Source organism: Schistocerca americana, chromosome X, assembly GCF_021461395.2.
Source record: "Schistocerca americana isolate TAMUIC-IGC-003095 chromosome X, iqSchAmer2.1, whole genome shotgun sequence".
Lineage (NCBI taxonomy): Eukaryota > Metazoa > Arthropoda > Insecta > Orthoptera > Acrididae > Schistocerca > Schistocerca americana.
This window is the reverse complement of record NC_060130.1, coordinates 576,003,241-576,291,598: the sequence shown is the minus strand read 5'-3', so window position 1 is coordinate 576,291,598 and position 288,358 is coordinate 576,003,241. Positions and strand designations below refer to the sequence as shown.

Below are 288,358 nucleotides of genomic sequence, written 5' to 3'. Positions count from 1 at the left end.
AATTGGAAATAGAAATCCTTGGTGTAGTGAAGCTGCTTAAATCACTTAATAAAGGCAAGGCCTCCGGCCCAGATTTTGTACCAGTCGCGTTCCTTCCAGAATACGCTGATACAATAGCCCCATACTTAGCAATCATATACAACCGCTCGCTCCTCGAAAGGTCCGTGCCTAAAGACTGGAAAGCTACATATGTCACACCAATACCGAAGAAAGGAAATTGGAGTAATCCACTGAATTACAGACTCATATCGCTAGCGTCGATTTGCGGTAGGATTTCGGAACAGATACTGTGTTCGAGCATTATGGGTTACCTCGGTTAGAACGATTTATTGACAAACAGCCAACACGGATTCAGAAAATATAGTTCTTGTGAAACTCAACTAGCTCTTTAATCAAACTGATGTCATAGTTTTAGATTTCTAGAAGGGTTTTGACACTGTTTCTCACAAGAAACTTGTAATCAGGTTGCTTGCCTATGGAGTATCGTCTCAGTTGTGCGACTGGGTTCATGAGTTCCTGTCAGAAAGGTTACAGATCGTAGTGACTGACGGAAAGTCATCGAGTAAAATCGAAGTAATATCTGACGTTCCCCGAGGAAGCGTTACAGGCCCTCTGCTTTTCCTGATCTACGTAAACGATTTAGGAGGTAATCTGAGCAGCCCTCTTAGGTTGTTTGCAGATGATAATGTCATTTACCGTCTTGCAAAGTCAACAGGTGTTCAAATCAAATTGCAAAACGATTTATGTGGTGTCACCGCCAGACACCACACTTGCTAGGTGGTAGCCTTTAAATCGGCCGCGGTCCGTTAGTATACGTCGGACCCGCGTGTCGCCACTGTCAGTGATTGCAGACCAAGCGCCACCACACGGCAGGTCTAGAGAGACTTACTAGCACTCGCCCCAGTTGTACAGTCGACGTTCATAGCAATGGTTCACTGACAAATTACGCTCTCATTTGCCGAGACGATAGTTAGCATAGCCTTCAGCTACGTCATTTTGCTACGACCTAGCAAGGCGCCATTACCAGTGTATATTGAAATGGAAATTATGTACAGTCAAGAGAGATGTACACCGATTGTGGATTAAAGTTAAGTATTCTACCAGTACCTCCTGTTTTGCTAGTCTTATTTCTCTGACCTGTTTCAGACCTCACGCCAGTCTGCGTGTAATTAAACGCGTGCATTTCGGCCTCCTCTAGCAACACGGTGTTGGCTCTTCTGCCAACACTTCAATTTAGATAAGATATCTGTATGGCGCGGAAAAGTATGATGTAATCCACATGAGTACTAAAATGAATCCGCTAAATTTCGATTACACGATAAATCAGTCAAATTTAAAGTTCAACTAAATACTTAGGAATTACGATTACAAACAAATGAAACTGCAACGATCACATAGAAAATGTTGTGGGGAAAGCAATCGAAAGACTGCGATTTTTTGGCAGAGCACTTAGAAAATCCAACAGGTCTACTAATAAGACTGCTTACACTATGCTTGTCCGCCCTCTTCAGGGATATTACTGTGCGATGTGGAACCCACATCAGATAGAATCGACGGAGGATATCGGAAAGGTTCAGAGATCGGCAGCTAGTTTTGTATTGTCTTGAAACAGGGGAGAGAGAGCCACTGATATGATACACGAATTAGAGTGGCAATCTTTAGAGCATAGGCGATTTTCGCTGCAGGAGGGTCTTCTCATGAAATTTCAGTCACCAGCTTTGTCCTCAGAGCGTGAAAATATTTTGTTAGCGCCCACGTACATTGGAAGGAATGATCATCATAATAAAATAAGAGGAATCATAACTCGCAAAGAAAGATTGAAGTGTACGTTTTTCCCGCGCGCTGTTCGAGAGTGGAACGGTAAACAGGTAGCATGAAGGTGCTTCTATGAAACCTCTGCCACTCATTCAATTATGAGTTGCAGAGTAATCATGTAGATATATATGTAGACGTAGAACTCCATCACTGACTGAAAGACTGTTGCCATTATTGTTAAAACGCAAAGAGAAATCTATAGTTTATCAGCCTCTTCCTTACTGATCTGAAATTTCAATTCGAAAGACAGAAGAATGTGGCAGGGATACTATGAAGATATATCTGGAATCCAAACAGCCCTTGGGCATATTTTATGCATGTCACAAATAAGCATTTTTAGAAACCGATGGTCTGCTCCAACAAAGCATTCTTTATCACAGTAAAGATTCTAGACAAGCATGAACGATAATAGTGCCCGCCAGGCTCGAAGAGTAAACCTCTTACATAATGAATGAACACGTATCAGCAAGCTCGTTGCTTACACAAGAACTTAGAGGTCATGGCCAAGGCTTCACAAGCAGCTGTGCGACGCTCAGTGGACAGGAGAGTCCCTGTCAGGCGAGTCTTAGGTGCTCGTCAAACGAAATATTATATTTACAAAGTCGTACAGTGGTTTTCTGGAGACGAAAGTTTCTGCATTCGGTTAATATGGTAAAGTATAAAGACGTCGTCTCGCGTTTGGGACTGTAAAATGCTGTTTCAGTTGAGGTATAACACATTATTACTCGATTAGATGATTAATGGTAAGTTTCTTGTCTAGAAGGTTCATGCGCAGCCAGATTCACAGCACATTTCCGTCTCCGACCTTTCGCTTTCGTTAAATGTAATTGCCCGAACAAAATGCAAACAGCAGATCAGTACTGCTGCACAAATATTCAGACCCACTTGGCACTCACGGATTTATGTCCCTTTCAAGACCACCACTTTTAGGTTAGTTAAGGTGAACCTCCCACTAACTCTAATTTATTCACAGAAGGAACTACACTGTCTCTCTTTTTTCCCTACAACGGCGTACGTATGTCGTTGTCCGCTAGTATTGTCCATTGCTGTGAACACAGTGGATGAATTGGTTTTGCTGTGGTAAAATGATCGCAAACGAATTCCTGGATCCTCGTTGATACATTGGCCACGGTGCCCTATTTCTAGGAAGCACGAGAGTTGACTGAAAGTTACAAACGAAGGAATCTCAAACCATAAACATGTGGTCACCAGGGCATTACCGCTTCATGAATAACTTTTTCCCTGCCGTGCTATTCTTCTTGGCGCCAAATTCATACGGTCTGAGTGGGAAGCATGATGTAATGTTAACTGTGTAAATGATGATGTTCCCAACAATCAGGAGGTAAACGTCGCAGTGCACGTACAATTGTGCCTCCTTATGCATGTAATAATTACCATAATTATAGCTACTTAACTGTGGCAGGGCATTGTATCTTGTCAACCCGGGATACTTGAAATTATGACGTATCACAAATTCTGACGTGTCCCAGAAACCTTGTGTCGGGTAAATTTATGTATAGTTATAAACTTCTGTATACTTGTTAAATACTGAAGCGCCAAAGAAACTGGTATAGGCATGCGTATTCAAATACAAAGATATGTAAACAGGCAGAATACGGCGCTGCGGTCGGCAACCCCTATATAAGACAAATGTCTGGCGCAGTTGTTAGATCGCTTACTGCTGCTACAGTGAAAGGTTATCAAAACTTAAGTGAATTAGAACGTGGTGTTATAGTCGGCGTACGAGCGATGGGACACAGCATCTCCGATGCAGTGATGAAGTGGGGACTTTCCCGTACTACCATTTCACGAGTGTACCGTGAATATCAGGAATCTGGTAAAACATCAAATCTCCGACATCGCTGCGGCCTGAAAAAGATCCTGCAAGAACGGGACTAACAACGGCTGAAGAAAATCGTTCAACGTGACAGAACTGCAACCCTTCCGCAAATTGCTACGGATTTCAGTGCTGGTCAAGGTGGTATCCCACCACTGTCCTGGGTTTCTTCAGACACGTCTTCCTGGTCATCGGGGCTCACTTTGAAGTCGGACTCATCACTGAAGACAGTTCTACTCCAGTCAATGAAATTCCAGGCCGAATGTGCACGACGCCACTGCAAACCGGCTTGTTGGTGTACAGAGGTCAATGGTAGTCGTCACTAGGGGAGCCGTGAGATCAAACCCCTGTCTGTAAGTCACCTATTAATGGTCCTTGTGGTCACTGAAGCACCAGTTGCACGTTAGATCGATGAATCCGGTGCTCTGAATGCCTCTCTGACGATTGCTCGGTCCTCATGTTCTGTCGTCTTCCTTCTTGACGCCGTGTTCGACCATGGTTCACCTATCATCGTCGAATAGTGGCTTCGCTCCAATTCAAATGTCGAAAGATTCGTCGATTATTCCAGCTGGCTTCTTTGGTCCCAAATACGTGTCCTCTGTAAAATGTTAATAGCCGCGTGTATTGTGCACGCGCCTGTCTGCGAAGCTTAGTTACTAACTGAGTACACCGAATGAAACTTGCAAGGAATTTACGCCCTGGTGTCGACATTTGCAATGTTTACAGTCTTTGCAATCTGCGTGGTGAAATTCACGTCACGCATTCATCCATCGGCAGCCAAAGTTTAGAATTTAGCATTTTACGTCGATACCTGTATGAATATCATTTTGTGACCAATTTGAACAACTCCTTCGTAGTTCTGCCTTCTTTTGTCTAAGAATGTACGCATGCAAGGCCACATAACTTCCTAATTTATTCCGGAATACTTCTAACAGTGTTACTATTGTAATTACCTCAGAGAAAACATCATCTATGATCATAAATTAAAGTGTTTTTGAGTAACAGTTGGTGACAAATCTGGAACACAAGCTTCTATTGTCACAGTATGCTCCAGGTAAAAATCTTTTTTTTTTTTTCTTTTGACAGGTTGACATGCTTCGATTACAGTTGTCTTTCCAATCCTGTACTTTCCACGAAAGCACTTATTTCATAGTCACTCATACTTCTGCTTCCTCTGCCAAGTGGTCTAGATCAATTAGGGTTGCCATCTTCCACAGACAGTATCATCGTGTATCGTTCACATCCAAGTGGGCAGTTGACCATTCCTGATAATACATGGATAAGCATTGCCCTGCTATAATTCCAATTCAGTCTCTTCAGTTTTCCCAATGAACCCTTCACTGTAGTGAATATCTGCAGTTAGGAGCTGTTGGGATCACCCGTAATACACAGTGACGCTCTCAGAAACTTTCACCAGCCATTCGTCTGGGGTGACACTGGATAACACGCTTCCAGGAAATGCATTTGGATGTATTGTGAGTCATGCGTATTTGACATTTACTGTAGTCCAAAGTGAAGCAATAAAACAGAAAAAAAGCCAATTGACAAGTACATCGTAGCTGGAGGCGTCCTTGATCTGGCTGGCGTCAGTCACATTGGGGCCAGGCAGTGGAACACCTCCTACCAATACTCCAAGGAGAAGATTGTGGTACAAGTCCGCGATTTCTCTAAATCACTTCAGGCAAATACCGCGATGATTCCTTTGAAAAGACTGACTTCCACCCCCATCTTTCCCCTTTCTAACTTATACCACGTCTCTAAAGTCCTCCTTGCTGACAGTACGTTAAATCCTTAACTTCCCTGCTTCCATCTTATCACTTCCATGAGGACATAGTGTCTTCGATCCTGTACAGCCATTATCTACATTTCATAGCCGACAGTCGATATGAAGGTTTTTCCAGTTCTCTTGGAGACACAATTACGTACCCCGCCATTCCAAAAAGGTTCGAGGCTAGATTAACAAAAACCAGAAAATCGTTAAGGTGGCGAAATGGTGGTTTTAATGCTTCAGGTATTCTACATTGTCTCCCCCCAATCGCGTACAGCGTACAGAACGCCCATACAACCATATGAAACTGTCAGAAAAATCCTTCTTGTGGATGTTGTTCAACTCCCGCGTCACGTTGGCTTCAATGTCATATGTTGTCAAAGCGTTGGCCCTCCATGAGAATTTCTGTACTTTGTTGTTCTATGGTAGGGTGGTATTGATAACGCCAAGTCTCGGCACCTATGGCGATTTTCTTCCAGAAAAGAGTTACCTACGTTTATCATTTCAATCAAATCGCGGCAGAAACTTTTTCAAAACATTCTGGAAAATGTGTTGAACGCTTCATTTAGTGATGTCGCTTCATTGTGATTAGTGACACAACAAAATTCACACACTACGGCCGTGCGTCCAGTACTTAACACTGCCTAGTCACAACTGTTGTTTACAGTTGTTAGTTTAAGCGTCCACTGTTGTTAGTGGGTTGACGTCGCTTGTACGCCAGGAATAAAATCAGTCTCGAAACCTTTTAGACGAACGGCGTACATTTATGTAGTAGCAGAAGGCCCATAGAAGGTTTCACTTTAAAATGAGATACATCACATTCTGAAAGGTAGACTATTCATCACCATCGATGCTCCGTACTGTGGTTGCATGTGGTATTTTTTTAGCGAAATCGTCTCGCCAGAACGTGTACTAATACAATTCTCTCGCTTTAAATCCATCCTCACGAACACAAAATAGACCGGCAACACATTTCCAGTAAATATACGCCAACATACGGCCATTCTGTCTACTTACATCAGACTACATATTACAAGAAATTCATCGTTCCGAGCGTTTTTGTGGCTTTCACTGCTATGTCCACACAAGATGTATGTTCGCTATGTGTAAATGTGGCATTCGTTTTTAAAGCAATATGCCCTTCCTACTACTACAGAGTTGTACTAACCAACTACATGCAAACTCTAATGACCCCGTCCTGTCTATTTACATATTTTAACAGGTTGTGGATTCAGGATGTGATACGAAAATGGGACCCATACATCATTTTTGTGTGATGGTTGTGCAGAAGCGCTTAGAACACATATCCAGAACAGCAGATACGCACTGGTAAAAATCTTTAATCCTACCTCACAGCTCGACTTCGTCAATACATTCGGGAGTTTTTAGCCTCTAAATGTAGTTATCAATCGATACAATTCCCTTTTTTGGAAGAAACCTTTCAGCTGAAGAGTGTGTATGAGGAGAAATTTTGAAGGAACTGTCGATGCAATCTGTGAACAAGCCAGGAGAACTACGCATTTTCAGGCGTTACTACTTCTTCAGCTCTCTGTAGTTTTTGAGAAGTTATAACAAAACTAAATTTTAATGTGTAGAAGCAATACCATAGAATTGTCCGTAACTGTTTCTTCTGTCTTTTTCAGAACAAAATGGTCTTCCTGTAGTAATTCCTCAAGATCCAAGTAATCTTCTTACTGAGCGTTAGCTACCCAAGGTACTTGGTTGTTTCTTTTTGTTTTATTGGTGTATATCTAGCCATTATTTTATATTTACAGTCTGATATTCTTCCTATCGTCACGTTGATATCTTAACGGAAAACATAAGTGAAATTCGTTTTCCAGCTTTTTCAAATCTCAGCACATGTTTTTCTACGGTGATACGACTGCGTTCCTCTTGGGTGAGGGATAGCATATTAGAAAAAAGGTAAGGTTCTTAAAATAAATACGTTCAAAATTTTGATGTGTTATTCAAATAGAGAGACCTGAGCTTGAAGCAAATCCCGCTGTTGACCGTCAGTTTCGTTTCTTTGTCAGTACATAGCTGAGTGCACTGAATGCTCTTTGGGCTAAATATGATGATACGAATGCAACGAATAACTTCTTTTCTGTAGGGCATAAAGCTGAATTAATAGTGGAATTTATCTTTGAAGCCAAAATTCTTGATATCCATTTTTTTTACTTCAATTTTACCTCTTCATTTGTCGAGAATTCTAAAAATTACTCGAGAAAGTGTTTGCGGTTTTGAAAAAGATTCTAGTATCATAATGGAATGAGCATGTTGAGGTGATCTTGAAATCTATGCCTGAAGGTAGCTTTTAGTGCTTCCTTGTGTTGGCAATATTTCAGAAACTCATCATAATTTGTTTCCCTAGAAGAAAAATTCGGGAAGTGATAGAATTCTCTCCAACTAAAATTTTGTTCGAACAAGGTAAGTTTTGACAGGAACGCATAAATAGCTGCTTTTGCTTTGATCAAATTCAAATCATCTCCTTGCAGCAGTAGGTTCATCTCGTTACATGTACTATATAAATCAGTTAAATGATCTATATCATTCTGAAATTTCAATAAATTCCTTCTCAACGAATCATCTTTGTTTTCAAAAAACTACACCTCCGAGTGAAAGAGATCATAACAGTCCCCGATGAGAATCATTGGCCTAGAAAGATGTTAAAAACTGAAAAGCCACTCAGATGGACCCGTCTACGAGGTCCATAATACGGATGGCGGTTATCGCTGATACAATCGCTTTTCGGTTATGTAGATTTTTTCGACGGCAGTTTAACCTGACTGTTTAAACCACTGAAAACAGCCGGTTTCTGAAATAACCTATTTTCGGTTTTTTATTTCGTTTGTTTCGTATAATAAACGTAGAACACGAAAAATAATTGAAAAATTTTGACTCACACAGTTTCAAGATACATAGAATTAAAATATTAAATTGCATAGACAAATAAAAGAAAACTTAGTTTTTCCACCGTTCGCTGCTTTCTCGAAAAGTGATAAGTGGTTGAATACTACAAAAAATCATCAGTATCCCCCTACTGATCCTAATTTCTTGAAATGCTGCTCAAAAATCACGTTTTAATTGGATGTAATACCACTGTTTTAGTATTACGAATAGTCAGTGCTGAAGGGTGAAAACTGAGGTTGAAGAGCTCTATTTATCGTGTTAATTTTCTAAGAGCTACAAGCAAATAAAGGCATATTATGTAGACACACACAGCAGGTCAGTCACTTTCTATTTTCATTGTACACTATGAATGAACTGTTGTTAAGTTTTTAATTTATTTTTGTCGCCATAACTTCCTTCCTCTTTTCTTATTTCATAGAACTGGCAGACATATATTTAACCCTTTAAAGTAAATGAAGCATTGTACTTTATTGTTATGTAATATCATAAAAATATTTCCAGACTAGGATTGGTGCCATTATGCAATACAACAGACATCCGGCGACGACTGAGAGGAACTACCGCACAGACCAGGTGGGGGCGAGTGTTGCATACTACACATACTCGCGTACCTTGAGCCACGACACACGGCAACGGGTCATTATTGTCTCAGCAATGCTGTATTCAAATGGTTAAAATGGCCCTGAGGACTATAGGACTTAACTTCTGAGGCCATCAGTCCCCTAGAACTTAGAACTACTTAAACCTAACTAATCTAAGGACATCACACACATCCATGCCCGAGGCAGGATTCGAACCCGCGACCGTAGTGGTCGCGCGGTTACAGACTGTAGCGCATAGAACCGCTCGGCCACCCCGGCCGGCTCAGCAATGCTGTATGCCATATCTTTCTTACCTGTTTCGGTCGCAATGTTATTAAAATACCACTGATCGCTTTTCTCATTTTCTATAATATAGCAGTATCTCAAACTAACGCAGATTTTACGAATAAAATTTACTTTTCCTTAAAAAAAAGATTTATTTAAATACGAAAAAGTTTAGCACTGCTGCTATGGCTAATTAATATTTCGGTTTTCTTACTCGGTTATTAGTAAAAAATAAAAAAAATACTTGTTATAACCGAGACCAAACGGATATCGGTTATTCAGAACTAAAATACCGGTATTGATTTTTACTGGTTGGTTTTCCCCATCCCCAATCCGCAGTGTTCAGTGCACGTATTCTATCCAAGACTGGTTTTTGCTGTCTCCAGTAGGTCAATGACGCTTCGGCTGCAGGATTTCACTTTCCGCGCTTTCCCACTGCTGTTGAGGCATAAAATGGAGTGCTCCACCAATTCTACATTTGCCACTGTCTTCACAAGCAGGGAAGATGAAGTCAACAGTGGTAAGTAATTTTCCCAACTTGAAGAATAAGTAGCTTAGTCTAAGTGTAGGTTGGGCTACAAATTAGTGACAGCTGAAGGTCTCGGGATTGTCAGGGCGTGCGCGACTACTAAGAGGGTATCAAAACAATAGGGAGAATGCGCTGACTTGTCAGTGGCCGGTGTGAAGCGTACTCTACGAAGGGGAACGCGCAAGAGGGTGCGACCCCATGCGCTGCAGCTGGCAACCACCTGGCTCTCAGCGCCACCCCAGGCTACCCTCCCCACTACAGCCACGTCCCCTCTGTTTGCTCGCCTCTCCTGGGCCAGTCACCAAGCTCACCTGTGACGATGAACGTCGCAACGCCACTTTGAATTTTCTTATGAGCTTCATCAAAAGCAACCTTCCTAAGACATTTTTAATAAACTTCGCTCATGAATTCGTTTTTAATTGTATACCTCAACTGAATGTTTACCCAATAAACAATATTTTATCCGTATTTGTTGCAGATGAACTCTGTGACTGTTTTTACAAGTGAACGTTGTAAATTTATAGTAACTACTTATTTTAGCGTACATTTAATGGTTGATACGAAAATAACAAAAGCTCCTGTAGACTGTGCCACCTGTTCCGCATGCTGCACATCGTGGCAGCATGTCAGTCTCCAAAATTCTGTGAGTTAGTGGCAAGAACACACACCATTAGTAAACGGTCGGTAGAGAGTAGAGTAGAGCACTGCATAGTCCTTTCTCAACACGGTCCTTGTCTCTAGGCTGTTCATTTTCGTTGCAAGAATCTTGGTCTACAATGACACTGACAAATGTTTCAGCATCTGACAGTAGTTGATAGCTCGGGTCATCAGCATCACAATTGACCCAGTCTTAAATATTTTCGGGAGGACGACGGTTCAATCCCGCGTCCGGCCATCCTGATTTAGGTTTTCCGTGATTTCCCTAAATCGCTACAGGCAAATGCCGGGATGGTTCCTTTCAAAGGGCACGGCCGACTTCCTTCCCCGTCCTTCCCTAATCTGATGAGACCGATGACCTCGCTGTCTGGTCTCCTTCCCCAAAACCAACCAACCAACCTTAAATATTTTCCTGATCACATCCTTCAAATCCTGAAGATTCTTTAAACAGCCACGCAATTTCGGATACAAACTGTCTGTTTATTGGCTCTTCAGACACAGTCATAAGTTCTTCTGGCTGAAGCAGCTTATTTCAAGATTTCTACAGTGTCTGAATCCAGGTGTTACTCGATTTTCATCTTTTTTTCTGTACAAGGTACCATCTTCACTGTCAAGTACACAAGCAAATTTTGTAATGACATCGGTGTTCTTTTAATCTCGGATATTGTTGCATTGCAAACTCCATATTCCCGAGCTAAGCATGATCCACTGGCACCTTCCTTCATCTGATGTATTATTTTAAGTGTATTGAAAAAAATGAGAACAACGCGCTTTTGTATAGTCTCTACCGAAAACGGCACAACTACTCCGCGATGTGTGACATGCACAGGTTCAGATGTGAACACAGAACAACATCAATGACGGTTGACAGGGAGGATGTAATCATAGAAGTGACCAAACCACCGTCAGCTGAACTCCTGCTTGACGCAAACGTAAATTTGAATTTGCCGACTGGAACGTTTACGGATAACCGATGTTTCGGCTGAACGGTATTCCAATAATCGATGCTCTTCCGTAATATTGCGTTCGTGGAAGAGTCAACCAATATATTGCGTCTTCCTACATATATCTCGTGAAAAGACCATGAAGATAAAATTAGAGAGATTCTAGCCAACATGGAGGCTTACCAGAAGTCGTTTTTTCCGCGAACAATACGCGACTGTAACAGGAAAAGGGGGAAGTGAAAGTGGTTCACAGAGTACCCTCCGCCTTCGCCTCCGGCGAGGTTACAATCGATTCAGAAAAAAATTTTCTATCAGAGTGTGTGCATCCTACTGAAAAAAAAGAGGTAGCTTTGTGATACTTTGAGCACGAATTTGATGACTTTTTTTACTCTGCTATTACTAGCCGAGGAAGGCTTATAGGCAATGACTAGTTCTACTTAGCGTGAGACAGTGGATCTCATGTTGAAGATGTCATTCCCTTAAGAGGACATCGTCTTCCAAGACAACATTTTCGCAGAAGACAAGCTCAGATTGGGGAAGGGTAGGGAAGAAAGTCGGCCCTGCCCTTTCTTATGTACCAGCCCAGCGTTCGTCTTAGTCTATTTAGAGAAATCATGGAAAACCTCAATCCGAATGGACAGATGGTGATTTAAACCGAAATCCTCCAAAATATAAGTCTAACGCCTTGACACTGCGCCACCTCTCACTGTCAGTGTTACAAAAGGTGATACTGCTAGTGCTGCACATGCGTAGTTTGACAAACAAGCAGATGAGCTACAGCACCACTCTTGCGCATCCGCATCGTGTTTTCTCCTCCTTATTTTCGCAGTTTGTAGGGGTGTGCTTTTGACTGCACCTTGGACATCTGGTCTCGGAGATTTCCTCTGTGTAAATGCGAGAGGATATGGAGAGTGTGACGGTCGTCAACAGACTGCAGGTAGAATTTTAATGACTTGCTTCCCTGTCTACTTAGCCGGCCGGTGTGGCCAAGCGGTTCTAGGCGCTGCAGTCTGGAACCGCGCGACCGCTACGGTGGCAGGTTCGAATCCTGCCTCGGGCATGGATGTGTGTGATGTCCTTAGGTTAGTTAGGTTTAAGTAGTTCTGAGTTCTAGGGGACTGATGACCTTAGAAGTTAAGTCCCATAGTGCTCAGAGCCATTTTTGAACCCTGTCTACTTCCATGTCGTCATTTGACGCGATACGAGATTTATAAAATTATTGCTTTGTGTTTTACCTGTTGACAACTTCTACGTTCTGTCATTCTATGCCCTCAATACAAATGTAACCACCTCATAGATCGTCCCAACAGTCTAGCGTCTACCATATCCATAGGTGTTTGGAAAGAGAAAGTTTCTGTGGAAGAGGAAGTAATTTAATTAAGAAATCATCTGCATAGCCAATCGATTCCGTGTGTGTCCTGCTCATCATTGCTCACTCAACATCCTCCTACATCCTTAGGAACTCGTCCACAGAATATTAACGTTAACCTATTCCCTCCCATCCTGTAACATCACATCTACCATCAGCACAACATCCTTATTTCCCCTGCCCTATATCTATGCATCTGTGGTCCAACTTTTCTACTAAGAAGTTATCTTTGAGGAACACTATCAACCTTCATGCGAAATTGTTACAGCCTAAAGTCAAGCGCCAGCACGCCAGTCGGAAACGAGACAGCAGAGAGGGCTGTGAAGAAGACGTCAGCCATATGCACGCTGACTGACCCCTCTCCAGGACGACAACGCAACGGCAGCGGCCTTTTTGTGAAGAGGACACAAGCACCGCGCCAACTGGTCACTGCCGAGTTCTACAGAAGCACCATGATTAGACACTTCAAGACCAGCGACTAAGGAAACGTATATACTGAAGAACATTGTTTATTTTGTGTGTCGCACTTTGCTTGAAACACATCTGTTTAACACAAAGTTAAGTATTGTCATGACTTTTCGTAATAAATCATATTAATACGTTTTGCTTGAATTGTTGTCTAGTGATCCGAGAGAGCAGGTTTCCTAGACACCCTATATTCGATGACTAGGTATGGTTGAACAATAATACCCTCATTTTTTCTGCCCTATACTCATGTGTCTCTGGCATACTATTTCCGCTGAGAAGTCGTCTATGAGCAATGCTATCAACCTACTTTGTATCATCAATGATACTGATGGTGTCGGCACTACTGACACCGATAAGAAGCCAGCTTCATTGTTAACTCATCCTATTTTACATTTTGCTATAAGTTCGTCAACCTTTAAATTTACAGGTATGTTTCGTTTATTCTTATTGTAAACATTTTACTATGAAATATTACCTTTGTAATTTCTCTTAGATAAAAAGACAAATTCGTAGCTGCCGACAACCCATTTCCAACTACAGGAATGGACGTAAATCAAGGAAAAACTCTGACACAAAGTCTGAAAGGTCTCTGTTGGATTCCTTTCATGTTACTTTCTTAAAACTGTTGTCATTTACGGCATACATTCCACTTCTAAATTTACTGTGGTGTTTCTGACTATCTGGGAGGAGACTGAGCAGTGGAACGTGTTACTTTCACACATAATGAAGAACGATCTGCCACACTACTACACTTCAAAACACAGTTTATGTATAATTCATGTCACACAATCTCATACGGAACCTACATCCGCTTCCTTTTATATACTGTTATCCCCCTTCCTTTCTGTGTGAAAGGATGAATGAGCAAATGTGTTTCTAGTTGCATGCTTGATGGTAGCAGAGAAGCCTGTCTGCTAGAGAACAGTAGGACCAACGTCGGAACAGGTAGCTACGCTTTATAAAAGCAAAGAGGTTTCTATTCTTAGTATGGTCCTGTCCATCCCTTGTTATGTTGGTATAGGAAGCTGCCTCTCTGGTCACTTCCGTGTGTATCTGTGAGGCACCCCTTAAGAGGGACCCACATCTGAAGTGGTAAAATCTCCGGCTAAGTGCGTCTCTGCGAAGTCCGTAGGACAATGGATTTCTTAAGTTCAGCCTAACTGAAAATTTAATCACCTTTATTTCAGGTTTACATCTAAAATAGCTTATGTTATCTTAAACTGCAACACAGTGTAATTCGAGTGTGAAGTTCAGAATATCTTCCAGTAGTTGCTTTGTCACTACTTTGTGAGTAAAGTGGAACCACATGTTGAGGATCCGTAACTGTAACTAAGATCGTTTATCTGAAATGCGAATGCGTGTGAGATTATAACGACTCGTCTTGACAATATTTTCCAATATAGCAACTTTTCTTTATGTTCAACCCACGTGGGGTGTACTTTGTGAGACTAGTACCACGCACTTATGCAACTGTTTGACCCATCAGGTTAATAGTAAGACGATAGTAACCAGTTCGAGGTTTTTCCTTTGTAAATTGCATTTCGATGTAATTTATTTTAATTATCAAAATTATTGTGGAGTTACGCTCTTTGTGTAAACCAAGTTGACCACGTGTAGCAGGTGGTGTAATCATCAAAGCAGCCCTCAGCTATTCTTTTCGGGAGGATTTCACAGAGAGTTAGTATGAATTTAGTATACCACTATGTGGTAATTTCATGACGGACAGGATTGCGCTACAATCGTAACTTCTTTGGGTGAAAATTGAATCGATTGGTTGTGGTTAATTTCCTCTTGCATATGTTTCAACGTTCTTCGCGTGTTATTCTATGAATGCAGTGTTGTATGCAGTCTCTCAATCTTGGCTCCATATTTGATGAGTTCCCTAAGATTACAAACTCACATTTTCACAATTCTAAATATTGTACCAGTTTAGTTAGGAATCAAGTTTAATATGCTGAAAATTTAACAGAACAATGATCAATGTTAAAATAAATGTCTAAATAAAAAACTAATTTATTTCTTTTTATTTAAATTCTATATATATATATATATATATATATATATATATCACTGGTTTTTTTATGACGACTATTAAAAGATTATAATTAATGTTAGTCTGGTTGGCATTTTGGTAATCTAGACTGGATACCTGGTGAAACAGTTGCTCAGTAATGCAAGGTTAATTTCCCCAGATAGCTCACAGCTGGTAACCCGCTTTTATTGTCTTGAATATCAGCACTGCTTTCAGAAAAACTTAATGCATCAACATTACACATGGCGACGCTGTTCGCGATTCCGCTAGACTCTGGAATCTCTGAAACGTTAGATTGCGAGCGTTGTATAATCTTAAATTTTTTCCCTGCAGCGCTCAAACAATTTCTGCATTGTTTCTGAGCAGACTTTCAAAAGAGTCACGGGGTTGTATTGTTTCTCTTGTTGTTTTGTTTTCTATAGTTGTGTATTTTATATGTGTGTGTTTTTTTTTCCTCGCTTGTAAATTGCACTGACTTCGATCAAAGATATAAATTTGTTTTGTGTGTGAAAAAGTGCGTACTAGGTTGGGCACCTTTCGTGTAACTGTCGTAATTTTGGAGCGATACATTTATTGTGATTAGTGTGTTGTGTACCGGATATAAATTTGATCTAACGCAGATACGTAACCAAGCTAAAAGTAGGCGGTCCAACAACTTAAGCAACATGGACCAAGAGGATAATTTGATTTCGAATATTAACGAGTCAAACGGTTCCGAAAATGCAATGGAGAATACTTCAGAGGAAATGTAAAACAGGACGAACGGTCTCACAGCAGAGCCAGAAATTAATTTGCGTCCAACTAACCAAATTGATTTGGTAGAACTCATAAAAGCCTTATTGCATCAAAATAATGAAAACACAGAGAAATCAGAAAAACTGTTCCGAGAACAAAAAGAATCATCCGAAAAATCGATCCGAGAGCTGGGCGAACAAATGACGCGAAAATCTGAAAAACCGATCCGAGAGCTAGGCGAAGAAATGACCCAGAAATCCGAAAACTCGATCCACGAGCTAGGCGAACAAATGACGCAGAAATCTGAAAAATCAATCCGCGAGCTAGGCGAACAAATGACGCAGAAATCTGAAAAATCGATCCGCGAGCTAGGCGAACAAACAGACGAAAAACTAATCCAGCAGACAAATAAAGCTGACAAGTCGATGCAGAGAGTGTCCGATGATATCTCACAAAGAATAAACAATCTGGCAAGTGAAATAAAAAGTGATATTATGAAAGAATTAGGCTGTACATTTGAACAAATCGATGATCGTCTGCAAGCCTTAGAACAGAGCAAGCGAGGTCACGATGCGGAATCGAAAGAGAGCGAGGAACAGCTACTTAGGAATTTCCAAGCGCTGACAGAAGAATGCCTAAGGGAACACGAGCATGTACTCACCAGGGTCCAGGAGGCAGAAACGCATTGTCCCGTGTCCGTTAGCAACACAGTAGCGGACAACAGTCAAGCGATTCACGCACTCGAACAGCAAGTAGAACAATTGAAGCAGACTGGGACGGAGGACAGCAGACAAATACATGATAAGGCATTAGCGGACATCGTAGGCACGATGAAGGTGACGGAGAGCAATAACAATACCACACTGGTAGCGGTTGCAGAGACCGAAGAAGTGCGTTCGCTTCTTAGATTTCAGAAGGGACAGTTCGAAGTGAACAGGCAGCACAGAACTGTAACAGGCGAATTACAAGATCGCGTGGCGCATCTGGAAGGCCGCATGGGGTGTGATTCCTAACTCGCCAATAGCACTAAAAAGAGCCGTACGAACAGTACAGAGAGGGAGTCTGGCCACGATTTTGATGACAGGGAAGAATGTATTTTGAGGGCAGACATGAGAAAAATAGAAACATTCAAGGGCCTCGCCGGGAGGAAATACGGGGATTTGATTTCAAACATTTCCTTACAGTGAGAAAGTTTGAGATATTTCGAAATTCGCAAAAAGGAATACATCCACGAGCATGGCTCGAGCAATTTGGATACCGTCTTCCCCCCGACTGGGCAAGTTCACATAAGATAGATTATACGTGTGGCTATTTGGAAGGGGAACCGGCGATTCGCCTGAGATCGGCAGCGCGACACTGCAACTCCACTCGGGAATTTCGACAAGCCTTTCTGTCCGCCTATTGGTCGGAAGCGGCACAAGATAGGGTCAAGCATGGCATAATTATACTGCCAAATTTGAACCAGTTTGGTTAGCAGCCCAGCACGCCAATTCAACCATATGCTGCAGGCGAATCAATTTCTATACGACCCTTACAGGCCTGCGGAACTAATTAGCATATCCATCACCAAATTGCCGATGCACTTGCGCCACTTGATTCTTGTGGGACGATGCAAAGAGGACGTGGAAACGTTTAAGACACTTCTCCAAGAGTTGGAATACAATACAGGAGAATGTCCGCCTAATCAGGCACAAAGTTATTGTGGGGCACAGCAGCACGACCTCAGTCGTGGCCGTAGTACTAATCAACGGGAGGAAATACGGGGATTTGATTTCAAACATTTCCTTACAGTGAGAAAGTTTGAGATATTTCGAAATTCGCAAAAAGGAATACATCCACGAGCATGGCTCGAGCAATTTGGATACCGTCTTACCCCCGACTGGGCAAGTTCACATAAGATAGAATATATGTGTGGCTATTTGGAAGGGGAACCGGCGATTCGCCTGAGATCGGCAGCGCGACACTGCAACTCCACTCGGGAATTTCGACAAGCCTTTCTGTCCGCCTATTGGTCGGAAGCGGCACAAGATAGGGTCAAGCATGGCATAATTATACTGCCAAATTTGAACCAGTTTGGTTAGCAGCCCAGCACGCCAATTCAACCATATGCTGCAGGCGAATCAATTTCTATACGACCCTTACAGGCCTGCGGAACTAATTAGCATATCCATCACCAAATTGCCGATGCACTTGCGCCACTTGATTCTTGTGGGACGATGCAAAGAGGAAGTGGAAACGTTTAAGACACTTCTCCAAGAGTTGGAATACAATACAGGAGAATGTCCGCCTAATCAGGCACAAAGTTACTGCGGGGCACAGCAGCACGACCTCAGTCGTAGCCGTAGTACTAATCAACGGGGTGACTGGTCGTCGCGATGCGAACAGAACAATAATCGGGACCGGCCGTATAGAAACTGGGGTAACAGTCGCGAACACAGGTGGAACAACGGAAATCATCGAGGACGGGGACAAGATCGTGAACGCAACAGGTATGGCAACCAGAATCGATACTACGATGAACACGGTGGGAATAGAATTGTAGGCGGAGCACCACATGATGTTGAAATTAGGCCGGCCAACCCTAGACATAATCCAGCAAATGGAAATGAACAAAACATGCAATGACAAATGATCAGCGCAGAAGGCGCCCAATCGGAACAAATGAGCGACATGGCAAATGAGTACATAGGGTATATAGAGAGGACAGTGAGGAGTAGAGAGGACGGTGAGGGGAAAGAATTGATTAGTTTACATTTGTGACATATGCATTTTGAATAATATGTTGGTAAAAATAATGATAAAGATGTTTTTATGTGATTGATTGAAGTGATGCTTGTGGGTTTTCTTTCCCTCCCTTGTGCAATTGGGATTTTGGTTGGTTCAAATGTGAAGATAAGGGGTTTCTTTGTGAACGAGTGAAATGCTGTTTATGGTTTTTTTGTGTAAATTGAAAAGAGTCGCTCCTGAGAGAAGCAAGATCTTTGTTGAATTAATGCAAAACTCAGGGGAATATCCGATCTGTGGGTATTATGGGTCTGGAAAACCCAGGTCCCCAGCTCTTGGTAGCATTGTTTCCGATTTTCTGCTTTCAGTGCTACTATCGATCTATTACTATTCTATATATGTCAGTATAAATGAGGATCTCTTACTATAGTATGCGTGCTGTATGAATATTTTAAGATAGGAGAACTCTGAGAAAGGAATGAGTAAGTTTAGAATCTTGAAAACAGGATGCAATAATACGATTGTTTAACCATTGGCTTCCCAATATGCGATGATATGTTAATATTGATGATATATGTTTTTTTTTGTTCCTTGTAGCTGAGTATGTAAAGTGCTGTCTGTGGATTTCGTCAGTTTATTGATTCCCTTCGAGGTGAAAGAAGAATTGTGGTGTATGATATACGTGGCCCTGAAATATTGTTGTGGTAGTCAAATACGAGCAGTTTTTCAGCAAATGGAGAATGGAACAGAAATATGGATCCTTTCTGTAATCTTGACTGATGTTGAGGCAGAGCCTGAAAAATTATTCTGCATTAATACTTGTCCTAGAAAAGTGACGTTTATGTGTTTTGCTGATGCTGTGAGCATTACAGCTTACTGTTTTCGCTGGTGCGGGATGCACTGCAGCCTATATGAGCTGAACTGAAGAAATTTCCCTCTTGAAGGTAGAGGAAGATTAAATAATTTTGCTTATGGGACCGAAGGAAAGCTTGGTTTAATGTAATAAGGATGAAGCAAAACATTTGTCATTTAAACTACGGGAGGATTCGGATCTTTTATGTCAGTTGTAAGTTCAATATGTTAAGATGAAACTGTTTTACAGAATAGAGGAGACCACAATTTTGCCATTCATGAGAAATGAATCCAGAATAACCACCACAGGCGAAATAACTGATTTGGAAGCGAAAGGTAACTTAAAGAAGGAACGAAATTGAAGCAAAACGGGTAAGAAAATGTAGTATGACCTGTATGATGAAAATATTTTTACCCTTCTCAGATTCATCCGTGTGATTAATTCCTGTGATAACGTAATTTTAGGTGAAATTGTCTCACCGTTTTATGTATAAACATATGAGTATGATAAATGTATAATTGCAAATCTCTTATCAGGTGTGTCAACTGGTATAAATGTTTTGGCATGTAAATAACCATTGTTATTTTACTATGCATGTTTAAGGAAAGTTTCTCCGTATTTATCATGTGACAAGACATATGCCGTGAGCGTCAAGAAGAGGACGAATTAGAACAATGTTGTCGTGGTATAAACACTGTGTAGAAGTAGCATTGAAGTAGCTTGTTGGATTAACTAGTAGTGGATTGAAGTAAAATATTGAGTAATTCATGTTTATGGGTAGTTAGTTTGTAGAATAGACAACAGGTGTGCATGTGTGTGTAAATAACATGTAAGCCCTATGCTGTCCTGACCTATACTTGCACAAGGCATAATCCTATTCATTTTAGTGAATTAATAGGTAGCGTTTGAATTGCTTAAATTTGAAGCATACCACATTAGTGATGTGGATTTAGATATTATATTGTCAGTTCATTTATTTTTTATTTTTATACTGTCGAGTCATTTCACTTTTTTTATATTATCAAGTCATTTAACTTTTATTTTTATATTGTCGATTCATGTACCTTTTTATTTAAAAAAAATTAAGTCTCACTTTTGTTCTTAAAAATTGTGAAAGACAATACTAAGTGGTATTATGTATGACATTTTGTAATCACATAACTATGATGAACAATTTCTGTGAATGCAGTTGAGAACGTGAAAGCGAACCAACTAAAAAATGGTTCAAATGGCTCTGAGCACTATGGGACTCAACGGCTGAGGTCATTAGTCCCCTAGAACTTAGAACTAGTTAAACCTAACTAACCTAAGGACATCACAAACATCCATGCCCGAGGCAGGATTCGAACCTGCGACCGTAGCGGTCTTGCGGTTCCAGACTGCAGCGCCTTTAACCGCACGACCACTTCGGCCGGCTAACCAACTAAACTCTTACGAGACAGCGGGAGCAGCGAGGAGGAGGACTAGTTGTAAACAGGTGGGTTTCCCAGCAGGACACACTGTCAGCCGGGCCACTTCTGGAGCACGCTCGACAACAAAAGAAGGGTGCGGGGCAAACACTTTCCCTTGCACCCGGAGCTAATGGCTGGCCACACCGGTGCGACCCTTCGTGGATACGATGACCTGAGATGGCTGAGCGGTCCACTGCACGGAAATCCATCTGCTGGCAACGCACCACACGCATGCAACTGTGACGAGACGGCTGCGGTGAAACGACAGAAGACAGGGGATAAAGAGGCGTCGAGCCTTTTGACAGGTACTGTCAATGATGCCTATCAACATTTCCTGGCGGAAGCCCACTGTCAAGGGACAGTAAATCACGGTTCGGTGTTCTTTGGTTGCTAAGGGTGGCACGAAGAAGAGCCACTAAGTACCATCTTTGCCCAGGAATATCAAACCAGCGAGCCAATTGAGGATAACTCAATAATTTAACAACACAAGGGGCGTGGAGCCTTTTGACACATACTGTCCAGAGAAACTGGCAGACTTCAACGATGCCTACCCACATTTCCTGGCGGATGCCCACTGTCAAGCGACAGTAAATCATAGTTTGATGTTCTCTGGTCGCTAAGGGTGGCACAAAGTAGAGCCATTAAGTGTCATCCTTACCCAGGAATATCAACCTGGCGAGTCAAACGAGGATACCACACGAATTTGACAACACAAACATGGAACCAAATCGAGATGTACGTGACACGGGCCACTAAGATAAACTTCATGAGAGGGCAGAGACGGCGGGATTGCATGCAACAGATGGACAAAAATCCCTACTGACAGCTGCGGCGACGAGCCCACCCCCGCCTCCCCCCCCCCTCTTATATTGTGCCTCGGGACATTGGAACTACTGAGTGTGCCAGTGAACAGTGATTATACGGTTCTTAGTCCAATGCATATACGTGTGTTTTGCAGGGGTTCGATTTATTGGTGTTTTTTTTTTTTCGTTAGACTGACTCGTGAATTTTGCAGGTGTTCTATTTATTGTTTTTTTTAGACTTTGACTCTTGTATTTTACAGGTGTTTTATTTATTGGTGTTTTTTTAGACGTGACTATTGAACTTTCAGAGCTGTTTTATTTATCAATGTTTGTTTTTGTGTGATGTATTAGATTTGTGATATTTTGTTTCGTAAACTCATTCCTGTGGCATTGCTTCGTTTATCAGTCAGATACCTATTCATTCTCATTGGACTGTGGTCGATTAGCATTTGCATGGGGAATATTTATAGTGAGGAACCCCGTAAGGGGAACAATCACGTAATTGATTGTAGTTTCAGTATAATGACACAGTGATCATTGTTTGCTAACTAACTGAAATATAGTAGAGTGATTAAATTAGTGACACAAAGTTATTTTAATTCTACAATTTATTAGTTTTATAAGATATAGAAATTTTTGCGATAACCACTTTGAAAACATGTTTTTCCTCTTATCATTATTTTCTGCTTTCGCGGATTATGCATTGTAATTTTCTGCTTTATAATACTGATATTATTTTTATGTTTTTTTTAAATTGCTGTGGCACCTTTGCTATTTTCATAAATTTTACTTGTTAATAAACAGTCATAAATTTTCCTGTGATCAGTTGGCTCTTGCAATGAGCAAATACTGGTGAACTCCATAAGGGTAACAACCAGAAATTGTTTTCATATCAATGTCACAGGGAGCATTGTTTTGGTTGCTGACCTATCTTTTAAATAGGTGTCACAGATTGTTTTTTTTCTCTTTGAAATTGGTAGATTCTAAAGATGTGTTGAAATTATTGTGTTTTAGCAAATAGCTGGTGACCTTTTGCTTTTTCTTTACATTTGTTTGGTTTAAGTTGGGTGTGAGAAGCCTGCTTGGCAATGTCCTAGCATGGCCGGAAAATTCCCTGCAGAGTCTTTTCTCGGAGCATTGGGGTTATGAAAGGTTCCTTTTGGATTCCTTTCATGTTAATTTCTTAAAACTGTTGTCATTTACGGCATCATTCCACTTCTAAATTTACTGTGGTGTTTCTCACTATCTGGGAGGAGACTGAGCAGTGAAACGTGTTACTTTTACACATAATCAAGAACGATCTGCCACACTACTACACTTCAAAACACAGTTTATGTATAATTCATGTCACACAATCTCATACGGAACCTACATCCGCTTCCTTTTATATACTGTTATCCCCCTTCCCTTCTGTGTGAAAGGATGAATGAGCAAATGTGTTTCTAGTTGCATGCTTGATGGTAGCAGACAAGCCTGTCTGCTAGAGAACAGCAGGAACAACATTGGAACAGGTAGCTACGCTTTATAAAAGCAAAGAGGTTTCTATTCTTAGTATGGTCCTGTCCATCCCTTGTCATGTTGGTATAGGAAGCTGTCTCTCTGGTCATTTCCGTTTGTATCTGTGAGGCACCCCTTAGGAGAGACCCACGCCAGTCAGTCCGCGGTGAGCGTCTGAAGTGGTAAGATCTCCAGCTAAGCGCGTCTCTGTGAAGTCCGTAGGACAATGGATTTCTTAAGTTCAGCCTAACTGAAAATTTAATCACCTTTATTTCAGGTTTACATCTAAAATAGCTTATGTTATCTTAATTTGCATCGCAGTGTAATTCGAGTGTGAAGTTCAGAATATCTTCCAGTAGTTGCTTTGTCACTACTTTGTGAGTAAACTGGAACCACATGTTGAGGATCCGTAACTGTAACTAAGATCATCTATCTGAAATGCGAATGTGTGTGAGATTATAACGTCTCGTCTTGACAATATTTTCCAATATAGCAACTTTTCTTTATGTTCAACCCACGTGGGGTGTACTTTGTGAGGCCAGTACCTCGTGCTTATACAATTGTTTGACCCATCAGGTTAATAGTAATGCGATAGTAACCAGTTCGAGGTTTTTCTTTTGTAAATTGCATTTCGATGTAATTTATTTTAATTATCAAAATTATTGTGGAGTTACGCTCTTTGTGTAAACCAAGTTGACCACGTGTAGCAGGTGGTGTAATCATCAAAGCAGCCCTCACCTATTCTTTTCGGGAGGATTTCACAGAGAGTTAATATGAATTTAGTATTCATGACGGACAGGATTGCGCTACGAACATAACTTCTTTGCCGGCCGCGGTGGTCTCGCTGTTCTAGGCGCGCAGTCCGGAACCGCGCGACTGCTACGGTCGCAGGTTCGAATCCTGCCTCGGGCATGGATGTGTGTGATGTCCTTAGGTTAGTTAGGTTTAAGTAGTTCTAAGTTCTAGGGGACTGATGACCACAGCTGTTAAGTCCCATAGTGCTCAGAGCCAACCAACCATAACTTCTTTAGGGGACTGATGACCATAGATGTTAAGTCCCATAGTGCTCAGAGCCATTTGAGCCATAACTTCTTTGGGTGAAAATTCAATCGATTGGTTGTGGTTAATTTCCTCTTGCATATGTTTCAACGTTCTTCGTGTGCTATTTTATGAGTGCAGTGTTGTATGCAGTCTCCCAATCTTGGCTCCATATTTGATGTGTTCCCTAAGATTACAAACTCACATTTTCACAATCCTAAATAAGGCGCCAGTTTAGTTATGAATCAAGTTTAATGTGCTGAAAATTTAACGGAACAATGATCAATGTTAAAATAAATGTCTAAATATAAACTGATTTATTTCTTTTCATTTAAATTGTACTTATATATATATATATATATATATATATATATATATATATATATATATACTCCTGGAAATGGAAAAAAGAACACATTGACACCGGTGTGTCAGACCCACCATTCTTGCTCCGGACACTGCGAGAGGGCTGTACAAGCAATGATCACACGCACGGCACAGCGGACACACCAGGAACCGCGGTGTTGGCCGTCGAATGGCGCTAGCTGCGCAGCATTTGTGCACCGCCGCCGTCAGTGTCAGCCAGTTTGCCGTGGCATACGGAGCTCCATCGCAGTCTTTAGCACTGGTAGCATGCCGCGACAGCGTGGACGTGAACCGTATGTGCAGTTGACGGACTTTGAGCGAGGGCGTATAGTGGGCATGCGGGAGGCCGGGTGGACGTACCGCCGAATTGCTCAACACGTGGGGCGTGAGGTCTCCACAGTACATCGATGTTGTCGCCAGTGGTCGGCGGAAGGTGCACGTGCCCGTCGACCTGGGACCAGACCGCAGCGACGCACGGATGCACGCCAAGACCGTAGGATCCTACGCAGTGCCGTAGGGGACCGCACCGCCACTTCCCAGCAAATTAGGGACACTGTTGCTCCTAGGGTATCGGCGAGGACCATTCGCAACCGTCTCCAAAGAAGCTGGGCTACGGTCCCGCACACCGTTAGGCCGTCTTCCGCTCACGCCCCAACATCGTGCAGCCCGCCTCCAGTGGTGTCGCGACAGGCGTGAATGGAGGGACGAATGGAGACGTGTCGTCTTCAGCGATGAGAGTCGCTTCTGCCTTGGTGCCAATGATGGTCGTATGCGTGTTTGGCGCCGTGCAGGTGAGCGCCACAATCAGGACTGCATACGACCGAGGCACACAGGGCCAACACCCGGCATCATGGTGTGGGGAGCGATCTCCTACACTGGCCGTACACCACTGGTGATCGTCGAGGGGACACTGAATAGTGCACGGTACATCCAAACCGTCATCGAACCCATCGTTCTACCATTCCTAGACCGGCAAGGGAACTTGCTGTTCCAACAGGACAATGCACGTCCGCATGTATCCAGTGCCACCCAACGTGCTCTAGAAGGTGTAAGTCAACTACCCCGGCCAGCAAGATCTCCGGATCTGTCCCCCATTGAGCATGTTTGGGACTGGATGAAGCGTCGTCTCACGCGGTCTGCACGTCCAGCACGAACGCTGGTCCAGCTGAGGCGCCAGGTGGAAATGGCATGGCAAGCCGTTCCACAGGACTACATCCAGCATCTCTACGATCGTCTCCATGGGAGAATAGCAGCCTGCATTGCTGCGAAAGGTGGATATACACTGTACTAGTGCCGACATTGTGCATGCTCTGTTGCCTGTGTCTATGTGCCTGTGGTTCTGTCAGTGTGATCGTGTGATGTATCTGACCCCAGGAATGTGCCAATAAAGTTTCCCCTTCCTGGGACAATGAATTCACGGTGTTCTTATTTCAATTTCCAGGAGTGTATATCACCGGTTGTCGTAAGATGACTATTAAAAGATTATAATTAATGTTAGTCTGGTTGGCATTTTGGTAAACTAGACTGGATACCTGGTGAAACAGTTGCTCAGTAATGCAAGGTTAAATTCCCCAGATAGCTCACAGCTTGTAACCAGCTTTTATTGTCTTGCATATCAGCTGCGCTTTCAGATCAAATTAAAGCATCAACATTACAAGTACGCGTTAATCATCTCGAACAGAACTGAGTCAAAGTCTTGTAGTTGGCTGGCTGGCTGGCTGGATACAGATTGTTGTGATGGAAACACTAAATGAATATGAGTAACGTAGCACCGTCATCGTATTATCTCGGGTAGTGGTCTCAGGAATAATGTAAGAGAGATCAGGACAGGACAGAAGTTGCTGATATTGACAGAAAACGCACTCTGTCGCTTACAGTGGCCTGCAGAGTGCATATCTAGTTGTAGTGCACATCACCTACAGCCTTCCGTGGAGCTGCAAATGCTCGCGAATTGTACGCATGCAACTAATAATTTGTTTCCAGATGGAGTTTATACTTGTAGTTAAACAGCGCAACGTTGATACTGCTGGTCGGTAAAATTCTAACACCATGAGGCGGCATACAACAAAAGCAAAATTGGCAAGAAGTGTACTAATTGCTCCTATATGCAAATGGTTATCATTTCAGTGCAATCGCACGTAGTAGGTAGGAGCAACGTCATCTGTTTGCCTCTGGAGAAAATTTTTTAGGTCCACTTTGACGGCTTGATGTGTAAATCACAATGGTACTCTATGGAAATCCTACTAATTAGTGATGACGACAGAGAGGGGTAAATTTCCACTGTCGGTATTCGGCCAGCGACAAGGAAAGCTGGCGGCGAACTACTGTTAATCGCCAGGTTGCCTGGCAGCTTTCCGTGGCAAGGCTCACAAGTCTCTGGACTGTCTTACAAACCAAGAAGATAGAAAAATATCGAACACCAGTTGCTCACCGGTAGGAATCGTTATAGTTGGCACGACCTATTGTTGTTAGTAAAGAGTCGCCTGCAGTAATCAGTTCGTACGAAGGTCATTCAGTAATTAAAGAGACAAATTGGTCTGGAGAAAAAAACGTTTATTTTTACAGAACAGTTGTTTTTCTACTTTTCAATATAATCCCCTTGTTCCAACGGGCTACAAGATTTTCTATTCCCGCTGCAAAGAACTCTTTATCTTGATGTTTGAACCCATTTCCCACAAACTTTTTCACGTCCTTGTTGTCCTATAACCTCTTCCCACGTAATGTCTCCTTCGGTGCACCAAACAAATGGAAATTACTACGTGCTAGATCAGGGCTGTAAGGGGGACGAGGCAGTACTTCCCAGCCCATTTTGTCGATGGTTTCATGGGGTAGTTGAGTAATATGAGGACGTGCGTTGTCTTGCTGGAGACTCACACCTTTCTCTGAGATCCACGACGTTTCTCTCTAACGCCTGGCTTCACCTTGTTTAAAAGCAAATCCAAGTAGTATTGTCTGTTCATTGTACGCTGCTCTTCGAGATAGTCACAAAAAACTGGACCTTCAGCATCCCAAAACACTGTCAACATGACTTTTGCCGCTGATGCTTGGGTTTTGAATTTCTTCTTGACAGGTGAGTTGGTGGCTTCCACTCCATGCTTTGTCTTTTTGATTCTGGCTCATAATAGTGAACCCGAGTTTTATCACAAGTCAAAACTTTGTTGAAGTAATGCTCACCTTCTCTTTCATAACGTTCCTTTAGCTCTGTGCACACTCTCAACCTTGATTCCTTGTGTAGCCGCATCAGCTACTTTGGGACCCATCTTGCACGTGTTTTGTGGTACTTCGGCTTGTTGCAGATAATGTTATGAACTGTACCAGTACTAACTTGAACCTTAGCAACTATCATTTCCACAGTCACACGGCGGTCGGCACGAATAACGTCATCAATTCGACTTTCAAGTGAGGGAGTTGAAACTGCGACTGGTCGACCAGAACCGCCCTGCTCTTACAGTCGCAGGTTCGAATCCTGCCTCGGGCATGGATGTGTGTGATGTCCTTAGGTTAGTTAGGTTTAAGTAGTTCTAAGTTCTAGGGGACTGATGACCACAGTTGTTAAGTCCCATAGTGCTCAGAGCCATTTGAACCATCACACAACACCCAGCCATCACGAGGCAGAGAAAATCCGTGACCCCGCCGGTAATCGAACCCGAGACCTGCATTTTCAGTCATATCAGAATTTCACCCATCTTCATTTCTGTGATGTCCTATGAACCAATGCGCCGATCTGCTCGATGTTCGAGCTGCAGTTCCTACGAATGTAGCCATGTAGTGATGAGCGTTCTAGGACACATAAATGACGTAACTGTTTTCAGCTTGTTCAGAAGTCACTATCCATTTGACTCTAAGATGCAGCGTTCAGTCGCGTCTACTAGCGACTCCTTAAATAAACGCTTTAATACTACTCTTTTTATTTTTTATGACTCCAGATAATGACCAATAATTCAGAAAATATCCGAAAAAAGACACGGAACGTTTTTCGCCTTAACCACTCGTACTCTCACTTGCCTCACTCATGTGACCACTGATTGATAATTAAATCAGTTTTCATCAGTTTAACAACTAGATATGGAACACAGTGGTGTCTATTATCGAGTGAATAGTAGGTTAATTATTGCTTTCCTACTTAAAACTACGTTCTATACCCATTTATTTCCAAACTGTCTAGCTGTTTTGAAAGAGGTATTTTTAGTGTGAGAAATGTAGGCACATGATTAGATTGTCAAAGCCATACACATATTTGCACCGACACATCATTTGAATGAAAAAGTAATTACTTCAACTGAAATTGTCAAAATGATCGAAAGTAGTATTTATTTATATACCAACGGACAACTATGTTAATAGAACTTTGTCTCGTAGGAGATGCCACGAAGTGTATTTCTACTCAGAAAGAATTTCCTGTTGTGTTGAAACAAAATTACAGCTGAGATCGTAGTGAAGCGGTGAGAGCCACGTACGAATGCAGAATAATCGTTACTATCTCACGTACTTTTACAAACAGTACTAATCATTTTTCATGGAATGAGAAACCTTTGACATTTGAAGGAGAGCGGTGTTCTTGATTATCTAAACGAAACGTACAGTTTGCAGCCTTGGTCACATTTTAATTTATTTGAACAGATAAACGGTTTCTGCCTTACAACCAATGTCATAATTAAAAAAAACAGCGAGTAGAGAATACCTATCGTAAACTTATTACCAAGACCGTGAATCGTACAATTTGTATTACAATTTATTGAAATGATACAAACATTATTCGTACTATGTTTACAAATTTTTTTAAAAAAAGTACAGCGTTGAGGGCAAATGTCTCAGATATACAGTATTAAATGAAACAGTCTAATTTAGAAATAGCGGATGGGAACAATATAAGACCTTTGAAAAGTTTCTAATTCCTTCGAGTTATGAAAGAAAAGGTGAAGGTAGCTCCAGGCAATGATCCCTACTTTGGATCGTAATGGATTCGCAGATTCTGTTATCTTAACAGTAGCTTAGAACTACATTTCTAATTTCTGGTCTCAATTGAATAACATGGGTGAATCGTAAGTAGACATGAAAAGGGGGTACTCAAAGGAAATCATTGGAGAAACATTACAGAAACGTCTGTCATGTGAATTCGCGATTGTAGGGTTGAACAAGTGTAGTCCTTTCTGAATGCAAGGACAGCGCCAACGTGACATTTTGTATCGACCAAGAAAATACACACACCTTTATCGATTAAAAATTCCCTATGGCAACGGTGCTACAGACGAACGGCAACACATTAGCAGTTGCGAGCTAGGGCACCTACAAACACTGTTGTATTATGTTACTACAGATACTCATTTACGTTTACTAAGGCAGGTGGCACAGTGGTTAATATACTGCACTCGTATTAGGGAAGTGCTGGCTTCACATTCTAGACTAGACGTTTTAAGTTCTTATTCGTGTTCTTAAACCGCTGTAAGAATGATTTCTTGAACAGATCTTTTCTTGTACAACTGAGGTATCGATCCGTCTTTAATGACCTCAGCATCGACAATACTTCAACCTTCCTTCCTCGCATTTCTTCTTCAATTATGTCGGACATCATGTATTAAAATTCAATCTTTACTGAGCTTACAGTCGCTATTTCCATTTGTGAACTCACGCGACAAACATAGGTAGAGGTCTGCGCGGATGCGGATGTCCGCGGTATTTGTTACCTGGCGGATAAAATCGCGACCGGCGCGGATATCCCCGGATCGACTGCGGATAATGAGCAAGGCATCTGCCCAGCACGTATGTTGCAATGTTAGTTGAAAACTCCAAGTCTGTTGACATTCTTGGAATCTTGCAGGGCCCGGGTAGAGCGGATGTCTGTTGTCCTCAGCCCCTGGCTACGACCGACGTAGCTGTACCCAAGAGACCTGCTCCTAATCCGTTTCCGCAACCGTGTCTTTTGTGTGGCCTGTGAAGTGCTTTCTGGGTGGGAAACCTGCCCACTGTCTACCAGACAGGTGCCCGTTGCAAATTTCCGCTGCCTTCAGTTCTCGCTTTGTAGTGACCGAGTGACAAAGTGCATCGTAGCAAATATCAGTGAGAGTTCTTTCTTCAAATGAACACCATATCGATGGATACAATTTTGTGTAAGGTGAAAAAAGGTGATTTTACATTAGTGAAGGAAAACAAATTGACATCGCCAATTCGGAAAAAATTCGGATACGTATTTGATGGCAACGAAAAGATAAAAGATATGGTGGCTTGTTTTGCATGTAAAAAAGTATGTTCCTACACTGGACACAAAAGTGGAACCTCAAATTTGCTAAAACATTCGTGTGCGGCTGGAAAAAGTAGCATAATTACTTATTTAAATACCAAAAGAGACGCTAAACTTCCTGAAGTTTCGCCAAATTTGAAGACAGCCGCAACAGAAAAACTTATCAATCTTGTCAGCAAAGACATTTTACCATTCGAAGTTGCGTGTGGATCTGGGTTTCTCGAGACGCCACAGTTTCTTATTGATGTGGGGACCAAGTACGATGCAGTGAGTGCTAAGGAACTGCTACCTCATCCAACCACCATATCCAGAAATTTTAAGGAAACGGCCGACCGTCTGCGTGAAACTGTCTCCGCAGAAGTGAAGAATATATTCAGAGATATAGGTGGAGCACTAACTGTCGATATATGGACTGATCCGTACCATAAAATAAACTATATGGGAGTGATTGCACATTATGTTAATTATGAAGAAGTGAAACTTGAGGATCGTGTGCTGTGCACCAGAAATTTTGAGAGTGAGATTAAAAAAACAGGAGAAAACATTAAACTTGAATTAAGATGCTACGGTCGTTCTATTTATTCAGTGCTGTGAATAACATCGTGTTCGTTACGGATAGAGGTCCAAATATTGTGGCAGCACTTCGCCAATACAAGAGGCTCTCGTGCTCAGCACACATTCTTAATACTGTGCTGGAGCACACGACTCGAGGAGACGCGAATGATGAGAAGAGTGAGGTGCAGCGACTAATAAATTCCTGTCGAGCTATCACAACTTTCTTTAAAAGATCTGGTCTTCAGAATCGCCTTCAGAAGTCATTGAAAGGAGATATAGACACACGATGGAACAGTAAATTGGATATGTTTGAGTCTATTAATTCACAATGGTTTGAAGCTCTGTCAATTTTGTCAGAGAAAAACCAAGATCATTTGATTGATTCTATAGACAAGAGGACGTTGGAAGATATAATAACCTTTCTGACACCATTTAAAATAGCTTCTTGTGATCTCGAAGCCTCCAAAACCCCTACGCTTTACTTATCTATGTTGTGGAAGTTAAAACTTCTCTCCTTCCTTGAAAAAAATGATGGCGACAGCCCATTTCTGATAGCTTTAAAGAGTACAACCAAATCTATTATAATCAGAAAATGGGACATAACAGTAACTCATAAACTTGCAACGTTTTTGAATCCAAAATATAAAAACCTAAAATTTCTTAGCAGTGCCGAAAAAGATGAAGTTGTAAAGGAAGCGAAAAATTATGTTGCGAGAAATTGTCCATAGTTAAAAGATAAGGAGGAAACAACATCTGGAAAAAAAAAACAGAAGTCTGATGTACTTTTTAATGAATTTGAAGATTCCTCAGAAGATGAATCGACGAGAGATCTTGACTTTGCGTCAGATGAAATTCTCAGATATACGAATGATAAAGTCCAATTTTCGGAAGGCATCGACCTGATAGCTTGGTGGCATGGACGTGAAAACGTCTATCCCCGTCTTTCCAAACTCGCATACTTCTTGCACTGCAATCCAGCGTCCAGCGCGCCATCTGAGAGAAGCTTCTCTACCGCGAGACAAATAATGCAGGACCGACGGACGTCTTTGAAGCCACAGACGATTGATGACATCATGTTCCTGCATAGTCATCTTCTAAAGTAAGAAGGTACTTGTACAACTTCTCTTACTTCACTGTATTTTTTGGGATTATCTGAATTAGTTATAAATTTTTTCCATCTGATTCCTTCTTTTACAGAATTTGAATCAGAAGCAAGCAGAGGATGAAAATATTTAATCTCAAGCCTGTGAGTTTTTATTGTAATATTTATAGTAAGGAAATTCCTCGACATATTGTTAGTATTTTTACTACTCCCAACAAGAACATTTAAGTAGCATTAGGTAAAAGAAGGAAATATTTAACAAGCAATTTGTTTTGTTGTAATTTTCATATTAAAGAGCTCAATTTTAAGTTTTTATTCTTCGCAACAAGAACATTCAATAGCTAACACGCCAATATTATTAAACTAGGTAATGATGATCTCATAAGTGCCTACCTAAATTTTATCGTGCACTACAGTAACATTTGCAGCTGCCGAGCATTGTCGCTCTTTGTGAACAGTGAAACAGCCCGGCCGGAGCGGTGGCACGGTGGGCCTTGTAATTAATTACAAGCGGGACTTCAAACTACGGTTCACGACCACCAACAAGCTGTGACTGCGATAGCCCGTGAAAGATTATTCTGATCACATTGAAAACTTATAAAGTATTCAAATCATCCAAAATAATAATGCGTCTTTTAATTTACCAGCCAATTAGTAAAGATAAGGGCTGAACATTTTAACTGTAACTCGATATTGCTTAACAGGGAACAGTGCCTAACATTTGAAGTTATGGGACAGTGGTTTTTATACAGACATCTTGCAATCGTTTGCAGTTCCATTAAACTCTGAAAAAAAATATTTTTTAACATTGAAAGTATTAACTGCGAAATCTACTGCAAATTTTGTCTTAGTAATTTAGACCAATGTTGAGGATGTTTTAAAGTGTTTAGTTGAGAATGAAACAAACATTTCATTTATCGCTAGGTCTTAATTCGATAAATCAGCCAAAAGGTGAGGTTCGAAATTTCAATCGTATTTTTAGCTAAAGTTAAATGGACTCCTAATTTCTATAACCACTGATTTTGTTGTCACTCTTCGAAAGACGAGTTATTTCTTCCAGACAACGTCAATTATTGCTGGCAGTTTAACTTTTTCACAGGTGCGCCAGCGTTTTGCAGTGTACGCCTAATACTGTAAATATTTTCACCTGGAAATGAGGAGGACTGAACGCGTAAGCTATAATATAATCATGAGCTGACATGAATGGCTTCACAATTAAACACATCCAAGCAGTGAGTACAAAAAACTGTAAGTGATGCAATGTACTAGTAACAGTTTAAAACCATCGTCATTTTCAGCTGTCTTGGCACAAGAGCAGCGAAATATAATTGTTTCTATACACTATTTTCATCATTTAATACTATTACATTGAATTTTATTTTTTTAAATAGCGTTTCCAATCTCACGAGATCCGAGCCGCTACTGTGTGTGCTCCGGAGCGCCAATGCTTTCCTGTTTGGAATGGTCTGCTTTAGAGTAGGTATAGAGCATTTCCTGTGATTTAAGAAATCAGAAGTGGTTAAGTTGCCGCAGAAATGGCACCCTAACAATAACTATGTCATTACATATCATAATTCTAAGTACTGCTGTCTATTACTATTGATTACTCATTCAAAACATAAATATGTGCGGATGCGGATAAGGAACTTGCGGATGCGGATTAATTGCTGCGGATGCGGATGCGGTTGCGGATTAGGACCTTGCGGATGCGGTGCGGCTGCGGATTGCACTTTTTTTATCCGCGCAGACCTCTAAACATAGGAAACCTGAAATAGGAACACAGTTTTAGAGAAGCAGTAATATCAGTAATAAACATTACCAAATCCGCTCAGGAGTTTGCCAGTAAAGTAATTCTCCTTTTCTCTTTGTCGATAGGCGAGCGACGTTAGTCACACCTACACGCCCAACATCATTCTATCACTGATGCTCTTTTGTCGCGTTTTGTAGATTCTTGTTCTTCCAGCGTCACTAATTTCTTTTTATCGTTATTTTGTTTCTTCGTATTAGGCCGGCATTATTTCCATCAGCCCGTGATGACAACACTGTAGAAGACCACCTCCCAGTAATTTGACAGTGTGACCGACTTGTTTCTCTCTTTTGTTCTTATACTCACTGTCGTTGTCTTTGTAACTTCTCGAGTAACAAAAAATGATTTTTCCTTCTTAGTTGGCAGACACAGAACTGAACAAAATAGGCAGGGTTGATAATAACTAATAACGGAAACCGTCACGGGTGTAGAAGTATACGATAACAGAAGCAAAAACGTTCCATTAAATATGGATCCCAAAATGAGTCATTTCTGAGGTACCCGCACATGTGACATTTGAGCTACCTCTGACTTCAATATGGAATTTTGTCCTAGTGGGTACAAATGTATTTCAAACGTAAGCTATCCGGTTAAGTACCCATCTAACTGAACTTTCAGGATCGCTTGTGAATGTTCCCCTGGTTGGCGAATATCGTACATGCATGATGGGGCACCGGCAAAAACTGCTTCTGAAGTAAAACGAAAACCGTATGTGGAGACGACACGAGGAGCCTCTCCTTCAGCAGGCGCAAATGCACAGTAAATTGTAACACGCAGCGTACTCAGGCAGTTGGGTTAGGTTAGGTTAGTGGTGTTTAACGTCCCGTCGACAACGATGTCATTAGAGACGGGGCGCAAGCTTGGGTTAGGGAAGGATGGGGAAGGAAATCGGCCGTGCCCTTTCAAAGTAACCATCCCGGCATTTGCCTGAAACGATTTAGGGAAATCACGGAAAACCTAAATCAGGATGGCTGGAGACGGGATTGAACCGTCGTCCTCCCGAATGCGAGTCCAGTGTGCTAACCACTGCGCCACCTCGCTCGGTACTCAGGTAGTATTTTATCTTTTGTTAAAGTAGGACATGACTGAAATTTGAGTGCAATTTGGGGGGGGGGGGGAATGGGGGAGACTTAATCGAAAAGCTGGCGGCTCGTAAACACACATTTACTACTACTACAGTATCTCGTAAACGGCTTGCTTGCGGACCGATGTTTACTAGAATTTTATGGATTCTGTTATCGTATACTTCTGCCCATGTCAGTTTTCACAATTATACAATCTGAAAAAGTATCCGGAAACACCTATGTAATGTGGAATTAATCATTAGCTGTGACAAGAGGCCGAGGCCAGTATAAAAGGCGATGGAGAGTATTGTGCTGCCAGCACAGAAGCAGTAACAGCAAATGGGTGCCCAGAAGAAGTATGTGACTTCGAACGTGGACTAGTAATTGGACGTCTCTTGAGTAATAAACCCATCAGAGAAATTTAAATCCCTCTAAAGCTGTCCAAGTCGACTGTTGGTGATATGATTGTGGGGTGGAAACGCGAAGTAACTACCACAGCTAAACCAAGGCCACGCAGACTTCATGTACTGACAGGTAAGTGACGGTCGAGCATTGCAGAGGCTGGTTGTAAAAAATCGTGAGAAACGGAAGAAGGAACCACTCTTGAGTTCTAAAGTTCTACCAACAGTCCAGCTAGCAAAATGATGGAGAGTATGGAGTTAAAAGGAATGGGGTACAATGGTCGAGCAGCTCCTCTTAAGCCACACATTTCTGTAGTCAATGCAAAGTGACGCTTGAGGTGGTGAAAAGAGCGATGTCACTGGGCAGCAGATGACTGGGAATGAGTGATTTGGTGTGAAGAACCACGCTATACCCTAGGGCAATCCGATGGAAGGGACTGGGTTTGGTGAATACCTGGAGAACATTACCTGCCACTGTGTGTAGTGCCAATCGTGTAGTACGGAGGAGATGGCGTTGCGGTACGGGGTTGTTTTTCGTGGTTAGGGAGTGGTCCCCTTATTTCGCTTGAGAAAATGCTAAATACAGAAGGATAAGGGAAACTTTTGGGATGAGTTAGGAAGTCGATTTCGTTCCAGCCCCCAGCACCCTATAGCACTACTTTATCGGTTTCGGCTCCTGAGGAAGAATGGGGTGCCTGTCCTCTACACCCCGGACACCCCGTTGAAAGTGATCCCAGCAGAGTTCCAGTCGTCATTAAGGTGAAGGCTGGACACACCCCATATTAATGTCCACTAATAGATGTCCGGATAATTTTGATCAGAAAGTGTAATTATGATACACTCTATATTTATTGAAGTTATACTGGAAAAAGTATTCTTATTTTCCTTTCAGTACCGTGGGACTGCTACGGTCGCAGGTTCGAATCCTGCCTCGGGCATGGATGTGTGTGATGTCCTTAGGTTAGTTAGGTTTAAGTATTTCTAAGTTCTAGGGGACTGATGACCACAGATGTTAAGTCCCATTGTGCTCAGAGCCATTTGATCCATTTTTTTCCCTTTCAGTAGACACGCGATATTTGCGATGGAGTGATATTATTAGCGGCAGTGAGTAAGAAAACCTGTGGCTCCGAGTGGGAACTGGTTCAGCGACGGGGTCTGGTGAGTGGAGGCGTCGGGCAACTCTCTCCGGCGTCTGGAGAAAGTGCTGCTTTTTCTGACGGCGAGCAGATTCGACCAGCAGCTTCATCTGATGAGTAGGGCAAATGCTCGCCTCTCCCATTCTAACGGTTCGTATGCCCGTCTCGTCCATCTAAGTTGACGGATTACATCTCGCAGCCCTATGTTTGTCAGTTCCCGTTATAGCTAAAATAGAACCTTATTTGTACGCAACTTAACGGTAGCTCGTTCGATAAGATGCTGCAAAAAACAAGCGAAGATATCAGGTGACCTGCTTAATCGTCCGAGTGAAACAGATCACAATTTCCGCAGCTATTTACAATACAGATTGCATTTACGATGAGTTCCTTGCTGTTTCAAAGACAATTACGCGATTTGTATTATAAATTTTCATTCGCCACAGTACACTGCATTGATTAACCAAACTGGATGGGCTGGTTGTTTAAACCTTTGAGCTCCAGTGACTTGTGCCTCAAACCACCGTTGTGTTAATTATTTTTTGAATTTTGAAGTACCAGCGCCTTTCGTGTGAACCCACCGGTGGTATTGAAAGAAAGAGACTCCAAGCGGTACACGGAGGTACTTCTGAGAATGTAGTGCAATGCAACAGTCGCTTACCGCGTTCTGAGCAACTGTCGCCGTGGAATGTTTGCTACGTAACTGTAGTGGATTTTTGTCTGCCAATTTTTGTTACATAATTTGCTTGACATGAGGATTTTTGCGTAGTGTTCATACTGTGGAGCTCACTGACAGTGAAAATAAGTATATTTAAAGTTATTGTTACGTAAATTTGAGTCTATACTGCAGCTTTTATGAGTAGCTTTGACAGGAAACCACGGGACTGTATGCACTTTTGTACACTGGAGTCCAAAACTGAATCAACAAACTGCTATTTCCCCGTCCTAATTCACGATATAATCATACAAGCTGTCAACAGATGTCGCTACGGTCGTGTTCTGCGCGTAAGATGGCATTCCGATCAACGGACACCCACGACAGAAATGGCGTCAGGGCACCTATTTAGCGAGGAAGTGCTTGCAGGGTAGTCCCACATCCACAATCGCTGTGTACACAGTCACAGACGGTGCAGTATGACACAGAGAAGACTCTCTCCTGTGAAGGGTCATGGGAAGAATGGAAGCAGGAGAGTCGCAAACTAATGTGGCCCGATGGCTTAATGTGAATCGTTCTGTTGTTTCTCGGATGAGGCGACAGTTTATAGAGAACGAAGCTGTATCCCGGAGACGAGGATAAGGTCGACCACGTGTGACACCAGAAAGAGTGGACCGTTATTTGGCTGTAAGCGCGGGGCGGTACGGTCTCACTACTGCACCACAACTGCCATCTGAGCTCGCAGCATCCCCTGAACGTGTTGTATCGAGGCAAAAGGTGTACAGAAGGCTTCAGCTGAGTGACCTTTATTGTTGGAGACCTGCTGTTTGTTTACCTCTGGCGTGTCTTCACAGAAGGGAACGTCTAGAGTGGAGCCGTCAACACGCCACCCGGGTTGTCTAATGGTGGGCCAATGTTCTTTTTACAGATGAGTCTCGATCTGGCCTGGAGAGTGTTTTCAACGTGTTCGAATCTGGAGGGTACGTGGAACACGATTTCTGGACCCAAGCATTCTAGAAAGAGACCGATATCGAGGAGGATCCTTAATGGTGAGGGCAGGGATTATGTTGACCTCTCGAACACCTCTTCATGAAGTTGTATGGGTGAATCAGTAAGATTTAACTGCTGTCAGGGACCGTGAGGAGATATTGGGATCTCACGCGCTGTTGTTACGAGGTGCTGCGGGCCCAGACTTCGTATTGATGGACGATAATGCTCGAACTCATAGAGAACGGGTAGTTGACGTTTTGTTGGAAACGGAAGATACTGCACGAATGACGTGACCTGCTCGCTCTCCCGTTTTGAATCTCATAGAGCTTTTCTGGGATGCGCTAGAGAGACGGGTTGCATCACGTGAGCATCCACCAACCATTCTCCAAGACTTGTGAGCAGCTCTGTAGGAAGAACGGGCGTTATTGCCTCGACATGAAATTGTTGACACCATTCACATCATTGACAGGCCTGTATTGGTGCCACAGTGGTCAGACCTTGTACTGAACACATTAACCAATTGTCAGAATGTGTATGCAAATCCGTTAAGCTGAAAAAAAAACCGAAGAACATTTTTGTCTACCGTTATGCATGTTGCAGTTAATTACGTTCTGTATTCTTCACATTGTTTCTACTTTACTTTCACCAGTTTATATTGTTTTGTGGCAAAATAAACGCAACCTTGTAAAATTTCCATTTGTTGCTTTAAGTTTGGACACCAGTGAACGTAATTTTGAAATTAGATGTAAATAATTTAAATTTTAGGCCAGGTTTTTGCTTGTTATTTAGAACTATAATTTGTTTTAAGCAATATAAGTTTATAGAAGTTTAGCGACGTCGTCCATGAACTAAATTTCCATCTTTTAGAAGAGAAAACTTAGTGCGATTTGGATTCAGACGCATCTGAGGCAGAAATTGATCCTTAGGATGCTTCTGCGAATATCCTCTGTCAGGCAAGTCATCAGGAACTTCAACTCTTTTGCCAGATCCTGAACTGATCACTGAAAATGCTGTTCACAATGTTGATGACGATGGTGAAGATGAGGCTGCTATGATAAACTCACAAATACGATGGTTTACATAGTACAAATTAGCCACGGTGCGTAAGTTGTCCATGTTAATGGAAGCTGTAAATCTCCCGTCGAAGTGTTTCTGAACTTGTTTACACATGAAATGATGGGAGGCTGGTAAATTTATGTCCCAGTGATTCCAAAGTGAAACGATCTTCATAAAACAATCGATTGTTTATTGTTTAACAATTACTTATTGTTTACGTTGCTTATGATGAAAACAAAGGTTAATTTTGAGATAAATTTTAAAATTATATATCTTTTGTGATGTTGAGACTCAAAGAGTTAAAAGAATTTCGTGGACCACATGTGATGAAGCAATATCTATGTCTTCGTATATATTCAGCAAGTTACTTTACAGTCTCTTCGCAACAGTATTGGAAATATTGTCTGCTGCTCAGTATGATCAATATCGTAATACGTACAGAATTCGAAGTAAAAAAGAAGAAGAATGTTTTGATTCCCTGGTGATTTCTCATATCTTAGCTGTTTCTGTAATGCTACAACAGAACATTTAACTGAACGAGACTGTGTACATCGGAAAATATTCTCAGCTTCAGACGTAAGACGATCGGCAAATGGAAAAGCGTTGAGGAAGGAGCCTTTTTGCTTTGACTGTCATTTTTAAATAGATGCACTGGTAGATAAATATGATTTTCCCCGGCCTGTGTAGCTGATGCTTATAAAGCAAAAATCGTCCCACATACTCAATCAGAGGAAGTTGCAGGTGACTTGTCCGATATCAACTCTTTAGGCAACGTACTCTGGAGGCGAAATGTATAATTGCTCGATCATACGTTACGGTTTTCTCGTGTGTAATCTACACGAATATGTACGAGTACGTCTTTGTTTCGACAGACAAAAATCAGTTTATAAATCACGATAATTTATTATGTATTTCGGGAATGTTCATTACCATTCATCTGACTTTCTATCAAGTGAACTGCTGTATATCAGAATAAACATCGTCATTTGTTCAATTTCTAAGATAAAAGGAAGTTTACTTTTCCATCCAAAATGTCTTGTTCTTGTGAGATCTTTTTTCATTACAGTGCTCCTTATTATCACCAAAACGACGCTTTCAACCGAAAATCTGAAATTATTTTTTTAGATTGATAAACAGATGTTGTAATAAACATGACTAAAACGAGTTTCAACAATACTGGATGATACTTCTAAATGCTTATTCTTCAAGAAAACTGGTTGCTTATTTGTTTTCTGATTTCCAAGTAAGATAGTTGCATCAAACCAGTCTTTTGACTGAAGACCACAGTAACAACAACACAAAACTCTGTGACTGAGATATTACTTTGTGACAACAGCGCGCTCCAGCTTTTTATTCTTAAACAGTGGTGTAGCATGGATTTCTGCCATCCGGTGCGAGCCCTAAAACATAATTTCTTTAAGGGTCCAAGATGCTACTCCAGGCGGGTCTAAAATGAATGTGCGCAACAGAAAATAATAAACGCTAAAATGACGATTTTGCCCTGTCTGACTACCCCCTGAAGCAGATCTTAGGATCTCTTAATTCTATAAATTACAATCTAAGCATAAATGAATGATGAAGGCAACTAATCCTACTAAATGATAAACGTTGTTCCTACTTATATATTTATTGCAGATTAAAAAACCTTTATATTACAAAGTTTACATTTCCCAAGTAAAATTACTTATCAATTGCCCAACTCTGCCCCTTACTATGACTGTGCGGTCTAATATCAATAACGCGAAATGACTGACATCATCTACATACTAAACACTAGAAGAAACTACTTTCAAACATGATCTACGATGGTGTGGAACCTCACTGGAAATAAACTAACGTGATCACAGCTGTTTAGCTTTTATAGCCCTAATAAGCCGAAGCAGTTTGCCATATCACCGAATGTACTGCGTCTGGTGCGTCGGCGTGCTGGTTCTCGTACACGTCTGCGTCGATGGAAGAACTCCAGCCACAAATAAACTCTTTGAAACACTAGGACGGCAGAAGGCGGTCCTCTGACTAATATACTCTAATACTGTCTTCTTCTCTCTGTGTTCTACAGACGAGAAACGCGAACCCCAAGCCACAAGGGCGGAGATCTCAACGTAAGTATAAGCAGAGAAAGTGCTCTCAAGTATTGAACGTTGCGTACTCAACGACGAATTCCAACCCGGAAGTGAAGTTCAGAGTCCTATAGGTTCGCAACAGTACAGTGTCTAACTGTTCTAACTATAAACTCTCGTGAGAGCAAAGACAGCAAGCCCGTCTGTACCAACAAAGCTGATATCGAACGACCGTCACACACGGGCGCTCACAACGGAAGAACACGTCTCTCCACTGCTGTCTTCCCAGCAAGGCTCGGCTCCTCACCCGCGTAATTCCGAAAACGAATCATATTCCCGAAACCACGGAATACTCTTCTCCTCTACAGATTCTTCCGAATGCCGACCAACCATATTTTAGTCTTTTGTCGTCCAGCACGGAAACTTTTTGAGCAAATATCTAGACTCGTACAATGGTACGTTTCTGAGTAAACATCCTTGGAAATAACCCAGCCTGCGTGGTTTCCGAAGTGCCGCTTCTTCGTTCCTCTCACCTGCGTCTAAGATTTGCAGAGTTCGGAAGTATTATCCGGTTATCCTTCCGGCCCTACTACAATAGCCGCCGGCCGTCACCCTACAGTGCTCCAGAGCTCAGGTGTCACGACGTCCATCTAGCTACTTCCTGTTTTTAAGCAGGACCAACAAAAAAAAAGGCTCTCAGAACTCTGGGACTTAACTTCTGGTCATCAGTCCCCTAGAACTTTTCTTTTTGGTCATCAGTCGACTGACTGGTTTGATGCGGCCCGCCACGAATTCCTTTCCTGTGCTAACCTCTTCATCTCAGAGTAGCACTTGCAACCTACGTCCTCAATTATTTGCTTGACGTATTCCAATCTCTGTCTTCCTCTACAGTTTTTGCCCTCTACAGCTCCCTCTAGTACCATGGAAGTCATTCCCTCATGTCTTAGCAGATGTCCTATCATCCTGTCCCTTCTCCTTATCAGTGTTTTCCACATATTCCTTTCCTCTCCGATTCTGCGCAGAACCTCCTCATTCCTTACCTTATCAGTCCACCTAATTTTCAACATTCGTCTATAGCACCACATCTCAAATGCTTCGATTCTCTTCTGTTCCGGTTTTCCCACGGTCCATGTTTCACTATCATACAATGCTGTACTCCAGACGTACATCCTCAGAAATTTCTTCCTCAAATTAAGGCCGGTATTTGATATTAGTAGACTTCTCTTGGCCAGAAATGCCTTTTTTGCCATAGCGAGTCTGCTTTTGATGTCCTCCTTGCTCCGTCCGTCATTGGTTATTTTACTGCCTAGGTAGCAGAATTCCTTAACTACGTTGACTTCGTGACCATCAATCCTGATGTTAAGTTTCTCGCTGTCCTCATTTCTACTACTTCTCATTACCTTCGTCTTTCTCCGATTTACTCTCAAACCATACTGTGTACTCATTAGACTGTTCATTCCGTTCAGCAGATCATTTAATTCTTCTTCACTTTCACTCAGGATAGCAATGTCATCAGCGAATCGTATCATTGATATCCTTTCACCTTGTATTTTAATTCCACTCCGGAACCTTTCTTTTATTTCCATCATTGCTTCCTCGATGTACAGATTGAAGAGTAGGGGTGAAAGGCTACAGCCTTGTCTTACACCCTTCTTAATACGAGCACTTCGTTCTTGATCGTCCACTCTTATTATTCCCTCTTGGTTGTTGTACATATTGTATATGACCCGTCTCTCCCTATAGCTTACCCCTACTTTTTTCAGAATCTCGAACAGCTTGCACCATTTTATATTGTCGAACGCTTTTTCCGGGTCGACAAATCCTATGAAAGTGTCTTCATTTTTCTTTAGCCTTGCTTCCATTATTAGCCGTAACGTCAGAATTGCCTCTCTCGTCCCTTTACTTTTCCTAAAGCCAAACTGATCGTCACCTAGCGCATTCTCAATTTTCTTTTCCATTCTTCTGTATATTATTCTTGTAAGCAGCTTTGATGCATGAGCTGTTAAGCTGATTGTGCGATGATTCTCGCACTTGTCAGCTCTTTCCGTCTTCGGAATTGTGTGGATGATGCTTTTCCGAAAGTCAGATGGTATATCGCCAGACTCATATATTCTACACACCAACGTGAATAGTCGTTTTGTTGCTACTTCCCCCAATGATTTTAGAAATTCTGATGGAATGTTATCTATCCCTTCTGCCATATTTGACCGTAAGTCCTCCAAAGCTCTTTTAAATTCCGATTCTAATACTGGATCCCCTATCTCTTCTAAATCGACTCCTGTTTCTTCTTCTATCACATCAGACAAATCTTCGCCCTCATAGAGGCTTTCAATGTATTCTTTCCACCTATCTGCTCTCTCCTCTGCATTTAGCAGTGGAATTCCCGTTGCACTCTTAATGTTACCACCGTTGCTTTTAATGTCACCAAAGGTTGTTCTGACTTTCCTGTATGCTGAGTCTGTCCTTCCGACAATCATATCTTTTTCGATGTCTTCACACTTTTCCTGCAGCCATTTCGTCTTAGCTTCCCTGCACTTCCTATTTATTTCATTCCTCAGCGACTTGTATTTCTGTATTCCTGATTTTCCCGGATCATATTTGTACTTCCTCCTTTCATCAATCAACTGAAGTATTTCTTCTGTTACCCATGGTTTCTTCGCAGCTACCTTCTTTGTACCTATGTTTTCCTTCCCAACTTCTGTGATGACCCTTTTTAGAGATGTCCATTCCTCTTCATCTGTACTGCCTACTGCGCTATTCCTTATTGCTGTATCTATAGCGTTAGAGAACTTCAAACGTACCTCGTCATTCCTTAGTACTTCCGTATCCCACTTCTTTGCGTATTGATTCTTCCTGACTAATGTCTTGAGCTTCAGCCTACTCTTCATCACTACTATATTATGTCCATTACAATTATCCGGGCTGTTATGCCGTGGTCGGTTGATGAATTCTGTGGTGATTCCCAACGTTTCGTCTCCGACAGCGGGAGACATCTTCAAGGGGGTCCGTAGCTTGATGGAAGGTCCAACACACACACTGGCTCGCTACTGACGGCCGCTAAATTCCGTGTCCGCGCGCCCCCGCGCCGCGGCGTGACGTCACGTGTTTTGAAAACGTCAGTGCAATTGGCCGCTGTCCGTCGCCGTCGATCGCCGTTGCCATCACCCAGTAGTGGACGAGTGGTACACATCTTCTTTAACACCGGCATCCATATACCGTTTAATTTGACGCCCTCCTCCTTTCGGTTGAAATTATTTGGGTGTTTAGCGATTTCGATTGCCTCCCTGTAGAGCCTTTCGTAGTATCCGCTCGTGGCCGCTAGTACTTGCGTCTCCTCCTGGAGTGTATAGGATCCCATGCAGCTGTGGTGATGTTTATGTGGGTACTACCAAAAGAACTGTTTCTAAACGTTTGGAAGAGCACAAGGGAAATTGTAGAAGAGGAGAAACGGAACGATCAGCTGTTGCGGAGCATGCTTTCCAGCCAGGGAACCACAATATTCGTTTCGAGGAGACGCAAGTACTAGCGGCCACGAGCGGATGCTACGAAAGGCTCTACAGGGAGGCAATCGAAATCGCTAAACACTCAAATAATTTCAACCGAAAGGAGGAGAGCGTCAAATTAAACGGTATATGGATGCCGGTGTTAAAGAAGATGTGTACCACTCGTCCACTACTGGGTGATGGCAACGGCGATCGACGGCGACGGACAGCGGCCAATTGCACTGACGTTTTCAAAACACGTGACGTCACGCCGCGGCGCGGGGGCGCGCGGACACGGAATTTAGCGGCAGTCAGTAGCGAGCCAGTGTGTGTGTTGGACCTTCCATCAAGCTACGGACCCCCTTGAAGATGTCTCCCGCAGTCGGAGACGAAACGTTGGGAATCACCACAGAATTCATCAACCGACCATGGCATAACAGCCCGGATAATTATAATGGACATGATATTTCCGGCCGTGAAAGTTTACATTTTAGTATCACTACTATATTGTGATCTGAGTCTATATCTGCTCCTGGGTACGCCTTACAATCCAGTATCTGATTTCGGAATCTCTGTCTGACCATGATGTAATCTAATTGGAATCTTCCCGTATCTCCCGGCCTTTTCCAAGTATGCCTCATCCTCTTGTGATTCTTGAACAGGGTATTCGCTATTACTAGCTGAAACTTGTTACAGAACTCAATTAGTCCTTCTCCTCCTTCATTCCTTGTCCCAAGCCCATATTCTCCTGTAACCTTTTCTTCTACTCCTTCCCCTACAACTGCATTCCAGTCGCCCATGACTATTAGATTTTCGTCCCCCTTTACATACTGCATTACCCTTTCGATATCCTCATACACTTTCTCTATCTGTTCATCTTCAGCTTGCGACGTCGGCATGTATACCTGAACTATCGTTGTCGGTGTTGGTCTGCTGTCGATTCTGATTAGAACAACCCGGTCACTGAATTGTTCACAGTAACACACCCTCTGCCCTACCTTCCTATTCATAACGAATCCTACACCTGTAATACCATTTTCTGCTGCTGTTGATATTACCCGATACTCATCTGACCAGAAATCCTTGTCTTCCTTCCACTTCACTTCACTGACCCCTACTATATCTAGATTGAGCCATTGCATTTCCCTTTTCAGATTTTCTAGTTTCCCTACCACGTTCAAGCTTCTAACATTCCACGCCCCGACTCGTAGAACGTTATCCTTTCGTAGATTATTCAATCTTTTTCTCATGGTAACCTCCCCCTTGGCAGTCCCCTCCCGGAGATCCGAATGGGGGACTATTCCGGAATCTTTTGCCAATGGAGAGATCATCATGACACTTCTTCAAATACAGGCCACATGTCCTGTGGATACACGTTATGTGTCTTTAATGCAGTGGTTTCCATTGCCTTCTGCATCCTCATGTCGTTGATCATTGCTGATTCTTCCGTCTTTAGGGGCAATTTCCCACCCCTAGGACGAGAGAGTGCCCTGAACCTCTATCCGCTCCTCCGCCCTCTTTGACAAGGCCGTTGGCAGAATGAGGCTGACTTCTTATGCCGGAAGTCTTCGGCCGCCAATGCTGATTATTTTTCAAAATTTAGGCAGTGGCGGGGATCGAACGCGGGACCGAAGACGTTTTGATTATGAATCAAAGACGCTACTCTTAGACCACGGGCTCTAGAACTTACAGCTGTTTAAACCTAACTAACCTAAATACATCACACACATCCATGCCCGAGGCAGGACCGTAGTGGTCGCGCGGTTCCAGACTGTAGCGCCTAGAACCGCTCGGCCACCCCGGCCGGCCAGGACCAACACCTGTGCGGGCCTTCCACCCACAGCTTGAGTACTGCCTGCTGTTTCATCTCCACTGGCGTTCCAACCTCTATTAGAATAGACGATCATTCATTACGCCGTTTTTATAATAAAGACACTCCGTCACCTTTCATGCAATAAGCATCAACAATTATTTACAAGGCGTACGTGACAATGTCAGTCTCCTTTAAATATTCGTATATACGATGTACAACCTACCACATGGTTTCTAATAGTGGTTGTAATTCATGGAAAAGTATGTGGATGAGTGCTTGTAAGGTGCGAAATTATAGCTAACTTACAAGGGGAGACGCCCCTGAACGGGCTCCATTTGTAACATTATCTTCACCCTCATAGTGCAACTGATCTAAATCTCTAACGATAATATCAGTCGACGCGACATAAAGCACCAAACGCAAACTTTGTTTTCGCTAGGTTGTTATGACGATAAACGAAGATCTTCTGAATTAAAATTACCCATATCACTGGAATGTAAACTTTGTTTTTGTGAGTGAACTTGTCATTCACTTTGTAAGGCTTCTAAGACACATACACATACTTTAATGATGTAAAGATAAGACTCATGAGCTATTTAAATGTTATTGAATGTCTTGGCGATATTTGCTGCGATCAGTTTCGAGCTTGTACAGAACTGTATAGAGAATTCCTTATTTGGTAATCCACAGATCCAGTACCTCATTGTCGTTCAAACTAACGTTTACGGAGTGGCGTAGCTGGGTAGTTTGGTACCCGGTGTAGACTTCTAATTTTTCAGCTCCCCACACTCCCCCAAATAGCCAACCTCACAAAAGCATAAAGTATAACATTTGTGCCGGCCGGGGTGGCCGAGCGGTTCTAGGCGCTACAGTGTGGAACCGCTCGACCGCTACGGCCGCAGGTTCGAATCCTGCCTCGGGCATGGATGTGTGTGATGGCCTTAGGTTAGTTAGGTTTAAGTAGTTCTAGGTTCTAGGGGACTGATGACCTTGGAAGTTAAGTCCCATAGTGCTCAGAGCCATATAACATTTGCGTATAGAAGTTTTTTCATATGCTTGATTAAGTAATCAAAGTATAATGTTAACTGCTTGGCAAACAGTTTTTTATGGATGAAAACGAACAAATAAAACACGTTTAAAATAACACAGTTTAAGTGGTTATTAAAAAACGGGACAAGTAACCGAACATCTCCTTAGTGACAGGTGACTAGCACGTGGCTTAGCTTTTCGGCTGAAAATTTTGAAATTGCCTCATCTTCATCGATATCTTTATGTCGCCCATTGTTATTGATTATCAGCTAAATTAGACAGTCATGCTTTACTCAAAGTTGATCCAAGATTATTCTTAATTAATCTGACTTTTTTTTAAAAAAAGGTTGTCTCTTACATAACGCTGTCGAAACACACAAAGTCAAGAAAAATCTTAGCGCCAAATAATGTTGGGTACAGTTTCCGAAAAAATCTTAGTCATGGAATTTGTGCAAGGAAGCCGTCTTCAGCAATCTCATGATAATTGCCAACTGACATTTGCATAATCGTGGGAATTTTCATTTCTGAAGTTCTAGTCAAATGATTAGGATCTAAAACAGCATCTCTTATACGTTCCATGGTTGTGCTACGCGTACCGATTTCTTGTAGAAAGCTGTCGATGCAGTCTTAACATTGACCTTCTCAGTTCGCAGCGTTCTGAATAGTATGGCTTGAAAATGCGAGCTTGGATACCTCTAGGGAGCGTCCCGCAGCTTTTCTACCTGCCAGGCGCAAATTTCACTGGGCGCAAATTTCATTGGGCGCAGTTTTCAGTAGACTAGTGGAAAGGGCCATCAGCCAGGGTGTCCCTCAAAAGACGCAGCTGGGATAGGTACCAGTGGGCAGCACCAAACGATCTTCCGCGTCGATAGAGGTACCGGGGGTCGGACCTGGTGGTTCACGTTGTGACAAGGCAGCTCATCACAGGTAGACTGCTCGACGGGAGACTGCGTCAGCCATCACAGGATTTCTCCGTAAGTGTCTCAGTCGTGATTGAAACACAGCATGTGCCACATTTCCTCTATGGACCTCAGCTCATATGGGCAAATTACAGGATTATCAACCAGCTGTCTAACGAGAGGAAACAAAATTGCTAGTTCAGGGCTGAGCAAGGGATAGGATGGCATGGATGGTGTGGTACCACTGATTTGTTACTCAGCGACAAGGACTCGTAACCTAGTTCACAGAGCGAGTCATTCATCATCGATCGCTCATGTTTTGGTCTCTCTAGGAGAGGAGAAACTGATTTAGGATACAAGTGTCCACACTCCTTAGCACGAACTGCATTGTGCTTGCGGTCCAGCCGATTGCATGTGAGACTGAAGCATGAAAAGAGTGTAATGCCAACAGTGCATGTCATCAACATGCACTGGAGATACTGGTTATATAGGTCGATGCCGTTGTCACTACATGGGTGCGTCTGCTACTAGTCGTTTTCCTTGCTGCGGAGGAGAGTCTCGGGGAAGCCCTCTACTGGTTGGGCGCCTCGCAGTCTGCCGCTCGTGGCCATGTTAGCACTTGGGCGAGGTCTGGCCTCTTGCTTTCTTCAGCCACTTGCCCGTAAGCCACTCTGGATTTTGGAAGAGTCCCATTGTTCACCCGGCGGGAGACCTGTCAACACGATGACACCGCCCCAGGCTTTTCCCTCGGGTCTGTCGATTCTGGAGTTGGGTTCAGCTTACGTCGTACAGCCTGCCACACTTCACCTGCATATTACTAATGGATCCCTGTCGGTCGTCATCCCTGATACTTTCGCAATACAATTTTACAAATACATTACATAGAAACACAATAAAGGACAGTCTTTACCCTGATGATATTAATCGCTAGCGTTCAATTGAATTTGTAATTTTGCCATTATCATGCCTGAAAAAGTTGTGTCTGAATAGCTTACAGGAAACTATATTAATAGAAGACTTCCATCTTACGTACTAACATTAATGTCGTGCAAGATAATCAAGGTCCAAAAATCGACCTCTTTTATGGTCTAGAAAATCTTCACCCAAAATTATAAATAGATGCAAGCTCAGGACATAGTAAAAGACATGCTAGTGCCGTAATTAACCCTATTCCCCGTGTACATTACTCCAATAACACAATGAAATCCAGCTGTTACCTACCCATCATCCATTACACTGACTACTGCATCATTAACTACAACGTTATACCTTGCTGGCGACACTGTCCTCGGCGACGACTCCTGTCGTGTCTGAAAACAACAAGCGAAGACAGAGAATAGCACATGCCACAAAATAGAACACAAGTAATCATCCTTGGGTAATAAAGATCTTAGTGACCGAAATGCAGAATTTCGAAGCAGTAATAATAAAAACATTTTGAAAAATTTCTACACACTAGACAGACCTATACAGTTACCACTACCATGACTCCTTTCCTCTCGGGCTAGTGCGCCCTAAAGAGGCAAAGTTGCACTTGTGATGAGCTGGGCGTCGAGTTGCCACCACTGGCTCTTTTCTCCGCCGCCCCCACAGGTTTTAACTATAACTGAGTGATGTTCTCTGAGGCAAGACAAGAATTCTTCATCTTCTATCATATCACACATATTCTCCTTCACCTGCTTTTGCGGGCCGTGTGTGTATTACGTTAGTGCTTTTATTACCCGTGTGATCGTGACGTCAGCCACTCATAGTCAAGATTTGGACGAGGAGATGCTGCTTACGTCCTTTGCACTGACTGCCCAGCGCTACCATGTCGAGTCCACACGTCCACCGACATGGCATTATTACGAGAAACTCGCTACTCTCACGAGGATGTACCCAACGCTACAGTGGCGTGGGCGGGCTCAGTCAACACCCCCTGGATTTCTCGGAGGTGTCGGCTCAGTGGCCACCTTAGCATCATACTCCAGAGAATCTCCCTCGAAAAGTGGTGCCACCCCCTCTGTTGTGTGCCCATACTCCAACGAAAACGGTGCAACGCAACCAGTGTCGTGCCCATACCCCAACAAAAAACTCCTCCAAAAAAATGGTGCAATGCAACCAGTAGTGTAGGCCTACCCATACTGCAACGAAAAGTAAGGCGAGCAGCTCCCCAACCACATCCCTGTCGCAAAATCGGCCAAGTTTCGACACACACAAGAAACTTCTCCCATGACTCGAGTCTCAAAAATGGTTCAAATGGCTCTGAGCACTATGGGACTTAACTTCTGTGGTCATCAGTCCCCTAGAACTTAGAACTACTTAAACCTAACTAACCTAAGGACATCACACACATCCATGCCAGATGAAGGATTCGAACCTGCGACCGTAGCGGTCACGCGGTTCCAGACTGAAGCGCCTAGAACCGCACGGCCACACCGGCCGGCCTCGAGTCTCAGATGAATGATATTGCTCCCCCCGCTACAGCGAAGAGTTGTTTGTTATGAATTGTTATGAATGGTAAGGAACTCGGTTACATTTCAGTCACACTGAATAAGGACGAAATGGTTCAAATGGCTCTGAGCACTATTGGACTTAACTACTGAGGTCATCAGTCCCCTAGAACTTAGAACTACTTAAACCTAACTAACCTAAGGACATCTCACACATCCATGCCCGAGGCAGGATTCGAACCTGCGACCGTACCGGTCACGCGGTTCCAAACTGACGCGCTTAGAACCGCACGGCCACACCGGCCGGCGAATAAGGACGCACAAGATAACATCACCGATATGGTTTACTTCATCAGTCTTCAAAACAACAAATAATTTGGTCAAAAATTATTCTACATACTCCTACATCTACTTTATGTACATTTCTGTCCTAAACACTTTAGCCTAAACTTACTCCACAGGAATTCGCCAGCCTAACCTACTCTACAAATGGTTTAATGTGGAAGCTATGGTGGTGCCCAAATGATTTCTTGCTCTTCAATGATTCCAGTTCAAAGGCATTCTAATGACAGATCATCCTGATTCAGTAAGATCCATTGTGCACTGGAACTAATTTTTGATATTTCTGCTTCAGTTGGTTTGCTAACCAAAACAACTTCACAAGGTCGTTTTGCCGACTTGGAACACACTTTCATGTGCTTTCTTGTCGGCGCTTTTCTTCGTGCTCCGAGCTGCAGACTGAATCTGCAGAGAGCAAGGTCTACAATCTTCTTCTGATGCTGCAGTTGAGTTCGTGGAGGGAAGTCTACTACCTTCTTTGTTAAGTCCTGAGGCTGTCGATTCTTTAAGACTGTTATCGGAGCTAGCTTCGTGATCCCGTGAGGTGCCTCACTGATGACATTTTGTCTCGCGGTTCTAGGCGCGCAGTCCGGAACCGCGCGACTGCTACGGTCGCAGGTTCGAATCCTGCCTCGGGCATGGATGTGTGTGATGTCCTTAGGTTAGTTAGGTTTAAGTAGTTCTAAGTTCTAGGGGACTGATGACCATAGCTGTTAAGTCCCATAGTGCTCAGAGCCATTTGAACCATTTTGATGACATTTTGGAAATCCTTGAGGAAAGCGTCCTAGGAGGTGTGTTACTTGTGGCAATATAACCGACACGGCGTGCCTAACTCTTTTATACAAGTTAGGCCGAATACGAACTTGGGTGGTGTGAGGAGATAAATATTAGTTCTGTCCTGTTTCTTCTTAGTGTCTCTTTGCACCATTTCTTAGTTTTCGGTAACGATCCCATTAAATCTGTGGCCGCTAAGTGTTTTAATATATTGAGAACAGTCGGGAACAGAGGGGCTTGCACATTTACGGCCTTGTTTTTTGCCTTCTGGCAATCCTTGCACGCTGACAGCACACACCAGATCCTTCGTTCCACCTTCCCGAAGTGACAGTGTGTCCTTAGCTACAGGAAGCACTTCCTCGGACCGAAATATTCGTAACTTAAATGGATGTGAGATGCCACTTTGTTGACCAAAGGTTTCGGTAGATATATACACCATTCCGATTCCCCCACGTAACTCCCGTGAAAGAGTATACCTTCCCTTAGCAGGTAGAATTGTCTAATGACCGGATGATTCCGATCTTTCCACTTCTCTTTGACCGTTTGAAGCTCTAGATTCTTGTCCTGTTGTCTCCTAATGTCTTTCATACTGCAGGTCACAAAGTTTCGAACACGATTCTTCTCATGTAGTGGAGACTGTAATTGTTCTCGTCAAGACCTTCTTTAACACTGGACTGTATTCCTAAGGCGACCATGACAATGCGTCAGCTAGTACATTTTGTCTGCCCTCTATGTATTTATTGGTGAAATTGTATTGCTGCAGCCCTTCCGGCCAATGGAGTACTATATTACACTGGATAAAATGACTTCAGAAATCAGCGACTGTATTACTCTAACAGATTCAATCATTTTCTTTATAATTATGTAGCAATATAGGTTGCTATGCATTTCAAACACATTTTAACAAGAGAATAAGAGCGGCAAATAACTTACCATCTAAACTAATAAATATCATTTAACTTAAAATGGGCGTATTATTATTTATTAATCCACATTTTTTATCCTGAACTCCAAAACAGGTACCAAAAACTGCATTAAGCAAAACCAAATTTTACCAATTTGTCAGTGGAGGACTCCAACTCTCCTTTTGTTAAGCGATATTCCATACCCCCAAACCCCCTCCTCCCATTAGCCCCCCCCCCCCCCCTTGAGCGATTTCTAGAATCGCCCCTACAGACACATGGTATTTCAAACTGATATACGTGGTTGATGTGTTGGCAGAAGAGCCAACACCGTGTTGCTAGAGGAGGCCGAAATGCACGCTTTTAAGCTCACGCAGACTGGCGTGAGGTCTGGAACAGTTAAGGGAATTTATAGTCGCAAATAAAGTACGTAGTTGATGTAATACTTAACTTTAATCCACAACTGGAGAACATCGCTCTTGTTTAGACATTATTACAATCTGAATATAAACTGGTAATGGCGCCTTGCTAGGTCGTAGCAAATGACGTAGCTGAAGGCTATGCTAACTATCGTCTCGGCAAATGAGAGCGTATTTGTCAGTGAACCTTTCCTAGCTAAGTCGGCTGTACAACTGGGGCGAGTGCTAGTAAGTCTCTCTAGACCTGCCGTGTGGCGGCGCTCGGTCTGCAATCACTGACAGTGGCGACACGCGGGTCCGACGTATACTAATGGACCGCGGCCGATTTAAAGGCTACCACCTAGCAAGTGTGGTGTCTGGCGGTGACACCACAGTGGTATTCTCAATGTCAGTTGCACAATCTTTTCTTAGAAGATGCAATTGTACCACTTTAGGGAAGCCGATGGCTCATCGCGTTTACGAAATTTTGTTTTTTCTATAAAGCAAAAGAGCGCGTAAACTGCGATGGCTGCTTTCCCTGCAGATTTCAGCAGGAACTTGTAAAATTCAAGAATGGTGTAGGTCGCCATGTAAGCTGGAACAATGGTTTGTTGTTACCATTGTATTGTTAGCGAAAATGGTGCATAAAATCAGTAACCAAATGGGACGATGAGGAAACATTACAATGTGACATCCGTGGAGGTTGCCCAAAATCGATGAATCTCCTAATTCGACCTGACATCGGTGACGTAAATAAAGGAAAGCGGAAAGCTGCGAAACTACTGAAGCCTCGCTGAAAGAGCTAGTTCTAAGGCTGCACGCAAGATGGCTCTAGCAGTATGATATCTGACTTCCGTGACGTGTGTTCGTAAAGAGAGATAAAATACGTACTTTCCGAAGATGCGCACAACCGACACTGGGCAAAGATATAGGGCTAGTAATGGAGGGCAATGACGTACTGTAAGAAATGAGGCTTTGTGAATGTTCAGTCTCTAGAATTAAGCAAATTTTACTGTGAAATGCCATACAAGAATATATTCTGGTAGCTTCATGTTGAAGGCCCACATATAGAGGAATAATCAACACAGCTGTCGAAATAGTAAGAACCTAAATAACAAACAGAAGTTCTCATTTGGTCTAAAAGCCCTCTTCAAGGATGAGTCAAGACAATGAATGATTTAGCTCCTTGTGATACAAGCATCATATTTAATCCCCTAAACACGTTATATTCTCTTAGGATTGCGGCGTTAGCTCAGTTAGTAACTACATAACAAATTATGTGGCTGAAATGCCCCATATTCCAGGATAGACTCTCAAAGAAACTGGTTGCGCAAACTCATCAGGGTTTAAGTGAGAAACGAACAGAACTCAATCAAGATGATAACTGCTAACTAGCCATATGAAAACTGAACTGAGTGGTCCTTATTTACAATCCTATAGCATGATAATCGGAGCTGAAAGTACTTGAATTGATCTTTTCCTAAAGCATACTCTTGTACAGATGTGTCACAGGGTTATCCAGGCGGAGCCCACTTATAAGTTTTTGTTATGTCCGCGGATTAGTCGGACTCATGGGCGTACTCACAGCTGCCCCCACAGGAAGATACCTGAACTCGTTCGTGCAGACCCGTCATTGGCACTTTGCTGTCGGCAGGAAAGCTTATGGAAATAACTAATTTGGGCAATGAGCAATCCGCTCTGCTACTGGCGGGCACTGTAACGTCATCACGAACAACATTGTTTCTCCTACCTTTTTTAAATATAAAATGCTTTTCTACAGCAAAAATATTAATTTAAACATGTATTATTTTCTAAGATAGGGTCATGCCCCGTACATTTGTAACAGATCAAATCACGTATGTATTTTATCACTGGCCCACCATTTAATCCGAACCACTGACTTAAAAATTCAGGAACTCTGAGTACAATAATGCGAGTTCACCTTCTTGTCAGCCACACTAACATACAGTGCGGTAAATATGCCAAACTTTGGCATTATCAGTCTTGTAACGCTGCGAAATAATTTCAGTGTTATAAGGACAAGAAACATCGACCAGTACCACTTAAACATTTATTTTGCTCTTGATCGATTTCGGTTATTGAATATAACCGTTGACAAACGACAGTACTGTTAAGACGTGCACATTAAATGCATGTCATAATCAACGACTGTATGCAGTAACATCAAAGTACAGCATTTCCAGTGGACGACGCCTTGTAATATGGTTATATACACGTTAGTAATGAATCTACACTGCCTGCGTTACAGTTATGACGTAAAGTGAAATTCTCAACGGAAGTTATTTCTCCAAATTTTTACTCGGTTGTTCCCTTCTACCAGGATAAAAATACCACCTTCTTGTTTTTAGAGATGAGTTATTTTTCTTACTCGTTTTTGACGAAAGCATGATGTATTAATGTTCTCTTTCTGTATGAATTTTGATAATTTCTGGATGAATAGTGGGGAACCATTCTGCAGGTATTGTACACAAGTTTCTAAAGACACTCCTTTCTCAGAAGAAATTGGTGCATCTATGTACAAGAGCAAACATTAATTCAAAGTCATTTTTCCGAGGATTCGAGTGCTGCTTCATGGCAAAGTACTTTATGGAATGCATGTCTTCAACAGTTTTTCATAAAATAACTAATGACCGAAAAACGTTTCTTACTTAACCAGATTCTTGGAAATGATAAGAGCAAGTACGACCGTTCATACTGTCTTTTCTACATAATTTCGACAATAAAACTCCTTCTAACCTTGCACGCTACAGATATATGAAGTAAAACTTCAGTTCCTTTATGTTATGATCGTGGAAATTACAGTTTACAATAGCACAGCCGAGCACTGCGTAAGACTCTACGATTACGTTTACATACAAATTATGCGCTGAATCGAAGTACTTGAAATAACGCAAAACAAAACTGGCAACACTGGTAAACTCAGTACACTTCCCTACATGACAACAGATGCACCAAGCGTTCCATAGTATCGTCATACGAACAACAATCAAAACACATTTCCCTCTACACGCGAGTTAATGCGTCCCCGTGGACGGAAGCAAATATTCCAAACGCCGGCACCAAGAAAGACGTGCGCACCACAACAGCGTAAAAAATAGTTCAGGCAGATCATTAGTTGTTCTTATGGGACAGTTGCAACTGCACAAGTCGAATTTGAAAAATGAAGAAACCGCAGAACAGTTGCTTAATCCATAATCTCTTATTGTGTACACGACCGGTTTCGGAACGCTATTACATAGTTTTCCAGTTTGTGTTTCTGGTCGCGCGACACGGGACACCAGTTGTTACGGAATTTTTGTCCCTTTTACCCCTTTAACACGGAATCTTTTGTTCCATGGCAACACTGGTGTTTATTTTTTACTCCAGACGATGGAACTTTAAGTGTTCCGAAACCGGTCGTGTGCACAATAAAAGATTGTGGATTAAGCAACTGTTCCGAGATTTCTTCATTTTTCAAAACAGATAATTAGGTTCGGGAGCCAGTGCTTCTGAATATATATCAGTTACCAAGTTCTTGATTATTTCGTGGCGTTATTGTAATCATCAAACATATCAAATATATATATTTTTAAAGGTGAGTGTGTTTGCATTACCTACTACCTTGTTAATGTTTTTCTGAAGTCAGGATATATAACTAAGTTTTTTGTGTGTAACTGAAACTGAATGTTATTTTATTATACTGTTATCTGTGAAGTAACAATAGCATTATTAATATTTTAATGTTCTTTATGTAAAGTGACGTAGCATGCGATATAGTGCATAAACAAATTCTACACTTGCGTGCCTGACAGAACGTTCGTCGAATCACTTTAATTGACACTCCGACTCGCGCATCATATCTATGACATTCAGTAATATGAATTAAAAAGTAAACATTATCCAGATTCAAATGGTTCAAATGGCTCTGAGCACTATGGGACTTAACATCTGTGGTCATCAGTCCTCTAGAACTTAGAACTACTTAAACCTAACTAACCTAAGGACATCACACACATCCATGCCCGAGGCAGGATTCGAACCTGCGACCGTAGCAGTCGCGCGGTTCCGGACTGAGCGCCTAGAACCGCGAGACCACCGCGGCCGGCCATTATCCAGAGAAGATTCTCAAAGCAAAAGAACATGAGAAAGTTCTCAATTTCTTATCAATAAAAAATTTGAAGCATATTCTCCGAGGACAGAGTTCTTTTTCACTACCTCCCATCCTTCTTGAAAAGGTTATCGGTGTGTGTCGTCTGCCGCTTCCGGCACAGAACACACGCGTTATCTTATATTTCATGAACTCTAAAACAGGCAAGCTATTCAATGTACAGATATGGAACTAGCATCGACGTGTTCTAGAAGAGCCGCACTACGTTTCGGTTTTAGTTTTATGTGCAGCAACAAATTACTAAGTCAATATAGGGACTGTTCCCGAAAATGTATTTTCTGACAATATTACAGAATTTTCGACACGAGGTAAACTTTTTTGTTTTTGAGGTTAGGTGAACACATTATGCGAATGAAAGCTTAAAAATACAACACATTTTTATCTATGCCAAACCCGAACTCTGTCAAAGTTTTCTAACACGAGATAATTTTGGTTAAATATGGTACATAATTGTCCGTTCGCGCCGTAAGTATGTAAGCGGTCGTCCGTGCCAAAATCACAAAAATCAGTGGGGGACGTACGTGCATCTCTGCTTGCTCGTCGTAAATTGCCTCGTGAACAATACCGACCTTTCCTATTCTGTGTCGTTACTGGTGACAAGAAATACACTACTGGCCATTAAAATTGCTACACCAAGAAGAAATGCAGATGATAAACGGGTATTCGTTGGACAAATATATTATACTAGAACTGACATGTGATTACATTTTCACGCAATTTGAGTGCATAGATCCTGAGAAATCAGTACCCAGAACAACCACCTCTGGCCGTAATAACGGCCTTGATACGCCTGGGCATTGGGTCAAACAGAGCTTGGATGGCGTGTACAGGTACAGTTGCCCATGCAGCTTCAACACGATACCACAGTTCATCAAGAGTAGTGACTGGCGTATTGTGACGAGCCAGTTGCTCGGTCACCATCGACCAGACGTTTTCAATTGGTGAGAGATCTAGAGAATGTGCTGGCCAGGGCAGCAGTCGAACATTTTCTGTATCCAGAAAGGCCCGTACAGGACCTGCAACATGCGATCGTGCATTATCCTGCTGAAATGTAGGGTTTCGCAGGGATCGAATGAAGGGTAGAGCCACGGGTCGTAACACATCTGAAGTGTAACGTCCACTGTTCAAAGTGCCGTCAATACGAACAAGAGGTGACCGTGACGTGTAACCAATGGCACCCCATACCATCACGCCAGGTGATACGCCAGTATGGCGATGACGAATACACGCTTCCAATGTGCGTTCACCGCGATGTCGGCAAACATGGATGCGACCATCATGATGCTGTAAGCAGAATCTGAATTCATCCGAAAAAATGACGTTTTGCCATTCGTGCACCCAGGTTCGTCGCTGAGCACACCATTGCAGGCGCTTCTGTCTGTGATGCAGCGTCAAGGGTAACCGCAGCCATGGTCTCCGAGCTGATAGTCCACGCTGCTGCAAACGTTGTCGAACTGTTCCTGTAGATGGTTGTTGTCTTGCAAACGTCCCCATTTGTTGACTCGGGGATCGAGACGTGGCTGCACGATCCCTTACAGCCATGCGGATAAGATGCCGGTCATCTCGACTGCTAGTGATACGAGGCCGTTGGGATCCAGCACGGCGTTCCGTATTACCCTCCTCAACCCACCGATACCATATTCTGCTAACTGTCATTGGATTTCGGCCAACGCGAGCAACAATGTCCCGATACGATGAACCGCAATCGCGATAGGCTACAATCAAAGTGGGAAACGTGATGGTACGGATTTCTCCTCCTTACACGAGGCGTTACAACAACGTTTCACCAGGCAACGCCGGTCAACTGCTGTTTGTGTATGAGAAATCGGTTGCAAACTTTCCTCGTGTCAGCACGTTGTAGGTGTCGCCACCGGCGCCAACCTTGTGTGAATGCTCTGAAAAGCTAATCATTTGCATATCACAGCATCTTCTTCCTGTCGGTTAAATTTCGCGTCCGTAGCACGTCATCTTCGTGGTGTAGCGATTTTAATGGCCAGTAGTGTAGCATCTTTATAAGGAAATTAAAGGAATGGCTGAGCGCAGCTCCACGTACGAAGACCTGCGGCCATCCACAAAAGGTAATGTTATGCCCCTGATGGATCTGCGACGGTGTGATGCACTACGAGTTGCCTCCCCGAAATGTAACCATCACTGCTGTCATTTATTGTCAACAACTGAGACATTTTGCAGACGCAGTCCAAAAACAACGACCAGGAAGACTGAATGAAGTGATGCTACTGCACGATAACGTCCATCCACATTCTGCTAGATTGGGAAAATACACTACACCGTAGTTGAGTTGGGAAGTCATTCCGAACCCATCTTATTCATCTGATCTTGCGCCCACAATTTTCACCTTTTCCGCTCTTTGACTTTCCTTTCGGGATGAAAATGCGCTCCTAACATGGCTCGACGAGCTCTTCACCTCAAAACCACTTGATTTCTACAGTCGCAGAATCGAAAAATTACCCCAGCGTTGGCAGACTGTTGTAAATAGCGAAGGAGAATATCTTATTGACGACTAAAGTCTCTGTTATATGTATCTGTGGTGTTTATTCAACTTGTGGAAAATGCTACGAACTTACGCACCAATCCAGTAACATTGCGTGTGTCACACACACGCACACACACACACACACACACACACACACACACAGAGAAAAAAACAGAGAGCCTATTGTTGTCAACACCAATTGAAGAAAATACACAATGAAGAAGACAGCGAATTCTAGAGAGCTCACTGACGTACCGGGCGCTGCTTGTGTCTCCCCTATTTCGCTTTAATACAATACGAGCTGCCCTTCTTTGAAATTTTTCGATGTCCTCAGTCAGTCCTATCTGGTAGGGGTTCGCACCACACAGCTAGCGGAGGACTGACCAGTGTAGTATAGGCTGTCTTTTCAATAGATCTGCTGCACCCTCTAATTGTTGTGACAATAAATCGTAGTTTTTGGTAAGGTTTCCACACAACATTATCTAAGTGTTCGTTCCAATTTAAGTAGTTCGTAGTTGTAATTCCTAGGTATTTAGTTGAATTGGCAGCCTTTAGATTTGTGTGATTTGTAGAGTAACCGAAATTTAACGGATTCTTTTTAATACTCATGGTGACCTCACCCTTTTCGTTGTTCAGAGCCAATTGCCACCTTTCGCTCTATACAGATATTTTACTTAAATCACTTTGCAATTGGTTTTGATCTTATGACGACTTTACTAGACGTTAAATGACAGCATCACCTACAAACAATCTAAGAATGCTGCTCGGATTGTTTCCTAAATCATTTATATAGATTAGGAAGAGCTGAAGACTTATAATACTTCCTTATGACATTGATGCTATTTATAGTGGAATAGCTCTACTGAATTCTGCAACAGATAACGAGTAATGAAATGTGGTTGAAATGTATTGAGAGAGTTACAACAGAAAGTCACTGTACTTGCAGATGTAAACTGATTGTTGCCTGAGTTACAAATCCTGTCTGATTTGAGCTGAATTTATCAAAAATCCTAGTAGTTTAAACGACATGGATATATTAACAAGTTCACAAATTACAATAATAATTTCTTATGGCTCGCGTACTGGTGGAAGTAATTATATAATTGGCACTTAAAATATATTATATTTACGATAAATCTATCCGTCTTCCATTTACCTTAACTCTACTTTCATTCTATTGCTAAATAATAGGAAAGAAAACTGCATTTGTTAATTTTGTAAGTTCTGCGGATCATGAAAGCAGATGGAGTCGAAATAGTGGCAGCGGAAGCCATTACGATCATAACAAAAACGAAATGTCACGATCAACACCTAAAGGTGACCCTGAACAACAATCAAATCCGACAGCAATACCTGTGTCTGTAGCAGTCCCTGCTCATAATTCTCGTTCCAGGTCCCAAATAGCTTGTATCTCCAAAGACGATTCGGAAATTGAAATTAAAAATAACTGTAATGAAAATGCTCTGAGTCTTTATATTGGGCTAATTACCCAGATATCAGTGGAAAAGAAGAACGAGCTCTTACTAAATCCTTGGTTTATGGTTTTTAAAGTGATGTAAGCCATTGGCAAAGTAAATTTAGTCATAGATCATTATGCATCGTGGTTAGTGCATTCCAAGATACTAAAAGGTACCCTATGCAAGCACTTTGTTTAGTTCCCTCCTGTCACTGGCACTGTTAGAGGCATTTCGAGAGCATTTATCATTAGGCCATTGACAAAATTCAAGAATATACATGAAGACTGACGGAAACATTTTAAAACCCAGCTTTACTTAACAGCGTTCACCTGCAGCAAAAACTTTTCTTGAACATGTACTTGTAGACGTCCAACTGCATAACGTGCATGAGAAAGTGATCGATGAAACAGGCAAATATTGACATCGATTTTTTTCTTGTACAGTTTTTTGCGGTACACGTGCTACACCTCTTAGAGGAAAACTGTCAGCTGAAGGTCTCTATTACATTTATTGAATTTAAGAATAGATTCTGGCGACGATAAGTTAAGGAGTCATCTGGAAAAGTGCCGCCGCAATGCTGTTTACACATCGCCGAAAATACAAAATGAATTGATAAGTTTGTGTGGCAATGTTATTGAGGAGAATGTAGCCACAAACATTAAAAAAACAATGTTTTGCACAGTTTTGGCTGATGAAACATCAGAAATAATCGGAAAGGAACAGTTATCAATAGGCGTGCGGTCCTACGATGAATGAAAAGTGAAAATGCAGGAAGAATTCGTAGTTTTTGTAGATCTAAAGTCACAAAAAGCCTCATCAATCGCCGAAGCAGTCGACAGTTTCTTGGTCAGCAATAATCATCCAGCAGAAAATTGTGTAGGATTTGACGTCGATGGCTGTTCTATAGTGGCAAACAGATAGAGTGGTGCGCAAGCCATTTTAAGAAAGATATAGTGTCGAGCCTCGTATGTTCATTGCTCAAGTCACGAACTCAGCCCTGTAGCGAGCGATGCAAATGCAGTGCCGGAAATTGGGAATCCTTTTGCCTCAGTAAAAGATAGTATAAGCTTTTTAAAAGATCGACTATACGTTGGAAATACGCTCCCAATTTATCAGGAATGTGTAAGACGAGATGGCCTGAAAAATATAAATCATGAGAAAACCACTACGAGTTTTGAGCACTATTCGAAGCACAACGGTGACTTTGAAACGATCCTTCAGTCCGCTTCGAAGAGTGAAAACGTGGCTTAGAAGCACTGTGGGAGAGGAAAGACTCACTGTGTCTTATGAGCGTGCACCGAAATTACGTAAAAGAGAACTGCAAGGTGTTATAAAAGAAAGTAATTGACAAATTTGCAGCAAATACGAGAAGATTAATACTAAATTAAAAAATTGTGTAGTTATGCAACTGCATTCTCATGTATAAAATGTTTATTGAAAGCAGTTTTTCACTGGTTTTCTGTTATATTTATTAAGAATCGCTGCTTCTTGTTCCTGCTCACTGTTCCTTGAGACTAATACGATTCGCCAGCCGAAGTGGCCGAGCGGTTAAAGGCGCTACAGTCTGGAAACGCACGACCGCGACGGTCGCAGGTTCGAATCCTGCCTCGGGCATGGATGTGTGTGATGTCCTTAGGTTAGTTAAGTTTAAGTAGTTCTAAGTTCTAGGGGACTTATGACCACAGCAGTTGAGTCCCATAGTGCTCAGAGCCATTTGAACCATTTTTTTGAACTAATACGATTGCCACCCCTCCCTCCCCCCATCTAGCCTAGGTCCTAGGTACGTCCTTGAGTCAGAGAGTAAGAATACTATTTCAAGAAGCGAGTCAATAAAAAACGATGGTGTTTTAAGGGGGGGTAGGACGTCAAACGGGCCGACTTGGAGCAGGAGATGCTCCACAGGATATTTTAATTCCACTGTCTACACTTTTACAAATAAATTCATAAAACTTCGGCAGCATGACCAGGAAGGATTCAGTATTCACACTCATAGCAGTGGAAGTTCAAAAACATAACAAAATAAATCTCTTTATGTGTGAAATTTCATCATTTTCTCACGTACTATTGGCTGCATTTGTTACTATAGGTACGGTCATACTCAAAAGTATCCGAACGACCTGAATTGCATTTCCCCTTATTCGCATGCAACCCGCATAACGCAGCTGTCTATCAGGTCCTCTAATCGCTCCTCTGTACGGTCATTTTATTGAAAATGGTTCCAAGAAGTTGGCGTAGCCAGAAGAGAATAGAATCTGTCTCTCCCTATCAAAAATCATCAGCAAAAGTTGGAATCGAAGCCAGACCATAGGTATATGAACCATCATCAATCCAACAGCCACCAAATCCTCTTCTCTGTGACTCATTACTCTATCGTAGCTCTGTTGCTCCACACTGGATGAGAATTCTGACACACAGGTTCCCTGTAGTGGTTTGCAGCATGTTCAGTACATTCATTTACTTGGTTGACCGAATCGCCATGAATTAGCTGCCTCGGCTACCCAGTGCATACATTCGACTCTATTTTGTAATCACCGAAATAAAATCACGTAACTGCCACCTACACAGAACTGCCAGCACTGTAGGATGCAGAAGTTTAAATAGGAAGTGTTCCTTTCCACTTGAGATATTCTATTGTGCTATCTGTTTGTTGAAAACGTCACGCAGTGCAAAAGAAAAGCTGTAACTGTCTGTCTCTCAGAAGTCTAGATCCGGCCATATGCATTATCTCACAGCACTGTGGAATGCAGAAGTTCTGGAGGAATTGTTGTTGACTTCTGGAGCTGCTGTAGCTACGTGTCAGCTAGTACCGTAACGGAAAGCGTCGTGCACCGTAGATGAGACGTCGGGAGTTCGAACACATTCACTGTTACATTTTTAAAAACGCAATTCTTCTGTCTGCTGAAGCTATCAATGTAATGGAACTTTGAACAGAGTTCCCTTCACATCGCAACCCAAAATAGTCGCATGTGGAAAAAGGGCTATTTTCTGTTACATCTTGTTCTTTTCAGGTTTAATAGACGGCCAGGCAGCAGATGCATCTCGAAACTTTTGTATTATGTATGGGGAGAACGCAGCGTACCAAAATAAGTCAGAAAAGTATTTTCTACGTTAGCTGTCGTGTGGTAGTGGCGTTTTATTCTTCTTCAAACCTTTCTTGACAGCCTTAACTCAGAACAAGTTTTCTATATGCATGTAATCAATAAAATGCATGTGCATTGTCAGACTGTTGTAGATTACATCAGAGAATTCGCATATATTGTTGATGATTAATTTCTCTTTCATGTTTACTATTGTTTTAACAACACTAAAAGAAACCTTACGAAAATTGTGCACTGTGTTATAAGAAATGAAATAAAACTACCCACGATAACCTTATGACGAAAGTCTGTTTTAATAAAACTGAGTATCTGTACTCAAGCGTGCCTCTATCAGCACGAATTAGTAAAATACTACTCACTTAGATTTCAATTGGGTCTGTGTTTAATTGGTATGCTGTGTCATACTCAAAAGGCATGCAAATGTGGCATTTCAAAAACAGAGTTAAGTATTCCTAGAAACCCAAAATTTGCGTGTCAGCAGCGGAAAGAGGCGTTAGCTGTTGTGCAGCATTGCATGTTTTTCACCATTGCACTATGAGCCGAAAGTATTTTCTTGCGATTTCCTTATCGATGTTTGATCTGACTGCTTGTAGCTCTTTCACAGAAGGGGTAAAAGCATTTCACTCAGCGAGTCTGGAACTGCGAACCATAACAGGCGCTTTGTACAGGTCAGCACATTACCACAGAGCTAGCAAACTGGAATGTGTTCTGGCTTCCTCTTACGAGGTCAATAGTGGGTTGAACTCGTAAACCGCTATTTAAAGGACGAGAAGCCAGTTGCGATTTACACGTGCAACGACTTTCCTGGGCTGAAAACCGTAAATTTACAATCTTTTGTTACACTTCAAGTGATAATAATTCAGATTATTCAATGGAAATGACAGGAAAAATCAAGTGAACTTTGAGGCTTAATTCCGTGCACACCAGGAAGTAACTCGTCGATCACAGAGTTGCCAAACATACTTTGCCTAGTTGACAAATCTCAGTTACAGTACCAGCAGGAAGAAGACGAATCTATGTGGTCCTACAACGGGCTTGGAAGTGACCATAGCTGGCATCTCAAAGACGCGGCTGCCGCGGCCTGGAGAGAGGCAGGAAGAGAGAGATAAATATAAAAAAGAATGAGAGAGTAAAAAATTGTTGTAAAGAAATTGAATAACGGTACGTAAAGAAATCTTTCATTAAAATGACACGTTCCACATCATTATGAAAAGTCGTATTCATTACAAGTATTAATCTAATCTAATCATATTGCTGACTAGCCATGAATAATCATGAATTACCGAAATTTTCGCCAATGTCAGTAACCAAATCTAGACTTGAAAATAAAAGACGACAGTTTTTGTAATAAACCGGGACTCCTATCAAGATCCTTTCGTACCTGTTAACTAACCACGAAAGATGTTTCATATACCTCCATTCAGAAGTAACAAAGTGTGCATGCATTTAAAGATGAAGCACATGATGTTAAGTTCTGTGACGGAGATACGAACCCAGCACCTAATCGGATTGTTAACTAAGTAAAATCAAATGTTACGTATCGGTTTTTCTTACCAGCTGCTTGGTGTTTGAATCTAAAATAAGGATACAAATTTTTGCGCCTGAGCGACAATCGAACCGTCCTTCTTTAACATCCATGAATATAGTTTAAGTATGAGTTGGATACTCACCAACAGTAAGATGTGTGCGTGTTTGACCAGAAATAACAACACCTATTGCGATTGTTGGCAACACATGAACAGACATTAAAAATGCAAGTTAGTTTTCACTAGCAGACCAGTGTGCACGTGATAGGGCTTGAAATGAAATTATGAATATTTTTGTACTGAATCAGGATTCAGACCCACATACTAACCTTTGGAGGAGACCTAGAGAAGATTGCCATATTGGGAAAAGGATCGAACTGATTGAACTATACTGTTCCGAGAGATTCAGATCCTCGAAAGAGGAGACACGAATCGCAGTCCAGCACGAAATTTTTCATCTCTAGTTCAATCAAGTACAAGTAAAATAAGAGTTCCTTTAAATGGCTATCGGTTCATCAAATAAAATAAAATTTTCTAATGTAAGTAAGTTTACTGGCGACAGTATTTCTGTTTACCATGACTTCCGCCTATGTCATTTCCCATCGTCAACCGGCTCTGCCCAGTCGGTAATGAAGGAACGTGATGTTTAATGCGGAATTTGGATTATAACGTCTTTCTCTTGAGGTTACCAGAGGTAAAGTAAATCTGTTTGTGCCTCTTAAAAGTAAGTGCCTGAACCCACGCATTGCACCTGTGATAGTTCGTTCTACCAGACCATTGTGGCCACATTTCCCAGCCCCAGGAGTGTGCTGTAACGGATGATGTTCTTAGCTTACAGAATTAGTCACGGTGGAAAAAATGCGAGACTATTTACTGGTTAAGTAGAAGCAAGCTTCTGACACGCAGATTATGCTATTCTCATGTCAGCAGGATGTAAAGACTCTTCAAGGCATCATAGCCTCGATGTGAAGCCATTTTGAAATTTTCACTAATTCAGCAAATTTCTTAGTTCGAGAAAATCCACTGTGAAGTGTGAAGTTGCCGGATAATTCGATTATTACCGTCGTTATTACTATCATTTTCTTCATACCGTTGCTGGAACACATGTGCTGTTCTGGTTGTTAGCAGAGAGAAAAGAAAGAACCCTGTAGCCATACATATCGCTAGTACAACGATATTTTACCTATCACCTATCCTTGCTTTACATCACGAGGCGAACATGGCGTCACTGAGCTGATATTTGAAATACATTTCTGTTTTCTCTCTCTGTCTGTCTCTCTCTCTCTCTCTTTATTTTTATTTTTTATTTTTTGAGGTAAGCATCGAGAAGCGCGAGTAATAAGCAAGTAGGCATATAATCTATTAACTGTTATTTTAATCGGGATACATAATGCAAAAATACATCTTTTAAGCGTACTATTGCGTAATTCCAATTATTGACAGTCTATTCGTGAGCTTGCTCACATTCAGTGGGGTGAAACCTATCACAGACCTTTGTGTTCGTAGTCTTCCCCTTTACCACTTTGCCACCACGTAATGGCTGGAACGCATAACGTACTAATAAAACGTTATATTTGTAGACGCTCTTTCGGTGTAGAGCATTGAAAATACAATTGTCCATGCTCAACTTTGGCCTCGATTTTTTCAAAAGTTAGGGAGTGTCTAGCAGAAAGCTAGAACTTCCATCCAATATTTGATCAAAATCGGCAGCGCACACGTCAGACCCTCTCCTTTAGAGACTTATTTACAAATCGGAAGTTTGTGGAGACTGTTTCCCCCTGCTCCCCACAGCGAGCGTTCTAAGTGACATACAGCAGTGTATGCAATACCTCGAATACACTGAACGCAACAGTTTACTTTAGTCTTCCGAACTAAAACATGTTCGTTCCTTCGAAGTAATAGTTACGACTAAAACATATTTCTGTTTAACCTGAATTTTGTTAAACAGATATAAATTGTCATCTAACACAGCTCCTTAAAAATAGTTCTATCGTGGTTCGAGCTCTTTTGTTTTAAGACATATGTGGTGAAATCAACAGCTGCGTATTTCAGACAAGTGATTTTGGCAGATATACCCATAAACTGAACCCACCGATCTGTTATAACTGGATCGTCTCCAACAGCATTGATTTAATGATATTGCTCTAAGCGTTCCAGTGAAATCGTGAATATAATGTGTGTGTCACAGCATTGAAAGCTTGAAATCGGGAATGAGTTTGACTTCTGTGCTCGTGCGAGTGCTCTTCGTCCTGTGTGGCACTTCGTTTCCCGTTGCCTTGTGAGTCGGTTCTTACCTCTGTCAAGGTGACATGTCACAGCTCAGTGAGTTTGATAAAGGTCATTTCCTCGCGCTTACTGCAGACGGGTACTGTATCAGTGCCATTTCCCGTGTTCTGGGATACAGAAAATCCACTATTCATCTCTGGGCGAAGAGGATGCAAGATGAAGGCCACGTAAACCGTCGTCTTCGCTCTGGACGCCCACGGACTACCACAGGGGATGAAGACAAGAGTATACTCCGCTGCAGTGTTGAGAACCCTTTCAGGAGCAGCGGAGAAATTAAAAACATCCTGCAGCTAACAGTGAGCAGGTCGACCATACGTCGTCGGCTCAACGAAGAAGGAAGGTATGGACGGAAATCGGCTGTTAAGGAAATGCTGAAAGACCAACATAGGGCTGCCAGGTTAAATTTCGCACTGGCCTACAGAAGGATGCCACTTTCGTACTGGGGCCGAGTTTTATTTACCGACGAGAAGGTATTTTCAACTGCTCCAAATAGCTCTGTCCATGTGTATTGACCACGTGGAACGAGATACGACCGTAAATATGTCCAGCAGAGGCAAAGGTGTGGCCGGACGTCTGTCACAGTATGGGGCTGGATATCAGCAAATGGTTTCCACGTGCTGGGGGAACTTGAGCGTCCGCTTTGTAGTGCTTCCTTCTGTTCGTCAGCGATTTCCTGGTGGTAGAACCATCCTCAATCATGGCTGTTCCCCAATCCATACAGCCAATCGTGTAAGACACTGGTTTCAGATGAAAGGAGACATTGAGCTGTTGGACTGGCCTCCAAAAGCTGCTGACCTCAATCCCATAGAGAACGTGTGGGCAGAGATGGAAAAAAAAAATTATTAGGAGCGAAAGACCTGCACCAACATCTAAGGCAGTGTTGTCGGAAGCAGTTCACTCTGCGTTGGAAGAGATGTCACAGAGTGACAGATTCATCAGAAAGCTTGTTGCCTCTGTTCGCCGGCGATTAAATGCAGTTGTAGAAGAGGACAGGAACTGGACGCGGTACTGAGTCTACTGTGTTAATAGGACGAAGACTTTGTTTAAAGCACATATTGTTTAATTTCAGCTTAACTTCTCTTCAGCGATTAAGATGCTGTGAACAAAAGGAAAACTTCTCCTATTTTAATTTCGTTAGTAAAATTTTAATGTAAAATACATCGCAAATATTTGCATAACAAGACGAAGATTTTTAATTTAATGAAGAGTACGTTTTTTCTCATAAGACGCATAATGGCAATGAAGATTGAGGCATCAAAGAGACGGCATTTATGTTGTTTAATTTTTCTCCTTTTCTGTTTATGCCAACTTGAAGACACTACATTCAATTCAGTTCTCTTTACTGCACCGAGCGAGGTGGCGCAGTGGTTAGCACACTGGACTCGCATTCGGGAGAACGACGGTTCAATCCCGTCTCCGGCCATCCTGATTTAGGTTTTCCGTGATTTCCCTAAATCGTTTCCTTTGAAAGGGCACGGCCGATTTCCTTCCCAGTCCTTCCCTCACCCGAGCTTGCGCTCCGTCTCTAATGACCTCGTTGTCGACGGGACGTTAAACACTAACCACCACCACCACCACCACCACCTCTCTTTACTGCAGGGACACGCAAGTACCACCGCAGTCATAAACGAGAGATCCTGAATTTTAATGCCAAGCAGAATGCACAGCGGTGGCTACATGATGGCAAAGTGGTAAAGAGCAAGATCACGAATACAAAGGTCTCGTGTTCGATCCCTGGTCAGTCCCATTTTCCACTTATTTCCCCTCGGGCAGTGTTTGTTGATGTGAAAAATGCCGAGTTGCACTGTGGTCCGAAAGCCACGTTAAACTGTAGGTTCCCCTATTAACTGGCTAGGTAAGTCAACTCAAAGGTCTGAGGAAAGCAACGGCATTCTACCTCCAACAGGACTGTGCCTATTAAAGCACTGTGGTGTTCAAACAATCTTCCAACTGATGACTGCTATACTTTACTATGGGTTCCAAAGTTAATGATCTTCGGGTTATAAACATTTTTGTGTTTTCATGCTGTAGCTTTGATACTAGTAGACGTAAGTAACCGAACGAGCACTGTCGCCGTTCGAGTTGTGGCTATGTTTTTCTTTTTTTTTTTTCGCTTTGCTAACATAGTCCAGTGAAACTGTCAGAAAAAAAGCCTGTACCTTGCAAAAGGTGGGGTAGAAGATTTTATTTTTTTAACTTGTTCATATTGTTGGAAAGGTTAGAAAACTAAGTTTTGCCAACAAAATTTCTCATGGGAAAACTTTCTGCAGTCAAAAAACTTCGAAAATATCGGACTTTTTTCAATATTCTCAAAATATCTCAGTTTGATTTGCTCCTATCGCTTTGACGCCTATTTTCTTTTTTAAAGAGCACAAAATTCTCTAAAAATTTGATTCTTGCCATTTTTTCTACTCCCAGTATCTAAGGATCTACAGCGCGTCAAAAAATACCAATTTTTTTCAAATTTCGAGCAAAGAATAGTTGGTGACAATTTCCACGATGTAAAGTTCCGTAGAAAAGATAAAGTTGTGACTCTCCTTTCTGCGTTCAATTCTGTAAAAGCTGGGAGCACTAAAATTACTCCTGTTGATCCTTTAACTCTTTTCCAAACGATTTGTTTAACGAAACAAAGTGAAGAAGAGTTAAAAGCCTTTCTGAAATATGAATTTGCTCCTTACCCAATGTCCCTATTCTCAGAAAAAGGCATGCGAAAAGGAACAAAATCTTCATTCTACAATGCCTTCGTTCCAGTGGAAGATGTGAAGTCAGGTGGACCGAGTAAATTTTTTGTCATTGATGGATGGTACCTTATCCACAAAGTGACTTGGACTCGAAATTTTTGCTTCAAGTCAGTAGCCCAAAGCTATGTTTCTTACCTGCAACGTCATTTTGGATCTCAATTTGCTATTGTATTTGATGGGTATCCATGTGGAGACAAATGTAGCACAAAGAGCGCTGAGAGGATTCATAGATCCAAACAACATTCTTCGGTTGACGTTGTGGTTGAATCAGAGATGGTGAACCAAGTCCCTCAGGACAAGTTCTTGTACAACGAACGAAACAAGATGCGTTTGATCACACTTCTTAAAATGGAATTTCTGGAGTGTAGCATTGAAGTGCACCAGGCATAAGAAGATGCTGACGTTATAATTGTAACATCTGCCATTTCAAGAACCAAAGATTTTGGAAGTGTTGTCATTGTAGGAGAAGATGTAGACCTGCTTGTGCTCATGACCGGTTTGGGGCAAGGAATTGAAAACTTATTTTTCTTAAGGCCAGGAAGAGAAAATGCAGAAGACAAGTGGTTTTCCACTGCATCTTACAAGTTTGACAGTGAATATATTCTGTTCACTCACGCCTTTAGCGGATGTGATACAACATCTGCTTTTTTTTTGGTCAAGGAAAAACTAAGTGCTGCAATATTGTTGCGAAAAATGAACACCTAACCTCAGCGCTTTGCACGTCCAATAAACCACATGCTACCCGTGAAGAAATAATAACTGCAGGAGAACAGGTTACTATCGCATTGTATAGTGGAGGTGTCAGCAGTTCCCACACACTAGACCATTTGCGGTACCAGCTATGCGCCAAGTCTGCCACAAAAAGCAAACTGAATCTTGCACGGTTGCCACCTACACAAGATGCTGCACAACATCATTCGTTGCGGACTTACCAACAACTCCAAAGTTGGATGGGAAACTGGGAACCTCCTGAGAAATAGGGCTGGAATCACAGTGACCACGGTCCAATACCCGTTATAATGAGCCAAGGCCGGCCGGTGTGGCCGTGCGGTTCTAAGCGCTTCAGTTTGGAACCGCGTGACCGCTACGGTCGCAGGTTCGAATCCTGCCTCGGGCATGGATGTGTGTGATGTCCTTAGGTTAGTTAGGTTTAAGTAGTTCTAAGTTCTAGGGGACTGATGACCTCAGAAGTTAAGTCCCATAGTGCTCAGAGCCATTTGAACCATTTGAATGAGCCAAGATCCAGCACCTGAGGCACTTCTTCACATTGTTTCATGCTCATGCAAGCTGAACTGTGGCGGAGCGTGCTCCTGCAGAAAAGTGGGTTTGAAATGTTCCTCATTTTGCAAGAAATCTATTGGGGTCACCTGTGAAAACGTACCAAAATTTTTATATGGAGACAATGAAGAAAATGTTATGGAGGATGTTGAGGAAACCGCTGACGAAACCAACGAAATTGCTGAGGCTGACTCGCTGTTTAAAGAAGAGGTCAATCTGGGATCAACTCTATGTACAGACCCTGAATCCGTAACTCTAGGTATTTCTGGTGACACTTAGGAACCTGGTCCATCAAAACGTTGGAAGTGATGCTCATATCTGCCGCAAGTGCGTTTAAGTGCGATATTACAAGTATTACACACCCAGAACTGTCAACATTTTTTAGTAACTGACAATACATTTTAATTGCAATAAAGCTACTTATTTTTAATGTCAACTGTGTGGCTTTTAAACACAAGACTAATTACCTACCTAATTAGGTTGCCTGTTGCAGCTAATAATAGTTCAGTTTCCTGAGACAATTTATTTTGTGTGCGTGTGTATGTTTGTGTGTGTGTGCGTGTGTGTGTGTGTGTGTGTGTGTGCGTGCGTGTGTGTGTGTGTGTTTATGTCTCTTAATGATGTATTTTTATATTTATAGTTTTACACACACTATGGCTGAGGTGGCCCATAGTGAACTTCAGGTAGTGATGTAAGAATCACAATAGTTGGGTGCCCAGCAATCCTCATGTTGCATACAGAGAAATTGAAAACCTGAAAGTGAGGTGCAAAATTCCAACTTATAACATGATGTATAATGTATTTATGCTACACAAACAGAAACTGAAAAAATAGTGTTCAAAAATAAGGTATCTTGCCACTATCCTCAAAATTTGAAAAATTGGTATTTTTTGAGGCGCTGTAGCGCCTTAGATATTGGGAGTAGAAAAAAATGGCAAGAATCAAATTTGTAGAGAATTTTGTGCTCTTTAAAAAAGAAACTAGACGTTAAAGCGATAGGAGCAAATGAAACTGAGATATTTTGAAAAAACTGAAAAAGTCCGAAATTTTTGAAGTTTTTTGACCGCAAAAAGTTTTCCCAAGCGAAATTTTGTTGGCAAAACTCGGTTTTCTAATCTTTCCAACCATATGAACGAGTTGAAAAAATAAACTCTTCTACCCCACCTTTTGCAAGGTATATCTACTATTTGACTGGACTACCAGCACAGTTGACGCTGCCTACCGTGAGAACTGCATAGCGTTAACATTCAGTCGATACGAAGATTCACACCCTCTATGAATCTAAACAATTCATATTAGTTATTACCCGATTTTGTTCAAATTTGGTACACAGCGTTTTGTTACTACTGGAATGATGCTGTCAAAATTTCAGATTTTTATTTGTTATGGTTCTGGAGATAAAGAGGATTACCTAAAAGTCCTAAAACCTACGCTTGTTTTTTTTAAGCCAAGTTAGGAACAATAACAGATGGACTTTCATTATCATTTAAAGCCATTCCAAAGTTATCAGTGCATAAAAATCAATTAATTGGAATTTTGTTTATAAAACTTTAGTCACTTCGCATTATGTAATACAAAAATCGGTCAAAATTATTATTTGATTATATTTTGCCCTGTGAGTGCGTGAGAATAATTGAGAGGGTGTATGTGGGACATACGTTAAAATTTAATATTTCATTTTTCATAAGACCTTGTACACAGGTTCGAATCCTGCCTCGGGCATAGATGTGTGTGATGTCCTTAGGTTAGTTAGGTTTAATTAGTTCTAAGTTCTAGGTGACTGATGACCTCAGAAGTTAAGTCGCATAGTGCTCAGAGACATTTTAACCATTTTTGAACAAATGAGACAGATGGCAGTCAACAAGATGTTCTTTTGCAGGAAACTACATGCAGGCTGTGTTGACGCAGCAATAATCACTGTAGGATCATACAGTAGCATAAGTTACCATACATTGAAGCCTCAACACTGGAGTCAGGACTGTAAAACCAATATTGCACCAAAAATACGGGAGCCAGTCTGCAGCACTGGTGACCTGTTTACCACAAGACCAAGCCTCGGACCACAACTCTGCTGTGGCCTATGTCATTCAGAATGATGTCCTGTCAAAATACAGGCGAGATGAGCCATAATAAATAACACCCAGTTCAGCTATGCAGTATCCCTCTCTGCCCACAGCCAGCTATGAGAGGTACTCCTTGCTAGCGATTAACCTGAAGTGGGTCATCCAGTCTGCTATACTAGATGCCACTTCTGCTGGCTGCAAAGCTATGAGCTGCGCCTAAATCCAGGTGCTACCAGGAGCTGAAATAGTGCCTTCCAGCTGGTGGGCTACTTGCTGGTTCACTTCTATCGACTACAGAATGCCTACTTGGGCCTCCATGGTTCATGCTACCCAGATGTATGTAGGTGTTGAGCAGCCACTTGCCAAGCGAATGCACACTATGCTGCTGCTGATTTGCATTGTGTGGGCACACACTATCTCTGCAGATCATTGTTGCAGCTACCTACACTGGGGTCTTTGATTCATTACTGTGCAGTTTAGTGTTTTCTGAACTGACCTGTGTGTCTGTGACAGTCAATGTGGCCAGCTTCTGCAGAGGCTAGCACAGTTGCCTGCACCGTGGCTCAAGTTCTGATGCTGTGCTCCTTCACTCATCAGGATGCCTACTGCCTGACTCTGCCCTACTGCAGTTTGCTTAGTGCTATGAGCTGGCTGAGTCATCAAAGGCTGTGCGCTGAGTTCAGCACCCTCTCCACAATCCATGACTGGTGTTTGACCCTAGCTGCCAACTCTGGCAGCACAATTGCTGTATTTGATGGAATAAATAAATGAATGTCTGTTCTACTGCTTTGATTTATCAGCAGACGTCCACCTGGATCCACAAGCTCGCCATCCCAGTAATCAACTTGCACCATCACTGCAACCTGTAGTGGAGTACCTAAGCCATACGAACCCCTGTTACAACTGGTGACAGAAATGCTGTCTAGAGTCAGAAAAAACTGACTCAATTTCGAATGACATTGACAGCTGCAACATAAAGAATCATCAGGACAGAAGCACATGTTGTGTTGGTATGTGTGGTGGCAACATGCCTGGATTGGCATATGGATTTGAGTGTTAAGTTTGTTAAACTAGATGAAAACTTATATTTGTCTCAGTTTAATGGAAAGACAAGAGAGCACTATGCAAGCATTCATTTAGTGAGGTGTAAAAAAAATGTTCAGATGTGTGTGAAATCTTATGGGACTTAACTGCTAAGGTCATCAGTCCCTAAGCTTACACACTACTTAACCTAAATTATCCTAAGAACGACCACACACACCCATGCCCGAGGGAGGACTCGAACCTCCGCCGGGACCAGCCGCACAGTCCATGACTGTAGCGCGTGAGACCGCTTGGCTAATCCCGTGTGGCTTAGTGAGGTGTACACAGCAGTAGTATATCTATGCCAGTTCTAGACTACTTTGACCTTGGCCCATCAGGTTGCCTAAAAACCCGAGGAAATGAAGCCATCAATTGTCTTCAATGCATAATGTTATCAAGATGGCGGATTGTGGTAAAGTTTAAAATTAAAGATGATGGAGGCAGGAAATTTAAAGTTAAAATTTGATGGATAGCAGGAAATTAAAAATATACAGAATGGCTGGAAATTTAGAAATCAAGGGTGGAAGTGGAAGCAAATATTTTTCAGGCAATCTTAGTGCTTCAAAATGCAAGATGGCATTGGCAGGAAGAAATTCTTTTACAGTCGATGACATAACAGTATCTATTTTTTGCCAAAGCTCACCATATTCAAAAGTACCTAATTATACAACAATATTTCATACACAAATTTTATCAAAGAATTTCTGAAGCATGCACTCACATGGAAATGTTTATGTCACATAACTACAGCCTCATCAGTACATTTTGTTGCTTTTATGTTTCACTCACTCAGTGAGAAGTGTGTGTAGTATCATTTTACACTGATTACCTCAAGTGTTTCCAAATGGATGATTTTTTATATCAACGCCATAATGAGTCATCTTAATGATCATCTCCTATTAAACTGAAGGAACTTTCAGATTAAATAAATAAAATTGATGTACAATATCACACAATAAATCAAATTTAATGCTTTTACACTTTCACACCTACACAAAAATTACACTTAACATTCTCTTGCAGTACAAATCTCATTTTACATTTTCAAACATGCACAGTAAAATCAGTTATCACCTTCAAGTCAGTGGTTGTCCTAAGCTATTGTAATGACTTTATCGGGAAGTATATGACATATTTATTGTCTTGTGTTGATAGACTTAGCTTGTACTCTACAACAGTAGAAATTAAATGTTACTTGGATAAATAACATACATTGAGCAGAACATGTCACAAAGTTGTTTAATGGAATGAGAAAAATATTGTGCAGAAAAACAGTTTTATAGAGTGCCGAAGTGTACTATATCATGTAAACAAGTTTTTATATTACTGTAGGCTACTGCTACACTGCTTTTTGCTCCCACAACAATGACCCCACACAACAGTCCCCCATTTATCATCTAGTTGGAAACATTTATCATTTTTAGCTGAAAAGAAGAAACTTTTTTAAAACTTATGAATAACAGTGCAAAAATGAAAAAACTCAAATGGTCAATGGAATTGATGGCTGGGTGTCCCCACGTGGAGAAGTTTGGCGAACGGAGTGCAAGTCTTTTCAATTGGTGCCACATTGGGCAACTTGCATGTCGATGACAATGAAAGGGTGATGAGAACAACACAACACAGTCTCTGAGCAGAGAAAATCTCTGACCCAGCCAGGAATTGAAGCCAAGCCGGCTGTATGACAGTTATGCTGACTACCCAGCTAATGGGGTGGAATAATTATACAAAATGTTTGAAAGATGCAAGACATAAAACTAGCGACATTCCATGAAGGTAGATACAGAGAAGCTGCATTGATTGAAAAGCTAAATTTTGGAAATATTGTTATTTTTAATGAAAATTTGGTTAGTATTGAACTAAACAAACTTAAAGTAGTGTTTGATAAGCTGATAGCAGTAGAAATGACTTATTTAGGTATTTAAAAGACCTATCTTATAGACTCTCATTATATATACATGGCTTCAACTGCTGCAGTGTTCTGCGGAGTCACAACTCGTTGTGCCTACCTGGACGAGGAGCATCTTCCACTTAAGTTACACCATTTGTGAAGTTTCTACTCCATTTGTAGACTTGCGGCTGTGACAAACATACACTGCCATACTGAAGCTTCATTCATAGATGAATTTCAATAGGTTTTGCACTTTCACTACACAGAAACCGAATAACAGAACGCTGTTCTTCCCTGGTGCAAGTCACAAGTGGGGCGGCCATCTTTATACTGATACTGCGACGGTATGTGTGCATCTGCACTATTTTTTTTTTAGACAACATACAACATAGTTGTATGGAGATAAACAGCGATTAATTTACTTATGATCAATTATACAAAATGATAGTCACAATCGCATTATTTATTCTGCCGCCAACTGGTTTCAACCCATGATGGGTCATCTTCAGGGCAATTTACACTGTAAAGTTATAATAGCAGTAAGTAATCATGTATGTAATCTACAAGCAATTAGTCAAAGTTACATAAGTAAACAGATTTTTGTACCCACTTGGTCGCTCGCTGGAGTCGTCACCCTGCCTGTGCACGGTTGGTAACTATGCATGGTTGGCTCTCTGCAAGAGCTTAAATAACGGCCAACAACACGTGGGCAGACAGTAACACCCTCCATGGTGACCAATGGTAGTTACATGCTTAACTCTCCCGTTACCAAGCTCTTTCACACCTCTGTTTTACCAAGCGGGGTATTTGGACTACCCCAAATGAGTTTTGTGTTTTATTGCAATATTTGTTCTCAGATTTCGCAATTTCCATTGAATGGGTATATTTAGCATTGAAAAACAGCTTTTCAGGTTATTAGCAGTATTTAACCAGATCACAGATACAAAGTACAAAAAAATTTAAAATCTTTCACTAAATTCAGTACTCAACGAACAGAAAATTAATAATCTATGTACCTCAACAGTCACTGCAGTAAAATAACACAAGACTTTTTTCAACTTTTCAGTCAAGTACATTTTTGCACTGCATGCACTTCACAGTAACAGTTTCTTCTCTGTATATATTACAAACAGGTTTCTTGCACTTTACACAACAAAATCTTGTTTTCCAGTCTTCGTTTCTCTTGCAATCTTGACGTCGTTGTGGCGTTGGTAACTTTGAACACTGGGTCTGGATCATTGCTGTAGGAATTGCAATAGCACAAGCTTTCAGTGCATCTTGTACATGTTTATGAAGACCATTGATATTTTTGGTTCTTTCTTCCATGTTGCCTTTGCTGAGTCCAAATGCCAGTTCAGTCATGAAGAGTTTACGTCGGCTTCGGTTATTCTTCTCCCATTCAGGAAATCTTTGAATATACAGAATATATGCATTCAGTGCTGCAATATCTATCATTTCCATGAAGATTCTTAGTGGCCACCGCCTCGTTCCTCTAATGCAACTGTATTCTCTTGTCATTTTGTCCCCACTATCTACAGCACATTTGGTTTTGTTGTAGTGCAGTTTGATTTCAGGTTTGTGTTCACTTTCTTCACCACTCAGTTGTCTCTCATTATGCTGAGTACAGAATAGTATTACTGCCTTTCTCTTCTTTGGAACATAGGAAAGTAGGGTCAAGTCATTTGTGAAACCAAACATTGAAGAGTGAACTTCTCTCTTTCTGTTTGGTAAGAATTCCTTCGGAATCTCTTTCTTATTGGACAGCAAGACACCAACCAATGTCGTGTTTCATTTTAGTAGTTCAGCAGCCAATGGAAAACTGGTGAAAAAATTATTAGTTGTTACACCATGACCGTTATTCAGAAATGGTTCCTTCCATCAGATCCAAAACAACTCTCTGTCCTTGATTCACTTCCCGAGTATTGTCCACCATTCCTGTGTAAATTTGGATCCGTAATAAGTAAGATGTCTTCAAATCAGCACAAACCCAAATTTTAATGGCATACTTGCCAGGCTTGCTCTTCATATAAACCCTAAAAGGGCAGTTTCCTTGGTACGTTGCTAATTGTTCATCAATAGTCACGTATTTGTAAGGATAGAAGTTCTTGCACAAGTTAGATTGAATTTTGTAGAAGACTACCCCGATGGCTTGTAGTTAGTCCTTGGTTTCTTCAATTCTCTGTGTTCTTGTGTCTCTGCTGTCAAATCTCAAGAGTTTCAGTATAGACAAAAATCGGTTTCTTGACATGGCAGTAGAAAAGAATGGTTGCCGAAAAGCAACATTACCTCCCCACAGATCAGAAGCTTTTGTGCGATGTCCATGAGTTTGACCAGCACCTATTAGAATTGATAATACAGCGTACACTTCAGTTGCATTTATATCTCTCCATGTCGTTTTGTTCGAAGAATGAGCTGCATTCCACAAAGAGATTACTTGTTTGGCTTCCCTGTTCATTTCTTCTACAATGATGCTCACGATTCCTGGTGAGATAAATAATAAAAATGACTCTGTTATTGTTTTGATTGTTTTTCCATCATTCACTGGGCCAGGTGTTACATTCAAAATGTTGCGACTTCGACGCCGCCCACCTCTTGGTGGTTCACTAGAAAATTGTAGTCCACTTCTAGAAACAAACAAATCTCCAGTGTCTTTGTCGTCTTCTTCTTCTTCTTCTTCTTCTTCATCCTCTTCTTCTTCTTCTTCTTCTTCTTGTTCACATGAATGTGTAGTGCCTTCTGATATTTCATCAGCTTCATCTGATGCTATGATATGGTCTTTGGCAAGAGGCTCCATGAATTCATTCAGTTCATTATCAATGTCCCATTCATTTTCATCATCACTGACAGCAGAATTGCATAGAATTTCTATGATCTCTTTGCTAGAAAGTCATTTAGACATCCTTACTTGCAGAGGAAATACTGAGTTGTGTAATGTCAGCTCAACAGTGAACGTCAATTTCAACTCAACAATAGTAACCAGCAACCATAACAAACATTGGATCTATGGCAAAACTCAACAAAGAAGATGAATAACAGATATATTTCCCAAAATCTTCTTTTTCTACAAATAAGAAAATAAGACGTTTCATACCAAGCGGAATAGTCTCACAACCCCACCAATAAATGACTTGAATAACCACGATAAAGCCAAAAAAATTAGTCAGTCGTGAGTGTGAATTCAACATCAATCATTTTAGTGCAAAGTCATGAAGCCACAGGCATGTGGCCCTTCAGAAAACATTGCTATAGGGAAAAAACAACATGGGTTAGTCAGAATACCCCGCTTGGTAACGCGAGGGTTAAGCAAGAAATTGCATATTCTAAAGTTTGCTCCAGTTGCAATATAAAACATAATAAATAATAAATAAGAAATATAACTAATTAAACCTCGAGAAATTTACAATTATTTAAAATTCAGGTAACTGTTGTCTCATTCATTTGTCACATCATTTATGGATAGAGTAGAGCCCTCTATCTTTTGTGGTAGGGACACCATTGCCATGGGCAATAGTATATATCAAGCGCCCCCTAGCCTGTGTGGTTGGAACGCTGTCATCATAGTAGCCACTTCGTATAAGTCGTCTGCTGTAATACCATCTTTGTGCGGTGCTCGTTGTTATGGTAATGGTGTACCATAACCATTCTTCCACCATGTTGTTGTCAATCCAAGTGGTCTTCTGCTGCAGCATTATCTTTGCACAGCATGCGTTGTTGTGATGTGTTTGCTAGTCCATAATACATATACAGTAGAAGAATATGCTTAATTTTACAGGCTTTAAAATGGGCAAGGAGAGGAGTAGGAGTTACATGTCTCCATATTATACCATCTCAGTTTAGTCTTTACAGAATCATTATGACACAATTTTTATGAATAATACTTATGTACATGAGTGTGTGTTTCATAATCTTACAGCTAATTGATATCAATGGGATAGGTCCTGTACCTATCCTGTCACTCTTCTTAAAGACTTGAATGGCATGTGCATTATTTCAGTCACATAGGATACTCCATTGTTTCAGAGACCTCCAATGACCTTATGTTAGAAAAGGATTAAGTTCTTCAGTGTTTCTGCTGTAGAACCTAATGCAGAATGTGGAGCTTTTTTTCAGTTCTGCACCCTTTTATTTCTTTATTTGTAATTTTTTGCACCCATGCAATGAGGTAAATAGAAACTGTGTTTTAATTTTCTTTGGTGAAACAATTAAAGAAGACTGATTCAGTATTTCTACCAGTATTGCAGTCTTCTGTTAAACTCTGTTCTACACCTCTATAAATTTCTGTCATATCAGTGAATATCATTTCTGTACTCTTCACTAACCATTTTTTCACTAGATGCAGCACCACAAGTATATTATGAACTTTTTTGTAAGAGTGCTTGACCTGAATGCAACAGCAGTTTACTGTTACAAAGTTTCTTTTATTACCATTATTATCTTCACAATAAATGAAATGCAAGCTCAGTAAGTTCATAAATGATGAATTTACTGCACAAAAATTGTGGCATGACAACCACTTACATGAATCTGACTGGTGGATGATGCATAGACACATTTAACAGTGCAGAGATGCCACTAACTCTTGAGCTTCCTATTTTTTCCCAGCTAAAGTATTGATTAAAAGAGTTTGTCACTTATGCAACAACATAAAACAGCAATGTTAATTTTCATAAAAAAATAATAAAAAAATATACAAAATGACATCAAATGAGAATGAAGCTATAGATTATTAGTTCATCCCAAACGATCAAAATCAGCTAACAAGTATTCAGGACATTGTTTTTTTTTCATTTTCTTGTTAGCCCAGTTTATGCTGAGAAAACCTGTTTCAACCTGTTGTCCTTGATCTTCAGACGGATCTTTATCCTCTGGAGGATTTTAATGTAGGTATTAATCTGAAACCCTTGTTTCTCACATGCATAGGGTATGCTTTTCCATTTAAATATTTTCTGTATTTCTTTTCAGTTATTAGTCACATTGCTAGTTCTTCCATTATGAAGTCATTTCTGATTATATCTTACTCATTGCAAACTCTTACTTACATAAGAATATCCATTTCAGACCTTTGATTCTTGGAGTCCAGGAATCTGACACTCAAGATACATGGTACTTATCACTGGAATTCGCCTTGAAACCTATCAGCTTGAGTGTAATCTTGCCACTTATTTCATGACCTTCTCCTGCTATCTGCAGTAAACACTTCAGCATAAATAGTAAGTGACAGCTGTGGTGAAGCTTCATGTATGAAACAACAGTAAGAAGCGTTACTGTGTCAATAATACATCAGTGAAGTAAAATGCTGATTTACTTGGTGTATTTTGTTGTGGTTATTGTGTTTCTGCTTCTTTTACATCAAGTTGTGCCATACAAATTCAACACTCTTAGGACTCACATATTAATTGATAAAATTCCTGGACCTAAAGGTATTCCAATTTTAGGAAATGCATTACAGTTCAACGTTCCAACAGAAGGTGAGTTAAAAAATAATTATCTGTGACTATAAATTGATAAATATGGAAGCTTAATTGTCATTTGGACATTCCACTGGAGGACATTAACAAATATGTGCATTGCTGCTTGCTAGTAAGCTAATAGCCTATGGTGAAAGTAGATATATCTGATTTTTAACATATTTAACTGTTTATATGAGTTTGTACTACATTTATTTAATTTGTAAAGCTCTTATTTGGGTGTATTGAATGATGACATTTTACTTTACCTGAAGTGTGGATCTGGTTGTAATTCATGATTACAACTATAAATTAAACATGGAACATTTTCAAGTTTGTTGTTTTGCTTTGAATTTTAGATCAGATAATAATGTATTGCAGATATAAACACGTACATGAGTCATACAACTTTATAACATTTCTAACAGATATTTTCAATAATTAGAAAATATGCTCTTGTTTCTAAACTTTACCTCAGTATACAGGGTGATTCAAAAAGAATACCACAACTTTAAAAATGTGTATTTAATGAAAGAAACATAATATAACCTTCTGTTGTACATCATTACAAAGAGTATTTAAAAAGGTTTTTTTTCACTCAAAAACAAGTTCAGAGATGTTCAATATGGCCCCCTCCAGACACACGAGCAATATCAACCCGATACTCCAACTCGTTCCACACTCTCTGTAGCATATCAGGCATAACAGTTTGGATAGCTGCTGTTATTTCTCATTTCAAATCATCAATGGTGGCTGGGAGAGGTGGCCAAAACACCATATCCTTAACATACCCCCATAAGAAAAAATCGCAGGGGGTAAGATCAGGGCTTCTTGGAGGCCAGTGATGAAGTGCTCTGTCACGGGCTGCCTGGCGGCTGATCCATCGCCTCGGGTAGTTGACGTTCAGGTAGTTACGGACAGATAAGTGCCAATGTGGTGGCGCTCCATCCTGCTGAAATATGAATTGTTGTGCTTCTTGTTCGAGCTGAGGGAACAGCCAATTCTCTAACATCTCCAGATACTGTAGTCCAGTTAACAGTAGCACCTTCGAAGAAAAAGGGACCAAAAACTTTATTGGCTGAAATGGCGAACAAATGTACAACTAAATGAAACTTTATAGCTCCCTTAATTTGCCGATAGATAGTGCTTAGCTCTGCCTTTTGTCGTTGCAGAGTTTTAAATTCCTAAAGTTGTGGTATTCTTTTTGAATCACCCTGTATATGACAATCAATAATGATTAGTATATAACTAGGACAAACGTGGAAAATTGCAAGTATATCAATTATTTTGTAAAGAATGTGGAGTGAGTCTTTATCAAAATAAAACAACTTTTGGAAAAAAAATTAGACACAGGGTATGAAATAGATCAGTTTGCAGAAGCACATTGTCTTGTGTAGGGTTTGTGTATTAGCAAAACATATGGTTTAAAATTATTTTAAGTACTGAGGCAAATACCTTACAGCTGTCAGCTCACCCAACAACATCTTGAAGAAGTCATTTTCCCAAACAACAGCATTTTGTAATTATCACTGAACTGTAAAGCATTCTACCTCCTATTCATAATGGATAAGAAAATGGAAGTTATGAATAAGTTTAAAACTGACTTTGGTTAGAAGATACTTGTATCCACACTAGGCATGACCAGAATGTATTGACTGTGAGCAAAAAGCTAACTGCACTGAAATGATGTTGATTCCTTGAAAAGTTTTTAGAGAAAAAATGAGCCTTAACTGATTTAGCTAATGATGAATGTGAGTGTGAAACAAATATTTTTAGAAGGCCTATACCACCTGAACTTATTTAATCTTCCAGGTGCTTCATTCTATGCATATTTCTCAAAGTTCCCATATTTTCAACAAAGACTATGATGGAATATTTGTGTTCTTCCGTATCACTATTTCTTGATTGTATTTCTTAATCATCTGTTATTGCATCTTGTATATCTACATACATCATTTTGTTTGCAGAAGTCAGTATATATTCACTCACTGTTTTCCTTCCTTTTTTTTTAAATTCATTTATGCTTATATACGTAAATATAGCTATTTCATGTTTAATATTTCACACTTCTCCCAACTGCTTTATTTTTGCTCATGTGTTAGGACAGAAGATTCTAACTGACAGTACTGGTAATCATCAAATTTATGCATAAAATTACTTCAGGTGCACAGATATTAATTTCTTAATTGTGGAAAAAATTCGATAAAAAATTCAGAATGTTAAATGCAAACAACACATATTTTGGAGAATGAGATTCTATAGTTGAGTTGCTGTAATGAACATAATGGAAAAATGAAGTCAATACATGTTTGTGTTATTTACACAGTCAAATCAAAGAATTGTTTCTGCCTGTACCATGGATTTACTTTGGTGTTTATTTATCCTTATTTAGTTTTCTTTATTCATCCAAGGATAATCTCACAGTGAATAGGATTTGTCAAGTTAATACAATGCCAATAAATAGGCCAAATATAATGCACAATGTACATAACATGCTTTAAGAGGGTGGGGCAGATAGCCTACGGGGACAGGACAGAAAAGTTTTACCATCTGATGTTCTCCCTTATGAAACAAAAAGAAATGGATAAAGTGCTCGATCTTCTGGATTTATTATATGACAGCCCTGAAAATGATGTGTGAAGAAGCAAACAGATATCGTAGAATGTATATTAATCTCTGGTTGTGATCTAAAGTTAAAATACTTCTAAATTGCACCAACATGTTATGAGAAATATTAGTTTCCAAGTCTTAAATATCAGACCTACTCTAAAACATCAGCTTAGAGTTTAAAAATTGGAAAAGACTTTGTTTATTTCCATAAAATGAGTACTACTGCAGCATGTTTAATACTGGTTCAGATGTAACTTCACATCTTGTAAGTTCACATCGGGCCCTTCTGTAGCCTAATTACAGAAAGTTAGAGATATGTAAATGGGTTTGTAATTAGTATGAAGCAAATAATTCAACTCCTAATCTTAAAAAAGTCATCCAGCTCATACTGCACATAAAAACAGTTCTTGCATTATTAACGTGCAAAAATAAATTCTAGGAAATGTTGAATATTCTCACTACCTGTTGTCTTATTTAGTGAGATTGTTGGATAATAAAATGATATTACAAATTAGAAGCATAACATACACCTGAGACTTAGCACCTCCATGTGAGTTTCAGAGTAGAGTTCTGAATTCTGATCCAAATTTTGTGATCAAGTTGTCACAGAGATGAGATGGAAGATTATGGCTGTCCATAATAACAATATAAAATAAAAGATTTTCTTTTTAGCATTACCTATTAAATTGTCGTAATATCTGTGTTCTGAAATTATGTGTCCATGTTAATACTTACGGGAAAATGTAGATAGTTAAATTAACATTCACACTGAAAGTGCTCAGGTATGTATTTTCCAGAAATTTATCAGCATGTTAACATTAACATCAAGACTGCTGCATTAAGTAAAAAGAACTTGAACACTGTAAATGGAAAAGTAGCAGTATATCCAAATTATCATATTTCTGGATGACCGTAATATGTATTTGAAATAGTTGCACTATACTTGTACATTCACAACAAATAATATGTGTTAATGATAACATATGACACATGAAAAAAAAAGGTTGTTGGCTGATAGTGTGTCATAAAGTTGATAGTTACTGTTTCTGTTTGCTAATGTATGTGAATCATTTCACATACTTTGAGTGTAAGAATAACACACAAAAATGAGTGACACATATCAGTGATAGGATGCCAGTTCATACCAGAAAGCCAGAATCCAAAAATAAATTAAAAGCAGAATTTAAAAAGTTCTGCACAAACAATGTTGATCAATAACATTTTTCTAATAATATTGCTACTAAACCAAAACTGAAAACATTATTTTCATGCTTTAACATTTAAGTTTATTTTCATATCAAGAGGACAGCTGTTATCTGATGTACAACCTTTGTGGAATCATTGTTGTGATTAATGGGATTTGTTGGTTAGGGGTGCAAAAATAAGGGCCTACAAAGATCCAAATATGACTTTATAATAACAGGAGCTGACATAGCAAGGTGGAGTCACTTTACTTTCTGTCATTCTACTCCTTAACATATTTTTTTCTTGTCTTTCAACTGATTCTAGTTATACAAGCACTACACACTCATCAGTGAGAACATTATGACAAGAAAACTAACAACCAGAATGTCCACCTTTGGCATGGATAACAGTGGAAACACCTCATGGCATGGAAAAAATGAGGCCTTTAGTAGGTCACTGGAGAGTGTTGGCACCATATCTGCACACAAAAGTTACCTAATTCTTATAAATTCTGGGGAGGGGGCAATGAGCTCTGACACTACGTTCAGTGATATTTCAGATGTATTTAATCAGGTTCAGAGCTGGCAAGTTGGGGGGCCAGCACACTAACTGGAACTCATCACTGTATTCCTTGAACCATGCCAACACACTCCTGGCCTTGTGACATGTCGCCCTACCTTTCTGATAAATGCCACTGCCATCGGGAAACATGATCACCATGAAGGGGTGTTCATGGTCTGCAACCAGTATACGATACTCCTTGGCAGTCATGGTGCACATGTGAATGTTCCACACAATAGAGCCACCACGAGCTTGTCTCTGTCCCACATCACAGTTTCATGGAGATACTCTCCTGGAAGATGATGGATTCATACTCTTCCACTTGCATGATGAAGAAGTTATTAGGATTCATGTGACAATGCAATTTTCTGCCATTGCACCAATGTCCAATGCTGATGGTCATGTGCTCATTTCAGTCGTAGCGGGTGATGACATGGTATTAACATTGGCACATGTGTAGGTCATCAGCTGTAGAGGCCCATCGTTTGAAGTTTTCTATGCACTGTTTGTTAAGGTATGCTTGTACTCTGCCCATCACTAAAATCTGATATTAGTTCTACAACAGTTCACTGCCATTCCTGTTTTACCAGTCTGCCCAGCCTTCAAAGTATGAAATCCATAATGAGGGGTAGCTGTGCAACCCCATGATGTCTGTTTGTGGCCCCACTTTGGTTTCACCAAGTGTTGAAGACACCCACCACAGCAGCTGTCAAACACCCAACAAGTCATGCAGTTTCTGAAATGCTCCTGCCAAGCCTCCCAAAAATCACAGTCTGCCTTTGGTCAAACTTAGATAGATTGTGCACCTTACCAATTCCACACACGGACAGCATGCTCACTGATACTACATGCGATGGTCACAACATTCTAGCTGATCAGTGTATATACTCAGTGTACAGATGGTTTCTAGAATATTATTCATGCAGTACATTGTGTAATGTTGCTGTCCTCAGCACAGTTGATAATTTGTTGATGCCAATGACCTTATTAATATTCCATAAAACAATTTCCTCTGAGATAAATCATTATTTGTAGTTACCTCATTAGCATATAATTATCAGAACAGTGTTAGCTAATAAAAGTTTCTTCACAAAAGGACCTAACTTAGTGGATAATCCCAATTTTGAACTTACCAGTAACCAATTAAATTTTTTCAAAAACTCATTGTTTTAGGAGGTATTCTTAATTAAAGTTTGGCCACAACCATAATTATCTTTGCCAGTTGAGCTCTTAAACTCATTTGATTCCATGGTTATATGAGGCACAGGCAAATGAAAACTGAAGACCCATCACAACAGGACCATGAAATGGTTCCATTCAAAAGTATTCACCACACACATTAAGACACTTCACCTATTGGCGTATGAGATAATCAGTTCCTGTTTTATAGAATTCAGTCAGCCACTGACATGTCCACAACCACACCTACTCTTGCACTTTCTCATCTGACTGAAATAGATATCCACACATGTATTTCTTCACGATGCAAAAAGATGAAAATCACACCATGAAAGATTTGGGCCATATGGAGGCTGTTATCAACTGAATAGCATAGCCTTCATCTGATCAGCAGGGTAGGCATTATCATGTAACAGGCTGATTCCACCTGACTGCGTTCATGGGCATCTTTACTGTATGGCATGTGACAGTTTCTGCAACGTGTCTTCATAGTACTGCACATTGATTGTGGTTCCATGCCTGAGGAACCCAATTAGCAGAGAGCCTCGGCAGTCAAAGAAGAAGGTCATGATCCTGCCTGTCCTCACACTACCAATTTGCAAAGGCTACTCTTCAGCGATTTGGTTGGAAATACTGCAGCATCCTCCATAAAGGGTGGAAAATTCACTACATAACTTTAACAAATTTGGCAACATGAAGAAAGATGCGTGGACATCAGTTTCTGCCAGACAAGGAAGTACAAGATGGTTCAAATGGCTCTAAGCACTATTGGACTTAACATCTGAGGTCATCAGTCCCCTAGACTTAGAACTACTTAAACCTAACTAACCATAGGACAGCATACACATCCATGCCCAAGGCAGGATTCAAACCTGTGACCGTAGCAGCAGCGTGGTTCCAGACTGAAACACCTAGAACTGCTCGGCCACAGTGACTGGCGAAGTAAAAGAGTGGGTGGATCCGTCAGTGAATGATCCTATTAAATGGGAATTGACTGTCATGTCTCCCAGTGGAATAAATGTCTTAAGGCATATGGTAATTACTTTTGAATGGAACCATTCCATGGTCCCATTGTGGCAGGTGTTTGGTTTTCATTTGACTGAACCTTATACTTTTGTTGCCCTAATTTTTCTTAACCTGGGCGTGCCTTTGGATATTCAATTAAACCACTAATTAAAAAATGAATTATACTAGAAAAATTATGAACATGGGAATTACACACTTAAGCCAGTAATGCATCATGGAGGCATTCAGTATGTCATTCAAATAGTACTTAAAACTTTAATATTTTTCTTTTCATCTTGCGCAGAGTCAAACCAAATCATTTCTTGAAATCAATAGATCAACAACACTGCTAAATATTTGTCTTGTAGTAAAAACTTTAATATTTTTCTTTTCATCTTGCGCAGAGTCAAACCAAATCATTTCTTGGAATCAATAGATCAACAACACTGCTAAATATTTGTCTTGTAGTAAACATTTTAGTTTAATCATTAAATTCACAGAATATCATTATGACAGTCATTTCACACCCCACACCAATCAACATCTTCAGCCCAGAATTAGCTAGTACAGTGTTAACACTTGTAGGAAAATACAGGTCCCACAGTCATCAAGTTAACATCATTCAGTAACTTATGTTTGATTAATTTCTTTGAGTCAGTCTGTGAGTAACTTTCTTGGTGTTGGCCAAAATATTTAAATTTTATTGGAAGTGTCTACCTGTGATTGACATTCTATGTGAGATCTGATACTGTTCATTGAGTGGTCATGTGTGACAAAAATGTGGAAAATCAGTCAAGTTAAATAAATACTGTGTTGCATCAATTACTTAAAAGCACATTAATGTGACCACCTGCCATCATGGACATCCAGGAATAGAGTCAATGAGTTTCTGAAAGGTACCAATAGGGATGTGGAGCCATCTACTCTAGTGCCATGGCTAGATGCACTAGGTTGGAGATCCACGGCACAAACAGCCCCATCAAAGTGGTCCCATAGATTTTTGACTGAGCTTAAATCCGGGGAGTTTGGTGCCCAGGGGAGGATGGTAAATTTGTTCTGGAGCTCTTTGAACCATGCACGTGCACTGTGTGCTGTGTGAAATGTTGCACTGTCCTACTGGCTGACGCCATTCTGCCAAGGAAAATCAAACTGCATGTAGAGTTGAACATGGTCCTCAAGGACAGATGCATACTTGCATTGATCCATTGTGCCTTCCAGATGGTGGGATCACCCATGAAATGCCACAAAACATTCCCCAGACCATAATGCTCCCTTCTAGCCTTGAACCTTCCAATGATTGTTGCTTGGCCAAGTTCCAACTGCCATTTGTCTGACGGAGCACAAAACATGATACATACGAAAAGGCTACCTATCACTGCTCAGTGGTCACCCAGTTGTGGTACATGTGTGCAAATGCCAGTCTTCATCACCAATGGAAAGCAGTCAGCATCAAACAAAGGCTGTGGTCCCATTAATGGGACTGGACCATGTATAACACTGACATATAGCAAAATAATGGACATTTGGCAATGAACTACCGAGAGGAGTCATGAAATCAAAAGAAAGATATGTTCCAAAGCATAGACATACTTGCTGGAAAAAATGCAACAACCTCAAATAGAAAGTGATTTTACTGATATGTATAGTAAGAGGTAGTTCATCAATGTAGGAGTATATGATAACAAATTCAGACCAAATGAAACGTCTCAGTGAAAGGTTCTTAAAAAGTTGCACCAATACACAATGCTTTCCCCACTGGTGGCAATGCAGGTGTGTATTCTCACATGAAAATGGTCACAAAGGTACTGAATGGCATCCTGAGATAGACTGTCCCAAGCTACTTGTGTCTTTGTTGCAGTTCAGCAATGAGTCTTATAGGCCCTGTAGAACGAGTAAGTTTCCACTTCATCATGACCCATTTGTGCTCAGTTGGTGAGAGATCTGGCAATCTTGGTGGCCAGGGTATATTGTGTCACAGCAGCCATCTGTAGATGTGCATTGTCCTACTGATTTCCATGTCACTTTCCTGTCATACCAATGGCAGTAGCACAGGGATAAATGCCTGTGCAATGTAATGGGCAATGGTTACTTTACCTTGCAGTAACAACAAATGTGACTGTGAATTGTAATTGATAGCTCCCTAGACTGAGGCCTAGGACTGGACCTGCATGTCATGGGCAAATGCTCTCAGGAATAGGCAGTTCACCAGGTCTTCCCTAAACACCTGTCTATGTCCATCACTCACATACAGACAGAAGACAACTAAGTGTCATTCCGCTCTCTAGTCATCTCATTCACAGCACCAAAGTAGCCATTCCTGATGGTGTCATTGTGCCAGTGGTAGCCTGGCCAGTGGCACAAATGATCTTAATCAGTGGTGGCTAGTGAGCATACATTCTGGGTGTCCACAAAGTTTTAGATTTTTAGTGTGAAATTAGTAGGGTCCACTGTAGAACAGTTACACTTATCAGCAAGTTTATACAACTACAGGCACTGCCAATAATATTAACAACAGAAATAATAATAATAATAATAATAATAATAATAATAATAATCCTGTGGAGGCCCGGGAAAAGAATAGGCCTCCGGTATGTTCTGCCAATCGTAAAAGGCGACGAAAAGAACAAACCACTAATAGGGCTAACCCCCCTTTTAGTGTGATTATTTGGTTCAGGACAGAACTAAAGAAGCCTCGGACAAGCGCCGTCATGGTCGGGGATGATGCTTGAACCCTATGCCTGCCCACAATGGTAATGACACTGCTAGCCAACTGGAAAATGATTTAAATCCAAAGAGAGGTGTTTTGCAGGATATGTTTCCTGCAACCACCCTAGAAGGAAAACAAAGACAGAGGATGAGATGGTCAGATGAAGTTAATCGACACCTCATGTTCTGTTATTACCAAGCAACAAACCTAGGAACCAACACAACTGGATACAGATCACAAGTATACACAACATTTATTACCAGATACCCAGGATTAAAATTCCGTGTAATAATCAAAAATAACAGGATACCCCAGTAAGAATTAGAAAACATCAAACAACAAGTACAACAAATACTAGAACAAAATAATGTGCAATCAGAAGAAGAAGAAAATACAGTAATGGACTCAAACGTCCCAGAGAAAACAAATAAAGAACAAAACGTGTCAATTAAACAATCAGAGGAAAACGAAATCTTAAGACAGCCACCAGAACAAGCACAAATAGAACATGAAGTGACACACATGTTAGATATAGAAGAAAAATTTCAGTTGGCATATATAGACTACAAAGATACAAATACAGACATTAGACCATTCTTGCATAGACCACCAAATAACCCACAAGTCGGAACAATAATAAAAACTATCAACAAAATCATACACAACAAAATAAATGAAAATACAACTATGGAAGAGTTACAACTGCTGGTTTATATAGGAGCACTCACTACACTAAATATACACACCAGGCAGAGATCAGAACCAACCAACACACAGAAGAAACCCACAAAACCAGCATGGCAACACAGGCTACAGATCAGAATAGAAAAACTGAGAAAAGACATTGGACAGCTAACACAATTTATAAGAAATGAAATGTCAGAAAAAAAAACGAAAAAGGTTAGGTAAAATCTCACAACAAGAAGCGATAGAGCAATTAGATGAAAAGAAGCAGAAATTACAAGCATTGGCCAAACTACTTAGAAGATACAAAAAAAGTGAAAATAGAAGGAAACAAAACCAAACATTCAACACAAACCAAAAGAAATTTTACCAGACAATAGATAACACACACATTAAAATAGACAATCCACCAACCATAACAGACATGGAGCACGTCTGGAGCAACATATGGTCAAACCTGGTACAACATAACAGGCGTGCACGGTGGATACAAGCAGAAACAGACACATACAAGATGATACCACAAATGCCTGAAGTGATAATTTTGCAACATGAAGTCGCCCAAGCAATTAATTCTACTCATAATTGGAAAGCCCCTGGAAAAGATAAAATAGCAAATTTCTGGCTAAAGAAGTTCACCTCAACACATTCACATCTAACTAAATTATTTAACAGTTACATTGCAGACCCATACAAATTCCCTGATACACTTACACATGGAATAACTTACCTGAAACCTAAGGATCAAACAGACACAACAAACCCAGCAAAATATCGCCCCATAACATGCCTAACAACAATATACAAAATATTAACTTCGGTCATTACACAGAAATTAATGACACATACAATACAGAACAAAACTGTAAATGAAGAACAAAAAGATTGCTGCAAAGGAGCACGAGGTTGTAAAGAGCAACTGATAATAGATACTGAGGTGACATATCAAGCTAAAACCAAACACAGGTCGTTACACTACGCATACATTGAGTACCAAAAAGCTTTTGATTGTGTACCCCACTCATGGTTACTACAGATATTGGAAATATACAAAGTAGATCCTAAATTGATACAGTTCCTAAACATAGTAATAAAAAACTGGAAAACCACACTTAATATCCAAACAAATTCAGATAATATCACATCACAGCCAATACAGATTAAGCGTGGAATATACCAAGGAGACTCATTAAGTCCTTTCTGGTTCTGTCTTGCTCTGAACCCACTATCTAACATACTAAATAATACAAATTATGGATACAATATTACTGGAACATTCCCACACAAAATCACACATTTGCTATACATGGATGATCTAAAACTACTGGCAGCAACCAATCAACAACTCAACCAATTACTAAAGATAACAGAAGTATCCAGCAATGATATAAATATGGCTTTTGGAACAGACAAATGTAAGAAAAATAGCATAGTCAGGGGAAAACACACTAAACAAGAAGATTACATATTGAATAACCACAGTGACTCCATAGAAGTGATGGAAAAAACAGATGCCTATAAATATCTAGGATACAGACAAAAAATAGGAATAGACAATACAAATATTAAAGAAGAACTAAAGGAAAAACATAGACAAAGACTAACAAAGATAATGAAAACAGAATTGACAGCAAGAAACAAGACAAAAGCTACAAATACTTATGCTATGCCAATATTGACCTACTCATTTGGAGTAGTGAAATGGAGTAACACAAACCTAGAAGCACTCAATACACTTACACAATCACAATGCAACAAATATAGAATACATCACATACATTCAGCAACTGAAAGATTCACATTAAGCAGAAAGGAAGGAGGAATGGGATTTATTGACATAAAAAAACCTACATTATGGACAGGCAGACAATTTAAGAAAATTCTATATAGAACGAGCAGAAACTAGCAAAATACACACAGCAATCACTCATATAAATACATCAGCTACACCACTGCAATTTCATAACCACTTCTACAACCCTTTAGATCACATAACATCAACAGATACGAAGAAAGTAAATTGGAAAAAGAAAACACTACATGGCAAGCACCCATATCATCTAACACAGCCACACATCGATCAAGACGCATCCAACACATGGCTAAGAAAAGACAATATATACAATGAGATGGAAGGATTCATGATTGCAATACAGGATCAAACAATAAACACCAGATATTACAGCAAGCATATTATTAAAGATCCCAATACCACAACAGATAAATGCAGACTTTGCAAACAACAAATAGAAACAGTAGATCACATCACAAGTGGATGTACAATACTAGGAAATACAGAATACCCCAGAAGACATGACAATGTAGCAAAAATAATACATCAACAACTTGCCATAAAACATAAACTAGTAAAACAACATGTTCCCACATACAAGTATGCACCACAAAATGTACTGGAGAATGATGAATACAAATTATACTGGAACAGAACCATTATAAGAGATAAAACAACACCACATAACAAACCTGACATCATACTCACCAATAAAAAGAAGAAATGAACTAATCAAAATATCCATACCCAATACAACAAATATACAGAAGAAATCGGGAGAAAAAATTGAAAAATACATCCAACTGGCTGAGGAAGCCAAGGACATGTGGCATCAGGATAAAGTTGACATTATACCGATTATACTATCAACTACAGGAGTCATACCACACAATATCCACCAGTACATCAACGCAATACAGCTACATCCAAACGTATATATACAACTACAGAAATCCGTAATTATTGATACGTGTTCAATAACCCGAAAGTTCCTAAATACAATGTAACATATACCGTACAGTTAAAAGGAAGTCACGCTTGAACCAGGTCCGCATCACTTTCCATTTTTAGCCCAACCTAAGGTCTGAGAAAAATAGAAATAATAATAATAATAATAATAATAATAATTCCCGTGGAGGCCCGGGAAAAGAATAGGCCTCCGGTACGTTCTGCCAGTCGTAAAAGGTGATGAAAAGAACAAACCACTAATAGGACTAACCCCCCTTTTAGTGTGATTATTTGGTTCAGGACAGAACTAAAGAAGCCTCGGACAAGCGCCGTCATGGTCGGGGACAACGCTTGAACCCTATGCCCGCCCACAATGGTAACGACACTGCTAGCCAACTGGAAAATGATTTAAATCCAAAGAGAGGTGTTTTGCAGGATATGCTGCCTGCAACTACCCTAGAAGGAAAACAAAGACAGAGGATGAGATGGTCAGATGAAGTTAATCGACACCTCATGTTCTGTTATTACCAAGCAACAAACCTAGGAACCAACACAACTGGATACAGATCACAAGTATACACAACATTTATTACCAGATACCCAGGATTAAAATTCCGTGTAATAATCAAAAATAACAGGATACCCCAGTCAGAATTAGAAAACATCAAACAACAAGTACAACAAATACTAGAACAAAATAATGTGCAATCAGAAGAAGAAGAAAATACAGTAATGGACTCAAACATCCCAGAGCAAACAAACAAAGGACAACACGCATCAATTAAACAATCAGAGGAAAACAAAATCTTAAGACAGCCACCAGAACAAGCACAAATAGAACACGAAGTGACACACATGTTAGATATAGAAGAAAAATTTCAGCTGACATATATAGAATACAAAGACACAAATACAGACATTAGACCATTCTTGCATAGACCGCCAAATAACCCACAAGTCGGAACAACATTAAAAACTATCAACACAATCATACACAACAAAATAAGTGAAAACACAACTATGGAATACTTACAACTACTGGTTTATATAGGAGCACTCACTACACTAAATATACACACTAGGCAGAGATCAGATCCAACCTACACACAGAAGAAACCCACAAAACCAGCATGACAACACAGGCTACAGATCAGAATAGAAAAACTGAGAAAAGATATTGGACAGCTAACACAATTTATAAGAAATGAAATGTCAGAAAAAAAAAACGAAAAAGGTTAGGTAAAATCTCACAACAAGAAGCGATAGAGCAATTAGATGAAAAGAAGCAGAAATTACAAGCATTGGCCAAACTACTTAGAAGATACAAAAAAAGTGAAAATAGAAGGAAACAAAACCAAACATTCAACACAAACCAAAAGAAATTTTACCAGACAATAGATAACACACACATTAAAATAGACAATCCACCAACCATAACAGACATCGAACACTTCTGGAGCAACATATGGTCAAACCTGGTACAACATAACAGGCATGCACGGTGGATACAAGCAGAAACAGACACATACAAGATGATACCACAAATGCCTGAAGTGATAATTTTGCAACATGAAGTCACCCAAGCAATTAATTCTACTCATAATTGGAAAGCCCCTGGAAAAGATAAAATAGCAAATTTCTGGCTAAAGAAGTTCACCTCAACACATTCGCATCTAACTAAATTATTTAACAGTTACATTGCAGACCCATACACATTCCCTGATACACTTACACATGGAATAACTTATCTGAAACCTTAAGATCAAGCAGACACAGCAAACCCAGCAAAATATCATCCCATAACATGCCTAACAACAATATACAAAATATTAACTTCAGTCATTACACAGTAATTAATGACACATACAACACAGAACAAAATTATAAATGAAGAACAAAAAGGCTGTTGCAAAGGAGCACGAGGATGTAAAGAGCAACTGATAATAGATGCAGAGGTCACATATCAAGTTAAAACTAAACAAAGGTCGCTACACTACGCATACATTGATTACCAAAAAGCTTTTGATAGTGCAGCCCACTCATGGTTACTACAGATATTGGAAATATACAAAGTAGATCCTAAATTGATACTGTTCCTAAACATAGTAATGAAAAATTGGAAAGCCACACTTAATAATCAAACAAATTCAAATAATATCACATCACAGCCAATACAGATTAAGCGTGAAATATACCAAGGAGACTCATTAAGTCCTTTCTGGTTCTGTCTTGCTCTGAACCCACTATCCAACATGCTAAATAATACAAATTATGGATACAATATTACTGGAACATACCCACACAAAATCACACATTTGCTATACATGGATGATCTAAAACTACTGGCAACAACAAATCAACAACTCAACCAATTACTAAAGATAACAGAAGTATCCAGCAATGATATAAATATGGCTTTTGGAACAGACAAATGTAAGAAAAATAGCATAGTCAAGGGAAAACACACTAAACAGGAAGATTACATATTGGATAACCACAGTGACTCGATAGAAGTGATGGAAAAAAACAGATGCCTATAAATATCTAGGATACAGACAAAAAATAGGAATAGATAATACAAATATTAAAGAAGAACTAAAGAAAAATATAGTCAAAGACTAACAAAAATACTGAAAACAGAATTGACAGCAAGAAACAAGACAAAAGCTACAAATACTTATGCTATGCCAATATTGACCTACTCATTTGGAGTAGTGAAATGGAGTAACACAAACCTAGAAGCACTCAATACACTTACACAATTACAATGCAACAAATATAGAATACATCACATACATTCAGCAACTGAAAGATTCACATTAAGCAGAAAGGAAGGAGGAAGGGGATTTATCGACATAAAAAACCTACATTATGGACAGGTAGATAATTTAAGAAAATTCTATCTAGAAGGAGCAGAAACTAGCAAAATACACAAAGCAATCACTCATATAGATACATCGGCTACACCACTGCAATTTCATAACCACTTCTACAACCCGTTAGATCACATAACATCAACAGATACGAAGAAAGTAAATTGGAAAAAAACGCATCCAACACATGGCTAAGAAAAGGCAATATATACAGTGAGATGGAAGGATTCATGATTGCAATACAGGATCAAACAATAAACACCAGATATTACAGCAAGCATATTATTAAAGATCCCAATACTACAACAGATAAATGCAGACTTTGCAAACAACAAATAGAAACAGTAGATCACATCACAAGCGGGTGTACAATACTAGCAAATACAGAATAGCCCAGAAGACGTGACAATGTAGCAAAAATAATACATCAACAGCTTGCCTTACAACATAAACTTATAAAACAACACATTCCCCCATACAAGTATGCACCACAGAATGTACTGGAGAATGATGAATACAAATTATACTGGAACAGAACCATTATAACAGATAAAACAACACCACATAACAAACCTGACATCATACTCACCAATAAAAAGGAGAAATTAACACAAGTAATCGAAATATCCACACCCAATACAACAAATATACAAAAGGAAACAGGAGAAAAAATTGAAAATTACATCCAACTGGCTGAGGAAGTCAAGGACATGTGGCATCAGGGTAAAGTTGACATTGTACCGATTATACTATCAACTACAGGAGTCATACCACACAATATCCACCAGTACATCAACGCAATACAGCTACATCCAAACTTATATATACAACTACAGAAATCCGTAATTATTCATACATGTTCAAATACCCGAAAGTTCCTAAATGCAATATAACATATACCGTACAGTTAAAAGGAAGTGATGCTTGATCAAGGTCCGCATCACTTTCCATTTTTGACCAGACATAACATCTGAGAAAAGAAAGAAATAATAATAATAGTAAGATGCATAGCTTATCTGACAAAAGAAATTATTGTTTTTGTGGAATTTTGTTGTTTCATACATAATTAAGCACAGTTTAGGGCAATCAGAAAATAATGTGTAAGCTTTCACAACTCTCCATTCTGCATTTTTGTGTAACTGTGAGTTTTCATGCTTTTACATTTTTTCGATAAATGTACAACATCCCTAACTGATGTATTAGTTCACGAATTTGCTTCTGGGCTCAAAATAAAACATTCTTATGCAGCACCCACACAACAACTGGTGCTAATTGTATACTTTCTTGTTAAATATTCACTTATAGACATGCTTATTTAATTTCATTACTCTCTCAATCAAATCAATCAAAGGATCTCTTCTCAGAAGCCCTAGTTCATTTGTGGCAAACTTTTCCTGGTAATTTACTTTTCTGTTCCCAGAATGCCTGCAGCAGAGTTTGCACTGATATGAAACTTTCTGGCAGATTAAAGCTGTGTACCGGACTGAGAGTTGAACTCACAGGTTTACTTTTCTGTTAGCATTTAAAATAGATTCAATGGAGTTCATGTTTACACTGCTGATTCCCACACAGTAAACAACCAACTCCAAAACAACGTGCCATTTGTGGAAACGATTAAACTCAAGCAGTAATGTCTACCAACATGGTAACTTGATTAGAATACAAATGAGGCAATGAAATCCATAAGTGCCTAAAGGACACAACCATTGATCCCGCATTTAAGTGAATATCAGAGAAACCACTGATATAGCTTTTTGTGAATTTTCATGTATACAGTGTGGGCCTATAGCACAGATAAACCTGACTCACCATAAAATCAACAGATTTCAGAAGCATGAATAAATGCTACAGTCTCACAATTGACAGTGATGTGCTTTAGGACACTATGATTCTCAGTGCCTCTAACGGCTGAAGTTATTCAAAAAGAACATACTTACTGGTGATGCATTTTTCTTGTTATTTTTTGTTTATTCATGTTCTATTATCGTTATTTCCATCTTGAATATCCTGATTACATATACAGAGTTAGTTGTTTCAAAAACTGTTTTCCACATGGGATTATCATTCACCTTATATATTTTGAGTCCTTAAATTACTTAAATTTGCCCACAATTTTGATTTCCTATTCATCTGTTGTGATTTTGTTTATGAGTGGTGGTCAGTTTAGATAATTTCTACATTTTTGAAGGATACTTGAAGACCAGGTTCCTGTAATGTTTCCCATAAAGAAAGGTATGAAAGCAAAGGACATTCATGCTGATTTCCAGAATACACTGGGGGACTCTGCTCCTTCATATTCAATTGTTTCCGAGTGGACAAATGAATTTAAATTTGGTTGGGAGAGATTAGATGATGATCTGTGCGGTGATCAGCCAAGATGTGTCACAACTCCAGAAATCATTGCAAAAGTGAACAAAATGGTCATGGAGGATCGATGACTGAAAGTGTATGAAATTGCTCAAACTTGCCAGATGTGATCTGAAAGGGAATATCATATTTTAACTGAAGAATTAGAAATGAAAAAATTATCTACAAGATGGGTGCCACAACTCTTTATGCTGGATCAAAAATGCATGAGAATGGACACATCAGAACAATGTTTGGCCCATTTTAGGAGAAATGAACAAGATTTTTTGTGCCAGTTTGTGACCACAGGTGAAACTTGGGTGCACTACTATACCCCAGAGACAAAACAACAGTGAAAGCAGTGGAAACATCCTGATTCTCTACCACCAAAGAAAGCAAAGACAATTCCTACGGTGGGAAAGGTCATGGCATCAGTGTTCTGGGATGTGAATGGGATTTTGCTTGTAGATTATCTCTCCACTGGGCAAATAATTACTGGATAATACTATGCTAACCTCCTGGATAAATTGCAACAAAAGATACACACAATGGAAAAGTTACATGAACTAAGGTATGAATTGTTGCCATGCCTCCCTTATTCACCTGATATGGCTCCGTCAGACTTCCATCTCTCCCCAAAACCAAAAATGAAGATTCACTTCAAATGAAGAATTGATAGCTGGAGTTGACAACTATTTTGCAGGCCTGGAGGAAATTCATTTTCGAGATAGGATCAAGGCACTGGAACATCGTTGAACCAAATGCATTAATATACCAGAAGACTACATTGAAAAGTAAAGAAGTTTCAGTGATGTAAGTACGTTTTTTATATTCTGTTCCAAGAACGTTTCAAACCACCTTCGTATATTCAAAAGCACAGTTGGGCAGCAGTGTTAAACCTGCTTTATGCAGAATGACTCAGAGAAATCTCCTCTGAACTTTATTTCAGATTTGGTTGGGGTCAGTTCTATCAATTTTACAAATTCTGGGTTTAAGATTTTATTGTATGGAAGGTCACAGACACATTCATATGCATTCTTGAAATATACAAAGATTACTGCCAGTGTCTTGTTTTGTTTCCTGTGATATTCCATTACTAATTTTAAAATAATGATATGTTCTGTGCAGCTTCACCGGCATCTGATGTCTCCCTGGTATTCATCTACTTCTTCCTCTTCTTGTTGTTTAATCTTGCCATATAGAACCTTGTAAGTGCTGTCCAGGAGGAGTTTACTTCTGAAGTTATCTTGATTCCTCTTTTCATCTTTCCTGTAGATTGATAGATTATAGCTATGGTTCAGTCATTGGGGAATTTTTCTGTTATCCAAATTTTAGATAGACTCAGGTGTAGGGAATGGACACTGTAGTCTAACTGGCAGGGCACTAGAATCTGGGCCTGGAGGTTCTGAGTTCATTCCTGTCTCTGGGGCGTGGGGATTTTTCCTCATTCCAGTCCTTCCAGGATGGCTTCAAGTTCACTCAGCCACCTATCAAATGATTACTGGTGATCTTTCCTGGGCACAACAGGTTGCTGGGCTCACCACTTACTCCCTCCTAGTTCCATGATGAGGAAAGGCTGTACTCTACCTACAATCAGGCCAATAGCCCAGTCCTGTGCTTGTGTCACAGATTTGGCATTTTCCTTGTTACTACTTCTATTTTCCTCTCTTTTTTCTTCAGCAGGGCAGTTGAATTTTTGTAGTTCTTGCCCATAGATATAGTCATAGCCTTTGTGATTGGTTTTGTGGTAGTTTTTTCTACTGATCTAATCAGATCTTTCTGATATTGCCTCTTGATTTACTTGATAATTTGGATGAATTTTTTTGATTTTTTTGAGGCCAATGACATTTTCTTCTGTTTTACTCAGTTTGAAATTTCAACCCTGTCTAATGTCTCTCCTCAAGAATTTTGTCATATTATGAAGTCCACCCTACATGTCTTTTCCAAGGGTTCAATGTGCCTAAAGTTTCAGCTTGTTATTTCACAACTGGTTTTCATTAAGAATGAAAACATGGTCCAGTCACACTACTAGCTGATGTCAACCATTCATCATTTTCAAACACTTGTCACAAGCCTCAAGCTTCACACCATATTTGATTAAACAGCCAGTCCATATGTAATGGCAAACATCATTTCCATGAGAGTGTGCAGCACAAACACGATCACTATCAACATGGATGAGTTACAACTGAATGTAGCAATAGTAGGCTAATGCATTACACATAAATAGCAGCAAGACCGAAAACATTCTATTTAGTTTAAATGCCCCAAAACTTGAAAACAAATCAGTGAAACTTCTTCGAATCAATATTGATCAAAGTCTTATCTGTGAGCACATATAGATAAATTATACTTCAGACTCACAAATGTGATATATCTGCTGCATAAGCTGAGAGACCATGTTAGTGAAACTTCTCTACTATATGTATACTTCACTTTTTTTAATTCCCATCTGATAAATAGAATTTTGCTATGGGGCAATTCAGCCTGATCTAAGACTGTATTTAAGTAGCGGAAAGGGGCTATCAGTTGGGTTGTGAGACTCACACCAAGACAGTCATATAGACATTACATTAAGGAAATGAATACCATTTTCTTACATTAAACGATAAATTAGCTCTGGCTGATATTTTCTGTGATCTATCTAAAGCATATGACTGTGTGAATCACAGTATTCACCTAGATAAATTGAAGTATTATGGTACTGATGATATAGCCAACCAATGGATAATGCCGTATCTAACCAAATGAATGCAGAAAGATGTACTTAGCAATTCAACCAGTATAGTTTGTGTATGTAATTTTGATGGGAGAGAGATAATGTATAGGGTTCCCCTAGGCTCAGTCTTAGATCCACTATTGTTCTTCATATATGTAAATGATCTTCTCATATACAACAAGCGGAATGAGTTCTTTTTGTAGATGACAAGAATATTGTAATCAACCTAAGCATACATACAGAAACAGAAGAACTGGCAAATAATATTCTTCAGAGTCTCATTGACTGGTTTTCTGCAAATGGCATCACCCTCATTTATGAAAAGACATAACATATTCTGTTCTGCACATATACGGGTACTACACCAATGATCAGTGTAAGACATGGTGAGGAAATAATAAATAGGTTGGTAGCTTCTAAACTGTTAGGTGTTCATATTGATTAGAATTTAAACTGGAAAAAGAATATTTTCGAAACTCCTAAAACAACTTAGTCCAGTCACATTTGCATTTAGAATCTTTGCAAATCTTGGGGAGAGGCAAATCAGTAAGTTGACACATTTTGCATATTTTCATTCAATAATGTCATATGGTCTTCATTGTCCGAAAACATACTATAAGAATAATATGTGCCACTTACTCACAATGATCTTGTAGACATGTTTAAGAAGGTGGGAATTTTTACTGCTGCTTGATAGTATATTTATTCCCCCATGAAGTTTGTTGTAAATAATCCACTGCAGTTTGCAAGGAACATCAGTGACATAATTACAACATCAGAAGGAAAAATGACATTTGTTACTCCTCATAAAGGTTGTCTTCAGCACAAAAAGGGGTGTACAATGCTGCAACTAAAATGTTTGAGCATTTAGCAGTTTGACTGACAGCAAACTAAAATCTTAAAACAAACTGAAAAATTTTCTCCATGACAACTGCTTCTATTCTGTAAAATAATTTCTGTTATTGTAATGTGTAAATGATGGTGGGTAGAAATTAATAACTCACATCTGTATTGTTAAACAAAATAAAATAAAAAACCTTATAAATTTTCAGCATGTAGCCATATTTACAAATTAATTTGGAATGTGAATGTAAAATGACTCATTTGACATCATTGCAATTTATTGCACAAAATGATTCATGTAAGAATACCATAATGTAGTAACTACATATATATACAAGTTTTGTATATGGACACTGATTGCATGTAAACATTTAAAGGTGAATAAACATTGTGTTCTATTCTATAAATATTCTGTTCTGTTCTGTTCAGTAAGTTATTTGCTGGTGTTGCTCATTACATTATTTATAACAGCCTCTCTCAACAAAATCAATGCACACAAGCACTCCGTCTTCAGGCCACAATTGGCCCATCAGGACCATCTGGCCGCCGTGTCATCCTCAGCTGAGGATGCGGATAGGAGGGGCGTGTAGTCAGCACACTGCTCTCCTGGTCGTTAAGATGGTTTTCTTTGACTGGCACCGCTACTATTCAGTTGAGTAGCTCCTCAATTGGCATCATGAGGCTGAGTGCACCCCGAAAAATGGCAACAGTGCATGGTGGCTGGATGGTCACCCATCCAAGTGCCGGCCATGCCTGACAGCGCTTAACTTCGGTGATCTCACAGGAACCGGTGTATCCACTGTGGCAAGGCTGTTGCCAACAAAATCAATGAGTACATGAACAAAGGGTCTGCAGTTCAAAAAGCAGGAATTATGGCTTTCCCTGATCTGATACTATCATGCCCTTATTTGAAACATTTTGTTAACTGATTATAGGATTTAGAATAAGTTATCTTAAAGTATTTTTTTTACAAGAAAAAAGAAAAAAAATTGTCTTCTTTAGAAATGTTAGGATTATACCTAGATGGATTTTATGGACATTAATCTCTCTGTGGCGTGCAAGCAGTGCAGATCATTTAGTTATTTATTCATTCACCCATGGACAATCCCTTAATGAAAAAAGGGTTAGCATTATAGCTGTATTATACATAAACACAGAATATGTAAATATCTTTGTCAGGATAGAACAGGTGGTCGTCTGTGGCCTCACTGAAGGAACTATCATGGCATTTGACTGAAATGGTTTAGGAAAACCACAGACAAACCTAAATCAGGATGACCAGACAGAGCAAACTCCATCCTCTTGAGTATGAAGTCAGTATCTTAGCAAATGTATTGTCTCATTCAACTGATTCCCACAGTCCTACTTTCTCTTGATTGTTCACAATTTGCACCAAAAACATAGTTTTCGACTGCATTACTACACACAGTATATCTGCTCACTGGTGACTCCAGGACCATTAATTAACATGCATGGCTCAAATCTTCTCTTCACTCCATCTAAAACCGAGTCAGCATCCCCCTTGGTAAGTCAGATGTTGAGCTCAGGAGAATGACAGGACATCACTATCATGCACTGTAGATCTTGGCATCTTTGCTTATCAAAACATTGAATTGAATGAAATTTTATTGTTGTTTAGCTATTACAGCAATTTGACAAAGTCAAGTTACATAAATACAAGTTTTACAGCATATATACATGGGTTGAAGATCAATATGTCACTATTGGTTTTCCATATAATACAATATTTAAAATCAAATAATATGAAAAGCATTGCATCATAAATTACTCAGTTAAAGAAATTATGCTGAACCCTCCAAACTGGTACCACTTTGATATTTTACAGTCATAAAATTCCTGAAGTGAGTAGCAAGGATTTGCAGCTAACCAAACGAATAATTTGTCTTTAAATAAATCAAATGGAGCTTATACCCATTCTAGTGGCAGTTTGTTAAACATCTTCATACCCACCACTTCATAGCTGTTCAGTGACTTGGATAATCTGTAGTAAGGTATGTGAAGATGGCTACTATTTCTGGTTCCATGAGAGTGTACATCTCTTCTACACTGGTATTCTGATAAGTTGCTTTTACATGCAGTAGGGCAGTGTAAATATATATGTTTATAACAGTTAATATTTAAGATGATAAACAGTGGTTTGCAGTGGGCCAGTTTATCACTGTTTGTTGTAATTCAAATTACTTTCTTCTGAAGTACCAAAATGTCCTGAAGGTGTGAGCTATTGCCCCATATGAAAAGCCCATAAGATATAATGCTTTGAAAAAAACCAAATTAGGCTGGCCTTACATAGGCCGCAGGTACATGGTTTTTTAAATTCCTTAACAAATACACCACTCTAGATAGCCTTGCACTAATGTATTTAATATGTGGCTCCCAAGTCAATTTACTGTCTATAACAATACCTAAGAACTTAACACTATCCATGAAGTCTGCTACTGGCAGATCTCTTAAACTAAATACAATCTTTTGAATTTTACTCTCATTAAACAGGAACCCATTAGCTTGAAACCAGACTGATGCTTGTGATCATATACTATAATGTGACAGGGTGTTATAATTGTTCAAAATGCTACTTTGAGCCCTCTAAGTGATCTTTAATTGTGTAGCACATGTTACTGATGAAGATTACAGTGAAGCACCAAAGAAACTGGTAAAGGCATACACACTCCAACACAGAGATATGTAAACAGGTAGAATATGGTGCTGTGGTCAGCAATGTCTATACAAGACAACAAGTGTCTGGCACAGTTGTTAGATCAGTTACTTCTACTACATTGGTAGGTTATCAAGATTTAGGTGAGTCTGAATGCGGTGTTATAGTTGGCACATGAGTGATGAGACATTGCATCTCCAACATAGCAATGAAGTAGGGATTTTCCCATACAACCATTTCACGAGTGTACAATGAATATCAGGAATCCAGTAAAACGTCAAATCTCTGACATTGCTGCAGCCAGAAATACATACTGCAAGAATGGGACCAACAACGACTGACGAGAATTGTTCAGTGTGACAGAAGTGCAACCCTTGTGCAAATTTCTTCAGATTTCAGTGCTGGGCCATCAACAAGTGTCAGTGTGTGAACCATTCAACAAAACATCATCAATATAGGCTTTCGTAGCTGAAGGTCCACTCGTGTATCCTTGATAACTGCATGACACAAAGCTTTATGCCTTGCCTCGGCACGTCAACACTGATATTGGGCTCTTGAAGACAGAAAACATGTTGCATGGTTGAACAAGTCTCCTTTCAAATTTTATCAAACAGGTGGATGTGTATGGGTATGGAGACAACCACACAAATCCGAGGACCCTGCATGTCAGCAGGGGACTGTTAGAGCTGGTGGAGGCTCTGTAATGGTGTGGGGCATATGCAGTTGGAGGGATATATGCCCCTGATATGTCTAGGTATGACTCCAACACGTGCCACATACATAAGCATCCAGTCTGATGACCTGCATCCATTCATGTCTATTGTGCTTTCCAAGGGACTTGAGCAATTCCAGAAGGTCAATGCAATACCCCACCCATTCAGAACTGTTACACGGTGACTCCAGGAGCACTCTTCCGAGTTTAAACACTTCTGCTGGCCACCAAGCTCCCCAGACATGAACATTATTGAGCATATCTGGGATGTCTTGCAATGTGCTGTTCAGAAGAGATCGCCACCCCCTCATATTCTTACAGCTTTATGCATAGCCCTGCAGGAGTCCTGGTGCAGTTCCCTCCAGTACTACTTCAGACATTAGTCGTGTCCATGCCACATCTTGCTGCGGCACTTCTGCATGCTTGCGGTGAACCTACAGGGTATTAGGCAGGTGTACCAGTTTCTTTGGCTCTTCAATGTACACTCCTGGAAATGGAAAAAAGAACACATTGACACCGGTGTGTCAGACCCACCATACTTGCTCCGGACACTGCGAGAGGGCTGTACAAGCAATGATCACACGCACGGCACAGCGGACACACCAGGAACCGCGGTGTTGGCCGTCGAATGGCGCTAGCTGCGCAGCATTTGTGCACCGCCGCCGTCAGTGTCAGCCAGTTTGCCGTGGCATACGGAGCTCCATCGCAGTCTTTAACACTGGTAGCATGCCGCGACAGCGTGGACGTGAACCGTATGTGCAGTTGACGGACTTTGAGCGAGGGCGTATAGTGGGCATGCGGGAGGCCGGGTGGACGTACCGCCGAATTGCTCAACACGTGGGGCGTGAGGTCTCCACAGTACATCGATGTTGTCGCCAGTGGTCGGCGGAAGGTGCACGTGCCCGTCGACCTGGGACCGGACCGCAGCGACGCACGGATGCACGCCAAGACCGTAGGATCCTACGCAGTGCCGTAGGGGATCGCACCGCCACTTCCCAGCAAATTAGGGACACTGTTGCTCCTGGGGTATCGGCGAGGACCATTCGCAACCGTCTCCATGAAGCTGGGCTACGGTCCCGCACACCGTTAGGCCGTCTTCCGCTCACGCCCCAACATCATGCAGCCCGCCTCCAGTGGTGTCGCGACAGGCGTGAATGGAGGGACGAATGGAGACGTGTCGTCTTCAGCGATGAGAGTCGCTTCTGCCTTGGTGCCAATGATGGTCGTATGCGTGTTTGGCGCCGTGCAGGTGAGCGCCACAATCAGGACTGCATACGACCGAGGCACACAGGGCCAACACCCGGCATCATGGTGTGGGGAGCGTTCTCCTACACTGGCCGTACACCACTGGTGATCGTCGAGGGGACACTGAACAGTGCACGGTACATCCAAACCGTCATCGAACCCATCGTTCTACCATTCCTAGACCGGCAAGGGAACTTGCTGTTCCAACAGGACAATGCACGTCCGCATGTATCCCGTGCCACCCAACGTGCTCTAGAAGGTGTAAGTCAACTACCCTGGCCAGCAAGATCTCCGGATCAGTCCCCCATTGAGCATGTTTGGGACTGGATGAAGCGTCGTCTCACGCGGTCTGCACGTCCAGCACGAACGCTGGTCCAACTGAGGCGCCAGGTGGAAATGGCATAGCAATCCGTTCCACAGGACTACATCCAGCATCTCTACGATCGTCTCCATGGGAGAATAGCAGCCTGCATTGCTGCGAAAGGTGGATATACACTGTACTAGTGCCGACATTGTGCATGCTCTGTTGCCTGTGTCTATGTGCCTGTGGTTCTGTCAGTGTGATCATGTGATGTATCTGACCCCAGGAATGTGTCAATAAAGTTTCCCCTTCCTGGGACAATGAATTCACGGTGTTCTTATTTCAATTTCCAGGAGTGTATTTTAGCTACCTTTTGAAATAGACATATTTTAGTAATCTTTCTCATTGCTTTGTGAAATCCATTATACATTTTTATCCACTGGTAGAACATTCTGTTTTAAATTTTTGATTTGATTTTGCTTGGAAAACACAGATCTGAACCAACTCTTGTTCCAAGATTGTGTGTAGAACTATTAGTCAAATAATTATTAATTTTTTCCCTGATATGCAGAACAGAGTCATAGATGTATTCACTTTGTGCAGTAGGGCTAACCAGTTTTTTAAGTAGTTCTTTATGATGAGTTCAGCTACTGTTTCAGTTATTATTCTTGTAGCCCATTTTAGCACTTTGAAAACTGTGTGCATGTTTTGCATCTTTGATCCCAAGAAAAGAATCCCACAGCTAAGAACTGGGCGTATGTGGGAATAATGTGTCACATTAAGACATGGCTAGAACCCTAACAGCATAATATGCTGATGACATTCCTTTTGCCAGAGTTTTTGTGTGCCCATTCCATGTTAACTGACAATCAATGTTCAACACTAAAAACGCTGTGTTTGTTACACAGTCTGTAGGTTTATCACATACACTCAATGATACAGAGTCGTTTTCCCTCTTTGTGCTGAAGTGCATGTTGTTTTTTTCTGAAATGTTAATTTGTTATACAGAGTGTTTCAAAAATACTTTTACAGTCTCTGAGGACAGGATCCTTACAACAAAACAAAAAAGTTATATAAACATATGTCAAAACCATTTTTTAAAGATAAAAATGGAAAAATGGTTTTAAGCAATAAAGAGAACTGCCAAATCTTAGCTGAATACTTTGAAAATCTATTAAATTGTGAGGAGCCTAATGACAGGTTACAATTTCAAAAATCACAACATGAAAATCCACCATTGGAACCACCTACAGTAGAAGAAATAGAAAAGATTATCAAAGCATTGAATAATAACAAAGCACCAGGTGAGGATGGGATAGTGGCAGAAATGTGGAAACTACGGGGCTTATCCGCATGTCAGAAAATTCACAAAGTAATTAAAGACATTTGGACAAAAGGAATCATACCCAGTGACTGGAAACAAGCATTGATCCACCCTCTCTATAAAAAAGGAGATAAAACAGACACCAACAACTACAGGGGCATATCCTTGTTACCAGTGACATACAAAATACTTTCTAAAGCACTTTTAAATAGAATAGAGGAACAAGCAGGACCTAATATAGGAGATTATCAAGCAGGATTTAGAAAAGGTAGATCATGTGCAGAACAGATTCTTAATTTAAAAACAATTTTGAGAGTGAGAGCTATACAAAATAAAAATACAGTAGTTACTTTCGTAGACTTCAAGAAGGCCTACAACTCAGTTGACAGACAAACACTATTCCAGATACTTTATGAATCAGCGATAGATGAAAACACCAGAAGACTTGTTGAACAAACGCTCACAGATACAACATCAAGAATTAAGTTTCAAGGCGAAATTTCTGAACCATTCAAAATCAAAACAGGAGTTCGACAAGGTGACGGACTGTCCCCAATTCTCTTTAACTTGGTTTTAGATAAAGTAGTAAAAACATGGGAAAACACATTAAAAAACAGAGGCACAAAGGGTATAAGCATGGGCCAAGGAAAGAACAAATTTGAAGTAAAATGTTTAGCCTTTGCGGATGATATGGCATTGATAACTGAAAACCGAACAGACGCAACAGTTATGCTTGATATGTTACATGAGATTGCTGAAAAGACTGGGCTAAAAATGTCCTACAAAAAAACCGAGTATATAGAACACAAACCTAATACAGAAAAGTTTATGAAAACAAAGTATGGAAAAATTAAAAGAGTTGATAGATTCAAATACCTGGGGGAGTGGATCCAAGCCAATGGACTGGATAACGCAACAAATAAAGAAAGAATAAAAAAGTTGGAATTTGCATATAAATTAACACAAAACTACTACAATAAGAAATCAATATCCATACAAGCAAAGATTAAACATTATAATTCAGTTATTAGGACACAAGCAACATACGGATCAGAGTGCCTAACATTGAATAAGAAAGGCGAATTAAGAGACCTAGAAAAAAGAGAGAGAAAAATATTAAGAAAAATTCTAGGTCCTGAGAAAAACAAGGAAAACAAGTGGATTAAAAGGAGAAATGAAGACCTATACAAAAATACAGAAAAGATCACAGATACGATGAGGAAGAGACGGCTAAAATTTTATGGACATTTAAAAAGAATGGAAGAAACACGAATTACAAAGAAAATTTTTAATTACGTTAGTAAGCTGAAAAACACCGTAGGATGGATAGAAGCAGTAAAGAAAGATGCCAACAAAATAGGTGCTACAGAAGAAATAATACGTGACAGGAATAACTTTAGGCTACTTATAGAAAACGCAAACTATGAAGAAGATGCACCAAAACCTCGACCCTAGAGAGTGTGGACAGATGAGCAGAGACGAGCAGTTGGCGAGAAAATGAAGAAGTACTGGGAAGAACGGAAGAAAAAGAAACACCATAAGTCTTAAGTTGTATGTGGTCCATAGCTGGCCAAATTCATAATTTAAAAAAAAATATGTCAAAACCCTTTGTTTTTGAATTATAAACATGCATGTGTTCATCAAATCATGGACTACAGCAACCTTTCAAATATCCTCAAGGTTTTGAATGGTTTCACAGGCTTCCATGACACATCAAAGAAGAGTTTCTGCATCCAGGTCATCTGCTTCATGGGCCAATTATTTAAGGTGGCAAAAGAGGTAATAATCCAAAGTACTGATGTCACGGGAACATGCAGGCAATGGAACTGGTCCTCTCCTACCTCTTCATCTATTATGGTATATAACAACCAGTGCATCTTGAACACTGAGACTGAAAATGTGCTGGAGCTCCATCATGCATGAACCATGTCTCCTCTTATTTGTAGGGGCACACCCTCTTGTAGGTTTTAGAAGATGTTCTGAATAAGTCCCTGGAGGGGCAGCATCTGTAAGATGGTAGAAAAACACTATAATAAATGAAAAGCACTATACTTCTGATATTCTACATAAGCAATACAGTGCTTTTCATTTGTCATTGGTATATATCAAGAATACAACTTGAGCCAATTGCTTCACCATTCTGAGGCACACCTAAGTTTATCTGTGTCTTGTCTGAGGATTTCTTTTCAAAATTTTATCATCAGCAGGTGTGTTTAATGTCTACCTTTTGAATCCTATTTTCCATGTCAGATTGGAACCACTCATTTGCTATTCCTCTTACACCTAATATTTCTAGTTTGTTTAATAGTATTTTGTGGTCACCAGAATCAAAAGCCCTGGACAAGTGTAAGAATATGCATGTAATACAGTTATCTTTGTCAAGAGCTTCAAGTATCACTTTTATTAACTCTGTTATCATTGGTATTGTACTTCTCCCACTTAAGAAGCCAAACTGTGCTTTGTCAAAATATTTCTACTTATTCCTGTATATCATTAGTATATTTTTCATGACTGATTCAATAAATTTTTGAAATTGTTAACAGTAGCAAAACTATGTCTCTAGTTAAATATACACTCTGCATTAGATTTTTTTAGTAAGAGAACAGCTCGTGTGTACTTTAGGGTCCCTAGAAAAGTACCTGAACTAGAAGACACATTTACTATGTTGGTTAAGAGGGCTTGTATACTGTCTATGCACACTTTTGGAACAAAGACTGGAACCTCACCTGCTCCTGCTGATCTGTCATTTATAATTTTCACTGTTATCTTTCTGACTTCAAGTTCTGTTGTGGGAAACAACATTGTGTTTGCAGTGTAATTCATTGTGGGTGATACATGTGTTTTAGTAAACTTTTGTTGCAACATCTCCACAATACCAGAAAAATAGTCATTAAGAAATTTTGCCAATTCTGAGGATTTTCTATTACTCAACTCCCATTTTTGATTTCTATGTTACTTTGTGTGTCTAACATTTCCAGTTTCATGTTTTATGACACCCAAAACTGATTTGCTTTCATTTTCTGTGTTATATATTATTTTGTCATTGAATGGTTTCTTTGCAGGAAGCAGCATCACACTATATTTATTTCCGTAACCAGGATAGTAATTTAGGAACTGTGGATTAGTGCAATGCTTTTGCAAAGAAAAGAGAAATTTAAGTGTCTGGGAGGACTTTTTAATTTTCTAATAGCAGCAGTTATTCTATTTTCCACAGCTGCTGTTGTTGTGATGGCTGCTTTTAGACATACCTCCTCAAAAATTTATTTAAACAGTGTGCAAAATTTAGAGAACTTACATCTGCATTGCTTACCATATACACTTCATCCCACGTTTGTTTTGCCAATGCCCTAGAAAAAGTATTTAATTTGAATTCCGAGAAGATCCATTTGTAGTCCCACAGTTTTGCAGGTCTTTTTCAAGCTTGTCTTTAGCATTATTACCTCACAGTAATGGTCAGAGAGGTCAAGATCTTTTATAAATACTATAGAATTTTCTGTGTCAATAACTGTAAGAATATGGTCTAAAATTGATGCTGAACTTATTGATAACCTAGTAGCAGTGTTTACTATGTGTGCCATGCCAAAATTCTTCAGAATGTTTAGGAAGTTATTATTAATTTCACCCTCAACACCTGTATTAATATTCATGTCTCCACATATTATTATGTTTGTTTTGGTGGCTGAGACTTTCCAGGACTTCAGTCAATTTGTTGAAGAAAGTGTTCACATTACGATTAGGTTAGTAGTACACACACAGAACGATTGACCTTTTATGGTTGCCTAGCTTTGTTAGGAAGGAGAAGGCCACATTTATCAGTCATAATCCCATTAATTTTTACTATTCTTGCATATCTAGATTCGACTGTAAATAGCCATTTTTAGTGCATTTGAGCTACAGTCCAACGAACTCATGGCAATACATGTCATGATACATCCCCACTTGTGCTATGTATGCGCAAGGAAACTGTGGTGGCTGTTTACAGCAACTTGCTGTAAACAACTGCCTCAGTTTCCTTCTTTCTGCCTGTACACCAATAAGATTGTGGTGTCGATCCATGAATCAATAGGCCAAAACATCATATGTGTATTATGTCTTCGAGTTAATCTTTGTTTTTGTATACTTCCAGGACCTCAGTTCCCGCCTAGTCCTCGACCTGAACGTTTGTCGTGCAATAAAAGTATTGATGATTAGAAGAGAGAACTGTGGTCATTACCTTACCACCTTGATATCTCCTTCAGTGGTGACCCCAAAGTTCGAATAATCCGTCGAACCAAGTACAAAGTGACTATCGCACCGGCTTCCGCGTGGACCTTTGTCCGCTACACAATGGCCTTCTACAACACGCCACCACCGCCCAGTTTTCACCAGCAATAGCAACTAAATTCAAGCACGCAAGTTGTAGTCAGTGTCCAACACGAATTTTCGCAGTCCTATAGCCTTGAGAACCAAGGGACCTCGTCAGGTGCAGAGGTTTTGAACATGACGCCAGCGATCTCCGACTCCGTCTTTGTTAGCCCTGAAGTGCTTCAGTTTTCACTGCACAGCAGTACAAAAAACCACTACACACTGATACTGAACTTTAATGCAAGTACTGTAAATAGTGGGGAGCATACTTTTCATAATGTGCCACAACAGGACGCCTTTTTGAATATGCAAGCTCCACGTGTGTATCACTCCGCACTGGTTGCATGCTACATGAATGACATTCGCCAGCCTGTTACTCCGAGTGTTCATCAGTGAAGTAATTTGAGCATGTGAGGTTCCACCAAGCTCATCAGTGACTCTGTGATGGACAATTTTGCTGCAGATGTGGAGGACCAATTGCATAATAACCTGTCGAGCAACCGCTGTAGCCACTTTGACCTTCCACCCCATCAACTGGTCCCGCTTCACTCCACGCCAGGCTTCCTGCTAAAGGATTTCACTTCCCCTCCAGCTACTATGAACACAACCGGCACGTCAGCTTCCTCTCTACCGCCCTCACGATGCAGAGTTAACTTTGACTTGCCTACTCCTGCGTCCGCGAGTGGCTGCCTGCATTCTTCGACTGCCAGTTCGTCAAATCTATAGAAACTTCCGGCACTGAGACCTGCCCACCCGGAATTCTGGTTCAACCTGGTCGAGCAAACTTTCAGTGTATGTGCACTTGATGACAACGCCAGTTTCACATACCTCATGAACCGCCTCCACGACTGTGTCGACTCAATTTATGACCTGGTTAAGTCACCTCCTCCGAACGAGAAGTACGCTTCAGCTAAACAAGCAACACTGGAACGTGTCTCCAAGACAAGAAGAGAAAACGTTCAACGGCTTGTCTATGAAGAACACCTCGTCCCAGCTGTGGCGATGCCTTCGACTTCTCGTCAGTGAATGCGACATGCCAAACCCCACGCTCACCGGAATTTGGATGGAAAAGCTGTCTCTGTCTGTCCAAACAGCCATCTCTGCCTATGAAGATAGACCAAATAGCGAATGCTTGCACGCCGCCGACCGAGCTTACTCCGCTCTACTACGTGAATGCCAGTTTTCAACCACAACCAGGGCCCCAACGTGGACGCCCCACTAAACCTAAGTCTGTCAAGCTCGCCACACTACCGGCACCTTTACATCTGCACAACAACAGCACATCTGACTCCGTGGAAGATTCTGGGCCGCCGCCGTCTGACCACTCGCAGGAGCCGACGTCCACCCATAAATACTGTTTCTTCCATGCAAAATTCGGCGAACAAGCACGCAATTGTAAACCGCCATGCTCCTACCCAAACTTCAACCACAGGTAGGCAGTGGCGCCACCTCCTGCAGCTTAAACAACAGGCACCATCCCACACTCCATTTGGTGTCCAACACTAATGCTTCAAATGGACATGTCTACATCCACGACTTGAACTCTGGCACAAACTTTCTCATCAACACGGGCGCAGATGTTTCCCTACTTCCATCTCGCCTTGCTACCAAAGAGATCTGACTACACAAAACAGTCCTACATGCTGTAAACTCATCTAGTTTGTCGTGCGTAGGTTCTACTTCATATGCAGTGTCCCTCTCGCCTGAGTACAACCTGAAGTGGTCCTTCCTGGTGGCTGACATCGACGATCCCATTTTGGGTTCAAAATGGTCCAAATGGCTCTGAGCACCATGGGACTTAACTTCTGAGGTCATCAGTCCTCTAAAACTTAGAACTACTTAAACCTAACTAACCTAAGGACATCACAAATATCCATGCCCGAGGCAGGATTTGAACCTGCGACCGTAACGGTCACTCAGTTCCAGACTGTAATGCCAACAACCGCTCGGCCACAGCGGCTGGCCCCATTTGGGGCATCTACTTTCTACGACACCACAAACTGTGGCCTGGCCTCATCAAGAATACAGTGTTCTACCACCCTACGCAGGAACACCTCCCGTGTGCTTCGTCGAGTGTCAATAGTACTGCTCAACAGGTCCACCTGGCTAGGAAGTGTAATAACCCCTCCTCCGAGCTCTTGTCATGGACCAACAAGTGGCTCACGGAGCGTGTCGAGTCTAGCATTTGGAACAACTTGAGCTCAACGACTTAAGTAACAAGTTATCTTTGGCATGGCAGCAGCTTGCAGCAGACATCGCCATGGGAACACACAAGGTTAGTCAGTGCCACTACAGTGTTCTCGTGCCCGAGTGCATTTGTGACCATGTGCCACATAAACTGCACAGTGTCCACACTCCCGCCACCTCTAACTGTGTTAATTCGAGTGCACATTCATCCTCCTCCTCGCTTGCGCAGCTAACTTCCCAGGCAGAGGTTAATGTTTTTGATTTACTGCCATCAGCTGCTCATTCACGCCTGCTACCGCCACCAAGCTCGACAGCGGCGCCTTCAGTTACTAATAAACAGTGTACCAACCTGGTTTCGCGTAGCTCACTTGTTTGCCACTTCCAGCCACCCAACAGGTGGCACTTATGCAAACTTTCGCCGTCTGCGCCACAACCCAGCCTAGCGGCCGCTGTGCACACTATACCACACACAGTCGCCTCATGTACCGCGTCGCGCGCTTCCATGGTTACAGACGGCACCGCCCACAAACTTCGCTTGCAAGACGGACCGCCTATCTCTTGCCGACCACACCGTCTCAAGCCAGAACTCATGAAAGTGGCTCGCGAACAAATAGACGATCTCTTAACTGCCGGAGTCATTGAACCATCTGCCGGTTGCTGGGCCTCGCCTATCCACTTTGTCACAAAAAGCGACGCACCTGGCGTATGCTTGGCGACTATACTAAGTTGAACTCTCGTACTATCATAGACAAGTACCCGGTTCCTAACGTCGCGGATTTTAACCATGCTCTTGCAGGCACCAAATATTTCTCGGTAGTGGACTGTAGGAGGGCATATCATCAAATTCCGATGGCACTAGAGGATATTGAAAAGACAGCTGTTACAACACCTTTCGGCCTTTTCCAGTACCGGTTCATGCCCTTTGGACTCCGCAACGCTGCACAAACTTGGCAGAGATTCATAAACAAGGTGTTGTTTCATCTGGATTTTTGTTTCGTTTACTTGGACGGCATTCTTATTTTCAGTCCTACTTTGCAAAAGAACAAGGAACATTTGCAGATTGTTAAAGACACTCTTATCGCTGCTGGTGTTGAACTGAATAATACGAAGCTCCAGTTACAACATACTTCGGTAAGATTCTTAGGCTACATCGTGTCAGCTAAGGTCCTCACTCCTCCCGAGGATAAAATCAAACCTGTTTTGGATTTGCCACGCCCTCACTCGTTTAAGGCGTTGCACAGGCTCATCGGAACAGTTAACAATTATAGGAAGCACTTGCCTGCTGCAGCTGAGGTTCAGGTTCCCCTAACAGACACCCTTGCTGGCAAAAATACGACCAGCATCCGCCCGGTTCCCTGGACCCCTGCCATGGAACAAGCTTTAGACAAACTGAAGCACCTACTGGCAAACGCAGTGACTGTTGCCCACCCCCATCCAAACGCTATATTTTTATTACCATGGATGCCAGTGATACCACAGTAAGTGCTGTCCTCAGCCAAGACGTCAGAGATACTACCTCTCCTTTGCAGTTCTTTTCTAAGAAGCTCAACGGCACTAAAAAAAAGTACTCAGCCTTTGATAGGGAGTTCTTGGCAGTTTATGAGGCTGTGAAACACTTTTGCGCCTAGGTTGAGGGCAGGTATATCTACATTTTAACTGACCATAAACCTTTGGTTGCTGCTGTAAAGAACCCCCTGACTGACCCTCCACCTAGACGCTTCCATCATTTGGACTTTATATTGCAATTTACCTCTGACATACGATACATCAAGGGTGCAAATAATGTGGTCACAGATTTTTTGTCTCGTGTCAGCACTCTCACAACTCTGATAGACCTCTCTAACTTGCCTCAGCTGCAGTCTGGCGATATGGACACTATGGACCTTATTTCCGGACACAGCTTGTCACTCAAACCTGTGCGATCCACCTTTCCCGGTGTCATAGGCGAGGTTTGGTTAGTGTGACGAATCAACTGGTACGCTGTGTCCCTTCATACCCAAACCTCTACAGAGACAAGTGTTCGACAGATTACACAACCTAGCTCATCCAGGTGTGAGAGCCTCTACCAGACTTATTTCAGGGCACTTCGTCTGGCGTGACATGCGTTGTGACTGCCAAGCCTGGGCTCGTGCCTGCATTCCGTGCCAGCCAAATAAAGTTTTGCGGCACACATCGCCCCACTAGGCAGCTTCACCGCTCCTCCCAGTCGCTTCCAGCATGTTCACATCGACTTGGTGGACCCCCTCACCCCCTCCGAGGGTTACAGCTATATGCTATCCACTATAGACAGAACCTCTCGTTGGTTGGAAGCTGCCCTACTACCCAATATTACATCTGAATCAGTGGCACAATCCTTCATAGACACTTTGATTTCACGCTTTGGCTGCCCTGTTTACCTGAGGACCGACCAAGGCCATCAGTTTGAGTCTGCCTTGTTTTCTGAACTATGTAGGCTGTGCGGTATCAAGAAAATTCATTGAACAGCATACCACCCCCCAAAGCAATGGCCTTGTGGAACGCTGGCATAGGACGCTTAAGATGGCCCTACATTGCCATGGCCTCCCTTGGACAGAAGCCCTGCCATTCGTCTTACTCGGTTTGTGGACCACTTTCAAGGAAGACCTTAAAGGCTCAGTGGCCGAGTTCGTCTACGGCCAGTCCCTTACACTGCCAGGCGAACATGTTGCTCCTACTCCAGTCGCCAAACCATTCGAACTGCCATCCTTGGTAGAACAAGTGACGTTACACTGGAACAAGCTTCAATCCCCACCCCCTTACAGCCACACTCCACCGCACACATATGTTCCCAAGGTGCTTAACACTTGCGAATTTGTGTTCCTTCGCGACGACACTGTAAAAGCCTCATTACAGCCCCCTTATACAGGCCTGTACAGAGTTGTCAAATGAACCAGTAACACAATGAACATTGTAATTAAGCACTCAGTAACTACTGTCTCCCTTAACAGGATTAAACCTGCTCACGTCGAGTTTTCCCCTACCTCACCCACCGTTGAAGAGACCACGCTCTCTGGCCACCCTCGGCCTTCTTCCTCTGCTCATGATTCGAGTAAAGTCACGCCTACACCGGTCCTGTCAACGAGCCCACACTCATTCCAGGGTTTTCCGCCTCCCAGCTCCCATAGCAGAGGCCCCAGCTCCCAGGGCTCAAATATAACAGTTCCATCTTCGTGCAACAGCACACCGCACCGCTCTTCTAACCGGTGCAGCCCGCAGGTTCCTGCCACGCCCACTCAGACCTCACCATCTGACACTCACCCCTCTACTCGCAGCACACCGCCCTCACCGTGCTACGGCTTCCCCACCTCAGCATACCTCTCCGTTAGCAGGCGCCACTTACGAGCTCTCTACTCACGTTCATCCTAATGACATTTGTGGTTTATCTGTCGTCGTTAGTGGTGATAACGCATTAGTGCTGCTTGCGTGTGACAATTTGTGTGACTCGTTAGGTGGTGGGTCACAACGTGTAGTGAAGTGTTTCAAAATCTCTTGAAGTGCTACGTGTGGCAAGCTATGTGCTTATGATAGGCCAAGTGGAAAGGTGATCATTAGGTTCCCTGCCGACGACACCCTTCCACACCAGCGCTCCCGCACTGGCCGATGACTATGACCGTCGATGTCGCTTCAAGACATCAGCATCAGCATTCCAGGATTTGCTCCGCACTCTCCTCCCACACGGCCCGTGCCGTTAGATGCAGAGGAACTCACTGTAACACACTTAAACTCTCGCCAACCCCCCCCACCTTCGAGTACATACTCCATACTGCAGGGGGGGAGGGGGGGGGGGGGAATGTGGCATCGATCCATGGATCGATAGGCCAAAACATCATATGTGTATTATGTCTACGAGTTGATCTTTGTTTTTGTATACTTCTGGGAACTCAGTTCCTGCCTAGTCTTTGACCTGTACATTTATCGTGTAATAAAAGTATTGATGGTCAATACCTTACCACCTTGATAACTCCTTCAAGAACATGTGGTGACATGTACTGCCATAAATTTGTTAGATTGTAACTGAAAAGCACTGAAGATGGCTATTTATAGCCAAAATCTAGATATGCAAGAGTAATAGAAATTGATGAGACTGCAACTGATTACTGTGTGCTTCTCCTTCCTTACAGTCTATGGTTGTTGTTCACAACAGTTCCTTAAGGAATCAATGTACCATTCTTAGTTCAACAGGTGAAAATTTGAAATTTTTATCTACACTAGTTGGTACCATACTTTCTCTAGCTTTAAAGTGTGTGCCACTTTTAATACACACATCAACAAAGGATTTGCATCACCCTTTTATTTCAAAATTCATGGCACAAGAAACAAAACTTATGTCTAAGGCACGCACATATACACATTTTAATTGTGTCAAAAAAGCAAATGTTTGTGTAATGGCACAATCATCTGTTTCCTATAGGAGTTTTGTCACAGCAATCCTGAGCAACATCAATATGTAGTTGAATGTCCCCTTGCTTGGATGTAGGCTTGACTCCATTGAGGCATATCATTGACAAGATCATAAAACTAGCCCTGATCCAAATTGTTCCAATCTTGAATGGCAATTCTGCATAAGCTGTGCAGAGTATTTAGTCATTGTTGAGATTCGAAAATAGCTTGTTTCAGTAATACCACACATGTTCAATTAAGCTCATATCTATGGAACAGACAGGTCAGCCCATTCTCGTGATCCTGGCATACTGAAGTAACATGTTCATAAGCACAACATAAGGAAAATGTTAGTTATCATCCATCAAGATGAAATTGTCACCAAAATGATAGCCAAACAATCCCACTATTGGTTGCAGAATCTCTTCCCTTTACTGTAGAGCAGTGAGTCTGCCCTCAAAAGCTGCAAAAAAATGTATGGTGACCCTATGTAATGCCACCCAAGGAATACCACCCCACCATTACCTTGTTGCACAAGAGGCATTTGATGTTACTGGGTTGTCTCCAAACATGTTGCCTGGAATTATCAGAGTACAAAAAGATCAGAGTTTTGTCCATAAACAAAACCCAAGCCAGTCATGGGGTATCCATTCTTCATGATTTTTCACCCGTCCTTAACTGGGTCCATAGTATTGTGGTGTATGACATGCTGACTGTCATGGTCATCAGGAATTGAGAGCTGCATCATGCAATCACCTCACAACAGTTTGATAAAACACATTATGTCCCATAGCCTCTTCAAATGCTGAATTAAATCCTGAAGCACTCAGCCCATGGTTCCTTTTTACTCAAAAGTCACAGATCTTGACAATTTTATGCACCTGTCGAATGTGGTGGCCTGTGCCATGAAGTCTTCAACACTACCTGTCAACAGGAACCAATTCCATGTCCACACGACTTCACTTTGCCTCTGGTGCACATGCCTAATATCTTTCCAGGTTGACCATCCTTCTGTGCATAATGTGATGGTTTCAGACCCGACTGTTGGTCATGATTATTCTTCATGGCATGATGCACATTCACTCTACTGTTCCACAGATGTCTGCAATGCATGCCTACTAGTGTTTTACTTTCAAATGAAATGCTTAGATCCCTTTGAGTGCAGCATTCTACCCATAGGTACTGCTCATGATAACTATGTATATGTTTACAAACTATGACAGGGATGACCTTCCAGTCAGTACAGGAACAGTCACAATAGCAACACACCTCTGTGACATATTTGGGTGATGCAGAACGTTTTTGGATGTGTGCATAAATACATGATCCCACATCCTTTAAGGGAGGTAGGACGTCAAACGGGCTGACTTGGAGCAGGAGAGGCATCACATGACATTTTAATTTCCACTGTCTATACTTTTACAAATAAATTCATAAAACTTTCTATAGCATGACCAGGAAGGATTCAGAATTTACACTTACAGCAGTGGAAGTTCGAAAACATAATATAATTTTTTTTTTTACATGTGAAATGTCATCATTTTTTTCACTTACTAATAGCAGCATTTGTTCCTATAGGTACACTTGTCTTCATAAGTAAGAGAGATTCTTCGATGAATTTTGCCCAGCATCCAAACCATACTCAAAGGTGTATGAAACTCTACAATTTTACAAATATATTAAAAACTGTGGTAATAATTGATGTAACTAACTAGAAAATTTATGTTTTTTTCTAAACATGAAGTTTAAAATATAACAGCTCATTCGTTTTTTCATAAATTAAATAAATTCTAGAGTTTCATACACCTGTAAGTATGGTTTGTATGCTGTGCAAAATTCATCGAAGAATCTTTCTAACTTATGAAGAAAAGTGTATCTATAGCAACAAATGCAGCCATTAGTAAGTGAAAGAATGATGAAGTTACACATGTAAAAAAAAAATTATTTTGTTATATTTTCGATCTTCCACTGCAATGAGTGTGAATCCTGAATCCTTCCTGGTGATGCTGACAAAGTTTTATGAATTTATTTGTAAAAGTATAGACAGTGGAAATTAAAATCTCCTGTGATGCCTCTCCTGCTCCAAGTCGGCCCGTTTGACATCCTACCCCCTTAAGGTAATTGATGTTAATATGATGACAGGTATGTATGTTGTATTTCAGTGTCTCTGCAGCAGCGCTCTGTAATGCATTTTATACATTAGTGTGTGAAATCATGTTATATTCCTGTTTATGTCAAACTCTTCACATTTTTTATTCTCTGCAAAAATAAAAATAGATGCTATCTAAGCAGGAAATGCAAATTACAGATATGTTTCTTGATATTTCATTAATTTTATTCTTAGATCTAGCCATGTGGCAAATCCATCAGGCATGTGTAAAGAGTCATTTTTTCATGTAGACAGTGACTTCTTAGAAAACAGAAATTGTTCTGTGTCCACTGGCAGAATGATTCAACTACATAGTTCAACATTAAAACGGCGTATTTCTTGTAAAAATAATAATGCATTGTCATTTAATTTCCATCATTTGGATGCTACATTTGTATGTATTAAAGCATGAACTAACATTTTGCTTTGAAGAAAGTTCAGGACTCACATTACAAAGGAGTGAAGTTCAATCCTGTTGTATTCGCTAAATCAAGTCTAGTGCCAAACATCCAAGATAGCAGCAAGTGAATCTAATACCACAGAATGTTCATTGCTGAACAAGATTTCTGGCTTGCATGCTTTGCAACATATGTGATCACAAACAATTAACATGAGCAACACAATGTGAAACATGTCATAAACATTTATTTAAATAGTACATACATACAATACTCAACTTTTTGTGTTGATAGGTGCCTGACACTGAAGTTCCAAATTCTGTTCTCTAACTAATCTAACACACTGAAAGTGAACTATCTAATCCATGAAGTTCTGTGGCAGGTATTAAGTTCCATCTCTGAATCTGAATTTCATTAGACATTTAGCATCAGATGAGCACTCATAAATAGTGACTGCAGACACAGAAAATCCTTAATTTTGTGAACATGATTTAAGTTTCTTTAGATTCCATCACTTACTTCACTAGCAAAATAAAATGCAAACTATGAATTTCTGCTCTCAGATATTTCTTGAAAAAGAAAACTGAAGGTACACTGTCTCTATTTAATTATTGTACTAGTTTAAAATTAAAAGACAGGGGTCAGTATGAGGTGTTATTGAAAATAACAAAGGCTTAAATTTCATCAGACTTAAGAACCTAATGTTTTATACAGATTAAAATGATCTTGAGTGGAACTGAGTTGTAAATAAAAAAAAAAATCCTATTTAAATGTTTTGTAAATTACGGAATAAATAAGAAATAAAATATAACTTTAGAAAGCTGTTATTGGATGAATTATAGAAATTAATACCAACTGATTGACATTTATTTTTGAAGAATGCTCTCTGTGCTACTCAGAACCCACAAGAGATTTCTACCCAGCAAATGCATAAAATATGAGGGTGTAGAGAGAGAAGAGGTTGACAGCACCAAATTGTTGGAATTATTGATTGACAATTACTTGTGTTGGAACATTAAAATAAATTTTTTTGTTTTGTGGTGTGAATATTGCCAAACAGAAGGTAATGTACAACTAAGCAGGTGGAATATTTTGTCACTTTCATTGCAATATGTCATGAAGTACGGTATTTGGGACAACTTCCCAAAAACCAAGCTAAAATCATCAAAGTCCAAAAGCATGAAACACAAATTATTTGTAGCATATTTGGAAACAGGCTATAGAGGTCTATTTGAAGAACTGAGATATATGCATTACTGTTTCTTATTTTATATCTGAACACAACTTATTTCTATTTCAAGTCAACCACTGGGTTCTTGGACTCAATATTGAGAACAAGAAAATCTACACAAAGACATTAAATCCACTTAATTTGTTTAAAAAAGTGTCAATTTTCTAGGATCCCGTATTTTCAGTAATTTGAAGGAACTCTGTAAAAAGTCTGTTTACCAATAAAGTATCATTTGAGAGGTTCTTAAAGGGTCTATTGGCTATGAACAGCTTCTACATCAATGCTGGATTTCTTAGGGGGCTAAAGTAATTGATGTACATATGGTAAACTGCCAAACTCTTTCAGCTAAATTAACTTTTGATTCATTAAAGATAATTATGTTCTCTTTTCCTCTTGACAACTAGTGACTGACAGCCCAAGAAGCAAAGATTAATGCACCTTACAACTTCATTTATTATTGAGATATAAGAATTAACTCTATTTGATGGAAGTATACTCCACTCTCCACAGAAACTTGCAATGAGCTGTTGTCAAGCTAGAACATTAAATTTTACAAAGGTTTAAATATTTTTGTATCAAAGAAAACTTCATACTGCTCAAAATCATTCAGCCTGATTTATAGCATGATGATCTATCTCTCATGTATAAAACACAGGTCACTATTGACGGTGATGTACAAATCACATTAACTTAGATTAATAATGCTAGTTTCCATGGAGAGTGGAGTAGACTTCCAGGCAGTGTATTATTCAAACAGCAGAGGAAACAGCACAAAACTCCCCATATTAAACAAATTTTTACTTTGTAATTTCTTGTCAGATGTACAAATGAGTTTATATCATTAAATTTTCCATATACTGATCTGCTATTGTGGTGCAAAAAGTACCATATACCCATTTAAGAAAACAAAGTTAACACCTATATGTCAATAAGAAATGTAGTTGCAAAATGTGTTGACCTTTATTTGATGACCTCCTGTCATTTCATCATGGTGAATGGAGATCACTAATATCTTTAATGATCCATAAGTATTTTGAAGTGAAAAAGCTAGGCATCGCTCCATATGTATGTAGCAGGTATCTCTGCTAAGAGTCACCAGACTCAGTTTCTCAGATATTTCAGCAAATAGTTACATCATGATTTATCAATGTTTTGGTAAGTCAGCCCAAACAAATATTGCTCATTGTGTATTTCGTGTGATGCCCAATGTCAACAGAAAAAATTGGTTTGTTTCTCATTTCAAGCAAAATGCTTTATGAAGGGGAATTTGATGTGCCCTTTGGACAGAGCATCTGCCTCCACAGCTCTGTGCTCAGTGTGGCTGGCTGCCATGTGTGGACCGAGATTCAACTCTCAGTATGGCCAGAAATTTTACCTTGGTGGGAGTAGTGGAACAGGATGTACTCAGCCTTGTGATACCAATTGAGAAGCTACTTGACTGAGTCATAGTGCCACTGGGTCTACTAAACTGACAATGGCTGGGAGTGTGGCCTGCTAATGGCCACCCCTTCATCCCACACTGAAATGATGCCATTGCCAGAAGATGACATGGCAGTCAGTTGGTCCCACCTGTGATGAGAATGATGGTGCTTATTATTATTATTATTTGATAGAGCAGTGACAAATTAATTTAGTGGTCTATTCGGTTTACTTATGTATGGTAATGGGAATAGTAAAATCTAAAAGGTAACCAGCAGTCCAGGAGTGACTGAGTAGTGCTGATGCACTGTGGCAGGAGGATGACTTTGCAGTATGAGGCAGTACACAAGATAGGGCAATTCCTGCAAGGAAGATTTGATGAATAAACATTTAGCTTTATAACAAGTGGTATTCATTAAACTGAGTATCATGCTAGACCAGTATGAGACTGTTGTGCCAAATGAGAACATTTTGTTTGTGCACTGTTTCAGTACAATAATATGATTTACATAAGAAATAATAGTGCATAGTTTTTCTGAGAATGTTTGGCTGCAATAGCTCACTAGCTGTCTTACATATTTAGATATGTGTGGTAAAATCTGTATTAGTCTGCGACTGTAAATATTTTTAAAGTTTTTGACTTACTCCATATATTTAATGACCATTTCATTTAGGATCTGTGGAAATAATTGTGACTCATTAGTTCTATTGTAAGTATTATTTTGTATTTTTGTGTCTCTGATATGTTCCAACCTCCAAGCATTTCCTAGCTATGAGTTTATGCAGAGAATGGTATACCTAATCTAAATCACATATATAAGATGATAACAGTACAGAGCCCTACAACTGTCACACAGTAGTACTGACAAGGGGAATTCAGAAGAATCTCAGAAAACATTTTAATTTTAAAAAAATTTTGAAAAATTATTTTATTGGTAGCATGCAAGGGTTATCATAAAATATCCATACATATTATATAAGTGGATATATGTATGTTTGTACCTGTATGTATGCATGTATATACTTCTCTCATCTCCTCCTAAAGCACTGAAACAATTTCAACCAAACTTGTTACACATATTACTTACTGTTGGGGTAAGAACCATCTACTTCTCAAAGGGGTGTAGATGAAAGAGAAGTATAGCTCGCACTGCACAAACAACCAGATTATATTCATCCAGTATTTGAGAATGAGAGCATTAGTGACTTGCAATCAACTTTACACATAACATCAAACCTTTAAAACACTTTTCTTGCTGACTCCCTCCACAAAATGATGAAAAAAAAAAAAAATGCGTACTACATTTTCTCTGTTTATGCAGCAAAACTGCCACATCAGGCATACCTTTTAATTTATTAATTCTTTTCTAATAACTTTATTTGCAACACATTTTGCAGGCACTATTCACGTTTGCCACTGAGTGTGTACTTGCAAAAATATACCATTTTATGATACATAGTTCAGGAGACATGACGCCATAAATATTGAGCTGTGTGAAAATAAAACTGCAGGGTTAAAGTCCCTAGGGATACAGGTGAAATGTGTGTGCAAATATGTGTCAGATATGTTAAATATGTGTGAAATATATGAGAGATGTATGTACATGTGCAAAGACTTGGGTAAAAAAATCCTTATAAGCCCCTGGATCAATTTCAGCTGAAATTGGTACACATATTACTTACTGCATGGAAGAAAATAATGTGGGAGGTAGAACCAGCAACCTCCTGTTGCGGTGAGAATGATGTCATTTAATAAACAATTTTATGATTTTTGTTTTAATTTCTATTGATAATTTGTAGGAAAATGTGGAGAGAGAGAAGGGTGGAGGAGGAGATATACAGACAGAGAGGGGGAAGGAGGATATGGACACAGATAGGGGGATGTGGAGATGAACAGAGAGAAAGTGAGGGGGAAATGGACAGAAAGGGAAGAGGAGGACATGGCCAGAGAGAGGGGAGATGAGGAGACAGGGATGATGATGATGATTATTATTAATATTATTATATTTGGTTTTTGGGGCACTCAACTGCATGGTCATCAGCACCCATACAAATTCCTAACCTTATCACAGTCCAGACTCGCTACATGATAGAGAAATGATGAGGACACACAAAAACACAGTCCCTGGGTGGAAAAAATCCCTGACCCGGCAGGGAATCAAACCCAGGGCTCCACGATTCAGAGGCAGCAACGCTAGACACTAGGCCATGAACAGGAGATGGAGACAAAGAGAGAGAGGAAAGGGGTGGAGATATACAGAGAGGGGGGGGGGGGAGAAATGGACAGATAGAAAGGAAGGAGGAGATCAACAGAGATAGGGGGAAGAAGAAAAGGATAGTGAATGGGAAGATGAGAAAACGGACAGAGAGAGGGGAGAAGAGCAAGTAGATGGAGAAAGGAAAGGGGTGAAGATGGACAGAGAGGGAGGAAGAGGAGATGGACAGAGAGAGGGGAGGAGGAGATGGACAGAGAAAGGAAAGAGGTGAAGATGGACAGAGAGGGAGGAAGAGGAGATGGACAGAGAGAGGGGAGGAGGAGATGGACAGAGAAAGGAAAGCGGAGGAGATGGACCAGATTTTTGGAAGGGGGGGGGGGGGGGCAGGAGAATATGGATGGAAGGAGGGGGAGAGTTGTTCACTGACTTTTGAAACCTTTAAGTTCAGCACTAGAATGAAGCACACTGATGGAATTGCATGTTGCAGGATCAGTGAATGAGCTGATGATTTTCAGGAAATTCCATAAATTCAGAATGGGAGTGGTCACAGCATACTGAAACATGTAAGGAAAGACAGACAGTAATTTTATAGATCTGTCATTAGCAATAATATTTCTTTAATCTTTCTTGATGAGAAGTTATATTTTTGAAGATATTAACTGTTCTCAAAAGAACAGATACCATTGATGACCATGCAGCTTCTCTAGAATAAATGATAATTAATTGAAACCCTTAGCTGCCGACAGGTGTTGTTGATATACCTCAATAGGGACAGCTGAAAATGTGTGCCCCAACTGGGATTCGAACCCGAGATCTCCTGCTTACATGGCAGACACTCTATCCATCTGAGCCACCGAGGACACAGATGAATAGTGCTACTGCAGGGACTTATCCCTTACACACTTCCCATGAGACCCACATTCCTGACTGTCTATTAGGAACATTACGTATGTACATTGTGGACAGTTGGGAATGTGGGTCTCACGGGAAGCTTGCAAGGGATAAGTCCCTGCAGTCACGCTATTCATCTGTGTCCTTGGTGGCTCGGATGGATAGAGTGTCTGCCATGTAAGCAGGAGATCTCGGGTTCGAATCCCAGTTGGAGCACACATTTTCAGCCGTCCCCATCGAGGTATATCAACAACACCTGTTGACAGCTGAGGATTTCAATTAATTATCAGCTATATTTTTGTTACTTTAAATAAGTCAGGATATATTAAATACCCTCATTAAATGAGCTGTGGTAGATTGGAGACATAGGCACACTGATAAAGTAAGATCATTTTCAAAGTGAAAAATGGGAAAGCATGCCTAGCAAATTTTATTTCCTAACATCTTATATGAATAATATTCTCAAATTCTCAGGGTCCTGGTAGGATACCAATAGTGTATTTGTAGGGCTATTGCTGAGAGGATGCTGTCATTCAATAAGACATTTTATGGTTTTTGTCTTATTACCTATTGATAATGTGTAGGAAAATATTCTAACACTTTCAACATCATTGTTTCAGAATTCATACCAATCCTGAAGAAAATATATGATGATTATTATCCTATATACAAAATATGGTTCCTGGGTGTCGCCATAGTGTTTATCGGTGATCCAGATGGCGTTGAGGTATGGCATTTTAGCTGATCAGTTATCTCTGTTTATAAGAATTGCTATGTAAATTCTCTTAGAATTTGTTCATATTTACCATGTTATTGGCTGAGAAAATTTATGAGCAAATTCAGTGTCACTATAAAGTTTACTCCAGCCAATGCTCAATAATTTATATTTTAATCAAAATTGTCTTTGTTTGGGTAGCAATTAATGATAGCCCTCCAAAAATAAATAAACCAATATTCATCAAAAAACAAAGACTTACCAAACGAAAGCGCTGGCAGGTCGAAAGTTGAAAGTCCTTCGACCTGCCAGCGCTTTCGTTTGGTAAGTCACATCATCTTTGTTTTTTGATAAATTTTTCCCACGTGGATTGTTTCCCTCTATTATATTAAACCAATATTCAAGTACATATACAATGACACTGCATTAACAAACCAAAAAATATCTAATTTCAGTACATATTTAATAGCTTTTGCAGCCACACCAGCCTATATAAGGACTTACAGTGGCAAGTCACCTCAATTGTCTAATAGGACTCTCAATGAAATGTTGAGCCCAAACATATTTTAGGGCAGTGACCAGCCAGCAATTTTTATGCTATAACTTTTAAATTTTATGTAGTTGGGTACTTTTAATTAGTTATTGTAATGCCATCATGTATTTACTTGGTTATTTTTTGATTTTTGTAGGGTTATTGACAATTTTCTTATAAGTCTATTCAGTTCATTTGATTTTAAATCTTACAGTGAATTAAACTGAAATTGTGCACATCAGTTTTTAGTTACAAGTTAGAAATGGTTTTCTGTTCACTATTACTGTTCTCTAAGGAATATTCTCTGAAGTAAGTTGACCAAAAACTCATGTCACTTCTGATTCATGTGTCACTGAGGCTATAGAAATACGAGAGTTAGTGAACATCTTGGATTTCAGTTTTCTGCATTAACCAACTTTAACATTGATATACACACAAAAAACTAAAAACAGTCAGAATATGTTCGAAACACGAATTTGCTTCTTCTGCTGGAAAAGAAACTTACACAAACTGCATGGCTTTTATACTACATCTTACACAAGAAAACTGATTTCATTAACTGGCATATGATGTCAAGCACATAAAATAAACTAAAAGTTTTAGGGAAACACATTTACCGGTTTGGACACTGAATTCCATATAAATTATTCATCACATATGAATCATTGTAGTGTCTGAAAAATAGTATAAATTTCCTCAAGTATACCTTTCTTCTGCAGAAAATCCTAAGTAGCCAGCAGCATATTACAAAAAGTGATGATTACTTGATTCTGGAGCCATGGCTGTGCAAAGGACTGTTAACCAGCACAGGCAAGTTTTCTATACCTTCATGTACTTTGACATACTGATACAAATATTTCTTGAAATTAATTGACAAAATACTGTGTTAATTATTGTTATTGATATGCATTAATCTGTTTTGGAACACTCTAATAATACACAGATTATCAATTAGTGACCATATTAATTCTGTTCCTCCATCACCTGTCTGAAGTCAGGAACCTACATCTACATGTACATCAATATTTCACAAGCCTCCTGATGGTGTTGTATTGTATTGTATTGTCATTTTTATTGGTCCTGTTGTCTACATAGCAGCTTATGCATAAGACACAGGACACGTCAAGTTATAAATATACAGACAGGCTGAAAGTCTTTTCAAGGCATGCATATTTAGGGTTACAATAATACACTTTACACGTAAGTATTTATATAACACATTTCATAAATTTAAATATTCTTCAATGGAGTAAAAGCAGTGATGCTGTAAATATGACTTTAGAGATTTTCCAAACGGATTGACCTCAGTGATAGCTTTTATGTTTTCAGAAAGTTTGTTACAAAGCTTAACTCCCATGTGAAAAGTACCTTTTTGGCACAGTGCTGAGCTGATTTGAGTCATATGTAAGTTTCTGTTTTGTCTGGTAAAGTGATCATGTACATCACAGTTTTTTTGCAGTCTCCAGTCCTTGCCTATTACATTTAATTTAAAGAACAAAAGGGTTTCCATAATGTATACACATGGTAATGGAGGAATAACAGATTTCTTAAACAGGGGTTTACAAGAGTCTCTATGCTTGCACCCAAACAAGATTCTAATGGCTCTTTTTTATAGTATAAAAGTGCTATTAGCTGTTTTAGAGTTTCCCCAGAAGGTGACCCCATATCTAAGACAAGAATGAAAGTACGCATGATATGCATTCAATACTGTTTTCTCACTACAGCATGATTTTAATGAACAAAGAAGGTAACATGTTTTGCTCAGTTCTGCATTTAGATATTCAATATGCCTATTCCATATGATGTTACTCTGCAGCCAAAGTCCTAAGAATTTGGTTTCAGTATTGTTACCAACTGGTTCGTCATTGATAGAGACTGATGGGATAAATATGTCCTTGTTAGTAACATTGTGGAATTTTAGAGCAATGGTTTTCTTACTGTTTATTACAAGCTGATTACTCTGTGCCCAGCTGCTAAGTTGTTTCGTGGCCGTGTTTACTGTCTGCTGTAACTGTTCATCGTCGTCACCTTTTAGTACAATTGTGGTATCATCTGCAAATATGATTGTTTTGTGTGCATCTACATTTAAGCTTAGAGCATTTATGTACAGAAGAAACAGGAGTTCCATTACTGATCCTTGGGGTGCACCACATTTAATTTGTTTGTAGTCAGATAAGTGATTAGATACAGTTTTAGTTCAATATTTGTGTCCTTGATGCTCACTGCCTGCTTACAATTAGTCAGGAAGGAACTGATCCACTTGTTGGATGGACCTCGAATACCATATCTTTCAAGCTTTGATAGCAGAATTTTATGGTCCACCATGTCAAAAGCTTTTGACAAGTCAATAAATACTCCTATTGTTTCCTGTTTTTTGTCCATCAGGTATAGGATAGAATTGATGCACTCATAGACAGCAGTTGTTGTTGACCTCTTATTTCTGAATCCATGTTGTTCATTACATAGGATGCTGTTTTTATTTATCAATTTCATAAGTTTCTCATGCATAACTTTTTCTAGTACTTTAGAGATGCAGGAGGAAATTGTGGTGGGTCTGTAGTTATTTTCATTGTCTTTATCCCCTTTTTTATATACAGGAATAACTTTTGATGTTTTCAACACATCGGGGAAAGTGCCTGCCTGAAGTGAGCAGTCACATAAGTGTGTGAGTACTTCAATTAGGTTTGATGCACTCTTCTTTAACATTGTTGCAGGTATACCATCAATACCTGCCGATTTGAAATTTTTTAGTCCTTTTGTTGCTTTAGCTACTTCATCTTGTGAAACAGAACTGTTAATAATACTGCCTTGTACTTTTATGCTTACTATTTGAGCAAGGTGGTCACTAAAGCCTGCATTGAAAATTTTTAGTGAGGTGTTGTGTAAACTCTTCTTGACTAGAAACTGATCAAGAGCTGTTTCGCAAGTTTCTGTTACTCGAGTAGCTGCTTTTGCTTCAGCCTTTAAATTGTAGGACGTTGCCAGGTTCAAAATGGTCTCCCTATTTCCACCATTCATGAGGAAATTGTGGAGGCTACTTCTAGTATCACTAACTGATAACTCCTTCCTATTCCACTCATGTATGGTGTATGGGGAAAAATGATTGTTGGTAGGTCTCCGTATTAGCTCTAATTTCTCAAATTTTTGCATTGTGATCATTTCACAAGGTTTATTTGGGAGGAGGTAATATGTTGTCTGACTCTTCCTGGAAGGGACTCTCTAGAAATTTCCGTAGTAAGCCTCTCTGTGATGCACAACCCTTCTCTTGTAACATCTGCCACTGGAGTTTGTTGAGTAAATCTGTAATACTGCCACACTGACTAAATGATCCTGTGATGAAAGACACCACTCTTTGTTAGATATTATCTAGTTCTTCTATCAGTTATACATGGTAAAGTGGGCAAATAACATTTTTCTTGACAATCTTAGTGCTCTTATTTGTACCTCCTTAATGCCTAAAATAAGATATGATTAGCATGAGCCTCACACGAAACTCAAATACTCCAGCTGAGACCCAGTCAAAGAACAGTGTATCCCTTGCTGCACCTTACTCCAAATTAGTCTCATTTTTTGGAAAAGGGCATTGTTTATTTCATATATTCTTTACCATTCAGACATGTTTGGTCATGCAGGAAGTCAGCTAAGCACTGTATATTGTGATGGTATACTGTTGCTGTTCACTTCCACCAACTCAGAACAGATTTTTGAAGTTTTGTTCCCCTTAAGAAGCTTGCAATGAATTACTGCACACCACCCCACTTTATCAATGAACTGCATCATGTTTCTAAACAAACAAAAAATTAATTAGAAAACTTTTCCCAGCTAATAATTAAAACTTTATGACTATCCCATGCAAATTTCAGATGACTGTCTGTGGATGAACAGAAGGTCTTTTTGAATTAGGTGACTCTCCATCCTGTGCAGATAATGGTAGCAATAAGACACCTTCAAATTATTAGTGAAAGATCTACATAAATGCTCCAATCAGATTAAACTGCTAAAATTGTATTGACGAGTGGCCAAAGCCTTCAAAAGAAAGAAAAACACAACAGAGTTTGAAGTGCCCTTAAAGAATAATGGAGATCACGTAATACTAGGTACAGACTTGAAATTTATAGCGGTGAAATTTTTTAGGTAAAATCAAAGTGTGTATTGAAATTATGGGCTAATGGGTGATGAAGGTAGTGTATTTGTTGCAGTAGAAATTGAAATCTACCAAGACTGAGATTGAAGCAGCAAACAAGATTGTTTGAGGAAGGCTCAGTATCAAGGGTGGGCATAAACTTTTAATTAGATCCCTATCAACCACCAGATACACACCCAGATGTATACAAAAACCTTGTGGAAAACTGCAGCTTGTTAGTAATGTCATCATCGGAGGAAACTTTAACCATCCAACAATCAGCTGCAAAAATTACAGTTTTGCAGGTGGTGGAAAAGGCAAGACATCATGCAAAATATATTAGATGCAATAGCAGTGAATAGTTCAAAAATGGTTCAAATGGCTCTGAGCACTATGGGACTTAACTTCTTTGGTCATCAGTCCCCTAGAACTTAGAACTACTTAAACCTAACTAACCAAAGGACATCACACACATCCATGCCCGAGGCAGGATTTGAACCTGCGACCGTAGCGGTCGCGCGGTTCCAGGCTATAGCACTTAGAACTGCTCAGCCACTCCAGCCGGCAGCAATGAATAGACATGATCTTCTTCAGAATGTCCATGTTGAAAGTGGTATCAGCAACCACGAGTAAACTGTAGCAACAACGATTACCAGATTACAAGGCATGGTTAAAACAAGTGGAAATATGGACATGCTCAGTAAGCTGGATCAAAAGGTAATATGTCTTATCTCAAGAAGGAACTCAAAACATTTAGTTCTGGTAGGAACATGTACAGGAACTGTGTCTCAAGTTTAGAAGAAAAATTGATCAAGCACTGGGTTTACATTTGCCTAGTAGAAGAGTTTGTGATGAGAGGGCTCCTCTATGCTGTACAGTCTCTGTAAGGAAGCTTCTAAAGAAACAATGACTGCAGCACAGGAGGTGTAAAACAAAGCATGTGAGAATAGCTAGGTGGATTCCAAAGGAAGAATTTTTGGGTACAAAAAGGGCAATAAGTGAAAATTAACACAGTAGAATCTTATTAAAAGATCTCCCATAAAGCCCTAAAATTGCTGACCATACGTAAAGGCTTTCACTGGTATCAAAGACACTAGGAAATTATGACTGTGTGGTGACAGACTCTTGTGGTGTCTGTTGTGTAGCTCATGGGAAGGGGGAGGGGGGAAGTTGTTGGAACTGGCTGACTTCTTTAGTATCCCGCTTTCTTGTTTGTTGGCATCCCCATTTGGTGGGTGTACATACAATATTTCATTTATTTTATGAACATAAAAAGGGACCTGCAACTGCAGGGCCCAGATTTTAATGACCTAAAATACCTTGAAAATTATTACCAAAATGACATAAAATATTGATATAGTGACATGGAAATGATATAAAATATATGTAAAGTGAATTATAAAACAATCTAGAGTAACAAAAAACTTTATAAGTAGTCAGAACTGAAATTACCAAAAGGATAATTAATTTAAAATCAGTAAAGACTGAAAGATGAAGCTATAAAGACTAAATGTCAACTGCAACTTAACAAACATTTCAAAGCACTTAGTGAATGAGATGGCAGTGAAGACCCTGAACAAATATGGAGGGACATCAGGAACTTAACGACTGATGCCACAAAGGAAACAATGAAGAGAAACTCAGTTGACAAGATGGTCTGGTTTGGAAAGACATGCACTGATGCTTTGGAAGAGAGAAAGAAAGCCAGGAGAAAACAGCTGCAAGAGACAGATCTCGTGCAGGGTAAAGCACAATTTGAGGAGGTTCAAATAGCTACCCAAGCAACTCTGAGAAGAGCAAAGAGAAAGTATGTTAAGAACCTCATTGTTGAGTTGGAAGCAGATTTTAAAGAAAACAAGATGAGGGAAATATTCCAAAATGTGAAATTTTTTATAGAGGGTACTAGGCCAGACAGAAATTTGTCAGACTCAGATGATAAAATTCTGATCAACAACAGTGAAATGGCTGACAAGTGGTTCAACCAGCATCTCAACTGTAATGAATGCAAAATATGGCTATATTTACAGTCTCTAATCACAGCTGACACAGGCTGACCCCGACCCACATTGGATGAGTTCAAAATGCAAATCAAATGACTTAAGAATAAGAAAATGGAATACACGCTGGAATGAGCCAGACACGAGGTGAGAAACTTGCAGAAAGACTACACCACCAGATACAAATAATCATTGCCAGAGAAGAATTATCAACAGAATGGAAATGGCTCTGATCTATCCAGTCCATAAGACATGTGACAAATGGAAATATGATGACTGCTTAGTGTATGCTACAAGATCCTGTATAACTGCCTTGCACATAGAACTAACCCTTGCAGAATCAATAATTGGTGAATATCAATGGGATTTTTGGCTAGGAAGGTCAACACTCAATCACATCTTCATTCTCTGAATGCTCACTGAAAAACTGAGAGAATACAGTACAGAACTACACGTTTTGTTTGTAGATTTCAAGAAGGCCTACACTGCAAGAGCCTATTAAGTTGTCTAAAAGAGTTTGGGATGCCACAGGAGCTCATTAGCACAGTAGAGATCTGCCTGAGAGAAACAAATGGTAAGGTGAAGATGGAAAACTGAGTATCAGGTGACTTTGAAGTTGTGAGAGGTCTGAGACAAGGAGATGGTTTGTCTTATACTCTCTTCAGGTTTGTCCTTGAGAAGATCATACATGACACTTTGAAGCAGAACTTTGAAGTGATCTGAGTTGAAGGGAAAAACTTGTAATATCTACCATATGCAGATGACATCTGCTTAAACAACATCTCTGAAGAGGAACCAAAACAAATGACCAGGGTACTAGAGATGGCTGCCAGCAAATTTGGGCTACTCATAAATAAAACCAAGATGGATTACCTCATTATGACTCACCAATCACATCAGGATATGGAATAACAACAGTCACTGCATGTAGCAGACTGGTCCTATGAGAGGCTCCATGAATTTAAATAGCTAGGAGAACTTTCCACAGAGAAGTTGTCATAGAAAGTAGAGATCAGTGCCAGGATATAGGCAGGAAGCCAATAACACAACTGCTTCAGCCCAGGTGCCTGTTCCAGTTCAAGATTCAGCTATATAAAACCCTGATCTAACTTGTAATACCACATGGCTGTCAGACGTGGAGTATCTGACTGAAAACTGGACTTTCACAAATTCCTCATATTTGAGAAAAAACTGCTGCAGATGAGCTTTGGTCTGATGTTTGGCACAAACACCAATCAGACACAACCAAGAGCCAGATGAACTGTATCAAGATACCAATGTAGCAGGAATCATGAGATGCAAGCAGCTATTGTGCGATGGACATGTTTCCCGAATGGAAGATGACAGGTGGACATTTAAGCTCCTGGATTTCAACCCTACAGGTTGGGGAGCCATGCGAAGGCCAAGAAAGAGGTGAGGAGATGGCCTCCATGAAGACCTGCAACAGCCAATCGTAGATGTGAATGGATGCTGGATGGCAGAGATGGATAGAAAACTATGGACAAGGAAACTTGTAGCAGCACATGGTCTGTTGGGCCTGATCATGGAAAAGTAAAATGTTTTTCTTTGAGAAATCTCATTCTTTGAAGATATATGAAATTTTTTTTATAACAATTGAAGACCCATTGCATTGTATGACAGTCACCATGCAGATGTTCTCAAAAGTCAGAGAATTTCTGTTGTCAGAAGCACAAGCTACTAGTTAGAAAAGCTTTCAATATTTGTGGAAACAACTGGAAGATGCACTTTGATATTTTGCTTTAATTTCGGAAAACAGTCTGAAAAACTAATCCATGAATATTGATATTTCACGAATGAACATTATATTTGGTACAATACCAATATTTTTGTGTTGGTACACATACCTGGTACATGTCAACAACCGTAAGTGACCTGACAATGGCAATAACCAGACGAACCATTGATTTACACTACCATGCAAAACTTAAGAATGAAAGTAAATTTTGCATCATGTGTCACTGAAAAGTAACTTTTTTTCCATCAGTCGTCTAACTGGTTTCGTTGGACATATTCCAGTCTCTACCTCCCTCTACAGTTTTTACCCTAAAGAACTCCCTCTAGTACCACAGAAGCTATTTCCTGAAGTCATACTGTCCCTTCTTCTTGTCAGTGTTTCCCTTATGGTCCTTTCTTCACTGATTCTGCAGAGGTCTTCCCCATTCCTTACCTGATTAGTCCACCTAATCTTCTGTAGCACCACATCTTAAACACTATCATTCTCTCCTGTTCCCATTTCCCAAAAATCCATGATTTAATACCACACAATGCTGTGTTTCAAATTTACATTCTCATTAATTTATTAGTCAGAGTAATGCCTGTGTTTGATAGTAACAGAAATATTATGACCAGAAAGACCCGCTTTGCCTGTGATAGTCTGCTTTTACTGCCCTCTATGCTTCATCTGTCATGGGTTGTTGTGCTACCAAGGTAGCAGAATTCCTTAACTTCGTCTACTTCGTGATCACCAGTTTTGATGTTTAGCTTCTTGCTATTCTCATTTCTGCTTCTTCTCATTACTTCCAGTTTTCTTCATCTCATTATTTCCATTTTTTTTCAATTTACTCTCTGTCACAGCTCTATACTCATTAGACTGTTCACTGTATTCAACAGATTCTATAATTCTACTTCTCCTTAACTGAGAATAGCTACATTATCTGCGAATATTATTACTGAAATATTTTCACTCTGGATTTTAATCCCCTTATTGAATCTTTTTATTTTATTTCATTTCCATCATTGCTTCACCTATGTGTAGATTGAACAATAGGTGCAAAAGATTTCATTCCTGTCATACACCCTTTTTAATCGGAACATTTAATTGGTTATCCAGTCTTATTGTCTCTCCTTGGTTCTTGTACATATTGTATATTACCCATTGCTTCCTATAGCCTACTCTTATTTTTCTCAGAATTTCATACATCTTGCACCATTTTACAATGCTGAGCTGTTTTTCCAAGTCAACAAATTCTAAATATGTGTCATGATTTTTTGTCAGTCTAGCTTCCATTATCAAGCGCAACATCAGGACTGCCTCTCTGATGCCTTTACCTTCCCTAAGCCAAGCTGATTATTATCAAATAGATCTTCAATTTTCTTTTCCATTCTTCTGTATATTATTCTTGTCAGTAACTTGGATACATGAGCTGTTAAGCTGATTGTGGATGATATTTTTCTGTTAGTATGTCACCTGTCTTAGAGATTCTACACACCAATTTGAATGGTCATATTGTTGCCACATCCATTAGCGATTTTAGAAATTCCAATTCAATATTATCTACCTCTTGTGCCTCATTTCATCTCAAGTCTTCCATAGCTCTTTTAAATTGTGTTTTTAATATAGTATCCCCTATCCATTTCATAACAACTCCAACACCTTCTTCTTCTATCATGTCATCAGGCAATTCCTTCCCCTCACATAGGTCTTCAATGTACTCTTTTCACCTGTTAGCTCTCTCTGCTGTGTTTAACAGTGGGATTCTCATTGCACTCTTGATTTGCCACCCTTGCTTTTAATTTCACAGAAGGTTGTTCTGACTTTTCCATATGCTAAAATAATCCTTCCCATGATCAAGAAATATAGCTCAATGAAACTTGGACCAAAGACAGAACTGCTGCAGTATAGTACAAAATGTAACTGAATGAAGTGCACAATGAGAGAGACAGAAAGGACACTTTTTCAAAGAGAATAATTACACTGAACTCACCACAATTCATAATGGTGCATCGGATGTTGCTAAAGGAGGGACATGGTTTTTAATAGAGTGTGTAATCACCCCAAACAGCAATGCATGCTCTGGGCTGCTGGCCACAAGGTCGGCAAGGAATTTTTGTAGTAGGGCACTCTATTCCTCCACCAACACAGTTGAAAACTGTTGGATGATCACTGGAGCATGTGGTCATGCTGCAACATATCTCTTCAATGTATCCCACATGTGCTAGTGGGATTTAAACTTGGGCTATGGGCAGGGCAGTCCATTTGCTGAATATCCTCTCATTCCCAGAGCTCCTCTATCTGCACTGCTCAATGCAGTTGCACATTGTCGATCATAAAAATGAAGTCAGAGGGCAAATGCACCCCTGAAAAGAAGCACAGGGGGAAGGAGTACAGTGTCACAATAATGCTGACTGGTGAGTGTACCATTTTCAAAGATTTAGATGTCAGCAAATTCACGCAACATTGTGCCTTCTCACACCATAACACGTGAATCACCAAAACTACCAGTATTATGTTCAACAATATTCGTGGGTGCATTACATTCTCCCACCTCTCACCATATGGAGGTATGTCAAGAATCACTACTGAGACTGAATCTACTCTCATTCAAGAAGAGCAAATGACCTCACTGCTTGTTGGTCCAGTCACTATGTTCTTAGTACCATCAAAAATTTCACTGCATATTTCTTTCATTTACCTTCTATACTATACTACACTGCAGCAGTAATTTCTACATATGGCCAAAGTTTCATTGAGCTGTGTTACTTGGCAGTGACACATCACTGGAAAGTTACTTTTATCTTTGAGTTTTGTACACTATTGTGTTTTCAACTTATAAATATATTTTTCACCAACATGGTTCGATTTTTTGTAGACGTGTATGCATTGTATATGACCTTATCACCATTAAAAGGAAGTTGTGTGTAAATGGTCATTAAACACAAACATGTAAAAATGAAGTAGTATCTTAAAAATAACATTATTCTTGAAAAATGAAATACAGACAGTACCTACATGAGGAAAAATGTGAAAGTAAATTTACATTCATACAGCCTGATTATTTGGGATTTTATTACTTGTGAACAATGAGTAGTTCATAAAGATGGAAAGATTACATGCACAACAAACTCAAGACATTACTAATAAACTACAATAAAATGAAATAAAGCTGCTGGTTGATTGGGTGATGAAACTACCATGTGTATTCATGGTCCCATTAAGAAGGGTATCCACGGTGAGAGTTCTGTCTTGGAACTATTTCCTTCTTAGGGAACGAAAGTCATCCTTCCAGTTCCGATGTCACTAGGTTTCCACATCTTCATAAACCTCAAGTGGCTTTTGTCACTTACCATTTATTTTAGTATTGCACACAAAGGCATGACATTAATTTTCCTGGCACTGATCAATATGGCATGATTGTAATTGATTAGTGACTGATGCTTATCAAGATAGAATGAGGTGACAGAAGTCGTGGGGTAGCAATATGCACATATACAGGTGGCAGTGGTATTATGTACACAAGGTATAAAAGGGCAGTGCACTGGCAGAGATGTCAGGTGACTTATATGAAAAAATTTCCAATCTGATAATGGCCACACGACAGGAATTAACAGACTATTCATGACTGGTTTGAAGAACATTCTGGACAGTTGTAGCAAATGATTTGGCCACCCAGATCACCCCACAGGAATCCCATCAAACATTTATGAGACATAATTGAGAGACCAGTTCATGCACAAAATCCTGGACCAGCAACACTTCTGCAATTATGGACAGCTATTAAGGCAGCCTGGCTCAGTATTTCTGCAGTGGCTCCTGATGATTTGTTGAGTCCATGCCATATCAAATTGCTGCAGTATGCCAGGCAGCAGGAAGTCTGGCATGATATTAAGAGGTATCTCATGAATTTTGTCACCTCAGTATAATGATGGCTTGGCTGTGATAGGTTGAAATGATAATGACTTGGAAATGAGTGGTCTCAATTCCTTAGCAGCCACAAATAGCACTTGAGCTCTGGGGCTTCATTACCATCATACACAACACGTTCCAGATGTGCCAGTTTCAAGATGCATGATTATAAAGATAGAAATTGGTTGCTAGTGTCTTGTATCATTGGAGGAAGGGTGGGATGCTCACTTCGAGGCCATTTCAGGAACCCCAATGAATTGAAATGAGTACCAGATAATTAGGTTTAAAAAAAAATTGTTTCAACTGTTGTTGAAGCTCAGCTTATGGAGCTATGGTTGGCTTGAAAATTGACATTAATGTTTGAAGCAGTCATCCAAGTAGTTTCTCTGATGGAGATTGTACATCTTGTGTAATTACCCTATACTGAGGGAGGAAGATCAATAATGCATTGTCTTTACTGTACCATCGAAACAGATTCATCATGTGTGACTTGAAAGTTAATACGAATCTTTCAGTAAGTCTATTGCCTCAAGATGACACAGTGCAGTTCTGAAGTGTTAAATGCCATTGGTTTCAGAAAATAGTTTAAGTCCCTGAGAAGAAAATTGTGTACGATTATCAGGGACAATAGATTTTGGCAAACCTTCAATAAAGATATTTGATAAAGCCTGAGTAGCTGTTGTTGAAGATATCAATGACATCAGTATCACAATTGGAAATTTGGAGAAAGCCTTGATGAGAATGAGCCAGTACCTTCTGAGAAATGGTCGTGCAAAATCAATATGCAGACATGAAGAGGGTTTTGATGCCTGTGGTCATGGAACATATTGTCAAGGTGGAGATGAGTGGTATTTTTAACAAAAGCGGCATTCTGCTGACATCATTTCAGTGTCTTTGTCAATTTTTTCTGGTAGCAGTGTATAATGGATTATGCTGTAAATGATGAAAGTATGTGAATGCAGCTTGCCGCTAACTTGGTGTAATGTCTCTCACACATAAACCTGTACAGTAAAGTAAGGGCCTCCTGTTTTGTCTTTAGGCTGATCTGTGATGAGACAGGCAAACAATTATACTAATGGAGGATTCTGCGTATTTTCTCTAATTTCATTCGCTCTCTCTCTCTCTCTCTCTGTCCTTTATCTATATACAGTTTTAAATATAATATTTCATTACGTGAACTCAGCCCAATAGAATCTCTGATGGAGCCCCTCATCTTGATATTCAGCAGCTGGCTTGCTGTAAAAGATCTTTATATCTATTATTATTGTTAAGCGCTGCATTCAGTTGGGAAAATCAATCGTTTGAACCATTAGTTCATTTTACGACAGATTTAGAATTTCAGATGTGGACGAAGCCTTTTTGGACGATTTTATAAAAACTCGGTGACTGCAGGCTCTCTTCGTCACAGCTGAAACTTCCCCACTAATTACAGGGCCAAGACAATCATCAATGATTCAGACAGAGAACTCATTCGTCATTCACTCTGGAATAAAAGGGTCACAGACCTTATTTCTGAAGAAAATTGTATATTCAATCCATCTCCATTACATGTTCCGTTTTCTGTTGATTCCCAGTCTTACTTAATTTGCGTTTACAATTTTTCTCTTTCTTCAAATAACCCACTAGTGGCACAAACGTTAATAGCTCACTTTAGCGAGAAGAAGAGCAAATATGTCTCTTTTAGCAACCCGACAATCTTCCAACAGATACTTCCGAAGCTGTCCTCATTATCCGTCCCTAACAACCATGGAGAATACATATCTGTATCTCTGTTATTCCACAGAATAAACGTACTAGAAAAATACCTTGGCGTCGACGAGCTGTCGGCGCATATATTACTAGAAAATCCGATCAGATACTTTTCAAAAGTGAATAAATGTGGATGATTTGATTGACCATTATTAATTATTGCGTGGTAGAGGGTAATTTTCTATGGGGAGATTACAAGTGCTCTCTCAGAATGTGTTTGGTATGAATTATGCCCCAAAGCCATTGATGATACATCTGTGGTACCTTAGATTTAAGCACTGTGGCATTAACCATTCCTGTCTTTCTGGATTCTGAATCAACAGTACCAGAATGACACCTTTGTTCACTGTAAGAACATGCCTCATATTCTAATACAAGTTAATTTTTGGTTGATTAGGTAACTTCTTATCATTAGGCCACTTTTTTTGATTGTACTGTGTGATGTCAGACAAAACAGCAAGTTTGGCATTTAAATTTGAGTTTACTGGGAATTTTTCCACAGTGTCTTGATTACTGATAGCAATTGAAAAAGAAACATCAGTTGATGAGCCAAATTTTTTGTCTTGCCCTGTTGGCAGATTTTAAAGCAGATCTGTATTTGTGTGCTTTGAGACCTGAATATAGTCTTAATTTGATAAAAGTAGTGACCAGTGCTGCAAATGTTGAGCTGACTATGTAGGAACAACTTTTATGACCTCATGTTTATAAACATAATCATGAAATTTCTTCATTACAAATATAACTACAAGAGCATCCTTCTTGATCTGATAGTAATTTATTTGTGCTACTGACAGAGTCTTGGAAGAAAATGCAATTAGTAATTCAGAACCATGATGTTGATGGAACAGAACAGCACTTATGCCACAATCTGAAGCACCTACAGCTACTGTGAGCATTTTGCTCAGATACTATGTCATAAGACATTTGGTATCAAGCAAACATTGTTTTAATTTGTTAAATGTGTATTAGCATTCAATGGTCCAGTTCCATTTGGTGCCTCTTCATAGCAAGATGTTCAGTGGTTCACTGATGGAAGCTACATGAGGGAGAAACTTCTGATAATAGTTTATTTGTCCTTGGGAGACAGAAGATTTTAAATTGCATCACTATGTTGTAGTGTCAGCTTGATGTGGTGTGCAGACAGTATTTGTCCTGAGTTCCACACTTCGTGCTGACAGAAGATGCACTTATCTTTGCTGTCTGTGGGATTTTGAAAACAGATTTGAAATTCTGTAACACCTTCTATGATGTTGTGCCTGAGACAGTTGTGTCATCAAGGTAATTCACAACATTTGGAACTTTCCAAATCAATTGTTCAAACCTGGTGCACTGGCTATGCTGAAGAGTAAACTTTTGTAATGGTAGAGACTAAATGGGAGACTAAATGAAGCATTTATTACCATAAATCTCTGTGTGCCTTAGTCCAAAGGGATTTGGAAATATGCTTGTTTAAGTTGCAGTTTGACAAAGCACACACCACCAGCTAATTTTGACAACAGCTCTTCTGCCTTGGGAATAGGACACGAATCAACAATAGATTGAAAATTAACAGTCGTTTTGAAATCTTCACAGATGCAAAGTGAGCCATTCAGTTTCTGTACAACTTTGATCAACATTGCCCATTGTCTGTTGGTTATGGCTTCAGTAACCTCACTCTGTTCAAGATGGTAAAGTTCCTGTTTTACTTTATCTTTGACCACAAAATAAATGCTGTAAGTTTTGCAAAATTTCGGCACCATATTTGGCTTCAGCATAATGTGTGCCTTGTAACCTTCAGTGCTGCTTGTTGCTTGGGGAAAAATATTCATCATATTTTTGCAGCAACTGATTTAACTTTCCATTTGGAATATCACTTTGAATGTGAATCACTCCCTCATAATGGCGAAGCCCAAAGCACTGAATAAATTCAGTACTAGTAAATTTGTTGCTTTGTTTGAATTTACAATCACAAATGTAGTGTGTTTCTTAATGTGTCTATACAAAACACCTGTTGAAAATTGTACTTTCACTGGAATCTCCTGATTGCTGTAACTGAACAGTGAACTTTAAAACTATGCTAACTCTGACATTCCTAATTTTAGGTATGCCTGCCAGTTAGCAATTGAAATTGACAACCCTATGTCATTTTGAAAATTTGATTGGCGCTTTGTTAACTCAAAGAGTCACAGATAACAAACTGTTATTGTGAGAAAAGATGGCATTCACAAGACATTTCTTCTGTGACAACTTTCAAATTTGCACATGTTTGTTGTGAACATTACTTGGCTGTTTATTATTATCCACTGCTGTGTGTTTGAGTGCCTTTTTTTTTGCTGTGATTCATTTTGCACACCTTTATCCAATCTTTTTACAATAATCACTGTTTGTGTTACAATAGAAACAGTAATCTCTTCTGTGGTTCACACCACAGTGTGAACAACTCAAATATATGCTCAGAACAGTTTACAAAATTCACAAACATTTACCTGGAAAGGAAGCAATTTAGCACTCTGAGAGGCTACTACATGTAAAAATAGTTAAGCCACACAGTGTTGCCACAAAAATGAAAGTAAGGAACCACACACTCTAAATCATGGAAAAGTAAAACGTGTCCTGCTTCATTATTTTTCCCTTCACTCCAGTGCTGTTTCTTTCTACTCATTGCCCAATTCTGACAAAAATGCTGTGGGTTTGCTCCAACAAAATTCATTATTATCAAGTTCCTGTTTTTCTCATTACCAAAGTATTGGCAAAAAATCGTCAACAATTTTTAAAGTTTTATCCTTGCTGCCAAAATGTTGACACTTGGGAAAAAATCGTGAACAGTGTTGAAAGTTTTTCCTCATTGCCAAAATGTTGTGAATGCTGTCACTGAACGCTACTATCAATTCAGTCTGAACATCTACAGTAGCAGAAAAGTATTTGACTGCTATAGTTCAGTGAAGTTGACTGATAACGTGTTTGCTAATCAAACACTTGTTTGACAGCGCAACACCATAACACAAATGTGGAAACACAGTAAGAAATTACCAATAATGTTAATTAAGAACATGCTACAACATGATATTTAACTTCGCCACAGTTTGGTGCATGATACTTTTTTTCCTAAGCCGAAAACACTCAGCTGGCGGCTACACGGGTAGCGGAGGCTGTGTGGCGAGGACTGGGCGGTTTTTTAGGTTAGAAGGCCTCGGGAAAGTACGGGGTGGGCTGCAATCTCAAAGGGTGCATGGCAAATACAAGACGTGCTTGGATAAAGGAACAGTCGGAATCGTAGTTGTAAATTGTTGTAGTTGTGCTGGGAAAGTCCCTGAGCTTCAAGCGCTAATAGGAAGCACAGAAGCTGAAATCGTTATAGGTACAGAAAGTCTGAAATAAGTTCTGTAGAAATTTTTACGAAGTCTCAGATGGTGTTCAGGAAAGACAGATTAGGCAGAATTGGTGGTGGAGTGTTTCTGTCTGTCAGTAGTGGTTTATCTTGTAGTGAAGTCGAAGCAGATACTACGTGCGAATTGGTATGGGTGGAGGTTATACTTAACAGCTGAACTAAGTTAATAATTGCCTCCTTCTACCCACCCCAGACTCCGATGATATATTTGCTGAACAGTTCAGAAAAAATTTGAGTCTCGTAACAAATAAATACCCCACTCATACGGTTATAGTTGGTGGGGACTTCAACCTTCCCTCGATATGTTGGCAAAAATACTTGTTCAAAACTGGTGGTAGGCAGAAAACATCTTCCGAGATTGTCCTAAATGCTTTCTCCAAAAATTATTTCAAGCAGCTAGTCCACGAACCTACGCAAATTGTAAATGGTTGTGAAAACACACTTGACCTCTTAGCCAAAAACAATCCAGAGCTAATAGAGAGCATCATGACTGATACAGGGATTAGTGATCATGAGGTTGTTGTAGCTAGGCTCAATACCATTTCTTCCAAATCCACTAGAAACAAACGCAAAATAATTTTATTTAAAAAAGCGGATAAAGTGTCACTAGAAGCCTTCCTAAGAGACAATCTCCATTCCTTCCGAACTGACTATGCAAATGTAGACGAGATGTGGCTCAAATTCAAAGATATAGTAGCAACAGCAATTGAGAGATTCATACCTCATAAATTGGTAAGAGATGGAACTGATCCCCCATGGTACACAAAACAGGTCCGAACGCTGTTGCAGAGGCAACGGAAAAAGTATGCGAAGCTCAGAAGAACGCAAAATCCCGAAGATTGGCTAAAATTTACAAACGCGCAAAATTTGGCAAGGACTTCAATGCGAGATGCCTTTAATAGGTTCCACAACGAAAAATTGTCTCGAAATTTGGTAGAAAATCTGAAGAAATTCTGGTCATATGTGAAGTACACAAGCGGCAAGACACAGTCAATACCTTCGCTGCGCACTGCCAATGGTACTGTTAGCGACGACTGTGCCGCTAAAGCGGAGTTATTGAACGCAGTTTTCCAAAATTCCTTCACCAGAGAAGATGAATGGAATATTCCAGAATTTGAAACACGAACAGGTGCTAGCATGAGTTTCTTAGAAGTAGATATCTTAGGGGCTGCGAAGCAACTCAAATCACTTGATACGGGCAAGTCTTCAGGTCCAGATTGTATACCGATTAGGTTCCTTTCAGATTACGCTGATATAATAGCTCCCTACTTAGCAATCATATACAACCACTCACTCACCGATAGATTTGTACCTACAGATTGGAAAATTGTGCAGGTCGTACCAGTGTTTAAGAAGGGTAGTAGGAGTAATCCATCAAACTACAGACCTATATCATTGATGTCAGTTTGCAGTAGGGTTTTGGAGCATATATTGTATTCAAACATTATGAATCACCTGGAAGGGAACGATCTATTGATACATAATCAGCATGGTTTCAGAAAACATCGTTCTTGTGCAACACAGCTAGCTCTTTATTCGCACGAAGTAATGGCTGCTATCGACAGGGGATCTCAAGTTGATTCCATATTTCTAGATTTCCGGAAAGCTTTTGACACCGTTCCTCACAAGTGACTTCTAATCAAGCTGCGGGCCTATGGGGTATCGTCTCAGTTGTGGGACTGGATTTGTGATTTCCTGTCAGGAAGGTCGCAGTTCATAGTAATAGATGGCAAATCATCGAGTGAAACTGAAGTGATATCAGGTGTTCCCCAGGGAAGCGTCCCGGGACCTCTGCTGTTCCTGGTCTATATAAATGACCTGGGTGACAATCTGAGCAGTTCTCTTAGGTTATACGCAGATGATGCTGTAATTTACCATCTAGTAAGGTCATCCGAAGACCAGTATCAGTTGCAAAGTGATTTAGAAAAGATTGCTGTATGGTGAGGCAGGTGGCAGTTGACGCTAAATAATGAAAATTGTGAGGTGATCCACATGAGTTCCAAAAGAAAGCTGTTGGAATTCGATTACTCAATAAATAGTACAATTCTCAAGGCTGTCAATTCAACTAAGTACCTTGGTGTTAAAATTACGAACAACTTCTGTTGGAAAGACCACATAGATAACATTGTGGGGAAGGCGAGCCAAAGGTTGCGTTTCATTGGCAGGACACTTAGAAGATGCAACAAGTCCACTAAAGAGACAGCTTACACTACAATCGTTCATCCTCTGTTAGAATATTGCTGCGCGGTGTGGGATCCTTACCAGGTGAGATTGACGGAGGACATCGAAAGAGTGCAAAAAAGGGCAACTTGTTTTGTATTATCATGTAATAGGGAAGAGAGTGTGGCAGATATGATACGCGAGTTGGGATGGAAGTAATTAAAGTAAAGATGTTTTTCGTCGCGCCGAGATCTATTTACGAAATTTCAGTCACCAACTTTCTCTTCCAAATGCGAAAATATTTTTTTGAGGCCAACCTACATAGGTAGGAATGATCATCAAAATAAAATAAGAGAAATCAGAGCTCAAACAGAAAGGTTTAGGTGTTCGTTTTTCCCGCGCGCTGTTCGGGAGTGGAATGGTAGAGAGATAGTATGATTGTGGTTCGATGAACCCTCTGCCAAGCACTTGAATGTGAATTGCAGAGTAATCATGTAGATGTAGAAAACAATAATTTCTAAATAACTTTCTCTTGGCAGCCTATGATATTGTCATTACATTTTAACTGATGGTAATGAAGCAAACACTCTGGGGTTGTCCTATTACTCAGTTAATAGCGAATGCAAAATCATAATATAGTCTTCAGAGAGCTGTATTGTGCTGACAGCAGGCAGCTGGTTGGGAACTGCAAGAATGTTTGCAGTGCATCATGTTTTGTGCCTATTGGTGGAAGAATTTCCATGTCTGCCAGTAAAAACTGGAAAAAATGGAGTCCCCAGTCAACAGTGTTACCTTTGGAGGCTGTCAAAACCATCAGTGAATGAGTACATTGTGCTGAATGTCGTGGTGTGAAGGCATAAAGAGGTCTGGGTTTCTGAGTGCCATCTGGAGGCTGGTGCACAGAACTGAGAGGCACCAGGTGAGTGGTTGTTCCTTTGTGGTGGTAACCTCTCATGGTATCTGTTGTGTACCTCTTGCTTGGTACACAACATATATCTTCTTTTCCCTGCCCTTATCTCTTGACTTCATGGGGTTGGCTCGTTGATCAGGAGTTGGCCATGTTAATGTTAGAGGGTGGCCAGATGCCCCTCCTGTCACCACCTCTTTCCTCCAGGATGGAATTCATGTTCAGCATCTAGCTCTAGTGTTATCACATGTGACAGTATAAAATGTTTTCATAGTGCATATGAGTTTTATAACTGAGGTAGGGTGTAGGTTCCACCTGAGTTTTCAGCTAGTGAGATTCGGCAAACTGCCTAAGAATCACATTCAGGCTGGCAGGCACACCGGGCCCCATCATTATGTAACTTTGTACATGTACACACCATAGTTAGAATTGTAAATGATTGGAAATTCAATTCTGTGTGACAAATAGAATCATAACTAGGGTGCATTAGTATTGTTTATGTTTAGTTCTGTTAACAGGTCTGATAGGTTCTATAAGGGTCATGGACAACATCAGATGTTGAGGGGTCACTGTGAAGGACACAGAGATGAGAGACAGCATTATCAGCACCTGACAGAGTTTGAAAGTGGCCTCATTGTGGGTCTCCATTTGGCTGGCTTATTGAATCATGTAATATCCAGGTCTGTGGGTCATTTGGATGTGACAATGGCCAGATGTTGGACTGCACATAGAATGAGAGGTCAGTCACACTTGTCTTTAAGGTTCCAGTTGACCATGTCTGCCCACCACAAGGGAAGATTGCCAAATTATATACCAAGTACATTGTAACCTCCAAATATGCAACTGACATCCAAGAAAAAGTAATGGATTGCCTGTAACATTTTGAGTCATCTTACACCAGTGATTGGAGACTAGTAGCAGCCAAAGTAGGAAATTTTTGTGTCATTTATAGGCTGCCATTAACACCACCCACAAATAGATGCACTTAGATTGGTACCATGACTGGGAAGCATGGACTGCTGGTGAATGGCATTGCTTTTTGTTAAGAGTTCTGCATTACCCCAGATGGCCACCTTCGGCAAGTATGATGGTGACTGGAGGAGAGATTCAATTATTCCAATGTTATGGAGAGGAAAAACAGGATTACTCCTGCTGTCATGGTGCGGAGATCTTCAGGTCATGGCTGGTAATGACTGAGGGATCTCTGACAGCACAATGGTATGTTATGGTATCCTGCATCCTCATGTGTTACCTCTCATGCGACAGCCGACGATGCTCATCTGCTTATGACACACTTCTCTATGAACTGTCTGAATTATGTTGAGGTAATCCTATGGCCAATAAGATCCCCAGATCTGTCAACAATACAACATGTTTGGACCACCTTGGATGTTCAGTCCCTCCCAGTGCTAGTATCCAGGACATCAAGGACCAGCTACAACAGTGAGGAGCAGCCTGGCTCAGGAAAGGGTACAACAACTTTATGACACTCTTCCCAGTCAAATCAGTGCAAGCATTCAGGGCAGAGGAGTTGCAGCATTATACTGATAAATGGGCACATACTGCCAAGCTCTTTGTAAATTTGTCTGAATTTTCTAATCATTGAAATAACATCACATACCATCTCAACCCATGACATTTCATTTCATTTCCTCCTTTTTCTTTTTTGGTTAGGCAGTATATTTACCATTGAGAAATAGTTGAAATTGTTAAAATCGAACAAAGCTCCAGGACCCAGAGGAATCCAGTCAGACCTTGAAAAGATTTCCGAGTTGTAAAAGATTGGCAAGTTGCCTTAGAAGTTCAAAAATCTTAATTTTTGCACTTCAGAAAATCTACAGTTTTAATATACTATGACTACAGCATCAGTAAATCATGGTTGTAATCTATCAACTTATACAAATACTTGGGTGTAACAGTTTGTAGGGACGTCAAATGGGATGATCACATATGCTCAGTGGTAGGTAAAGCAGGTGGTACACTTCATAGCCAGTAGCAAGGTTCTGGAAGAATTCGGTAAGTCTACATGATTGCTTTCAAAGACTCATGTGATACATCCTAAAATATTGGTGAACTGTGTGAGACTTACACCAGATAGGACTATCAGTGGATACTGAAAGCATACAAAGAAAGACAGCAGGAATGGTTTCAGGTTTTTTTGACCCAGGGGAGAGAATCTTAGAGATGCTGAAAAACCTGAACTGGCAGACATATAAAAATAAATTCCAAGTATCCCATAAGAGCCTACTCACAAAGGTTCATGAATCTAGGAATATATTTCAGTCCCCCAAGTGCTGCTCCGGCAGGGACCACAAAGACAATATTAGACTAATTACAGAATACACAATGGCATTTAAGCAATCACCCTTCCCAAAGTTCATATGCAAATGAAACACAAAGAATCCTAATACTTGGTATAACAGGAAGTACCCTCTACTTTGCATTTCATAATGGCTTGCAGAGTATACATGTAGATGTAGACATAGACACACATGATTTCACTTTTGCTCAGTTGAAATATCAGAAGTCAAATTAGATATGTAAAGAAACATGTGAAATGCACAGATTTTGCATTTTGCCAGTTTTGTGGCAGCTACTACACTACCGTATCAAAGATGAATAGTGTAGTTTCAGATGCCACAGAAACAGTGGGAACAGTTGAGGAGAACAAAGTGTGTTTCCTACATAAGACCACTAGCAATATTGTGTAAATAAATACTTCAGGAGCCTAGACTGAAGCTACAACAGATATTTGACATATAAATATAAACACTGAAATACATACTGAACTCAAATATTACCTCTACCCACTACTGCACAGGCACTCAGCAAAATTGTTTGTAACAACAGAAAAACGGCCCCATCAGAATTTAGATGAAGTGCCGGTATGCATGCTGCAAGACTATACAAACGCTATAAAAACTCATATGATACTTCAAGTAATGTTGTTTTTAGAGCTGGCCAGAGTGGCCAAGTGGTTCTTGGCTTTACAGTCCGGAACCGCGTGACCGATATGGTCGCAAGTTCGAATCCTGCCTCGGGCATGGATGTGTGTGATGTCCTTAAGTTAGTTAGGTTTAAGTAGTTCTAAGTTCTAGGAGACTGATGACCTCAGCAGTTAAGTCCCATAGTGCTCAGAGCCATTTGAACCATTTTTTGTTTTGTTTTTAGAGATCCTGAAACACGCAAAGTCCTGCCTGTCCAGAGGGAAGGTGTCCCAATGAATACATAAAATTATAAACCCATCTCATTACTTCCATTATTTTACAAAGGAACATAAATTATGAAGAAAAATAGTCACAGAGTACATTAAGATGTACATCTCATGAGTGAAGGTCAGTATGGTGAAAGATCTGGAATAAAACACAACATCACCAACAGTTCAAATCAAAAATCTTTTATGGAAGAGTTGAAAAAATGTGAATGTAATGATGATGATGATAATGTATTTTGGGCACTCAACAGTAAGAACTCCAGTGCCCATACTAAAATTCTATGACAGAAGTGTGTAGATAAATGTGGTCAAATAATAAAGAGAGAGAAATGCAAAAATCATACATTTTGTCAGCAATAATCAAAAGTTAAAAAAAAGTTATAGTAGAAAGGGAAATTCGTTGAAAAGATTTAAAATGGTATAGCAGACAGCTGATTGCTGGAATAAAAAGGATGAGTCAGCCACTGTGCAACACACTGAAATCTCCAGCCCAAAAGCTTAGGCATACTACACTTGTATTTTCATCATCTAAAATAGAGGTCAGATCATCATCTAAATTTGCTTCTGCCCTTGCATAACAATATCAAATGCATTCAGTTAAAATGTGCCATATAGTGATTTGTACACCATAGACATTATGGAGAGGTGAGGAGGTGGGGGGTTATCTTGCTCTTAGTGGAGTGTGAAGCCAGGTGTTAGGGGAAAGTGCCCTATTCGCAAGTGGGTCAGGGTTACTTCATCTCGTTGATGTGACTGGTATACAGAATACCATGGTCAGATAAATGGCTTCATTGACCATAGCTTATTGTCCATCATGGAGAGTGAGTCTTCCTGCTGCAGTAGTATGGCTTTGTGACTCAACAATGAAATGACACTGTGCTGCAGATTGTCACATTGTGTTCCGAACAGGTGTCCATGGCTATCTTGTCTGCATATTCATTTTTCCAGATTTCCATGTGCCCTGGTAACCAGCATAATTATTGCTACTTCTTCTGCTGTTGAAGACAGAGCAATTTCTCTTGCACTAACTGAATCATTTTCTCAGCTGGATACATTGGCCCCAATGCTTATAGGGCACTAAAGGGAATTGAGACAGGTGAGAAACTCTTTGCTCTGAAGACATCTTACCTGCTCCAGTGCTGCCAGGATTTCATTAAAATCTGTAGTAAATGTAGTATATTCATTGGAAAGGACAATCCTGAAAACATGACCGCACAGTCAAGGGATCCACCTCATTTTGAACCACCAGCATACACTGTTTTAAAACCGTGATACCTGTCTATAATGGTATAAGACAAAGATTGGCAGGTAAAAATCTGGAATACAGTCTTTTTTAGTATTTGTCAAATCTATAGTAATTCTGGACCTCTTTAGCAGCCAAGGTGAAGACCTGCTTCAATTTTCAAGATCAGCTACACTCATTTCTAAAAAGCAAATCCTATATGGCCTCACTGCTCACTGTGGATCATTAAAAAATTTTCCATTGGTGGCAAGCAACAAGGCATGCAGGTATGTTTGGTGTGGATGTTGTATATAGGCCATTGCACCACAATGAGTTGTTGACAGATGCTAAGCAGAAGCTCACCAGCAGGATCTAATGGCAGCAGTGGCCAGCTTAATTTCTTCATGATGCACCATGTCCAACATTTTTATAAAGGAAGATCTTGGAGACCCAAATACTATTCACCATTAATCAAGTGCAAATTTCACAAATACTCTGTAAAACTATTTTTTTTAACCTGAATATCCCTCAACCTCAACTCAAGAAAGTTAAAAACAGAATAAGAATGGTTAAAAAGGAGACACATAGACTTCTTCTTTGAGAAACTGGAACTTCTCTTCTCCACCCATTCCACCAACCTTACAGTAGTCAGCAGCAACTGAAAAGTTATTATTGCAAAACTGGAGGAGGAGATGAAGATGGAGAAGTTTCCATAAATAAATCTGGACAGGATTTATAATTGTCAATGTTACTCTGTTAATAACTATGTGACAGAGAGCCACACTTAAAGTTGTATCTTGAATAAGAAATTTAAAATTACCTAGCCAAAGGAAGGACTCTATAAAAATCTGAAGAAATCCTCAAAAGCCCCATTCATGGAGCTGTCTGAGGATATTGTGCCTCCAAGTAGTTCAGTAGGCCTTTTTGATATATGCTGAGTGTCCCATTTGTCCTGACCACCCTAAATAGCTGTTTGTCCAAATGCAAATTATAAAATGTTTCAAGCAAATGTTCTTTAGTCGTCAGGGGGACATCAATCAGCATGATTGCCTTTGTTGTAGCTTTGTTTTTTACAAAGATATGAACAGCTGTTTGACTTTTTAAAATGGTATCCTGTATTTTTTATTCAGTAATTCATTTCCTCTCCTAAAGACCTATTCAAAAATGTATCACAGGGTACCATCCACTGAAACACAACATTATTAATTACCTAACACAACACTGACTTTGATCCTGGGGTCACAGACTCACCCACTTGCTGGAGTCGTCAGAAAACAAATGAAAACCAAGTAAAAACGTAACACAAAATTGACTGTGACTCTCCTGTAACATTGCCCAGGAGTAGAACATTCGAAGGTGCTCAGAGTGGTGGCTGTGGACACCAGTACACTGGTGCACTCATTAAATGAACGAATTATTTACTGCTTCCATTGTTGCCTGCTGAAGATAATTACAACCAAGCACAATACGTTCCTGCATGTCCTCTGGAGTTGTTGGAATATTACGATAGACGATGTCTTTAATGTATCCCCAAAGAAAAAGTCCAGAGGATTTAAATCAGGAGACCTAGCAGGCCAGGTAACTGTTCCTCCTCGACCAGTCCATTTAGCAGGATACCTTTGGTTCAGAACATGATGTGCACGCAAGGAAATATGTACTGAACATGCACCATGTTGATACCACATAAGCATTCTGGTTGTTAGGGGCACTTCATCCAGAAGAGGAGGAAGAATTCATCTGAGGAAGTTGGCATATGCTGTGCTGTTTAGACTACCATTGATGAAATATGGGCCAATAATTGTAGTACCAAGCATCCCATACCAGACGTTAACTCTCCATTGATGCTGACGTTCCACCTGTCTAAGCCATTGTGTGTTGTCACTGGACCAATAATGCATGTTCCTTGTATTTACCTGTCCTTTGTTTGAGAAGGAACATTCATCGATAAGTAGAACATTGGAGAAGAAGTTCAAGTTGGTGAGAATTTGCTACTGTGCCCACTGACAGAACTGTATGCGATTCTGGAAATAATTCCTATGCAATTCTTGAAGCAGGTGTACATGGTAAGGATGGAACTGGTGACATGTAAGAATACGATGTACACTGGTTTTAGGAATGCCAATCTCGTGTTCAAGCTGTATTGTGCTCACACGTGGATTCATAGCAATGGAAGCAAGAACAGTAACTTTGGCAGCTTTGTCAGTGTGAGTGCGTTGTCATGGGTTGAAACTTCCTGTTACCTGAAGTGTCGCAACAAGATGAGAAAACATCCATCAGGAAGGTGGGTTCTTGCCAGAATATCACTTTCTGTACAGTTCCTCTGCCTGCACAGCATTTTGCTTACCTTCAACAACAACCACAATAAAAGAGACATTATGCCAATGCTATTTGTAGGAAGGTCAGCCTTTACTGTATGCCTACTCTGCACAACAGTATTTAAAAGGACTACACTACTGTACTAAATGTACCTGTACATAAGAAAACAATATAGAAATTACTGTTCTGCTAACTTACATTCTCAATAAATAAGCAGCATTTCCACCTTCTCTTTGTTAGTGTACATTCGACTGACACAACTCTTCAACTGATGATGGTTAATGGAATGATAGGTGTGCATTCTACTAATGTTTACATCTGTCCTCTGTCAATGTCAGCATGTGGATTTTTTCCATTACTCTGAGTACCTGTACTAAGTGCTGGAGCATCAATGTCAATGTTGTGTTATGTAATTAATAAGATTGTGTTTCAGTGAATGGTACAGTGGTACACTTTTTAATAGGTCTTTAGGAGAGGAAATGAATTACTGAACAAAAAATACAGGGTGGCATTTAAAAAAGTCATACCACTGTTCATATCTTTGTAAAAAGCAAAGCTACAATGAAGGCAATCATGCTGATTGATGTCCATTTCCAGATCCTGCAGGTGGGTCTGGAGTCTTCATTACACATTAATGCAGCCATTGGGTACCTCCCACCTCTCCCAGAAATACTGCTAATGATCTCCCATATGACTTAACTTTAGTGAAACAGTTTATGATATTCAGGAACTGCGGAACCATCACGAATAATTTAGTGACACTTTACCCTCACTACCTGAAAATCTGCGAGGTTCTCTGCAGTTGGCGAACACATGATGCTATGCAGAGATGCACTCCTACGTGTGATTGTTGAGCAGTGTTTGTTACCCCACCTATGGAAGCACAGTGTTTTTGACTGTCCTGAGGATTTTGGAATGACTGCTTCGGAGGCACAGTCCACATGTCTGATCTTTTGCGGTGAACTGCATCACGGAGTCACCAGAGGACATCTTCACAGTAGTCCTCTGTCACTGCTTGTCCTTCAGGTGCATTTTTGTGATGCAAAATTCCACGGACATCAAAGAAGACAGTTAGCATCACCGTGATTTTGCTCCACACCTGCCACATTTTCTTCAGCCTTGGAAACTTGGGATGCTTCCGTTGTGACAACTGTCTTTTTGTTTCTGGGTCATACCCACATACCAATGACTCATCTCCAGTTGGTGTTCAGAAACCCAGGATCAGTGTTGGTGGTGTCCAGAAGGTCCTGTGCAATGTCAAAACGGAGGTCTTTTTGTTCCAGCAACAACAACTTGGGCAAGAATTTAGCCGCCACTCAGCACCTGTTCAGATCATCACACAAAATTGCATGTGCAGTATCTTTATTCACTCCAACCTCTTGGGCAATTTCCTGTATGGTCAAAAATGATCTGCCATCATCAAATTTTGCACCCTCTCAACAACAGCTCCACTGCGAGCAGTTTGGGGCCTGCCAGGAAGCTGGTCACACTCTGCTGATGTGTGGCCATTTTTCAATTGGTTGAACCACTCCTTAATTTGTGTTACACCCATCACATCTTTTCCAACCACCTGCTGAATCTTAAAAATTGTTTCACTTTGAGAATCACCAAGCTTTTGACAAAATTTGATGCAGTATCTTTGTTCAATATGTTCAGTCATCTCGAGGGAATTGGTAGTCCAATGAACATGTTGTCTATTACCTCACTCAGTTACCGACAGGCAGTGACTGATGCGCTGGAAGGTGGGAACAAAATTCACGCATGTGCGTAAAGGTCTTCCTTGATAGTCTACAGTGGTGCTGTGCTATCGTCTCTATTCTGCGCAGGAAAATCAAAGTTCAGATCCTTTTTAGACAGTCCTTGTATACAGTAACACAGTATGACACCTTTCCAGTCCAGTGTACGGCAACATAGAACTCTGTCAGCAGAGTGTTCTCAATATATATCTGTGATTTTCCCACAGAATTCAAGCATGGTTTTCATTCACCTGCATAAATGTCTGAAATACTGAGTGCTCCTTCAGCTTTGTCCATTAGTATGTGTGGTGATTCATCACTTATCTAAATGTTACTGTCATCAGCAATTAAAAATCTTTTTCCATGCTTTAAATTCTATTGAATATAATTGCTTTACAGGGTGTACCATTTACGTTAATCCCCCAAATAACATTTTGTGCAGAAGCAAAATGAAAATATATCAATAAGATGTTGTTTAACTACCAGTGGGACATTAACCAGCAAGATTGTGGCTAACTTGTAAATTGTTCATTAGAAAATATGAACAGCAGTATGTCCCTTTTAAATAGCACCTTATACTGTTTATTTGGTAATCAAGTTTGTCTCCGCAAGACTTGTTGAAAAATGTATCACAGTGTAGCATTCACATAAACAGTAGCTTTCACATAAACATGATGCTATTGGCAATGTAACACAAAACTAACTTTAAATCTCCTGTACTAGGACACATTCACTTACTGGAGTTGATAGTTAACAAATGGAATCACAAGGAAAATGCATACTGACATTCCCTACGGATGAATAGCTTTTCCACCTTCTCTTTGCATACACTGTACACACACAAACTTTCAACTGAAGATGATTAACTGAATGACCAGTGTGCATTTTCATGGTGTACCCAGAGTAACATAACTCGTACATTGGCTGGAATTGACATTTGTTTACTGTCAACTGCAGCCAAGTATGAGTTACGTTACTCTAGGTACAAAGACATACTGCTGTTTGTGTCTCTGTAATGAAATAAGTTAAAAGAAAGACAATTATTCTGGTTAATGTCTCACTAGTAATTAAACAACATTTGCTCTATTTTTTTTTTACTTTGCTTCTCGACAAAAAGCTATTTCAGGTGGTCAAGACAAATGGGATACCACAAGTATTAGGAAAGTATTTGTTTCCAGATATTCAGGAAGCTGCAATAATATCAATCACATGGTGATAAATGTTGTTATGGAAAACATAACAAACATAAAATTTTTAGATTTCTTGCTGTCTCATATCTGCAGTGGGCCAAGTAGGGCCTATATTACAATACTGGTACTTGAAATGTGAATCACTGTAATATGATACACTCTCTGAGAAATAACCTCAGAATGTTCAAATGATCTTTAAACTCCCAAAAAGGTAACAAAAAAATAGCAAGACAGCTCAGTGCAGTGAGAATTTTGATAGTTCCATGTGAATATACCTGTCAAATAGTGATCTAACAAATTAATAAAATATGTGGGGAGAAGGTACAACCAGCATTTGCATCTCAATAAGTAGAACAGACTTAAAGTCCAAACCATTGTACTCTAAAATGCAGGGAAATTGTATAACAAGGAAAACTGTGAAAAATTATTTATTACAGAAATGTTACCTTACTGTCAATGATTACTTAAAGTGGCATGCAAATTAATGACAAAAATGTTTGTCATAGATGTATAATTGTCATAAACAAAAGGCATTTTACAATATGCTCTGTGGAATAGTTACAAAAGCCATATGAAAGTGTAACATAACATAATAAATACTTCATGAGCATCTGCAGTTAAACTACACGTATTTCTTGATGATATCCATATCACACATATTGTCAACACATGGATAAATGAGTAAAAAATAAACTATTTATTATAAATAGTACGGTCACAGCACACTACAGCATGATACTCCTGACAATATTTATTTATTTATTATATTTCCATTTTCTCTGTTATTTTCTTTATTATCCCTATCATATAGGCTTTGTAGTTTAGCAATGCTTTTACCCAAATGCCACTCAATTGTGATTTGTGTACTGAAATCCAGTTACGAAATCTATAAATTGCTCTTTTGATGGGTCCAGAATGAGAACGAATCAATCAGTGATGAATGAACAAATCAGACCAGTTGGGATTTATGTGACTGTTGTTCCTTGAAGCTATGACAAACTTCTTTAAGCATATTGGATGTTTACCTACCACATATTTAACTTACACAGTCTTTCTATTGTCTGACTGACTCCCAATGTGAGGTCAGGTGGTCTGTGTGATGTGTCCAATACGATGTAGATTATTTAGCAGCTGCAGATCACAGTGGGCAGCTCCTGCAAAGCAGGAGACATTGTCAAGTTCACCCATGTACTAAGTGCTACTGCCTCATAGTAGCTGTCCATATTTATCCATAAGGAAAGCTGTGTTCATTTGTAATTGTAATGCGATGTCTCTCCTGCTGCCATAGAATCTTTACTGGCCTCATATTTTCTTTCACCCGTCATGTAAAGCCATCACCCCATACTAATGTGTTTAATATCTCTTATGATTAATGACTATCCAGCATCATTTAACACACAAGAGACTGTGACATCTCTGTCAAGAACACTCAGAAATAAAAACTGACTTTAAAATATTTTAATCATTGATTTATTGTTACAGAACTACAAGTAAAATAAAAAAATGGTGGAAATGAGATTAGTTACCACAAATAGGAAGACAATGTGTGGAAAGAAAAACATTTACCCAGAAAGTAAACTGATGATACAAGTTATAACTCTATTTACAGAAATGAAGTCCCATGCTTCTTGACAGAGCATAGGGGAACGATGCGGAAGACCTGCACCGCCATACTAGGCAAGGTCCTAATGAAGTGTTTTGCCATTGCCTTCGTCTGACCATAATGGGAATGAATTATGATGATGATGATGATGGTGGTAATGATGATGATGATGATGATGACACAACAACACCCAGTCATCTCAGGGCAGGTGAAAATCCCTGACCCCACCAGGAATCGACCCTGGGACCCCGTGCTCAGGAAGCGAGAACACTACCACGAGATCACGAGTGGTGGACCACTCTATTTATAATAAAAGTAATTTAAATGATCAGCTGAAACTGAAGGCAATGGCTGAAATTGAAAGCAAAGAAATATATAAGAACAAGTAGTAGTAGTTAATGGGCAATCTCATAATGATGGTTTTAGACAGTTTCTACTTAGGAAATGAGGTAATGAAATAGCAGGTGGAGCTTTAAAGACACTGAGAATTATCTATGTAATATACTGTATTCTCAGGCTGTTCAGTTTTCCTTGTGTCTGCCAATATTAACGTACCTAATACTTACCCATATCGACTTACAGAAATGAGAACGGAATCGGAATTGGATTCCTCAATCCCCCCCCCCCCCCCCCCCCCTCTGCTCTGTTCCCATCTTCCACCAAGAGCTGCACCAGAAACAAACAGAATGGATTGTAGAGGCTCCCAGAGTCATCAGTATGGGGACTATTTCTTTTGAACCTTCAGTCAGTCATGAAATCAAAACAAAAGTGAAAATCTAATGAATCTTGGCACAGACGTATTGCACTGTGTCTCAAGTGCACCCATAATTAATTTCAAGCTTTTAAGTTATGAGAACACAATAAGCATGTAAAGATGCTTAGAACAACTGATCCTTGCACAAAGTGTGAAGTGCCTGCTGAGGGGTTCCACTTGATTTTATGCAACTCTCATAAAGTAAAAGTCACATGTTTCTTTCTTCATGACAATGCTCAGATACACAGACACACACTGCAGGTGCAACAATGATGCTTCTGCAGCTATTTCAATGGGAACTGTCTGATAACCCACCATATTGCCCAGATTTGGCTCCCTCGTAAAAGTAGCAAATAAAACATTTTTGATAATCACGGTGGTTTTGGTTTTGTGACTGAAATACGTCAACAAACTGCTAGAGTAGAATTATAGGCAGGAAACATGAATGCCCAGCAAACAGAGGAATCACAGAGGCTGTAATTATCTACACCAATTGTTAATTAATCAAAGAGGAGTTTCTGGAAATGTGATCTTAAGTAAAAGATGCTCTCCATCAGGAGAACCACAGGCTGTACATTTTCTGTGTTTCAGTGATATTCTAGCTGAAAAACTGTGGCATTGTAATGAAGTGTCTTTCTTGTTACCATAAAAACTTTACTGGTTTCACTGGACAGAGCAAATGTGAAGTGATGGAAACATACAGCTGCCATTAATAAAATCATTGGCTGATAACCTACTAATTTAAAGTTAAGGAATTTAACACTTTACAGTAGAAGAGTTGCTCTGTTATTTCAGACAAAAAGTTTACTCAGACAGTTACAGCAGAGGTGCATAGTGGCTGTAGCAGTATTAGAAGCATGGATCCAGTTGAATAAACAATTTTTAGTCCCAGGCTGTACTACATATGGAGCTGCTTGATATGGTGGAGGAGGAGGAGGAGTAGCAATTCTGGTCAGAGACAATGTAATACACCACCCAACAGCCTTAACTTTGTATTCCGACCAGTGACTACCAGGACTCAATTAGTCAATATCTTTAGTATCAGTGAACATTTATTCAAACAAGTTTCAGTGATTTCTTTAAAAAATAGGACCACTGTATACATTATGTGCAGACTATAATACTCACAACATCAGTTGGCACTGCATGTATGAATCTGTCCCCGCATTATTGGATAATAAATCTCTGACTGTTATGAGTGATGGCAGTCCAACAATGGTTATAGCTCCTGGGAGAAAAAAATCTACATTAGACCTAACACTATTCTCCCCTTGAATTGCAGTAATGGCTAGGTGACAAGTACTGGAGGACTCTCTAAGATTGCATCATTATCCTATGCTAGTGGGAATGCCATCAGGCCCCAGATAGTTGACAATGACCTCCCTCAGGGAGCCATATTGAGTCCCTGCCTGTACATAGTGTATATGCAAGATGTTGAAAAATGTTACAATTCACTAGTGATCTTTCCTTGTATTTGACCACTTATTGCATTGAGACAGCAAAAGAAATTAGATGGAAAGAGAATAATACTGGAAAAATCATTGATGATTGTTTTTGCACAAAGAGGAGTTCTGCACTGCCCAAATAGCATAAGGCATAGTGGAATAAACATCCCATTCAGGAATCAAGTTAACTTCTTTGAAGACAATTTTCCCCTGCATCGTTGCACCCTAGGATTTCTTGAGCAAGCTGAAGGATATAATTATTCTATGATGTCAGAATGTATGGGGTTTCTTTAAATGTGAGACTTGATGACAGTTTCTTAGGCAATGTTTGTATTAAATTTTTGTTCGAGTTGTCTCTAGTCTCAGCTAGCCAGATCCTTTATTGTTATGTTTTTCATTTTTTCTCTGATGAAACAGTCCTCTCTTTCAATTAGAAATTGTCAAAGCTTTTTTTTCTGTTATTCCTCTTTAGATTTTGTAGCACACCTTGATCCATTTGTTACAAGATAGAAGTGACATTTCATGGTGTGTAGGGAACAGTTTTCATGTCTCCATTGACTAGCTTCATTTCTGAAGTCTGAGATGGAACATTGTCAGTCACAAGTAGAGCTTGAGGTGGCAAACAATTTTCTGTTTGAATCTTCTGACAGAGGAAACAAATTGTTCCTCAAAGCACTCATTAAACAGAGCACTGGTCATTGAATCTTTACTTTGATTTTCATAGTAAACAGGGAGAGTGTTCATATTCATGTCCTTTATGGCATGTGGTATTGCAGACTTCCTAATTATTATGAGCAGTAATTTGTTTTTTGGCGCTGGCCGGTGTGCCCGTGCGGTTTAGACGCTTCAGTCTGGAACCGCGTGACCGCTATGGTCGCAGGTTCGAATCCTGCCTCGGGCATGGATGTGTGTGATGTCCTTAGGTTAGTTAGGCTTAATTAGTTCTAAGTTCTAGGCGACTGATGACCTCAGAAGTTTAAAGTCGCATAGTGCTCAGAACCATTTTTTTTGTTTTTTGGCACAGCATTGCTACAGGCTAAAAGAGTAAAGTGTTGCTTATTCATTTTAAAATTTGGTGCAGATGAATTTTCTTTCAAAGCAAGAATTTTTGTTGGGAATACTTTGCAGTTCAGTCCAGTTTTGTCAGCGCTATACCCTAGCTGTGGTGAGTAGTTTTCTGACAACACTAAGTCTGGAAATTCATCTAAGAATGAATCTGTGATGGCAACACTGGCTGATAATTTTTGTTCACTTATTAACTGTCGTATCCTATGTCTCTTTTCCCAATGATATAACCAATACACGTAGCAGTAAATGTTAGATCACCATTCATAAATTTGTTCAGCTGCAATGCCTTTCTTGACTAAACCACAAGAAAGTTGCTTCATCAGTTCTGTCATACAGTGACATGGTGGAGTTGTGGCATTGTTTCAAAGTTTTTTCACTAGCTGTGTTGCAGAAGCTTTCAATTTTCCTCCAATTATTATTCAGTCACTGATAGTGGCTTTCCCAGCACCAAATTCAATAGCCAATTTTGTAGCACTTCCCCTACTGCCAAGCCACTTAAGCACCTTCAGTTTTTCCTTTAATGTACAAGAAATATGTTTTTATTTGCTTCACATTGTACTATACAGTATAGCATCTGCTTTATATGTACAGCATTGACCTAATTTATGAATAAAAAGCATGAACACAGGACTGTATAAGTCAACCTAATTTATTCATTGTACTGTATGTATGGTATTTGTTAACAGCAGCCAAACAAACTGTGCTTTAACTCCTCTGAACACTCCTGCAGCAATCAGATACATAGTTGTATTGTTGTAAAGTGTTATGCATTGTATTTGCAACATTGTCACTTCCTCACATTGCAACATTGCCAGTTTCTCACAGTGGCAAACTATGTTGCCTTGTTGCTGGTAATCCAATACAGCAGCTGTATTTGTATATGTACAGTACATTTTCTTTGGATAAGCTGAACATTTTTGTTTCCAAACAGACCACACTCTCACTTAGTTTGGAATACTGGGGTTCTATTTGCATGCAGTGATAGTATCAAACACTGTTGAAATACACTCCTGGAAATGGAAAAAAGAACACATTGACACCGGTGTGTCAGACCCACCATACTTGCTCCGGACACTGCGAGAGGGCTGTACAAGCAATGATCACACGCACGGCACAGCGGACACACCAGGAACCGCGGTGTTGGCCGTCAAATGGCGCTAGCTGCGCAGCATTTGTGCACCGCCGCCGTCAGTGTCAGCCAGTTTGCCGTGGCATACGGAGCTCCATCGCAGTACTTAACACTGGTAGCATGCCGCGACAGCGTGGACGTGAACCGTATGTGCAGTTGACGGACTTTGAGGGAGGGTGTATAGTGGGCATGCGGGAGGCCGGGTGGACGTACCGCCGAATTGCTCAACATGTGGGGCGTGAGGTCTCCACAGTACATCGATGTTGTTGCGAGTGGTCGGCGGAAGGTGCACATGCCCGTCGACCTGGGACCGGACCGCAGCGACGCACGGATGCACGCCAAGACCGTAGGATCCTACGCAGTGCCGTAGGGGAGCGCACTGCCACTTTCCAGCAAATTAGGGACACTGTTGCTCCTGGGGTATCGGCGAGGACCATTCGCAACCGTCTCCATGAAGCTGGGCTACGGTCCCGCACACCGTTAGGCCGTCTTCCGCTCACGCCCCAACATCGTGCAGCCCGCCTCCAGTGGTGTCGCGACAGGCGTGAATGGAGGGACGAATGGAGACGTGTCGTCTTCAGCGATGAGAGTCGCTTCTGCCTTGGTGCCAATGATGGTCGTATGCGTGTTTGGCGCCGTGCAGGTGAGCGCCACAATCAGGACTGCATACGACCGAGGCACACAGGGCCAACACCCGGCATCATGGTGTGGGGAGCGTTCTCCTACACTGGCCGTACACCACTGGTGATCGTCGAGGGGACACTGAATAGTGCACGGTACATCCAAACCGTCATCGAACCCATCGTTCTACCATTCCTAGACCGGCAAGGGAACTTGCTGTTCCAACAGGACAATGCACGTCCGCATGTATCCCGTGCCACCCAACGTGCTCTAGAAGGTGTAAGTCAACTACCCTGGCCAGCAAGATCTCCGGATCTGTCCCCCATTGAGCATGTTTGGGACTGGATGAAGCGTCGTCTCACGCGGTCTGCACGTCCAGCACAAACGCTGGTCCAACTGAGGCGCCAGGTGGAAATGGCATGGCAAGCCGTTCCACAGGACTACATCCAGCATCTCTACGATCGTCTCCATGGGAGAATAGCAGCCTGCATTGCTGCGAAAGGTGGATATACACTGTACTAGTGCCGACATTGTGCATGCTCTGTTGCCTGTGTCTATGTGCCTGTGGTTCTGTCAGTGTGATCATGTGATGTATCTGAGCCCAGGAATGTGTCAATAAAGTTTCCCCTTCCTGGGACAATGAATTCACGGTGTTCTTATTTCAATTTCCAGGAGTGTATTTATTTCAAGATTATGAGTAGAAGACAAAAAATATGCAATATAAATTAAACTTATCTATTCCATAAGTATCAGTATTCATTACAGTATGAGTAAACAAAAGACAACTTAGAATGAATGTTTAATACTGATTATGAAAAATTTTTATTACAGGTACCAAATGGCATGAAAGACGGAAGTTACTGACACCAGCATTTCATTTCAAAATTTTGGAAGATTACGTACATGTATTCAATAAAAACAGTAGAATACTGGTGAATAAATTATCTGAAAATACTCCAGATTCAACAGTGAATATTTTCAAATACATGACAACCTGCACACTGGATATTATATGTGGTGAGCTTACAACTTATATTCAGATTACTGACAAGTCACATATTTTGAAAAACTAAGCTTGATATACATGTTGTCAACCAATGAGGAGACCCAGATTTTTATATAGTTCTTAAAAGCCAGTTTCATCAAAATTACTCTTGGTGAACCTGGTTTTTAAGAATAATACAAGTTAAAGTTGACTTACATTTTCAATTTTTTTCAGTATTTTGAAAACCTATTTACTCATGGGTAATGATAACTTCTTGATCACTTGTTGCTCAGTTTCATTGTATTTTTAAATTATTAAAACTCTACTGAAGTATATCGTTTTGTGCAAAATAAAATCTTTCAAAGTTTTTGACCTGTAATTAAGAAATAGGAACTAAATAGAGTTAAATGAGAAGTAACAGATAGTACATAATATTTTGAACTGGACTGGTATAACTGACTCAAATTGCCTGCTGCACAAAGAAATGTAATGGGCAACTTTCACAATGGATTATTATGTGAGAAACATGAAGGACAGTGAATGTAAGCTGTGGGATTATAGCCACTCATTATCACTGACTTAATATTATCTGCTTGCCATTGTTCAATGTTTTACCAAGTCATAATTTTCTTATATGTTCATTCTGTTAATTCCATGTGCTCTTTGCATGTGGTTATAACATTTCTATGTTTTGTCATTGTCTGCTTGTGATGCTTTCCCAGTATTGTGCCCAAATTAAATAGTTACTTTGGATCACAAAATTAATGTGCTATATTTTACTTCAGTTTTCAAATTTTACTTGAAACTCTATATTTGAGAGGTAAAGGAGCACAAATTCAATTTCAGCATTTTATGTTTAAGAACATATTTGAAACACTGACATACTGCATCATTTGTCAAGAAGGATGGTGATCAGTTGCAGCCCATTGCCAATTTAAGTTATCTTAAAAGAATATGCAGCTTCTTAACAAATCCAGAATCAGCCAGGGGTTGGTGCAGAATCAATAGTGTATCCAGGATCTGAGATGGAAGGATCTTTGTGATGCAAGTGATGAAATAGTTTTGAAAGCCCACCATCAAGTTGCTTGGGGTGCATACAAAGTTGCTCTGGGTGTATGCACTACTAGCCAGTATCCATTACATGTTCTGGCTGTCTTCAAACAGATAATAAAATGATATGTATGTTTGTGTTGTGGAGCAAGATGTGAGTTTGGGTTTTGAGGATTTTTTCTGGTGGAGGGGAGGGGGCTGGACTATTGCCCTCTGTTGCCACTTGCTGAGTACATCCTTGAGCAGAACTACTACTCTTCTTCCACAAATGAAGTAGTGTGTGGGTATTATAAACATGGTCTTAAGGTTAAACTGCTGAAATTAGATTTATGCCCCTTTCCCTCTCAGGCACAGAATTTATGACAATATTTCAATAGTGTACAGTAATGTTTGAGAAATATTCTCATCAGTAAGTCAGGATCTTCAATGTTAATTTTGTGCCTCAGTACATACCATCACAGCTTACAGCTATATCAGGAGTTTATGGCTAAAATTAGAGTTACTATTTGTTATAACCTTTAATCACTAATAAATTGCATGGATATACAACGTAGAAACAATAGCTGGTTACATGCTACCAATTCCGTATCAGTCATTCGACTGCCGTGCCGTGACATGCAGCCGGCGCCATAGCTAGGTGGCGCTCTCGCACTCAGCCGAGTTGCAGAGCGCCTCTATCGCCTATTGCACGTACTGACGTGGCGGCACTCTTAAATGTCGTGGCACTGTCACAACACTTTTCCCCCCTTGAAAAAAAACACTCACTTCCTAGGAGACACGGACAACGCGGAGACATCCATGGCCTCTTGGGAGGCCCCGAGAAGATCCCGCGGAGAAACACGAGAGTACGGTCAAAAATGTCCAGGACGGAAGCCCGTGCATGGAACGTGCCTCCTGGACGAGATGATGGGTGAAAACTCTGGAGCAGCATCCATAGGTGTCATGGACCTGGGGGGTGTGCTCCAGCAAGATGGGTCCCGGAGAAGGTGGCGCCGCGACCGGGGCCGGGTCCGGCGTACTCGGAAGCGGTAGCGATGTCGGCTGCAGCAACACGCACAGGAGATCAGCAGCAGTGACAGGACTGGCTTCTCGGGCTGGTGGAGGCAAAGGAAGGGGCAGTGGCACTGGCGTGGCCACCACTCGTGGGCGCATCTGGTCGTAATGGCGAACAACCATGCCGTCGTCTGTACGTATTTCACAAAGCCGGCGGCCGCGAAGAGCCTTGACCACCCCTGGAATCCATTTAGGGCAAGATCCATACCCTCGTGCCCACACGTTGGCACCCATCGAGTATTTTCCCGCACGAGGGGACACAGTACAAGGCCTGACAGGGTGAAGCAGGTGGAGTAGAGTGCGCGGTTGGCGGCCATGCAAGAGTTCAGCAGGGCTGCGATCGCCCAGAGGCGTGAAGCGATAATGCAACAGAGCGTCATCTGTGGAAAAATTACTAAGGAATTTTTTCATCTGGCTTTTGAAAGTGCGGACAAGGCACTCGACCTCCCCATTGGATTGAAGATGGAAGGGCGTTGCTGTAACATGATGAATCCCGTGTCCAGTACAAAAATCATGGAAGGCCTGCGAAGAGAACTGAGGGCCATTGTCCGTGACGATCCTGGATGGAAGACCTTCTAGCGCAAAGATTTTGGACAGAGCCAGCGTTGTCGCCGCAGTGGTGGGCAACGGACATCGAACAACAAACGGAAACTTCAAGAAGGCGTCAATCAACAGCAGCCAATAAGTGCCAAGGAAGAGGCTGGCAAAGTCAGCATGCACCCGTTCCCATGGCTGCGCCGGGTCAGGCCACAGAGAGGGCGTTGTACGGGGTGCAGCCAGTTGTTGAGCACCCTGACCACACGCAGCGACCATGTGGGCGATGTTCAAATCAATACTGGGCCAATAAACGTGCCTGCGGGCCAGGTACTTAGTCCGAGAAACCCCCCCAATGGCCTTTATGCAACAGTTTGAGAACATCTTTGCGAAGAGAGGCTGGCACCACGACCCGTAGAGGTGCGCCATCCGTAGCCAGAAGAACACCACCATCACGAACAGACAGACAAAGGCGCAAGGCATGGTAGTTCCGAAGGGGATCCGATGCCAGGCCCTTGGTCCTGTCCGGCCAACCCCGTTGAATAAAACCGATCACCTGACGCAGGACCGGGTCCCGTGCAGTAGCCGACATGACCTGCGAACCTGTAAGCGGAAAACCCTCGACCGCACGACATTCTGCCTCATCAATGTGGAATCAGTAGTTCATCTCGATCGAAAACTGGGTCAGGGCCCAACGGTAAACGCGACAACGCGTCAGCGTTGGCATGCTGGGCCATGGGGCGATAGTGAATCTCATAGTGAAAACGAGACAAGTATAAGGCCCAACGTTGCAGGCTGTGAGCTGCCTTATCCGGAAGCAACGCCGATGGGCTGAACAGAGAGACCAGCAGCTTGTGGTCGGTGATGAGGTGAAACTTAGAACCATACAAAAAAACGCTGAACTTTTTTAGAATATAAATGATAGCGAGCGCCTCCTTTTCGATTTGAGAATAACGCCGTTGCGCATCGTTGAGGGTCTTGGAAGCATAGGCGATGGGTTGTTCCAACCCATCCTCGTACCGATGGGCGAGAACAGCCCCTAGGCCATACTGGGACGCGTCAGTCGCCAGAACCAAGTGCTGACCCGGACGGAATGTAGCAAGACAAGGTGCCGACTGCAAATGAGCCTTCAGGCGGACAAAATCCTGCTCACACTCGTTGGACCAACAGAAAGGAACGTTTTTGCGTAACAGCTGATGCAGAGGATGAGCTACCGCCGCCGCAGATGGAATGAATTTGTGATAATAAGCAATCTTGCCTAGAAACGCCTGAAGTTCTTTTACCGTAGACGGCCGGGGTAGAGCGGTAATGGCCGCAACATGCTGACGTAGAGGACGTATACCCTCACGGGACAAGTGGAAACCAAGATACACGATGGAGGGTTGGAAGAACTGTGACTTGCCCAGATTGCACTTCAATCCAGCCGAATGCAGAACCCGAAACAGTGAAAGTAAATTGCGAAGGTGCTCCTCAGTGGAGGCCCCCGCGACAACAATGTCATCCAAATAGTTTATGCAGCCGGGAACGGAAGCCGTGAGCTGTTCCAAAAACCGCTGAAAAATGGCCGGCGCGCTTGCGACGCCAAACGGTAACCGCTGGTACTGATACAACCCACAAGGAGTGTTGATGACGAGAAATTCCTTGGAAGACGCATCCAACGGCAGCTGATGGTACGCCTCTGATAAGTCAAGTTTGGAAAAGAACTGGCCCCCAGCGAGCTTGGTAAATAACTCCTCAGGACAAGGAAGAGGATAAGTGTCAATGAGGCTCTGAGTGTTGACAGTGGCTTTAAAATCACCACACAATCGCAGACTCCCGTTTGGTTTAGAAACCACCACGATTGGCGATGCCCATTCGCTGGAGGTAACAGGAAGGAGACTCCCTGAAGCTGTTAACCTTTCTATCTCAGCCTTGACAGGTGCACGCAACGCCACCGGAATAGGGCGTGCCCGGAAAAACTTAGGGCGAGCTGTAGGTTTAAGAGTAATATGGGCTTCAAAATCCTTGGCACGACCCAGACCAGCAGAGAACACGGACGAGAATTCAGAACACAATCCATCCAGCTGTTGATACGGAATATCCTCTGATATGAGGTGCACGTCATCATCAATGGAGAACCCGAACTACTGGAAAGCATCATAACCGAACAGGTTTTAAGTGCCCGCATGATCCACCACATAAAACGTGAGGGGCCTAACAACAGACTTGTAGGCAGTGGAAGCATCAAACTGGCCAACGATAGGAATTTTCTGTTTATTATAAGTTTTCAGATTTCACGTAACTGGAGACAAGGGAGGGGAGCCCAACTCCAAATATGTGCGAGAATTAATGAGAGTTACTGCAGAGCCAGTGTCCACTTGCATGCGAATGTCTTTATCCAGAATACGTACAGTAACAAACAACTTATTTCTTTGAGAAAGCACACAGTTAACATCCATGTCCGACGCCTCGTCCTCGTCGACAGGAACTTTAGGGGACTGACACACAGAAGCAATGTGGCCCTTCTTCCTACATGAATTACACGTGGCCCAACGTTTTGGGCACGCGGCCCTGTCATGCTGTATGAAACAACGTGGACAAGAAGGAAGTGCGGAACGAACCTGCTTCTGTGGTTGCTGTTTTCGCTGCGAGCGTGGCGGCCCAACGCGACGTTGTTGACGCGAGTGAACCGCCGCCACATCGTCGGTCCCCTGGGAAACAGGCAAATTGTCCGTGTCGAAAGTGGTCTGTATAGCGCCTACATGACACCACGCGTTTATTTGCGCACCAGCAGCGTGAGACACTTCAAAAGATTGAGCGATGCTTAGAACTTCTGAAAACGTCTGGTTTGGCAGTTGTAAGGCACGTTGCCGAACTTCTTTATCAGGAGCAAGCCGTAGAATAGTATCCCTAACCATTGAATCAGCATAAGACTCATGATGAGTGTCCGTGACAAACTGACATTTCCTACTCAGACCGTGTAGTTCCGCCGCCCAAGCCCGGTAAGATTGATGAGGCTGCTTACGACACCGGTAGAACGCCACGCGGGCGGCAACGATGTGGGTGTTTTTTCGGTAATAGTTAGACAATAAGTCACACATTTCTTGGAAGGACAGAGAGGCAGGTTCCCGCAGCGGGGCTAACTGAAATAGCAGCTGATAGATCCGTGGGGGAATCCAAGATAGAAATAACGACTTACACATAGGAGCGTCGACAACGCCTAAAGCCAAGAAGTGTTGCCGCAAACGCTTCTCATAATCCTCCCAGTCTTCAGCGGCCTCGTCGTAAGGAGGGAACGGAGGCGGAGAAGAGGAAGACAGACGATGCGTAAGCGACGTCGACAACGCCTGAATAGCAGCTGTCAGCTGTGTTTGTTGTTCAATGAGCACTTGCATAAGATGTTCCATGTCTGCCCCGACACGAACACACAAATCCACAACGCAGGAACAAAAATATCCCATCCTCGTCGCCAAAAAGTGTTATAGCCTTTAATCACAAATAAATTGCGTGGATATACAACGTAGAAACAATAGCTGGTTACATGCTACCAATTCCATATCGGTCATTCAACTGCCGTGCCGTGACATGCGGCTGGCGCCGTTCGTAGCTAGGTGGCGCTCCCGCGCTCAGCCGAGTTGCGGAGCGCCTCTATCGCCGTTTGCGCGTACTGACGTGGCGGCACTCTTAAATGTCGTGGCACTGTCACAACACTATTTGTTTTATTCTAGTGCAGTCAGTGAGTTGTCTCATTTATTTACACACACAGAATTTGTGTTCAGAAATATGTGTGGATTATGATACTACCTCCCTGAAATGCTAAAGTCTTGCACAAAACTTTAATACGTATTTGTTGTTAAGCAAGCTGTATCTCTTCATGAACCTCTATTCATATTTTGTGCAAAAGAGAAATCCAAGAAAATATTACATTTCATAAAATATTTTTTTATGTCCACAAGTATTACCAGTGCTAGTGTTGGCTGATTCTCATTGTGAACATTCTAAAATAACATATTTAATGTTCACTCAATATTATTTGTGAATAACTTCACAAATGAGACCATGCAATTATACATTTTACTTAAATGTAGGAACAGCTGGGTTAATAGGCCACTCAGGACATACTGATATAGATTGATCATAGTTTTCCTAAGCCATTATATTCTTACAAGTAATACATTGCTCTGCAGAGCTTTTGTGTAATGGAAGCAGATTTTGCCATACAATAGTTCATGAAATTTAGCTACGTTATGTTGCAATTTACATAATTCATCACGGCCATGGAAATGAGATGGATAAAAATTTCTCAGTTTTCTTGCTGCATCAGATTTTTTTGCATACACATGCTTTCAATGACTTCCTCTGTCATCATTGTCAGGAGTTAAATGACATACTAATATGACATCAGGTACTTTTATAAATAGTCAGCCAAATACTGTCATGAGTATGCCACAAAGTCATGGAACTTCCATATGCTATGTGATGGACATTAATAGTGGCATTGATTCTGTGAGATGGTGGATAACTTAGCTTATTTCCTTATTTCTCTGCAGCCTTTCATTATGTTCTTCTAAAAGAGGCATCAACATAACTTCTGGTAACATATGGAACTTTCATGACTTAGTCTGACTTTAGTGACATAATTGTGCCAACTACATATGGAAGTACCGCTCTGAAATCACCTATTTGTCTTTAATTTACCACTTACATGTGCATCACAGTAGTTCCATCATACTAATGTATAAGCAATGGTTGAATATAAAATATTCCTTAATGCAGGTTATTTTACCATTCTTGTTTTAATCTAGCAGCTTGCTTACTTGGCACACATCTCTGCCAATTTAATGTTACTCTCTTTTTTAATTTCATTGTGTAATATATTTTGTCAATGGTTATATTTAAATATTGTCTTAGTATATAAAATATTTAGAGGTGCATTGAGCGTTCTGAACTTTGAAATGACTTTCATATGCATGGACAGTTTTGAATTTGCATGAGAACCCTGTGTACCTTTAATGCAAAGGAGCAACCACAGCTAAACAAAGACCAGGCAGATGTCATGTACTGACAGACAGGGTGGTTGTAAAAAATTGCATGAACCAACAGAAGGAATCACTCATGACTTCCAAGGTGTTACCAGCAGTCCAGCTAGTACAGTGAATGGGTGTACAGAGCTAAAGAAAACGCAGTACAATGGTTGAGCAGCTCCTCATAAGCCACACGTTTCTCTAGTCAGTGCTTAGAAACACTTGACGTGGTATAAAGAGTGATGACATTGGATAGTTGATAGCTTGAAACAAGTGATTTGGAGTGATGAATCATGCTAAATCCTGTGTCAATCCAAAGGAAGAGTTTGGGTTTGACAAATTCCCAATGAACAGTACCTGCTGTCATGAGTATTGCCAACACTGAAGTACTGAGGAGGTTGTGTTATAGTATGTGGATTTCTTTAATGGTTAGGGTGTGGTCCCCTTATTATACATATGAAATACTAGATAAAAAAGAATATGAAGACATTTTACAGCTGCGTGGTCTGAGGCATCTTGTCAAGGTCCCCACAGCTCCCACCCCCCCTCCCTCCCCCCGTCAGAGATTCAAGTCCCCCCTCGGGCATGCATGTGTGTGTCGTCCTTAGTGTAAGTTAGTTTAAGTTAGATTAAGTAGTGTGTAAACTTAGTAGGGACCGATGACCTGAGCAGTTTGGTCCCCCTTACCACAAACTTCCAACATTTTACAGCATAGTGTACTGCCTACAGCTGGGAGGTGATGACTGTATCAGCATGCACTATGTCCTAAAACAGCATCTGTGAGGCAATGATCCATGAAAAATATATTCTTGAAATGTACTAGGACTGAACATAATTGAACATATCTGGGATGAGTTAGGACATCAATTTCACTCCAAACCCCAGGTTCCAGCATCACTACCTTCTCCAGTTTTGGCTCTTGAGGAAGAATGCGCTATCATTCCTCCACAGACTCCATTCAAAGTGTCCCCAGCAGAGTTCAATATGTCCTTAAGCTGAAGTCTGGATATACCTCACATTGATGTCCACTAATAGGCACCGAGTAAGGTGGCGCAGTGGCTAGCACACTGGACTCGCATTTGGTAGGACGACGGTTCAATCCCGCGTCCGGCCATCCTGATTTAGGTTTTCCGTGATTTCCCTAAATCACTCCAGGCAAATGCCGGGATGGTTCCTTTGAAAGGGCACGGCCGACTTCCTTCTCCGTCCTTCCCTAACCCGATGAGACCGATGACCTCGCTGTTTGGTCTCTTCCCCCAAACCAACCAACCAACCAACCACTAATAGGCATCCAGGTACTTTTGATCAGATAGTTTATATGATCATTCTGCTTTGTGTAAAAACACAGTCACTCCTAAGTATTTGTTACTTGATTGACTTTGGTTGTAAATTATTAATCCTGTGGTTAAAGACTGCTGCATTATTGCATTTCATGAAATGAGTGAGTTTGTTTTCTTACAGTAAGATGTAGTTGCCATATTTCCACTAGGCTGATGTTTTTCAAATATGAGAGAAAATAATATTACCTTGTAGGTAACTAAATACATGGTTCACTGAAAGTTTTGTGAGAAAATAATATTACCTTGTAGGTAACTAAATACATGGTTCACTGAAAGTTTTGTGACATTTTGGGTGAATGTTGATTCCTCCATTTCCAAGAAGGTGACTGGTATTAACACCAGTTGTTAGTAAGTAATGAAAGTTTGACCTTGTTTGGCCTAATTGACAGGCTGCTAACTAACTCTGTCTGAACATGCCTCAGAAGTCCCAATGATACTGACTGACTGTCAAGTCATCCTCTGTTGAAAGGCATCGCTGGATGGAGATATGGAGGGGCATGTGGTTAGCACACCACTCTGCTGGCCATTGTCAGTTTTTATAACTGGAGCTACTACTTTTCAATTTAGTAGCTCCTCAATTGGCCTCACAAGAGCTGAATGCACCTCACTTGTCAACAGAACTTCAAAGACCTCAATGGTCACCCATCCAAGTGCTAGCCAAGCCCAACAGTGCTTAACTTCGGTGATATGATGGTAACTGGTTTTAACACTGTGTCAAGGCGATTGGCAATTAATAGTCTGTGAGTCCTTCATTTCTTTAGCTAAGCATGTTAGTTAGACAGAGGCATCAATGAAGCTGACATAGGAGTAATACTGTTATTAAGTTTTATGAACCTGATGTAGGAAATATGCAACAGGCTATTGGTGATTCTCCATCTTCCAAAGAAATGCTCTATCATGTGTTAATTCATTCAATCAAGTGTGATACTCTCTCGAGTCAGTTTGGATGAATCGGTAAGAGCTGAAGAGTGTTGCTGCACTTAGCATCAAACTGAATACATGTTTGAAAGCAGATCACTAGCTGTTTATGACATCCTGAATGACAATATTTGCATTAAAAAGAACTTTAATTGCTGCTTATCACATTTTCCAATGCCACAGAAAAAAATTCACAAGTGCAGATAATTCTTCAACTAAGCAATAACTCTGATCTAGCTTTGCATGATTTCTTCCTGTTTCCCAAAGCAAAAGAAATTATTTATGGCAGCCAACTTGTGCCTTCTGAAGCAGCAATACCTAGAAGGAACGTACCTAAGGAACCTCCAAAAGAAATTTAGTGGGAAGATTTTCCCAATTAGTTTGGATGGATGCAGCAGTGCACAGGACAGCACAGACAGTGCTTCAAAAATTTTGTAAAAGTGTAACTAAGTGTAAACATGTGCACTTCAATAACAGTTTCAGAATTTTCAGAGTAATTTCATACTTCACATGCATAAAGTCTGAGACTGTATCTCAGAATAACCACAAAGTCTTTAAATAAATCATGAACAATAGTGGTCTTATAATGCTTCCAGTAGGCAAACAAAAAAATCATTTCTGTGTCTGCTGATGAGTATCTAACATACATTCTTCCTGTTAAGAAGTTCTGAATTTCCAGAAGGCATTTGATACTGCACCACACATCAATTACTAAGTAATATACAATCATATAAAGTAAATATGTGACTTTCTCATTGAATATTTGACTAACAGAACCCAGTACATTATACTGGATGGCAAATATTCTACAGAAATGAAAATAATACCTCTTGTGGCTGAAGGAGGTGTAATAGGACCTCTAATGTTCTCAATATACATAAAAAAATCAGATAGGATCGGCAGTGCTATAAAAGTCTTTATTGCTATGATACAGTTGTCTGCAAGAAATTATCACTGTTGGACAAATGCAAGGGAATACAGAAAGCTTTGATCAAAATTTCAATTTGTTGTAATGAATGACAGTTTTCTTTAACTGTGAATAAAAGTAAGATGCTGCCTATAATAAAGTGAAAGAACCCAATGGTTTCAGTTACAAGATTAGTGGTGGAAAATTAAAGTAAGTCACATTGTATAAATATTTAGGGATAATAGTAAGAAGTGATATGAAATGGATCTATCATTTATAATCAATATTAGAAAAGGCAAATGGAAAACTTCAGTTTCTTGTAAGGGTTCTGGAATAATACAATAATCCTGTAAAGGAAATCACATACAAGATACTAGTGTATCCAATTCTAGAACACCATTCCAATGTTGGGAATCCTTATCAAGCAGGCATGACAGTAAACATCTAACGGGTTCAGAGATACAGTGTCAGGAATATAATAGGGCAGTATAGCCCATACAGAAGTGTAACACTAGTGCTCAGGGAACCACCATAATTGCATGTCTTGCATAGGGATCATGAGTATAGTATAAGGGAATTTAGGGGACATTCACATAAATATGGACAGTTCTGTTTCCCTTGCTCACTACAGGAATGCACAGGACCAAAAATTAATATTGGTATAATGTACCCTCCAGTACCCTGTACAGTAACATACCAGATATCTATATATAGATATAGATATTGAGTCACAAATATTGCTAGATATGTATACCTTCTGTTTTTGTGACACAATGACTGCTCCATAAAATTTCCAGCATACAGTCTTTAATGGAGCAGGCTAGATATGTTTTATATACATTTGTCTTTAATATGTTTTGGTCCCATAGTGAAACTGAAGCTTTTTAAATATCCAGAAACGTCCACATTTACATATACACTCAGAAAGCCAATATGCACTACATGATAGTGACGACTTTGTACCAGTATCATCCAGTTCCTGTCCTGTCCATTCATGAATGGAATGTGAGATTCCACCTGAGTGGCCATAGACTGTAGCAAAGTGTGTGTGAATCATACTTGTGTGTGTGTGTGCGTGTGTGTGTGTGTGTGTGTGTGTTTTCTGCTTCTAAAGAAAGAGTTTTTTTTTGTCTGAAAAATAAAAGTTTAGGAGTCTTTTCATTGTGTCTGTCTGCGGATCATGCTTCTGTCATGTGGTGAAGAGCAATCTATCTTTTTCATGTTGTTATTCCATCCTGAACTTTCCATTGTTTTATTTGATGGTTTACACTGTACTCACATGATACTGGCTACACAGCCAAAACTGTGCAGTCTAAAATCCAAACTAAATGCACATTTTAATTTCACAGTCAATGAAGAAGATGTTGCCTGTTTTGCCTTTTTGTGTTATTGTACTTTTAGCTTCCTTTCGTTGTTGCAGATATGCACAGTATTTTTAGTTGTTTGCCAACTGAGTGCAACAATAGTCTGTGTTTTCCCTTATTTATATGTCTTTTTCATTTTGCTTTATCCAATAGTTCTTTCATAACATTCCAGTTTTCATCAAAATGTCTATATTTACAAGTGCAATGAAGACTAGCTTGAAGCTGCACTGTGATCTATTTTGAGTGTGTTTATGAGAATAGTATTTTTAAAATCTGAAATTTGTATCAGTAGTTTTGCCATGATTGTGATACCAAGAATCTGAAATTTTTTTAAATTTAGTGTGATGCAACTTAAACGTGGATTAAATCATAAATTAACAGTTGTAGTCTTCTCAGTGGAAGAAATCCTTACAGGACTGGAGGCTCAGCATATTTAATATGCCTGGATGAAACACCATCTCTCTATATCTTCCTTATTTCTCCATATTCCTTTTCCCAACTTTTCATAATGTTTCTCCATGTTCTCTTTGCAGTCTGTTGATAATTTAAGGTCAGCAGTATGAATGCAGGCTTATTTAGTCAGTCAGCTAAGCCTTACAAAACTGGAAAACATTCATGCCATACTGGCACAAATCAGCCTATATTTTAAAACAAAGATGGCATCTTATTTTACACTTTTCAGTTTTCACTCTCGTTAATCACTAGATGGTGTGTTACCTGAGTTCATTAAACAATGAGGAAGGAAAGCATCACAATGGCTACTACAGTTTTACAATAAAACTGAGCCGAAAAGTTTCTCAGCATTTTAAAACTGCAAAAACTATAGCTATTTCAAGCCAGGAAAACCTAAAGAAGACCTAATGAACTATCATCTAATCACACTACCAAGCATCTATAACAGGATGCTGGAAACATTCTGTATTATGGAATATATATATATATATATATATATATATATATATATATATATATATATATATATATATATATGGGCATGGGATCAGTAATTGGGATACAGAAAACTTAATTCAATATATGTTGTAGCTCCTATATATTTACACTTGATACTGCGCCTGTACAAAATGAAGTATAACAAAGAACTGACTAAAGTAAAGTTAAGATGGAGGCTTGACAGAGCACTTAGAGTTCACAGATATTACGTTTCTGATCGATACAAACCTCCAATGCCACACAGCCCCTAACCCCCCCCTCCCCCCCCTTCCCCCCCCCTGCAGCATGGAGTACTACAGATGTCCAAGGGTGAGGGCGTGAGGGTGTCGACGTCGATAGAAATCGTGCGCGTAGGCAGGTGCACCACAGGTGCTTCCATCTCGAACGACGTGGGTTGTGCTGGCGGAGCGGCGAGAGGCATGTCCAATTCATAGTCAGTAAACCACCATGGCCAGATGAGATGGCGGCCGGCCCGGGAGTAAGGGGTGGGGCAGTCGACGGCGTGGTGGAGGCATGTGTGGCCCTTAAGTGGATTGAGCCGTCCATAGAAATGAAAGCACATAGGGATACTCGGTCACACTCACTCGGGAGTGTGAGGTTGTGTGCAATGTTGATGTGTAAGGGACTGTCCGATGGCAGGACCTCAGTATCTGTCAAAAGAATGAGCACTATAGAAACGTTGTTCCCTCAGTGCGGCAGCACGCTACAGGACAAACTGTTAGTAGGTGTGTGTGTGTCTTCAATCTTGGAGGTGAGGGCGCAAAAATTGCGCAGAGTGAAACAGGGGGCGAGGTCAGGAAACCAGCAACAGTGGTGAACAATCTTCAGTGGAAGAGGTGTGCGGTGATGTTGATATGATCACATCTTCATTCTCGATCAAGGATGGATCATCTGTAGAATCCTACTGCGGCAGTGTGAGACCATCACGGTAGACGAAAGCCGGTGTGCGCTCTTTAATCACGATATCAAAATACATGTCCCCCCCCGTCACAGGACCTTGTAGGGGCCAAGATAAGGAGGTTGAAGAGGCTGCCTAACCGCGTCATCACGCAGCATGACGTCGGAGCAGTCGGAGAGTGTGGTGGGAACATAAGTCTCAGGCGGTGAGAGGAAATGGCCCAATCAGATCAATATGTACATGACACAATCGTCCTGCGGGAATGTCGAACGTGCTCAGAGGCGGGGAGGTGTGGCTGCTGATCTCGTTGCGCTGGCAAGCGATGCAGCTGCGTGCCCAGGTTTGACAGTCCCGTTTGATATTCTTCCAAACAAAACATTCTGACACGAGACATGTGGTGGTTCGAACGCCCAGGTGGGTTAAGTTATGCAGGCATCGAAAACCTGTCGGCGCAGCTCGGGTGGGAGCAAAGGGTGTAAGGTGCCGGTCGAAGAATCACACACACCTCGTCGGAAACGCCAGGAAATTTAGACTTTGTGAAAACAAGTGACGTTTGTGGGTCTCGTAGGAGAGCCTGAGAATCTTCAAAAAAATGGCTCAAATGGCTCTGAGCACTATGGGACTTAACATCTGACGTCATCAGTCCCGTAGAACTTAGAACTACTTAAACCTAACTAACCTAAGGACATCACACACATCCATGCCCAAGGCAGGATTCGAACCTGCGACCGTAGCGGTCGCGCGGTTCCAGACTGTAGCGCCTAGAACCGCTCGACCACAACGACCGGCCTGAGAATCTTCGTCAGAAGCTTGGAGGAGGGCCAGATCGGAAAGATCAACGATATGGGAAACAGCAAGAAATCCGCAGCGACCTTATCTGCACCCCTGATGTAACGGAAGTCGGTTGTGAGTTGAGAAACCAGGTCAAAGTGGCGGTAACGTCGAGGGGGTGGGTCCTCAGGTGGGTTGCAGAACGCTTCTGCCAGTGGTTTGTGATCGGTGAGGACGAAAAACGAACGTCTCTCGACGTCGGGGCGGAAATGTTTGATTGCCTCATAAACAGCAAGGAGCTTTCTATCGAATGCGGAATATTTTCTATGAGCTGTAGATAGTTTCTTGGAGAAGAAATGAAGCCGAGAAATCATGCCACTCTTGCGTTGTTGCAACACTGCTCCCACCGCGATGTCGCTGGCGTCAGTAGTGATGAATAACTCAGCCGAGGGGTCGGGGTAGGCGAGCGTCACAACGTGAGCTAAAGAAGTCTTCAGAGCCTTGAAGGCCTCTAGCATCGGAGCAGTCCAAGAGACGGGTTTTATACCGGAAGTTTGTTTGCCTGATAGCGAGTCCATCAGGGGTGCCTGAACAGCGGAGGTGGAAGGCAGACGGCAACGGTAGTAATTGATGGTGCCGAGGAAACGGCGTAGCTCTTTGTAAGTAGCTGGGGGCGGCAGAGACGTGATGGCCTGCACACGAGATTTGAGAGGCTGTATTTCATCAGCGGAGACGGTGTAACCTAGGAAGGAGACTGACGCCTGGGGCAACTGAAACTAGTCTTTGTTGACCTCGACACCGTTGGAGTTCAAGGTCTGGAGGACCATAGACAGATGATTTTCATGTTCCTCCGCTGAGCTGCTTAAAACGTCTATGTCGTCCAGATAAGCAAAGCAAAACTGGAACTGTCACAAGATAGAGTCAATGAAATGTTGCCACGTTTGCGCCGCATTCTTTAGGCCGAACGGCATGAAGTGATATTGAAATAAACTGAGTCGCGTGATAATAGCCGTCTTAGGAATGTCTTCCGGCGCCACGGGAATCTGGCGGTAGACGTGTTTACAGTCAATAACACTGAACATTGTGGCGTCCGATAACATATGAGTGAAATCATTGATGTTCGGCACCGGATAATTGTCCATGATGGTACGAGCGTTTAAGCATCTGTAATCGCCGCACATGCGAAAAGCTCCGTCGTGTTTGGGGACGAGGTGGATTGGTGAAAACCAGTTGTTGTCTGAAGGTTGCAGAACATCTGCCGCCAAAAGTTCATTAATCTGCTGCCGGGCCGCGCGCAACTTGATAGGGTGGAGGCGTCGGACCTTATGCCTAATAGGAGGGCCGGCAGTGTTAACTATCTTGTGTGTCATTCCATCAGTGATGGAAGAAACTGAGAACTGCACATGACATTGGTTAACGTCCTGGTACTGAGTCTTCGGACGAGTAGGGCACGACGAGGTGTAGCCGTTAGCATGAGTGGGGAAAGATAGCACGAAAGTCACATGTCTCTTATGCAAGCGTGGCGTGCACTTAGGTGGAGGGGGAGGATGCGCGCGCAGCGCCGAGCGAAGGGGAACGTGTAGCGACTGTCCACTGTTAACCTTGCACTGGACAAGTGGTGCGGGCGAGAGCAGCGCTGGCGTCGCACATGGGGCCACAATGGCCGCTGGGTCACGTGGCCGGTGAGTGAGAGAGGGGGAATGCTTATCAACATGCGCAGTAGCTGTCCGAGAGGTGGGTGTGGTCGAAACGCGCTTGCAACTGTCATTAGCACCACTGTTTGAAACACACGGCACTGGATGAGGCGAGCGAGATGGGGGGGTTGGAACGTCACATCCAAGTAAAGTTTGTGGACTAACCTGGTGAGCCGGCCGATGTGGCCGAGCAGTTCTAGGCACCTCAGTCTGGAACCGTGCGACTGCTACGGTCACAGGTTCGAATCCTGCCTCGGGCATGGATGTGTGTGATGTCCTTAGGTTAGTTAGGTTTAAGTAGTTCTGAGTCTAGGGGACTGATGACCTCAGATGTTAAGTGCGATAGTGCTCAGAGCCATTTGAACCAACTAACCAGGTGAGAGTTCGAGCTACGCTCGGCTGAGCAATCTTGTTTAGGTGGCAGCGCCATGGATTGCAGTTGCAGAAGCGAGGTACGAGCCGCAACAAGCTTGCTATACGTGGATACGATGCATTGTTTCAGCTTCTCGTTGCCCTGGCGGAGTTGCGTCGCTGAGTCGTATTCTGAGAGTAGGTCGGTAATGTAGGTCACAATGTTGTGGTGGAAACAGAGTGTTGGAAATAGATGTGGGTGCACAGTATGAGAGCGTTTGTAGGATGGTGGAGCACTGAACCCTGTACAGCATTCGCAGATAGTTCATAATGAGACAGAAAATCCATACCAAGGATCAGTTCATCGATGTCGGCAACGGAGAACATCCACGGAAATTGTAGAGAAGGAGATGGAGTCACCGTAACCTTTATTGTGCCTGATGTAGGTAACGTTGACATGTTGACAGCTCATAGAAGTGACTTCATCTGTGAAGGAGTGGGTGGAGCCATCGAAGTAGGTATGATCGACACGTCAGCACCAGTGTCGACCAGATGCAATGTCAGTCACATGGAGACGACCACTCGGCCTGGCGGACAAGTGAACGGAGTGTTATATAAGAGAACACCTGTTAGGTTCCCCGCAGAACTCGGCGTCTCTTAGTTCCTGTGGTTGGCGTTTGGGTGTTGGCATGGCAAGAGGTGGAGACTGCGACAGTGGGGGCAGCTTGTCTTTGTTGATATGTTCTGGTAAATAGACCAGTACGTAAGGTGCGTGGGCGATCCTGAAGTGCTTGGACAGCGGAGAGAGTGAGCGGACACTGCCAGGAGAAGTAGATGAGGTGATGGTGGAGCACGCCCTGCCTCTGTTAGCTGAAGGTCGGTATGCGGGGGTGGCTGTGCCGACGAATGGTGTGGAATGAACCAGCTGATGTTGCTGCAGCAGTGAATACAACTGGTCAGCGATGCATAGGCGAGAGCCGATGGACTCGAACGAGTGTGGTAACAGATGGATCTGTAGATTGGTAGGTAGTTTGGCAGACCACACAGCCTGTAGCGTGGCGTCAGGCATGGTATGCTCGTTCACGAGCAATCGAAGGTGGCGCCAGAGTTGTGAGGGGGTGTGTTCCCCCAGGTGCTCCTCGTAGAGAATCTTCATTATTAATTCTTGTGGCGAGCAGGCAAGTCGTTCCATTGTAGTCTTCTTTGCAATTCGTATTTTGATGCAGGCAGCGTCATAAGGAGCAGGTCACAAATCAAATCCGACTGGTCGTGGAGGTGTGTGACGAGGCAGAGAAACTTTGAGTTGTCGTCAGACACATGATGTAGCTCGAACAGATGCTCGGCGAGTGCGAACCGCGATGCTGGGTTGTCTTTGTATAAGGGTGGTAGCTTCGGCAGGCTGCCAGGAGGGGGTGACGATGGTGGCTTCGGTGTCTCCTGGGGTAGTGGCTGAACTGAGGTTAAGTCAGAGGCTGGCGCGATAGGCCCGGGTTTAAACCAGGCAAGCGAATCCGTAGTAGCGGCAGCTGGCATAGTTGACTGTGTGTCACAAAAACACGGAGCAGCAGGCACGGACGGAACCGTGGAAACAGGTGGATGGACGACACATGAGGGGGGCCCAGAAACTGGACCGTGAGTGATGAGTGCTGGTTGGAAACGACCCACTTCCGGAACAGGGTGAGAGACCGGCGCGGCAGACACAGGTGGTGCTGTGGGAGCGGCAGGCGGTTGAGCGACCGGAAATGGGGACCCCTGAAAATGAGGGGGGGGGGGGGGGAGGGCTCGGGGGTTGAGAACGCCACCCATGTGGAAACTATCTGATGCATAACATGCCCGTAGCGCATGTGGAAGGGCCCTGAGGCTAGGTAAGGGGTCCATGTTACGCAAAACACTGAGTTGTGCATGTAAATTAGACAACTGGAACACCACGTGTGTGGAACAGATCCGGCGTGACTTGTAGTAATGGCGGCGTAGCACACGGCCCGACAGTAACTGATGCAGCATGCTGGTGGATGGCCAAACACATGTTCAAATAGAGATCACTTTGTTCTTGAAACACTCGATTAGAAGAGACACAAGTCGAAATATTTTTCAGTTCACATTTCACTGTCGGGTGGGCATAATCTAGTGACATGAAGCCTGAGTCCATTGTTTGCTCTTACAGTGTAGTTGTCGACCGTTGAAAATTAATGAGGTTAGCACACGGCATTGGTTGAGAACGCGAATTTCTGTGCGTAAATAATGAATACGCTGTTGGTGAAGAAACGACGAAACTCGGTGAGCGGGGTTGTGCTTCCACATTTTCGAGTAAGGCATTGTTTGGCATGGTCATTGTGTAGTGCATATAACCTTTTGCATAAACACTGGCGTGGAAGACGAGAAACACGAACGAACTGCGGGGTTACCACTATTGGAACGGGATTGGTAATCGGGATATAGAAAACTTAATCCCCATATATGTCGTAGCTTGTATATATTTACACTTGATACTGCATCCATACAGAATGAAGTATAACAAAGAACTGACTAAAGTAAAGATGGATGCTCGACAGAGCACTTACAGTTTACAGATATTAAGCTGCTGGTTGATACAAACTATTGATGACACATATACAGCAACTGATGCCGTAACCAACATACACCAAGTAGGATTTCATGCGAATCAAAGCTGCTGTGAGTAAGTTCTCACACTAACATCATACATGGAAGCAGGATTTCAAAAGAAAAAGAAAACCTCAGTGGCATTTATTAACTTCGCAACAGCATATGACACCATATGGTTGGATGGAGTAATGTATAATCTAAATCACACCCTTTCAAGCTCGAGAAGATGAACAAATACTTACTAGTGATCTACGAAAGCTTGACCAATATTACAAAAATCAAAGACTTTGCCAGAAGCCTAATAAACCAGAAGTCAGCTCATTACAAATAACCGAAAAAGAACTGAATGTAATCTTCAACAACAAAAACGTACAGCATAGTTGACAACCTAAATATTTGGGTGGGCCTCTGAAATTAACAGGACAAAAGCTAAAATCAGAAAATAATATGTTTAAGAAACTGGCTGGTGCTAGCTGGGGGTCTACTGCTGACACGTTGAGAACTACAGCACAAGCACCCAATTATCCTGTACTGATATCCTGTTCTCTTGTATGGAATAGAAATAGCTATGTCAGTAAAATGTATATCCAATTAAACAACAAAATGCGGACCACGACAGGAACTCTTAAATCCACACCAATAACCAAATTTCTGGTGACCTCAAGGAATACCACATGAATGGACAAAACTCAAGAGATCCACAGATCAGTTCATGAAACAGAGAACAATTTACTTGAGACTGACAAAAATCTAGAAACCAGTCTGGGTCAAAAATGGCCAAATCACCCCACAAAGCTTTGTTCCAAGAAAAGAATGGAGAAATCACTGGACATCATTTCGTTGTCATAAGAAGTTAAATAAGGCACATTCAACCTTTAAACCCTCATGAGTGAACCAACTGAGGAAGATACAGAGCACCCTCAACCATGTCAGAACTGGTCATACTGTGACCAAAGCAACACAATGTAAGTGGGGAATGAGTGACTACGAACAATGCAACTGTGGAACAACAGAACAAACATTGGACCACACTTTGCATGATTCCCCAAAACGACCATCTGTGAGCACCTGGAAAGCGTGCAGATGAAACATCTGCAATATTCACTGTTTTGAACTGTCTTCTTGTACCTTGCATCAACTTGTGAGGATTTTTCCCTACCTAATTCACTAAAACTGAATATAATGTAGCATAGTGTGGCACGATAGATGCTGTATAAAGAACTATTCCACATGTGCTTGGAAAAAAGTGACATTTTTATTTAAAACCGAATTTCTACATAAAAGGAACATGAATTAGTGAATTAGACTCACGGATTAATGGATTCATTGCGCAAAGTTACCACCTTGACCCAGCGTATCCACCAGTGCCACACGGAATTCCTACCAACACGAGATGCAGGATCAATCATCTCTCACAGGAAATATCAGTGGCAAGGTCAAGAACGGAGTCTATATGGCTATCACACATGAATTGACAGCGATGATGGGCAGACTTTTATGGTACACATGTGGTCGCAAAATGCTGGCTTTTGGAATGTTTTGCAGTGTGAACTTTCAGTTACTCATTGGGTTACATAGCAGCTGTAGAGATTGCATGCAAAGGAGGAACATTAAGCATGATGGTAAGCGTCTCAGTCTCAAACATGTTATCATGTGGCATGTCTGTTGAGCCTTGGGCGTTTGACTGAATTGATGCTGACAGCACAAGGAGAAGAGCCAAACTGAGGGAAGCTAAGATAGCGGACGCCTCACCAGATCCCAAGCTACCTCCTTCAAGCTGGTAGCCAGCGACCATAGTATCTAGTCACTTGGCAGAAATGACAGCTTGTGGCGGAAGTTGGTGTGCAAAGAAAAAAATTTGCTGCGTTAGCAGATGGCCACAGCAGTCTAGGAATGTGTGCAGATGGTAGGAGTGATGAGCGGCTAAGAGCCACCACAAAGTCCCCCCCTCCCCCCCCTCCAACACTCTCCTCCTCGCCATGAGAGCGGAACTCAGATAATGGGTGAGGTGACGATTATGAAAGCTTGTAATAGTTAAATGATGTTGTCCAGTAGTTAGGCAGTGGTTGGTGGTGTCGACACTCCAGATACCAGTCATGCAACAGAAGCAAGCACCAGACGTTCCAGTGCTACATGTGAGGTGAGTGGGGCGGCCAGCTGTCAGTAGTGTCGGCCAGCTGTGAGACAGTGTGCTCCAGTGTAGTGCCAATGGTGAGCACGAGTGATGAGTAAGCTGGTGGTATGGGGAGGAGGGACAGGAGAGATCAGACCTGTTCAGCCTGGTGCTGTATCCTGTGCTGTGCACACAGGTTTGAGGAGGCGCTGGGCATGGTTTGAGCATGGGTGGAGGAGGCAGGGTCATGGTGGCATTGCTGTGGGCTACGAGTAGGGGCTGACGACTGGTTGACCAATTTTGAGAGATGAAGACACACATGCCATATGCTGTGGGCATACACAGCTGGTGTCTCCACAGTGAGGATGGGTGGTTGCAAGTCTGGGACATGGCATTGCTGGCATGTGAACTAATCCTGCTGTGGGACAGAAAGGGTTGGTAATGTGACATTAGGGTTGCAATTGGCTGCTGGCGGTGGCAGAGGGTTCTCGGCTCAATTTCGGTGGAAGCAGTATTGGTGGCAGAGGTGCTGACCCCATTGGTGGGTCTAGTGTCATCAGCAGCACTGGCTTCAGCTGTGGCATGCACCTGCATGGTTCCGACGAACATGGTAGGTGGGCTGCGCGGCGTGAGATCTGACAGTATATAGGCAGGCTTCAGCCTATTGATTGAAATGCTCTTAGTGGTGCTGCAGATATGTCTTGGAGTTCCGCTTCAGGACCTGGTGGAGACAGGAGTAGTGCAGACAATGCGGGAGCTGGTGAACATCAATACACAGCACAAAATGAGTGCATCAGGTGAGGTCGCCATGAATCAGTGTCCAGCATTTTCCGTGGCACTGGGGATGGGTGGGCCGCAGGTGGGTCATATGGTCCTGCAAGATGGCGATGAATTAAGGCTGGATGTTGTCTGTGGACAGGTCAGCGGGGTCTAGGATGTCACTCAGCATGACGAGCAGCATGCCATAAAGAAGGTCAGAGGCTGATATCCCAAATGGATCTTGCGAGCGATGTGGCGCCTTGGAAGTACTAGCAGCAGGGCAGTGATCCACCTGCTGTTGTGGCAGGCGAGAGCAGACTTCAAGTTATGGTGGAGCCATTCCACTATGCCATTGGCAGCAGGGTGTAGCTCGATGTCAGATGCAGGTCGACACTGCAAAGGTCTGTCAGTGCCCAAAAATGGCTGATTTAAATTGGTACCTGCAGTCCATTGTGATATGGTGGTGGCAGCAGAAATGGGCAATCCTGGGAAGACGGAAGCAGTGGCTACCATGGCAGCGGTGACATTGGGTATCGGCGTTGCCTGAGGCCAGTGGGTGAATCTGTTCACTATGGTAAGGAGGTAGTGAGCCGATTATATCCATGTGAGCATGAGTGAAGCGATGCCTGACGTCTGGGAAGGTGGAGATTGGTGCGTGTATGTGGTGGCTGTCCTTCATGCACTGACAAGAGAGGCAGTGTGGAGCCAGGTCCTGCAGTCCCTCTGAATACCTGACTATAGGAAACGTTGCATTACCAGAGGAGTTGACGTGCACATGCCAGAGTGTGTCAAGCTGTGCAACAGATCAAATGTGACCTTACAGAAGGCAGTGGGCCAGAATAGGCATGGTGAGCTGGTGGACACATCACATGAGATACTGCTGTTTGAGCTAGGAGCCGACATATGTTGATGGTGGAGCCTGGAAGCAGCACCCAGCGGTTGCTGGGGGAGTTCCAGATCATGTTCCTGGCCGGTGCTAAGTGTGTCGTAATCCAAAGAAAATGCAAAGGCGGAAGTGTGGATGAGGCGGCTGGTGACAATGTTGTCAATTCCAGCGACATGACATATGCCAGTAGTAAATTCAGAGATGAACGACAGCTGCTGGAATTGACGTGGGGAGCACTGGTCATAGTCTTTTGTGAGGGCAAACGTGGTAGACTTGTGGTCAGTGAAGACTGTGAAATGATGAGCCTCCACCAATGGCCGAAAGTATTTGATTGCCTCATAGATGGTGATGAGCTCTCTGTTGTATGTGCTCCAGGGTTGCTGAATGGCAGAGAGGTTGCTGGAGAAGAAGGTGAGCAGCTGCCATGTGTCGCTGAGATGTTGCTGCAGGAAAGCGTTAATCGCTGTCTGGCTTACACTGATGGCAAACGGGGTGATGGGGAGAGGGTGGGTGAGCAAGGTAGCATCCGCCAAGGCACAACAGGCACCAGAGAAACTGCTTTCCATTTGTGGCGTCCACAGGACTGACTCGTTGCCCTTTGCTTTGATGGCATGAAGGGCAGTGGTGAGTGGCTCCTGCATAGCAGCTGCATTCCTCAGATGCTGGCAGAAAAAGTTAAGCGTTCCAAGGAAGCAGCAGAGATCCTTGAATGTCTCTGGTCGAGATATTTCGAGGATGGCTTGCACCTTGTCGGGCAGGGGATGTGAACTTGTTGGAGAAGATGATGTGGTCCAGGAATACCGCCTCGCTGGCACCAAGAGTGCAATTTCCTGTGTTGATGATGAAGCCAGCGTTCTGGAGGCGTTAAAAATATTTTGGTTATTGTGGACGTGCTCACAGTGTTCCTTAGGCATTACGGAAAAAAAGAGTACATGGTTCATGTAGGCGACACAGTAGGGCAAGCCTCGCCAAACACTGTCCAAGAAACGCTGCCATGTTTGGACAGCATTATGGAGGTGGAAGGTCATGAAGGTGCTCTCTTAGAGACCAAATGGCGCGATGATGGCGGTCTTCTGGATGTTCTTGGATGCGACTGAAATCTGTATGACAGCCTTGGTGGAGTCAATTGTGCTGAAAATTGTACCCCAGCCAGTGTGTTGTTGCAGCTGTGTAATAGTGGCATCGAATAACAGTCAGGGGTGCTATGGGCCTCTAACTTCCGGTAATCACTGCATGGGCGCCAGGGGCCATGCTTCTTCTTGGAAAGTTGAAGAGTGGGCACCCACGGGCTCTTCAAAGGATGCAGCATGCCAGTGGCAAGCAGCTCGCTAAACGTGGCCTAGGTGATCTTGAGTTTGTGCGGTGCAAGAGACCATGGCTGGTAGAAGATGTGTAGTCCAGGGGTGGTGTCAGTGTAGTGGACACTTGAATGACAGACCTTCTGAGGCGAGCTTGACGGGATTGTGAGTGCAGGAAATTGCGCCGGGAGGTGAGCATATGGGCTGGATTTATGGCACCTGTTTCACTTCGAAGAAAACAGTGAAAAAATGGTGCACCTTATTAACCTCATCTCCCTGTATTGCTGTAAGCGCCAGCTGACAACATCCAGAAGCAGATGGCGGTGCCTGATGAAGCCCACTCTGATAATAGTGTCATGACTTCGGTGGCTTCTGAGACAAGTTACTCACAACTTTCTTATTACCCGTGACAAACCTGTATTTACTCCGCAACATAATTTTAATGGCGACCTCTTATCATCTGTATAGTGACTACATATGAGCTCAATAAAATTTTGCACCTAAAATCAGTGTAATAACAATATCAATAAAAATAATAATATCAAATGTTGCCATAATCTTTATTCTTTGTTGTTTTCCTTTATTTTTTTCATGGACCAAACGAGTTATATTTCACGAAAAATGTATTGAAATATGGGCTATGTTAGGTGAATTATGCTATGAAAATATATTAAGTATGAAAAACTGTAGTATTGTGGATAACAGTAGATACTTCATACTGATCTGAAAGTGCCATTCATTTAAGAACTACAGTTGACATAGTTTACATAGCCTGTTTTTCTGTTATACTTTAAAAAGAAAAAAATTTAGCACATGAAATCTGTAGTACTCATTTAACTTCTTTTACAGAGACTGCTATGGGAACATCAGTTAATGCACAAAATGGAGGCGAGGCTGAATATGTTGCAGCTGTCAAAAGGTGAGTTAAGACAAGAAAATATCTGACATGCCAGTCTTTGAAAAGTAATCATTATTCCATTCATTTACAGGACACTATTTCATTTCAGGAACTGTAATGCTAGAACCTAATTTCTTTCCTGCGCCATTTTAAAATACCATTATTACAAAGACCTTTTCTCGAATGCACCAGATTCTGATGAAATGAGTGAAATGAGTTAAATGTGCAACAGAAACCTCACCAGCAGACTTTATGTTATGAATATATCCTGCCGAAAATGACATACACAATGCCTGATTAAAAGTATCTGGACATCAGGCTGAAAATGACTTACACGTTCGTGGCCCCCTCCATTGGTAATGCTGGAATTGAATATGGTTTTGGCCCACCCGTAGCCTTGATGACAGTTTCCACTCTCGCAAGCATACGTTCAATCAGGCGCTGGAAAGTTTCTTGGGGAATGGCAACTCATTCTTCACTGAGCGCTGCACAGAGGAGAGGTAAAGATGTCGGTCGGTGAGGCCTGGCACGAAGTTGGCGTTGAAAAACATCCCAAAGGTGTTCTATAAGATTTAGGTCAGGACTCTGTGCAGTCCAGCCCATTACAGGGATGTTATTGTCGTGTAACCACTGCGCCACAGGCCGCGTATTATGAATAGGTGCTCAATTGTGTTGAAAGATGTAATCACCATCCCTGAATTGCTCTTCAACAGTAGGAAGCAAGAAGGTGCTTAAAACATCAATGTAGGTTGGCCTGTGCTGTGATAGTGCCACGCAAAACAACAAGGGGTGCAACCCCCTCCATGAAAAACACGACCACACCATAACACTACCGCCTCCAAATTTTACTGTTGGCACTACACACGCTGGCAAACGACGTTCACCGGGCATTTGCCATACCCACACCCTCCTATCAGATCGCCACATTGTGTACCGTGATTCGTCACTCCACACAACGTTTTTCCATTGTTCAATCGTCCAATGTTTACGCTCCTTACACCAAGTGAGGTGTCGTTTGTCATTTATGGGCGTGATGTGTGGCTTATGATCAGCCGCTCAACCATGAAATCCAAGTTTTCTCACCTCCCGCCTAACTGTCGTAGTAGTTCAGTGGATCCTGATGAAGTTTGGAATTTCTGTGTACTGGTTTAGATAGGTGTCTACCTGTTACACATTACGACACTCTTCAACTGTCGGCGGTCTCTGTCAGTCAACAGACGAGGTCGACCTATACACTTTTGTGCTGTATGTGTCCCTTCTCGTTTCCACTTCACTATCACATCGGAAACTGTGGACCTAGGGATGTTTAGGAGTGTGGAAATCACGTGACACCCTGTCACCTGACCATGTTCGAAGTCTGTGAGTCCCATGGAGTGGCGCATTGTGCTCTCTCACGATGTCTAATGACTACTGAGATCACTGGAGATCAATGATATGGAGTTCCTGGGAGTAGGTGGCAGCACAAGGCACCTAATATGAAAAACGTATGTTTTTAGGGGTGTCTGGATACTTTTGACCACATAGTTAACAGAAAAGGACAAACAGTGACTTCTGAGCCATATGTGATTGAAGTACCTACAGTAAGATTAATAGCATATCCTACCTAATCTCTCCAGATGTGATGGGAACCCAACACAACTCTCTGTTTGCCAAACGTTAAAAAATTATAAAATATATGCTCTGCAGACGCTTGCCTTTATTTTCATTCCGTCTTTGAGAAAGCATAACATATCTCAGCAACATTTAACGTCTGTTCAAGCCCTGTCTGAGCTTATCTTATTCAATGTATGATTTTATAAAGATTTCCTTCATAGAGGTTTCCTTATGATCTTCTTATTCCTCCATTTTTGAAGGTTAATTATGATTATCTAAAGTTGTGATAATAGGAAGTTCTCAGATCGGTATACATCTATAAAGTAGCAGAATTTACAAAATACTATGTACTGAGAGCTTGCTGAATACAGGGATACGTTGTGAGATCTTTGGAACAAAACGTATAATGAATAACTTGGTTAATTAGAAATATGTGTGATATGTATAAAGATCATCAATCTTCTACCACAGGCAGTGGAACTATGCTCTGAGAGAGTGATATAAATGAATAAATGAAGTAAACTCTTGTAGGTTATGAGTATACGCTATTTTTTCTTCTTCTTATTTTTCATCTCAACATTTTGGTACTACTTCTGGGATCTTCTTCAGGAGGCTGAACTTTGCTTTACAAGAATGTTCAGTCTTTTGAAGAAATCTGATCATCTGGACTGCAATGTTGAGTCAAAGAAGAAAAAGACAAGCAAAATTATGTGGCCCAAAACTTAAAAAAAATTATTTATTCATAATGGCCACAAAGGCATGTAGGCAGCTGTTTTTTTGACGGAGTACCTCAAAAAAGTGTTGTCTGGACCTAGGTTGAAGGTTTTTCAGAATGTAACATGGAAGAGATTGCTGTGAAATTTGTGATACTTATAATGCGCCTTTCCAGGAGAGCCTCTGTTAATACCGAGAAGTAGTATGCTTATCTGGTTGAAGTCATCAGCCTCATCTTGACATTGATCTAGGAAACTTATTAAACCTAATCAATTGGACCATCTTATCTAGCAGTTCCTGCATTTAATTCACAGGGTGGGGAGAGGTGACACTGTTGATAGATCCAACTCATCATCATCATCATCAACATAAACAACTCAAATATCACACTACATTGCACACACACTCGTCACTTTTACCAATGGTAAACGGTTACATTTATGATATTTGACATTCTACTAAGCAGAAAGGGTTGTAATCATCAGAAACATAAATAAATAAGCATTCTTCTCCCACTAATTACAGTTAAACGTGTGGTAGAGGACCCTGAAGAGACCATGTGTGAAGCATCTACGAACTATTGTTAAGTGCATGGCCAGCTGTACATCCCACATCCCATTGTACCAATTATTAGCGGTTTTTCCCATTCCATTTACATATGGAGCATGGGAAAAATGATTGTTTAAATGCGTCTGTACATGCTGTAATCAATCTAATCTCGTCCTCAGGATTCCTATGTGAGTGAGACACAGGGGTAGCAGTATATTCCTAGAGTCGTCATTTAAAGCCGGTTCTTGAAACTTTGTATGTAGGCTGTCCTGGAATAGTTTAAATCTCTCTTCAAGAGTTTTACAGTTCAGTTCTTTCAACGTCTCTGTGACACTCTCCCGTGGGTCAAACAAACCTGTCACTATTTGTGTTGCCCTTCTCTGTACATGTGTAGTATTCCTGTTAGTTTTATTTGGTATGGGTCCCACCCATTTGAGCAAAATTCTAGGATGGCTCGCATGAGTGAGGTTTTAGCAGTCTCTTTTGTACACTGATTGCATTTTCGTAATATTTTACCAACAAATAAAGTCTGTCATCCACAACTGAGCCTATGTGATCTATCCGTTTCAAGCCCCTATGGAGTATTACACCCACATATTTGTATGAGTTTTCCGACTCTAGCTGCGATTCACTGATTTTATAGTCATACGATACAACGATTTTTGGTTTTGTGAAGCTCACAGTTTTACATTTCTGAACATTTAAAGACAGTTGCCATTTATTGCTCAATTAAATATTATCTAGATCTGACTGAATATTTGCACAGCTTCTTTCCAACTGTACTTTCTTGTAGATGTCTGCATCATCTACAAAAAGTCTGAGGCTACTGTTAATATTACCTGCAGGGTCGTTATTATACAACAAGAACAGCAAGGAACCCATCACACTTCTCTGGGGTACCGATACTCCCTAAGTTACTTCTATTTCTGTCAATGATTCTGTATCCAAGATAACTCTCTGCTTTCTCCTTACCAAAAAATTCTTAGCCAAGTCACAGATTGCACTTGTTACCACATACGATCGCACTTTTGATAATAAAGCATGACACCTGTTATGATTCTGCAGAGTAATTTATTTAATTATTTTCTATATAAATCTCTTTTTCAGTACATATATTGTACACAGGATATTGGACAGAAAAACTTTTTAGCTATTGGTTTTACAAACATAAAACATACATGATTCAAATTTTTATAACATATTGGATCTATACAGTTAATAATTATAAATTTTATTAACTACTGTATATTTTTAACTTATTTCTACAATTAATGACATGAGTTACTTTTTTTTTTGCATAGGAGCACAGAGTGATCAATCACATCAAAAGCTTTTGTTAGGTGCAAGAATAAACCTTAGGAGATTTTCCTGTGGTTGTCCACTGCATTTAAGATATGGTATATCAGATTGAAAGTGGCTGTTTCAGTTGATCACTCTGATCTGAGTCCACGCTGACATCCAGAAAGAATATTATTCTTGTTGAAGAATGTAGTCATTTGTGAAAGGAACACTTTTTCAGTAATTTTTGAAAACTCTGACAGTAGTGACACAGGCCTATAGTTACCCATACATTGCTGATCACCTTTTTTATGTACTGGTATTTATTTTGCCATTTTAAGTTGCTGTGGGAAGACACCATATGATGAATTGCATATGTATAATGAAGGAGAGAGTACGTGTCTTGCTGTTATTTTTATAATATAACTGGAATATCATCAATACCAGATGAATAATTACTCTTCTGTGAATTAATGGTATTTAGCAGTCCTGTTGAGTCTATTGGGCTGAGTAACATTAATATATTATTTATTTAAATAAATGAAAGCCCTTACAATGTTGTATTAGCTGGGTTACCAAATTTTTCCTTCACTAATTTTCCAGCAACAGTTGCACAATAAGAATTGAAGTTGTTTGCAAGTGACCTAGGATCAGTGACATTCTTGCCATCATGCGATATCACAATATTTTTGTAAGTTGTCTTCTTCCCCATTGATCCTGAACAGCTTTCCACATGGACTTAGTTTTATTGGATGACTTCAAAATATGTTTGTCATTTTCCTAAATTTTTGCGTCTCTTATGTATTTTTTGAAATAATTAAGAAAATTTGGACTGCCGTTAGTTTTTGAGTGCAGAAAAAGTTCCTGCTGGCTTTTACAAGATACTGCAACGTCTGATATAATCCAGTTTTTTAAAATCTGTCTGTGCTTCTGGAAATCACTTTCCTTTTGTGGAAAAGCTATGTCAAAGTTATGCTTCAAAATGTTAAAAAATTTCCATTTTTTCATTGGTAACAGAGGTATCATATACTTCTGTCCAAGATTGTTCGCTGATACTGGAAGTCATAATCTGCCCCCTCCTTACTACTTTCGTATATTGTCCCCATTAAACAAAGTCCAGTCTAAGTAATTAATAAGCTAAATCTTTTATGAAGATCTGAGAGGAGCATAGATTACAATAAGCTTTCTAGCTAACTTGGCTTGTCATGTTGGGATGGCTCCAGTTCTTCTTCTGTAGGGATCTGATTCTTGAAGGTGAAAATCTCATATCAGGTCCTCATGGTTGGTTTGAACTAAACAAATCTAAAAATTGTTGTTGCAGCATTAATTTTTACGTAAATATGTTTTCTCACATTTATTATATCATACAGTACTTTGATTTTTCACATTAAGAAAGCCGAAACTACATTGCTCACTACATTGCTCGCACAGAAATGCAAAAATACGTCTGATCACATCAGAAACAAGCTTACGACTCCCACAGTTATACCACATTTTTATTTTATTTTATTTTTGTTTGTTTCCTAAGGAACCTGAGAGGTGTATGAGGTATATACTATCATGTTGTCATGTTGTTAAACTGCATCGTCAGGATTCGCTTGCAAATTACATGTAAATTGATGATTAATGCTTCGTTTTAGGAGTAGAAAACGGCTAGTGAATGGCAGACGAGAATATCTTATGAGAAAAGACCCTGTTTACCTTTATCACAATGCTAAGTTTTGTTCACTACATGTCGAACAAAACCAGTTCATGAATGCAGACATAATAAACTTGTGTGGAATGCAGTTAATCACATTGTTTGACATTCCAAATACGTCACCTCAACTGACGATGAAGAGGAGACAGCCACAAACGTTCGACAATCCGCCTAAAGCTGTAAAACACTCCTATGGCACAAAAGCAGCTAGTTCAACTCTTCACGTATCAGTGCCAGATTCATTAGAATCGTCAACACAGACCTGCTTTGACGGTGAAGTGGTAAAATTAAGTGTAGATATTCATGTTTAGAAGAAGTGCCTGTAGTATCAGAATGTGCAGATCGCTAGACTAAGTGCAAAACTGTTATGGGACAAGGAAAATGCCCATAATTTGAAGTACAGACAGCAACAGAATCTGTATCAGGAGGGTCAAGTGAAGATTAACAAACAAATTTTGAAGACTATAGGTTCCCAATATTTAAAAAAAAGATGTGCTTGGCTTGTTGTTAAACCAGATTAGCATGCCATCTGTAAGATGGAAAGACATAACTAAACTGCTTGCTCTAAATTTATTATATTACAGCACTCAGGCATACAGGTTTTGTCAGAATGTTTTATGTTTCCATCAATGTGTACATTACAGAGGTACGTAGAAGGCACAAGAATAAAATGTGAGATAAGTGACAATTTGTTCCACCTTTTAAAGGAGAAGGTACGGTACAGCATTTCTCCAATACCGATAAACTAGTGCATATGTCACTGGATGAAAAGTCTCTAATGCCAAATTTAACATATGACAGCATTTCTAACAGAGTTATTGGCTTTGAGGACTTGGGTTTACACTCACAGTATATTTCTCCCACTATTTGGCAGTTGCTTGTCCACTTAGAATAATATAAAGATGAGGGTCTAACTTGCGGCAACAGGCGACAATGAGTAAAACACAGTAGGCGACAAATGGGGTGTAGATCCCTTTTGCATGTAGAGGTACATGTCTGTGCTGCTTATGTGGGAATCTATGAATCTATGTGTTTATATTCCGTTGATATCAACGTGGTAAGCTGCAGTTCTATCCCAACGCCACAAGTGTTTCTTCGCGAATGTATTGTAACTTGCCACTGGATTCATGAGTTTTATGCCTACTTCCGCTCATTTTAGAATCATTTTTAGAAATATCTATGTCTTCTGATATTACACAAACTCCTGGAGGCAAAAAAATAATTCAAATATTTCATAAATCACGTAGGAAAGGGACGCAAAACAAACACTACGCTTACGACGCATCTGAACGTCTCCTTTCTCACCGCGTGGAGCGCTAGGGTCGCTCCAGCTGTCAAACGGTAACAGCTTTTGCATCAGTAATTGTCGCGACTGTTATGTTCATCGGGGTAAGAATAAGGGGAGATGGCGCTACGTATCCCAGCCGTACTACGTTTTGAAGTCATGGGGCCGTAGCTCGCTGCCATGACACTCTGACCAAAACATTGCCAGTGTGCTATAGCGCTGCGTGTATTACAGTCGCTAATTGCACCATATACGCATGTAACGTCATCAGATTGGTTGTTTCAAAGTTTTTGTTTAAAATAAAATCTCGTAAAGGCGAAATTCCGCGTTTCTTCTGATTAAAAATAGTTTTTAATGTAATATTACGAATAGTTAGTCTTCAATGTAAACGATACAATTTTGTTAATTCGGTAATAAACGTGTATCACAAACCAAATAATAGAAACTGAAAACTAAGTTAGCTATACCCTCCCTCCAAAGCCCCCTAAATACATCTTGTTTGTAATACGTACTGGGCCATTTCAGTTACGTTACACTACTGGGAAACACTGTTCATTACCACCAATATTTACTGAAATACGGTACATAGAATGGCAAATCTACACAGTGTCCTGTTTAGGCCTATACTTTACGCCAGTTAATGTAGTGTTAGCTTTTAATTTGGTACATGATGAAGACAAAGTGAGTTACTCAACACTTCGATTATCGACGATATGTACGTATTATACTGAAACGTGAACTTGAAAACTAAGAATTTAATTATTTGAATTAACATACCTTTTGCAAATGTTTTGGCTGTGTAGGGAAAACTGATGGTACAGAATTTTCTCGGAGCCTTACTGTTGAAAGGGAAGTTCGGTCTACGTCCTCTCCTCGGAAATGCTGAGAACATATAGTGCTCCATTTAGACGCACGCCAATTCTTCCTCCTCACGGCATTCTCCCACAGAGCTTTCCGACTTGCATTTTTAGGAAATCTAAAATCATACAGGAGAAAAACACGCTATAGTACATGTACCGATGTAGCACACGTTCATTCACAGTGAAGTTGTAAAATCACACTTAACGAGACAACTTACACATGAAATGTTATTCCCTCCGATTTCGCATCACAATCAGAACGATTCGTACATCCGAACACCACACAAGTCACCATAATAGCGCAAAATCCTTCCAAAAGCGAGCTACAAGCCTATAAGCTTACAGCAGCAATGTTTTGGTCGGATTGAGATGGCTACCCTCGGCTTCACATAGCTTCGCAGCTGTGACGTCACGGCGTCTCCCTCTATTCTTACCTCCATGGTTATGTTAGACTGTGCCCACACTCTGCGGGAATAACAATATTCCAAAGGGCTTACAATTTTTCTTAACAAATGGGTTTCTACTAATTTCGATTATTATTTCATAAATGAATCCAGAAATAGTAAAAAGTATAGGATTGCGTAATTAATAATAGAAATTTTAAGTGTGCCAGTAATCCGTAATTTTAAATGTTTCTAAAAAAGACAATTTTAACTATAGGCTCTACATTCAAAACTAGTACTTATCGATTATAACATCGAAACTAAAATATTTTAAAAGTAATTCTTTTCCATACATTTTAGCTTGAAATATAACGTACTGTGTACAAAATTATATGCTGTAGTATATCGAGATGTTGTAACAATGGAAAATTGTACTGAAATGCAGGAGGATCTGCAATGAATTGACGCATGGTGCAGGGAATGACAATTGAATCTCAATGTAGCCAAGTGTAATGTGCAGCGAATACATAGAAAGCAAGATCCTTTACCATTTAGCTACAATATAGCAGACCAGCAACAGGAAGCAGTAATTCCATAAATTATCTGGGAGTAGGCATTAGGAGTGATTTAAAATAGAATGACCATATAAAATTAATCGTCGGTAAAGCTGATGCCAGACTGAGATTCATTGGAAGAATCCTAAGGAAATGTAGTCCGAAAACAAAGGAAATAGGTTACAGTACACTTGTTCGCCCACTGCTTGAATACTGCTCACCGGTGTGGATCCGTACCAGATAGGGATGTTAGAAGAGATAAAGAAGATTCAACGGAGAGCAGCGCGCTTCGTTACAGGATCATTTAGTAATCCCGAAAGTGTTACGGAGATGATAGATAAACTCCAGTGGCAGACTCTGCGAGAGAGACGCTTAGTAGCTCAGTACAGGCTTTTGTTGAAGTTTCGAGAACATACCTTCACCGAGGGGTTAAGTAGTATATTGCTCCCTCCTACGTATATCTCGAGAAGAGACCATGAGGATAAAATGAGAGAGATTAGAGCCCACACAGAGGCATACCGACAATCTTATCTTTCTTGCCACGAACAATATGAGACTGGAATAGAAGGGAGAACCGATAGAGGTACTTGTTAGGTACCCCGCGCCACACACCGTCAGGTGGCTTGCGGAGTATAGACGTAGATGTAGATGTAGAAAATTTTTCAGAAAAGCAGCTGAGATAATACTGACCCTTTCAAAATTCGAAAAATAATATTGGTATCGAAAACTACTGTTGAGGAAAAGTAATGCTAGAGGAAGAATACCCATTGCAAAGTGTTCAGTATTGTTCTGACTATAACTCCATTTGTAATTAATATTTTTTACATTGGTCGAAATGTGATTTACAGATATGATTAGTAATTGCGAAAAGTTGGTCACTATAGGCGGTATCAAAGTATTCTGATGTACACTTGTACGTTTTGACACATGCCTGATCAAGGAGAGTGACATTAGTTTTTGTTACATGTGTTGGAAAGCTAACACTCAGACATAGATTGTAAGCTTTTATAATATTTAAGATCTTTCTCTGTAAAAGCTATGGCTCAGAAAATCAATATTAAAAACTCCACACACTACCACTGTTTTTCCAGTTGTCTTGAGTTTACCTAATGCAAGGTCAAATTTTTGGGAAAAAAATCACTTATTTTGCTAACAGAGATCTATACACACACAAAATAACGTTGTTTTTTTTTTTTTTTTTTTTTTTTTTTTTTTTTTTTTTTTTTTTTTTTTTTTTTTTTTTTTAGATATAACTCAACAGTTGAGATTTGAAAGTCTCTTTCACAATCTAGTTTGCATACAGAGGCTACCGTTAACTAGGGCTACTTTGTAATGGATTTTAGTATTTTCCTCGTTTTCTGAAAAGCCTTAGTGCATTAAATAACTAAATGTAAGTAAATTTGATAGATTTGACCTTCCTCTTTTTTAATATGAAAGGCATTTTCTTCTGTAAACATTCCTTGCCAAGGGAGCCTCCATTGATTTTGTCCCAGTTTTACCCCATCGGTTGGAGTAAGATTGGGAGAAGTTTTTTTTCAAGCTAAAATCAATAAATAAAGATAACTATCCAAATGTTAGAGTACCAACTCTTTATGAGGATCAGTATTGGCTCCATTACAATGACATAAAAGTAATTAGAACTCAGAAATTAAAAAAAAAGACTAATTTGACACATTAACGAGTTTGAGAAACTGTGAACAAATACAAAAGATACAAAATCACGAAAAAATTGCAAGTAAAAAAATAGAAAAATGCATCTGATAAAATTCAGTCTATTTTTTTCAGTCCAAAGTCTTTTACATAAAAAATACCCCGACGACCAACTTTCTCCGGCGTGCTGTTGATTTGGATAATGTCTTCTGCAGTATATTGTAGGACATCTTCTTTCTTGAGCCACTTCCATTTGTTTCCACATTAGCCATGGTGGACCCCATATAAACTGTCGTTCTTTTAGTGACTCATCCTGGATACAGTTTACTTTCGTATGTGACAATTACATACATTCTCTCACACACGTTCTCTGTTTGGTCCTCACGGGACGTAACAAAGGGGGTTGGACCAGGCTTATCAGTGTCTTCGGATCCATCTTCTTCATCCAGAACACCCATGGTTAGACTATCATCTGATTCCGCATAAGGCACAGACGACGAGCTCTCGTCGGTGTCACTGTCTGTATCCTCTTTTTTTACTGTTGTCTTCGTTAGGTGACGAGCACTCTGTGCAGTTTTAGTTCTTTCTCTTGAAGTGGATGAATCGTTCATCCTAGAGGCAAGAACGTCTTCTGCAGAAATGCTCTTTCCTGCAGGAACATTTACTCTTCTGTGTCTCACCGTTTGATGCTGATGACTGAAGTGAGATCACGCATTTCCACAGCTTCTTAAGCAATGTTGGGAATTGGGTCTTGGGTACAGAGCTGCCGGCTGCCGCCTCTTTCCATTTCCCAAGGATCTTCTGCCATTCTACTTTTAAAGCTCGAAAGTAGTGGCAATGCAATGAATTTTATGTTGTACTCTTTACACAACCGGAGCACTTCAAGACTGATTTGCGAGCTCAGGCTGTCACCTGTAATAAGCTTAACACCATCTTGTCGTTTCAAAATAGGCGGGTATAATTGGATAAACCAGTCCTCAAAGCACTCACTGTCAAACCATCCACTGTTGGTTCTGTTACACTAGCTCCCGGTGGCCCATTTTCCGTCCGTGTGTCCCACAATTTTTCGGCATTGTAATTTACGTAAAGGGAGGCAAGTGTTCCTGCTGCATGAGCACATACCATTAAGGAGGTACATGCTTTAGTTCCGTGTTTGTTCTGGATACTTTGGGCTCCTTTTAGTAATTATTTTTGAACATCCTGGATTATCAAGTAAGTTAGCTTCGTCATAGTTCCACACATTCTCAGGGTAACACCTTCAATCTCTTTCTCCAAATTGTCAAAGAATACATTCAAGATTTCTTCACTGTTTGCTGCTGTTGCATGCGAGATCTTTTTTGCAGTCCCGTGTGTCAAAATAGCACTGTTCCTTTGCACAAATTGCCTTGCCCAGTCAATTCCACGAAAGTTGTTTTTAAACCTGGCTTCCTTCCTGCGGCATCTGTCAAGGTGTGCCTTTACCGTACAGCGGAGGTCGAATGTCCGCATCAGGAATCCAAAACGTGATAAAGCTACTGCATGGAGACAATCGCTCCTCCTCTGACTCTGTAAATACACTATGCCTGCCAACTGTTCCCCCATGCCTTTCTTTAACTTTTAGTACTAGGGTGTCCTTTCGAATACCATACTTTTGAGACGCCTTGGTTTTCGTTTTAATTGCATTAATAGCCTCTTGGAGACTTTCCTCTTTGTAGTTTATGTATAGCCTTAACCTAAGGGACTGTTTATATTTCCGTACCATACTTTGACGGTTCCTAAAACAAAAGAGATAATCAAAATCAGTTAAAACGTATGTGTGGGGTAACTTCGGGACAGTCCCAGTACCCGCCTGCGTATGTGAAAGTTTGCAGCGAACTTATAACAAGTCAACAATGACACGAATATTAAAATGGCTGCCGCAGGGCACAGGTTGTAACTGGAAATTTTGGAGACGGCCAGTAGATAACAGCAATGAGCAAAGGTTGCAGAGACCTCAGAAGCAACAATGTATCTCGCAAGATGCGGCAGCGGGAAATTTAAAACGGACTTAAGTGACACTGTACTAATTTTACCCCACCAGTTCCAAAGTAGCCCCAGTTTACGATACACTCTTATAATCTACATTTTCTTTTACATATATACTTGTTCCCCATGTTTTGATTCCATTCTACAAATGCAGTTTGCAAGGCTAAAATGCAACACCGGTATTTTCTTGTTGAAAATCCTAATTTTGTAATCAGTGTTCACAAAAACGTAAAACTGACACATCTCTCATTCACTGTTGAGAAGTATATTTATTTCATCAACTTTTTTTGTTAATGACCGTATATTCTGGTGTATAATTTTTAGTGTGTACTTGCAATTTAGTTCTGCATCACATTTTTTGTGATACAATATTCATCCCAAAAATTGTCTTTTGCCCTTTCCATATGACATCGGATCTTTCTTTATGACCCATCTGTCCAAAGTAATTTGAACAGTTTCTACGTATACTATGCCTCTAGTGACTCAAATTTTCCAAAAATTGTTTCCCACTGTGATTTAAATGAATGCCGTGGCTGGTATGCATGGATCTGTCAACGTGATTACATTATTAAGTGCATATACAGAAATTTTTTGCATACTTCAGTTGTCTCTTTGTTTACTCTTCGTATTAATTTATTTACACGTGACCAAGGATGTAGGTTGTATCTGTGTGGTTGATTTACAACAGATACGTATGTGTTGCCTAATTTTAGTAGCACACTTTCAAGAACTGTGATGAGTTCACTACCCTTACCTCTGGCAACATCATTTGCACCTGCACAAATTACGACACAGCCTTCAGAGCCAAGGTTTCCACACGATTTCAGTACTGTGACTCCAACGCCTGCTCCTGGCTTGACAAAAGCCTGGACCCTTACGTTAGTTTTTTATATCTGCCACATTTTCTGCTATCCGACGTCCATGATTATCGGAAAAAATTAGGACTTTTCGTCCTTTTTTTGTGCACTTGCTGCCAGTCGACTGTTGTTTTAATTAAATTTCTTTGTTTACGATGCGACAAGCGCGAAAAATTTAAAGTCCACCGCTGTTGTTGTTTGTAATTATTATCTGGACTTATATGTTACTGAGCGACATTGTATGTAGAACCACTTATGTCATTATGGCTATCTGATGCACTTACTTTTACGTTTCCAAGTTTTGTGCTGGTTTCCACTGTGGTTCTTGTTTTGTTTCCATCACTGGTAGACGATTATTTCTTTGAGGTTGGGGCGATGCTCCGTTTGTTGGGTTTTAAAACAAGGGTTTTGCAGCTGTTTCTCCAATAAGGCTACAGTCCTTTTAACTCCATCGATTTCACTGTTTTTTGTAGTTAAAACGAGACGAAAGTCGTCGTAATGTTCATACATGGATGTCACCGAACTTACATTTGCCACAGTTTTTTCACTAGATTTTGATCTTGCATTGATTTCATTTGCGTTTTTGCTTTAAATTCACAGCAGTAACATTTTCCAGGTCGAACCACGATACTTTTTTGCACTGAATACATAAAGACTGACTGTTTTTTAAGTTTCTCGCAGAACTCGATTTTCGCGCGCCTTTTCTCACCGCCATCTAGTTTACACTCAAGTTGACTACCTAATTCATGGAAAAGGACACCATAAATAAATGTAAAATATTCCGCATAACCAGGCCAAGAGATCCACTACTGTTCAATTATGCTATAGGCGCTAAATCACTGGAAACAGTAACAAGCATAACACAGCTAGGACTAACCGTCCCGAATGACCGGAAGCAGAATGGTTTCAATAAAATTGACTGTAGGAAAAGCAGATGCCAGGCTGTGATTCACTGGAGAAATCTTACGGAAATACAAGGTGAATCATCTAAAACTTACACCGCAAATACTGCGAAATTGGAAAGTGCTATTGAAGTGCAGTTTTCACAGAATGGATTGGTAATCGAGGGCTCCTATTGTTAGACAATAAAATGATTGTAGTAATAACACTTAGAAAGTGTATTTTTTGTGAAAACATACACTTTTTGACGGAACAATGCCTGTTGACATCAACAGACTAAAAGTAGGGTACATTAGAATGTCAGGATTCTAGTGCAAGACGTTCACGGGCTATTCTGAAAAGTTTCCACAACGACACTTGTTTCTGCCATTACACCTTCGTAGTTCCTAGGTACGACGTTATTATGTTTGCTTACGGTGTGCTTGTGTGTTCCTTTAGGGCACTGTGACTTGATGGTCAGTCAATGTGTGCCAGTCCAAACGATAGATCGTGAGCGGACGATAAATTCACCAACACACAATAAGTCGACCTGCTCATGGTGTACAAAATGTGTAGAAAGTATGCAGTTAGTTCTCCTGCAGTGTGTGCGGCAAGATATCCCAAAATATGTCAACAATCTCGGTAATTGTTTATCAGCCTCTTCAACCAGTTACCTAGCCAATGACACAGAAGGAAACAAGTGACGACAGAAGAGGGAGAAATTGGTGTTCTTGCTGGTAGTGCAATTCATCGGCACCTTAGCTCCCTCACAGTCGCAAGAGGAAGTGGCATTAGTTAGGCAAGAGTCCAACACATTCCCCATCGACATAGATTCCATCCCTATCGCATCTCCCTCAATCAAGAGTTGCACGGGAACGGTTATGAAAAACGAGTTTATGCCATCATCAGTGGAGGGCGACGGGAAACCACCACTGGAATCACTTCCCTAGACGCTCATGCGGTGGACCAGCACCTGAAGTCAGTCCATCTGAGTGTTCATAACAAAGAAAAAGAAACAAAAAAAGCGAACAAACAAAAAAGATCTCCAGGAATACTAATAAACTCTCCAGTGTAAGATACGTGACAATGCAAACAAGAAGCCTTCACAGACAGAAAAGAAAACACTGTTAAGGAGAAATATGGATGGTCTGCGCAAAGACCTATTTCCTAAGGTCAAGCTAAGTCACACGATAAAACAAAGAAAGGAAGGGGCCATTCGTAAGAAGGTTCTTCAGTATGAAGAAAAGAGGATGCCCTGTGTCTTGTGTCTTAGATCTACATCTACATCTACATCTGCATGGCTACTCTGCAATTCACACTTCAGTTCCTGGCAGAGGGTTCATAGAACCATTTTCATACTACTTCTCTACCATTCCACTTTCGAATGGCGCGTTGGAAAAAGGAACACTAAATCTTTCCGTTCGAGCTCTGATTTCTCTTATTTTATTGTGATAGTCATTTCTCCCTACATAGGTGGGTGACAACAAAATATTTTCGTATTCGGAAGAGAAAGTTGGTGTTTGAAATTTCGTAAATAGATCTCGCCGCAAAGAAAACCGCGTTGTTTCAGTGACTGCCGCTCCAACTCGCGTATCATATCACTGACACTCTCACGCCTATTGCGCGATAACACGAAACGAGCTGCCCTTCTTTGCACTTTTTCGATATCCTCCGTCAATCCTATCTGGCAAGGATCCCACACCTCGCAGTAATATTCCAGCAGAGGACGGACAAGCGTAATGTAGGCTGTCTCTTTAGTGGGTTTGTCGCATCTTCTAAGTGTTCTGCTAACAAAGTGCAGTCTTTGTTTCGTCTTCCCCACAATATTATCTATGTGGTCTTTCCTATTTACGTTGCTCGTAATTGTAATTCCTAGGTATTTAGTCGAACTGACAGCCCTTAACCATTTTCTCACAGCAATCCAGGTGAGAAATGGATTCAGTGTACATGTTGTAAGCGGTGGGTACATCTGTGATGTGTTCAGAATTACGTGACATCACGGTTTTGATGAATTTTGGAATTGCGAAGAGTCTGTCGGGTATTCGAACAACAACTAATACATACGATATTGCAGTGCATGTGTTATTCTGATTACGATGCATAGTTCCTTTGGACATACCTGCATGACCAAAGGAACAGGCACTGCGGCCACTACAGTCGTTATGAAATACATTAAATGAATTCTCAATTGCGAATAAGGGCAACCATCAGCTGTAGAATGGAATGATAATAAAAATTTCTACCGGACCGGGACTCGAACTCGGATTTCCAGCTTATCGCGAGCGGTCGCTTTAAAGAACAAAAAAAAGTTGGTAGGCGGTCCGGGGTAAATTCCTGGGCGATGCATCTGTTTTTAATTTACTGTTTTTAATTTACTGTTCCGTTTCCTTGTACAAGAGTTAGAAAAAAATAAAAGAACGAAATAAAAAAAGGTAAGGCGATCGCTCGCGTCAAGCGGTCCGTCGCAAATTTTCATTGTCGTCATTCCATTCTACAGCTGATGGTTGTCCTTATTCTCAATTGGGTGTTCATTTAATGTAAAACTGATACACGTTTTGGGCATAATTTTCTGACAAACTGTTATTATAACAATGATAACACAGTTTATGATTGTAGCTTTATCATAAAACTTTATGAATTTGCATTAAAATAAACTGTATTTTAGTGTATATGGTTCAGTTAAATATCCAACGAAATGGTGACTTATGGGGCAACTTGCCCTAGCAGCTGGGCCAACTTGCCTCATGGTTGGGTACGTTGGCCCAGATGGTATTACTTCACTAATTTTTTATGAATAGACAAGCGCTGAGAGGCCTGTAGTTAACATATTAACTGCAGTGGGTATGGGGCGGGGGGAAGGAGGGGCTGTGAGATTTATAGGTGGGGAGGGCGAGGAGGGCGCAGACAGCTCAGAAGAAAGCAGAAACGTGCGGTGTCAAAAAATTTATATTCTTATTACAGTCAGCGAGTTCTTGACTTGCCGGCAACAGTTTTGCGTCGCGCGTCACAGAGTTCCTGCTGACCCAAAACATTTGTTAGTCTGCGCTCAGCGTTCTTAGCTCAGTATTACGCCTGCTGTGCTCTGTGGAAGTAAACTGTATTTTTATTGATTTTGTACGATGAGTAAAATTGTCGGCTAAAAGAAGATTTTGTAATGAAGAATATGTTAGTATGGGTTTACGTTTATTGAAAAAAACAATATCCAACTGCCACAGCGTGTTGTGTATCATAACGTCATCAGTAACAACGTATGGCAGTCTGTGTGTCTGGAAGGTCATCTAACAACAGTTCACCCGGCGTTGGAAAATAAGCCAAAAGAATTTTTTGTTGGAAAATGAAATTCTTTACATCGCATGAAACTGGACTCCACTGGGATCTCTCACCAGGAAAATGAGAAAGTTATTGAATCATTATATGAAATCTCTCTCTTAATATAAAAAAAACAAGCAAACCCGCATACTACTGGTGAAATGTTAATCAGATCTTCCAATCTTATAGCAACCAGAATTGTTTTTGGAGAAGATAGTCAGCAAGAAATGGACAAGATATCTCTGTCAAACAATAGAGTGCAACATAGGATCGAGGAAATAGTCCCGAATAGGAAAGAACAGGTAGTTAAAAGACTGAAAATGTTTTTATTTTTTGCGTTGGAATGTGACGATCCTCTTGATGCAGCTCAACAATGTCGATTAATAGTATATTGCTGATTTATGACGAGAAGAAAATAATGGAAGAACTATTGTTTGCTAAAAACATGAAAGCAACGTTAAAAGATTATGATGTATTTCCTGCCGTAAATGAATGTTTGGTTAAAAATGATTTGTCTTGGGACAGACTTATGGCAATTTGTACTGATGGAGCACCAGCTACACTACTGGCCATTAAAATTGCTACTCCACGCAGATGACGTGCTACAGACGCGAAATTTAACCGACAGAAATGAAGATGCTGTGATATGCAAATGATTATCTTTTCAGAGCATTCACACAAGGACCGAGCGAGGTGGCGCAGTGGTTAGACACTGGAATCGCATTCGGGAGGACGACGGTTCAATCCCGCGTCCGGCCATCCTGATTTAGGTTTTCCGTGATTTCCCTAAATCACTCCAGGCCAATGCCTGGATGGTTCCTCTGAAAGGGCACGGCCGACTTCCTTCCCCATCCTTCCCTAATCCGATGAGACCGATGACCAAGCTGTCTGTGGTCTCCTTCCCCAAACCAACCAATCAACCATTCACACAAGGTTAGCGCCGGTGGCGAGACCCACAACGTGCTGACATGAGAGTTTCCAACCGATTTCTCATATACAAACAGCAGTTGACCGTCGTCGCCTGGTGAAACGTTGTTGTGATGCCTCGTGTCAGGAGGAGAAACGCGTACCATCACGTTTCCTACTTTGATAAAGGTCGGATTATAGCCTATCGCGATTGCGGTTTATCGTATCGCGACATTGCTGCTCGCGTTGGTCAAGATCCAATGACTGTTAGCAGAATATGGAATCGGTGGGTTCAGAAGGGTAATACGGAACGCCGTGCTGGATCCCAATGGCCTCGTATCACTAGCAGTCGAGATGACAGGTATCTTATCCACATGGCAGTAACGGATCGTGCAGCCACGTCTCGATCCCTGAGTCAACAGATGGGGACGATTGCAGGAGAACAACCATCTGCACGAACAGTTCGACGACGTTTGCAGCAGTATGGACTATCAGCTCGGAGACCATGCCTGCGGTTACCCTTGACGCCGCATCACAGACAGGAGCGTCTGCGATGGTGTACTCAAGGACGAGCCTGGGTGCACGAATGGCAAAACGTCACTTTTTTCGGATGAATCCAGGTCCTGTTTACAGCATCATGATGGTCGCATCCGTGTTTGGCGACATAGCAGTGAACGCACTTTGGAAGCGTGTATTCGTCATCGCCATACTGGCGTTATCACCCGGCGTGATGATATGGTGTGCCATTGGTTACACGTCTCGGTCACCTCTTGTTCGCATTGACGGCACTTTGAACAGTGGACGTTACATTTCAGATGTATTACAACCCGTGGCTCTACCCTTCATTCAGTCCCTGCGAAACCCCACATTTCAGTTGGATAATGCACGACCGCATGTTGCAGGTCCTGTACGGGCCTTTCTGGATACAGAAAATGTTCAACTGCTGCCCTGGCCAGCACATTCTCCAGATCTTTCCCCAATTGAAAACGTCTGGTCAATGGTGGCCGAGCAACTGGCTCGTCACAATACGCCAGTCACTACTCTTGATGAACTGTGGTATCGTGTTGAAGTTGCATGGGCAGCTGTACCTGTACACGCCATCCAAGCTCTGTTTGACTCAATGTCCAGACGTATCAAGGCCGTTATTATGGCCAGAGGTGGTTGTTCTGGGTACTGATTTCTCAGGATCTATGCACCCAAACTTCGCGAAAATGTAATCACGTGTCATTTCTAGTGTAATATATTTGTGAAATGAATACCCGTTTATCATCTGCATTTCTTCTTGGTGTAGCAATTTTAATGGCCAGTAGTGTATGTTAGTTTCACGTTCTGGCTTTCTAAGTCTTGCCAAAGAAAAGAATCATAATCTTATTAGCTCTCACTGTATGATCTGCAGACAAGCCCTAGCGTCTAAAGCTTTACCTCAGAAACTGAACACTGCATTGAAAGTGGCTATCAGTGTAGTTAATAAAATTAAGTCAAGTGTTACGAACACACGTTTTTTCCGTGTCCTATGCAGTGATCTAATTGCTCAACACTAATCTTTACTCTTTCATAGACAAGTCCGGTAGCTATCGAACGGGAACATACTTAGCAGGCTATATGAAATAAAATAAGAGGTAGAACTATTTCTTTTGAGTCAAGAGATAGCTGAGCTTAATCATTCATTCAACTTTATATCTTCCCTAGCATACCTTGCAGGTTTCTTTGAAACCCCAAATAATATAAATTTGAAACCACAAGGCAGAAACACCACTATAATGGATGCCATTGATGCCATAAGGGCCTTTCTGGAAAAGACACAATCATGGAAGCGTCACTTGGGTGTTCCCATTACTAACTTTTCATCACTCGCTAGATTCAGTGCAATGTCAACGAGTGAAGAGTTATCATCAGTAAACACCTGGGACTCGTATACTCGCATAGATACTATTGTGTCCTGTACAGGGAAAGACTCAGAGTATCTATGCGAATATAGAGTATAGATGAACGGCGTGACATGCGGAATTTTGGGAGGGTCCAGCGAGCGTACTCTGGTGGCCGAGGCACAATACAATTCACATGACGGATACGCCACTGCGTTCACAGTGCAGTGTTATAGACACAGACGAACATCGCCTGATATGCGGGCTTTCGACGGCAGCGTGGTGTTTGGTCCATAAAATGATCACCTTCCTCCTTCGGATGGTGCAGCATGCAGTAGCACCACGGATACTATTTCTCCCAGATATGACATGTTTTCTCCGAACGAAGACCAATGCAGTGACTTGGGTTCGGGGTCTGACTGCACTTTACCTTTTCCGAGAGGGCAGTAAGAATATGCTATACGTTTGGGCCTTGCGACAAGAACGTCACTCATTGATTATGCAAAATCCGACATATCGAACATATTACGCTAATCTTTTAGGGAGAGTCTTGCTTGATTCCCCACCCAGTTGGGGCGTGGAGAGTGTAATTATTGCATATAATTATACTGAGCAAGAAAGGACCAGGACATTGGAGAGGATCCACCACCATACGTGAAAACGTAACCGGCACCAACACCAGGTGCAACGGAATCGGCGAGGAACGTGCCCACGGAAACGGACGTGGTCCATTATTGTTTTGTACTGAACGAAGAATATTATGTTCATTGTTTTTACACCATTTACGTAAAAAAGTGATGTTGAAAAAAAGTCCACTTATGTACGCTTTTCCAAAAATAGTTTACACCATTTACGCAAAAAAGTGATGTTGAAAAAGTCCACTTATGTACGGTTTTCCACAAATATTTTATTTAGTAAAGAACGTCGTCTTGTTTTCACAAAAAAAGGCGGTGAAAGCTACCTCTCGTGTCAAGTGGAAGATGACGTTCGCGTCCCGGCAGGTGAACAAATTTTTGTCACCAGTGCATAGTGCAGCCAAAGTTTAGCAATATTAACAAATGCGAATATGGTTCTCGAACTGAAACGAGATTTGAGTGCTAAAGAACAGTGTCAATAAACTGGATTGAAAGAATTCTGGGCCAGTTTCCTTCCTCTTTATCCATGAGAGGCAAAGGAAGCCTTCAAAGTCCTCGTATAGCTCTCATCTACATATCTATGTGAGACCGAATTCTCGACACAAGCCGTCGTGAAAACAAAACGCCGCAGTCGCCTGAACGTGTGCTTTAGCTACTTTGAAACAAAAAATTCAGGATCTGCTTAAATAAAAGCTATTTCAACCTTCTCATAGATGTTCTGAATTTTTCTTGTGCCTTTGATAGCATAAAAAATTCTAAATATGGTTGTTCAGGTGAAAACAATATCATTAGGTATTCAAGTAAGACGAAAAGACATTTCTATTTCGTCTACCAAGTCCTTTGAAACAGTATAGTTCTATGTTGCTCTACATTTGATAACCCTCTTCTACTAAAGTGAGTATTGCAGATTATTGTAAAATATTTTTTTTTCGAAATAAACGAACAATAAATAAATAAAATGAACATAGTGGGGCTAAGACATCCAGGGATTGCAAAGGGGAGCACCGATCTACACCTTTAGACTGATATTTTGTCAAAGGATGTACACGGCGTGGAGCACTGATTGTATATACGTTGTTGCAAACATGTCCCACAGCTCAATGAATTTTCCTACGTCGTGTTTCACTCACTTACTCGTGGTTTCTATCTCACACACGACACAATTCCTACTTTCTTTAACTTTTTCTCTCTCCTACAGACACACACACAAACTGTAGAACGATTGTCACGAAAAATTTACGAACACGGTCGTCGGGAACTGCAGCACCTAGATGTTCGAAGAACTATCTCATTTTTACATTGTTTGCACAGGTACAATATGTAAATTTGTACAGGATGCGTACAATGCAGTAGTTCGGAGTTGCCCTTACCGAACGTTGCTGGGTGACATCCATTTCTCAGGCACAAGCTAACTCGGCTATAATATTTCTGTGATAGGAAATGGTCCTTCAGCGTGTTTGGAAGCTCTGCAATCTCACAGGAATGTGAGGGAGAGTGAAGTATTGAATCTAGAGCTGGTTCTGATGAGAACGAGAACGTTAAGTACTGTTAAGTTTTTAAAACAAAATTGTTTAAGCCAGTGACAAATAAGGTGAGCCAGTGTAGTCGATCAGACGAAAAAAAAATAGTATTTACCGCTTTTCCGTAGGTAGCCAAACTAACTGTTCATCGCAAGTGTACCACCCACGAGCGTGCATCACCAACTCCAGCAAGCATGAGTTGGTGTGAAACATCTCCTAGAATTACGCAATAATAACCAAGAATTTAAAATATTGGGCACTAAGCCTAAGGTCGAGTAGGTTTTGGCATTTCTTTAAACGCACGCTGAGATGGTGATATTCTTTTACGAATTGTTATTTCTTTAAACGTACGCTGAGATGGTGATATTTTACGAATTGCAGCTGTGTGCTTAGTTCAGGTGAGAAAGCCACATAAGCCGTGATTTACACATCTGATGGCTGTTCTCAGTTTTATTTGGTTGGTTGGTTGATTCGGGGAAGGGAACCAAACAGCGAGGTTATCGGCCCCATCGGGTATCGAAGGATGGGGAAGGAAGTTGGCCGTGCCCTTTCAAAGGAAAAGGAACCATCCCGGAATTTGCCAGAAGCGATTTAGGAAAATCACGCGAAAATTAAATCAGGATGGCCGGGCGTGGGTTTGAATCGTCGTCCTCCCGAATGCGAGCCTAGTGAACCAACCACTGCGCTACCTCGCTAGGCAGTTTTATTTGTGTTGCATCTAGGTGCAGAGGAAGGTCACCAATGTATAAGTAATCTGACAATGGAGCAGAATAGTTGACACGTTGTTAACGTACAGCTACATCAATATTGGAGCGTATACTTGCGATACCACTGATATTAAGTTTCTACATGGCGGAATATAGGCTATGAACAAAAGAATTTTATAACAACTGGAGGATAACTGAATCTGAAGAGTTAGGGAAACAGAATGTCAAAGTCAGAAGCGTCGCATGCTTTTAAAATTTTAGAAAGCATTCTGTAATTGGAGGACATCGATCGGCTTGAAATGCTAAAAATCAAATAAAACCGTCTCGATCACGTTTTCAGATTTTTTATTTACTAGCAACCGATTTCGGCCTTTTCCTCAGACCATCTTCAGGCTTTTTACCGCCATTATGGTTGCTGGTGGTGGCAGACGGAGCGAGATCTGTAGAAGTACGGTTGTCACTCAGTGACAACCCTACTTCTACAGATCTCGCTCCGTCTCTCACCAGCAGCAGCCATAATGGTGATGAATAGCCTGAAGATGGCCTGTTTTTATTTGATTTGTATCACAAGCTTTCCTGAGATCTACAAGTAAAACGCGCAGAATTGTGTAGCTAATTTCAAATTGTCCGTCATTTTATCACTGATCGATATACAGGGCGGTTATAATTAAACTTTCGCTACTTGAGCCAGTGCAGGCGGAAAATTATTTACCGTATTGGTACCCAACTTTATAGGAATGATGTTCAAACTGTGGGCTGCAGGATTTGCGTTATTAGTTTTGTTAGTGTCATGACTAACCGTTAGGTGCAGGTGCTGGTGCGGTGACGTAGTGCTGAAACACATGCATTAGTGTGCAATAGAGTTGTAGACAGTCAGCATGGGTCTGGACAAGGTGAGCAGATATTTACTCGTAAAACTGTTTTATCAAAACAATAGCAGTAGCTCTGCTACTCTTCACAAGTATCGGCGCAGCGAAGGAATACAGACAGATCCTATTTCTGCATCGAGGTTGAAAAACATGATTTGGAAGTTCGAATTACCTGGCAATTTGGGAATTGCTCGTGGGAGAGGCGGACGGTTAGTTGCGCCAAAAATTGTTGACGCAGTTAATGTTGCCATGTCTGAGAATCCTGGACGCAATGTGCTATCTTCAAGCAGTGCACGAGCTGCGTCACGACATTTGAACATTCCAAGTTCCACTGTTCGAAAAGTGCTGCGAATAGCTGTGAAATGATGTCTCTAATGCAGTTCCAGGGTATTGTTGGTGCAGTTGACCGTCACACTGAGCAAACTTTGTAGCCTGGAACGTAAACAAGGTACGCAATTAACAAATTTACCCTCTCATGTGGAAATTAAAATGGGTTTCTTTCAATGATGTATTCATTACTTCTCTTCTGCATATTCTTCCAAATGTTTCTGCACAGTTTAATCGTCCTACGATCTTGGTGGCTGTCTCACGTAGCGAAGGTTAAATTATAGCCATTCTGTATATCATCATTTCTTACCACTTTGTCTCTGAAAAGAATGAGGAGAAACTCCTATTGCTAGCGCTGCAACTAGCTTCTGTACTGCACTTCACACTGATTTGTTTGACGTAAATTGCTGTAGATATGAATGAATGTAACTAAGAGAGGGTACATCTTATTTCCAATTCTATATGTGTCTTCTAGAAAATCGATGTTTAGGGCACACATGTGCTTCCCATATGACATTGCCTGTAATTGAACGCAGTCTTTTATCTTTAGTCACTTAAAACCAAATAATAAATAAGATTACAGAGTATACAACTCGTTTATCTCTGATATTCCTCTTCCACAGAATGAGTGAGCTGTTCCTGTACCGTCAGCTTCGATTCTGGGTGCACATGCCTCTGACGTTCAGATTCTGTCCCGTATATCACGAACAGAATCACGTGTTAAACATATTACACGGTTTCACAGAACGGGTAAGCAAAGCTTGTTACTTGACTTAGTAGCGTACACTGACAAGTAAAGTGTCGAAATATTTTATTTTTCTTTGTTCTATGTGTGGTGTAGTTGTAAGTTTGCGTTTCATGGCTCTTGCATTTGTTAGTGAGTTAAATATTCCAAATATGATACTGTGTTTAACGAGTCGTTTCTACAACAGTTAGACACCTCTCACTTATGTTTTTCACAGCCTGGCGCATGATAGGACGCTATATACGTAATTATTTACTACAGTTAAGGACCCATCTATCGTAAAAAAAACCGACTTCAGTCTCAGTTTAAATATAGTTGCGTTATTCACCAAATATTTTGTTTCGCTCGGTAGGTGGTCAGAGCCAGATTCATTAGAGAATAATTAAGATCTCTTTTCATTTAATAATAACAGATGTTCCAACTTCATACTTTCATGCGTAAAAGAATTTTATTGTAATTAGTCTGCGGGGAATAAAATAAATATCCATTAGCATAGCATAGTGGAAAATTGCAACATCTGTAGCTTTATCGCATAAGTAATAATAATAATAAGAAGAAGAAGGAGAAGAATAGGCATCCGGTATGTTCTGCCAGTCGTAAAAGGCGACGAAAAGAACAAACCACTAACAGGGCTAACCCGCCTTTTAGTGTGATTAGATGGTTCAGGACAGAACTAATGAAGCCTCGGACAAGCGCTATCATGGTCGGGGACGACGCTTGAACCCTATGCCCGTCCACAATGGTAACGTCACTACTAGCCACACGGAAAATGATTTAAATCCAAATAGAGGTGTTTTGCAGGATATGCTTCCTGCAACCACTCTAGAAGGAAAACAAAGACAGAGGATGAGATGGTCAGATGAAGTTAACCGACACCTCATGTTCTGTTATTACCAAGTAACAAATTTAGGAACCAACACAACTGGATACGGATCACAAGTATACACAACATTTATTACCAGATACCCAGAATTAAAATTTTCAACAGAACAACGACTAGCTGATCAGATCTGTGTAATAATCAAAAATAACAGGATACCCCAGTCAGAATTAGAAAACATCAAACAACAAGTACAACAAATAGCGGAACAAAATAATGTGCAATCAGAAGAAGAAGAAAATACAGTAATGGACTCAAACATCCCGGAGCAAACAAACAAAGAACAACACGAATCAATTAAACAATCAGCGGAAAACGAAATCTTAAGACAGCCACCAGAACAAGCACAAATAGAACACGAAGTGACACACATGTTAGATATAGAAGAAAAATTTCAGCTGACATATATAGAATACAAAGACACAAATACAGACATTAGACCATTCTTGCATAGACCACCAAATAACACACAAGTCGAAACAACAATAACAACTATCAACACAATCATACACAACACATTAATGAAAATACAACTATGGAAGAGTTAAAACTACTGGTTTATATAGGAGCACGCACTACACTAAATATACACACAAGGCAGAGATCAGAACCAACCAACACACAGAAGAAACCCACAAAACCAGCATGGCAACACAGGATACAGATCAGAATAGAAAAACTGAGAAAATACATCGGACAGCTAACACAATTTATAAGAAATGAAATATCAGACAAAAAATGAAAAAGGTTAGGGAAAATCTCACAACAAGAAGCGATAGAGCAATTAGATAAAAAGAAGCAGAAATTACAAGCATTGGGCAAACGACTTAGAAGATACAAAAAAAAGTGAAAATAGAAGGAAACAAAACCAAACATTCAACACAAACCAAAAGAAATTTTATCAGACAATAGATAACACACACATTAAAATAGACAATCCACCAAACATAACAGACATGGAACACTTCTGGAGCAACATATGGTCAAACCTGGTACAACATAACAGACATGCACGGTGGCTGCAAGCAGAAACAGACACATACAAGATGATACCACAAATGCCTGAAATGATAATTTTGCAACATGAAGTCACCCGAGCAATTAATTCTACGCACAATTGGAAAGCCCCTGGAAAAGATAAAATAGTAAATTTCTGGCTAAAGAAGTTCACCTCAACAGATTTACATCTAACTACAATATTTAACAGTTACATTACAGACCCATACACAGTCCCTGATACACTTACACAAGGAATAACTTATCTGAAACCTAAAGATCAAGCAGACCCAGCAAACCCAGCAAAATATCGCCCCATAACATGCCTACCTACAATATACAAAATATTAACTTCAGTCATTACACAGAAATTAATGACAAGTACAACACAGAACAAAATTATAAATGAAGAACAAAAAGGCTGTTGCGAAGGAGCACGAGGATGTGAAGAGCAACTGATAATAGATGCAGAGGTGACATATCAAGCTAAAAGTAAACAAAGGTCGCTATACTACGTATACATCGATTACCAAAAAGCTTTTGATAGTGTACCCCACTCATGGTTACTACAGATATTGGAAATATACAAAGTAGATCCTAAATTGGTACAGTTCCTAAACATAGTAATGAAAAATTGGAAAACCACACTTAATATCCAAACAAATTCAAATAATATCACATCACAGCCAATACAGATTAAGCGTGGAATATACCAAGGAGACTCATTAAGTCCTTTCTGGTTCTTCCTTGCTCTGAACCCACTATCCAACATGCTAAATAATACAAATTATGGATATAATATTACTGGAACATACCAACACAAAATCACACATTTGCTATACATGGATGATCTAAAACTACTGGCAGCAACAAATCAACTACTCAACCTATTACTAAAGATAACAGAAGTATTCAGCAATGATATAAATATGGCTTTCGGAACAGACAAATGTAAGAAAAGTAGCATAGTCAAGGGAAAACACACTAAACAAGAAGATTACTTATTGGATAACCACAGCGACTGCATAGAAACGATGGAAAAAACAGATACCTATAAATATCTAGGATACAGGCAAAAAATAGGAATAGATAATACAAATATTAAAGAAGAACTAAAAGAAAAATGTAGACAAAGACAAACAAAAATACTGAAAACAGAAACGAGATAAAAGCTATAAATACTTATGCTATACCAATATTGACCTCTTCATTTGGAGTAGTGAAATTGACTAACACAGAACTAGAAGCACTCAATACACTTACACGATCTCAGTGCCACAAATATAGAATACATCACTTACATTCAACAACAGAAAGATTCACATTAAGCAGTAAGGAAGGAGGAAGGGGATTTATCGACATAAAAAACCTACATTACGGACAGGTAGACAATTTAAGAAAATTCTTTATAGAACGGGCAGTAACTAGCAAAATACACAAAGAAATCAGTCATATAAATACATCGCCTACACCATTGCAATTTCATAACCACTTCTACAACCCTTTAGATCACATAACATCAACAAATACAAAGAAATTAAATTGTAAAAAGGAAACAATACATGGCAAGCACCCGTATCATCTAACTCAGCCACACATCGATCAAGACGCATCCAACACATGGCTAAGAAAGAAAAGGCAATATATACAGTGAGACGGAAGGATTCATGATTGCAATACAGGATCAAGCAATAAACACCAGATATTACAGCAAGCATATTATTAAAGATCCCAATACCACAACAGATAAATGCAGACTTTGCAAACAGCAAATAGAAACGGTAGATCACATCACAAGCGGATATACAATACTAGCAAATACAGAATACACCAGAAGACATGACAATGTAGCAAAAATAATACATCAACAACTTGCCATACAACATAAACTAATAAAACTACACGTTCCCACACACAAGTATGCACCACAAAATGTACTGGAGAATGATGAATACAAATTATACTGGAACAGGACCATTATAACAGATAAAACAACTCCACATAACAAACCTGACATCATACTCACCAATAAAAAGAAGAAATTAACATAACTAATCGAAATATCCATACCCAATACAACAAATGTACAGAAGAAAACAGTAGAAAAAATTGAAAAATACATCCAACTGGTTGAGGAAGTCAAGAACATATGGCATCAGGATAAAGTTGACATTATACCAATTATACTATCAACTACAGGAGTCATACCACACAATATCCACCAGTACATCAACGCAATACAGCTACATCCATACGTATACATACAACTACAGATATCTGTAATTATTGATACATGTTCAATTACCCGAAAGTTCCTAAATGCAGTGACCTTTCTTCCCGATCAGCATCACCTACGGCTGTGCGGCCTTGGTCAGACTGATGGCACCATATCACTACGGCTGGAGGCGACATTGCATTTGGACCATATATTACCAAAATTTCACGGTGAAACTGAATATAATTTAGACGTTTTCACAAGAACTATCGCGGGTACTCCAATTTTGGTGTTACGTTTCCAGTTGCTCGCCATTTCGCTGCCACATTGTGATGTAGGTCTGTGTCTGCAGGAAACCTACAACATGTTCTCTCTTCTGGCAACGTGCCACTCTAGTTGTGCAATGGCCCTAGCGTGGGAAGATACGTGTATCTTACTTTTTAAAGTCTCCTCGTATTTTCATTCAAGTCTGGTGAATGTAGCTTTAGAAACTCTCGTTTCTTTATGAACTGCACGTAAGTGTCAACGGTAATTATCTAATAACTTTGCAGTCCATTCGGTTTACTTCGATATTCAGCTTCTTTCTGCTAACTGGCTGAAAGAAAACCACTAAGATGATGAAAATATACTGTCTTCTGCATTTTCCATTAAGATTTTTCAGTGGTATTGGAAAATAATAAGTAATTCCTTTCTGTCTCCTACTGCAGAACGAAATAGGAGGTAGATGCCTAAGCCAAAATTTCATTTTTCATCGCTAAGCTTTTCTGTTGCTCAGCACAGTAACTGGTGTGTTGCAGTTAATTTGATGCATTAGAAAACATTTTGAATTATAATGCAATTTTATTGTTCTTTTCAGATAATAAAAGAGCGTAAAGAGGAATTTAGGTCAAGAAATGCTAATGAAAGGAAAAATCTGAAATGTAAGTTATTTTTATTATTAGTTTATTGTTATTATATTTTTCTTGGTCCATTTGTCATAACTGGGTACCTCATACTGTAAATAGCATGCACGTATCGATAAAACTATTTCGACTTTTAGAGCGCGTCATATTATAAAGAGAACGAACGTTTCAGCCATTATGAAAGTGAAATTGGTTAGGGACTGCAATAAAGAACTTTATAGAAACTGACTCTGACTGTGAAAGCCTGCACACATGAAACATAGAAGTAATCAAATAAAGAACAAAAAATGTAAAAAATGCTTGGTCTTCGTGCGAAATGAGTAAGATCACAAAACTTTCATATTAGATTTCATGCGTCAGTCACAATTTATTTGGAAAGTGAGATTTCTGCCACAGAGACTCACATTTCTAGCTGAAACGTAGTAAATCCATTAATTCGTACCCATATACGTATATTGCAGGCGCAGTTTTGACAACACTAACTTTGAAAGACTAGGTCCAAAAACTTTGTATACGTCATCGCTAGACTAGCAACAGAAGTACTATCCAGAAGTTAACACGTCGGTACCTAAGACAACATTACATTTTATTTAAATCCGAACCATAAGTTTTCATGATGCATGACTTCGACCTGTTACAGTGCTGTCATAAAAAACATTTACTATTGATCGAAATAGTACTAGCAAAAGTTAGAGGACAGTTTATACCGAAAGTGTGGAGTGCAGTTGCCCTGCCCTTTACCTGTGACAACTCTTCTCAAGATGTCGGGAGGGGGGACTGAGGTTTCACGGAAGACGAATTACACTGACGCGAAAAACTTAAAGAAGAAAGTAACTTTCGCATGAAAGTAACAAAGCTCGATGTAACTTGGACCGTACGCAGAAAGAACATTTATGGTATAGAGAGGAAGATAAGTGAATGAAATGCGCAAGGAGACAATCAGAAATGCCCCTTTAGTTCAAAGACAGTAAATACACTGAAGTCAGCACGATTTATGATGGTTCCCAGGACAGTATAAAAGGGGAGACATGGTTCTTTATATAGTGTGTGATCACCACGGATAATAGTGCACGCTCTGAAACGTGCTCCCATGCTAGCCTCGGGGTTGGGTAGGAGTTCATGTGGTAGGGCATTCCATTCCTCCACCAGCGAGATAGACAACTGCTGGTTGATCGTTGGTGCATTTGGATGTGCTGCAGTACGTCTAACCACCGCATCCCTCACGTGCTCGATGCGATTTAAGTCGGGGGTACGGGCAGGCCAGTCAATTCGCCGAATGTCCTCTAGTTGAAAGAGCTCCCCCACGCGCGCTGTTCGATGCGGTCGCGCACTGTCATCCATAACAATGAAATCAGGACTGAATGCACCCACGAAACGACACACATCGGAAATGAGTATAGCACCACAATAACGTTGACTGGTGAGTGTACCGTATTCAAAGATGTCGAGATCCGTACGCCCATGTAACCGTATGCCTTCCCATGCCATATTACCTGGACCACCAAACCGACCATGTTCGGCGATACTGAACGTATTCTCATGTGGGGGGAGGCGGGGACATGTAATACACCCAGGAACATTGCGAACATGGTCGTTTTGGTGGTCTAGGTGTTATGGTGTGGGGAGGTATAATACTGCATGGACGTACTGACCTCCAAATCTTTGAACACGGTACACGTCTAAGTCAATGTTATTGTGACACTGTACTCATTCCCCAGGTGATCCTTTTCCGTGGTGCATTCGGAACTGATTTCATTGTTGTGGACGGCAATGCGAGACCACATAGAGCAGGGCAGGTGGAGGAGCTCTTGAAGAGAGAGGATGTTCGGTGAATGAACTGGCCTGGCAGTTCCCCACTTAAATCCCATCGAGGACTTGTAGTGTGCGCTGTGGAGACGTATTTCAGCACTTTCACATCCACCATCATCCATCCAGCAGCTGTCAACCGTGCTGGTGGAGGAATGGAACGCCCTACAACAGGAACTCCATACGAACCCTGTGGCCAGCATGGGTGCACGTTGCTGAGTATGAACTGTTATCCGTGGTGATCACACACCGCTTTTGTAATGTCCAGGGGACCATCGTAAATTCCGGAAACTTCATTGTACGAGGGTCACTCCAAAAGAAATGCATACTATTTTTGTGAAAATACAGTTTTCATTCTGCATGTGTGAAAGTTGTACAGTGTGTAAATACATCCTTCCCGCTTGTTTTCAAACTTAGTTCAACCTGTTCCCGTGAGTGGCGCCGTCACAGCATGTCTTCAAGATGGCTGATACACTTGATGTTCGTCAGGAGCAACGTGTTGTCATAGAATTCCTGTGCTTTGAAAACGAGACAGTGGGAAACATCCACAACAGGTTGAAAAAGGTGTACAGAGATGTTGCTGTCGATCGCAGTACAGTTAGTCGGTGGGCAAGCAGGTTACGTGATGAAAGCGGGCACACACTCCAGACAATGTGCAGAGAGTTAACGAATTGGTGACTGCTGACAGACGCATCACAGTGAACGAACTGTCACGCTACGTTGGGATGGGGGAAGGAAGTGTTTGCAGAATACTAAAAGAGTTGGCGTTAAAGAAGGTTTGTGCCAGGTGGGTTCCCAGGATGTTGACAGTGGCTCACAAAGAAACAAGAAAAACGGTATGCAGCGAACTTTTGGAGCAGTACGAGAATGATGGAGATGAATTTCTTGGAAGAATTGTGACAGGTGATGAAACATGGTTCCATCATTTTTCACCAGAGTCGAAGAGGCAATCAATGGAGTGGCATCATGCAAATTCATCCAAGGAAAACAAATTCAAAACCACACCTTCTGCTGGAAAAGTTATGGCTATGGTGTTTTTCGATTCCGAAGGACTCTTGCTTGTGGACATCATGCCAAATGAAACCACCATAAATTCTGATGCATATGTGACGACACTTAAGAAACTTCAAGCTCGACTGAGTCGTGTTCGACCACATCGGCAAAAGCAGGATGTTTTGCTGTTGCACGACAATGCACGGCCACATGTCGGTCAAAAAACCATGGAAGCGATCACAAAACTCGGATGGACACCACTGAAACATCCACCTTACAGTCGTGACATGGGTCCATGTGACTATCATCTCTTTGGGAAACTGAAATACTCTCTTCGCGGAACAAGGTTTGAAGGTGATGATTCCCTTGTGCACGCTGCCAAACAGTGTCTCCAACAGGTTGGTCCACAATTTTACCGTGCGGGTATACAGGCGCTGGTTCCAAGATGGCGTAAGGCAGTTGAGAGGGATGGAAATTATGTGGAGAAATGAAAATATTGTTCCTAAAGGATGTATCTACACACTTTAAAACTTTCAAACATGTAGAATAAAAGATGTGCATTTCTTTTGGAGTGACCCTCGTAGTTATTGTCTTTGAATAAAAGTGTCATTTCTGTTCATCTTATTGCGTATGTGTTCCAGTGACTATCTGAACTGTACAGTAGCAGTTCTTTCTATGTATTGTCCAAGTTTCACCGAGCTTTGTTAATCTGCAGTAACACGTCACGCAAAAGTTTGGTTTCGTCCTTAAGTTTTGCACACCAATGTGTTTCGCCATTTTACAAACAGTGTGCAACCTTTGTGATGAAACGTAAAACAAGTGTTGCAAAAAAGAGGAAACCTCTTTCAGTCGTGTGGCACCAGAATAAGTTTTAGTCACTTGGTTGATTTAAACTGGCGACCGCTGATAATTTTTTCACGTTTCTCCAACTTTATTAAAAACCATATAAACTCACGAGTATCTGATTTACTGATAATCACACCTTACAAAAATTAATCGTCCCGTTGATTCTTCACGCTAATACAGTGCGTTCACCGCCTCTAGCATTGATAACGGACTAAATTTAGCGAGGAAGAGCGTCCGCATGTTTCTTCAGGTATGCCATATCCAGATGCAGCCACTTATTGATGAGTAGATCTCATAAAGCTATCACATTTCGGGGAAGCTGATTGCTGCACTTCACCCGTTATTCCAAATAGTCCTGGACGTTTTCTGTGAGATTAAGATCGGGTGATTAAGCGGGGCAGTCGAGGTGCAGCAGGATGCCTGAGTGTACGTCGAAACAGGAACGTATGAGTGCAGCCCTGTGAACACGGTTGTTGTCATTGTGGAAGGCGGGAATGTCCACAGCAGACTCATTATGAAGACGAAGAAGAAATGGCATCACTCGGTCACCAAGAATATTATTTTAACATAACACGGATCCAGTGATCATAAGGCCGTTATAGCAGAGGCTGTAAATAGAAATGAAAAGAAACGTAGGAAAATATTGCTGTTTAGTAAGTACCAAACAGATTTCAGATTAACTGAGTGGTCAACATGAAACATTCATCTCTGAGACTGAAAATGTTCAGAATAAATGGACAAAGTTTACGAGCATTGTACAATAAATCTTAGGCAGGTATGTGGCGAGCAAAGTTGCGAGGGATGAGAAAGACCCATCGTGGCTTAACAGCCGTGTTAGGAAGCTGTTCTGAAAGCAAACTAGGCTTCATTGTCGATTTATACGTCACCAAAGCCTCACAGACGAACTAAACTCGAACGAAGCTAAGCTTCCCTTCCGTGAAACGTTTCAACGAATTCGGAAGTCAAATTCTATCTACCGATCTGACAGAAAATCCTCTGTAGCTTTAGCCTCATGTTAAATTAGCAAACAGATCAAAAACATCTGTCCAGACACTCTGTGTCCATAAAGTGTCAACAATGGCACTGAAATGGAGGACGACGGAGAGAAGACGAAATACTAAATTTCTTTTTCCGAAGTTGTTTCACTGAGAAAGGCTGTACTGTGGTTCCCCCTTAAAATAGTTGAACGACATCAAAACGTAAGGTCTCTAATTTATGGCGGTATAGAAAATCACCTGAAATAGTTTAACAGAAGAAAAGCGAATGAACCTCATTGGAAACCTACACGATTGTACGTAGGGTATGTGAATCAACTTGCTCCTTTTCTAGCGCTAATGCTCCTTAGTGAAGCATTGCCAGTGACTGGAAACATGCGCAGGTCATTCCCGCTTTTTGAAAGCCTACGTCGCAGACGTCAGTCTGCCACCCCGAGGGAGGGGTGCAGTGGTTAACACAATGGGCTCGCATCCCGGAGGATGATAAATTGCATTCGCGTCTGACTATCCTGATTTAGAGTTTCCGTGATTGCTCTCAATCACTCCAGGCGAATGCCGAGATGATTCCTTTGAAAAGGGCACTGCCGATTTTCTTCCCCATCCTTGAACAATATCATAATGTTGAGTTCTACTAAAAAATCTAAAATTTTATGTTCAAATATTATATGTTATTTTCATATACACCAATTCATTTACGACGCTGTACCTAGATAACAGACTAAAAGAAATTAAGAAATAAAGAAATAGTCGTAAACACTTTGCCAGAGGAATTCATGAGCAAGCAGGGCCGTTATCTTTAATGTCGTGCCTCGCGAGACTGATGACTTCAGAACATAAAAGCAACTGGCTTGATGTTTCGTTGTCGTTGGATTTATAGCGCTCTGGTGGGTATCTGCAACGAACGTGTCACATGTTTGCGGCGTCGTTCTCGCGTCGCCAGAGTATTGAATCTCTTCGACAGCAGGATGGTCTTTGACCTGCTGTAAAAGAAGATAAGTAGCGACACTAAACATATACCAAAATAATCGAGGGAGGAATTCCTTGTGTTTCAAACAAGGAAGTTCAGAGATACAGTTTTAACTTTTGTCACAACGTGCAAATTTTGACGGATAATCGTAAGCCAACGGAAATGTAGACGCACATTGCAAAGGGGCACATGTGCCGTGACGTATTTCAGCAGCGAATCTAAAGCTAGACTGCACAGTTTTTCTGTGATTTGCACAATAGAGCACTACTTGTGAATTATTACTGCTCGACTTTTCTAACGGTTATGGTTATCATTTTGCAATCAAGTACACAAAATTTGTAATTTGTCAGAGGCACATGACACATGATCTTACCACTCTTAAAGGTGCGTTGTTTTGCTCAGGTCGCTGAAGACGTTTGGACGAAATATATCCCAAGTCTTTCCTCAGAACGCGGGCACAGCCACTAAGACCACGACTGCAAAAATTCCAGATCGCTGAAGTCAAATCATACCGGAGAAAACGAGAACAAGAACAATTATTTCGCCCTTTTGCGAGATATAGTGTGCACAGAAACAAAAGGAAAACGTCGACAACGCTTGGGACTACAAACCGATCATTTTTCATGAGGGAACACATGTCCAAAAATACATAGTTTAGGATCTGCGAATCATCGACGTTTGAGAATGGTGGTGTCAAAGTTTCTTCTGATTTTACTTGGTATCTGAATTAGCCCCCCCCCCCCCCCCATGAACCATGGACCTTGCCGTTGGTGGGGAGGCTTACGTGCCTCAACGATACAGATAGCCGTACCGTAGGTGCAACCACAATGGAGGGGTATCTGTTGAGAGACCAGACAAACGTGTGCTCCCTGAAGAGGGGCAGCAGCCTTTTCAGTAGCTGCTGGAGCAACAATCTGGATGATTGACTGATCTGGCCCTGTAACACTAATCAAAACGGCCTTGCTGTTTTGGTACTGCGAACGGCTGAAAGCAAGGGGAAACTACAGCCGTAATTTTTTCCGAGGGCATGCAGCTTTACTCTATGATTAAATGATGATGGCGTCCTCTTGGGTAAAATATTCCAGAGGTAAAATAGTCCCCCATTCGGATCGCCGGGCGGGGACTACTCAAGAGGACATCGTTATCGGGAGAAAGAAAACTGGCGTTCTACGGATCAGAGCGTGGAATGTCAGATCCCTTAACCGGGCAGGTAGGTTAGAAAATTTAAAAACGGAAATGGATAGGTTAAAGTTAGATATAGTGGGAATTAGTGAAGTTTGGTGGCAGGAGGAACAAGACTTTTGGTGAGTACAGGGTTATAAATACAAAATGAAATAGGGGTAATGCAGAAGTATGTTTAATAATGAATAAAAAAGTAGGAGTGTGGGTAAGCTACTACCAACAGCATAGTGAACGCATTATTGTGGCCAACATAGACACGAAGCCCACGCCTACTACAGTAGTACAAGTTTATAGGCCAACTAGCTCTGCAGATGATGAAGAAATTGATGAAATGTATGACGAGGTAAAAGAAATTATTCAGGTAGTGAAGGGAGACGAAAATTTAATAGTCATGGGTGACTGGAATTCGACAGTAAGAAAAGGAAGAGAAGGAAACGTAGTAGGTGAATATGGATTGGTGCTAAGAAATGAAAGAGGAAGCCACATGGTAGAATTTTGCACAGAGCATGACTTCATCATAGCTAACACTTGGTTAAAAAATCATGAAAGAAGGTTGTATACATGGAAGAACCCTGGAGATACTAAAAGGTTTCAGATAGATTATATAATGGTAAGACAGAGATTTAGGAACCAGATTTTAAATTGTAAGACATTTCCAGGGGCAGAAGTGGACTCTGACCACAATCTATTGGTTATGAACTGTAGATTAAAACTGAAGAAACTGCAAAAAGGTGGGAATTTAAGGAGATGGGACCTGGATAAACTGACTAAACCAAAGGTTGTGCAGAGTTTCAGGGAGAGCATAAGGGAACAATTGACAGGAATGGGGGAAAGAAATACAGTAGGAGAAGAATGGGTAGCTTTGAGGAATGAAATAGTGAAGGCAGCAGAGGATCAAGTAGGTAAAAAGACGAGGGCTAGTAGAAATCCTTGGGTAACAGAAGAGATACTGAATTTGATTGATGAAAGGAGAAAATACAAAAATGCAGCAAGTGAAGCAGGCAAAAATGAATACAAACGTCTCAAAAATGAGATCGACAGGAAGTGCAGAATGGCTAAGCAGGGATGGCTAGAGGACAAACGTAAGGATGTAGAGGCTTATCACATGAGGGGTAAGATAGATACTGACTACAGGAAAATTAACCCAGTTCTGGGGAAACCCAGTTCTAATCAAAGAAGGGAAAGCAGAAAGGTGGAAGGAGTATATAGAGGGTCTATACAGGGGCGATGTTCTTGGGGACAATATTATGGAAATAGAAGAGGAGGTAGATGAAGATGAAATGGAAGATATGATACTGCGTGAAGAGTTTGACAGAGCACTGAAAGACCTAAGTCGAAACAAGGCCCCGGTAGTAGACAACATTCCATTAGAACTACTGACAGGCTTGGGAGAACCAGTCCTGACAAAACTCTACCATCTGGTGAGCAAGATGTATGAGACAGGCGAAATTCCCTCAGACTTCAAGAAGAATATAATAATTCCAATCCCAAAGAAAGCAGGTGTTGACAGATGTGAAAATTACCGAACTATCAGTTTACTAAGCCACAGCTGCAAAATACTAACGCGAATTCTTTACAGACGAATGGAAAAACTGGTAGAAGCCGACCTCGGGGAAGATCAGTTTGGGTTTCGTAGAAATGTTGGAACACGTGAGGCAATACTAACCCTACGACTTATCTTAGAAGAAAGATTAAGGAAAGGCAAACATACGTTTCTAGCATTTGTAGGCTTAGAGAAAGCTTTTGACAATGTTGACTGGAATACTTTCTTTCAAATTATGAAGGTGGCAGGGGTAAAATACAGGGAGCGAAAAGCTATTTACAATTTGTACAGAAACCAGATGGCAGTTATAAGAGTCGAGGGACATGAAAGGGACGCAGTGGTTGGGAAGGGAGTGAGACAGGTTTGTAGCCTCTCCCCGATGCTATTCAATCTGTATATTGAGCAAGCAGTAAAGGAAACGAAAGAAAAGTTCGGAGTAGGTATTAAAATCCAGTGGCGTAGAGTGAGGGGAGACTTTGAGACTTAGTCTCCCCCGCATTCGTGCTAAAAAAAGATGCAATAGTAATTCAAAACAAAAATATAAATAACTTTCTACTAAGAGTACTAAATGTGCGAAGACATCGCCGCACCCTGAGTATTGGTGTGTCTGCCTGCTTGAGACTCGACTGCACTGTCTCTGCCTCCCTTCCCTTACCTGGCTGTGTGCGCTTGAGCGTTCTCGGTTCCCCTCCCCTTCCCCTCTTCAGCGATGGTCGTGCGCTGCACTCAAGCAGGTATCGAGAATAGTCTCTGCCGCTTCTACGCTGGCTTTTAACACGTAAGTGAACAGTCGCGCGGTTTGTGTTCATAGTCATTCTTGTTTGATTTTAGTGCATATTTTCGTTGTGTCGCCAACATGAGTGAGCCAGCAACTGAACACCTTATAGAATTTTTTTTAAAAACTCCTTTTTCTACATTAACGAACGAAAAAAGTGGGAATTGAAGGCTGAACGACCTACTCCTATACTCAGTGTAGTTTTAAGTGAAGTCAAAGAAAAACGCACTTTTCAGACTGCCTGGTACGAAAAGTGTTCTAGGCTGACTGTGAATGCAGTTAATAACAGATTGTATTGTTATATATGTCTTCTATTTGATGGTGGAAAGGAATGATGCAATGAGGGCATTTGTACAATAAAGAACTTTGACAGGAAAGCACAAAAGCATCAGATATCAAAACGTCACCTGCAGAACAAAGAATCATTTCAGTTATTGGGCAAATCTGAATTGAGCACGCCCTTTCTGAAGCCGCTCGTCTGACAGCAATATAATACAACAAACAAGTTGCATCCAGCAGGAGAGTATTGGCTCGTCTTATTCACGCAACTGTATTTCTTTGTAAACAATAACTAGTCTTTCGCGGCCATCGAGAAGACGAATCCTCCAGCAACAAAGGTAACTATCTGGAATTGTTGGATATACTAGCTCAAGGAGAGCAGTTAATCCGAGACCATCTGTCATCATCTTCAATTTTTAAAGGAACTTCTCCAGATATACAGAATGATGTATAGAAATCATAACTCTGGCAGTTAACGATAACATAAAATCTGAAATTCAGAACTGCAATTTCATTTCGATTCAGGCTGATGAAACATTAGACGCGTCATGCAAGAGTCAAATGAGTATAATATTTAGGTACTGTATTGCAGGCAAAATTGAGGAAAGATTCGTTGGATTTTACGATATTTCTGGAGATAAAACTGCTGAAGGTTTGTCAAACATTATTCACGCAGTATTGGAAGAATGGAATGTGGAAGGAAAAGTGGTTAGTCAAACATATGAAGGCGCTTCAGTAATGGCGAGCATAGAAAGAGGACTACAACAATTGGCGAAGCAGTTGTGTCACTATGTGCTGTTTATTCATTGTTACGCACACCAACTGAATTTGGTACTGTTACATGCCTCCAAAATCATACGACAAGTACGCATGTTAGTAAGTGATCTTACTGCATTCCATTCGTTTTTTAGCAAATCATCAAAACGAACTGTATTGCTGACTGAGAAAGGATTTTAACTGCCACATACAAGCAACACTCGCTGGTACTTTCGTTCCAGGGCAGTTTCAAAAACATCTAGTCATTTCTCAGGGCTATATAGTGTTTTTAATTATATATTTCATTATACAGACTCTCAGTGAGATCCAGAATCTTTGAGCTGTGCTGTGGGAATGAAACAATGGATGGATGATCTTACGTTTGTCTACTTCCTTTGCTTCTACCGACGGTGCTTTGTTTATGTTGATCATCTCTTTAGTGTTCTTCAGTCAAAATCTGCCAGTATAACTGCTTGCTACGACGAAATAAGATATGTTTTGAGAAACTTACAACAGTTAAGAACGGAAACATTCGTTGATGAATGCATTAAACGCAGCTCGTGTTTGAATGGCAACTTATCATTCTGTGACAGTCAAAAGACATCTCTCAGGGCATTAACTTACGAGATACTGGATTTGCAAATTGTTCAGATGGAAATAAGGTTTCAAGACTTTCCCCAAATTCAGTTTGTTGAACCTTTGAACGAAAAGTATTTCCCGAACTATCAAAAAGAATTCCCAAAGTTGAAACTACTTCAATTATTAGAACAGTTCCCTTTTTTCAAACAAGAACAACTTGAAAATGAACTGTGTAACATAAACGCTTGTGAGAAAAAACAGTTAACTATAAGAATCCTCTTAAAGTACATTGTCAACAATGATTTAGACTCCGTTTATGAAGAAACAACGAAGTTCCTGCGTTTGGTTTTGACCCTACCCACAACTACAGCAAGCAGTGAACGAAGCGGGCTCTTGAACGAGTGAAGAATTATTTAAGAAATTCAATGTCCAACATCCGGCTGTCGTGTTTGAGCACGTTAGCAACAGAAAAGACACTACTTGGAGATCTATCCAGTGATCAGATCTTTGTAGACCGAGCTATGGACTTATTTGTGGAAAGAAAAGACAGGCGCATTGCACTTGTGTAAAAGAAAATGTAAGTGCTTCTCCTCTTGCTGCTGGAGTTCTACAAATTTGTCATCGTTTCTTGAACAAGTTAGTTATTATTATTATTAGTGGCGGTGGTAGTGGTAATGGTAGTAACGGTAGTAGTAGTAGTAGTAGTAGTAGTGGTAGTAGTAGTACGAGAGTGGCTGTTGTTGTTTTATTTGATGCATTTTGTTTCATTTGTTTAAATTATTGTTTATTGTACTATTTTGTCTCCATATAATAGCTACAGTCTCTCCAACCTTTACAACCACGCTATGCCACTGTTAAAATCCATGGAGAAGAAATAAAAACTTTGAGGTTCACCGATGACATTGTAATTCTGTCAGAGACAGCAAAGGACTTGGAAGAGCAGTTGAACGGAATGGACAGTGTCTTGAAAGGAGGGTATAAGATGAACATCAAAAAAAGCAAAACGAGGATAATGGAATGTAGTCGAATTAAGTCGGGTGATGCTGCGGGAATTACATTAGGAAATGAGACACTTAAATTAGTAAAGGAGTTTTGCTATTTGGGGAGCAAAATAACTGACGATGGTCGAAGTAGAGAGGATACAAAATGTAGACTGGCAATGGCAAAGAAAGCATTTCTGAAGAAGAGAAATTTGTTACCATCGAGTATTGATTTAAGTGTCAGGAAGTCGTTTCTGAAAGTATTTGTATGGAGTGTAGCCTTGTATGGAAGTGAAACATGGACGATAAATAGTTTAGACAAGAAGAGAATAGAAACTTTTGAAATGTGGTGCTACAGAAGAATGCTGAAGATTAGATGGGTAGATCACATAACTAATGAGGAGGTATTGAATAGAATTGGGGAGAAGAGGAGTTTGTGGCACAACTTGACAAGAAGAAGGGACCGGTTGGTAGGACATGTTCTGAGGCATCAAGGGATCACCAGTTTTGTATTGGAGGGCAGCGTGGAGGATAAAACTCATAGAGGGAGGCCAAGAGATGAATACACTAAGCAGATTCAGAAGGATGTAGGCTGCAGTAGGTACTGGGAGATGAAGAAGCTTGCACAGGATGGAGTAGCTTGGAGAGCTGCATCAAACCAGTCTCAGGACTGAAGACCGCAAGAACAGCAACAACATCTGAATTAGCTATACAAACGATTATCCATCAGTGTAAGATGGAGTCACAGACCGGCCGTAGAGCGTTCCCGTACGTGCGCTGAATCTTTTCGCAGTCTTTTGCTCTCATTATAATTGTGTAACTGTATTGTGTACTAGTGCAGTGATGTCCTAGACGCATTGTGACGGGCACCAGTATTGAAATGGCTAATACATTGTTTGTGTATGCCAAGCCGCGCAGCGCTGGAGCTGCTGCAGATTGTATGTGGAAAGATCTCAAAACAGAAATGTTCCTCACAATTTGATGTTTGAAGCAGTTGTTGAAAGAGGACTAAGAGAGATCAAAAAGTTACAAGAGGGTACTGTGTTTTCTGCCTGGGTTGTTTCCAAAACGTTATAATGTACATACAGCAAAGTGCGTTTTCTGTATTACGTTTTATTGTACATACCATAGTACTGTGTCGTATTGAGATGCTTTCTAAATACCGTATCAAATTTTCCACATTTAAGTATAATATTATTTCTCAAAAACGGATGCCGAATGTCCACCCTAAGTTCGGACAGTTTCCGTTGAAGAGGACGTTTCCAAACACTTCATAAGAACCATCTACCAGCATCTCCCAGTGCACCCACTTCATATTAACATTTAGAGTGTTGTCTATAACCAACAGCTGCATTCATACCATTTACAGAATGTCCAGGCAACAGTAGTGAGGAACTACATAATTATGACAAGTACATTTTGTGAAATAGTATTTACGGCACTGCATACTCCAGCTATAAATCCAGACTTCAGGGCTGTTCAGTGACTAATGCACGCTCGCTCGAGACCACGTCATGAACTCGCACAACACTGATTTGGGCTGCCGAACATGGTCAAAAGTAACCAACACAGGTTCATTGTTAGCATATGGGCTGGAATAATCTGTGATCCTTTCATTGTGCCATATCTAATGTTAACAAGAGTAAGACGACCGAGCTACCTCAGTTTACTCAGAGTTGTTCTTCCTGTTTCACTGGATGAATGCCAGTGTGGGTTTGTCAGGTAACTTGGCAGCAAAAATACTATGGTACAATTGAGCGTGATGTGAATGTGCGGAGACATCTGGACGTCACATACCCACATGTTAGGATTAGTGGAGGGGAAGCTCTTCTACGACCATCCCGGCCACCAAGTATTACACCTTTTGACTATTTTCTGTGAGGTAGCATGAAGTCTATGGTGTATGCTATTGCTGTAAAACTACAGGAGGATTTTATCACACAAATCCACGTAGCGACGGAATAGTGCGCATAGCTGGACTTATTTCACTAAGTGCGTCAATCTCTATAAAACGGATCTTCAGTCTGAAATCGAGATACAATCTAAATTTTGATCCCTTTTTGTACTTTACTGCGTTATATGATGCTCTTGTTGAGTTTCTGAATGAAATGTTGAACGCACACCCATCGCTATATACCAAACATTCTCAGACTCTATCAATTTCAAAATGCTGCCAACAAGTAACACGAAGAAATGACGTTTTCTGTACGAATTTGTCACGTTCAAACTTTGTTCCAGCCAAACGAATATCACTGCTGGATCTCCTTGTTGAGGTAGCGGAGCAAACGGGAGAACTAACAGACCTCGATATTAGGGAAGAAGTGGACACCTTCATGTTTGAGGTCAGTATATAACAATAGCGTGTCTAATTTACTCAAGAAAGTGTGAATCATGCGGTTCCATTAAAAAAAAGTAGTTTAATGTTGGCATGTAAGGTTAAAATTGATTATATGACTGCAGGGACATGATACAACGGCAGCGTCCCTCACCTGGACTATCTTCTTAATTGGATTGCATCCTCACGTACAGGTAAGTAAAAATACGTTGCTTCACGAAACTTCTTAATTCAATAAATAAAAATACAGTTCTCATCTAAGAATTCATAGGAAGGAGGGTACATTATTCTAAATATATTCCGCTATAGCTTTTGATGTTATTTGCAACGCTGTTCGGTGTGAAAATGACTGTATCAAAATATTTTTCTTCACTTTTTTCGCATTTTAGCCACACATGAAAGCTATTTGTTACAAGAAATACGCATTTGTTCTTTGCCATCTGGTATGATAGTAACAATCCCGCGAAAACTGTACTCGACTCCACTATATGCTCAATGCAATCTGTTCAATAAGGAAACTGGTATCCTAATTTCACTGCTGGGCAGCATTAGTTTAAATTCCTAGATGAGAGGCGGAAAATAGGCCGGACTCACCGACGGAGACAACAACCACTTTCGTCCTTAGACTTACGTCAGCAACAACTTTGGGTAAGTAGCGTGCAATGTGTGAAACGTGTAAAAAAATTCTATTTAAAGGCTTATCTCTACTGTCAAACCCAGAGGTGTTTGTTAACCTGACCATGCTTGCCTGTTAGCCAGGCAGGCAAGCTGCTGCACGTTTTCAAGAACGGGCAGGCTGCTTTGCTACCATTGAAGCCAAGTTATGCCCAAACAAAGCACGCTACGGGAGTCTTGCTTGCCTGCCCGTCTTCCCGCTATGCTACGCAACGTAGTAGTCTATTCTGTACGCTTTGGTTCAAATGGCTCTGAGCATTATGGGACTTAACATCTGAGGTCATCAGTCCCCTAGAACTTAGAACTATTTAAACCTAACTAACCTAAGGACATCGCACACATCCATATCCGAGGTAGGATTCGAACCTGCGACCGTAGCAGTCGCGCGGTTCCGGACTGAAGCGCCTAGAACCGCTCGGCCAACACGGCCGGCTCAGTACGCTTTCATTGTAGTGTTATGTGTAGGGTTTGGTAGCTGATAAAAATGCACGAATGTCACAAGATGAGACTCAATGAAATATGTATTCGTTCTAGGTCATTGCAGGCCAGCAAATGGAAGATTTTATTTGTCCTTTTCTTTTTCTTTTTCGGCAAATTTCGGGCTTATTTACTTCGATATGAACGGTTTTCTCTGCAACTTCATCCTTTTTCCAACCATCATAAAGTCACCTCTCATACATGTTTTCTGCAGTAATGAGAACTTTTTCTGAAATTTGAGATTCTTTGCACGTAAGAGCCTGAAATTTCTGTTATGCTGCAACGCCAACCATAGTAATGTTTTGGAGACTAGTTTCTGTAGTTTTAGTGTATTCCAGCCAAATATGATCCCTGTTACACTAATTTTAAATATTTTCTTCCAGGATTTATGTTGCAGAATGGCTGAATTCATTCTAAGCAGCGCAAATATTTCATTTTGAATCACCCAAATGCTTTTTAGCGCGCATAAAGTTCGTTTTTCTTAATATGTGAGTCTAAAAAGTACATGTCTGAAAGAAAAAGTTTTTCTTTCATACTAAGCTTTCTTCGCAATACGCTGCATACTACCAGAATGTGGTTTTTAATTTCCACTGCGCCATATTTTTTGTTTCTATTACAGTCAAAGTTTACCCTAAATTTAAAAAGCCTATATACTGCCAAATGGTCTCAAGTCCTTATTGCACACACTTTCACACAAGTATCAGCCACTAAGAGTTTGTCCTCCTTCAAAATATTTATAGAGAGACGAAACTGCTGGTAAAATTTACAGACAAGTCGTAACATACTCGACGCTGGCGAATGAGGGTTTAGTAACTTCTTACACTACTTGCATTGCGAGGCACCAACCGATTTATTTGAATCTGCGTCGCAACCATACGACAACTTTCCCCTGCTGGTTTTGCGCTCTGTTTAATGACTGGTGTATATTCATCAATTCTTAATTTATCATGAATTTCCTTTAAGTGTAGTTTGTTCATTTTGCTGCTTCCATCGTTATGATAAGTGAGCTGCAACAAAACTTGCGTAAACATATACCTGGCGCGTCAAGTTGGATTGACAGCGCAACCCAACCCGTTTCAGGTGCAACATGCTGAGCAGGTCTCGTCAAGCTTGCCAAGCTAGCGGAAACCCAAGCCGGTCTGCTTTAACCGCTGTGCTTTAGTAACATGTACTCTTGTGTCAAGGTTGAGTTGCTTTAATGGTTGCGGCAGAGATAGGGACAGACAGGCTGGAAGGATAATTCGTACACATCTCGTTAAACCTGAATAGAAATGCACCACCTAGTGTTACTAACCCATATTTTCAAGCGAGTTTCACACATCAGAAATGTGATTAATATGTAAATGGTTGAATTCACTTTACAGTATAATGTTAAACTCGCACCTTGTGGGATGAAAACCGCAAACAGCTGTATGTAAAATCTTTTATTTGGGGCCACAAACGGTTTCATAGCTTAGAGTCACATCTTCCAATGATTATATAAATTACGTCATATGATACCCAAATGTGAGTATGGATAGAAGACCCAGCGTTCAGTGTCCAGATAATAGTAATCCTCCAAGTGAGCGTACAGACGAATTGTTCAAAATGGTTCAAATGGCTCTGAGCACTATGGGACTCAACTGCTGAGGTCATTAGTCCCCTAGAACTTAGAAATAGTTAAACCAAACTAACCTAAGGACATCACAAACATCCATGCCCGAGGCAGGATTCGAACCTGCGACCGTAGCGGTCTTGCGGTTCCAGACTGCAGCGCCTTTAACCGCACGGCCACTTCGGCCGGCTCAAAATGGTTCAAATGGCTCTGAGCACTATGGGACTTAACTTCTGAGGTCATGAGTCCCCTAGAACTTAGAACTACTTAAACCTAACTAACCTAAGCACTTCACACACATCCATGCCCGAGGCAGGCTTCGAACCTGCGACCGTAGCGGTCTCGCGGTTCCAGAATGTAGATCCTAGAACCGCTCGGCCACCCCTGCCGGCAGACAAATTGTAAATAGCCTGAATGATTCCATCAACATTCCTCGAAAATTGAGCCGGATCAATAATTCAGGATCGAGATCTCTTTGCACCATATGATCACCAGCTCAGAGGGTGTTGACGGCAACATGTTAGTACTAACATGTTGCTGGATGTCATATGGTGCGGCTAAATCTTGTTCCTGAATTTTGTTTCCGGCTCGATTTTTGGGGAATGTTGATGGCAACATTTAGCCCATTTACAATTTGACATTACGATCACTTGGCGAATTACTATAGTTTGTACAGTGAATGATGGGTCTTCCATCCATCCCGACATTTGGTTGTCATATAATTTATATATCCAATGGGGCACTGTTATGTGGGGCGTTCCCCAAGGGTCGGTGCTGGGGCCACTGCTGTTTCTTATGTATATAAATGATATCCCTTCTAGTATTACAGGTGATTCAAAAATATTTCTGTTTGCTGATGACACCAGCTTGATAGTGAAGGATCTTGTGTGTAATATTGAAACAGTAACAAATAATGTAGTTCATGAAATAAGTTCGTGGCTTGTGGGAAATAATTTGATGCTAAATCACAGTAAGACTCAGTCTTTAAAGTTTCTAACTCACAATTCAACAAGAACCGATATTTTGATCAGACAGAATAGGCATATTATAAGCGAGACGGAACAGTTCAAGTTCAAATGGTTCAAATGGCGCTGAGCACTATGGGACTTAACATCTATGGTCATCAGTCCCCTAGAACTTAGAACTACTTAAACCTAACTAACCTAAGGACATCACACACATCCATGCCCGAGGCAGGATTCGAACCTGCGACCGTAGCAGTCGCGCGGCTCCCGACTGAGCGCCTAGAACCGCGAGACCACCGCGGCCGGCACAGTTCAAGTTCCTAGGCGTTCGGATAGATAGTAAGCTGTTGTGGAAAGCCCATCTCCAGGATCTTGTTCAGAAGCTAAATGCTGCTTTATTTACCATTAGAACAGAATCTGAAATAAGTGACACTTCAACACGAAAGGTAGTCTACTTCGCATATTTTCATACGCTTATGTTGTATGGTATTATTTTTTTTGGGGTAATTCTTCTGATTCAAAAAGGGTATTTTTGGCTCAAAAACGGGCTGTTCGAGCTATATGTGGTGTAAGTTCGAGAACCTCTTGTCGACCCCTATTCAAAAATATGGGAATTCTGACATTGCCCTCACAGTATATATTTTCTTTAATGTCGTTTGTTGTTAGCAATATTAGCCTATTCCCAAGAGTTAGCAGCTTTCGCTCAGTTAATACTAGGCAGAAATCAAATCTGCATGTAGAATGCACTTCCTTGACTCTTGTGCAGAAAGGAGTGCAGTATTCTGCTGCATCCATTTTCAATAAGCTACCACAAGAACTCAAAAATCTTAGCAGTAGCCCAAATACTTTTAAGTCTAAACTGAAGAGTTTCCTCATGGCTCACTCCTTCTATTCTGTCGAGGAGCTCCTGGAAGAGCTAAAAAATTAAGCAAATTCCAGTGTTACATTCTTGATTTTCTTCATTTAAACTTACGACTTGTCACCTGAATATGTTTTTTTTATATTTCATTTTATCTGTTTCTAATATCGTGTTATAATTTCATGCATTGACTCGTTCCATGACCATGGAGACTTCTCCTTAATTTGGTCCCACGGAACAATAAATAAATAAATAAATCCAACTGAAGGTGTGGCTCTAAGCTAAGTAACCGTTTGTTTTCCTTATAAAATATCTTACATACAACTGGTTGCGGTTTTCATTCCACAAGGAATATATTCACAGCTGCGATTGCACTCAACACAAAGTTGTTTGTAAAATTCGCAATATCATATACAGGGTGAACAGTAATAAATCCGACAAACAGCAGGGACGGATTCCTGACTGGAACTGGAAGAAAGAAGTCCCTATGAACATGTGTCTGGAAATGGAGGGTTGCGTGCAACGATAACAAATCGTCCCGGAACGCAGTATAGAGCTTCGTCGCATCCACGTCACAATAGATGGGCAAGTGGTCTCCCTGGGATGCAGTACACGCGTTCACATGTCGTATCGTAGATTGCCGCACTCTTTCGCACGTTCCGGCCTCTCTCCGAATGGCGTCACTGGCATCGTGACACGCTGTTGAAGGATCTGCACGTCAGGAGCTGGTTCAGCATGCACAACGCTTTCCAGATGCCCCCAGAGGTAAAAGTCCAGGGGGTTTAAGTCCGGAGATCTAGTAGGCCATGCTACGCGGCCTCCGTGTCCTATCCAACATCCGGGGAAGAAGTTGTTGAGGTGTCGGCGAACTGTGATGCGGAAGTGGGGTGGTGGTCCGTCATGCAGGAACCACATAACTTACCGTATTGCTAAAGGCGCGGTCTAAAGCAACCGAAGCAGAGCATTCCGCAGCAAATCCAGGTGACTCCCTGTCCACACATTGATGCTGAGCCGATGCTGATGAGATGCCTCAACATTCTGTAGCTCCCAGATGACGATTACGCCGACTGATGGTGCCAGTTCCGGTGAAGGTTGCTTCGTCGGTACAGAGGACTGATGACAAAAATTCTACAACTGTTGCAAAAACCATCGACAAAATCTTTCCCGTCGAGGGAAATCCGCTGCTGATAATCACTGCACTCGTTGCAGGTGATAGGGATAGTAGCGGTTGTCATGTAGGATACACATAATCGTACTTTGTCTTACACCATGTTGGCGGATCGCTTTCCTAGAGCTTGCACTAGGACTCGACTTAATATTCTGTAGAACCCGGTCCTCCAAATCTGGTGTACGCACAGTCCTCTATCTCTCTCCACGTTCGTCTGTCTGGAAGGACCCATGATCACACAAACGCCAAAAAGAGCTTGAAATGTTGTGTGATGCGGCTGGTGTCTGTGAATGTGTTTTAGTATAGTCGTGCTGCCTCTCGACCGTTTCCATCCGCCAGGTCGTACACAAACACCATCTCCGCTTGTTCCCGACGTGAATACCGGACAGTTCTGCTGCTTACAGTACACTGCGTCAATCACACAGCCTACAACACAGAAAGAACACACAGAACGTTGTCAGAGGAACTTTCATTCGTCAGCGCTATCTACCATCTCAACGATGCATTTCCCGACACACGTTCATAGGACATTTTTCCCTCCATTTCTAGTAAGGAATCCGTCCCTGCAGTTTGCCGGTTTTTATTAATGTTCACACTATATGGAAAAATAATTTATTACACTATGGCATGCCAGTATAGACGAAACATAAATAATCACTACGTATGATAAATGAGATTGTACTCGTGCGTACTATTTTATTTATTTAATTGAACGCATCCAATGCAATAATTCTTTTAGGTCAACTGGATATAGGAAATAAAATAAAGTGTGACACAAGCTGTTACAACGTGAAGAAAGACGGGTTATCACAGAATGCGTCCACGCACGGCAGCGGTTACCAAAGGTCTTTGCATAGTTTTTCTAACTAACGTTCTGATTGAGGTATCCGTGCTTTTACTGCTGAATACGCTGTGTCATTACCCAACACAACGTACATGCAACCTTAGCTTGTGAAGTATTCAACCATTAAATTTAAAAACAAGCTATCAGCGTGCCTTGACCTATGATTAGCAGAAATTCTCTCCTTTGTCTCAAGCAAGTATTTCTCATCACATTTTGCTCTTTGCAAACCGTTTAGAAAAGCATCCATCAGCTATGTTTCAGCGTCTGTAAAGTGCCTCTGACCACGCCGAATACCTCCAAGAAAATCAACAACCAGAAATGGCAGTGCAGGTTGTTTTTTGTGATCCCTACTCCTTCACCTAACCACCCATCTCCAACTTTTCTACGTGAGTAATGAGAGAAGTGGAACTCTAAGGGAAACCGCTCAAGGGCGAAATTTCAAGGAGAAGGACCCGTCAGTTATCATCAGGCAGTATCATCTATCATCTTTTTGCCGTACTAGTGTATGGGTCATCCAAATAGCTCTTGAACTGTCAATTTATTGTTAGAGAATTGTGAAAATGTGTACATTTTTGTCTTCCTATTGCTTAGGTTACTAATTACTGAAGACAGCATCCGATTATCGTCATCATTTTGCAGAAAAATAGATGTTTCCCAATATTGATCTTCGGGGCTTATATAATTTTTTGTTATGCTCATAACATGTTCAAACAGGTAAACACCTAGAACAGTCAGAGAGGCATTTTGCACACCATCTCTCTGTGCTATATCTACAATATTCTGATTAAAGCACAAAAGGTGTATCTAGACCGACGTGTAATCAAAATTACAGAAAGCAGTTGTGTGGCTATGATGTTGCATATTTTCATATTCTACCATTTCAAAGAGTGAGTTCTGGCCCTTACTGAAACCAAAGGAATTTAACAAAACTGTTGTTCCTATCTCTTCATTGGCCGTTCTATATCCTGTCATCCAGTGTGGTTAAAATACAGGGTGTTTATAAACGAATAGCGGGGTTTTAACGCTTTATAATATTTATTATATTAAACTTACAGTTATAAATCATATGTCAAATGGAAGAGGAACTCAAACAGTTCTACCAAGAGCCTTATAAATGTTCAATGTGAGCACCAATTGTCACACGGCACACATCAAGTCTATAGCCGAGTTCTTCCCAAACGTTGATTGGGCTTGCTTTGCATGGCATCCACGTTCACCCGACCTAACACCATGCGATTTTTTCCTTTGGGGTTTCATCAGGGATCGTGTGTACGTGCCTCCGCTATCAGTAGACCTCCCTGAATTAAGAAACCGGATTGAAGCAGCTGTTGCTACAATCACTGAAGAGACACTTATCAACGTTTGGGAAGAACTCGGCTACAAACTTTACGTGTGCCGTGTGACAGATGGTGCTCACATTGAACATTTATAAGGTTCTTGGTAAAACTGTTTGAGTTGCTCTTTCAATTGATATATCATTTGTAGCTGTAAGTTTAATATAATAAATATTATAAAGCGTTAAAACCCCGAAATTCATTTACAAACACCCTGTATAATGCTTGACATGGCAGGTGCTTATGTGACATCCTTTTGATGTGATCATATAATTTTTGAAGGTAGTGCCTAGTCTTTCCCGTCGTCGCCATTTTTACGTCTATTTGCTGTCTTATGTCTTCACTTCACACTCTGTATGTTAATGTTAATTCAAGAAGTGATCTCAGAGACCTCATCTCAGCTGGTTCAACTCTTTGTTCTTACCCTTTTCTTACAATCCAGTTTTCACGATTATAGATAGCTTAGCCACCATGTTGTGCAATCTTAGTGTTATCGCCTTTCTCTTAGTTCTGCCAAGAACTCTTCTTATACAATCATTTATAGCGTTACATTTCTGTGTACTTTGAACCATATCTGAAGTAGTTTTGTACACTGATATACTTGTCAGGAGATATTTAAACGAAGTTACCTGTTCTATTGCTTTCCATTGCCATTACTTTTGTTTTATTCACAGTTATAACCATTCGATAAGTTTGTAAAACGTATTTCAATTTAACCACATTCTCTTGTACAGCGCTTACACTGCCTGTTTGGAGAACCTAGTCGTCTACAAATAAAATAGTGTTAGTAAATTTGTTCGTTCCCAGGTCAATCCTCTCGGGGATTTTATAATGTCGTTCTTCTAAAACTTTGTTGATATATTAGGTGGTTGTAATTAAAATGAAACTACTCACTGAGGTCCGACACAATGGACTCGCATTCGTCAGGACTACAGTTCACATCCGCGTACGACCATTCTGATTTAGGTTTCCCGTGATTGTCCCAAATTGCTTCAGGCAAATGCCTAGTTGGTCCCTTTGAAAGGGCACGGCCGATTACCTTCCCCAACCTTCCCTAATCCGAGCTTGTGCTCTGTCTCTAATGATCTCGTTGCTGACGAGACGTTAACAATAATCTCCTCCTTCTCCTTCTCCTCCTCCTCCTCCTCCTCCTCCTCCACCGGTGAGGGCTGTAACTATCGCATGGCAGCGAAACTTGGTAGAAGTGTTAATCTGTTAATGCAGAACCGATTTATCCCGAAAAAAATTTAGTTCCAATTTTGCCCTCCAGGTGCATATCTGCCGCTGTACACTGTTTGTATGATGGTATGACATCCATGCTATGATTTCACAAGGTATAACATGAGTGAACAGTATGGGTATCGAGAAGAGAGACTGGGTGCTGTTAGTGAAACTGTTTTATGTGAACGGCAGCAGTTACAGTGCTGCATCGAGGGAGTCCCTTTGTTATTAAATGGTTTAAAGATGATGATGGTGAAATTTGAGAACAGGGGTGAACTTGGTTGGCGCCTAGAAGAGGAAGGCGTCCGATCCCAAGTTACTAATGGGGTTGCAGAGGTCGCTATTGTTGTAACTGATCACGCAGCACATGCCCTGGGTGGTATCTCATTCGGTGTCACGAGTATTGTCTATCCCATGGTCAACAGTACAGTTTAGTCTGAACTGGTATCTGTACAAAATCCAGACGGTGAAACAACTGAAATCTCAACTGCGGCAACGTTCTGAATTGGCTCTTAGAATTCTGGCATGGAAGGATGTTGGTGACATGTGGTTGGGCAATATTCTATGGAGTGACGAGGCACATTTTGCGCCACAGAGTGCAGAACTGTCGAATCTAGGGTACTGTTAGACAACGTGTTGTGCACGAAGAGCTGTTGACCTCGCCGTATGTGACTGTGTGGTGTGGATTTAGCAAGCAGTTTTATACTCGGTCCGTTCTTCTTTGAAGAGAATACACCCAGAGGGCCCGTCAGCCGTATCATGACGTCTTCACGTTACCGCCCTGCACAGCATGTGATTCCTGCTTTGAAAGAGTGCAAGCGCGTGGAAACCGCTGTTTTCATGCAAGATAGGGCAACACCCCATTTCGCTGGCCCAGTGAAAGATCTATCTTCCACGTCTAAAAAAAAAAAAAAAAAAAAAAAAAAAAAAAAAAAAAAAAAAAAAAAAAAAAAAAAAAAAACCGATGCTCAGATTCCACCAGAAGCGCTGTGAGCTACTGTAGATCTCGTCATTTTACGGATGCAGCATCTTGTCGACGTCTCTGATGGTCATATTGGACGAATATTCTAAGTGGCAGTTAACAGTAAAAATCAACATTGTACCTTTGACTTTAGATGCTCAAGTCCCGTTCTTAATCCATTACAAACGGAAATATTTCTATACGTCATTCCAGCATTCACAGCGCCTGATTTGCTCCGGGTAGCCAAAACAGGAACTAATATTTTTACAGCGTAAATCGCGTCCGCATTAACACATTATAATATCTAACAAATTCGCTGCCATACGAAAATTACAGCCCACGCTGGACCTCTGTGAGTCGCTGCACTTAAATTACGCTGAAGAGCCAAAGAAACCCGTACACCTGCGTCATATCGTGTAGGGCCCCTGCGAGCACGCAGAACTGCTGCAACTTGACGTGCTTTGTACTCGCTAATGTCTGAAGTAGTGCTGGAGGGAACATATACCACGAATCCTGCAGGGCTGTCCATAAATCAGTAAGAGTACGTGGGGGCGGAGATCTCGTCTGAGCACGTTTCAAGGCATCCCAGATATGCTCAACAATGTTCGTGTCTGGGGAGTTTAATGGTCAGCGGAAGCATTTAAACTTAGAAGAGTGTTAATGGAGCCACTCTGTATCAATTCAGGACGTGTGGGGTGTCGCATTGTCCTGCTGGAATTGCTCAATTACGCATTGGGATTGCACATGAATGGATGCTGGTATCAGACAGGATGCTTACGTACGTGTCACCTGTCTGAGTCGTATGTAGACGTATCAGGAGTCCCATATCACTCCTACTGCGCACTCCCCACATCATTACAGAGCCTCCACCAGCTAGGACGTGCAGGGTCCATGGATTCATGAGGTTGTCTCCATACCCGTATACGTCAATCCGCTCGATACAATTTGAAACGAGACTCGTCCGACCAGGCAACATGTTTCCAGTCATCAATGTCGGTGTTAACGGGCCCAGGCGAGGCGTAAAGCTTTGTGTCGTGCAGTCATCAGGGGTACACGAGGGGGCCTTCGGCTCCGAAAGCCCATATCGATGATGTTTCGTTGAATGGCTCGAACGCTGACGCTTGTTGATGTACCAGTACTGAAATCTGCAGCAATTTGCAGAACGGTTGCTTTACTGTCACGTTGAACGATTCGTTTCGGTCGTCGTTGGTAAGCGATGTGGGAGATTTGATGTTTCACTGGGTTCCTGATATTCACAGTACACTAGTGAAATTGTCGTACGGGAAAATCCCCATTCCATCGCTACCTCGGAGATGCTGTGTCCCATCGCTTGTGCGCCGACTATAACACCACGTTCAAACTCATTTAAATCTTGATAACTTGCCACTGTAACGGCAGTAACTGATATAACAAGTGCGTCAGACACTTGTTGCCTAATATAGGAGCTGCCGACTGCAGCGCCGTATTCTGCCTGTTTACGTATCTCTGTATTTGAACACTCATGCCTATACCAGTTTCTTTAGTGCTTCAGCGTAATTATACGTATGGTTTCACTATAATATGTCCATATTGTAAATTGCTCTAAGGATAACCTGTCCTCTGGGATACATCATGAACGAAGATCATCGGGAGATTCAAATTAACTTGTCTTGTTTTGTCTCTAGTACAATAATATTTTATCTTTGCTTTCAGGAAAAGATAGAAGAAGAGTTAGAGGAGATCTTCGGAGAGTCTGACCGTGAAGTAAAGATGGAGGATCTTAATGCAATGAAATACCTGGAACAAGTTATCAAGGAAAGCCTTCGTCTTTATCCTAGTGTTCCCCAGTTCGGTAGGAAACTTGATGTGGACCACGAAATACGTACGTACTTGAACAACAATACTGATTATAGTTTTACATTAATTCACGGGTACTGAAAGAAAAGACAGCGACAGAAACGAGTATTGAATACGGAGAGTTCATCAGTACATCACTCACATTTAATGAACTTTTTATCCGATTCTAGTCAAATTTTACGCACCTTTGCATTTTTTTCCAATTCTACACTTGAAAACTAAATCGCTATTTCCAGTAGCATGGCTCATGCACATAATCGTTGACTATGTTGCTTGTTAGCTTTAGTTTGAAACCTTCAGAAACAAAGCAATCCAAACAAAACAAGAAATGTGAAAAGTATTCCTTTCACAATGGAGAAATTTCCACTTCATTGCAAGAAAGCCGTAAACGTATTATAATAAAAGAAATAATTTAATAAAAAGGTAATAGTTATCAACTACTAAAACGATAAGAGTCTAACAAGTCTGATGTAACAGTCTTTGCATTCGACGTCATCGTTATATTCATTATTTTCTTCCACATGTTCCTTCTAGTGTTAGGCTTTCATCGTATTATAGTTTCATAATTCTCTCTATTCCTTGCATGGTTCTCAGCACTTCTCTTTTTCTATCTTCATTAAAAAGATGTTAGTAGGAGGGCTGAGTCCATACGAGGACAGTTTGTGTTGTTGCTAGATTTCCCTCTCCCCCTACCTCCTCCGCTTTGACATCATCAACCAGTTTTGCATTGTTGGTATATTTCTTCCCCACTCCTTTCCCATTCAAATGGCGTCACAGTGAAGTTAGGCCAATTGTGCTATTACAAAAAGAACGGAAAATTCGAAATAGCCCAGTTGTGGTAAGTGGCGGATATAGCCCAATTGGCCTAAGCATAAAATCCAAGAAGGTAGACCTGAGGACAACCTCTATAATGTCAGAATCCAAGATGGAGATCTGAGAATGCAGACCTCGGCATATGAGGACAGCCTCTACGACATCAGAATCATAGATGGCGATCCTGGGCATACGAGGACAGCCTCTATAACGTCATAATCCGAGATGGTAGACATGGACCTACAGGATAGTCTACATAGTTGCGGGTTTAGTTGTTCTAAGAACAGAATCCAAGACGGCATGCCTGAGGAATGCATTCATAGTATCAACGCCGCATGTTATAAGTATAACATCGAAGAAGGTCACTTGTAAAAATCCAAGAAGGCCACTGGATTTTCCCTTATGTCATCGTGGAACTAGGCCGCTTGTCATAAGTATAAAATCCAACAGCTCAGTTTAAAATGATGGTAACCCAGTTGTCATAATTTTAAACAATGTTCGCCACACCTCTGACATCGAAGTTCACTGACACGGCTTGGATGTTTAAACAATTTATGCCTATCCCAGCTGTAAGTTCAACCTATGCGCTGTTGAAACATTTATGGTGTGTGTAGTAGGTTATGATGGGAACCACTACACTTTTTATTTACGTAAATGCCGCAGCAGGAGAGACTGTTACGTGCCGCCTTCACAGCCCCTATGCCACCCCTGCTGCCACTCCCAGTGTCAGTCAGCATACTGTTCGGGCCTCTGACATAGCACCACGCTGTCTAGGGCCGAGCTGGGTATCAACACACACCGCCAGGGTAGACAAAATGCATCAACACTTTGACACTTTGTACAACGCAGTGCCACAGCTGTGTGGCATCAAACAGGCTGCGTCAACACAGTGCCACCCTACCTCAGCTGTCCCCACATTGCTCTAGATACCTAAGCTACTCTCACGTAGCCACAGACCGCAGGCAGCGCCTTCCAAGTTTTCAATCCAAGAGCCTCCGCATCCTAAATTAAAAATTGTGGGAAATTAAAAACCTAAGACGGTGAAACTAGTGCAGATGTCCTCCAGTTCCGTGCTACACTCTGCACTCTCCCTGCAGACCACTGACACCAAGTATCAAGTTTCGAATCCCAAAGTCCTCTTACCGTAAGTTAAAAATTGTGTGAAAATAGCCGGCCGGAATGGCCGAGCGGTTCTAGGCGCTTCAGTCTGGAACCGCGCGACCGCTACGGTCGCAGGTTCGAATCCTGCCTCGGGCATGGACGTGTGTGCTGTCCTTAGGTTAGTTAGGTTTAAGTAGTTTTAAGTTCTAGGGGACTGATGACCTTAGATGTTAAGTCCCATAGTGCTCAGAGCCATTTGAACCATTTTTTTTTGTGTGAAAATAAAAAATCCGATATCGTAGTTCCGATTAACACTAATAGTATATTCTTTGTGATGGTACTACAGTCACCTCCACCACCCCTGTGGTGTCACAGCCCATATGACATAAGTTGAAACTGCATGACAATTTCAGATTACAAGAAGAACCTCCTTATGCTTTAGAACATATTCTCACCATTTCACCCAACAGTTTACCATTATTAGGCATCTTCCCATCACATTTCTGCATTTGAAGTAGGAGTGTACGTCACACATGAGGGAAGATTTTCTGACAAGGTCGCGAGATAATTTTTGAGATTCTAAGAAAAATAAGCATAGGCTACAGGGAAAGGTTGGAATAAACAACCTGTTGGTTCAAATGGTTCAAATGGCTCTGAGCACTATGGGACTTAACTTCTGTGGTCATCAGTCCCCTAGAACTTAGAACTACTTAAACCTAACTAACCTAAGGACATCACACACATCCATGCCCGAGGCAGGATTCGAACCTGCGACCGTAGCAGTCCCGCGGTTCCGGACTGCGCGCCTAGAACCACTAGACCACCGCGGCCGGCAAACAACCTGTAGAAGAACCTATATGGAGTCATAAGAATGTAAGTATAAGAAAAAAGTGTTCGAATTGAAAATGGGTAAGACAAGGATGCAGTACGACTACCCTATATCTGAACCTGTATATCGGAGAAATAAATGCTACTGTCACATTCTAGGCACTTGTTCCATCAGAACACCAACTTTAACGTCAGTCAGTTTCATTTTATATGGTATAGTCACAGGATTTTTAGATGCTCTCTTGCCAGTTTTACCCAGTGTTAGTTACTCTTGGTATCACATTGTCATTCCTGTGTAGGAGAAATGGTATTTCTGCTAGCATCCCGTCTTCCACGTAGATGACCTTGGGGAACTTATCATGTGGATAACTGTTAAATGGACCACATAAATTTTCTTTTTTAGTATCATAGACAATTCCTTCTCTAATTTTTGATGACAGTCCACTGTAGAAAATGTTTTCACCTCCATAATATCGTCATAAAACATATGCACATTTACATTTTGCTAAACAACACACAGTTTAAGCGTCACTTATGCTGTTAATGTCAGTAACAAGACTGCCCATGTTCTCCAACAACAAACACAAATCAAACCGTTTATTAGTTCGTCTCATTTTCACTCAAGAAGTTGAATGATGTTAAACATTTTAGGGCAGGATATAGTGGTACTTTGGACTACCACATAGTTAAAGCTGTCTCTGAAATAGGCAGACAGAAATAATGTGACTGCTCAAAAATTAAAGTGTGTATGGATGAAGTTCTCTGTTGGACGGAGACTGCCCCCTGCGAGTACTGCTCTTATATGTGGTGAGTGTGACACGTTATCTGACTCACTATGTGTATTATACAGTGCATGGCACGATAGTTCGAATGTTTTACGTGTACTATAGGGCACGTGGCATGGTACCTGAGCGCAATGCGCAGACTACCTGGGATGGTATGACATTCTATCCTACAGACATGATGTATGCTTCACCCACAATGCTTAAATTTAGAGCAGACACACACATTCTTGCAGTGAGTGCAGGCTGGCTTTTCTGCTGCAATGTGGTACGGGAAATCACTTAGAAAAAACAAGAATAACAAAAGGGTCCAGCACACAGCCTTGAGGTACTCTGTAATTAAACTTTGTGTGTCATGAAAAGAAACCTCCATTATTGCGATATATTTCTACCTTGTGTTGCCCCCCAAAAAGATGCAACTTATACCAGATATAGTTAACTCTATGAATAACATTTTGTATGACTAGCTATGGCAAGGAAAGCGTTTCTGAAGAAAAGAAATTTGTTAACATCGATTATAGATTTAAGTGTCAGGAAGTCTTTTCCGAAATCATTCGTATGAAGTGTAGCTATGCATGGAAGTGAAACACGGACGATAAATAGTTCAGACATGAAGAGAATAGAAGCTTTAGAAACGTGGTGCTACAGAAGAATGCTGGAGATTAGATGGGTAGATCACGTAACTAATGAGGAGGTACTGAAAAGAATTGGGGAAATGAGGAATTTGTGGCACAACTTGACCAGATGAAGGATCGGTTGGTACGACGCGTTGTGAGGCATCAAGGGATCACCAGGTTGATATTTGAGGGAAGCATGGAGGGTAAAAATCATAGACGGAGACCAAGAGATGAATACACTAAGCTGATTGAGAAGGTTGTAGGTTGCAGTAGTTACTCGGAGATGAAAAGGCTTGAAAAGGAGAGCTGCATCAAACCAGTCTCCGGACTGAAGACCATAACAACAAACAACAACTTGACTGATTAAGAAGCAGATCATGATTGATCATATCAAAGGCTTTGCATAGGTCTAGAAACAGCTGATAGTTTTACTCATATTCGTCTAAGCCGTTCAGGACTGTGTCTCTTTTCTGATATATGTCTTGTACGTTCTGATGAACAGCAGCAACTCTGAAATAGATGCTGGGTGAATGGAGTGGTAGTCAGATGTTCAATAATGCTGCATTGGCAGAACAGCCGACATGCAGGTGAGGTGAAGTGGGCACTACTGTTTACCACGATAGTGCCGGGAGCACCCTCAGTTGCAAAGGTTGCCATAGGGACACAGATGATAGCATCTACAGTTGTTGTAGACATCCATGCCACGTAATGGAAATTCTAGAGTGCATCCACTACCAGCAACTGCATTGCTGCCTAAAATGATCTGGCAAAATCCACATGCACACACCTCAAAGGGTTTTCTATCATTGGCCATGGGGAGAATCCGTGAGCTGGGAACACCTGATTTTTTGAGAGACAAAGTGTCAGTGTTCGCAGGTTGGGCAGTGGGACGTTGACACATTTAATAATTGTAATTGCTTACAAATAGTGCCCACCACAGCAGTTGCAGCGCCGTTTTATCTGGGAGCTTGTTATGAGGACCAGAAAGTGAAATCAGCGACTAACACTCCATTAGCGGATGGAATTTTCTGCCGTACTGGGATATAAGATACTTTTTGTACTAAATTATTGCTAACGTCCTCTTTCTGTTCTGAGAACAGTTCGTCTGTGCTACTGTTAATGTTTTAGGCACAAACACGTTTGTATGTTCGTGCCATCAGAAAGCTTGGACAGCGCAACACCAGTATCATATTGAGACGAGCCAGTAGCTGAAGTTAGTCACATACCTGGTGATGTTTCCCGAAAGGGGACAAATTTAAGACTTTTCTTTAGTTTATTCAAAATTTACACCCTTTTTTCATAGTCTGGTTAAAGTTTATATAATTTGAGATGCTTTAGCTATAAATTTATGAAAATAGTTTACTTTTCCCAAAAAATATTGCAGCTCTTCTAGATACAGATAATTGAATTACAGCTTTCATGTCGTGTAACACAAGCTTAAGATGTCTCTCGCTCAAAAAGTGACCTAGATACGTAACCCTGGACTCACAAAGTACTGCATTTCTTGAGCCAGCAATGCAAACCATTGTTCTGTAAGCAGCTAAACTTCATGTGAACAGCCTCCATGTACTGCATCCATGTGGCTCCTTTACAATAATGGCAACCAGGTAGTTTCCACAGTTAGAAATATCTTGTATTAACCGCTGTAAATGATGCAGGAATATGGCTGGCACACTAGCAAGCTTTCCCAACCGTCCACTGACTGCGCTGCGTGTGGCCTCAGGTTATCCGTTCGTAGCGTAAGCCTAAACTGGGGAGCCAAAACAAGATGATCATTGCCATGACGAGAATGAATGTCGCCTGGTGGCGCTACGGGCATGTGATGCGGTAAGGAAAGTATATAAGTTAGACATAGACGAATGGGGATCCTTTCACAAAGGGCACATTTTCTTTTTGCCCATTGATGCCTGCATATATGTCCGACGGAGAAGTACTTCTTCACAGCACAGGCGCAGCAATTCCATATCTATGGAAAGTGATTGAATAATGGTGAAATAACGAGCAAGTGAGAAGGAGCTTGACGTTCAAGCCTCATCAAATCACACAAAGCTGGGATAGGAGGCTCTCATGCTGTGTAAGGCAGGATAGAAGGCGATATGTGTACATTGTTGAACACAGGGTTCTACAGCAGTCGACTCAGATGTGCACCCATATTGAGCCAATTACGAATGCAGTGGGCACGGAAACTGTCACCTGGTCGGGTAAATCGCGTTTGTTGATACACCAGGTTGGTGGTCGTCTCTGGATACACCATCAGCCAAGCAAAGAGCTGCTCAAAACATGCAAGCCATGGAGGGACGGTAGGGGCAATTATTACGCTGTGGTGGACATTCAGCAGGACTTTCAAGGAACCCTTGGTAATACTCGAAGGCATGATGGCAGCTATGGAACATTTTTCCATACGTGAACATTTTTGCAGACCACCTGCATCCATTTATGTTTGATGTCTTCTCCAACAGCTATGGCATCTTCCACCAGCATAACAGTCCGTGTCAGATTGCCAGTATTTCTCTGCAGTGATCTGAGGAGTATAATAGTGAACTCATGTTGATATCTTGGCCACCAAATTCGCCTGATCTGAACTCCGTCGAACTCATATGGGATGCAACTGGGTGCTAACTCTGCGCTCACAAACCAGAAGCCCGTAATTTACGGTAACTGAGCAACCTGTGCATACATATCTGATACTATACAACTCTGGAAACATACCAACGAGTAGACTAGTGCATGCCACGCAGAATCCTCGTTGTATTGAAATCCAAAGGTATACAAAAGCGCCATGAAGCACCTGGTCATAATGTTTTGGCTCAACAATATAAACAAAGGTGTAAACAAAAAACTATTGGACACCGCTGTGTTATGTTACTTGACAACAGTGATAACTAAAGGAATAATTGATTGGTATTAGATTTGGAAAGCGTTTACAGCGACGAATTGGGTTAATTAGAGTTATTCGAGTAAAATTTAGGACTATAGCCAAGCCTTTCGTAGTTACAGTTCAGACGAAATATTTCTCGTATTTTCCTCGCAAAAAGCACATTCGTTGTGCTAAATGTACAGATACTAATACTTGTATACACAACGAATAATTGAAGTGGTAGGCAATTGCCGCTATTAAAATAATTCATTTCTGTGCATGAAATAGTCTTATATTTTACACGTTGGCGTTTTATAATGCTACTTATAGCTGATTAAACCACAATGTAGAGCGATATCAGCATTCACTAGGTTTGTTTCTACTATTAACGAGCATTGATTATTACGTAAATATTATCCCAGTCTCAGTGATAGTGTAAAACTGAGTATACTTTCCCCTCCCTCAACAAGCACAAGCAGTCGCGCCGCTAAAGATATAGTTAGATCAGATGAGTGATAATGATAACGAATCAGCACAATGAGGAAGCAGTTGGAATAAGACCACACAACGGGTGGGATGACTCATAAAAGTGGGGCAGAATGGAAACCTTATCTTGCGTGGACTGTCACGACGAAGATTATTTCCTTGCTTTATTTTAATAATTTATTTTACGCAGAAGGCAGCTTTGCCATTTATTTCACAGGAGGTTCGGGATTCAAGAAGAAACAGTTTACTTACCAGCATTCATATGTCTCCACACCACATCATCACCTCTTTTACAAACAGCCAGAAAAACACAAACTCAATCTATATCTCGTCACTTCTATGCATGGGCTTACACACTCACAGACACCAACATAAAAATCCACACAAGACAGACACCCAACGTAAAATCTCATGCGGTCGTCCATGGCAGGCACGGCCAAGCTCTCTCTTTCTTTCTCCCTCTTTCCCTCTCTCCCTGTCTCCCTATCGCCCTATCTCCCTATCTCACTATCTCACTCTATCTCACTATCTCACTCTATCTCACTATCTCACTCTATCTCACTATCTCACTCTATCTCTAGTCCACGCACGCACGCCTCCCCCCCCCCTCTCCGGCCGCTACTCCCCCCCCCCCCCCCCACACACACACTAACGTGCACTAAAGCAAACACACTGAAATACACACCACCAAGAAATCATGCATAAACTAGAACATACACACAAATTCTACCAAAACATCGCTCTCACGAATACGCAATCCTATACCCACATGCAACCACGAACACACAAACTCAGTACGCAAGTTGTTAAGATGGTAACAGGTCGTCATAGTGGAAACGAGCAATCGAACGGGAATTCACCACACCTATGGTCTTTCCAGCCGCGTGCAATGGGCAGCTGTTGAACACCTCTAGGCAGAAAGAATACAGAATTTATAGGTTTCAAGTCGTATAACACCTAAGGAAATATCATTTATATTGCAACTTACAAGGGGTGATCAAGAAGTTTCCGTTCGAAGGCTGGCTGGTTCAAATGGCTCCGAGCACTATGGGACTCAACTGCTGTGGTCAAAAGTCCCCTTGAACTTAGAACTACTTAAACCTAACTAACCTAAGGACATCACACACATCCACGCCCGAGGCAGGATTCGAACCTGCGACCGTAGCGGTCGTGCGGTTCCAGACTGTAGCGCCTTTAACCGCTCGGCCACTCCGGCCGGCCGTTCGAAGGCCCTGGAGTCCAGAATCGGTATGCAAATCAGACAGAATTTCCATGAGCATTGAGGTAATCATAACACCGACGCACCAGGTTCAAGATACCCGTTCGTTATAACACCGTGTCCTGCTGCCTGTAGAAGCCCGTAACTGCCTGCTGCGCATCCTCATCCGACAGGAATCGTCGAACCTTCAAGGTTGGGGCACCATCCCACAATCGAGATTTTCGGCAGACATGCTGCCCCGTACACATTCTTCATTCTCCGACGGATGTCTACCAGTGTTTGTCCTCCGGTAGCCAAGAAAAGAGTAACAGAACATTGGCCCTGTTTGGATGTATTTGGTACTAACGTCGCTGCAGTTCACGTTTCCGCATTTACCGCACACTCGTTTAAGAGACACATATGCCACACGAATCCTATTCCTACATATCGGTGCTTATACACTCGCATCCTAGTCACGTTACGTTGTATGCTGCAGCACCACTCTCAAACGAAATCTTTTCGCTCGTCCTTCATAGTTCTGCCTTGACTGACGGCATTTTCTAAAAACATTCCTACTTTCATCTATCTCTACCTGCTGAAATGACGAAGCGATTTAATTTGCACTTCTGACCAATGGTATCAGAGAATAAACAGCACGAAAAAGCAATAGAAAATGGCTCTGAGCACTATGGAACTTAACTGCTGAGGTCATCAGTCCCCTAGAACTTAGAACTACTTAAACCTAACTAACCTAAGGACATCACACACATCCATGCCCGAGGCAGGATTCGAACCTGCGACCGTAGCGGTCGCGCGGTTCCAGACTGAAGCGCCTAGAACCGCTCGGCTACTCCGGCCGGCGAAAAAGCAATAGAATTTCAACTCATCTTCACCAGGTCCACCCAACAGAAGTTACAGCAGCGTGCGCTGCTACTCAATGCAAAACATATTTAGCTGTTGACACACATTTTTCAATCTTCGCTTGACTTGTTGCGAGACTTACGGACGATACCGCTGAACATTTCTGTACGTCTCATGCCATTGCGTTCCATTTTATCTCATCTGTTTTAGACCTGTTATTGCGTTTTTAAGCATCCACCTCATTGTGTTTTGGAGACGTGCGTGAATACTGCAACGGAAGTGAGGCATTTCCAACAGTTCCCAGCGTATTTTCTCTAGTTCAGATTCAGATGTTTTATGCAAGCATACAAGTGTATTCCACAGTACTGAATGACTGGAGAGGCAACATCAAGATAACGTACCAGCACTGCAGCACTAACATCCGTGCTATGCACTCCGATTCCCTACTAGCAAACGAGACGTATGGAAATGTTAGTACCATGTGTCATACCCTTCTACCATCACGCACAATGTGACAGATTTGTTATTGACTCCTCCTAAACTCAATATTTAGCGAAGTATTTCACATCTCAGTCCAATGCTGTTTTCAACTGAGACTTCCAGCAATTCAGACTCACTACAGGGACATACAACAATTGGTAGAAACTTCACAGTTCCGTGTACCATAAAACTACAGGTAGACACAATGTTCAGAGTTCTTCTGCATTCAGTGTTATCCTCAGAATACTAGCCCCTGCACATAGGTGATACATAAAGTGTGACTAAAAATATCGGTGGTAGGAACCAGGCATTCAATATTCATCACATACGTAACATATACAGGCCTGACAAAAAAGTGAAGCACCCAGAACGTGTGGTCGGATATCAATGTAACATCTTACACATACAGCCCATCGGCTGGTATGTATATAGTTAGAGTTGCATTTCTCTGTGACAGGTAGAACGGCCACTGGAGTGCATTAGTGTTGGTCTCGTTTATGTAGTCATCAGTCTTCAAGCTTCCGGTAAACCACGCCTGACCTCCACAAGGAAGGATCGTCATACTGTGCACCAAGCACATGTTAACCTCTTTACAGTTGCACCTGCCATCCGAGAACAAGTAACGGACTTCCTGCAACATTCTCTGTCATTCCTCACCATTGGTCAGAGACTAGCAGCACACGGACTTGGGAATTACTGTCCCATGCGTTGGTTGCCGTCAACACTACAGTGCAAATGACTGTGTGTGGAGTGATGCCATGATCGGGAAAGATGACTGTTGATGAAAGACATCACCGATGAATCACGTTCTGCACTACCCTAGACGACCATCGTCAGCGGAAACGATGGAGTGTTTCGGAGAGGCACAGCGGTGTTACTCCTAGAGTAGGTGTGAGGAGCCATTGGTTATGATTTCGAGTCGCGGTTTGTAGTAACTGAGGGGACGACGGTACATCGTGGATATCCTACGTCCTCAAGTGTTACCTCTCGTGGAACAGTATTGCGGTGCATTTTCTTTTACAAGACATTGCTCTTTTACACATAGCACATGCCTCTATGAACTGTCTGCGTAATGTTGAGGTGATCCATTGGCCTGCAAGATTCTCAGATCTGTCTCTGACAGAACATGTGTGGGGCCAGCTTTGACGTCAACTCCATCCCAGTGACAGTATCCAGGACGTCAATGACCAGTTACAACAGTTGTGAGCCAGTTTGCCTCAGGAGAGGATACAACGGCTTTATGACACGCTTCCGAACCGAATCAGTACATGCATCAAGGCCGTAGGAAATGGTTCAAATGGCTCTGAGCACTATGGGACTTAACATCTATGGTCATCAGTCCCCTAGAACTTAGAACTACTTAAACCTAACTAACCTAAGGACAGCACACAACACCCAGCCATCACGAGGCAGAGAAAATCCCTGACCCCGCCGGGAATCGAGCCCGGGAACCCGGGCGTGGGAAGCGAGAACGCTACCGCACGACCACGAGATGCGGGCCCGCAGGAAATGCAGCGTCATAGCGATAAGTGGACGCGTACTCCTAGGTACTTTGTAAATACGCTCAGTTTTGTAGTCACTGGAGTAACATCACTTAGCCTCTTAACTCGTGAAGTTTTATTTCGTTTCCTCCTCTCCTTGTAGGTGTTGCTGTTGGATTGCGTTCTCATCATAGTTCTGAGTATAGTTGCAAAACTACCGTAGGCTACTAAAGATTATCGTTAGTAAGCGTAGACTAAGGTAGTTTTCGTAGTAGCCTTCGTTAATTAAGATCCTAACCAAGTTACTTGTACGTTAGGTTTGCTGCACACCTACCCGGCGTTACCTCATTTCGATCCCTTTGTTCGCGTATGCGATAAATGTCTTACTGGATTCCTCTAGAAACCAGAAACGGTGAACTGTCTAGAAACTGACTGAGGATGTATAAAGGACCGCTTAACTTACGGAACATTTCTTTTCTACAAAGTTATCATCCTGTCTGTTACTTAAAAATATACAGCACTTATAGCAAAATTGAAACTGTCAATGTTAAATTCAAGTTTTATGGAAAAATTGTTGATTTGTAATGTGTAACAGAGGAATGTTGTAGTAAAAATAAGAAAACGAAACCAGACTAGTTATACGGCGCTAAAAACGCAATTTCCTCAAAAAAAGGTTATGTAATAGAGCCACAAAAGAGAAACATGTCCAACTTCGCTTCATTGTTTTGCCGAGCTTACATAAAACACGTTCACGTTACTTATAAACTGTTTTCGCACTTATCAATAATACGAGGAAACTCTTGTCTTTGATCATGATGGAGAACTTTCTGTTGAGTACAAAGTAACAACAGTAATTATATAAATTTTTTAATGTTCGTGCACGTAAATTTTTCTTGCATCAAAAGTAATTGCTTTCCTTACATGAAAGCGCAGAAGGTACACCATCAACTGATTGTTGTTACCTATAAACTACAGCTTATATTTTGTAAGGATACAATAGATAATCGGCTAAAGCTGTACGATGTGCGGCTCTAATTATGTGCAAAACAAACAAACAAGAAACAAGGAGAAGTGGTTGACTCCCAGTTTCTCTCTCACATATTTGTTTATGTTTGTTTCCCTACCAGTGCTACCAATACTTCTGGTAATCCCTCCAATTACTACGTCATTGATGTACTGTGCCAAAACTACCCACCGAGCGGGGTGGCGCAGTGGTTAGACACTGGACTCGCATTCGGGAGGACGACGGTTCAATCCCGCGTCCGGCCATGCTGATTTAGGTTTTCCGTGATTTCCCTAAATCACTCCAGGCAAATGCCGGGATGGTTCCTCTGAAAGGGCACGGCCGACTTCCTTCCCAATCCTTCCCTAATCTGATGAGACCGATGACCACACTGTCTGGTCTCCTTCCCCAAACCAACCTACCAAAACTACCGAACAATAGTTTTGGTTGACTGCAACTCTAGTTCTGAGTATGAAGTTCATACTTGGTCAGTGATAAATGTTTATTATCTCTGGAAAGTTCCTTGGATGGCAAGCTACTTAAATTTTGTTGGGTGGATCATGGGATGTTAGGCAATGAATGAAAGGTTTTTTTCTTTAATTCGGAACAACTGCGTATGAAAAACTACAGAAGATGTAGAGGAGAAACAGGAAACACTTTCCTACATGACGAAAATGTAATAGGTGCACCGTTTCCCCGGTAGTGGTTCACGAAGGTGTTGCCGTGGGTGGTGTTCAAAGACGGCGTTGAAACTACCGCGTGATGACTATTGTTTTAGAAGTATTGCTGAAAATGTCCTCTGATTCATCCGTTTAAATTAATGCACAACTGGCATCTGCGTGATAATGATTGTCTAACACACTTAGTGATTCACAAATAATGGCTGCAGCTTCAGGAAAACGGGAGGTCAGCTCTTCTGCAGTATCAATCGGGGTGTTGTACACCAAATGTTTCATCACTCCCACAAAAAGAGATCCGTAGGAGTGAGGCCGAAAGAACGTGATGATCACCGCATTGGCCCACCTCTAACGATCCAACAACTGGTGAAAACATTGTCTAAATGTTCTCTGACGTCCACGACAAAGTGTGGTGGGGCCCGGTCATGCTGGAACTGTAAAGGTTTTTTATACTAAACCGCAGAGAAAGATAAGGTAAATCCCTCCACAAAGAGCGTAAGTTAGTAGATAAAGCCCAATCAGATGGTCGTGAACAATACCAGACCACAATTTTATAGTAAATCTTTGTTGAAGCAGGAACATATGAACTGCCTCAGAATTTTCTAATTCAAAACGTTTCACCGTCATGTCTGACCTTTTCTGAAGATCATTTGTTTGAAGACCTGCATAGATCTCTAGCGGGGAAGCGGTGTACGTGCGACATTTCTGGCAGAAATGGAATTATTTCTTTTTATCTTAAATTTTTTATTAATAATTGTTTTGCAACCCGTGTACAACCATCATCTTGGAGTTTAATTACACGCTGGAGAACACCATTCAGCAGTTTGGCAATGTATTCCTTCAAAATAGCATTTGCAGGTTTCGTTTCTGTGCCGGTGCCCGTAAGTTAACGGTTAGACTTTTTCCTAGACTCATTCTGGAAAACAGATGATTGTTTCTGGAACCATCATCAGTAGCTAGCCGATGACGTGGCATACAACCAAACCTCTCAGTGGTATACTTAATAATTAATTAATTGCTAATTTATATTTTATACTTATGTGCAAATCATTAGATTTAGAGCTCTGGTATATCTTAGTGTTGTGGACTGGCAAGACAGCTAATCCACTAGGAGGAAGCCGAAAGGCACGCGTTTAAGCTCACGCAGGCTGGCGTGAGGTCTGGAACAGGACTAGGAATTTATAGTAGCAAAGAACGTACGTAACGACTGGAATACGTAACTTTAATCCATAATAGGTGAACATCGCTCTTGACGGTACATGTTTTACAGCATCAATAGTAACTGGTAATGGCGCCTTACTAGGTCGTAGCAAATGACGTAGCTGAAGGCTATGCTAACTATCGTCTCGGCAAATGAGAGCGTAATTTGTCAGTGAACCATCGCTAGCAAAGTCGGCTGTACAACTGGGGCGAGTGCTAGGAAGTCTCTCTAGACCTGCCGTGTGGCGGCGCTCGGTCTGCAATCACTGATAGTGGCGACACGCGGGTCCGACGTATACTAACGGACCGCGGCCGATTTAAAGGCTACCACCTAGCAAGTGTGGTGTCTGGCGGTGACACCACATTTAGCATATGTGAAGAAATTTGGTGAAACCTCTTCTGTACCTATCCTCTGTCAAATGTGTATCGTCAAGATGTGGGAAGCCATAATTCTTTGGTTTTCGATGCTCAAACAACAAGCGTGTTAGGAGAACAAATTATAGGATTGACATCCGCCTGCTATTGCTAATCAGACATTTTTCTTAAGCTAATTTTGTTACCCAACTATGTTTCAGCATATCTGTGCTATCGGCAACTGTGTATAAAAATTTATTGAAATCTGAAAATACTAAATTTTCATTCTAACACTTGTGAGTGAAAATAAAGCCTAAATATTGTTTTGCATTTTGTGGTCTTTTGCATTGATTAATGGTTAGGCTTGGAATTTCATTAATTGCTGGGATAAAATGCCATTTCCTACAACATGATTTCTTCTGGTGTAGATAATTGGAAAAGTTAACAAAACCTAAATTTCCGCTGTAATTTTGTTGCGTAACAATATTTCGTGAGTAATTACGGTTTGTGCCGACATCCTTATCTATATGTTCATGGTCCGCCTATGAAGGTGGATTTGTAAAAACACTCCACAAGCATTTTTTAGTAATAGCACTTATGTTTCTTATGTACGAACTTCAAATGCAATGTTTATACTCGTTCTTATCCGCAGCTACGGTCGATTTTCGATGTTTTTCTGCTACGTCTTGATTTTTGATATTTTACTGCTACGACCATCATCAGTTATTTTGCTCCCCAAATAGCAAAACTCCTTTAAAACTCACATGATACTTCCAAATAATGTTGTTTTTAGAGCTGGCCAGAGTGGCCGTGCGGTTCTAGGCGCTTCAGTCCGGAACCGCGGGACTGCTACGGTCGCAGGTTCGAATCCTGCCTCGGGCATGGATGTATGTGATGTCCTTAGGTTAGTTAGGTTTAAGTAGTTCTAAGTTCTAGGGGGACTGATGACCTGAGATGTTATGTCCCATAGTGCTCAGAGCCATTTGAACCATTTTTTGAACTTCAGTCTTCCTCTTGTTTTCTTAAACGTTCTCTCCCTCCCTCCCTCCCTCTCTCTATCTCTCTCTCTCTGTATGTGTGTATGTTTGTGTGTCTGTGTGTGTGTTTGTAAACGTATCCAAATGGGGCGACATCGAGATGCCACGCATCTTCGTACACACCGCACAGAAACGCCAAACAACATCGTTTATAAATATTACAACCTCTGCTCGCTCTCCTAAACAGTCAGCAAACAAGCAATTTGATTTAACACAACGATCGTCATCATCGCTCTTAACGTTTAGTTGAGCTTTTTACGATAATGAAACATCTGTGGTATTTGAACACAGCAGATACATGGTCGTGAACAATACCAGACCACAATTTTCTGGCAAATCTTTGTTGAAGGGGGAATATATTCCGTCGCCGTCCTCGTCACACTCTTCACACTGTTTCTGAAATTATAATAGTCACAAGCACACACACGGGAACTCATGTACTCGCACACTCAAATCAATTTAACCTCATAACAAATATAAATGTATAGATATGAAAGACTGATTAACGATGAAGTCATTGTAGGTGTAAGTACTTGATGTGAATCAGCTACCTTCGTTATGAGCTTAAATCGTTTTGAGTGTGTGAGTACGTATGTGCCCGTGTGTATGCTTGTGACTGTTATAATTTCAGAATCCGTGTGAAAAGTGGGACGAGGACGGCGACGGAATATGCATCAAGCAAATGGGTCTGCAGTGTTCAAATACTGCATCATCGTGGAAAGCTCAAATGAACGTTACAAGCGATGATGACGATATTGCTACAGGTCTTTGGCCGTCAGCGGTCAGTATATTATGCAATACTTTCAGTATAATTTACAACAAAGAATATTCTGCAATAAAAGTCTGTAATGCTATGACTGGGCTACTAGAAAATGGATTAATGCGTTTAGTCCATGCCCTTGATTTACCTCAGTGCTTCACAAAACTTTTGAGCTATTAACATCTACATCTACATCTACATTGATACTCCGCAAGCCACCCAACGGTGTGTGGCGGAGGGCACTTTACGTGCCACTGTCATTACCTCCCTTTCCTGTTCCAGTCGCGTATGGTTCGCGGGAAGAACGACTGCCTGAAAGCCTCCGTGCGCCCTCTAATCTCTCTAATTTTACATTCGTGATCTCCTCGGGAAGTATAAGTAGGGGGAAGCAATATATTCGATACCTCATCCAGAAACGCACCCTCTCGAAACCTGGCGAGCAAGCTACACCGCGATGCAGAGCGCCTCTCTTGCAGAGTCTGCCACTTGAGTTTATTAAACATCTCCGTAACGCTATCACAGTTACCAAATAACCCGGTGACGAAACGCGCCGCTCTTCTTTGGATCTTCTCTATCTCCTCCGTCAACCCGACCTGGTACGGATCCCACACTGATGAGCAATACTCAAGTATAGGTCGAACGAGTGTTTTGTAAGCCACCTCCTTTGTTGATGGACTACATTTTCTAAGCACTCTCCCAATGAATCTCAACCTGGTACCCGCCTTACCAACAATTAATTTTATATGATCATTCCACTTCAAATCGTTCCGTACGCATACTCCCAGATATTTTACAGAAGTAACTGCTACCAGTGTTTGTTCCGCTATCATATAATCATACAATAAAGGATCCTTCTTTCTATGTATTCGCAATACATTACATTTGTCTATGTTAAGGGTCAGTTGCCACTCCCTGCACCAAGTGCCTATCCGCTGCAGATCTTCCTGTATTTCGCTACAATTTTCTAATGCAGCAACTTCTCTGTATACTACAGCATCATCCGCGAAAAGCCGCATGGAACTTCCGACACTATCTACTAAGTCATTTATATATATTGTGAAAAGCAATGGTCCCATAACACTCCCCTGTGGCACGCCAGAGGTTACTTTAACGTCTGTAGACGTCTCTCCGTTGATAACAACATGCTGTGTTCTGTTTGCTAAAAACTCTTCAATCCAGCCACACAGCTGGTCTGATATTCCGTAGGCTCTTACTTTGTTTATCAGGCGACAGTGCGGAACTGTATCGAACGCCTTCCGGAAGTCAAGAAAAATAGCATCTACCTGGGAGCCTGTATCTAATATTTTCTGGGTGTCATGAACAAATAAGGCGAGTTGGGTCTCACACGATCGCTGTTTCCGGAATCCATGTTGATTCCTACATAGTAGATTCTGGGTTTCCAGAAATGACATGATACGCGAGCAAAAAACATGTTCTAAAATTCTACAAGAGATCGACGTAAGAGATATAGGTCTATAGTTTTGCGCATCTGCTCGACGACCCTTCTTGAAGACTGGGACTATCTGTGCTCTTTTCCAATCATTTGGAACCCTCCGTTCCTCTAGAGACTTGCGGTACACGGCTGTTAGAAGGGGGGCAAGTTCTTTCGCGTACTCTGTGTAGAATCGAATTGGTATCCCGTCAGGTCCAGTGGACTTTCCTCTATTGAGTGATTCCAGTTGCTTTTCTATTCCTTGGACACTTATTTCGATGTCAGCCATTTTTTCGTTTGTGCGAGGATTTAGAGAAGGAACTGCAGTGCGGTCTTCCTCTGTGAAACAGCTTTGGAAGAAGGTGTTTAGTATTTCAGCTTTACGCGTGTCATCCTCTGTTTCAATGCCATCATCATCCCGTAGTGTCTGGATATGCTGTTTCGAGCCATTTACTGATTTAACGTAAGACCAGAACTTCCTAGGATTTTCTGTCAAGTCGGTACATAGAATTTTACTTTCGAATTCAATGAACGCTTCACGCATAGCCCTCCTTACGCTAACTTTGACATCGTTTAGCTTCTGTTTGTCTGAGAGGTTCTGGCTGCGTTTAAACTTGGAGTGGAGCTCTCTTTGCTTTCGCAGTAGTTTCCTAACTTTGTTGTTGTACCACGGTGGGTTTTTCCCGTCCCTCACAGTTAAACTCGGCACGTACCTGTCTAAAACGCATTTTACGATTGCCTTGAACTTTTTCCATAAACACTCAACATTGTCAGTGTCGGAACAGAAATTTTCGTTTTGATCTGTTAGGTAGTCTGAAATCTGCCTTCTATTACTCTTGCTAAACAGATAAACCTTCCTCCCTTTTTTTATATTCCTATTAACTTCCATATTCAGGGATGCTGCAACGGTCTTATGATCACTGATTCCCTGTTCTGTACATACAGAGTCGAAAAGTTCGGGTCTGTTTGTTATCAGTAGGTCCAATATGTTATCTCCACGAGTCGGTTCTCTGTTTAATTGCTCGAGGTAATTTTCGGATAGTGGACTCAGTATAATGTCACTCGATGCTCTGTCCCTACCACCCGTCCTAAACATCTGAGTGTCCCAGTCTATATCTGGTAAATTGAAATCTCCACCTAAGACTATAACATGCTGAGAAAATTTATGTGCAATGTATTCCAAATTTTCTCTCAGTTGTTCTGCCACTAATGCTGCTGAGTCGGGAGGTCGGTAAAAGGAGCCAATTATTAACCTAGTTCGGTTGTTTAGTGTAACCTCCACCCATAATAATTCACAGGAACTATCCACTTCTACTTCACTACAGGATAAACTACTACTAACAGCGATGAACACTCCACCACCGGTTGCATGCAATCTATCCTTTCTAAACACCGTCTGTACCTTTGTAAAAATTTCGGCAGAATTTATCTCTGGCTTAAGCCAGCTTTCTGTACCTATAACGATTTCAGCTTCGGTGCTTTCTATCAGCGCTTGAAGTTCCGGTACTTTACCAACGCAGCTTCGACAGTTGACAATTACAATACCGATTGCTGCTTGGTCCCCGCATGTCCTGACTTTGCCCCGCACCCGTTGAGGCTGTTGCCCTTTCTGTACTTGCCCAAGGCCATCTAACCTAAAAAACCGCCCAGCCCACGCCACACAACCCCTGCTACCCGTGTAGCCGCTTGTTGCGTGTAGTGGACTCCTGACCTATCCAGCGGAACCCGAAACCCCACCACCCTATGGCGCAAGTCGAGGAATCTGCAGCCCACACGGTCGCAGAACCGTCTCAGCCTCTGATTCAGACCCTCCACTCGGCTCTGTACCAAAGGTCCGCAGTCAGTCCTGTCGACGATGCTGCAGATGGTGAGCTCTGCTTTCATCCCGCTAGCGAGACTGGCAGTCTTCACCAAATCAGAGAGGATTTCCTCCGATCCATAGCGACACACATCATTGGTGCCGACATGAGCGACCACCTGCAGATGGGTGCACCCTGTACCCTTCATGGCATCCGGAAGGACCCTTTCCACATCTGGAATGACTCCCCCCGGTATGCACACGGAGTGCACATTGGTTTTCTTCCCCTCTCTTGCTGCCATTTCCCTAAGGGGCCCCATTACGCGCCTGACGTTGGAGCTCCCAACTACCAGTAAGCCCACCCTCTGCGACTGCCCGGATCTTGCAGACTGAGGGGCAACCTCTGGAACAGGACAAGCAGCCATGTCAGGCCGAAGATCAGTATCAGCCTGAGACAGAGCCTGAAACCGGTTCGTCAGACAAACTGGAGAGGCTTTCCGTTCAGCCCTCTGGAATGTCTTTCGCCCCCTGCCACACCTTGAAACGACCTCCCACTCTACCACAGGTGAGGGATCAGCCTCAATGCGGGCAGTATCCCGGGCAACCACAGTATTAGTCCGATCAGGGGATGCGTGGGACGAGCTGGCCGTCCCCGACAAACCCCCATCCGGACCCCCACAGTGATGCCCATTGGCAACAGCCTCAAGCTGTGTGACCGAAGCCAACACTGCCTGAAGCTGGGAGCGAAGGGATGCCAACTCAGCCTGCATCCGAACACAGCAGTTGCAGTCCCTATCCATGCTAAAAACTGTTTTGCAAAGAACGTCTGAACTAATCTACAGAGAGCGCAAACAAATCGACAAAATTTAAACGGTTATTAAAATACAAGATTGCCTAGTAAATGCAGTAATGCTGCTACTTGCGCACTGCTGACACTGCTCAGCGGCGGAAGGAGACTAAGTTCAAATGGTTCAAATGGCTCTGAGCACTATGGGACTCAACTGCTGTGGTCATAAGTCCCCTAGAACTTAGAACTACTTAAACCTAACTAACCTAAGGACAGCACACAACACCCAGCCATCACGAGGCAGAGAAAATCCCTGACCCCGCCGGGAATCGAACCCGGGAACCCGGGCGTGGGAAGCGAGAACGCTACCGCACGACCACGAGATGCGGGCGAAGGAGACTAAGCGAAATTACACTATTCAGGTACTAAAACACGATGCTACACTCTCAAATACTATAATACGCCCGAAATTTATGAATTAAACAATGCAAGAACCAAAAACACGCAAAGAAATTAAGACTTAAACTATGTAACAAACGAGTGAGCTAGGAGTATACGACTTGCTGCTCAGCTGCTTATCCAACGGCGGCAGGGAGCACACTGACTGCGACCAACCGACACTGGCCGTTCAAAACAAAACAGTAGACAAACGACTACGCGAATTTACACTATTCAGGTACTAAAACGCGATGCTACAACTCTCAAATACTATAATACGCCCGAAATTTGTGAATTAAACAATGCAAGTACCAAAAACACGCAAAGAAATTAAGAATTAAACTATGTAACAAACGAGTGAGCTAGGAGTATACGACTTGCTGCTCAGTTGCTTATCCAACGGCGGCAGGGAGCACACTGACTGTCCATTTTAAACAAATTAGTGAGTTAATCAGTGTTTTTCACTTCTTTTCAGATGGATATAAACTTCCGGCCGGCACACACTGTGTCGTGATGCCTTTATTCATGCACTTGAATCCAGAACTATATCCAGAACCATACAAGTTTGATCCAGACCGTTTTACTCCTGACAAAATTCAGGGACGCCATCCATTTGCTTACTTGCCATTTAGTGCAGGTCCTAGAAATTGCATAGGTAAGAAATTAATCGAGTTCACTTCAGTACTGTCAACCGTTTTTAATTATTCGTATATAACTGTTTTACTTCTCTCATTCCAGGTCAGAAATTTGCATTAATGGAGGAGAAGATTGTGCTGTCAACTGTTTTAAGATCTTTCAGAATAGAGTCTCTTGAGAAACCTGAGGACATTAAGCTTACAGGAGAACTTATTCTACGGCCGAAAGATGGAATCCGTGTGAAACTTACTAGGAAGCAAAGAAACAGTTCCTGAAAGAGCATGTCCATGATTTATTCATAAAAAGTATTTTTTCATAGAACTCATTTTTACACTTATCCGCTGTGGATATATTTAATCACTGACAGTGGATGTGTATGTAATCTGGCTGAAGTATAAGCATGTTCTGCTAACCTATTTAAAAAAAGGTGAAAAGTATATACTGTGTTTATTTATTAAAAGTATTACATCTTGGAAGACTAACATACTAACTCCCATACTTGCAGTGATATCTAAACTTGTGCTAATGTTGTCAGGTGTTTTTCGCGCTCATACCATTGACACACATCTTCATAGTTTTAACAGAATATTATTCAGTAATGATCTGTTTACACAAGAAAAATACGAAGAGTAGTTAAATCCTTTTGAAAACTTTTACTTGCCCGCTACTGAATGTGTTTACAACCACAAATTTTGCTCATGTACATGCTGATGAATATTAGTGTCGTCATACAGGATTCGCAGGCAGAACTATAAACAGAGTGAGACGAGTCTCAGATATCCCTTCAGCCTGCTCTTTGTGTTGATTTTATAAAAGCAGCTAAGAATACTGGCACACAAACGTTTAGAAGCTCTTTGCTTCTCAATCTTACGAAAAATCACGTCTCATCCAGTAATTTTAGTGTTTATAAGTCTTAGTTTGTTGAAGAACCCTTTTATCCTAGATTTAACGACACCATAAAGGCTATCTACGATTCCCATAATCTTACACTCGAAACAGAGATATCATAACTGAAGACATTATGTTTTTGAAAAACTGTGACAGTCGTAACTATTCTGACTCAGAGAGGTGGCGCAGCGCTTAGCACACTACTCTCTCATTTGGGAAAACGACAGTTCAAATCCCGTCCAGCCATCTGGATCTACGTTTACCCTGATTTTTCGTTTTCACTGATTTCTCAGAATCGCTCTAGGAAAATGCCTGGATGGTCCTTTGAGAACAACGATGCCAATTTCCATCCCAGACACTTACATAATCCGAGTTTGAGTTTCGTCTTATAACCTCATTATTGGTGGGACATAAACTCTACTTTCCTTCTTCCTTTTTGTAACTGTTTGTTCCACAGCATAGTAGTATATTTGATCCATCCAGATAATATACAAAGATCTACCCTGGCAATAACAGAGGCAGAGCAGAATGAGTCATTAGCGAGGCAGAATTCCAGCGAGAAATAACTGTCGATGATGCAGCTACAAATACGAAAGCCATTGCGACACCCTGAATAACCTAAGGGCTCGAACCAACAACGTAGCAGAATGACATTATGGCGATGGAGGCATATCATCATATTAGTGAGTGCACGAAGTGTCACAAGAAAGTTTAAGGTGGATGCAAGAGTAACTCTTCGTTATTCTGACATGGCAGAAAGAGCGTCCGAAAGGTGAAGGTATGAAATTCTGAAGCGTCTAATACAGCTGAGCGAACGAGAAGAGCGGGGCGAATGATGTAATAGCCACCTCATTGTAGCAGAGCACATGAGCCCATCCTGCATAAATACAGCGTCTGTTCTGAAGACGTTCTGTTCAGTTTGCAGCCATTCTGTCGAGAGGCGAGGCCTACGTCGGTTGATCCTCTCCTTGTATAGTCGCTTTTGATCTACCACGGAGCAGCAAGTCCTGTCTGGACCGACACGTTCACTGTGAGCTGCAGCGCCAACTACAAGGTCAAGAGTGATGGGGAGCTGTGGCCATCACCATCTGGCAAGTCTTCTGGAAGTCTAACTAGCAGGGCTTGGGAGCAGATCATGACCTGTCATCATGTGACACTGCCTCGGTTCCTGTGGCGCACTTGGATGGTGACAGTCTCTCTCTGTTGACAGGACTCTTCTGCATGGCTTCAGGTACTCTGAGAAGAGCTGGTAGATGCCTTTCCTGTTTGCACTCTACAGAAACCCTGACCATCTTCTCTGGGAAGCTTTTGACCACCTTGGGCAGTGGGTGCGGCGATGCAGGCTAACGTAGTGGGGAACGGCCTCGTGGCGACATTGGTGCTGACAGCACCAGCTCTGCCACCACTGCTATGGCTATGGGCCACACTCTAGTCAGCACATACTCTTCGGGTGCTTACACCTTGTGTTCCCACCAGCGCTGGCTGCGTGAAAATTGGTACATTAACTATGGTATTTTGTGGACAAGAAATGCTAACTGCTGTAATACGGTTTTAATAGTGCCTTCAGTCGTCAGACAAGTATCTATCCTCAGAGTCCGCATGCCTGCGTCTCTTGAGTGGTCAACCATTGACCTCCTGACCTGGATGATACACCACCCACCATAGCTCTTACCCCTCCCCCATCCCCACAGACCACCAACACCGCCACCTCCCAAAGGCGCTACATATTGTGTCAGAAATTTCACTGTAAGACGGCATTGGACATCAGAGGTGTACCTGGTTCCAGCGTCGCAACTGCAGCTTCACCTTCCAGTCGAGCACTATATATTGGTAAGTGCATCTTCGGTTGACCTTGGTTTTGTGTGCTGCTGCCGTGGACAAAAGACAGACTAACCGAAATGTGAAAGTTACTTATGTACAACTGCAAGACCCTGCTGACCCGTCACAATTCAGGGTCAACTCCAGGTTGTGGTACTTATGCCCTGTTATATGCCAATATTGTTTTATCTGGGCATGAGTTGCCATTTATGAAGGCAGTGAAAGTTACATATGATAACTGTAGAACAGTTGTCCATGAAACAAAGCAGTGTACTGATTCACACTGGGCCATGATAAGGTGTAAAGATTGGTATTTTAGTGTCTCTGGCTTTGTGCTTGCACCAGTAGCCCCTAATAATTTGTGTATTTGTCGAATGCCAGAAAAACATACGGCAGTGATACACAAAGCCATCGAGGTTTTGAAGAACCAAATAGTCACATTGTTAGAAGGCTGTGCCATGTTACAGAAACAGGTAGATCCCTTATAATTCAGTTGTGTTCAAATACAGTCAGAGTCAGTGGAGACAAAAACGCTGTTGAATGTACCTATCCCTTCTATGGATTCTGTAGCACCTAGTCTAGTGACTCCTTTTTTGGGAAAAACAACTGGGGATGTGTCTGTATTTATCAATGATATGAATGTTGCCGGGAGACCGGAGTGGCCGAGCGGTTAAAGGCGCTACACTCTGGAACCGCACGACCGCTACGGTCGCAGGTTCGAATCCTGCCTCGGGCATGGATGTGTGTGATGTCCTTAGGTTAGTTAGGTTTAAGTAGTTCTAAGTTCTAGGGGACTTATGACCACAGCAGTTGAGTCCCATAGTGCTCAGAGCCATTTTTTATGAATGTTGCCATTAAATTAGGACATTTGATAATCGAGGCAGGCTTATTTACAGCTCAGTTATCGCTGGCTGATAATGCGAAAATGTATGTCATGTACCACGAATGATTAAATAAAGCGCAGATATTTGAACAGCTGGATAATGAACTTTACTAGAGGTACCGCAAGTGGAATAGTGCGAGGCTTTTTATGGAGCAGCTTAGTGATCTGTTGCAGAAGTGTAGTGAATCAGTAGAAACATTTCCAGATAGGATTAGAAAAATTAGCGTGCAAACCTATGAACTGATGCTGCATGCGGAAACAGATTTATTCTGTAGGAGGCAGGAAACAGGGCATTAGATGTGTTTTTACGGGGACTTCCAGGTAGCATGTGAAGAACGTTCAGAATAGAAAACCTGAGTGATTTAGCCGCTGCTATTAGAGTTGCCACGCAGCTTGAGGAAAATGACTGTTCCACCAGAGGACAAAATTACTGAAGTGTGTTCTCCTCAGAGACAAAATTTTCTACAGGGTGCTTCCGTAAGAGCGTGCAACAATTTGACAGGACATGGAGGATGCTCCACTGAACAATTTGAGGTACGGGACCTGGATTCGGAGAAGCCAGCGTAAGGAGATAATGGGAATAAAATCACATTGTGTGTCCTTTTTATTTACATTAGTTACAGTTAACTGCAAATACCATCACTGGCACAATGAACGCACCTGAACGCACCATTTGTGCTGTATCTTACAAAATCTGCTGACACTGACGGCCATAAACCTCAATGCAAGCATGACATCGGCGAACAAGATTCTGACGCACCCTGACAAATATCCCTTGTGTGTTTCGAATCACATCACAGGCAGCTACAATTCTGGCAACTCATTTAATCTCCGTATCCGCTGGGGTCCCATACAAAAGTGACTTTCGATATCCCCACAGGAAATAATCCAGGGGTTTCAGGTTTGGTGACCTCGCAGGCCATGGAATCGGACCTTCCCTACGAATCCAGGAAAGACAGCATTGAGATCGTTGCGGACATCCACATTGAAGTGAGGCAGTGCACTGTCATGTTGTATCCACATCCTCTCACGAACACCCAAGGGCACGTTCTCCAACAGCTCAGGTAGAACTCTTTGCACGAACCTCAAGTACAGGTGGCCATTCGGACGGCTAGATAGAAGATATGGCCCAATGAGATTGTCGCCTACAATGCCGGCCCTGATATTCACAGATTCTACTCTAGCGTGAGGGTTTTCCTCATCCCACTCATGGTCGTTCCTGCTGCTCGAAATACCACCACGATTAAATGAGACCTCGTTAGTAAGCAGGACGATTCAGAGGAAATCTGGTCAATCAATCCTTTGTTGGAGCAACCACTGACACAATGCGACTCTTGGTGCAAAGTCCGTCAGAAGCATTGCATGGTCTCCTTGTGTGTGATATGGGTGTAACTGTTGTTCGTGGAGCACTGGCCACACGCTAGTATGTGCAGCGCCTATTTCACGTACAATACGACCAGTACTTGCTGTGGCCGAGCGGTTCTAGGCACTTCAGTCCGGAACCGCGCTGCTGCTACGGTCACAGGCTTGAATCCTGCCTCGGGCATGGATAGGAGTAATGTCCTTAGGTTAGTTAAGTTTAAGTTGTTCTAAGTATAGGGGATTGATGACCTCTGATGTTAAGTCCCGTAGTGCTTAGAGCCATTTGAACCATTTTGAAGTACTTGTAGTGGGGTCGGCTGCATCAAGTTCCAGCACCACCTCTTCAACATCGGGTGTGCGAGTGGTCCTCATGTCGCCAGGAACCTCGTTTCTTCTTTCCAGTGAACCAGTCTCCCGCATTCGTCGATCAATAGAAACAAACACTCGTCGTGGCGGATGACACCTTTTAGGAAATAGTTCCATGTACAGCCTTTCAGCAGCGAGAGCATTGCAGCGTACTTCCCTATACACAAGGTGTATATCGGTGAGTTCTGGGAAACAGTACCGGTACTGCTCCATCGTATTGTGCTATATACCTCTGAGTAGCACTGAGTAATGAATGGGTCTGTCGTTGATTCATAGCATGTTCTGTCATGGGACAATGTAAATACGATACAACAGAGCCACCTTATGAATAAGTAAACAAAACCTGCATCATGACTTCCTAATAATCAGGCTCATCCTCCTTCCTTCCTCGCAGGAAATAAAGAATGTACATCTAAATAAAGAGCACTGTACGTATAAACTTGTACGCATGTTAGTTGTAATTAAGCTGGAAAACAGTAATGCTAGACAAAGCGGTAGACAAGTTTACTTTCATATTTGCTTAAGCTGGCTTTTCCGGGCCCAGATTCCCTACCTCAAATTATTCAGTGGAGCATTCTCTATGTCCCGTTGCATTTTTGCATGCTGTTACGGAAACACCCTGCATATGCGGATGCACAGGTGACGTTAAGGAGCTATGCCGCCAACCCAAATATTACGAAAGAGTGCACGTGATTGTTTGCAGATGGCGCTGTCGTTTATCGAGTAATAAAGCCATCAAAAGATCAAAACAAATTGCAAAACGATTTAGAAAATATATCAGCGTTGTGTACATAGTTCCGCGTAGTCAGCGCGTGCACAACTTTTCCAATAGAGCTCGCCCCGCTAAGCACAACAGAGCAGGCGCAGCGCTCGTCCGTCTCCGCACTACGAGATGGCGCTGTCATAGCGACGGACCAGATTCTGCTTCCGCCGATCCGCGTATTAATATGTGATGCAGCCAATGAGATTGCTGCTAACGTAGAACCTTTTCTCCTCGCGGATGACACTCGCGCAGTGATACCTGAACGCGCGAGGTATTATAACGAGTGTACAGATCTCCGATTAGTCAGTCTGCATTAGTCTGCGTAAGTCTGTAGTCAAGTTTCAGTCTGCGCCTAATAATATTATCATATTCCTGTACATAGCCATGAAGAGAAATGTATAGACACTTTGTCAAGTATCAGAGATATGTGAGAATGAGATTAACGTACCAGGACCAAAGGAACTTCAGATTGTCAATTGTAAACAGCATCCAGAATCAAGTTACGTAATGTCTGTTATTTATTATTTTAATAAATGTGTGTGAAAATTAATCAAGTTCTGTTTAAAGTTGGTCACCGTCAATCTGCTACTCTAAGCGTGCAAGTGGTATTTCTATCGTCTGACCTAACGGCAGAAGATAAACACGCCACGATAAGACCACGAGACATATTGCTGACACTCGCCTACTTCGTTAGAGCGACAAGTCAAATAATCTGATGGTGTGTGTACCGAAGGTCTTACAGAACGCACACCACAATCTGATTGGTGTGAAAACAGGCAGTTGACCCTAAATAACGAAAAGTATGAGGTCATCCACATGAGTGCTAAAAGGAATTCGTTAAACTTCGTTTACACGATAAATCAGTCAAATCTAAAGGTCGTGAATTCAATTAAATACCAAGGAATTACAATGACGAACAACTTAAATTGGAAGGAAAACATAGAAAATGTTGTGGAGAAGACTAATCAAAGACTGCGTTTTATTGGCAGGATACTTAAGAAGAAAATGTAACATATCTACTAAGGAGACTGCCTACACTACGCTTGTCCGTCCTCTTTTTAGAATACTGTTGAGCGGTGTGGGATCCTTACCAGATAGGATTGACGGAGTATATCGAAAAAGTTCATAGAAGGGTAGCACGTTTTGTATTATCGCGAAATATGAGAGTGAGTGTCACTGAAATGATACAGGATTTGGGCTGGACATCATTAAAAGAAAGGCGTTTCTCGTTGCGACGGAATCTTCTCACGAAATTCCAATCACCAACTTTCTCCTCCGAATGCGAAAATATTTTGTTGACACTGACCTACATAGGAAAAAACGATCACCACGATAAAATAAGGGAAATCAGAGCTCGTACGGAAAGATATAGATGTTCGTTCTTTCCGCGCGCTATACGAGATTGGAATAAAAGTGAATTGTGAAGGTGGTTCGATGAACCCTCTGCCAGGCACTTAAATGCGATTTGCAGAGTATCGATGTAGATGCAGATGTCGGAAAGAGGATAGACAGAGCCAGGACAACCGTCCGTTAAACGCCAACCGTCAGATGGCGACCCCAGTAACACGAAATGCTGTAAAAACGTAACCAGATATGGAGTGGAGATTACTGAGCACAGTGAATGGAACGCAACGAAAATTTTTGCTCGCACAGTAGCTCACGAGTCGGTCTGGACCTCTTATGTAGAAAGAGACTAAATTCTCTGTGCTATAGGTTACGTGGGGTAGGTGAGAATTACATGATGTCATTAGGGACAACATTACTCAGTTTTATCATCGGAACAAGAAGATTTTAGAGGCATATGGAAGTGTAGCACGTGTTTGCGGGTGGTACTGTGTGATCGTAGGACTTGACTTTTTGGATAAGTGTCACGCAAAAATTGACCTTCCACAGTGTACAATCCTATCCAGTGGAACATTGTTTCCATGACTACTGCAAGTGCTACACCGCCGCGGAATTCACCAGTTATTGTGGTGGTAGCAAATAAACTGCAGAGAAGTGCATTAAAGATCAGTGTGCATGATAAAGTATCAAGAGGTGCAGGAGTGTTAGTCGGGGGAGGTTGAGAACTGGCCTGCTAAGTGAAGTATTATGTGTTGTAGAGCCAGTGGAATGCAGTGATGCACTAGATAGTCACACTGTTTTTTACGTCGAAGTGTAGTATGCTTATAGGAAATTGACGATTATTATATGTTCCGGTGAGCATAGACAATTTGGGCATGTCAAAAGTTACACTAATTGCCAACTTAGATATCCTAGAAAAGGATGATCTTGTCAGGTCTGGTGAAGGACTTAGTCACAAGCAAACAGTTAATGCATCTACATCACGTGTAAAGGAGAGAGAGTGCAGCAATGGAAGCATTGTTACTACGATTTACAGATCTGTTTAATCCAAGTGGTCCATTGCCAGTGTTACAAGTCACACAACATAGAATAACAACGGGAAATAACGGTCCAATATACAGGAAATCATACAGAGCTGCAAAACACCTGCCACTAGGGTGACAAATCTTCCATACTTCCCGGAATCTCCTGAATTACATTTTTTTAAAATCCTCTTGGCTTCCTTAGTGACTGTCTATTTCTCCCATATATAATCACTGATATTAGGATCAATATTTATTATTTCTTAATGGCAGCAAGAATATCAAAACGTAGCAGGTAAGCTAGCAATAGTTTTTCATATTGTCAAACATAACACCAGCTACAGAAGTATGGATTGTGGAAATACATATTTTTTCCATAACTCTAATTTGTAAACAAGTACCTGTAGATTACACATAATATATAAGTGCAAATTCGTTAAATTTTATTGTGATTATATTTGTGTATTACATTCCATGAAAACAATTTCTTTTGTTCAGATTAGATTAGAATCATTTTTCATTCCATAGACCAAAAATGAGAGGAGCCTCACAGGTGTGGAACTTGTCAGAAAATATATTATAACAAACATATTTAGAACACTTGAGTGTGATACTCATTTATGACTTTACATCACAATGAATCTTATTACGCACTTAAACACTCTAAAAACTTTTTCTCAGTTTGTGAAGTTACCCCAAAATATGATACCGTACTGTATGACATAGTGGAGTAAAAGTAAGCAAAGTATGGCAGTTTTTTTGCATTTATATTTTCATTGTCACCCGTTCCCATAAAATGCTATGCAGTTATGTGTTTGAAATTTATTGCGACCAAATCTCCCTTAAAATAATTTTAAAAACGTGGTCATATGACGGTCATCACCATTAAAACCATGATCACATCCTACTTGCAACCGATATTGGAGGAATTTGTCCACCAGCAGTTGGCTAATAGCATTACTGAACATAGTGATAGCCCATTGGGTACACCGGTCGTAATTGTCCCCAAAATATCACCAGACAGTACCAGGAAGTATAGAGTTTGCTGTGGTCACAGGTATCTGAATGCGAGAACTATCACTGATGCATATCGTATACCAAACATAACGGAGACTTTGGACAATGTAAGTCAGTGTAAATACTTTCCAAATACGGATTTAAAAAGTGGGTGTCGCTAGTTGGAAATAGTCCCAGAAGACCCAGCTTTAAATGATGGCTCTAGGAATGTACTAAAACCCCCTATGCATCTCTCCCATAGGGATGAGGAGGACAATATTAGATTAGCTACAGAATGCATGGAGGTATTTAAACAATCATTCCTCCTGCGATCCATATGTGAATGGAATGGGGAAAAAAGTGGAATGGGGACTATCATCTGTCATGCAGTTCACAATGATTTGCTGAGTATAGATGTAGATGTAGAAGACTGGCCCAATATCGTGTTTGCAGTCTCCTGGGATTGCTACAAATATTGTAGAATGCCATTTGGTTTCAAAAATGTGGTAGCCAGTTTGAAAATGTTGTTGAATGGAGTAATTAGAGGATTCAAACCAAAATAGTGCATTATTTATCATGTTGACATAATTGGGTTATCTAAAAACATGGGGGGGGGGGGGGGGGGACGGGAGGTGTACAACGATTGGAGGAGATCTTCAAGAGGCTCTATATAGCACATTTGTTGCTGATGTTGGATGAACGCCACTTTGTAGTGACTTACGTGTATTATCTGGGGTGCGTAATTAGTCAAGAAGGTGTGCAAACTGGTCCGTATTTAATTTCTACAGTACGTGATTTATTGCTGCCACAGACAGCAAAACAGCTTGAGTCATTCATCCGCTTTTCAATTATCATCGCAAATTTCATGAAAGGTTTTGCCGAAATTGTTGAGTCATAAATGCGTCTGTTAAAGAAAGGAGCGACGTTCCACTGGTCCAGGTGGTAAGTTAAAACAGAAGTTAAGGTCGAGTCCAGTATTGGTGTTCACAAACTTTTGTCATGTGATGCAAGCAGTTTGGCGATTAGATGTGTTCTAAGCCAAAGTGAGGATTGTATCGAACATCCAGTGGTGTACCCATAAACATGGCTAAATAAAGCAGAACAAAAGTATTCTGCTGTGAATAAAGATGTATTGGCTGTCATCTACAGTATTATATACTTCTAGGCGCTTCAGTCTGGAACCACGCGACCGCTACGGTCGCAGGTTCGAATCCTGCCTTGGGCATGGATGTGTGTGATGTCCTTAGGTTAGTTAGGTTTAATTAATTCTAAGTTATAGGGGACTGATGACCACAGCAGTTAAGTCCCATAGTGCTCAGAGCCATTTGAACCATTTAGGACACTGCCGCAGTTTGCAGTACACGAAGGCTTGCTGCGCAGACCGACAAAGTGCTGACCATAGATGCTGGTGCTTGCAGCTGTTGAGGACAGGTTACTGAGGCAAGAAGATGACCATGTTTTGTTAGGCTATGTGGGATGGAGACGTTTGACGTGAAGTTAAATAATTTTGATGCAAAAAATGGTTCAAATGGCTCTGAGCACTATGGGACTCAACTGCTGTGGTCATAAGTCCCCTAGAACTTAGAACTACTTAAACCTAACTAACCTAAGGACAGCACACAACACCCAGCCATCACGAGGCAGAGCAAATCCCTGACCCCGCCGGGAATCGAACCCGGGAACCCGGGCGTGGGAAGCGAGAACGCTACCGCACGACCACGAGATGCGGGCAATTTTGATGCAAAACATGGAAACAAGACGTGGACCAAAATATTAGAAACTGTATATCATGCACACAGCGTGCATACCTCAGCCATCAATAGGTTCCACTACAGGGATTACTAGAAACATCCAAACCATTTGAAATGATGGGCCTTGATATTCTCAAACGATTCAGCTGAAAGCCAGGGGGTAACCGTTATATACTGACTATGATAGATCACTTCACACTATGCTGCAATGACTGCAAACACAAATCAAAAGGTGAATACAATAGCTCAGGTCATAGTGAAAAAAGGCTCTAAAATTTGTTGTTACTGGAACAATAATCACAGATCAGGGCACTAATTTTATGTCCAGCCTAATGAAACAGCTATGCCATTTACAATGCATTTGTAAGCTAACCCTGCCCACACTCAATTGAATGGAAGAACAGAACGCATTCATCATACAATTTCAAATACGTTGAGTGCCAGGAATGCACACACTTCTTGGAATAGAAAGTTTTATTGTCTGTCGGACTAGGATGGTTCCAACTAGTGTGCAGGCATAGGGAGGTACAACTGTTTTGAGGTAAGACAGAAGTAGCCGAATGTCAGAGGTAAGTGTTGTAACCATACCTTTATTTTATGAAAGTGGGAGTGCATTGGGTTCACTCACTATTCGCACTGGAAGTGGTGATAGCAAACTAATATGAGCAAGTGCAGCCCAGAGGCATGGTAAGGATGGAGTTACGAAATAATGGGATGCTAATCAATGATAAGAACTGTGGCATTCTAGGTGCAATGCTGCGTCTCCCTGTTACTGTCACTGGAACGACTTGTAAATCCGACACAACCTACATTGTATTGGCCAGGAAAGCAGCTAGATGCGTTGCCAGCCTAGAACCTAATTTTCCTAAATGCGACCTTAAAACCACACCTCCTAAATTCCATAGACGAATTCATACCATTGCAAAAATGATGAATCACTGCGGAGCAGATATTTCAAAACATACAATAGTATTGCGAGAAACAGCGAAAGAGAATATTGATCATAGGTGTCACAGTTTGTAGCGCAGTGGTGGTTCTGGTGATGCTTTGTGTGGCCTACACTGTCATAAGCAAAAAAGTGTACTCCCAATAGTTCATTAATAAAAGTAAGAACAGTTAAGAAACGGTTAGAGTAATGAATGGCTTGTAGCCCCACAAAAAGGAGCCACATGTGCTGACATCCAGAGAATATGGCGGCCAATCGAGGCACATAATAGTGGCCTCTGAGTACCCCAGAGCCAGAATGCGGTCCACAAAGTGCTTCTTCAGAACATAAAACACTCCCCTGCAACGATGGGGTCGAGCCCCGTCTTCCATGAACCAAATCTTATCGAAATCAATACATACTAATTCCCATCATGCCCCTCAGCCAACCGTGCAGTTTGAACGGCCTAGCGCAAAACGTTCAGAAGTTATGACGATTTTATTTTATATACACACATCAAAAAAAGTTTTGCATCACCTCGGTTCAGAGAGTTCCAGAACCTGTACAGAAAATTGGAATAGAGATCAAGATAAAAATCATTTCCACTCTCTTTACTGCTCTTGAAAACCACATATTGCATGTTGTACCCCCATACAGCGAGATCTTCAGAGGTGGTGGTCCAGACTGCTGTACACACCAGTACCTCTAATATTCAGAAGCACATATTCTTGGATGGATGCAAGCCTGGATGGGCGTTGGGGCACAGTATCCACAAGTTCATCAAGGCACTGTTGGTCCAGATTGTCCCACTCCTCAACGGTGATTAGGCGTAGATACATAAGAGTGGTTTGTGGGTCACGTCGTCCATAAACAACCCTTTTCAACCTCTCCCAGGAGTGTTCGATAGGGTTCATGTCTGGAGAATAAGCTCTACTCAAGCGATGTCGATATCCTGAAGGAAGTCAGTTACAAGATGTGGACGATGGGGGCGCGAACTGTCGTCCACGAAGACAAATGCCTCGCCAATATGCTGCCGATATGGTTACACTATCGGTCGGAGGATGGCATTCACGTATCGTACAGCCGTTACGGCGCCTTCCATGACCACCAGCGGCGTACGTCGGCCCCACATGATGCCACCCCAAAACAGCAGGGAACCTCCATGTTGCTGCACTCGCTGGACAGTGTTTCTAAGGCGTTCAGCCTGACCGGGTTGCCTCCAAACATGTCTCCGATGATTGTCTGGTTGAAGGCATATGTGACACTCATCGGTGAAGAGAACGTGATAGCAATCATGAGTGGTCCATTCGGCTAGTTTTTGGGCTCATCTGTGCCACTTTGCACGGTGTCATTTTTATAAACATGGATCTCCCCATGGACGTCGGGAGTGAAGTTGTGCATCATGCAGCCTATTGCGCACAGTTTGAGCTGTAGCACGACGTCCATCGTCTGCAGGAAAAGCATTATTCAACGTGGTGGCGTTGCTGTCAGGGCTCCTCCGGGCCATAATCCGTAGATATCGGTCATCCACCGCAGTAGTAGCCTGAGCGAGGCATGCCTTCGACAGTTCCCGTCTCTCTGTAACTCCTCCATGTTCGAACAACATCGCTTTAGTTCACTCCGAGACGCCTGGACACTTCACTTGTTGAGAGCCCTTCCTGGCCCAAAGTAACAATGCGGACGCGGTCGAACCACAGTATCGACCGTCTAGGCGTGGTTGAACTACAGACAACACGAGCCGTCTATCTCCTTCGTGGTGGAATGACTGGAACTGATCGACTGTCAGACCCTCTCAGTCTCATAGAGGCTGCTCATGCATGGTTGATTACGCCTTTGGGCGGGTTTAGTGAGATCTCTAAACAGTCAAAGGGACCGTGTCTGTGATACAATATCGACAGTTAACGTCTATCTTCAGGAGTTCTGGGAACTTGGGTGATGCAATTTTTTTTTTGATGTGTGTAGTTCAATAATTGTCACCCTGTATAATTACCGTACATCAGTAGTCATAATTACCAATGTTGGTAATCGATTGTCCATTTTTGCAGCCGTATCCGATTGATCTAAAAGCATATATTATTACAACAATGAATGAGAGTCGTATGGTACCATATTAAGGTCTATATTAACCCATATGACTCAAGGAGGAATGGTCAGTACTCAGGAATGTAGCAGGAACGATCACTCTGAACATACCTAAACAGCGAAGAGCACTTTTTCATCTTCAATACTGTGAAACAAAGCCCTTCTACTGCAAGTTCTTTGCTTTCCATATTTCTAAGGGGTCATAGTATGGATCGAAACACGAAAAAAATGTGCAGCAAGCATTGACTACACTTTAAGAGCTATGGGGATTAGTTCGTCTTCGCTACTGTACAACACATGTCTACTACTGACTGAGTGATCATAGACCTTTTAGTATGCATTTTAGAGTTCGTTTTGACTATATAGTTTTTTCTTCTTTTGGTCAGTACTATCTCCACCGAAAAGATGGGAAATCAAGAGCTTGCAGCAGAAGAGATTTGTTTCATAGTGCAGAAGATGACGAAGGGCTAATGGCTCTTGGGGAATGCATTGTAGAGCCAATGTTTACTACATTTCCTTGTTTCTGGTGATCTACATCTACGTCTACATCTACGTGATTACTCTGCTATTCACAATAAAGTGCCTGGTAGAAGGTTCAATGAACCACCTTCAAGCTGTCTCTCTACCATTCCACTCTCGAACGGCACGCGGAAAAAATGAGCGCTTAAATTTTTCTGTGCGAGCCCTGATTTCTCTTATTTTATCGTGATGATCTTTCCGCCCTACGTAGGTGGGTGCTAACAGAATGTTTTCGCAATCGGAGGAGAAAACTGGTGATTGAAATTTCACTAGAAGATCCCGTCGCAACGTAAAACGCCTTTGTTTTAATGATTGCCACTCCAATTCACGTATCATGTCTGAGACACTATCTCCTCTATTTCGCGATAATACAAAACGAGCTGCCCTTCTTTGTACTTTCTTGATGTTATCCGTCAGTCCCACCTGATGCTGATCCCACACCGCACAGCAATACTCCAGAATAGGTCGGACAATCGTGGTGTAAGCAGTCTCTTTAGTAGACCTGTTGCACCTTCTAAGTGTTCTACCAATAAATCGCAGTCTTTGATTTGCTCTACCCACAATATCATCTATGTGATCGTTCCAGTTTAGGTTATTTGTAATTGTAATCGTTCCTGTCGTATCTCTCAGTATCAACCATTGCTTCTGGGACGCCCTGTATATGCTTCTCACTATATTTCTGCCATCACAAAGGAAAACGCGTATGTATTTTTTACAACAGGGGAGACGGTACCAGCTGACGGCCATGTGCGTGTGACCTGTTGTGACTTTAAAAGCGGCCGCGGCCGAGCCGGTTTTGACAGCGGAGGAGGTCTTTGATTTGCTCTACCCACAATATCATCTATGTGATCGTTCCAGTTTAGGTTATTTGTAATTGTAATCGTTCCTGTCGTATCTCTCAGTATCAACCATTGCTTCTGGGACGCCCTGTATATGCTTCTCACTATATTTCTGCCATCACAAAGGAAAACGCGTATGTATTTTTTACAACAGGGGAGACGGTACCAGCTGACGGCCATGTGCGTGTGACCTGTTGTGACTTTAAAAGCGGCCGCGGCCGAGCCGGTTTTGACAGCGGAGGAGGCAGGTAGGCCGAACCGGGCAGGACCCAATAGCCGCACTATTAGTGACAGAACAGCGCAAAGTAGTGTTTACTTGGACCAAAATCATTATTTGTGAACTAGTCATTTAAGATAGGGAAAAACTAAGACCAACAATAGAAAGGCGAGGAAATTTACGTGGAAATTCATATATCATGTATGTATCTAACATTAAATTTAAGGTATAAGTATGTTTCGGAAGTTGTGATGTGTGAGTTTGAACCACGTCAAAGCAAGGGTTTAAATGATGGCGGCCATTTTTGGGAAGCCTTTTTGACACTTTCGACTCCTTACGTTTGTTTCGGGTGGCTGACGGTGTGGTATCTGGAACAGACAGGACATATGAGTGGCAGTAGGTCACATTCCAAGTGAGTCGAAATACTTTTAAGTATTGAATCATCGACTTGTGACAATCGCATGTAACACTGTAATATTTTTGAACTTAGAATATTTCGTGTCAGGCAGTCGTGGACTTGTGATACTCGTGTGTGTAGCTGGTGAATACTCTAAAATATTTCAACATGCGGACTTTGAAAATTTCGCATTAAGCGATCTAGGCTGATCGCTAAAATTTTTCTGCAGTTATTGTTTAGAGTGACCTGCACTCGTAATTTCGTTACATCGTAATTATG

General features: G+C 41.2%; 1 protein-coding gene across 1 annotated transcript; it reads left to right on the top strand.

Annotated features, from left to right (window-relative positions):
- The first annotated feature begins 83,056 nt into the window (after positions 1-83,056).
- On the top strand, positions 83,057-272,344 carry LOC124555122 (cytochrome P450 4c3-like). Its single transcript, XM_047128927.1, has 12 exons — positions 83,057-83,341; positions 130,882-130,988; positions 132,228-132,318; positions 168,585-168,770; positions 194,082-194,151; positions 219,197-219,323; positions 224,266-224,329; positions 238,251-238,354; positions 238,473-238,541; positions 250,138-250,306; positions 271,747-271,926; positions 272,010-272,344. The coding sequence occupies exons 1-12, from the start codon at positions 83,167-83,169 to the stop codon at positions 272,180-272,182; spliced, it is 1,515 nt and encodes a 504-aa protein (XP_046984883.1). The 5' UTR covers positions 83,057-83,166; the 3' UTR covers positions 272,183-272,344.
- Positions 272,345-288,358: the final 16,014 nt, after the last annotated feature.

What these genes read in the sequence shown, in the direction of transcription:
- LOC124555122 (XM_047128927.1), top strand. Translation starts at nt 83,167, where the DNA reads ATGCTGATTTACTTGGTGTATTTTGTTGTGGTTATTGTGTTTCTGCTT. An exon ending in TATGTTGCAGCTGTCAAAAG is followed by an intron (nt 194,152 to 219,196) that starts GTGAGTTAAGAC and finishes CCTCTTCCACAG; the next exon opens with AATGAGTGAGCTGTTCCTGT. An exon ending in AGGTCCTAGAAATTGCATAG is followed by an intron (nt 271,927 to 272,009) that starts GTAAGAAATTAA and finishes CTCTCATTCCAG; the next exon opens with GTCAGAAATTTGCATTAATG.